Genomic DNA, 288358 nt, shown 5'->3' with positions numbered 1-288358 from the left:
TATATTTGTTCTTTCCCTTTTTGCTTATCACAGATTTCTTATTTTGTCTTAATAAAATGTTGCTTTTTTTAATACACATTCTGGTATACTTACTTGCTCCTGTGTACAAAATGTCATGCGTATTAATTCAATACTCATTATGTCAGTACAGTGAGTCAGCTATGTCCCAGTTCAGGCAAGTCTCTCTCTCTCTCTCTCTGCATTGCAATAACTCATTATATGTCTTCAATGCAGTGTCCATTAGTATTAAAGATGCCTTGCTACTGGAAATGACAAATATTTAATTTTGATAGTCTGAAGGTGTTCAACAAACCGATCAGCAAGCCTTCTCTTGGTTTCTGCAGCTGACTACATCTCTTACAAGTAATTTAGCAGACAACTCCTGCAGGAGGAGGAATGATGACAACTGATCCTTTTGTACAAGTTATTTTAATGACTATATTAATAAATATACTTGCAGCACATCTAGAGAGGTTGCAGGCTACTGTACCAGTTATCTGAAGAAATCCAAAGACCAGTCCAGGTAACTGCAATGTACTGTAGTAAGAGATGTAGAGATGTTCAAAATTGTAGTAAAGTACACAGTGTTTAGAGAGAACCAGAATGTAATTTTCAAAAGACTTTGCTGTGGGTGGCCAAACGTGGTATCTTCTTTCAAGTTCAATGAAAAAGAAGAAGAAGAAAACATTGCCTAACCTATTAGAGGCAGGATATGATACGTGCACTCAACCCAAAACATTTAAGGTTTCTTTGTCTGCAGCTCATTCTTTTCTAAACGGAAATTACAAAGTCTAAAGTGCTCAGGCTGAGAACGTGCATGAAATATTAATCCACCTGCTATTAGAAGCATGTAGTCATTGTGTCTGTGAAGGCTTAAGTATTCATTAAATGAAAGCTGTGCTTATGGAATAGATCCTGTTGTCCTTTTTAGCTTGAACTAATATTCCATGTATGCAGTTATTATGTCATTACATGTATTTTTCCAGTTCTGGTGAGGAGACATAAAGTAATATTCAATGGTTCTCTTGAGCAACAGCCGATTTGTCCAGGTCGGCAGTGAAAACAAACCTTTCAGTTTTCTGTTTCTTTAGTTTTTCATGTTTTGATGTTGCTGATACATTGGTGTTTCTATATTATGATGTGTTTAAACAATGTAATATGTTGTACTGCCAACTCAGGCTAGTTGTCAAGTGTTTCATCATGACAGCTGTTTGTCACTTCTAATATTTTGAAATCCAATTGCAAATTCCTGCAGATATGCTTCTGGGCCCTGATCAAAAATTGCCCCATTCATCTTTTGGCTAAACAGAATGATCGATCGACATTTACAAACAATCTGGAAAGCGAGATTAAAGTGTTCCATCAAACACATTTAACAAAGACAGGAGGGAAGTCAATTAATCAATCTACCAAAAATCTATTTAAAGCAGTGCATTATTGCCAGCCGGTTCATCAGCACTGATATGATTGGTTATCAATTGCTCATAGCTCATCTTCAGTTCATTTACTGCCTGACACAAAACTATTACAGGTTTAATTTAAATTTAATCCTTCATTGCATTTTGTTAAGTGCCCTTTGCTGAATGCCCTTTACATATGTATCTGATAATAGCACAATGCTTTCTTCATTAGATTTATTGGCTGATCATTGTAATTCACTGCTTCCTTTACAAGTAAAAGGCATTCTAGTTCAAATGCACTGAGTGCACTGGCTCAAGGAATTAGGAGGACAATCATCTTGTCTTTATTGTGTTTGGTGGTGTGTGTGTGTAGAGGAGCACATTGCAGCTTGACACTGCAGCCTAGTCCCTCTGCATTTTGAGTTAGTGTGGGGGGAACTCCTTTGATGTGTGTCAGAAGACTCTTTGACAGTAAGCTTTGATACGAGCCCAAACGATCCCCCCCCCCATGGGTGGTATGCATTTAGGAGCCCACGATGAAAAGGCAACATGAAAAAAAGTGTCAGAAGAGCTCACAAATGTCAGAAATGACATAATGAGGACAATGGGGTTCATTTGTTATGCTGCTTTGGCAATAAGTTGAATTACTGAACAAGAAGTGACGTGAGCACACTGTTTGAAAAGTTAAAGTGAAGGTTTATTGGATTGATCATATCACTACAGCATTTAAATCTGTTTATCATACATCAATGTATGATCAGTAAATGTATATACAAATTAGGCAATTAAAGTCAACCAATAAATAAACATAAATAAACATATAACTAATATATAAACGTTCTTTCTCAATTTATAAACATCTCTCTCCACCTCATCTGTTTCATGGTAAACACATAACCTTTCCTCTCTGAGCAACCATGTTTTTCTGTCCATATTGCTTTTGGTAAAGATGCATCTCTGCTTAATATTTCTGAAGAGATACTGAGCCGACGAAAAATGTTGTTTCAGAGTTCAGTCCCAAACTAATTTGCTTTGCCGTTTTGTTATATTTTTTTCCAGTGTTCCAGATAAGAAGCATGTGTTTGTTTCCTAATGTGGTGACGTGGACTTTGTTTGGCATATTTGGCCGGAGCTGTGCTCAGTGACGTCTGATGAATGAGCTCTAAGATCAGCTGCCGTAGATGACTCAGTTCTTCATCGTGCAGGACTTTAAAATGGAGTGTACTGTGGGAACTTGCCCAGTTTTAGTGCTTCTTTGCCTTTCCTTTCAGGGCATTTACTGACACAATAATGCTTCCCAATGCACAGTGTCTCCCATCATCCTTTGTGTGCTGCGAATTCTGGACAATACTGTGTGCTGGAGTGCATTGGCCAGCCTATTAGCTTAAATTTCTCATTATAAAATAGAAAACTTGAGCTGGTGGACTTTTATCATTTAATAAAACTGGCACAGGACATGAGCTGCGCTCCTCCGGGTCACATCTGTATTGAACAGTGAGCAGGAATATGAACAGGTAAGGGCAGTGACAGGTGTCGGATCAGAATTCATAGTTATGGTGGTTGCGCATTGATTTTTAGTGGGAAGTAAAAACAAACAAGCTGCAGAGGACTGCAAGTGTTAACCTAGAAAAGTGACACTTCAGCTAGGCTTGCTCAATTCAGCTAGGCTTGCTCAATTCAGCTAGGTTTGCACAATTTAACGTCACAGACTTTATATTTTCCCCACTGAACAACTGCCCGAGACCCGTGTTTCCAAATTACAGACAAATTTGTTGGGAAGCTAAACAATACTATGAACATTGATATCCTTGGAGTACATTCAGCAAGCTACCCAGGCTTGAATAACCCAAGAACTGTTGTCAAAATTATTAATGCTGGCTGATAACCCAGAATAAATACACAAATAAAGAAATAAATAAGTATGGCACTATTAGCTTTGCCTATATAGATCTTACTGTATGCATTCTATTCAAAATGCTCTGTACCTCGCCGCCACTAACTCACATGGTTGGAGTGACGGATCTTTTTTTCACCTCTCCATTCTCTCTCTTTGATTTGTGTCAGTGGCCTATTGACTGCATCTCCTCAGATGAGAGCGTCACATCCATTTGTTTGGTCAGAAAACTTCACTGGCACTTTCTGCCTCTGCTTCTCTCATTACTGCTTCACACTAGTTTTAATATCCTTTGCCGTGTTAACCTCCCATGTGTTATGTAGGACCAAGCACCACATTGCAAAGAGCTCCCCCAAAGTAACAGGTTTCTCTCTCATCTAATGACCATGGATATGTGTCGTGCTTTCGACATAAGAAAAGCAGTGATGCTATTTCGACTTTGCTTTATACATCCTTGAATTATACACCCTATACATTTTGTTTAACCAGTACATAATGCTCAAGAGGTATATAAGAGGTATATTAAATTGTGTTAATACCATTTAGATGTATTAATACCAGTATTAATACCAGTAGATTCTGCCCGGAAGAATCTATAGTATACGACTTTAACATCTTTTAGAGAAAGTGGGAGCAGACAAATGTAAAGGCCTTGCAATATGAATAAATCAGTTTGTACCCTATAACCCCAGGCGTGGCTGTAACATATGAAGATCTGTGTTCAGATTTATTCAGACGGATAAATGAGAAAATCTCTATTTTCAGGAGCCATTTATCAGCCGTTGAAAACAAGCTCTGAACCCGACGCTCGAGTAGGAAAAAATATATTGATTGGGAACTCTGAGCTTTGAATCAGATCTAAGCAGACTGAAGTGGCAAAATAGAATTTTAAACACAATTTCACAAAGAGACAAAAAGGGGTTATTCTGTGTGACTGAAGTCTGACTGCACGAAGGGAACGGCTACTAAGCAGTGAAGGAAGGCTGCGGATGACTCATCAACAGTAAACACAAACAAGCGCTGTATGCGGAGAGAGTGATCTATTAAATGATAGTTTATCATTGCGTGGGACCAGAGTTTCTTTGTCATTAATGAAATTTCTCCTTGTGTATTATAATGTACTTCAGCATCGATACCCTGCTGCATAAGTTCATTTTCACAGCTAGGTTTAGGTGTGTGCTGCTTTGCTCCCGTTACAGCTGAGCCTCTCAGTTCTTTCATCCGTGTCAGACTCGCATCTGCACTGCATCCAAAGTCCTTTTTAAATTCCTCTGCCTACTGTGTGCTCGGTTTAGCACATTTCAAACTTTTATAAGTGCGCGAGTGAAGCTGAATCACTTAAAAGTTCACTTAAAGTGAATCCTTTATGATTATCCTCACTTTTAGGTCTAATAAAGCAAGCTGATCCAGATTGCTAGTTTCACTGCAGTTCTCAAGAGATGGAAAGACATTTCAGTTGAGAGGGCTCATCAATTGCCAGCAGATGTTCAACAACAGGAGAGAAAACGCATAGGCGGGTGCCGTGGCGCAGTGCAAGTGTTTACTGACACACGTATATTACATACGCTGCATGCGGGAGATGAATCACTCATTAGAATGCACTATGGTGCACTGGGAAGGATACGGGACACTGATTCTAGTTATGACCGCTCTCAAATGCCAAAATATGTCAAAAGATGTGCTTAAGGATACAGTGTTTTGAAAGCGTATTATAAAAGCAATAACAGACAAGAGGAGGAGTAGGAGCTTGATGGATAATTTTGTGCATGGGCACAGTACATCTTGTAACATACTGTAACATACTGTAACACTGAGCGGTAAGGAGGCGGACGCATGTGCGGAGAAGAGCAAAATTTAATAGGGGCAAATTCAAAATCTGAGTTGTTTAGGCAGTCCAGGGTCACAGAGCCGACATGGAGAGCTCGCAGGAGGCGAGCGTTCTGTGACATTTCTGATTTGGCACATATTTTACTCTTCTTCTCTAGCTATTATTTCCACTTGCATGATGCTGTTTACTTATAGTACTGGACGCCGTGTATATTTTACTTTACACCGAATGCTTTTCTCATCACAAAGGCGACTGAGAAGAGCAACAAAAACTTGAGCAATTACATTTCTTTCAGGCATTGGCAAAATTGTTACTTTTTCTTATCTTGTTAATTCTTCAGTTATCAGGTTCATCTCTTTGGACAGCTGGCACCTGGAGAGTCCAGAGTCTGTATGGTCTGTTGGCCCCCTCAGCTAGAGAACTCCCCTGTAGCGCAGGGAGCAGGAAAATCAGGCCCAGAAACGAAGCCGCCTCCCTCCTCCAGGGCACAGCTGGATGGCCAAGCAACCATCCGAGAGCCTGACATTGCTTTCCCCTCTTTCATGGGCAAGGAAGGGGCCCGATCCTGCACTCTCTTCCTGGGCTGGAATACCGTGCAGCCTACCCTCCACTTCTCTCCATCCCCTGTAGGTGCATAAAGTAGAAGGAACACCATAGAAAAAAAAATCCCTGTTTATGCTGAGGAACAACCCGTTATGTTTACCGAGGATACAGTTGTGGAGCAGGAGGCGGTAAAGCAGACTCGGAATTGGCAGCAGACGGGGATGGGAGACAGAGCGGCTTGCTGGCAGCCAGCACGGGCCAGGAGCGTGATACAGGTTGCGCCATGCAACCTCATGTTAAAAAACATCCATGTTGTACCATACTAACTCTTTATAACATGGTCTGTCCCAGAGCAAACTTGTCTGCCTTGCTCCAACCATATTAATCTGACCCTTCAGTAACATGGCAGCCACAGACTTTTAGATCTACATGTAAAATCTTTTTTTACTTGTTGTTATTTATTTAGGCTGAATAGAAATGAGGTGAAAACGGGCAAATGGGTGAAACACACACTTACAGGGTTACCCTTAGGATCATCCATATTTGCACTGCAGGCCCAACCCGAAAACCACAAGCTGCATAATACAAGGAAAATGTAACAAACAAGGAAACCAGAAAATAAGTTATTGCAGTAATTACATTAAATACATGCTGCTAGTATTTTGTATTTAATAACTGTTGGATGTGTCTGTTTCCATATCATTTGTATTACAGGTGCCGTTCTGTCCGCATGATCCAGGCAGGCAGAAATAATATTTCTGCTCTCATTGGTTTGCGCTGTCTGTGGTGACACCTGCTCCTTCAAGCTTGAAGCAGTGTTGTCAGACTGGCTTTGCAAGTGCAGCGGGGAACTAGGGGGCTGTACAGCATGAGGCTGGGATACACGTTTACGCTGATGCCTTCAGTAACTGCAGCCTGATTTTATAATTATGAGAGATAATTGTGCTTTTTTTTTTTTTGTTATACGCCGGTGACCTTTGAAAATTTCAGACCTTTCTTTTAATAAAAGTATACTTTAGAAGAAATGGTACTTTAGAAGAATCTCCTCTAAATGGTAATTAAATGAAAAATGAATGTTTTAGGATGACACGATGCTTAAGTAATTGTAATATCAATTCACTTGCAAATGGAATCTGAACTAGAAGGATAGCTCTCATGGCTGACAGCATTCCCGCTAAGGCAGCTGGGACATTAGTACCTTTGATGTACATGGACATTGTCACATTACTGAAAATCCCAAATTTTTGGGTTTTGTTTTGACTAAGGCCTATTAGTGATAAAAGCAATAAGCTATGGGAGCTAAAATAATTGGATGATTTTTACAGGAGGAGATAACTGTAGGACTGCTTTTCTTTTTCATGTGACAGTTCAGTTTCTCCTGACAGAGGTCCTTCACTTGATGTTCAAGCAAAGTGTTTCTCTTTATGTACATGTTCAACCTCTGCCAAAAACATGTTGAAAATTTCTGAATTTCCTCAAATACCTAAAATTTGATTAATTCTGATCTGTTGGTTTGTAACATAAATTACTTAACACAAATTAATAAAGGGGCAATTTAAATGCTAAATGAGATGCATCATATGCTGATTACCAATCAATTAACTGACTTGATTCACTCAACTATTTTAAGCAATTGTGCAATTAAGATATTATACTTTACAGTGTCAGTTTAATTTTTCTTCGTGCATATATTTTACGTTTCACTTATTCTGGATTTAAGATTACCTCTAAGTATAACAGTAGTAACATTTTCTCTCCAGTGGCCAGTCATATATTAACATTGAAAAGACAAATAAAAATCATTGTGAAGCCACTGACATATAGTCTTTATCGAAAGGCCTATAGGCAATCATTAACCACAAAGGACTTTATGTCAAAATGAGCACCCCTGACTTTCACTACTGATGACTGTGATCTTGAGCTGATTGTGATGTTCAGCTCAGAATATGAAATTTGAAAGTTTCCCAGTGAACTTTGTTTGCCCTGAACATACCATTAGCATAACTACAAAGAACTCCAGCTCACCTGGTCCCCAAGTTTTATTGTTTCTTCTTCATAATTACAGGGAATATTTTTAGCCTGTTTTAAAATATATGACAATGGTATTTTGCCAAACAGTGTTGTCACCTCAGTAGTCATAAAAAGGTTGGCTGGATTAATGGTGTCTCACACCTATTACACTATTCTTGGTTTCGTAGGCACTCAGCAGGTCATTAAAGCAATAATCTACCAAATGAATGTTGTTCAACTCCTTTTAAAGTACATACACATAGCATCGAAATGCTTTTCGCCCTTATTTTTAATCCTTTTTAACAAGTACTGTTCCATAGAGGTTCTTAAACCCAGTGAAGGTGCCAAAAAGTATTCTGCAAAAATATTTGGAGCAATTTGATGCAATGAATGTGTGAAAAATCTTGAAACACTCTTTAACATGATCTATACACAGATGTGTGAATTATGTCGTTGAAATGTACCATATTTAGTGCTCTAGTTCCCCTAATTATGCGGAGCACTTATGCTGGGATGCCTTTTGCAGGTTATTAGCTGTCTTTCATTACTTCAGTAGAGCTACTTCTGTGTAGCTAAGCTCAGTTCTTTTTCTCTTATACTTGGCAGCAACTGGATACAGAATTCCATAACAGTCGTTTTGCAAGTGGTAGTAAAATGGGTAGCATAAGGGCGAAATTCCACCAAAAGACTTGCTTCATCCATGCTGATCCCGTACTGATCAGCAAAGACAGTGCCATGGACCGCTTCTCTCCCCACTAGTCACGTGGTTTGTTGTTGTCTTGTTTGTAGCCACGCCCTCCTTGTTATCACACACATGCACATGGTTTAGTGTTGTTCATCTATATGTATTTAAACCACTGCTGGTGTGTGCAAGGCTGTCGGTTATTGATCACGTTAATGTTAGTTGTATTTGTATTTATTTACGTAGCATTTACGTTATATGCGAGTGCCATTGTCTTCCGTGTTTTTCAATAAACGTCTGTCTCCATCAAGGGAGTCTGTACGTCCTGCTCCTTGCCCTGCGGCACTCGGGCTGTTACAAACAGCAACAGTCTTTTCATTAAATTAGCCCTCTTCAGTGCTCAGCTGGTTTCTGGGTACACCAGAGTAAATACACCAATCTGCTGAGCTCCAGAAACCGTTCCTGGACTATGATCAAATGATTTTTAAAAAAGTCTAGGAATGTAGGGAATGAGTAAATAGATATATGTGAATTTATAATAAACTTTTTTTCTTCTCATTAAGCAACCAGTTATACCAAGTGACTGAAAAAGGCCATGAATCAGCTTTATCTCTTAATGTCTGTAGTGCCTGTATAAGTGCTAGCTAAGAGGCTTCAGTATTAGCAAAGACAAAAAATATGTAATGTGTTGTGGCAACACTGTCATTCAGCACAATAGACTGTGCTTGAGCTTTTCTTTAAAGACACCTTATTGTTAGCAATATCCTTGCTTTTTGGTTCACACTGTAAATATTTCCAATAACAAAAACAAAACATGATTTAAGGTCCTGTTAAACAAAAACCTTAAATGTTTATCCAAATGTATCCAAAGTTGACTGCCAATAAAAGTATAATTACAGGGAAGACAAGTTTTTGGATGTCTCTTTTTGACACTTGTTGAAATTAATTTTACTGATTGAATTTAAAATGTGCTAATTTTAAACAGTTTAAACATAAACACAAACTATAAGTAAACAGTATATTTACTACTACCAGTACTGTTTTACATTATCCAGTAGCAATAACATGACTTGTAGCATTAACACGACTGTTAACCACTTCCTGAACATGCAGATGAACATCATAGATTCCCAGAGCTTGGAGGTTGCTTTTTAAGCTGTTTACTTGCTAAGACAAAACCTCTTCTATGCATCTGAGTAAATTTGACTTAAATGTCTTTACTTTGTAACCGATAAGTGTAGAATGAAGTGTAGAATTTCAACAAGCGGATGTATTCTCCAAAGTCCCGGAGACTGTTTGTTGTGGAGTAACATGTTTGCAACCCCTAAAAGTCACCATCAGTTCACGATGTCTATGGGAAATATATTTCCCCAAAGCAAATTTGCTGAACATAATTTTGTCTATATTTAGTGAGGCAATCTCTACTGGCATGATAACTCTCTCCCTCTCATTACTTCTCTCAACCTTACAACCTTTGATTTAATTAGCTGCCCCAAGTCAATTCGTTTTCCTGGAGAACTCATCCTTTGCCTCTCAAAACATTCTCCAAAGACAGAATATTTAATAGGCATTAAATATAAAACATGGAATCTTTTCCAAATGGGCTTTTTCAGAGGAATAAAACCTGAAGATACATGAGTACCCTACATCTATTTGTAAGGGAAAGGCGAACTTGTCATCTTATAAATAACACCTGTTCGGTGATATCAGAAGATGACAAGAGAACTCTGTCTTTAATATATGATTGTGATCTATAAACTTAACATTATGAAGCCCCTATTCTACATTTTATGATGGTGAAAAGACTAACATTCTTAATAGGTAAAACTAGACGCTTCATACAACCTACATAAGGAGAAATCCAGATATATGAACATAATAACAAAGAGATTAAGAAAATCTTTGTCACAGCATGCTTTTAAAAAAAGAGTTCTAAGGACATTGAAAGACACAGACATAGAGACTAAAACTGTACAGTGCTTTCCTTTGTGACTGTTTGTCATCAACATCATCATCACTGTCTGTCTAAGAAGACAATGGATGTGCTCCATTGAGGTTTCAGTTGAATTGCAGCTTTGTTTGATAGCAGCTTCGTTGGTGTCTGAATAAGCCAATTTGTGAGTGACAGTCCTTTTTACATCTGTTGCACATGTAAGGTGATGGCTGCACATGGGCTATCATTGCTGTGTTTTGTCACATTGTATTTGCATTTGATTTGCCTCAGCAGTGGCAATATCTGTGCATACAGCTTGTGCCCCTGCGATCAACAGCTAATTCTTTCAATGTTTCCACATGGATGTCAGCAGACTTTAGGTCATGCTTACAGACCTAACTGTATCACAGAATTGGGCGTCCTGTGGGTCAGGACCCTAAGACTAACTCTCCATAAAGGAGGTCTTTAGGAATACGCCCATCATGTATTCGGCAGATGTGGCGCAACCAGCAAGGCTATCACTGTGTGAGAAGTGCATGCACACTTGGCATATTGGACAAACTTAGAACAACATTATTTGGCACACAGTCCTTCCAGAAGATCCCCAGGAATTGCCACAGGCACCGCAGATGTAAGGTACTAAAGTGGTACTCCTGGCACACATAAGTTGTGTAAAGAAGAGTGTTCAGTACTCCTCCCAATATTGACACAGCAGCGCATGAAGATTTCTCAGTAATACAGGTTTTCCAGCCTAGATTACTTATGCAGGAATACAGTCTCTGCCAGGAGCTTTTTCACAAGCAAGCAAGTCAGTGGCCTTGCTGAGTTCCACCGTTGGAGGCAGATCCAGTTTTCTAGAACAGGTAGGGTGGGGGTACTGTCAAGGGGAAACCCAGTGATCACATTTCTTAGTAAAGTACAGGTTTTGATAATGCTCAGCCCACCTTTCCATCTGCTTGGCACAGTCCTTGATGGTTTCACCATCTTTAGACTTCTGTGGAGTGAGATCGGCAGCAGGCTCGAAGGTTTTCTTCTATGCCCTCATACATGCTTTTAATGTTACCATTTCAGTGCTGGACTGAATTTTCTTGCATAAATTATGCCAGTAACTATTTGCACAGCACCTAGCCATTCTTTGAGCATTGTTCTTTGATGTTCTCAGGACAGCAATGTTTTTTTTCCTGACAGGTCTCTCTCGTTGTTAACGAAAGCTTCCCTTTTCGTGCAGTAACAGGTTCCATCTTGTTCAAGTATGATTCAAACCAATCTTGATTTTTTCACTTTTTCTTCCCAAAAGTAGATAGGGCTAAGCTATAGGTTGTGCTATGGATGAATTGTCACCTTTCCTCCATAGATGGAACTATGTCTTCACTGAAGGCTTGTTCAATCTGGTCAGTAAATACTGTGAGAAGACTTGGTACAGCTAACAGAGCAGTGTTGATGCATAGAAGTCCTTCCTGCTTGGTGTTATAGATCTTAAATGGAGTTTACTGCACACTGCACACATGGAGTCAGCAGCACATTGTTAAGAACAGCTCTTTGGGTGATAATCCTGTCAAGGTGATGCTAATGTCCGGACTTTGGTTGTCTCCATGAAACCCTATGACAAGGTTTCATCTTGAAGAATGTGTTGCAAGGCATGCTGGCAAAGAGGTGTGATCTGCTCTGACTCTAGCATTGAAGTCACCCATCAAAATAAAAATAATGTGCTCAGCTTCTGGTATACTGGTAATGAGCGCATCGTGAGCTCCATAAAATTGATCCTTTGTTTCACAGCATAGGGCAATCAGAATTAGCACATAATCAGAGAATGTTGAAAGTCATAGACAGAGGATACATTCTGAACCATCAGTAGGAGGTACCACCATGGGTAGCTAGGCTAAAACCAGTGCAGGTTAGGCTCCACTGAAGTTCTATGATGCCAGCAGAAAGTAATTCTCACGTAGCATGCTGTCTGCAGCAAGTCTTGTTTCTAGGAGTGCTGCTATATCAATGTCTAATCTCAACTCACCCATCTCAACTCAGAGTTGATAACTCCTGTTTCCCATTCTCATTTATTTGCTCTATATCATCTGAGAGTCCAGGACACATGGTCCTAGGTAGCCAGTCACATGACTATTTGTTCTTTCTCTGTGATTTGCTTGATGCGGAAGGCTCTCTGCTTTTTGAATAATTTCTAAGCTCCAAGCACCCATCGAAGAAGGCAGGCAGTGACAGAATAGCACCTTATTGTTCGGGGCCTGCCCGGATTGAAGTGGGTGATAGCTGATCAGTGTGGATCGATGACCTCTCCTACTATCAGAGGCAACCTGTAGCACCCTTTCCAGGTGTAGTGATTGACACTGATCCACTGCCTGGCTTGCCTGGTAAGAGTCCTTGCATATGGCCTCTCCTACACAAATGTGCCCACAACGGCACCCTTACGGCACCTTCAACAGCACCCCGTTTTTGCAGAGTCTGTTGTGTGATGCGACTGAATGCTCAGCGGTATAACTGAGTGGGCAAACTGAGCTCATCTGCCATGGATGGCAGCCAGTCTAAGAGAAGGAAAACTCTGACTCCAAACCCGGGTGGTAGGAATTTGTTAGCCTTGGCTGGCAATCCATCTAGGGACTAAACCCTAAACAAATCTGGAGGAGAACCCCTAAGGTGGTTTGACAGCGTATTGCATTACCATCTGGCAGCCTCTTGCAGCCAAACCGATGCCAAATGTATTGCTATGCATCTGACAATTTGTAGTCAATGTTATTGACCTTGTATTGTCGCTATTCACATAGAGAGGATATTTGAGGAAAGGACACTTCAGCTACCGCTCAAAAGCCATTCAGAGTGCTGTGACTCCCAGTGCAGATGGTGTAATACAGAAGACGATATGAAAATACATTTGAAACCTGTTAGGCACTTCCACACCCTGACCTACATAAAAAAGTGGCACTCTGCAGCTTGTTTTCAAAATCTGCTTAAACCAGACATGTAGCGTGTAAAGCTTTTCAGTGCACTGCATTATGTGGACTAGGCAGTCATCCAGATTAACCTTACTGACACTGAATAAGGTATAATATCACAACATGTTATTTTTGTATGGCTAACCTGTTTTTTTCAAGCACCTCTTAATTTGATATTTTTTACTCATATCATATCCAAATGCTTAATGTGACATGGGAAAACAACAGACAACGTTTTGCTTTTTATGCTTTGAAAGGACCTGCAACACCCGTGTATGGAAATAAGTGAAGCATTTTTAACATATCGTTTCTAGTGCAAAATTGTACCATTTTTTTTTAAAGGCCTAATAGATGGTTGCCTTATAAGACACTGAGACAAATTACATAACATCTCTATTTTGGAACAAATATCTCACAAAGTAGGGACATATATTTATGTGTAACACTGCCATAGTCTGCTTTGTGCCTTTTTTCTTTTTATTGTTTTAGGTCCTGCTTCTTCCTCTTTAGTGGCGAAGTGCGTCCATCAGTTGATGCCTTTCCTGCAGTGAAATCCCAGAGAGATAGTGACATCTGAAGTGTCCAGCTGTGCCTACACCCCTGCCCCTTTCTCTTATTAAAGACCCTACATCATTACTCAAATGCTCCGGTGCTTTATAAAATATTCAGGAGGAACACCACTCGCTGCAGCATCTCAGGCCCCTTTCCACATTCTGTGCTGCAGGCTGTCTGTTTGTCTTCCAGTGATAAGTAAACAGCTGACTGAATATTAACTGTTAGAATTTTCAATTAAAAAAAAAAAAAAATTTGCTCAAAAAGAACTGTTTTAAATGAAAGGAATAAGTGCATTGGTTAATGTCTTTTAAATTGTATTGCGGATTAATTACTCAGTATTGTACATGAATTATAGCACAATGTAAGCTTTACAAAGAACAGATTAAATGATACAGGTGGTATTGTATACCCTTGCGTCACTGGTTAATATTTATCAAGATGGTCCATTCATATGAAAAAATCAACCACGAGTTGGAAGAACGCCTGAGTTATTCATTATTATGGCAGGAGGGCAACAGTGCCAATGATTAGGTCTGTCCAGTTGATGGGCAGGCAATGTCTCGAGTTGTCTGTGTTCGGAAATCCCTGACAGATGTCTTTAATGAAAACACAATGTCATTTGACTGAGTTAATTAACCTTTGAGGACATTGTGCATTATTCTATTATATGCACCAGCCAACACTAAGTCAACCAGCCAAGACTTGTTAGCTGCGTTTAAAGTATTGACAAGGAGTGTAAGAAAAAGAATGGAGTTGGTATTAACTAGTATGTTGCATTGTTCCTCATTTCACTTGACATTCTCAATGCAGCTTCATCGTAGCCGCAGAAGTAGAATTTGGTTTTGACTCGTCATGTTAGATAGGACATAAATTTGCCATTCAGGAGGATATGCTAAAGCTAAATATAAAAATCCAAATAAGAATTCTGGAAATAGCACTTTAATTAGCATCTAGCAAGCATGAAATTTGAGACACATGTGCATTTAAAATGTCAAGCATCTCACTGTACTCATTTGTTTTACACCAAGAGAACCGTACTGTTGTTATTGTATATTATTTAACATCAGGCTGCTTCTGCTGCTCTTTGGATGATGCCAAATAGAAGCTACTAACCTTAAATAGGGAGCCGAGGGACATATGAATCATGGGCATATGGCTTAAGCAACTTCACAATTTCTCCTTGCCTGTGGCAATGTTTGAATGACTAAGTAAAAATCTGATTTGCAAAGCTTCCATAAACTTTGAATATTTCCCACTGCCAGCACATACAGCTCCTCTGTTTTGAATGAATTATATCTGTAATAAAAGTGAGTGTTCACTTTCTTCTCTGCACCATCAAAGATAACTGACCTCCATGGGGAAGAATCACAGCATAGCCATTAAAGACCTCTCAAGATAAGACGTTTTAGTTAATTGGTTAGATTTGAGGAGATTGTTATGAAAGTTTGAAATTGGAGTTAAAGATGCTCTCTGTTGCAGCGACAGGCACTCAATATTAAAATGTACCTAAAATGGATTATCTTGCTAAAATGTTGCTGGGGGTGCCTAATTTGTAGTGGTAATGTCTCCCTGGTGAGTCCTCCTTTAATATCTCTTCTGTGAGTGACTGTGACCAACAGCATACTGGTCCTCATGTTGTTAGGGGATCTACCAATATGTCCAGAGAAAGGAAGCAGGGCTGTGCATAAATACTGGATTATCATTATGAATCAGAATCAGGCTTTATTGGCCAAGTATACTTGTGCATGCAAGGAATTTGTTCTTGGTTACAAGAGCTCACATAGCACAGTTGCTTGTACACAATACAACAAGAAACATTTCCACCATACACACAACATACACATACATGCACACACGCGCGCACACACACACACACACACACAGGCACACACAAATACACACAGTCATACTTGCAAACCTTACATGTGCATCTGGATTCAATTATTAAGAGTGCTGAGTGCAGCAGTTTGGAAATGCAGTTATAGAAGGATAAAGTAAATAAATAAATAAGCTGGCAGGAAGAGGTAGGGCAGAAAAGTGCAGATAAAGGTGAAATACTATGTCAAGATCAAGATGGAATGTTTATGTGTAACTATGCATTTTATGGGGAGTTATGTGCATTGTGATATTCAGCGCTTCATGAGTTTGATGGCATGCAGAAAAATGGTTTTTTGTAGCCAGGTTGTTTTGATCCTCATTTGGCTAAAGGACTGGCCTGAGAGAAGGTGCTGTAACAGGTGATGGCTGGGGTGTGATGGGTCCACTGTGACTGTCTCCACCCGCCTCCTGATTCTGGAAGTGTGCAGCTCCAGCAGTGTGGGCAGCTTAACACCAGTGGTCCTCTCTGCAGACCTGATAATGTTGATATCTGCTGATATCATGCTTGATGGCTGAGCTGCCCCTCACTGTTATGGATGTGGTGATGACTGATGGAGCTTATGTTGCTGTCCCACTCCAGGTGCTTGGTGATTGTAGTACCCAGGTATTTGAAGGACACCACTGCTGACAAAGTTCTGTCAAGGATGGTGAATGCTGGCAGGGATGGAGGACTTCTGATGTCCACGCTCATCTCTTGTTTTCGCCGTGTTTAGCTCCAGGTTTTTGTGGCTGCTCCAGAGCCCAACCTGGTCCACCACTCGTCCACGAGTAGATTCATCACCGTCACGTGAGTCCGTTGATTGTGGTGTTATCTGCAATTTTCAGGATATTGACGGAGGGGTTCGTGGAGGTGCAATCATTCGTGTACAGTTAAAAAAAAAGCAGTGGGGAGAGTACACAACCCCATGGGGCACCTGTACTGATGGTCTGGGTTCCTGAGTTGAACTTTCCCAGCCTCACAGCTGGTCAGTGAGGAAGTTGGTGATCCATTGGCAGGGGGAAGCCGGCACTCTAAGTTGGATGAGTTTGCTATGCAATCATGCCATGATAGTAACAAATGCCAAGCTGAAATATAAGAACAGAATCCATGCATAAGTTATTGGGTGTTTAAGGTGCTAAAGGATAAGATGAAGCCCCATGTTCACCGGTCGTCCACCGACATGTTGGCCCAGTATATACGCTGCAGGGGGTCCTGCAGGGGGTTCGTGATGTCCCTCAGAGGAGCCAGTAGATACAGATTCAGATTCAAAGTAGCTTTATTGGCATGACTGTTATGAGAACAATAGTGCCATTTACATTTATGGTATTTAGCAGACGCTCTTATCCAGAGCGACTCACAAACTTGCTTTGTCATTTACTCATAGAATACATGCTAGCCAGTAGAGCAGGTTAGAGTCCAATATACCAATGATCTAGAATACTGTAGAAATACAGGGATCGCTGCTGATGCTTAGTGTAACATAGCTGCTGGCCCGAGTGCCGCAGGGAGCGTGGCAGAATGCACAGACTTGTGCAGAACATTTATTGACAGTACACATTTAAGATAACAGTGGCACTCACATATAACACACAATGAACATAACTATACACTTAACATTAAACGATAAACACCTACACTTTGAGATGAGACAAACTAACGTTACGGCTACGCAGATCTAGTTAAACACACGTAGCGACAATGACCAACAATGGGAGCACACATGGACAGGGGTTTAAATAGACGTAAGACATTAACACTAAATCCTGTGCACCTGTGTGCAATCCCGGGGGGCGTGGTTACAACATAAATAAACACAGTACATGTGGATCCCCGTGCACGCAGCGGACCGTACCACGTAACTTGTGGGGGAGGAGCAGTCTGTGACAGAACCCCCTCCCAAGGGGCACGGCTCCCAAAGTGCCCACCAGTGGGACTATGAATCCCAGGCTGCCCTGCACACACACACATCGCATGGCTCTGCTGGGTGCCCACCTACTATCAGGCGGGCCAGGAACCGCCAACCGGGGAGACCTCCATGGAAGGAAAGAGGCAGCGACACTGCCTCTCTCGGGGCATTCTGCTACGCTCCGGGTGAAGTGTCGGGCGGAGCAGTCCCCATAGACGACGACCCCTCCCTAGGGACGCGGTTCCCGGTGCTTCCCCTTCCGGGATAGCGAACTCCAGGCTGCCGTACACACACACACACAAACACAGTGCGGCCATGCCCGGTGCCCACCCAGCACAAAGGTGAGCCAGGAACCTCCCACCAGTGGGACTTTTACTAGCCTTTACTTGTGGAGCACACTGGCACTCCTCGGCCAAGGCTCGGTAGCCTCAGGCCCCCAAGAAACTCCTGGGGGTGTTCCCCTCCACCTCCAGAGTGGACCTAGACCCCAGTCACGGTCCTCTCCCCAATATCCTGGGATCCAAGCAGCAGTGCAGGGGGTGCCTACGCACCTTCCACTAGGAAGTCCGTCCTACCCAGAGGGAGCTGGCATCCTGTGGTGGTTGGTCATTCTGTAATGCAGCCGCTGGCCCAAGTGCCACAGGGCACGTGGCAGGATGCACAGACTTCCTCATTTGTGCAGAACATTTATTGACAGTACACATTTAAGACAACAGTGGCACTCATGTATAACACACACAATGAACATAACTATACACTTAACATTAAACGATAAACGCCTACACTTTGACATGGGACAAACTAATGTTTGTTAGCTGCACAGATCTAGTTAAACACACATAGAGACAATGACCAACAATGGGAGCACACACGGACAGGGGTTTAAATAGACGTAAGACATTAACACTAAATCCTGTGCAATCCTGGGGTGGGGGGGTGGGGGTGGCGTGGTTACAACATAAATAAACACAGTGCATGTGGATACCCGTGCACGCAGTGGGCCATACCACGTGACTTATGGGGGAGGAGCAGTCCGTGACACCTAGAAGTACAAATACATAAGCCCTACCTTAAACAATGTAATAAACATTACATTGTAATAAAGAATGTAATAAACAGTGTAATAAACAATAAGTGCAGTTACATCAGTGTAATATTGCCAAAGCATTACAACAAGAAAAATTAACAAAAAGAAAAACAGAAAAAAAGAAACAATAATTACAAAATAAGTGGCAGCAGCAGTGAATAAAAATAACCATAAAAATAAAATCACTAGTCCCTCAAAGGATTTCATGACCACAGAGGTCAGGGCTACAGGTCTATAGTCATTTGTTGCAGTGATGGTGGCTTTTTTGGTATAGGTATTATTGTGGAACAATTGAAACAGGAGTGTACTTCACACAGCTTCAGTAAAGACAGGCGTGAGCTGGTCTACACAGGCTTGCACACAGGAAGGTGAAATTTCATCAGGGCCAGGTGCCTCTTCACTTTTTGTTTGTTTAAAAGTCAGAACACATCTTCCTTGCAGATCTTCAGGCCAGGTTGCGTAGCAGTAGGTGTTTCCAGCTGATGATCTCCCATTGTCTGCGGTGGGGGGGGGGGGGGGTTGACCTTTTGTAGCTGGTAATGTCCTGCAGGTTTTTCCAGATGGTTGATGGCTCCTTGCCGAACATCATTCTGCGCAGCATGTTTGGGAAGCTTATCTTAAGACAACGGTTAGTGTGTATGTGATGAATATTTAAAGATGGAGTGCTCCGTTCATTATTGTACGAGAGAGTTGCAACAATGGTGGGGGGGGAAAGCAAAATAAAAAAGATTCTTGCAGAATGTGAAGTGAAAGTCCTTGTGACAGGGACGGAAGTGAGGAAAAACACCTTAGCCTTAGCAGCGGCAAGGCCAATAAACACGAGTTTACAGAGTGACTGCTGCAGAAGTCAATAATGTTCCACAAGCTGCACTGTTGTTGAGGTGAAAAACAGTGGCCAGATTTTAAAAAGTTGAAGCAGAGAAGTGACTTGCTCTGCAAATGCATAGTGTAACTGCGACCGGTGGGGGAAAGCCTACACTTTCATCTTCATCCTTTTACATAAGAATGGCTTCAGCTGTTGGGGAATCCTTCTTACATAGTGTGTGTGGTTAGTTAAAAGGAGCGAGATACCGATTACACAGGAGAACAAAATATTTCTATATTATTTATGACATTTGATTGGAAAGTACAATCTCCATAACTAGTGTTAACCTATATTTTATTAGAGTATTAACAGCCACTGTTTTTCTTAGAGATGATGGGAGAGCTGAAGACTGTTAACCCAGCCCTAGTGGCACCTTTAGTTCTCCATGTGCCCCCAGCCATGTCTATGGTACCGCACATGCCCCCAGCCATGTCTATGGTACCGCACATGCCCCCAGCCATGTCTATGGTACCGCACATGCCCCCAGCCATGTCTATGTTTCTCCTCGTGCCTCCAGCCATGTCTATGGTACCTCACATGCCCCCAGCAATGTCTATGGTTCTCGTGCCCCCAGCCATGTCTATTGTACCGCACATGCCCCCAGCAATGTTTATGGTTCTCGTGCCCCCAGCCATGTCTATGGTACCTCACATGCCCCCAGCCATGTCTATGTTTCTCCTCGTGCCTCCAGCCATGTCTATGGTACCTCACATGCCCCCAGCAATGTCTATGGTTCTCGTGCCCCCAGCCATGTCTATTGTACCGCACATGCCCCCAGCAATGTTTATGGTTCTCGTGCCCCCAGCCATGTCTATGGTACCTCACATGCCCCCAGCCATGTCTATGTTTCTCCTCGTGCCTCCAGCCATGTCTATGGTACCTCACATGCCCCCAGCAATGTCTATGGTTCTCGTGCCCCCAGCCATGTCTATTGTACCGCACATGCCCCCAGCAATGTTTATGGTTCTCGTGCCCCCAGCCATGTCTATGGTACCTCACATGCCCCCAGCCATGTCTATGTTTCTCCTCGTGCCTCCAGCCATGTCTATGGTACCTCACACGCCCCCAGCAATGTCTATGGTTCTCGTGCCCCCAGCCATGTCTATTGTACCGCACATGCCCCCAGCAATGTTTATGGTTCTCGTGCCCCCAGCCATGTCTATAGTACCTCACATGCCCCCAGCCATGTCTATGGTTCTCCTCGTGCCCCCAGCCATGTCTATGGTACCTCACATGCCCCCAGCCATGTCTATGGTACCTCACATGCCCCCAGCCATGTCTATGTCTATGGTTCTCCACATGCCCCCAACCATGTCTATGGTAACTCACATGCCCCCAGCCATGTCTATAGTACCTCACATGCCCCCAGCCATGTCTACAGTGCTCCACGTGCCCCCTGCTGTATCTGTGGTGCTCTACGTGCCTCCAGCTGTGTCTATAGTGCTCCAAATACAGCAATAGAAGAGCTGACAAATGCATTAGAACAAAATATTGCCTCAAATGTCAATGACATTAAAAAAGCTTGTTAAAAAATTTGCACTGGTTTCACAATTTATTCACAATTGACTCATCACATCTTCATGCAGTTTCAAAGCGTGAAGGTTCTGCTCATCTCCTGGGTAGAGATGTAGATCATGGGGCTGTTGGTCAGGGATCAGGAGGGGGAGTGTTTGGCTGTGTTATATTATTGTGTAGCACAGCACATGTCCTCACAATCCAGCAGACTATTTCTGGCTGCTATAGCAGTCTCCCACCTGACACATCCAGACAATGCCATCACCCTTTTAGAAGCACGATGGGGGAACGCATTGTGGAGTGCACCATTGTCGAGTGCCAGCCATCCTGTTTCCTACACTGCTGTATCTAGAGAATAAAGGAATACTGTGTTGAGCCAGGCCATCGATTGACTAGATTGGTCATTGTGTCATCACAAATGACTTGGATGTTTAAGGAATGACATTACTTTTGGCTGATAAAAACAGCTTAATTCTGATTAGCTGCTCTTATAGCTATATGAGTGCAGTCAATTTTTCCAGTTACTTTTGGGAAACAAGATATTGCTGCAAATTGTGCTTTGACGTGGCCTTTTAACCCCCGTGTAAGAAAATCTGATGTACAGATGCATCAATTTAATAATGCCAACCAGTATGGCTGGCAAGATGGCTGGGGGATCCCTAAACTATCTGATAATTCCCTCTGGAAGCAGCCAGTTGTCAGGAATCTCAGGGTCATTAAGACCTGCAAGTGGACAGGTGTTGCGCGGTATTGCTCTTTTTAAATGTGGACCCAAATCAGTACATAGTTATAAGAGAATGGCTCTTGGAAACTTAAATTGCTTATTAACCAGTCATCATTGGTAGCAAGAAAATCTTCATGATCTCTAAAAAAATGTTTTTGTCTTAAACAGTTGGTGTAGTCTTCTAATAATGCCAAAACAGTCATTGTGCCATAGGCAACACAGCATTGATTCTAGCCTTTTTATAAATCCATGAATGTGTGCAGTTTGCTGTTTGCAACCTGTTGTGCTGTTTGCTGTTTGCAACCTGTAATTATCCACACCTATTACCAACCCCGAATGAAATTACAATTTCATTTCAGAGGGGATTAACAAATTGAAGGCTGCAAGTAGTTATCGGGAGCACTAAATATGAATACATAGAAACAAGGTAATTAACTAGTCTACACAAATAAATGAAGGAAAACATCAGACAAAACACTGTTTAGGGTAGAATGCCTTTCATAAGTAGCTTATATGCAGTAATTATGTAGCTGCAAAATGTAATATTGACTGTTACATATGAGTACATTTATTTGTACATTTTGCTGTAGTTCCCTACATTACCCCAGGGTGTCTTAAATTTACAAATTGTATATGTTGTGTATAGCTTTATGCATAGGGTCAAAGTTAACATAAATACACACCCAATTTCCTGCCATATATTTCCTTATAAATCTGAAAAAATCTGAAAAAATCTGAAAAAATCATTCCCACTTGCCTTAACGCAAGACAAGGCAAACACTGTTTGCAGAGACTTAATAAGCAATACTCTCATGTATAAAGCACACTGTGTATCTGAGCTCTGCAGCCAGTAACAGGCTGTCACTTTGGGTATGATTAGTGTAGTTATCTTCCTGCAGATCGCCTGTATTTAAATTAGTCAGCAGGTTTTCTGGCCATCCATCGGTGTGAATAATTCTGTAGACTCACAGAACTCACTTTGAACTTTCTTCATCAAATTTATACTGACAAAAACATACTAGACGCATGTCCACATACTTTATTTATTCTGACTGACATACATGCTAGAGGCATGTCCACATACTCCAAATAATAATTGGAATCGAGCTAAAGTTCAAAGATGCGTTAAAAGGTTCTGCAGATTTTTAGCAGTGGTAAAGCAGTGCTCTACATTTTTAAATGGATATTATATTGGCAAATATGCTAAGCATAACAAATACTCAGTATGTTAATTCAACTTGTTGACCAATTGTGTTAGCCATACTGAGATTGAACTAAGAAGCATTTATCTATTTTTTAAGGAAATCATTGGAAACCTTGTGTAATTTGCTTGTTCAAAACATCAAAAAACTACCGTCTGGAATCGGTTAAGAGATTAAGCAAAACAATGAAAGCGGTCCAGAGAAGTTCCAGCTTGATTCTTTTAGGGAGCAGCCAATGGGAGGGCTTCTGGTCACACTGGGAATTGCATTACCATTTTTCTTGAAAGTATAAATCATCCAAAACTTGTGCATTTGTGGCAAAATTCCAGTTGAATATTTCATGCCTAACGTTGCTCTTTCTGTGATATTCAGCTCTGCCAGGCCTTTCCCCGTTGATCACATCTAATATGCTCCATGCAGAGAACAGAACGTACCTCCTCTAGAGCCAGATATGGGACTCAACAAAATCACTTAACAAGTCAGTTATTCTACAGAATAGTCATGTTTTTCATGCAGCTTCAAATCATATGTTCTATGTTCCCACCTAGTTCTGCTAAACAGTTGTGCAGACAACTAACAGACTATTAGCTACTTAACTTGCTGTGAAATTAGTTTTGGGACTTTTCAGAGTCACATGCATAATCAATTCATAAAGACTTGATGTCCCAAAAGAGTCACTGCACAACACAGACTACACAGCAAGCAACCTTCGAGGAACATATAGACATATATAGTTTATACTTTTATAATATTATACTTTTTTATATATATATTTTTATTTTTTTTTATATTTATTAAGTTATACTTTTTATAGTTTGTATATATAGTTTTATATTTTACATAAACACCTGTATCAATGTCACTATTGATATGAAAAAAAAGGTGTTTCCTAATCAGAAACTAGATGAATATGGAGATCAAAATTTGCTGAAAACACATAACACTGCTTTAAGATCTGACAGCACCAGTGCCTAAAAGATTGCCAGGCCAAACCTAAAAAATGGGCATAAAACGGACCAACAAAAAATCACAGACAATTGAGAACCACTTCAAGAGCACAGACAACTGATGTGTATGGCAAAGCATACATATCATGACTGATGTACAGACACAGCTTTGACAGTCCACCCTGCAATGAAGTTACCCTGGCAAACTCAATAGTTTCTTTGTTTGCTTGGATAAGAGTGAAAGATACAGAATAACAATATCACCACTTCCAGCAGATGACCCGATAATCACAGTGCGCACCCATGACGTGAGGTGTGTGCTGAGAAGGGTCAATGGCTGATAAACTACAGGTCCAGATGGTGTACCAGGATGTGCGTTGAAGGACTGCGTAGACCATCTGACTGAAGTTTTAACAAGTAACTTCAAACTATATTTGTCTCAACAAGCAGTATCCAGATGCCTAGAAACTACAACCATCATACAGGTACAGAAGAAAACCATCAGAAGAAGTGATCAGAAGCCTGAATGACTGGCCAGAGGTGAGTAGACTAGCCAAAGTATGTATTCAAGTAAAAGTACTTTTACTTTAAAATAATAATTACTCAAGTAGAAGCAAATGTAGTAATTTAAATGATTACTTAAGTAAAAGTAATAAAGTATCTGTTAAAAAGACTACTCAACTTGCGAGTTACTTCATCAGAACTCATTTAACAACACTGGACAACAATTTTTTACGCTAAAGTCAAATCTAAGGCATGGTTTTTAAATGAATTTTACAATAGGTATATATTACTCATTCATAAATAAGGCTTTTATTACACTTAAAATATGTACAATGTTGAACCTCAGTGTCCAGTAATAGTCTGCCAAAATAGAGGAGTTCCACTTTCCTTAGGCCTACTATACATAAAGATATGTGAGTATAATGGGTTGTAAACTATTTGTCCTATCTAAGTAGACAGCTAAAAGCATTTTGGTAGCTCCCGTCTGCTAAATATCATACATGTAGATAACATAACATAATGAAACAATACGTCCTATGGCTGATAGAGCAATTCTGAAAACATACTTGGATTGAGTGTGCAAAAACAATCAACAGCTGTTTTTCTTTGCTCTGGGTCTTTGTCCTACTTAGTTCATGAGTTATATTCATGCTACATGAGCATATTCATATCAGCTAAATATTGTGCATATATGTCACAGGCATCACACTGGATTTGGTGATCACTTTCTGATTAGTACAGTTCCTGGGAATATTCCGTGTTCTTGCCCAAGGTAAGTTATTAGACATTTTACTTTTTGTTATATTCACATTGCAATTATGCATCCAGTCAGTCAGACTGGCTCGCCAGCTAGATACTCTACGTTGCCTAGATAACAACTGAGCATGTATTTGGTCAAAAGAAATATCAGTGCATAAAATCGTTCACAAACCTTAATAGTTGTAAACGTAAAACCTTTATAATCTTATGATGTTGAAAACTTGCCTCGATATAGGGTTGCACACCTAGTTCAGGAATGCATGAGTTCAGTTTTCAGCCGCCGCGTTAATTTTTCTGCTGCTTGTAGTTTATAGCTGCATAGCCAGCTAGCCATTTTTTCTTACAATTTCATTGATATCAGAACACGCTTTACTTTCTTATTAATAATGCACATTAGAACACTGATTTCACACAGAGATATGTGAACCTTAAAGAAAGGGATATACAGCAAGCTACTTTTCATAAATGCCATTTGAGTCCCATGCCGGAAAATGTGCATGTCCGTTGTTCATTATGTTGGTCTACTGTCCAGTTGTATAACTTACTGAAGCAAAGCAGTGGCGCTCAGTGATCATCTTTGGGGATTTCACTTAGTGATCATTATTAGGGATTTAACCAACCCTCCCACACTTGACAGGTTGTGGTGAAACTTACAAAATGTAAAAATTATTTTAGGAACGTTGACGAATATAACAGAGCAAAAGTACATTTTTGACTTTGCAAATGTACTTGAGTAAGAGTATAAAGTACCCTCTTTTAAAACAACTCTTAAAAGTACAATTTGCTCAAAAAGGTACTTAAGTAAATGTAGCGCATTTACAACCCACCTCTGCTACTGACCTCTATAGTGACGACCTCTATTGTCATGAAGTGCTATGAAAGACCTCCACCACATCAAATCTCTCATCCCTGCCACCATGGGTACACACAAAGTGCCAACAAGTCCACAGAGGATGATATATTATTCTCAACACCACTAAGACCAAGAAGGTAATCACTGACTTCAGAAGGTCTAGATACACTGAATATGCTCCGGTTTTCATTAATGAAGACATGGTAAAGAAAGTGAGCAGTTTATGGTTCCTGGGGGTGCACATATCAGAGGATCTTTCATTGGGCCTCCAACACCATTGCTATAGTTTAAAAGGCACAGCAGAGACTTTGTGAAGAGAACTTTGCTTTCTGAGGAAACTTAGCAAAGTCAAGTTGCCCAAACAGCTTCTGATCACCTTCTATCACTGCAAAACTGAAAGTCTCCTGACATACTGAATGGCAGTTTGGTATGGAATTGTGGTATGGCCGTGCGGTATGGCAGTGTGGTGTCACTGTGGGTATGGTAGTGTGGTTTGGCTGTGTGGTATGGCGGTGCGGTATGGCAGTGCGGTATGGCAGTGCGGTATGGCAGTGTGGTGTCACTGTGGGTATGGTAGTGTGGTTTGGCGGTGCAGTATGGCGGTGCGGTATGGCAGTGCGGTATGGCAGTGTGGTGTCACTGTGGGTATGGTAGTGTGGTTTGGCTGTGCGGTATGGCGGTGCGGTATGGCAGTGCGGTATGGCAGTGCGGTATGGCAGTGTGGTGTCACTGTGGGTATGGTAGTGTGGTTTGGCTGTGCAGTATGGCGGTGCGGTATGGCAGTGCGGTATGGCAGTGTGGTGTCACTGTGGGTATGGTAGTGTTGTTTGGCTGTGCAGTATGGCGGTGCGGTATGGCAGTGCGATATGGCAGTGTGGTGTCACTGTGGGTATGGTAGTGTGGTTTGGCTGTGCAGTATGGCGGTGCGGTATGGCAGTGCGGTATGGCAGTGTGGTGTCACTGTGGGTATGGTAGTGTGGTTTGGCTGTGCAGTATGGCAGTGCGGTATGGCAGTGCAGTATGGCAGTGTGGTATGGCTGAGGGTATGGTAGTGGTGTATGGCTGTTGGTATGGTAGTGTGGTTTGGCTGTGCGGTATGGCAGTGCGGTATGGCAGTGTGGTGTCACTGTGGGTATGGTAGTGTGGTTTGGCTGTGCAGTATGGCTGTGCGGTATGGCAGTGCGGTATGGCAGTGTGGTGTCACTGTGGGTATGGTAGTGTGGTTTGGCTGTGCAGTATGGCTGTGCGGTATGGCAGTGCGGTATGGCAGTGTGGTATGGTAGTGGTGTATGGTAGTGTGGTTTGGCTGTGGGTATGGTAGTGGTGTATGGTAGTGGTGTATGGTAGTGGTGTATGGTAGTGTGGTATGGCTGTGTGGTATGGTAGTGGTGTATGGCAGTGTGGTATGGCTGTAGGTATGGCCGTGGGTATGGTAGTGGTGTATGGTAGTGGTGTATGGCAGTGTGGTATGGTAGTGGTGTATGGTAGTGGTGTATGGCAGTGTGGTATGGCTGTGTGGTATGGTAGTGGTGTATGGCAGTGTGGTATGGCTGTAGGTATGGCCGTGGGTATGGTAGTGGTGTATGGTAGTGGTGTATGGCAGTGTGGTATGGTAGTGGTGTATGGTAGTGGTGTATGGCAGTGTGGTATGGCTGTGGGTATGGTAGTGGTGTATGGTAGTGGTGTATGGTAGTGGTGTATGGTAGTGGTGTATGGTAGTGGTGTATGGCAGTGTGGTATGGTTGTGTGGTATGGCACTTTGGCCATTGCACTCCTACTGGTGGCACTGCCCTTCAGAGGATAATCAACAATGTGAAGAAGAGCTTTGAACTCCAGACGCCATCCCTAGAGGACATATTCAGAACACACTTTCAGCAGGAAGCCGAGAGCATATCCCACTCAGCCCTGCCACAACCTGTTCGGCCTCCTACCGTGTGGTAAATGCTACAGGACCATCAACAGTTTGTATCCCTGGTCAGTCAAATTATTCAACCAGACTGACATCATCCCTTAGCCTTGACCTGAACTGACACTATAAACATGACAAAAGGACACAGGAAACAGCAAAACAACAAAGGAAACTGACACTGGCACTTTATTATCATCACTTTAACTTTATTACTGGCATTTGCTGCTGCTCTATATAATGGCAAGCCAAACAGGAAATATTTACTGAACACTGAATGAACATATATATATATATATATAATTTTATTTTATTGTCTTATTTGGTTTTATTTATTACTGTGCACAAGTGTTCTGGGAGTTGCAAAATCAAATGTTATTATAAAGTCTCAAACATTTACTAAAGTTAAACATCATGTTTTTGCTGAAGTTTCACTAAAGCTTACCTGTAATCTTTGGAAACATGAGTTTATAACTATTTTATACTCAAGCAGGGGGGACTGCTCTCTGCCACAGGGTAATGGAGTGCATATTGACATGCAACTTCACAAAGTTGCACTAACGTCACAATTAGTTATCAGCCATTCAACATCCAGCAGCAAATGGAACTGAAGTGTCTGCCTGTGTCATTTAGCTCATAACGGCAGTGTTTCACCAGCTTTGATATCTGTTTGTCCTGCAAAGCTCTGGTAGATAATTGGGCTCTGTGAAGGCAAGGACAGTGGACCTTCTTCCCCAGGCAGAGCAGAAGGCTGTACCTGAAATTCATCCACCCTCATTAGAACTGGAGCTGGCCCAAATCTGTCCCCTTTCCTTAAAACATCCTGCCAAGACCACGACTACAAGCAAACAGCAGAAGGAAGACGTTTTTGGGGTTTTTTCTATTTTGTCTCTGGCTGTTCTGAGACAGGGTTCAGATGAACAGAAGTCCCTGTTGATTTATGTCTCTCAGCAAGTTCATGTCATACCTGCACATAAGTTTTGGTTTCTGCTCATTTTCCCCAGCCTTAGACCCTCAGTTGTACCATGCACAAAGCGAAATGAAAGCTGAGCTGATTGAAAATACAAGGTTTTCCAGGCTTGTCACCATAGCATGTCTTTGGTCAACAAACAGTCACATTTCTTCATGAGTTGTGCCATATGAATGGTCATTTTGCAGTGGTCAGGTTCCAGTGCTCTTTTGGAAAGAAGTGGCACTTTGAAGCCACCGACTGTCACATGCCCTGCTGTTAGGGAACAGTTTAAACTGGGAAACTAATAAAGAGTTTAATTATCTGACTATCATTAGAATGAATAACAAGCTGTGGAATTATTCGCAATAATAGTAAAGTAAAGTAAATAATAGTAAAGCTTTTAATTGAGGTTTCTACAGCGGTTGCCTGTGGTTCACAGAAGTAAAAACATATGTAACATATACTATTGCAATAAAACAGTGGTGACAGAATAATCTAAAGTACCAATGATCACAGTGAGTTTATATGCAGATATTGTACAATATATGAGTGTAATTATCAGTTTTCCTTTTGATATTAGCCTGACAAATCATGTTTTAGCCTCAGTTTTCATGTAACAATATAGTCTGTATCTTTACAAGGAACAATGTGTGTGAATTTGTCATCAGCTTCCTTTAGGGGAGTAATCTTTATCATAGTATTTGTTTCTGGTGCATCAAATGTTCTTCATTTCCTGCTGCAACTTTAAAAGTCATTTAAAATCAGCACCTTCAGTTGGGTCATGTCCAAGGGTATGAAAAAAAAAAAAACCCAGGGAAGGGAAAAAAAAAAACTTATAGGATTGTTACAGTGATGAGGCGATGAGGTGTAAGGGCTTTCTTCAGGGTCTCACTCCATTTGACGGATGCTCATTTCATTCCTCTGGCTCCATCTCTCCAGAACAGTGCAGCTTCTTCTGCTACTGTCATTGGCTCTGTCGCCTCATTTACAGTTTGAGCCTACAACCACCCCCCTCCCCACCGCACCCCCGCCCCGCCATAAACCACGACAGGTCTTTGTCCTGGTCGCTTCAGAAAAATGTGCCTTTCTCATCCACCGACAGCCCTCGGCGGATCATGAGCTGATGCTAACCAGATGGTTCGCCTCCAATCTCTGGTGCAGCCTCGCGAATCAGCAGCCAGGATACATTAACATCACAGGTCTTGCATAATGCAAATGGTCACATCTATATGCGGCAGGCGCCTTTGAAGCTTGTAAATGTATGGAGCGGCTCCACAAGTGATTTGCGGCAGTCCGTGTAAAGATGAAAGAAACAAAAAACTCGAAGAAAATAAGCAAAATCTCCAACAGAAGAAACCAGAGTAAAGGAAAGCTACCTGGATAAGTGGATGGGTTACTTGGTCCATTCACAGCCGTCCCATGTAATGATTCCCCAAGCATTATAGCCCACTATTAAGCTACACGGTGTTTCCAGTATGTGAGAAAAGCACACCTTCAATGAAAGATAATAGAAATGACAATAAGATTTACCATGTTCATTCTAAGAGGCTGGGAGTCAGGCCAGGCTGCATTACTGTCTTTCAGAAACCAATTACAAGTGCTTCCAAGAGTTACAGGTTGGCCATTTGGTGATGCATAGACGCTGGGAGGCTCTAGCCCACCCACCCAGGCTCCATACCTTCTCTTTTCCATGCACTTATCACAAACATTGTAGGTCTCATTCTAGTTCTCTCAAATACCAGCATTTCTTGTGTAGGTTTTTATGCTTAGTATCAACACCAGATCACATTTCTGATGCAATAAGCATTTGAGTAACTCACAAATACAAAATTGGTATTACTATATATGGTCACTGCTTTACATTTGCTATTTTAAAATAGAGTTTTCACTGCGTGTGCAGTATTCTCTTTCTTTATCCTAATTGAGTATTCACTCAAGGTTTAGTTTGATAAAACTTCTGAACTTTCAACATTTGTTATTAATTAAAACCCAACTATCATCCGGTGACTGGGGCAATGCTACCATTAATACACAGCCACGGCGGTCCTCCAGGCAGCAGCATGCATGATGTGTTCAGCCCTGCAGTAAATGGCTCTATGAATAAAGAGCACTACAGTGGGCCCCATGTCACTAAGAGCTTCCAAAAAATTCTGCCGGGTGGGCTTACGCAGAAGGAAAGAGGGAAGAAGGGAGCTGTCTGCCTCCTCAACACGCTTCTCTGTGACCTCCACACGTCGAGTTCTCTATGCTCGCTGCCTGCTAAAAAAGCATCTCAGCAGCCTTGCAGACTGTAGGCAATCCTTGCAGAGACCCTGGGCCAGACCTGATAAGAGGCTCAGAACTTCTACGGCTCAATTCACACACTGTCTTGCGCTGATGAGCATAGCCTACGTCTTGAGGTGGCCGACTCAGGCCCCGTGTACACATGATCATTTCATGCATCTTGCATATCCGGATCCTATCAGGATTGGATTTATCCAGATGAATTTGCTTTAAGTACTGTAGTTTCCAGTTAGGCCCCTTGAAACCAAATAGTTATATAGCACATAAGACAAAAATCCCCTGTGCTGTTCTCCCACTCTTAACGTTCCCTATGTAAATGATGGTAGCAACAATAAAACTTCAATGTCGATTTTCTTTTTCTAAAAGTTAGAAGAAGGTGCCAACTTCTGCAGTCAAAGTGTATCAGAAGATGAATAGAATGCGTAACACATGCATAACATGCATAATGCATAACACCCTTATCATGCTCCACTTGCATGTCTGCATTTGAGTGGATCCTGGCTATGCTATGCCATGACATAATGTATAGGAAGGGGTTTGGTTGTCATATGTGGATTTGAGAGCTCAATCAATCTCAAACCACATTCAATGGTTTTCATGATCAGATTTTAATCTACTCTTAATGTGGATTGGATGCATTTACACCTTTTTGTATGGCTACACCTGCATTTGTATGGATAATCCATAATATATAATACTCATATACAAGATGCTTAAAATGACCAGGTATAAATGGGGTCTGAGATGTTTTAATGCCTTTTAGCAAATCTGATCTAATACTACTGAAAAGTTAAGCATCTTTCTGTAAGGCAAAGAAAATGCACGAGGCACAATGAACATGCTATAGTCTGTCATAAACACTGATTAAAGGATGTTTCTGGCCTTTGCCAGAAATCATCACCATTTTATGACTACTGATGTAGCCAAAACCAAGAACCAATTCAGTGTACTAGAGTAAGGCACCAGAGAAAGGTTAGCTTATTCTCATAGCTATGGAATTCTAAATAAAGTATCTAGAAAAATGATTTTCACATTTAAACTGCACTTAATGATTTTTCATAAACATTATATGAGATGTATGGTTGCAGGTAATTTCAAAAGTTATACATTTGTATTTTCAAATGTCTTGTTCTTGTGATTATGTATGCTCAAGCAAGCATTTAACATGTATTGCTAAGGAATATTGTAATACAGTTATATTATAATATGTTTATATTATAAATACATTTGTTTGTATGATGAACCTTATGGTCTCCTATGCATTAATTTGTGTCATCTGAGTACTTAAATTATTAATTATTATATTATCACTCTAAATCAGTCAAAAACAAGCAAGTTTTTCTTATTCCATTAATAAATATCATTGTGTGTCAGTTTCAATGACTTTAAATTCAAAACAAACTACTTTCCAGGTATCAATAAATCATTCTGTTTAAAAAGGCAAGTTGCTTTATGTAAAATGATTTATGTAAGATGATTGTGTGCTTTATCAATGGAACACTGACAGTCCTGCTACCATATTATTGTTGATCATCATTAGATTTGTCATAGTCAAAGACTCAATTAAGTCATGCACAGTACATAGTGATTATACATTTTAAAACTATCATTTGTCAAAGAAGACGTTTCTCTCTACTATAAGTGGGCACACAGTCTACAGTTGGTACTGTGTAACTTCAGAAGCCTTAGTAATTGAACACTGTCTAAAGTTTGGGTGTTCAAACATACATGACGAAACTAATTTCAAATAGATGTTCAATTGCTCAATTGTTCAATCATACAATCATTCTAGCAAGTAGAAAACAATTAAAGAAACAATGGAATAGTCAAATGATATCCACATATCTTTTTCCCCTGTTGTGGCCCACTGAAACATAATTAGTCCTATAAGCCCTTAGGAAGAGATATTATAAGTGGATTCCAGACTCAAGAGTATTTATCATTCTATTCCTAGACTTTTGAAATGAGTATAATTGGCTCATTTTTGTAATATAATAGAGGGACAGCTTCAAAACTTTGAAACTTTGCACACATGTTGAATTGCTTTATCTCGACTCTCAGCTGTGAGACAATTACCATAATGATGATTCCGTAATATAACATTGTGAAATCATTTACTTAATGCCCTATATAAACTATAGCCAAAGCCCTCCAGGGAAGTTTTAAACTGGTTATAGTTGTGGTATTTCAGATAAGGATCAAGCACTAAGCACAGGGTGGACGGAAGCGGAAGACCCAGTATATAGGCAATATGTGCAAAGGAGCCTCTCTGACATTCCTGCACATAGTAACAGGATGCAAGTGGCAGGCAGGAAGAGCATATACTGAAACACAACCCAGTGGCAGGAATCATATACAGCAACACACAGTAGGGCTAAGATCTTGTGGGACCGCTAGATAAACAAGCAGTGGAGGACCAACCAGACGTTGTGATAGTAGTCAAGATGCAGAAAACAGCGATGGCAATATATAAGGCAAGAGTGAGACAGGGAATTATATAAAGCCTGTGTTTTAACGGTGTGGAAGATGGACATGCCTTTCAATGGTAAGGGATTTTTAGCAAGGGTTTGAGGACCACTGAGATATACATTGCCATGTTTCAATGAAAAGCTCACTAATTTACAGTTCCAAATTATCTCGAGAAAGAATTGCATTCTTAACTGTCAGAGTGAGGTATCCATAACAATTAAAGTCCACCCATCTACTTACCCGCGCTCAGAACTGTGGTAGTAAATAAATGCACTCTGAGCAGAGCAGGACTGAGTGTCATGTTACAACAGCGCAGTAAACAACACTGCTGTACATTCCAGCTAACACATGACTTTGTGCTCGCTCAAAAAGACGGACCTTTAAGTGAGCAGTGCAAAGAAATAGTTTCCATGCCCACTTAGAGCATTTCTTCCATCACAATGTATAATCACGTCAGGAATATGCTGAAACCTATAGTGAAACCTATAGCGAATGAGGAGTAGAACTTTTCCACTGCAACTCTTTCACCTTGGAAAAAGTCATGTATAATTCATCTTAATGGAAAATTGAAAGGCAGTTATATTTGATACATTAAATATGCAAATACCCTTATGGGCACATAACTAGTGGACCAAGAGAAAGACTTGCTCCCCCACTGGGTTTAGAGGGACAGAACTGCTCCTATAAAGCGGATTCAACTGTCCTGTTTCCCCTTTCTGTCTTCTACACCAAACAGACTTTCATGGTCAAAATTATGGGGCAGTTAAAACTTTTGTGTATGCATGATGTAGGTGACTGGCAACATTGTCTGCAATATTAGGAACACATGGGTTGAAACCAACATACACACAACAAATACTGGAAGACAGGAAGAGTGCACACTCATAGCAGCAAAAACAAAACATATGCACATCATCTTTTTTAGGGAGGTGCACAGTTTTCATTGCAGCATGAGGATAGTTGTTGATAACACCCCTTTGGGTCCCTGAGCCTTAACTGTAGGCCTGAACAACAATTATTAATGCCCAAACTTATTTCTACCTTCCTCCACTTGAAGAGTCACTTTTTAAATGTAGGTTCCATTGTGCCAATCCTATAAAACAGTATAAAACAACATCTATAGCTTTGCCACACAGGATCACACAAGCAGGTAGACATAGACAACATTGTTAAGAGGTAGGCAAGCTCTTTTAGAAAAGTATTCCTAACATTTAGGCTGTTAACAAGAATAAAAATACAGTAGTAGCTTAAATCTAGCTTGCTTGTTAATGAGTTAATTTCCATACTGATAACAGCCCACAGATCATGTTCAACACTGCACTGATGCATTAGGATTGACTGTCACCTGATTTCAAATCTCATTACCTTCCATCACATTAACTTTGGCAGTTAATTCAGTTATACTACAAAAGTACAGTTTATTTAAGCCAGACGTGCCTTTATATCTGTTTCCACTATAATCCTATCTTAAATTTAAGTTAGACCATTCGCTACTGATTAAGCTATCTGGAAGAAGACTTGCAGAGTTTACTATGAATGAATCATTAGGAATGACTTCCAAAATGATGCTTTTGGAGGACACAAAAAGATTTGACTGTTATGCCATCACAACTAAATGTTTAGAATCAAATCAGTTGAAAAATGTCACAAATCTGAGAACAGATCATGACACCCCTGTTGTAGACCCAACTACTTGAATGTCTTGCTCCCAATGGCTTCATAAAGTTAACATGAATATGCTTAGTTTCAAGGAAAGAAACTCCTTGAAAAATGCCTTGACACACACACCCCCGCCCTCTCCCACAGACACACACGTTCCATATTTACTTCAGATGTTTTAGTTAATTTATTTACGCAAAATCTTTATTCTATATTATTTATTTTCCTGTGTGGTCTTGCCTTTTAATTTTTTTATGGATAAGCCGCACACTGTGAAATGCAACTTCATAAATAAATAATGATCAGAAGTTGCGATATAGGCTACACTGCACCATTTTGAATCTTATGCAAATTGAGGCTATATAATGATGACTTTTATATGTATATTTAATGACTAGTGTTATATGCAGCCACTGCATTAAATATATATGAAAGCAGGCATTTTAGCCTTCTTTTAAAATATTTAAAAAGATATTTAAAATATCTTACACTTTATAATTCTCTTAGATTGCTAGGCACTTTGAGATAAACAAATTTTCATGTAAGTAATTAAAACTCACTCTTATTATTGTTATTCTGAATATCCAAATTAAAGTGGTCATTTATTGGTGTGTGCTTTTAGAACTTTATGGGTTGTTGAAATGTGTTTATTAAGGGGAATGTGTTAAGACAGTTTTGACTTTTCAGTTTGTTGAAATTAGGCAAGGGCCAAGTACATAATGGCAGTTTTAAAAGTTATGGCATAGCAAACAATGTTAAAATATATAATAAAATCTATAATTTAATTTATTTATAGTCACACCCTCCTTGCCGCTCAGCCAGGAATCCACTCACAGCGGAACCAATCACCTTCATAACTACTTCCCTGCTCCTTTTACCTTTATTGAGCATCACCTTCACCTGTTTCAAGTCTCCTTTCCCCCATTCATCTCCCACATGTCACATCCTCCGTTGCTTCGCATTTAGCCTGCTTCGGACTAAAGCTCACTTCCACAACTACAGAGCTTAGCTCACTTCCATGAATACAGAGCCTAGCTCACTTCCACAACTACAGAGCTTAGCTCACTTCCATGAATACAGAGCTTAGCTCACTTCCATGAATACAGAGCCTAGCTCACTTCCACAACTACAGAGCTTAGCTCACTTCCATGAATACAGAGCTTAGCTCACTTCCATGTCTTCTGAACTGGTTATGTGCTTCTCCAGGGGTAGTTTTTTTCTTTCTTTAATAAAACCCCTGCTTTTGTATTCATCACTCGTGTCTCGCTCCAGTGTTGACATGTCACATTTTTCTTGTTGTTTAAATGTCCCGGCTGATACATGTCCTCTACCAAAAATATACTACTAGTTTTGGGGAACATTGGAAGTCATTGTATTATAAAGGTCTTTTGTCAAAAATTCTGAAAGTTGATTTGTCAACATTATTCATAAATAATGATTGTGGGGCCATGTAATACTTTACAGCATTCTGAGTACTCATAAAACAGATATGCAAAAGATTTGAATAAGATTTGAATCCCCCACCCAACCCATTTCTTTTATGGGTTGTAAAATTACTGGGTTTCTAGGAGAAATCTTTAACTAATAACACATGATTTTAATCTCTGGATAATGGGAAGAGATTTCAACGCAGAAGAATGTAGTTTTATAAAGACGCTTTAGTTTCTCAGCCAAACATACTTTTTTAGTTCGAAGTCCTTTCAGCTCTCTGCTTTTCCATATTGCCATTATTTCTTAAACTTTCCTTCTTTTGTTTACATCCATTGGCTCCTTTATTTATAACACTGGGAAAATAATCTGACAACTAGGCTTCAGCCTTTAGTGAGAGGTTTTCTTTTACCAGCCATATATATATTTAAGCACGTTGCTGGCCAACATAGATTCTTTGTCACTCAGGTTAAGAATATAGTACTGTTTATTTGTTTGTGGTTTTACTATATATTTTTTTTTGGGGGGGGGGGTTGTTTGTTTTTGGTTGTTGTTTTTTTCTTTTCTTATCAATTTTTGGTGCCCTCATTTGTTAATGAAACAACATGTAAATTATTTACATTTTATACATATCATCCCTTCATGAACCAGAAATGGTTGGTTTCCTCCACATTCCTACTGTGACATGACATGAGGCAGGAGAGAGAGATGTGCACTCAAGTAACAGTCGTTTGAACCGATCTGACAGTGACAGTGGTAGGCAGGGTAGGATTAGACTGATAGTCCCTTGGTTGGCTGGATGGGGAGACCAGGGAAACTGAGAAAAGAGGATTCAACACTGAGATGTGGAAGGTAGGGGAGACAGCTACCCAAATGTAAGTTTGCCACAATATGTCAGCTTGTTGATATGTAGGATTGTATAAGGACCGAAATTCCTGGGGTCCAGTTTACCACTGGGGCAGGACAGATAATCGTTGGTGGCCACACACACTCAATAACGTTTGCTTGCCCATCAAGAGATCACTGGATAAAGGAATAAATCTATAATAGATGACAATCCCCAGGAAGTGCTGCAATTCTTTGCACATGGAGAGTTCAAGCCACTGAGTCATTGCCTTGACCTCGTTTGGTTGCATCTGTACAGTTTCAATTATGATGTACCCCAGGAAGTACGCTGGCCTTTGATGAAACACACTTCTCCAGCTTGCAGTACAAATTGTTTGGCCAGAGGATGTGGAAAACCAGACATATATCATGCACATTTGTACAGAGAGGGCAAATAGATAAGAATGTCTCAATGTAATCAGATGACTGATCTACCTAGGTACTCTCACAGGACGCCATTAATGAAAACTATAGAGGGAACAGTTGCAAGGCCATATGGAAGAACCAGGTACTCAAAATGACTGGAGGCTGTGCTAAATTTGGCTTTCCATTCATCTCCCTCCCTGATCCAAATGAGGTTATGGGTGTTGAGTAGATCCAGTCTCTTAGCTGCTTGAGACCTGCTGGAACAGGTATGTGTACTTCACTAAGAGGGTATTTAGACCTCTGTAATCTACCAATGGTGGAAGCCCCCATCCTTCTTTTTCATGAGAAACACACTAGCCGAGGTAGGAGATGCGAGGGGCAAATGTACCTTTGCGTGAAAGCTTCTGCTATATACTGTTCCATGACTTTGTTTTCCTTGTGGGATAAAGGATAAACACTGCAATGAGGAGGGCCCGTATTATCCAGTAGCTGTACAGCACAATCTGTCTTGCTGTGCAGGAGTAACTGAGTGGCCTTCACGTTTGTCAGATATCAGTGGGGGGCTGGGGTTGTTTGACTGGGGATTGTGTCAGAGCTTTCAACAGAAATGGAATAGAGACTTAGCAATGTAAATGAAAAACAGTGTACATGACAGAACGGGGGCCGCTTGAGTATTCGATTGTCGGATTGTGCTGGCGTAATCAGGGCAGCCCTAGAGTGACAGGATAAACTAGGGAGTTGAACAAATAAATGAAAGATGTTCCATGTACAAAGTACTACTTTCTAGGAAGATTTGTGGAGTGCAGTGTGTAATGTGCACTCCAGTGCTTGCATAGCCCATGAGGGTGACAGGTTGTGGAGATCCTTGGTCAGTTGGAGGCCCATGAAAAAAGCTGCCATCCCAGAGTCCACTAGTGCTGAAACACAGGCAGAGTATGTAACATTCATCTCTAAGGTAATGAACTAGGAAGTACGAGGACTATCACTTTTTGATCACAACCCCTGGTCTCATATGCTGTGGGAGGATGTAGATGACAGGCTGATCGGCTGGATCTGCTCCTCAGTGATACAAGGACAGATGTTATATCCTCTTCTCCTTTTCCTCTGGGGTGATATAAGCACTACCCAGCTGCTTAAACCTTCTGTGGGTGGTGGGGCCTCTTGCACTGGTTCTGGTGAAATTTGCGGATGGTTAAGGGTGTGAGGAGAAAGGCGTTTGTCCTCAAAGTGCTGGTCAGGCGTGATCTACTACTTCATCCAGAGGATCCGCTTCTTCACAACAGGTCAGCTCAGCTTGGATTTCCTATCTTAAGCCATCCACAAAGATGTCAACCGTCTCCTTTTTATTCCAATAAGTGGCTGCTGCCACCGCTTGGAAATCCAAGGTATATCCCACCACTGAGTATGTGCCCTGCTTGAGGCGTAACAGGATTCTCCTGCAGGCTTTTCCCCTTCTTTGTGTGGTGAAGTACCACCTTCAAATGTTTTATGAAGTCCGGGTGCTGCTGTCTCAGTGGGGAATCATTGGTAACCAGCATGGTGCCTCAAGTCATGGCTCTCCAAGTGAGACACCTGATAACGAAGGCCATGATCACTGCTGACTGGTAGGCAACATACAGATCACAATGTACCACAAATCCCTTGCAGCGCTCCCAATCACCGTGCGGAGTTGCCCTGTGTTATGATGGGGATCCGAAGACCACAAATGATGCAGAGTAACTTGGTCAGGTGTGACAATGCCTCCGTGAATCTGGTCAGTCTGTCCAGGCTGGTCTAAATCTGGCAGCTCTCTTTCCACTGGTCCAGCAGCTCATGTTTCTGGGGTCCTAAGGCCCCCGAGCCTCGACAACTGGGCCGGTTTAAAGTCGCTCACCACGCTCCTTTCTATTCCGATTCTGTGACATGATATGAGGCAGGAGAGCAAGCAGTTGAGCAACAGTCGCTTTTATTGACAAGCAAACAAAAAATGAAAAAGACAAGGATGAAAAGAAATCAAAAGCATGCAGACAACTGGCACTAAGATGCACAAAATCTGAGTGATTAGAACAGGCAGGAAATTGGCACAGTGTTAGACTGATAGGCAGGCTAATGCAAAGCACTGAAGTGAAGAACTTGTGAGATTAAATAGTCCTGGTGCGACTGGGAACAGGTGTGTGTGATCAGTACTCTGGTGAAGGGGAACGGTGATGTGTGTGGAGCAAATGAGAAGTGTGTTGCGAACTGGAACTGTGATTGGTGCTCTTGGGTGTGTGTATGCATACACTGCCCCATGAACACGCACGCACACACACACACACACACACACACACACACACACGAGCACCAATCACAGTTCCAGTTCACAGTTCTGACTGGGTGTTAGTTGGGATGGTTACTTTGTATTTACAGTTTTCCAGAAAATAAAAAGTATATTTCAGCTTATATTAAAAAATACCCATTCATTTAAAACACACAGACACATTTATGTAAAACCATTCTTTATTAAGAACTTATTAACAGCCTCATTAAACCCTTGAAACATACTCTGTCAAACTGCAATAACTCCACTGTCAGGTAGGTCATGGAAAATTTTCTGTATTATAGATAAGCAAGAGCTGCGTTTGTGGTCACTGAACTCCAGGTCATTGCGCTTTAACTCTGGGTCACCTGGCAAAGAATTCCCAGATGCACTCTTACATGTGTTGTTTTTTTAAGGCTAAAAATATTTCCCTAACCACGAGTCAAGGAGAATGTAAACACTGAATCACCTCAGCTATGTTTAATAATGTTCACTAAACATTAGTTTTGTAAAAATTAGATGTTAATATTGCAATTTCTCCTGTGTGATGGCAATGTGTTAAGTATGCCTGTATGTAACACTTATTAATCTTCATAACTGATAGACAAATATTTACCAAACAATCTATTTTCCATGACATTGTCTCACATAGACTATGTTTCTTATCATACTGACTCAACGTGCTATTTGTCTCTAACATGCCAGAGTTTTATCTAGGTCAGCCCACTGCTTCCCAATAACAAGGCTGACAGGAAGTCTTCAGCAAGTCTTACTTGCACTGTAGTAGCCTTTGCAATGGACTAAATATGATGCAAAAGTAAGGCAGGGCCCACTTAAGCTTACTTAATCAGTAAGTCATCCTTGCGGTCTTTGACATCCCTCCAGCTGGGCAGGGCTTTTGCTATCCCCTGGCGTATTCAAGAGCAAGCCGGACAGTCACCGCTGATGAAGACGAAGCCATGGGGTGTACGGCTCTGCATAATGTGGGCTGGTTGATTTATCACACCACTGTCCCCATGGGAAAAAAAAAAAAAAAAGTTTAAAAAGAAAAAAGAAACATGTCCTCAGCGCTTGCGACAATCTGAGCCCAGAAGAAAATAACTGGGGTCGCTTAATTATAGGATAATATGAATTTCTTAGAAAGGATCCACAAAAGACTAGATAGGCAGTATTAAGTTGGGAATATTCATAACTCTCTGTATAAGGTCGAGTGCTGCACTGACAGGATGGAGTCAACTACTTGGCTTCAGACTGAGCTAGAGCGCCTCAGAGGCTTGTATGACATCCAGAGCAGTTAGCAAGGCCAAGACCTGCTGTTGAGTGAGTGCAGAGGGGTAATCGTTTGTTGTTGTTTAGTGGGGTTTTACCGCTACGCAGAGAAAGCAATTTTAGAATGGATAAAGGAATAATCTGCTCCAATTCAGGGATTATTGCAGGAATGACCTTCATTTCAGAAGAAGACATGGAGTGGGTTCAAGCGCTTTGCACACGGAAGCATCGGCTTTTAGCTGGATGCCTATTTAATCTTGAGGAGCTTTGGATAAATAATGAAAATATACCCAAAAATACTATGATAAAAAAATGCATGAACTCCAGTCAAATTCAGAACAAAAGGGATCTCCGTGGTTGGCTTACACCTGTCAGTTTGGCAGCAACATCTAAAATATAATCAGTAATATCGGTTATTATAAGTTTTGTTAATTCCTACACTGTCCAGTGATACAATATATATCTGGCAGGTATTGGTACCTTGCTTCATTTTTGGAGTCACTTACACCACGTAACACCTGGAGATTACAGTTACTTCTTGAGTGAAAAATTACCTGTCTCAAATTGATCAGAAGGAATTGGATAAAAAAGTGTTGTCAAATATCACTTTTAACATTTCAAAACATTTTAGTAATAAATAATGCAAAATAGTGTAATTAAACATTGCCGTAATTCACAATAACAAAACACTGATTTGGGTTCATTCGAAACATACACTCGCCAGTCACTTTATTTGAAACACCTACCTTGTGGATACAATTACTAGTCACTTTATTACATACGTGTCTTGAATGTGCATATGTGTCCCAGTACAGACTGTAAACCGTCTGGTGGCCACCTTCGACCCTATTCATCACAGCCCGCTGCCCACTGCATATTATTATGGCAGACCCTTTTCAACACAGCGTTACCAATAACATTGCAGTGGCATGATTATAGGTGTTAAACTGGTACAAACTGGTATCAAATACAGCTGGTTTTGCTGGGAGTTTGACAACTGATTACCACTGTTAAGTCGAGAATGGTCTGCCATCCAAAATATCCAGCCAATAGTGGACCTGTGATTAAACACTGAACACCAATGAGGGGTTAGTGAATGGCTTAGCATTGATGCGGGGTTAGTGAATGGCTTAGCACTGCTGAGGGGTTAGTAGCTGGCTCACACAAACTGCATGGCAATTTATGGGCTATGTGGTGCATCTGCAAAGTGTTTCTCTTAAAGTGGTGTACGTTTCAAACTATGTGGGTGCTGTGTGTACCTGTCTGCTTTTTGTTCTAGGCAATATTAGTTTTGTGCATGATGGAGAGAGAACTACTACAATCCTATTATTAGAAATTTGGGACTTGTGACTGTTTGAACTGGTGATAAATGACGATAACTGATGATAAATGATCATTCTGTAATGACTCAGCAAAAAAATATGTAAATTCATGACGGTTGACCCAGTACCTCATGCACAAGAGAACTCTCTAAACTAAAAATGGGATATCTTCAAAAATTACAGGTTTGAGGTAAGAGACATACATGGCACATGATTTGAAATTTTGCAGTTATTAGTCTTAACTCATAGTCAAATACAGGTTAATGAAATTCTTACATTCTTAGTATACTTTCTTAATGTTTACGTCCAGGTATGCAGCTACAATCACTTGCCATTGTTTAGTTTACTTTTTGTAATCTGACTCCTTTTCTAAAGTAAATGAAAAGTTATGTAAAGTATGAAATATTTTAGTCGAGTTACATAATAGTGGAAAATACATTAAGAATCATCATATAAAAAATCACCTTTGTAGTATTTTGTGATGAAGGCCCGTGTCAGTTTATAGCCGATTGTACTTGTAATCATACAAATTATACAATACATCTTATTGAATATTCTTTATAAAACCCTGCAAGCGATCCTTGTAATAAAAAAACCTGAGGCTTTCCTATGGACAATAATATTTACAATTTTAAAGGAATATACAAAACACAGATGTCCACAAAATAGACTATTTACAGTGCAATCAAAAAGGTCATCTTGAAATATATTCAAAATAAGATACTGAAGTGAAGCACAAAATGCAACAATTGGTAAGTGGCAAGTAAATTTCAGATTTCTGGGTCTTTTAGCAAAAATCTTTCTTTAACCAATGCCACAGACATAGCAGCCTGCAGTGTCCTGCTCCACAGGTACATCTCTGACCTGACCTGAGACATGACTGAACCTTTAATGCAATCAAAACCACTCACAAATAATTAGTCAAAACCCATCAAAACCATAATTAGTCCGCTAGGATAAAAGAAATATATGTACGTGTGTGTGTGTGTGTGTGTGTGTGTGTGTGTGTGTGTGTGTGTGTGTGTGTGTGTGTGTGTGTAGGTTTTTGAATGGGTAGACTGTGTAAGAAGAAACTCTTTCCTCTGGTTAGACTACAGTGAAGACTAGTAAGTAAAATGTACAAAAATCCTTTTTCAAGGACGAAAGGATGAAGCGCTACTGTTCCACTTTGACCTTTTCAATTGGATTCCCCTTTTTTCACTGGCTGTGTCAAGGCCAGCTTTAATCGGGGGAATAACTGTTTTGTTCCATTGTGTCAACATCAAAGGAAACATACTGGCTCCTCTGAGCCGCGCCTCATTATTACTTACAGAGGGGACATGTGCTTTCCCACGCAAACCAGCATGTAACTCAAAACTGCTCTGTCATGACATCAACTCTGTGACTACCCACGGCAACAGCAAAACTCACTTCTGAAAGTAGGTAAACACTAGAACCATTTTTCAAAGGTTAAATTAAGGAATCTGTATAGTGCACCCTAGTTTGTCAGACCATGGGAATTTAGTGCCTTGTCAAAAATGAGAAGTGCCCATTTACATATAAACAGAATTCTTAATACAGAGCCGCATTGACTTGAAATAGTCCAGAAGTCCAAAAGAGGGAAGAGCATCTCAGGTTGTTGTGTTCACCTACATGGATGCCCTTTGCTTGTGGCTGGTGTATTCACCAATAAATGACCCATCCTCGTTGAATCTGCAGCCCTCCTCAACTGAGCTGTCCAGGCTGCTGCTGTCTCCTTTGAGGTATCTCTCTAATGAGTACAGGCTGCTCCGAAGGGGCTTCTCATCATTGTCGCTGTTGAAAACAAAGCAAAACGACTTCATCTCTCCCTAAAACAGTTAGGGGGATGACTTATGACGAGCAGAGGTCTCCATACCACGCCAGTATGGAGGAAGTGGAGGCGGAAGGACTGGGTGGAATCACTGCTTTTCACTAACTGCTAATTGCGAATTGCAAAAGCTTCAAGAGGTGATGGCAATTTAAAGCACGCTCAGAGACAGAGTGGGGGAAATTGCAGAGTGCTGCAGTAATGCTAGCCAATGAGAAGGCTGAAAGGCTGATGGGAGACTGCGCCGTGTGCCTGTAGACAAACAACCTGCCTTTAGTCCCTGAGGAGTGCACAGGAACAAACCAAAATTAGATGTCAATTTGTGAACAGGCACACTGACAGCTAGCAGGTGGTTCTTGGAAGACACTGGGTCACCTTGAAACCCCATGATTTCAATGAAACACCATTGAGTGCTGGACACAAATGAATCCAACTCAAAAGGTAACTCTAAGGCTGCCTTCTTTTAATTAGAGAAATGCTGCATCTCTGAAACAGTAGGTAACAGAGCATGTTGCATGTTTTTACTCTAGTACCTGACGCTACACCCCCAGTCAATTTGTTGCTGAATTCAAATTGCTGCTGATATGTATTCATAATTATTCCAAATTGATTTATATCATGTATTAAATAACTCAAATGGGCTACCTAGATATGCTTCTGCACTTCAACGGCACGGCAATTGAGAAAACAAACTCTCAAATCTCTTCTCCTCTCTCAAAAGCGCTGAATAAGAAGTACCATTGTGTGAGCTGGAGCAATGCACTGTGGGAAGCTGCAGAGACTAATGCTATAAACCACATCTGTCGCTGAAGACAATTTTGCCCCTATCAAGTGTCTCCTGCTAGCAGATGTTCAAACAAGCTAGTGCATAGTAGTCCCTAAAGTAGGAGGAGTGTGCTCAGCAGACTCTGAGCACTCGGGCCACAGTGTTTTCCCAAGGGAAGAACAATGCAGGGAACTCTTGTGTCTAAATGTAATGAGATGGAAACACTGATTTAAGCTGTGCTGTGGGCAATTATTGGAGCTAACTGTGTTTGTGTGCCCCGTGTTCTCAAAGGCTTTGGCAGCTGTCTTCTAACCCACTTTTAAAGGAAAATAATGCAAAATGATCTAGACATGTCTCAAGACACTACACTTTGGTTCAAGTCTATGAATGCGATGTTTACTATTAAGTTGTCATAATAGCTTTGTAGCTTGTTCTAACTGGGTGTAAACTCACCATGATTGGATTAGCATGGCAGGTGGGTAATCATCCAGGTTGTGTATATACTTATTTAGATACCAAAAGTCATAATGAATTATAAGTGTTGTTTTTTGTTCTAACTAGTTGTACAGAACTAGGCCCGGTCTCTCATCACACACAGCACCAGGCTGGACAACCTAGAAAGGGCAATTTGATGTGCAATTTCTGTGTTGATCCGAATAAGTGTCATGCATGTAAGGTTCACGTGCAGGGGATACAGCCATAGTTTAAGGAACGTGTGTGTTGGGAATTACGAAAACCTCGTGACAGCATCTGTTAGCAGTAGTGAGGATTACTCACCTATATTCACAGGAACTCTCTTCATTCACGCTGTGAGATTCCAGATCTATCCGAACTTCCTCCTTTTCTTTCACTGGCAGGTAAAAAAAAAAAAAGAAAAATGAAAGGAACCAATGAAGCCTGCCTTTATTTCACAAAGTATAGTGGTGTTATTCTTTTAACTGTATGCAAGTAGTTGCGATGGAAATTGAGAAAATAAGCAAAAAGTGTGTTTAAAAAGACCCAGAGGTAATCTGGAATGGTCCTTCTTGCTGGCTTTTGTGGGAGTGTTTTCAAGGACACAGAATGCCTTAAAGATTGGCTGTGTTTTGTGTCCAAATTTTGGGGTAAGAAAGAAAACGGGTACTTCTTTCAGCTCAGTATGTGTTGAGGGCTGCACTACTGACAGCTAAGCAACATAACAGAAACTTTAAAACTTTTAAAAATTCCCAAAAGTTTAGTTTGTGTTTGACCTTTGTGTAGCATGCTATGACGAACCACTGTGCAAGTCTGCATAAAACTTTTTAAAGTCTTTTTTGTAACTGATTATATTTACAAACTGAAGTATGATTCTTTGTAATACATTTTTTAAATAATATTTGACCATTTAACATGTATAATGTATATACTTTAAAGATAAACTGAAAAGGGAGCTTGAATGTCCTTTTAAATATTACAGAAATAACTTTCTGGAAAAAAAAGATTAGCAGGAGCCTAGTGATTTAAACAGGTGACACCAAAACTTTCTACATACAAATCCATTTTTACATGTTTAAAAATTGTTTAAATAATACTTAGCAAGAAACATTTTCTTTAGTTTTATTTTATAACAAGAATAATATTTTAGATACTTATTGCCTTACTTGGAAACAATATCACAAATAATATTATTATGACAAAATACAAATACACCATACTTCAAACATTTGAATTATATCCCTGTCCATAGTTGCTATTTTAATAACTCAAATATGATAAAAGACTAAAGTAAAGCAGTCCAAATGAGACTGTTACATTAAGAAGTTTCAATAAAACTCACAGATGGGTAGGAGAGAGAGAGAGATCCAGAGGTGATGAAATATTCAGCATTTTGTATCAACAGCTCCTGCCGGCGGTCAGGCGACTGGGCTGTGTGCATGTTGTGTGAGCATGTGTTTGTTTGTATGTGTGTGTGTGTGTGTGTGTGTGTGTGTGCGTGTGTGAGCGTGTGTGTGTGTGTGTGTGTGTGAGCGTGTGTGTGTGTGTGTGTGTGTGTGTGTGTGTGTGTGAGCGTGTGTGTGTGTGTGTGTGTGTGTGTGCGTGCGTGCGTGCGTGCGTGCGTGTGTGTGTGTGTGGGTGCATGCACGCGTGTGCATACGCGTGTGCGTGCATGTAGTGCAGTGTGTAGTTACATCTGCACATCAGACACAGAACACGGAAGAACCTAAAGACCCTTAAGTATGTGCAGCCTGTGCAGCAGAGAACAAAGAGGACTGATCTCGTTGTGACTGTTTGACAACTCTTGAAAGCGAGCGCGGCAGGTGGAGCTTCGGCTGAACAAAACTGGCACTGTGCGCTCGACACCTCGGCACCGAGAGTCGGCCGCCAGTCACTTACCTCACCTATGAAGGGCACTGTGATTTGGACCCCCTGTGCGCCCAGAATAACCTCCACAATCAGCTGTACTGTACCTGCATACTTTCCAGCATGGTTCCTAGTCACAAAGCAGGCAATCAGAACCGCCAGAGTGAGCAGGGCCAGGGCACACATTATTCCCACAATCCAGCTTCTGGATGACATGCTCCCATACACAGCTTTCATGTCTGCAAGAACACAAAGCAGTCATCACTCATCTCTGGACGTACGATACTCTTTGAGTGTGTTCTTCAAACCGTTGGGATGCTCTGTCAGGCTAATGGGTATTTTCCCTTGTGTTTAACGTTCATGCAGACAAACTTAACAATGGAAGCTAATTAGCAGTTTTGGCTAAAGTGTCTAGCTCTACCTTTCTTGTCACTCCGTCAGGCAGATTCTCTGCCCTCTCATCTTCCCCCTTTGTCTGGAAAACCTCCTCAAAAAGACTAGAGTTATCAACCTGGGTGGTTGTCAGCAGTCGAACTGCATACACAAACTGCATACGCAGGCTTTAGTCCTTCGATGATATGGAAAATTCTAGATGTATTTATATCTTCGGAAATCTTCCTGATACCATCACATACAGAAAAAAGTGTCTTTAACCCAGATGAACCGTGACATACAAAGCATGTGACCATACACTGATGAAGAGCCAAAAGACATGATCTTATTTGTCAGCTGTTACTGGGTTTGGGATAATATTCAGTAATATCAAACACATACTGAATTTGCCACAATGTCACAAGTATATTTACATTTTACATTTCTGGCATTTAGCAGACTGTGTACTGTGATAGTATGGCAAGTTAAAAGTCAGGTTGTTGACAAGTGTCCTGTCATAGTGAAAATCACATCACTGTTCATATCAAATAATGCTCACAGGTTCTAAAATACAGTTTACATCATTATATTTCTAGTACATCAGTGCTTTGAATATAAAGTGAGTCCGTTATCATATTGGTTTCACTTATTGCTAAATTGGAGTGGGATGTGTTATAAAGTTTACAAACTCCAATATTATAATATTATTGCAACTGGTAATATTTAGGGGAGAAATAAGGTAGAATTAAAAATATAGACATATGTGCTGTCCAAACCAAGGTCCTACTATTTGGTTTATTACCACTATTCCTATTCTGATCTGGTATTAGTTGAGCAGAGGAGGGGTTCCTTACAGTGATCCATAACTACAACACGGATTTCTGAAAAAGATTGTTTTCCTCTTGCTGTCTAGCTGATTTCTGCAAGACTGACACTAGCAGGGGTGGTTGTGATGAACAAAGCTGAGAGTGAGAGAGACCAACCGGAACACAGACAGCGAGACTGGCAAGCAGCACGACAGATTAATGAGAGCAAGATAAATAGCCAGAAACCGACGGAGCTAGGCTGAGAAGGGCTGCAGAGAAGACCAAACTGGAATCACAGTCATTTAACAAAAGCCAAAGAAGAAAATAAAAGAGCTGCAAATATTTGTCCGAAGCTTTGTTCTGCACAAGGACTGCCATGATAGCTGAAGGAGGAAAACACAAAAACGTTCCAAGCAAACCCTCTGAAAATGGCTGCACACCTTTAGGTGTTTGCATGAGATGGATACCTATGGTGCAAATGGTTAGATTCATTAGGAATTATAGTATTGGATGAAGTGAAGTCTGAGAGGAAGGATTTCAACACAAGCCCATCGCAGCAGGACAGTTGACAGCAGAAGAGGATCTGTCAGTCCTAAAAACACTGCCCTGCAATCCTGACATCTTGTTGTGAGCATCCTGGCGCACTATCCATGGGCGTCGTACGCATAAGCAAAGAGGAGCTGTCAATCCTAAATCACCAGCGGTGCTTTTTTTTTGCAACTGATCACCTTCTGCTCCCACTGCTGTTCAATAAGGGCACATCATAAATTATGTCACTGCCAGCCGTCGACAGTATTGGTGGGTGTTTTAATGGGTGTGCTCTTGTTACCTGGAAACTAACCAAGAAAACTGTTGCAGTGCCAAAAACTGGCATGCTGGTTCTTGATTGTGGCTCTAGACATACTGACATTTTTGAGAACTTTCTCAAAGGAGGTCAGGGAAGCTCTGAAAGTGGTGCTAGCAAACAGAATATCCGTAACAATGAACTTAGTTCAAGCCTTCTGTGTTTGTGACTGCCTTTGTCATTACGTTACATTACTACACCTTACTAATGCTAACATGATTACCACTCCCCTATTACATTGTTATGACAACCTCTACTGCTGTAAACAGGTTTTGGTGGTACTGATTGTCTGTTAAGCACTATCAATACCACTGCTGTTGTCATGATTAATGTTGGCCTCTTCTACATATAAATATGGTTCTGACTTTATCACATGTTTCAAGCCCCAATAAGGAATTGCTGAATCATTGCCATTGTATGTATTCATTGTACAATTCAGTGGCTTTAAAAGCCTTTTAGCACTATTGTTTAAAAGCCTCTTTTTCTGTGGTATAATATATCCCCTCAGTGTACATTCCTGACTGAGGCTTAAGAAAAAGGTATAAGCCCTAGTCTGATGCTCATAAATACTCATCCCAGGGGAGGATATGAGCAGTATGGGAGAAATAGCCCCTTGGAAAAAAGTACTACATGGATACGGAAAATTAAGGAAGACTTGATAGTCCTGAAGATCACATAGTCCTTCTAACACCTTACTGAAGAAATCCACTTTTTTACATAAAAAATATGATTTTAAAAAAACTGCTAACCCTTTATGGCAGAGATTTCACTTGCTGTAATTCATTATACTATAACAGGGATTGTTTAAAATAATATAAATTGATAGTGAAATACTATAATATTAGAAATAACTGAGGAGCATATTTGAAAGATTCTGTTATAAGAAATGGCTAGTTTCTACTCAACTAGAATATTGAATAATAAATATTGACTCATAAGATACATAATGATTTCTCTCAATATGACAAATGACTCTTCATGAAACTCCAAAACATACTCTAATAGGTTAATCTAAAGGCCATTTGCTGATCAACTTCTACGCACTACAAAACTAAAAATAGCTACGTCCTACTCCAAGCGACACATACTGGTCTGTGTCCATGTGATCGCTGACGATGTTGTTTCTTCAAGAAACAACGCTTCAAGAAAAAAAACACAAAAACAACAGCGTGATACTGTGTCAGCAGGCTGACCTACAGATCAGAGTTCGCTGGACGTATGAGTACACACATGACAGAAAAGTAAAGTTCTGTAGGTATTAAAACAATACCAGTATCACACAGCAATGAGCTGGGAAGTGACACCTTTGTGGGTGTGTGCGATATGTTGCAGTAATGTTTCAGTGCTAAGTCAGGCGATTCTGATCCTATATCGGGACCGTCACAATGTGGGGGACAACTCACGTGATACAAGTGCTGTGCCTCCATCTTCGCTGACTGCTGGTCCACACCCAGCCAGAGTGCATGCACTCAGGGAGAACTTGTATTGGCTGTCTTTGGTCAGGTCATGCAGAACCCACTGCGTCGTGTCTGGGCCATCGATGTTTACCGTGTATAGTCCATCCACGTTCATTGTATTGTTGACTGCGGTTGAGACACAGGACGGCAGTTTTTGTTTTGCATTAGGTATATGCTACCATTTTTATTTAAACAAAATGCAGTTCATAATTCAAACGGGGCCTGTTTACATCCAGGCTGGGTTCCAGTGATTTATAGGCTTCTGTTACCGTGAGAGGTGACCAAGTGATTTTTGACAGTTTAATATTTAAATAGGACTATCTTTGTGAAATCAGAGGTTATTTGTTCTGCATGGGCTTTTTAGCAGCAGTAGCCAAGAACGGCAAGGCTTGACAGCCAGGCATTAGCACTATCTATTATCCCCCGCCTGCACAATGAACTGACATGTAGCAAAAGCCAAAGTGCTTGATGTGACGGAAATGAGCTACCGCGTTCACGTACTTATCTGGTAGTGCAGCCTGTAGCCTGTGAGGATGCCGTTAGCCTCCAGCGGTGGAGCCCACACCAGGGTGATAGAGTCACCCTGAGGGTTTGTGGCTCTCAGTATAGGAGGTTTCCCGGGGACTGCAGGTAATTAACTCACAATTGATCCCAGTCACAAGCTCAGTAATCTTCTGACTACCATGACAAATTCATGATTACAACCCAGCCTACAACTCATTGCACTCTCCTTTTGCTGCCAGTATCAGAGCACTCAAAAGAGAACACAACATTTCAATAAAACCTAGCACGTCGTTTTGCATAGAACGGATTCGCTTGCCTCCCTGGGGCGTTCTGAAGGTCAGAGGTCTGCTACTGGGGCCACTGCCTCTCCCATTGAAGACGCTGACGGTGAGGCGATATTCGGTGAAGGGCTTCAGTTCAGGCACCACGGCAAGACTCCGGTTCCCTGACAGAGTGAGAAGCTTCTTCTCAGCGGGGACTTCCTTAGAGGTTAACAGGCTCAGTGTTCTCCACCAGTGCACCTGGAAGTGAGAGACAGAGCAACACATAAAGGGAAGAGGAAAGAAGGCGAAAGGGAAGATGGGGGCATGAAAAGCCCAATAAGGAGAGAAGGGAGAGAGAAGTAGACAAAGAAAGGGAGAGAGAAGTGGAAAGAGACAGTAGAAGGGGAGACAGGCCATTAATAGCAGTAAACTGCTTGGTCAAAGCTAAATGACTCTCCCCTCCTGACCCAGCTAAAAGACTGCAGGGCTATGACCCAGACAGCACCAAGTGGTAGGAAAGAGGCAGGAGACCCATGGGTCAGACACTCACACTGTAGCCGCCAAGACGGCCCCTCAGCCGGGATGGAGGGACAGGGGACCAGCTGACCCTGACCGCCGTGGAGTTCAGTATATCCGCGGACACATGCTCGGGAGCCAACAAAGGCACTGCAGAGGACAGCACATGAGAGGCTGGCCTAAACATTCGGAACAAATGCTGGGTGGAGAACATCCAGACACTCACACCAGCATACACTACAGGAACACACACATGTGCATCCACCGAAGGAACTACCGTGGAAGACATGGGTCAGAGTTGAACACGCTTGAGCTATTTATGAGACACAAGCATTTATAGGAGCATGTAAACAGTCAAAGGGAAGAGGAAGGTTGGTAATAAAAAAAGTGTATTTATTCAGCAGTAATGACCATATGTCAAAAAACTAATCTACATATAGCCTGCCGGGCAGAGGTGGTGAACATTCTAGAATCGCTGTTGGTTTTTCATCACCACAAAACCTACTAGAGGAATAAATATATCCCAACCAGTTGCATTATCTTTAAGACAACAGACAGACCATAGTGGAAAATTACCTCTAAAAAACATCACCAATCATGAGGTAATGTATCATTTTAGATGAAGGCAACTTTAAACCATAAGCGGTATTCCTTTATGGATTAACACAACAGTGGCTCTTCTTACAACTGTTCATACATTTTTGCCAAAAGGTCTGTACCCGCTGCCATAGCTCCTACTACAGTCTGAATGAACAGTTTGAATTGTTCTCCCCTACAGAACAAAGAGAGGCACAGAAAGAAAAAGAGGAGAAACGGCTTGAGGCTCCGTCCTCCACAGAACAATTACGGCAGGTGAAAAAGTTACAACTAGGGTCAGTGTTGGGCGTGACGTGTTCTACTCACAGTCTTCTCCAGAATATCCAATCAACACTCTGGGTTCAGGTGCCCAGCCATGTTGGTTGCGGGCCTGGATTTTGACTTCATAAGGAACGAACGTCGGGGTGTCCTTCACAACAAAGGAGTGTCTCTTCATTATCTGCTCGCTCCAGCTTTGCTCAACGCCCAGCTGTCTGTAGCTCAGCTGGTATTCTAGGCCAGGCCCGTTGTGTTCTATGGGCATCAAAGGCTAAGGCACAGACAAAGTGAAAAGGGTGGATTTTAGGTGCACCTACATGTCATAGACGCAAAATGGGATACATTTTGCAGGGAAGTTACAACCTTTTTAAGGTAGGACAGAGTTGGTGGCCATAACTTATCAGCAGATTCATTTATTTTCATTCTTAAACAGTACTGCTATGTTCTGAGATCAGGTTGTGACAACATAACTGCTGGTGTTCAGGATTCGTTTTTAAAAGATGTTGTCACCGACCTGATACCATCTGGAACTGGAGCTGATTGAGAAGTCAGAAAATATCATGAACCCAGAAACTTGAGTTCCCCTCGTGCTCTTCACTTGTGCATTTAGTCTGTATGTGTTAGCTGCTTAGATCATGAAATGTTTGGTAAGTCTGTCTTTCATATATTAATGAATAGGTTTGCTATTTTTCAACCCATAAATTTACAAAATTATTTACCCCAAGAGTGATAATCTGGCGGATATATTTAGTACTGAGAAAATTGCCACCTCTCTGCAGTTTCTAACCTGGCTTACAGACTGTCCAATTCAAAGATTTTTGTATATATGTTCACAATCTCCTTTTTCAAAAACAGGAAACTCAAAATTTTAATAATATAGGCTGAAAGTATAGATCTATACAAGTACTAACTACCCACTTCAAAACGGTAAAAACTTGTTACCTCCCAAGTGATGTCCATCTGATGAGGCAAATGACCCTTGATCTCTACATTCTCAGGATTTCTATCAGGTGCTGTATAAAGAGGAAGTATGAATTATTAACAATTGTCCAGTGTATCTCCAGTGTCCAGTCTGTCTGGAGTCAATGATTCAACAGGGACTCTGGTGATGCATATATACAGAGTTGCCTGCACTTTGCTTGCTCCCAGTGGTTTTTTCCTCCTACTTAGTGATGCACACTCATGAATACAGAATGGTGCTAGAATACTGTTTGCACCAGGTACAGGCCGTACACTGTAGGGCAGTCCTCTTGGGAGGCTGCTGGCATGCTGCTGAGCTATGGGTGAGCACAGCCAGACAGCTAGGCATGAGGTGTGGTGACATTTTGACCAAATCTAATAGCGTTTTCAGTATTATTGCTGTTTTGTTAAATATACTGAAAATGCTTAAACGTTCAGCACTATAGCAATATATATACTTTGCTTGCACAGTTGAAGGGCCTCTATCAGAAATATCCTGGTTCCCCAGAAGCCTTATGTACTTCACTGCAATTTTGACTACCTCTATTATGCATGCATACATATATACATACACACACACACACACACACACACACACACACACACACACACAAAACCATACCAAGAAGGAGAAATGAAAGTAGTCTTCCTACCAGCAGGGGGCGTTTTATATCGCTCGGAGGGTTTGCTGGGAGGGCCTGTGCCAATAGAGTTGACAGCAGTGATTCTGAATTGGTAGTCAATGTGTCCATATAGTGACAGAGGAGCTGAGTTCTGGTTGCCAGATACACGCAGTAACACCCTCCACGTACCTGGCTCCCAATGGCTCTCCTCATACTCAATGATGTACTCTGCATATGAATAGTAAATGCTGTAGTTATTCAGTATGTGGCAGACACACTGTATGGGCACTCCTATTAGAAGACAGTTAGCTATAGTCACATATAAGGCAGATCCAGGGGGGAACTAAAGCAGTGTGACATAGAGGAAGAACCATCATTACTAAGAGCCAGGAGGAAGAATATTTTGATAGAGTCGTGCTCTGTGTGAGATGTGAACCTGTGCATTACCTGTTATGGGACTGTTATGGTCTCTGGGGGACACCCACTGTAGCCTCACACTCCGATCTCTCTGATCTGATAATGTCAACTGTACTGAAGAATCAGGGACATCTACAGCAGATCAGAGACATCATATGTTTCCAATGTATACAGTATATTATACACACCCTTTACATTCACAGCTGATGAAGGACCTCTGCCTGGTGTACTTCACTGTAAATTTGATATCAGTTCCATCAATGTTAAAAGGACTGCCCATTTTAAGTTGAGATATTACTATTTGCTAATAACAGTACTGGGATTTCTAACTCTGGCCTGCAGTCTAGTTGATGCTGACTAACCTTACTATGTGTACAGTGCAAAAATGAATCATTTTAGAAAATAATTAGAGCATATTCCCACCAAGAACAGTTAAACGTGCAGATGCTGAATCTTGGTCCAGAGGTGTTTTAGCGATACATGTGTACAGCCCTTTATCACTGTGGCTTACATTGATGATCTGCAGTATTCCCTCATCAATGTAGTAGCTGCCAATAAAAAAAGCCAAAATATTACATGATAAAACTAAAGACACCAACTGTGTGTGTAAGTTCTGGTTGAACCCATGATGACATCACATTGTAACTGTAGTTTAAGAACATCCATTATTACCACTTCAGGACGAGGCAGCATTACCCCAGCCTTAAAAGCCCCAAATAACTTCACCTGATTTAAAATAACTATGGATAATATAGTTCTATTGTAGTCTACAGCTGTGCTACCTACCCTGAGTCATCAGTGTAGTTGAAGTAAATCTCTCTGCCATCCTTCTGCCAGAGAATTTCCAGCTCTCTGCTGAGCGACTGGTCATACTCTGCCTGGCAAACAAGCTCCGCTGTGGAGCCTCTTTTGATCTTTAGGTCCTGAGGAGGGGTCGTAATTCTTGTCGGATCTGCCGTAATGACCATAATGCACGTCTGAGTGAATTTAGGTGTTTCAGAAAAGGAGTAAACAACTTCAATGTTTAAAGAAAATCTCTAACCTTTTATATAAAGTTCCGCACTGATGGTGGAAGTACCCTCCGAGTTTGTAACAAAACACACGTATTTCCCAATGTCTTCCATCGCAGATGTGTGAATCTGTAGGGAGCCGTTCTGAGAGAAAGAGAACCTCTCTCCTTCCAAAAGGCCCTCTGGGTCTTCCTTTTTCCTACATGACAAACAGTGAGCTGTTCACTGTTTTCCTAAAACTGCAGCCCCAGGGAACAGCCTAGTTTCCAAGTTTGAGGTTACTTGAGTTTGAGGTGTGTATTGGTCAAGCCGATTTGAAAAATGCCACAGCAATTTGCCCTAAGGAACAAATCTACCCCTTGGCCGCTTTCTTTTAAATCCTGAGGATTACTACGAAAACTCCCCACAATTGCTGCCAGACAGGTGAACAATTCCATGAGCGCTGCACTTGTAGAAACATTTAGTGAAAAGAATCTCGCCAGCAGTGAGGAGCATGCAGAAGCTACACAGCATAAGGAGAGTCATCACTTCATTTGATTAACAGAAGGCCAGATGGGGATAATGTGTGGGAAATCTACCTTGAAGTTAAGTGTTTTAATAATGGGTTTTATCATTTCATATTTACACGGCTGAAGGTCAATACAGTGCCAAACAAGGTTTTGACGGCAGAATATCAAAAATAATTTACTATAGTTTTGCTTTTTAAAAAATGACTATGGGGAATGGATAAATATAAAAATATAATGAGTATCTAATTAGCTTCTTTAATGTGGAAAATTCAGACTGAAATATATTCTAGGAGGGGGCAGCATAATGTTATCAATATTCAGTGAAATTTTTGTTTATTACATTTTTCAGTGACATCTCAAAACTAAGTGAACCAAAGTAAAAGCTTCATTTCAAATCAAATCAAAGTAAAAACCTTATTTTTCCCCATGTATGTTCCCCATGTATGTTCAAGTTCAAGGCTACATTTAAGTCCCTTCAGTCTTTAGTTTACTATAGCTATTTTTTTACAATGATGTTTTCTGCTTCACATCAGTATCAGTTTAAAAATAGTCTGTAGACCTGAGTTAACATTCAGGTGAGAAAATTACTTAAGGTAAATAGAGAAGCTCATGAACGTAAAGTAAAGGAATCCTTAGAGACAGTAAGCACATTTTGGAGGTTTCAGGTGCTGTATTCCACGGCATGGGGAGGTTTATAAAGATGAAATATAGCGAGATATAGAGGATATCATTGCTTCAAATGTAAATAATGATCTGAAAGAACAGGATTTCAATATGAAGTTCAGAAAATTACAAATTCATCACAGTGTATCATTTCAGTTATGATTAGTCTTTTCAACATTCCAGTTGCAATTAGAATTAGGAGTTGAAAACCTAAACTAAATATATTTTGCATCTGATTAGTCACTTCAAATGAAATAGCCCATCAGTCCAGTAAAAATGAACAACTAGAACTAACAATAGGCATGAGAAGAAAACAGCATTCCAAAATAGCATGAAACTAACCAGTTAATATTTGCAGGTGGGGAGCTAAAGACTTGGCAGTCCATGGTGACACTCTTCCCACGGACGGTGGCATACTCCAGATAATCTTGTGTCAGAATCAAAGGAGGGTAATCTGGGATGAAACCAGGTCATTAGTAATTTACGCAAGTGTCTGAACATCAAACAGCAGAAGCAGTGAATGGGCTAGTTTCAGTGAAGGGTTTTCAAAGCAGGTGATTGAAGATGCAGTCAGTTCCACAATTAAAGGCTAAAAATTCCATTAACATAAAAAAGCATCAATATGCTGCCAGCAATGAAAAAGAAGCAACAAAACAGGCTTGAGCAAGGGCACTAATTGTCTCTCTCACACACACACACACACACACACACACACACACACACACACACACACACACACACACACACACGCTCTCTCGCTACCCCACTACCCCTCACCCCCCAAAGGAAGTTACTGTACTTCTATGTCAGTTGCAAATGAACAGCTGCTCAGACCCTAAGGCAACCATATCAGCATAAATATCATATCATAATCAAAGCAGAGACTTGATGAAAATGTCTGCTATAACACTTCCAAAGCTCTCCAAACTCCCCTTATAATCCCAGGGACAACAAGAGCGAAAATTATACTCACTTGCATTCATATTAGCTGATATGTACCTTATATACACATTGCATATATATTTAATTCACCATGCAGTTTAGCCCCTATTGTATTGTCCACAGCTTTCCTTCAGTACCATTACATCTTTTTCAGTGTCTTAGGGGTGGTTAATAATAATGTGAAACTGATTAAGTGGACTATTTTAGGGGCTAATGACATGCTTCAACTATGGCTGTGTAGAGCTACTCACTCATGACCATGATGTTAGCAGTAGCCAAGAGGGACCCATGTCTGTTGGAGGCCTCACACTGGTATACTGCAGTGTCGTTCGGTTGGGCTCTGTGAAGGCTAATGTTGTTACCACTTCCTTGGGTTGAGGGCAAATCTTGAGGGGGAAAAAGGGTGATTCTGGTCAGGTTTGGATAAATTATGCTGTGGTTTACTAAAAGACTAGCATTTTAGAAGTTCTTTGCAAAGTAATTGTAATCTCATATATAAAAGGTTTTGCTTTATTATTGTTAAGTACTTGATGTAATAGTCCCAGACATATTTGCTGTTGATCAATATGACCACTGATACATTAATGATACATTATAACAATCCTCTGTAAAGAATGCAAAAATAATTATTGCAAAAGGATTTTGCAGTCATTTTTTCTACTGTGTCTGATTGCATCATCTCACACCAGTAATCACAACAATGCACAAGAACAAATAAATAGTGGCCCCACACATCATCTTGAAAGAAAAAAAAAAGTTTGGTTCATGCTGTTTGCCTCAGGTTCAGAAGCCAAGCTCTAGACTAAACCAACCACAGATCAATGAGATGAAAACCTTATTTTAAAATGACTGAAGGTTTGTTTATATTGTGCTCTCTGAAAGCAGAGGAATCAAATTCCCATAACATTCCTGTTTGCCAAAGAAGGCGGGACGTCCCTCTTTACTCAATGGCATTACATTGAGGTACATGTACAACATTGCATGACAAACACACAATATTGTATCAGCGACTGTACCCTTCAAAATTTGGGTGGAAGGCTATTCTGCTCTAATATGGGCATAGTCAGGGGCTTCTGTTGACTTTAACTCACTATGGAAGGGTTGGCCGTTCTTCCTCCAGGTGAGTACGGGCTGTGGTCTCCCTCCAGCACGGCACTCGATGCGCACGTCTGATCCAATCGTGACTACCTGACTCCGCGTGGGCTCCTTCACCCAGTGTGGTGGCTCTGTGACACGGGAAGGATTTTACTACCCAGACTAGCGCAACACTGCCATCCTGTGTGTGTCGAAGGAATGTGTGCCTGTATTTAAGAAGAATGTCTGAGCCAAACTGCTCCATTTTAAGGTGAGAGACGGCCTTGTAATGCTGACAAAAGATGGCACCTAAGTGTGCAATTTAAAACCTAAGTTCTGTCCTTCAAAAGAAGGAATGACTGTAAACCTTCGACTGCCACGTGGAAGTGGTGGACAGCTTCCCCAAAAGAGTTCTTAGCCTTGCATGCGTATTTTCCACTGTCTTCCTCTTTGACCTTCGATATAGTCAACAGTTTTCCATAATTCTTAATGTTGGTGCGTTTCGGCAACTTCTCTCCCACCTTGGTCCACTCTATTGTTGGTGTAGGGCTAAAACAAAAATTAGAATGCAAAAACAGATTTGCATCACATAAATGATTTTCTCATTTGACAGTTGCCTGAATGATACCCAGATAAATGATCTTCTCACAGAAATCTAAAGGTTTAAGATGTTTAAGAGAATGATGCTGAATGATGAACTCTACTTCAGTATCTTACTTTCAGGTTAAACAGTGCACACTTACAGCCCCTCTGAGATACACTCCAGTTCAAGCTCCTCGTCTTTCACCAGGTATGTTTGGGAATGATCACCAGAGGGCACCAAAAAGTTGGGCTTCCTACCCAGACCTGAGTGTACAAACACAAGCGGTCAAAGATCATTCTGATGCGTATTCATTCGTATTCAAGCATGGTAATCTGATTCTTTTGGAACAACTAAATAAACTATATAAACTGTATAATGAGCAAAAAAACAAAAAAAACAAAGCCATTGAACTATATCTGTCTCACCTCTGTCATTTGCGTGACTGCTAGAGTTCACTGAAAGTACAGAAGGCATCACAGAAGGAAAGTTGTTGTTTTTTTCTTACAAAACCACACACCATAAATGCAGCAGTATTTATATGAGGGTGAGCAGTAGACATGAACACATACAGGGTATGACCACAACGGGAACGGCATTTTTCTGCACAATGGTACGAATTCTGGGGAAGGAAGCAAAGCAGCAGTAGTCTCTGCGACTGTCTTTCTGAACAGTGTTTGAGAAGTAGAGGTTTCCATTCAGGCCCATGGACACCCTCTCGTTCTGCTCAATGTGCTGAAGACCTGGGAACAGTGAAGAGGACACTTATCTTCACATGAGGAACCAGAGCCTTAAATGGATTGTCGTTCATGAAGGGCAGCAGCGTGTAATCAGAGCAAAGTCTTAAAATCCCCTACAGAGGTCCTGGTGCAATTTTTTAACCTTTACATAATGATGAAAAGACATATTTTCTTTGAAAAAACATGCAAGAAGTGTAATATGTTCTCTAAGATCAATTAAACCTCTTACTCCTTAAATGTTTTGTATATCTGGGAAATACAATGTTATAGTACAATTTATTTTCAACTAATAAACTAACATCATCTGATAAACCTGATGATTATGCTTATTTCTGAAAACTGCTACGTAAAAATACTTCAGTTTCTCCTGTTGTGGAGAATATGGATCTCAAGTACAAAGCTCCAGTTCCTAGAGATACCCAGACTGGATCAGATTACTTAATCCAAAATATATCCTATTTAACTTAATTATGTCATGAACAGAGAAAAAATAATGTGTGAGTGCCCAGGTCTGGCGCGCAGCATCCTGGAACTTACCAATAGTCATCCAGTAGAGTTGAAACGGTGGGATGCCTTTGGGCGGGTTACACTCCAGAACCACTGAATCTCCCTCATTAACCACTATTGGCTCGATCTTTTCCTTTGGGAACTTTGGTGCAGCTTTGAAAGAAGTACAAATAACCCAAAAAGCAATGCTGATTACATCATTCTATCGACACCTACTAACTCAACATCGAAGTTGGAGAACAGCTTACAAGGCACAGTGAAATCGGCTTCCTCTGATATGGCAGTTCCCAGTTTGTTGGAGGCATAACATCTGTATCTGCCCTGATATTTTGCCAGGTCTTTGGTGTTTGGTATCACAAAACTCCCACTGTTGTTGTATTTTATGAGACTGGACTCCCTATATGGATTAAAGTCTTGTCCATCTTTAGTCCACCAGAACCTGTTCAATGAACAGCATTCAACATTATCCAGAATACATACTAGACTTCTTTCCGCTATGCTCATGTGTATGCAGTATACATTCTTTAAATGTACTGTATTCTTAAAGATAAGGTCTGCTGAATTTTTAGCTGGGAGGAGCATAAATTAATGTTATGTTAAAAATCCAGATGATTTATGAAAAGCACAAAAGGGGTTTTAGACCGCTTTAACTGGGTGTTACAACCACAACATGAGTCAGCGTAATGATGGTCTTACACTGGTATTGGGTTGCCTTTGGCTTCACACATCAAAGTGAAACTATCTTCAAATGGCAAGGCAACGAGAGAACGCGGAGGCTGGGCTATTATTGTTGGCAGCTGTTCCACTGGAGGGAAAAATACAGTTCAAATGAGGCACCTTATATGTACAAACTCCAATGACGCATTTCATAGGAGTGTTTTCAAGTTTACCATCTCTGCGCATAATGGCAAAGCTTATGTAAACCGTTAACAAAAGGTTAAAAAATGTTAAAAGGGTAACAAGAGCTGTGGCAGACGATGTTGCAACAGAAACATGGCAGGGAGTTGTATGGCAGAGAACAGTAGCTTCCTGTGATTATAATTGTGAGATTACTTACCCTGAGGAGGAATATGCAGGCCACAGCCGACAGATAAGGCAGCCAAGAGGAGCTTAACACCAACTCCCCCGAGACACCTCATCTCAACAGCCTGATGAAACCCCCTTACTCCCACCAACTTCTCAGCTAATGCACTTAGCCACTTAGCTCTCAGCTACTGACTCTTAGAGGAAAAAAGAGATTCAACAGGAGAAATATGAGAGCAGACCAGAGCAGAGCAGAAAGCTCCCATGAAGCTCCAGACATTCAAGCATGATCTGCCTTCATTACAGTCTTATATACTTTTTGACATATGGACGTAGGGTAGGCTGGATAACTAGGCTGGTATAACTATTCTGATCCCTTTTCACCTCGGGTTATAGAAAAAACATATCAACACAGATTCTTCAGTGCTAGCACTACAACATTAGAGTAGTATTTCTATTACAAATGGGCATAATCAAAGAATATGTCCATAAAAAACTTTTTTTTTCTGGCATTTTCTTCTGATTCCTATAAATTGAGTTAAAAACACTGGATCAACAGTGTTCTGCCAACACACCCTCAAAGAAAATGAGAACAGGTTTTATGTCAGTTGACTGACAAGTTATACTGAACATCGTCACATTCTTGTTTCCTTCTTACCTGTTTACAATAATAAGGGAAGACCTGCTGAAATTTCCATGGTTTCTGCTGAACGAAAATTTAGCCACGAGGTGCAAGCTAATTACATGTGTCAAAGGCTCACTGCACTTAGCCACTCATGAGTCAAGCAAGTTCAAAGCTAGGAAGAAAATGCCTCGCCTACATACCACCGCGAATGAACGAGGACTAACTGCTGCTGAACGTCTACCCAAGCAATAGCCCAGGGTAGTGGCTTATGGTCCTGACAGGTCCTCCTCTCGGCATTACATTCCTAAATGTTCAGTTGACGTGGTGAGTCAGTAAACCTCCTGATCACTGCTCGGGCTCGAGGGGAAGCACACTATCCACGAGGCATGAAAAAATACACTCTTAAATAAACAAAATAAGAAAAACAGGAAAACAGGCCGATTTCTAAGTGCTGTTGGTGCTCTGAGGGTCTGGATGCAAACTTTTATCTATAAAGGAGAAGAAATAGCCGAACGCAGGGTTCCGAATGGGGCTTTTGCGACCAGAAGCCATGGCCAGGCCAGGTTACAGTTTCAAATTTCTTTACGCTTCACTCAAGACATGATAAAATGTCAGAGGCCTGCAGGTGTTAATATCTGCTCAAATTTGCCATTGCATATTTCAATATGCAGCCAATTTGCGAAAAGGGGCATGAAAGGTCAGGCAGAACTATTTCAGCCCTCTTTCAGCAGGTTTTACTTAGCGACATAACGGCTCCCCCCTGCACGGGACAAGCATACGAACCTTGGAAAGGTTCAAGCCAGGACTTATGCAAGGTAGCACTGCTGCTAAATTCACTAGAAATAACCACAATTGGATCTGCTGACAAGAAATATGGTTTCTCCACCAAAAATATTTCTGTGAACAGCCTTACCTGGCCAGTCTAAAGAGGCTATGCTGGAGCATCAATAAGTAGGAATCTGAAAGTACATGTGAGGGTACATTTAGGAGAAAATGCAATTATGCAATTGCAATGCTTATACTTGGTTCATATTTTCAGCCATTAAAAACATCATTTTCCAGAAGTGGAACTCTGCACCTGGTTTTCATTTGCAGCAATCAATAAATAAGATATAATTTATTTTTCATTATTAGTATTTGCTAAAAATATTATGTACATGCTATGCTTTCTTCTCATCAAAACCCCAGCATTTGATGCTGCAAGCTGATTAACTGCAGGGGTGAGCTACTTTACCTGGTAGTCAGGTAGAGAGTACATCTTAAACTTCAGATGTGAAAAGATTCAGGTGAACTCAGGTTCATCCTTTAATATGACGACAACAAAGTATAGACTTCTGACCATATTGCAGTATTTACTATTACCGAGATTTCTTAAGGAATGAAGAGCACCTAAAAGCTGACCTTGGGTAAACCATGTTCAGTAAAGACAGTAGTAGTGATCACTACCAGGAGTCACTAAGGTCAAAACTAAATTGAAATATTCACTGGTAAAGTTAATATGTCAAGTAATGTTAATTTTAGGAGCTCTACATTGTGATTTAAAAATACGTTATTTGTAGTTTATAAAGTTGTTTACAAAGTTTATGTTTTATAAATAATAAAGTGCACTAATGACAATACAGTTTATCTACCATTTGGCAGTTAAACTTAAAAAAATAAATAAAAATTCTAAGAAAAAGATCCAAATTAACACCCTGTACCAGTAGGAGGCGCTGTGGTACCCCAGCAACTGTACGTCCCACAGCTATAGCAGGAAGAAGGAACCACTACTGTTGTTTTGCCCAATTTTAAACCACACTTTAAAGTTCCTGAAATATCTGTTTGATCATGCCATTGAAATAATATGCTGATTTCAATGCCAGTAGCTTTTCCATTTACTGCACCCTCTTCTATTTAATATTATGTTTAGTCCTTTTGCACTTGAGGGTGTCTTGTGAAAGTGATGCAAAAGTAATGCAAAAGGTAACAAATCCTTTGGCACAAAAAGTATTATGGTAACGTACATTTAAGAAAAGGTTAAATACATGTTACATTTTAAAAGTAACTTCCTAAGCCTGCACTGAGAAATGCTTTAAAAGGTCTGTTGTACCTGAAGTCAGAGAATATGATAACCCCATTCTGATATGCTTTGCTGACATTAGAAGAATAACATGTAACCATACACCTGCTGTTACACTCCTCATGAAAGAGCATGCTAAGTCAAACAGAAGGAGCTTCTGTGCTTACTTGTGCCAGTCCAGTAGATAGCATCCGCAAGACAGCAACACGATAATTCCGTTATAGCGAAACGCAGGAGAGGAGCAGCTACAATATCAAACACATTCAGACTGACTGTCTATGTGCTCCATGAAGTCACACATTCTTACACCCCCCCCCCCCCCCCCCCACACACACACCCCTCTAACATGCCCCAGCACTCCAGCAAAGCACGAAGGGACATTCACAGAGGAGATGCCTGTGAATGTGATGTTTCTAACTAGGCAAGAGCCACTATGCCTGCACAAAGACTTAACAAAAGTCTGATCCACACAGCTATTTGCAAACCCTTAAAGAAATTAACCCAAAAATTATAGAAATCCTCACTTTCCAGTGTAGAGTGCCTTTACTTAGCTATTATATTATTAATTTAATAACTGGACCATATTTTGATACAATATATATGATATATTTGATATATGATCATTTTTAAGGTGATGGATTTTTTTTTTTCTGGTGGACCGAGCCTCTTGTGCTAAACGCCATATGGAATGTGGAAACAAACAAAAACTATCCTGAAGGAATGGTTCTGTGTAAACTCAATCTTCCACAAAAAACAGTTTTTCATAAACACATTCCCAAATCTTCAAACAAGTTAACATACAAGTATTTATTTTTGGCCATTGTCATGTGCAAACTCATTTGGTGTGGAGGGACTAAAAAATTGCTAAAAGCTCTCTGTGTCTTTCTTCTTTTCATGGGAATGGGCTGAAAGGTAGCTGGAAGCATGTATACATTCGGCTTTTCGCCAAACCATTGCCAACTCTTGGTGTATGTAGCTATACAGCTTGTTTATATCTTGGTGTATGACATGATATTGCATGGAACACCATGCTTCGCTGCAAGACACACTATAAACACTATAAACAAGTTGATTAAATACTGTCAAATAATCCAGAACAAAATTATTTAATCCTTAGAACAGCTGCATGCTTTGACGTCGACCCCCTCTGGAAGACTGAACAGGATGGGATGGGCATTTGGAACAGAATAGGTGTTCCGACTTGCCTGACAATACAGGCTGTGGATTAGCGTGAGAATGTGGAAGCACCACTGCAAACAGTGAAAAACAAAGACGTGAGAGAAAGTACAACAAACCCAGGCTGATCCTTTAAGACGGAAAGTCAAGAGCGTTGTCTCCAGAGTCACTGGGATTTGCTGGACTAAGACACATAATCTCTGTAATCATATCCCAGATTTATGACGCCATGTTAGAACTGCAGTGTACTGATATACGAAGTATTGGAACGTTTATAATGTGGTAGTGAACAGGGAAGAATTATTAATCTCTGTGGTGCTACAGTTAGTGAGCTGTGTCAGATTGAGTTACAAAGAGAGAAGAGGTAGAACATGCTTTCGGTTCATGAAGTCCTGTGAGTGAACTTTTATGAGGTTTCAAGGCTTTTACTCGCAGATGCTGTTTAAGGAAAGGAATATCTCTGCATTGCAAGTCATAAATTTAGAAAACAGAACAAGGGTCATATGCTCAGCAATTCTCTCCTGGGTAAAGGCTTGTTTACCCAGGAGAGTTAAATACGGGGATTCAGACCACTCTCTAGATTCTGATCTTTAGAGATCTCCTTTTTCTAAGCTTTTTTTTTTTCTGATGCAATATTAACACTTTTGTATACATCTTACATTTTATATTTGATAGAAGCATCTACGGTTTTTATCCCTTATCTCATGGTGATCCTACAGTAACCGTGATCATACAGTAACTTAGTCCGGTGCTAGTCAAAGATGTCATATGTATATAACGTCATATGATATCAGACATTTACACACCTGAAAAATCTAAACAACCTGGATATACCTGACATTAATAAGAATGCTCATATGAAAGAGCAATTTACCAGACATTCCACAACATAGTTAGTACAATGAAAGCATTACCATTGTTTCTTGACAGAGGTTACTGGAAGCTTTTTACTGTGATTCTGTGTAGCTGTTTAGGTATTCCTTTTTCTTCTCTTTTTTGGAGACTTGTAGGTATGGGTGCCATTTTTGGTTGATTTTTCTCTTGGTTACGGTTTAGTTAAGGATTCAGGTTAGCGAATATCTTTTCTTTTATTATTTATTTTGTGAGAGGATACGTTAGTGTCTTGGGGCTGCTGTTACGGTTTGTTTGTTTCTTTTGCTTTTGTGTGTTTGTTTCCTTGGCAGGAAGCCCAGTCTGACAGATTTTCTCCTTGTTTTGCTGTGGCATTTATTTGAGTTATTTTGTTATTTCGTGAGATGATAATGGAGATCTAAAACAGTAAAGTAAGAATAAGGTCACGTGGCTTTGTCCCATCTGTATGTGCGTTATGGTCCCTGACCCCTCTTGACTACGTAGACACATGTAGACACATGTAGACACATGCAGTACATGCACAAACCTTTACAATCGTCTCAGCTCACTTGCTTCAAGATAGACGTATATATATAGACCTGGTTGTCAGGCAGAGAAAACACACACATGATAGTAATCTGACACTGAACCATCTCAATGGGTTTTGAGATTATAGGAGTCCCAGGAGTGGATTATAAATTTTTAAAAATCATAGTGATCATTTTAAAAAGGGCCTCAACCCTGCTTCTTGCATTGGTCCCCAGAATTTTGCACTACACCTCCGGATTCACATTTAGCACAATTACAGCAAGAACTGTAAATGATTACATAATTTAAATGATCACGCTGTGTGGCTGCACCAATAATGTGAATCCTTCTGCCTTTGATGTTCCACCTCGACATGAGAACCCTTCAGCTTATCTTACTGACACACACAACTTCAGAAACCACAGGCAAGCATGAACACAAGCATGAAATGCCTGGAATCCAAAGCACAAAGCCACAATATATCAAACCTCTGACGGCCTACTGACAGCCAGAACCTGTACTTCCAGTGGTGAGGAAGAGGTTACACAAAAGTTGTACAAAAATTCAGGGGCATATTCAGTTACAGGGCAACATCTCAGTGTCACATTTCAAACAATGTTCAAAGGAGCTGATATAGGTACAACAAATTACAGCAGTGTGCCATATGGTGCTGTGGATTTATGTGACTATTCTGGAGTTAAATGCAGCAGCTTAAAAAATAATGTAATTGAAGTCTTTTATCAGGCTTTGCCCTTAAGCCATTTCAGGCCATTTTCTTACACTTTTGTTCAAATCCCTCATAATTAAGAAATAATGAATAGATTTGTCATAATCAAGAAATGTTTTAAAAAATAACGTTTAATCTCTCATTTATCTCTCAATTTAAAAGCACATATTTCGGCTATTGCACAACACTCCACACGGTGCCACAGGCATTAGGAAATTAAGTGCATGCCAACCTGCGCACAAGCAAACAATGTTAAATAATGGACAAATAATGCTCTTAACATGCACTCAACATTACCTAAAAGCCAAAGGTAATATGTAATACATAGCATATGCCAAATAGTTTTGATCTAGCATGTTCTTAACTCTATAATTACTTTAAAAGTCATGAAGTATTTTTAGCCATTCCTTATCCGTTTGCAGCACTTGTGAGATTGGGGGGGGGGGGGGGGGCCTAAATTACGCCTCTGCACTGCACCTATTTTATGTATCTCTCCTGTATTTGAGAAAAAAGGGACAGCAGCATCTACAATTTTACATCCTGTCATTCAGAAAACACCAGTGTATGTCAGCACTTCTCCATACACTAGGTCTTGCTTAATCATAGTCTGATAACTCTTAACAGCCTTTAATAACAAGTCACTTAGTCTAGGCCACCTTATCCAGCCTCATTGACGCTCTGCAGTTTGCTACGAAGCTCATCTCACCAGACATTTTCAGCCATTTTATCAGAAACATCCAGAAATCTGGTGTAAAAAGGGTAAACACATTATGAAGAAGGCTCCACAGCTCAAACCGTAAACCTCACAATGGACGTGAGGTGGAAACAGATATGATCAAGCAATCAAAAGCAAAAAAAACAAAAAACAAAAAAGTGGTCATATCACATTTGACAAAGACCAGACCACAAAATAAGCCATTGATCTCTTTTTTGCAGTAGCAGCGGATAGAAAAATAAATATCCTCAGTAATGAGTATTGAATAGAGTTTCTGCCACATGCAGGTGCAGTCTGTTAATGTGGTCACCTGGAGCTATTCCTTTCAAATTCAATGAGGCCTGTACAGAAGAACAATGGCTAAGATGACATGCCTTGAAATGAATAGATAAAAGTGCAACAAAGAAGTTTCTAATAAAACGATGCTGAGCCACTAAAGAATCGGAGTGTTGTGTAAGGCTTCATTCAGGCCGTTACTTGCTCGGAGATTCATGGACGATTCCAACTTTGACATGTTTCCAACATCATTATCTGCAGAGCATGCTGCAACAAAGCTCCCACACGCAAACTGAAAAAATATTCACACCTAACCATGTACACAGGGTCTTCATTATTCACAGGAAACAACAGCAGCGTTCGTCATTTGTGTTCTCAAAGCATATACCGCAATTTATGATCTGAAACTGTAGTGCCAGATGATATCCTTTAGCATTTTTCTAGAAGATTCACCGCCAGCATTAGGTGAATATCTACGGTAAGAGTGAGATATGATTTTGATGTAGCTTTGAGGTAGCACAGACTACGGGTTTAATTGAGCAAAGAATTATACCTGCTGAAATCCCACCAAATCTATTTCTGACCACTATATTTCTGACCACTGCTCTTTCAAGCTTCTCTCATTAAACCTTTACATCTACCAGCGCGTATTGACCAAAAGCAACTAGCTGCTTCAAATTTTAAAAACCTGGGCAGTGGTACCTCTGTGGTTATGATACTTGACTTGTAATCTGAAGGTTGCCAGTTCAAACCCCACTGTTGGGTCCATGAGCAATACCCTTAATGCTGAAGCAATTGCTCAAATCAGGCATAATTGTAAGCTGCTTTGGGTAAAGGCACAAGCTAAATGCTGTAAATGGTAAACCTTGAGAGCTAGTCATCTGAGTCCTATCTAGTGCCAGACATTGATTCCTGTTCCACATTGGTCAGTTTTGCTTGTCTCAATGCTGACTAAACTAATGGCTGTCTGGGTGGGGTGTTAGACCATGCCAATGAAATGGGAAAAAAAGTTGTGCAATCCAGATCAATTAGTATTTTAGAGATGCGTGAATAAATGTTTGTTCTAATCTGTGTGCCTGACGGAAAGACTGCAGGTCTTAGAAGGCTCCAGAACGCTGGGCCATGGTGAGAGAGAGAGTGGGAGAGGTGTAGATAAATGAAATGGCTCCAGAACAACATAAGTCAAGCAACGTTAGGCCAAACCTATATTTCCTATTCAATCCCAAGTAAACAGTCAGTTACTGAACACTTTGTGACTCATTCTAATGACATATAAGCGCACCGTTGCTTGACTCCCTGAAGCACATGCATTCATTAAAATAAGAATTTACACCCAGTCTTTATAATAAAGTAGGTAGCAAAACAACGGCACTTCAGTCAGTTTTCTGCCTCATAGGGTGTGTATGTGTTTGTTTGTTTGTTTGTGTGTGTGGGTGTGTGCATGCGTGTGGTAGGTGCAATGCATATAAAAACCTTATTCATTTCTACCACCTGTAACAACTTGTCGAGCAACAAACTGTCAATTTAAAGCCATACAATAACATTCATTGCCTTTCTAATAATATAATGTGTGTAGAAAGCAGAAAAAGCTTCTCTTTTGTGTCAAGAAAAAAATTGTAAATAAACTGACCTACAATTATTTTCAACTTTCAAACTTGACATAGTGTGCTCTTCACATACTCTAGCCCCCAATGCACAGTTGCCGCTATTGCTTAACAATGTTTGGTGTTGTGGGAAAAAACTCTGCAGAATATAACTTTTATATTGCTAAAACACTGCTTACTGCAGTCTAGGCACCAGAAAATACACCCTATATGTCCCTAAATGTCACTAACTGTATTTCATTTTCTGACGCCTTACTCCCTTGAGCTGACCAACATTCCCCATAATATTCCTATGGCAACATGCAGATGACATATTCAACAAAGCATGATGACTGAGTTATATTTATTTCTCCTCTAGCCAGTGACTAACTAATTTGCATTTGCTACCCAAAGCACACTATCAAGCCTCATCTGTTCTCAGGCACGTCTGACATGAGTAACTATAATGCCATTAAATCTGGTCCATTGTGCTGTCTGAAGAAAAACAGAGCAAAACGACTTACAGGCTTGTGAGAGTCACTTGATAGGAAGAGCGAGATTTCTTTATAGGGAGGACTTTATAGGGAGAGGAAGATTTTTGTGGCATTCTAGGCTTATACAGTTATACAGGCTTAGACAGGGACCCAATGGGAGGGAATTCATTTACATATGAATAAAGTTCAAAACCGTGTGGAATGCATACATTTGCTAAATGATAAAGTAGTAATAATAAAAACGTAAACGAGTACAAGTATCAGATAAAATATCTACAATGAGCAGCATCCAAAATAATTACAGTATTTATAGCTGAAATCATCTTAGTGATGCTAAAAAGCAGAAAATAGCAAAAGGATACAGGTGATATGAAACTCACTGCAGAACTGTGACCACGTACCCCTGCTTTTTCTCATTTTAGACCTTCGTTAGATCGCTATAAACATTAAATAATATATACACGTTCAAATGTGGACCTCTCAGAAATGGTTTCTGACTGGCATATGTCACCCCATTTATGCTAAATGTCAGATAACCACTATGGAGGTCCTCGGGCTTTCATCTGAAACAGTGTGTGACTGCCACATTAGCATCAACCGTCCTCTCCAGAGGAAAGTCCTATGTCAGAGGAGTCATACAAAAGACGAGATAGCACTAAATGGAAAACCTGTTTACTTTCTATTTAAGCTTCTAAAGGATATTGTCTACTGGGAGTATTTTTGATCTTCAATGTGTGACCAGACAGGGAAGTCCAAATGGACGGGGGTTACTCTATATTGGGAGACACAGTGAGGGCTCTGTTGTACAGAGCTGAATGGGGTGAAGTGCCCTCCGAGTGCTAGCAAACCGTGTCCATATTTAGAAGGAGGAATGTGGAGAATTGGCCCTTACAGTGGCAAAGGGGCTGCCCAAGTAAGCAGCAGACACAATACAGGATAGCCTAGACGTATATACTCCAGCGTGCGTGTGCGTGTGTAAGCGCAAGTCTGTAAACGGCAGTGCCTCACTTCATAGGTGGTCTCTGCATGGGATATCGTTTTCTCTTGTCAGGAGTGCTATAGAAATCTGTGTCAAATGTGGGAGGCGGTAATTAAATTAGCTATGGCCAGCAGGAGGAGTCAGGACCCCACCCATTTCCCATTCAGGTGGCAACCAAACAAGGTAACAAAAATACCACTGTGGGCTTTAACAAGATGACAGCTGTTAAACCGGCCATTATATGTATTCTGTGTATTTCAAGAAAAATAATAATTAGGGGAAGGAAACATAATGAAAGGATGTTTATCTGGTCTCACAGCCAAGAAAATCATTATTCAGGTTTAAACAAACCATAATGAGGAATCGATGTACAGTTCAATATGCACATCAAATATAATTCTTCAGACCTACATCTCAAAGGAAACAGCTTCTTTGGCCTAAATGCAGTGCCCCATGGTGCTTTGGTATCACTTGCACCAAAAGATCAGAAAGCTCAGTGCAGTTTGTTTCTGTGGCAGACAACTGCCCTGCCCCGCAGAACTCCCCGGGCAGCACCTCGGGCACGGCTCTATAAACACCAAAGCACGAAGCAGACAGCACTATAGATAAGATATGAATGAAAGGAGACTGCATGTAAAGACAAGTCTTTTGCTGCAAAATCTCCATGCCAATTTTTCATTCTGCAGCCTTTTCAGAGCTTGTTTTCAGTTTAACATAATGGTTTCGAAAGGCAAAAAAATGTTTTACAGCAGACATTTTACACTGCTTCCAATTTCTGATACTATTCTGGAACAACAGTAAGTGTTATGAATGCAGCTTAGTATTGAAGGTAAAATTGCAATGAAGCAATTATTTACAGAGCTGTTTACTGTTACTGAGCTTTTACGCTTCTGCTATAGGCAAGATATGCAAATGTAACTACAATAGTCAAAGGACATAACACTATCACAGTCCCTCTACAGTACTATGCATTAAACTATAGAGGAAAACTTTTAAAAGCCCTTATGAATTACTTACACTGTAAGTCATGAATGTACAAATATGCAAGATTATTAAACAAGTGTTTTGCCTGTCTTGTGATAGATTAAAACAGTATGTCATCTAAAAATATGTTAGATTTACTTCTCGTCACTATAATCCACAGCCATTAATCAAATCCATCACAGCAAACACTCAGTTTTCTACAAAATTTGCAGCATGAATCTCATTTTGAGGTTTTCCAGAACATTTACTGGACAATCACTGTCATTTATTTTGAGGAAATTTGCAGAGCATCCTATCCGAAAGAACATACAAACTATTTAATTAATGCAAAACAAAACCAGATTAATGTCAGAACACTTTGAGTCTGCATAACTGTTTTTGACATGGAACGTCTTCTCTGCAGCCATTATACTTTTAAAGTGCCTTAAAAGGAGGATCAGGCTTTAATAATTAATGTGCTTAACTATGTTTATGGAGTACACACTGACTATTTAAAAAACATTCCCTCAATCCCCCATTACCAGAGTGGGATTCGCCATAAGGGGTTTAGTCCTAAATCCACACAAATAATCCCAATGCAGATATTTCTTACTAGTAAATTCTGAATAATACTGCCGTGGTAGTAGGAAAGCAGAGGTATTTTGTAGATTGTATGGCACCTCTTCCATATTTGAAAACTGGATATTAGGGCTATTTGCTATTTGTGTGTAAAACATGGCTGATTCAAGAACTACATGAAAGCAAGTCACCAAAGTTATAATTATTGTAATAGTATAATTATTATATTGTTATAATTATTTCTTAAATCCGTTTCCAGGTTCAACTTTGTTGCAATGCAGTCTCTCCATATTTTTCATGGTGAACCTGATTCTTACTTCAACATCTTATGATATTCCTTCATTAGCTCTATGAATAATATTTATTTAGAGGTCAAATGAACTCCTAAGCCATATTCCACATGTGAGGATATGAAGAGAAGCTGAGACATGAACCTTTCCTTAGAAGGAAAGATACTCTTTGGCAGTGTATCTTAGCAATTAGACTACATTCCTCAAAAGTCATAACCCTGTTAGTCTTGCATGACATTCAGATCATAATCAAAAACAGTAAAACGAACAGTAAAACAAACAAAAAATGGAACCTTCATTTCCTAGAACTCCCACATTCATTCATTCCCCATCCGACTTGACTTTGTGATTTGTGTTAAGATCCGCAGAATGAAACAGCCAGGTCGATCATATCAAAGGACAGGGGTTTGTAAACCACATCAAACCCATGGCCACGCCAGTGTCTACTGGCTACAGTGTCTACGCACAAAGGCGTCAAAAGGGGCACAGTTTCGTCTCAGCAGGGCATAGCAATGGCCCACCATGCCTCGATCTACCAATTACCCATCCCAGTCAAGGGCCAGTCACACAATGAAGGAGGTTCGATCTATTGCTCAGTGTAAAGCTGAATAGACCAGTTTAGAACACAAACCACAGACACTGCCCTGGTCGACCTTCACTTCCTCCTCAGCCTGAGGAAACTCGTACAGACTTCACGATGCCACCACTGCTTTGTTAACCAAATTAACCAAGCGTAGCACATTGAATAAATATTGTTAAACAATTTGCTCTAAGGTGGGGTAAGGTGTGCTACAGGAGAAAAAGACACCCTTTAACTAATTTTTTAAAGTTTTTATATTAAACTAAATAGCGACTAAAATATTTTTATGTAATTCTGTTTCGTTTAGGTTAAGCATTCTGAGTGGTTTTTTTTTGTTTTGTTTTTCTTATGACCTGAAGATAACAATGGTTGGCTTTTCTCGAGATTACAACTTATTTTCTCACAGTTCTATTTACACTAGATCAATACTCGGTTAGGTTTTTTTCAGAAAATGTTAAACTTGCAAGGTCGAAATCATAGTAAAGCCAGACCCCGCGAAAGATGCAGGCCTCGTAGGAAGCGCGGAGCTTCTGCAGCCTATGGATGTGTGTAGAACTTACCGGTACATCCGAGTCATATTATTGTTCATTTCAGCGAGGGATTTCTAATAAGATCAACATGTAAGGTCAACTGCATCCAAACTTGACACGCTAACGCTACCCTATACCGCCCAGTGTAGTAACCGGTAAAAAAAGGTAGCAACGGTTTGCCCAAGAAAGGCCATTTCTTTTATTTCTGTCCTCTGAGCATGTGTAGGATTAAACTAAAAACGGACGCGCATAAATGTCCTGGCTGTACGCCACATTTTGCTTTGCGACACCATGAGCAGAATACGTTTTGTGGTTTTGTTTTACCTGCTTTGATGTTTACATTTTTGGAGTTGTCCAGTTTGCAACAAGGTTAGCGCTTGGTTCCACAGAATTGACAAAGTTCGTGCCGCGACACAACGTTTCTCGCGCACCACCCAAGAGCTTCGCAAGCGCCCCTGCACGTGCAGACTGTCAGCGATTTGTGTTTGGAAAGTTTAGTACAGGCATTTGAGCAACAAATTAACATTGTTGCGAGCGTGACATTAATGTTTGAGAGACGCATCCTTAATGTGACTTAATCAAATGTAATTTTCAAGACCTTAGACGGTTGCTTTAATTGTAACTGGTAATTTATAGTCTGCCTTAGGTATACAAGTGGAGAGCGTCGTGCTGACAGTGTAAGTGATTTCGCCATACAAGTCTTGGGTCGATAATGTTCATTTCCCCGCCTTATTTACGTTCACAGGCATGAGTCACAGACCACTATTTTTAAAGCAGGTCACGAACGTTCATTCAGCACCCAACAGACGTATGTCTGCATATTAACGCGAGGCTTCTGTAAGTGCAGCGCTTACTCTAAAGCCTCTGATGTTAACCGCCGTGAGGCTTTGTAGGGAGGGTTTCATAGTTCTGCATCCGTAGAAGAATGTACAATTTATTCCCTTTTTTGTTTTGGTTTTTTTTCCTCAGTGAGGGCTGCAGCTGAGGAGAAGCTTACTTCAGCAAAGAGAAGTGGCATTCACATAGTTTAGCCGCGTGGAAGGTGTGCTCATAACAAGCATATGCTTAACAGAACGCTGGTACATCCATAACCCAACAGAAAACGTCTTAATGGGAGTTTCTCCTAGGACGTATTGAGTTTGAATAAGCGCCTCTAATTGCGGTTTGATTGCTTTTTAATTTGAGTACAGGGGGGACATTCGATGTCCAGTCATGCGAGTAATTGCTCCTTCCATTCACTTCATGCACTGCTTGGACAATTCTGTTTTAATCCTAGCGCATATAGCAGCTAAAAGAAATGCACAATTACAATATGAAAAATCACACTAATGCCACAGTTATCTATGCTGTAAAACATGACTGTATAGCAATGGGACTTGTCACTTTTCTTGGACCGAATATTTTAGGCACAGAATTAGACTATCCTTGCACAATGCACAGAAAGTGGACTTTTTTTTCACCGACAAATCTTTTTTAGACTGTCACCCGGTTTGGAAAACCGTCCCAGAATTGTACATGATGAAATCAAGAGCTAATCTAAATCTTGCAGTGAAAGTGACTCTCAATGAGCTCTGGAAGAGCTCGGCTGAACACATTGAGACGTGCGCTGGCTGTCTCGTTTGTCAGCAGTGGTAGTGTACTGCGAACCACAACAGTTTTGCATTAGAAAGATTTTTAATCTTTGCTATGGATGACTTAGAACTTCATTCACCGCTTTAGCCACCATTGTCCGGTGAAATGTCTTGTCATGGTAATACTACTCCTTTGGAATGCAGCCAATAATCAAGCCAAGTTCAACATGTCCTTTAATTCTTTCATTTAATTTAATTTTTAAGATGACAATCAGACAAATTGGGACATGAGTAGTTAAAACAATAGCTTCTTTTTATAAGCTTTTATACGAGGATCTCCACAGTGGCGTTAATTAAAGACAAAATGGCTGAATCTAGACTTTCCTCTAGGTAGGCATGGCAAAGTTGCTGCGGTATTGCAGATCCTTTATACTTTATACTTGAAGTTTAAGAACTTTAAGTGTGTCTGTGCTTTGGCACAGGCACAAAAGACTTCAGCATTGGGCCATACAACCCGTATGCGTACCTTTTGTACTTTAAAGCTAATTGGTGTTGTTGTTGTTGTTGTTGTTAATAATCAAAAAGCTACAAAAGTTAACGGTATAGCGTTAATGACGCGTGCATAGACCCGCCCTTAGTTAGATGGTAGTGCCATCTAGTGGACTCGCGCAGAACAACATGCCAGAATAAAAAACAACACGCACACCTTACACAACTCTTGAGCTGTTACATATGATACGTAGGCAGTGCTTTGTGTTGGCATGTCAGACATTCCCCGCACACTCTCTGCGGGGGATTCATGGAATAAAAGGGGCCTCTGTCCAGAGAGAGTGCTCCAGGCACTGAGAGAGAGAGAGAGAGAGAGAGAGAGAGAGAGAGAGAGAGAGAGAGAGAGAGAGAGAGAGAGAGAGAGAGAGAGAGAGAGAGAGGGAGAGAGGACACCCCGCTGAGGCAGCTGACGCCTAGCCAGCACTTCTCGCGGTCTCATTAAAAGCGCCTGAGTGTTCCGGGTCTTGGCAGGACTGCGCCCTTTGAAGCCTGTGGCACTGTGGAGTGACTGAACAGGCGAAGGGCAGCGAGTAAGTGAGACAGGGAGACTTGGCATTTCGGTTTTGAGGCAGATTCAAAGTATTTGCTTTTAAAAGGCTTATTTATCGGACGGGTTTTTTTTTATTTAAGGGTTTGGGGTTTTTTTTCAAATGTCCTTGACAAGTATATAAAGCTGTTCAGTCTCGTTGAACTGTAAAGCTGTATTAAGCAAAACTCCTCTTTTCAAATATAAATTTTTCTGTTTACACTTTTAAGTTACTCCATATTTTAAGTAAATCAGTATTATTATAGATAGGAAAGGGAAGCAAATGTGGTTGATTGAAATGGTCGCTGAATATTTGGTGGAGTTGATGTCTGTGCTACAGTACTGACTGACTTTGTCTTTTAAGGGCACCTTTTAGACAGAAGACAGTGATTCCTCACTGTGTGTGTTATAAGTTAGGTTCTCCATACAAACTTACAGTTGCCTTGTTTATCAGTATTCTCTCAGTATTCTCACATTGACGCTGATGCTACACGAGGTCCACTAGAGGGCAGCCTCAGATTTTAACTTCATTAGTTATATCGCAACAGGTATAATGAATGAACTATTCTGGAAGACTGATGTTGCGTAATGTTGATTTAAATGTGTATGCAAAGACGTGAGAGTTTTACAAAGCCTTTCCCTGCCAAATTGACAAAGGATGTGTGAAAGACACACATGGCTAAAGTGGAATACAGTTCTTTCACTTTCCTATCAATTTAAGGTTTTGCAGTATATAGTCACCTTAGAAGATCCCAGGTCTCAGAACTGATGGATTTGCATATGTTACATGCAAGTATATGCAGTACATACAGAACACATTATTTTGTAGGAACATGGTTAGCTGTGACATACAGAATATATACAAACATCACTACAAGGAAGTTCAGGGTAAATTAAGTTCATATATTGCAGATACTGCACTGTGAAAAGACTGCTCAGGTGCTCACTGGCTCTGGTTATAACGGACCTGGGGGCAGACTGAGGAACCTGTGGAACAGTGGCTGTGGAGAATCGAATTCTGTCTTCTGAACTCTGCTTAGGAGAAAATGGACACAACCATTCTACTGCTTTACTTCAAGGCCATTCCTGAAAATGGTTCAAGGGGTACAGAGAGTGCAAGAATAAGAGCATGTGTGGCAGATAGCAAAGCGTTTGAGTCCTAATAGACCTAAAGCTGTATGGACCACTGGCCCATGTCCTTGTTTGTCTTTCTTCTCACTGCTCTATGCTCTGTTCCTTCTGCATTTTGATCATTTTCCTTGAATAAGCATAATTTTCAACAATTAAAAATTGTTGAATAAAAAAAATATGTTTATTGCTTTGATTGACCCCCAAAGTCAAATTATTCACATTCATAGCATTTTAATTGAATGTTATTAAATGTGATTCATTATGTAATTTTCTTCATCTACAGGCCACTATGTCAAAAAAAAAGGCTACAGTATTAGTAGTGGGTAAGCAGTTGATATTGTTTCCTAAGAATTAATCACAGTAAATCATTTGGCTAAAGAGCAGCCAAAAAGTGTGGACGTGTGCTCATCCAAGCTTGAAAAAAAAAACCCAGCCGAGCATATTATTACCCAGAACTATTTCATCATACTGCGGTGAGGGGAAAAACATATAGCCAAGCAGATCTGCCTGATTTCATATCTAGCACAATGAAGGGCTTAGAAGTTAATTATTCATGTACAATGCAAATACAGGAAATTAATATTCATGCTGGACAGAATGAGTGTCCAGGCCCGTGTCAGCCCCTTATGAAAATCATCGATGTGTTTAAGATTGGATACAAAGCCTTATTAGCAGTAGGGAGACAAAAGGAAGATCTAGGAGGAGCTTCTAATCTGTCTGTTGTCTGCTCTACTCTTTTGAACAGGACCACCAACAATGCTACTAATTCCTGATAAGCCTAATTAGATCTCTTGCTTGGAGGTAGGCTTTGCACTAATTCTACCAATCAGGAGATTTGTATAATGACCACATGACCATTCAGGGCAAGGTTAGACAGAGTGCTGCAAGGTATGTGTATGCTTTTGTGTCTGCTGTACAGAGACACACCTAGTTAAAATACTGGGAATCTTCTGATCTTCTGAGTCTGAGCTTCAGACTCAGATGTGTTACCTAATCCCAGAATAACACATATAAAAGCAGTGGAAGAAAAAAACATATTTGTCAAAAAATACATTTGATACACTTACAAAACAATACAATTAATCTATAGATTTATTCTTTGTCCAAATGGACAGCATCAATTTCTTTGTCTGAAAACAAAACAAAACAAAACAAAAAGCAATTAATTAAACACTAAAGGCTATTGTTAAGATTATGTTAAAATGAAAAAGGGGCTTGTCACCCTCACTGGAAGCATGGGTCCAGGATCACACCAAACTTTTTTGGAAGCATGAGATGAGAAGAATTATGAGTTCTAGAAAAGTTGAATATAATTTGAATGCTTAAGGTCAGTCCACTGAGTAGGTTGAACTAGCGTTCACAGTTCACTTCAAAAGCCATCATGAACTGAGCATCAATGACACGATTCAACACAGATGTGAACAAGCATAAAGTTTCTTATTTCACTCCATTAGCAAAGGAACAACTAAGTGAATAGGTGAGTTTATAAAACCATAGGTTTTTCGTGAAATCCAAGTTAACAGATCAAGGTTCAAATTCAAATTCAAATGTATTTATACAGCACTTTTTACAACAGATGTTGTCACAAAGCAGCTTTACAAATGTCCAAGTCCAAGCCCCCAGTGAGCAAGCAAAGGGCAACAGAAGCAAGGAAAAACTCCCTAGAGCATGAGGAAGAAACCTTGAGAGGAACCAAGACTCAAAGGAAGGCCCATCCTCCTCTGGCCAACAATGGTCACCACAATTATAACAGTTTAAAGAGAATTTTCACCAGATCAGGTAACGCTAATGCTGACATTTTATTCTAGTACCTGCTGTGTTGTAGCCAGGAAACAGTAAATGTTTACCTATTTCAATTTAATAAGTTCACTGAAAACTACTTCCTCAATAATCTTGTATATAAAAGGAAGGTTTAAAATAGACCTGTAGTTATTTTATATAGAATCATCCAAGTTTCTCTTTTTTTGAGGTGCTTAATTTTTTTTAGGACTTAATAAGTAAGACTCAGCAAATATGCCTGATCAAGGTGTGCTTTACACTATCTGCAATAAACTCATTTCTAGGCAACTGAAAACCTTTAGTAAGGCATTTATAAGATAGAAAGTGAAAGTGGTCTAGGCGCCATACCATTTCCTCAAGAGGATTACGATCAGTAGGACTACACTGAGAAATAATTGTTAAATTGTTTCTGTGCAGTGATAAGTGTGGCCAGTGTGTATTATTATTTCAGGAGGTTTTGAATGCCTGTCTAATATTTTTTATTTTGCATCTGAAGAAAATTTCTAATTCATTACATCTGTTGAGAGTAGAGAATTTTTTACCCTATCAACAGGCAAATATTTCAAGCGTTGATGATCAAATCAGTGAGGTCAGAAAGCAAGGATTGCCATTTTTTAATCTAGGTATGAAGACTTATAGAGACTGTAATGAATCTGAAGTTTAGCTTTTCAAAAAAAAATTAGACTCATCTTTCCTGAATGCTTTTCAAGCTTTATACTCATGTCACATTATTGTGCGGTGATTTCTGCATGTTACAGACGTCTTTCTGTGTGCTGAAGCACCTTAAAAAATTTAGGCCACTCCCCAAATGAGACACACCTGTCTCACATATCAGTTGGGAAGAGCACATAAACACAGGCTAAGATAGCGTCTCTACCCTCTGCCCAGCACACTGTGTAGTCATGACATGACGTCAAGTTATGAGAAATCACACAGCGAGTCAGAGAAACATTTCGTACGTATGCAATACAGACAAGGGGGTCTGTGAGCATCCAATCACAGCATAACGTTATAGTCTTATTATCGCAGCCCAACAAAACATTAGGGTACAGTGTGATACTATATTCCCGTTATCACTGCTCCACAAAACATCATTAGTGCAGAATATTATGCTGTAGCCTATTTAGAGCTCCACAGAACAATGTCAAATTCAAGGCTGGGCATAGAGCATTTACCATTTTCTGGACTTTGCAAATATCACAGATACATTTGGCTTGTTTTGGTGCAGTAGCCAATTGTCTGCACACATTAATGCTTGCCTGTTTATTTACACTCATGAGCAATTACAGTTAACAAATTCTTGTATAGTATATTTTAGAGGAGAGGAGAGTTGGAATTACTGATGTGCTTGTGCCCCAGAGGTAAAAGGGGCTTGTGCCCAGAATCTGAAATCATGCCAAGATACTGGATTCCACAATACAAGGAATGTTTGTAAGAATGCTGTTCAAATTTGAATTCACTGTAGCTTCTGTAAACAAGTGTGTCCATAGTAACATGACAAGATTCCAGTGTCGCATTCCAGTGCCAGAGAGCGCAGAGCCATGACACTGTGACTTTGCTCAAAGTTTTCATCTCTGAGAAATTCTTTACCCATTTATAAAAAGGGAAAGAAGAGGAGGAATCGATTTTTATGGTGAAAAATTGATTGTGTAAAGCCACAAATCTCTGCTGCCAAATCAGAAGGTCTCTCTTCTCTCCTCTCCTATGTCTACCCTGAATTGCTATTCCATACCTTGGTCTCAAAATAAATAATAGATCTGAAACAGGCCAGCTGTGTTGTGAAAGACATTGTTCAGTGCTTATATGATCCAGTTGGCACAGTTTTAAGTAGCAGATTTTTTATGATTGTTTGCAGCAAATGCACGATCGATAATCTGTGACCTTCAGGTGCTTGCCTACTTGAAGGCACATTGTCAAACAAGGTGTGATTACTATGTACACAATAATCATAACTTCACATCTCCTGCTAAGTTTAAACCACTTTGCACATTGTGTATTCCATAACAACCTTCCTTGTAGCTGGAAGCAGGGGCCTGACAGATGCCTGTTTGCAAAGAGCACATTGAACGCTGGTTGCTTCAGTGGACTTTGTACAGTGCTTCTCTTTTATGATTTGACTATAGTGTCTGTGAAGGCAAAAGTGGAGGAGGAGCTCATCTGCATATTTTCTGGGCAAGAATTGCCAGGTGACTTAACAGCTGCACGACACAGGAGGCCAACAATGTAGAAAGGCAATTCATGATCATATATGGTCTTTCAGTGCAGCTGTCAGAAAGCTTTTAGTGTCAGCCTTTGGGTAAATACTTCAAATGAACTCCTCTGTGCATGGTGCGGCAGACTGGGAGTGTACACATCGTGAATGACAGCTATCCGACCACCTGGTAACCTCAATTTGAAGAGTCAAGACTGCAGTGTAAGAGAGTGCATGGTGTAGGTTGGGTAGAGGAAAATCATGCAGTTAACCCTTTTCAGTACTGGATCCTACATCTGTAAAGGTATTCAGTAATCTCTTGACAAATGATGAGTCAAATTAAGATTTTTTTTTTTTTATAAAAAGAGATAAAGTAAAGATTTTTTAATATTAATGTCTAATATGTCTCAAATAAGTCTCTGGAACAATGTGGCCTTCAGTCTGCACCCACAGTAGGATTTCTCTGGAACAGCTGGACTAATATCTCTGTGGAAGGAAAGTGAGAGCTTATAATACTAACACCGTTGTTTGCTCATTCAAAGCTGTCCATCATTGCAATCAAACTGTGAACAAACAACACAAAAGGCCACATCATCCTGTGTATAAGAGTCAACATTTCGTTTTACTCATGCACGTATAGGAAAATTCCTTCTCAAGCAAAGGATTTTTCCCAAAATAAGTTGAATGCTTGGTTCCTTGGAAAGCAAAGACTTCCTGATTATTTTTCCCAGTGTGGTGTCCATCTGGACAGAAAGCATACTTTACCTTTCTAGATATCATTTGGGAGATTGTTAGGAAATTCCTGCTCTCCAAAACGTTCTGTTCACCATTAAGGCATGAAGGTACTGAGCTGCTGAAATAGTTTTGACATTTATGGAATATGCAGCCTGCTACAGAGAGCAGTGTTTTGCAATTTTGCCCCTGAAATTCCCCACCACTGCAAGTTTTAACATTCTGCCTGTTGTAACCCACCAATTTCAACATCACGAGGCGCTTGTTAATTAGCTGATGAGTTGTGTTAGGTGTGCCAGTGTGTAAACACTGTATGATATAAAACTGCTTGAATATTTCCCTATGAATATTTATAGGCATGCCTTTAGATCACTTTTCTAAAAAATGTTTTCCATTTTACTTAATGCGTCTGACAGTGCCGCATTCTGTAGCTGACTCATCTAATTAGCTGATAGACACGGATGTGTCGGAACAGGGAACCCTTTAAAACGTACAGCGCATTTGAGGAGTGGGACTGGAAAACACAGCTCTGGCGCTCTATTCTAGGTAGCATCTACAGTGATAGCGTTCAGTGCTTATTTCAAGAACTCGTGACTTCTCTCTCGCTTCTTATTCATAGGACTCTATTTGTACCCCAGTTCTACAACATGCCTCTAAAATCCCTGTGAAACTGCTTCCTCTTAAGCAAAAGCAGTTGGTTGGAGGTATCGGCTGGTGCTATAACACCTATTATTAACATATTATTAACATATATTAACATATTATTGTTATAACAGGTCTGTCCTCCAAGCAGCTGATAAGAATTGTTTCATATCCAGTGACTTTAGTGCAACGCTCTCTCTCTCTCTCTCTCTCTCTCACACACACCACAGAGGTTGTTGCTGCTCTTACAAATATTAAGTATAAACTTTATGGCTGTTATGTGCTGAAAATTTCATAAAACATATGAGTGATGACAACATTTGTGTTAATTGCTTTTCACACAGAGTTCAAATGCATAAAACCAGACACAAATAAAATCAGGTCATGGATGAACAGTCAGGCTTCTCAGAAGTGCAATTTGGGACACTGGCAATCAAAGGAGTTAATGTTTCTTATGCATTTATGCTTCTTTTTCCCTAGCATTTGCCTGTCTTTGTGATATGTAATATTGAAATATATGCGCATGTAGAATGCCATCCAACAGCGTGTGCCATATTGACAGTTAAATCAAAAATTTTCCCGCTTTGAGTCTCAAATGCAAAGGGAAAAGAGTCCGATTTAGTTTGCTGATACTACAGTATGGAATGGGCTGTTTCCTTCTAAAAGCAGAAAATCTGGAGCCTTAAGCTCCTCCGTGGCTGCTATAGCAACCTCTGTCCCTTCCCTCTTAGCCCCAGGTAAGTTACAACAGCTGCTTTTCATAATTAGGATGTATAGTACAGTTTACACTCATGTTTCCCGAACTTGCGTCACACTCCTGTAACACTTTTACATGGCTTGTAGTCATCCACGGTGTCTCGACTGGGATTGTAGCTTCGTCCCAGCAGCGCAAGTTTGTTTTATGATTACAGAGGACTTCGAAATGGGATTTGCCCCTCTGGTTTCTCCTTGAGCTGATTCTCATTGGCCAGAGCAGAGATGCTCAGCGTTATCATTTCAGCACATTACTGCATTGATCTTTTACTCTCTTCAATGATTATTTTCCCTTGCATGATCATTGTACTGCCGTAAACATACGGCTAACCACCGAGGTCCAACGGCCAAGCGTGAGGGAGAGAGGCCTGCTGAAACTGGGATATGAAATATTTATCCTTCCTGCATTTTCAGCTGTTGGTCCTCTTCGTCAATGGGACTATGATCCATCTCCACAAACAGAGCTGAATAATTTAGCACTGGTTAAACAATTGGCCTGGCATCAAGGAACTGACAAGTGAGATGCCCGAGTGAATATAGGAAAAAACTGGGAAGTGGATGGGTGGGGGTAGGACACACAAGTGGTGTGAAAAGGTGTGAAAGCAAAACAAACACCGAGGCTGGGATTCACAACGCACATCAGACATAGACAGGCTCCTTTATTCTGTGGACTCAGTGGAGATTCCATATATATTACCAGTAGAAGAAAAATGAAAAAAATAAAAATAAAAATTTAAACAAGGAAGAATGAAGATATAGTCTGTGGCCATGACCAGGTGTCTGCACTAAAAAAGATTTTTTTTAAAAGATTAAAAATGAAAATAAACTTACTTTTCAATTCCTCATACCATGTAGCAACATAGACTTTGTATTTATAGCCTCCCAAATGTGATTTTTGATCTATGGTAAGTCTAAAATGGCATGTGCATCCTGACAAATTTGGGATCATTACCACTAGATTTCACTTAACTACAACTTAGAGAAAAGATTTCAATTAAGAGCAGCTTGATTAAATCTCAATTAAGTCCAATCTGTGGAGCCCTGCCTCTCTTCCACTCGTGTTGTGCACTGAATCCCGGGGCCAGATTGACATTTGGATGCATTTCGAAGCACCACCTGCTTATCTCTCATTTTCTTCACTGTAACAGGGACACGGGTGCAGACAGAGCCGTAGTCTGCGCGGAATAAGTTACCGCCACCCGTGCCATCGTGAACCGGGTGGTGGCCGCGTGCCCCGCAAGTCTGCCAATAACTGTCTCCGCACAACCAACGAATTCTGTCATCCAACTCGGAAACGATTTATATCCGACCAGAGCGCTTCACTCATTACTGCCCGCTGCAGACTCTCACAGAACTGGGGAGGTACACTCAGGCTACTGGGGCCATAATGGACCCCTGCACCATGGTACTGCAGCAAGCAATAAAAGGTACACACAGCTATTAGTCTTATGCAGGACTACCAGCAACAGCCAGGATAATGAACTAAGGAGACAGTTAGGGCACCCTGAGGAAATAAGGTTCCTTCAGCAGTGGTAAATTTACCATAAGAGACAACCAGCAAGAAGAAGTAAAGCTTTCAAACTGACAAGAAGGAAAAGAAAGAACCCAGTAGTAACGGGAGATGAAAACGGAGCGAGTGATCGTGGGTAAATTTGATAGTGTTCCATGTACATGTACAATGCTTCTACTCACAAATGGTTATACTCGCTTGCAGTTTGACTTTCAAGCGTTTCTCAAAGAAAATGAACTATAACAATGTGATATTCTGACTAAGAGGATCTCTCGGTTACAAATTTGTCTGAACGCACAGCACAAATTACAGGGAAAGTTCAGAAAAGCTGGAAGTAGCATTGCATCAGAACAGACTATCCCTATCCATACAAAGGGAGTCATCTGGGTCCTTTACCACACACACTGGAGAAAGCCTCTTCCTTCGCTTAGACTAAATTGAGGTTCCTGACGATAACAAGGTAAGAGAGCCGAGTGTTTAGCAAGCATGGTTATGACTATGATAATGATAGCCTCACCCCTTTGACTACATAACATATGTTTTATAATAGCATAAGCACAAATTGTGTTTACAAATGAGCTGATTGCTGTACTCTAGATAGGTTTTTTCTAAATGCATAATGGCCTCACAACCCATATAAGCAAAATGGACCCCAACATAAATGGAGAATCGCATGGCTGGTACACACACAGATAGAGAGAGTTTGCATTCCCTGTCCTCTGGTGGTGGTGACTAAGGTTTGTTTGCAGTATGGAGGTTTCTTTCCACCTCTGCCAAACTGGGTGAAGGCCAAGGCCTTAAATCAATTGATTTTTTTTTTTTCCTGCTACCATCTCCTCCAGATTGTTTGATAGCCATGCCAAGACCCGATTTTGCCTCCACAGATATTTCCCCCCCGGATGATGCTTAAAGAAACTTAAGATAAAGAGACGGCGAAGCAATTACACACTGTTCGAACTGAGTTTCCAGTCATCATTCTAGTTAGCAGACACTGACACTGAAGACTGTATATGCAGACTTCTGCCACATATCATTTAACAGAAGGTTTGAGAGACTGAAGCATCTGAATAATTTTTATGATTGACATCCAGGAATCATTATAGTAAATTATTTCCCCATAATGTACAACATTGTGTGCTATGTCTGCACCACTCTCAGACTACACGTTAGTAAGATTACATGAAAAGAGCCACTTTTCTTAGCGTTTTCTTGAATGTGTTTACATATTATACCGTTAGAATGATCTACCACTGTATGCATTTCTTACAATTCTTTTGACAGGATTAGTCTATAAAATGATTTGAAACCAAGTCTAGTTTTGTCCATACTAATCATCCCAGTGATAAAATTTGGGGTACAGTTTTACTCCATAAAGGAGGTGAATCACCAAATTCTCTACATAATAATAATATGAATATGCCTAAATTACTCAAGTACTTCTCCACATTTGAATGAATTACTAACAAATACACAATCCTTCCAGTTAGCGTATAAAAACGCGATGCTTAATGGCTTTTTCAGCTTAACATACACAAATAGCAACTGTGCCTCGCAGCCTCATCATTAACAGAGTTAATCCCAAGTCTTCAAGGAGGCTGAGGAAAATAGTCCTTGCAGGCAGCTTCTCACAACAAGCTTCACCGATACAGTACATGAATAAATTACGGAGATAATTAAAGGAAATGTCAACGCAGGGCTGGATGGAGCATTATTAATGACGACTGGGCTGGAGTGAACATGATTAATGTGTGTTTAATGGTAGAAAGGAAGAATACAGCACTGGCTTTAATAAAGAGAGCTTATTTCACTGAGGTCTGGCTCTGGAATTGACCTGATCCCAACACCCGGAGGACCAACGCTCGACCTTTCTAAAGGTCTAATCTTCCATATCTGTTAGATTTATAGTGAACAACAGTTATGGAGGAATGGTAGATTAAAGAAATTCTAAAGTAAACCCTGCATTATTTTGCGAGTAAACGAGATTATAGACTATAGGATATTACAATATACAGCACATATCGTGGGCATTAAATAAAAGACCAGGGGAAGGGGCTGTAACTACAGCTCTGGGTTTTAGTTTTGGGAAACACGTGTACAGCCAATGTGCACGACCATGTTCTAACAGACTACCTGCCGTGGAGCACGGAAGGGGTTGATGACTTTTGCTGGTGGGGGAGTTATTCAAGCGACATAGGTTTCATAGATTTGAAAGCAATAACCCAAAAAACCCGAAACAAAAAAAAATAGATAGATAGATAGATAGATAGATAGATAGATAGATAGATAGATAGATAGATAGATAGATAGATAGATAGATAGATAGATAGACAGATAGATAGATAGATAGATAGATAGATAGATAGATTTCGTTTATTCATCATCTTTCGAAATCACTCCCGCAAGAAGTTCTGAAATGCTTCCCAGGCTGTTTTAGGGTCGGCTGGTGGCGCTGTTGTTCGTGGCGTGTATCGGCTCTAGCAGTCTTCCAGTGTCTCACCATCATTTTTGCTGCCTCGCGTTCATTTGCTTGTCTCAAGGCTGACTTGACACGCAGAATGTAAATCCAGGCACAGACAACGTCTCTTTCTCTCTATGGCTAAGAATCCAGCGACGTAAGGTCGTTGAGACAGGAGGGGGATTGTCTCTGCTGGTCTGAGCGTGGCTGCAGACTCTCCGTGGGGTACATTGCGTTGAAGCCGTGTTGCACTGGGACTGAGGAACCGAAGGAAAAGGGGGAGCTTTGCTGCCCGGCCCCCTCCCCCCTCCCCAAACCTTCCTGCCTCCTGACTGAAGACACCGCGCTTTTCTTGCATCCTGTGTCGCTTCTAGGCTAACCACTCTCCCAAGCCTTGGGAAAATGCTTTTCAATAGGTATCAGTGATTACCATGTCAGCCTCACTCATCGTCGTCTCTCGCCTGTGGAGCACAGACTGAAGAAATTTTTGAAGGAGAAAGACGGCGTTAGTTAGGTGAAGTGCAATTTACCCACATTATTTATAGAATCACATGTTCTGTAAAAAAAAAAAAAAAAAATAGCCTAATCGTTTTAACATCAAACTCTTCATTCATAAATGTGTATACAATATTGTTCCTAATTAGCCTTTGTTGATCCGAGAAGCTGGATGTTCACTGTAGTGCATACACCCTGCACACATTTGCTGTTTGCACGGAGTGCGCTGTGTTCTGATTTTGGTTTCGATGTTGATTGACGGGCTTTGTGTAATGGAAACCCGGGCTGCAATGAGTTGTCCCGCTGTGATTTGTTTTCGCACTCGGAGGCAGATAGATATCGATGAAGAGAGCCGGGGCGTGCATTGGTGCTACTGCAGCGAAGTTCAGGTACCGTTATGCCTACTGCGCATCTCCTGCAGAAATGCACAGGTGCGCTTTGCCTGTATTTCTGAGGCAGTCGACCCTCTAACCTTATGTTCTGTCCATCTACTAAACCAGGACACCGCTGTAGCAATGTGTATAACTCGAAACGATTTCATTTCTTTTTCTTAAACAGAACTTCTGTGTACTGATGCCAGTGCTGATTTTCGCTGCTTTGTAAAGAGATTATATCTCTTAATCTTGCCAAGAGTGGCCTAAACACTTCCTCCAGAAATGCTACTTGTAATATGCTTTTGAATTTTTAATGTATACGTATGGGTTCTGATTTCATTTGAATAATTTATCTGAAGAATACATTACCTATGAGAAGTTCATAGCTCAGTTAGTCAACAAAAATCAAGAAGTGTGTTTCAGTTTGACTGAAAACATTTGCAAAGTAATTCTGCATCCTGTCACATGGAGAGCAACTCTGCTGGGCTATATAACAGAAACTCAGTCTACTGATTTTACTCAGATGTCTTTAATAGTTGCAGTATTGAATTAGGACACTAGTTTGTCCAAATAATATAAAAGTCTTTCAGTGCCAGGATTATAAAAACACCAGCAACAAAGTTGCAGTTCAGTTTAGCAAGTTGATATTTTTTTAAATCAATGGTGACAGGACACTGGTGACACTGGGAATAGTGCACCTGTGAAAGAGAATTATTAATTGTCTGGTGATTTAGAATTTGAATGAATTTTGAGTCCTGAAAACACTCCAAGCCTCTTTTTCTCCTATTCTGATTAGTGTCTGTGGCCCTAGGCTTTACAGAGGGTGTTTAATAAGGGAGCATGATCCTTTGTAATTACCATATAGTGCTTAATAGCTCAATGTGACACAAGTGTTTAGTTCAAAGAAGTTTCGTTTAGTTATGACAACCGTAAAATTGTTACCATGAGAAGAACTGTGACATATGCTATTTATTCGTGGCCTGTGTGATAGCTGGTCATAAGAAGCTTCATGACTTAATTTAACTGTGCTGGCTTTTCCCCTTCAAGGAGTTACCTAAAACCATTCACTGACATGTTATGATGATACTTGGCTAAAATAATATTCTAAAAATCATTATTACTGGAAAATTGTGCTTTGTTAAGTAAGTTCGCAAAGCCACTGGGAACTAATGGTCTCAGTGCAAGACAGGTCTATGAAAGCAGACTGAAATGGGCATGAATTGAAGCATTCAGTTCCTGTAGCAAAGCCACGTGTTAACTGTGCTGTTCAAAAGATGCCTTTACATAAATCCTTGGCTGAAGAGGACCTTGGGTGCCTTTGTTTGATACACTTGCTCATTTTCATTTTCCTGATGAAAACCAGGAATTTATTGGAATGCCAGTGAGGTTGCATTGTCGCCACAGTCTTTGTAGTACGGAAATTGTATGTTTTTATTATATAGCTCACATTCTTGTCACTTTTATACAGTCAGTAGCAGGCAGAACATGATGAAGAGGTTTAGAATCAAATTAAAATCAAATGGACTCTTTTTCGTGAATTCATTTCCTTGTACACCCACTTCAGCCGTTATTTGATTAAAGCATTGCATAATGCTTGTTGTACTATTTAGTCATCGTGAAAGTAAATATGTTGAAAGGTGTATTGCAACCAGCTCATACTCACAAGTCACCAAGAGTGATTTCAGCTTCTGTGTAAGAAAACCACAGGCATGGATACTAGGTAGATGAATTCAGAATGCAACTAGTTGTTAAACTGCATTTTTACCGTTTCACACCTTCAGCGTTTGAACCGGCGCCGCTTACCGGCTCTCGGTCTGTCAGGAGGATCTGTCCTCAGCACGTTTGGTCTAAACTGTCGTGGCACCGTTAGATCCAGGTGTCATCTGTTTTGATGTAAAGTGCCTGCAGGCGAGCAGAGTGGAAGAGAGCAAGGGATGATTAGCGTGAATCTCTTGTCTCTGTGTATCCCCCCCCCCACCGCTGCGGCCTCTTTCGTTTGCTATTTCGCCTGCGTGCTCCAATACCCATAGAGACTGCTCCCCAGTACCAGAGACTGAGGCTGATAGGCTGTTATTAATGGCTTTGTGCCGTAGCAGAGCTGAAACTCTCACTCATCACAACCTGGGATTTATTCTGTTAGCCCCACCGCAACTATTACTCATAGTCACAGAGCGGTCATCGGCGTGTAGCTCTATTTGTATGAGCCTCTCTTTTATAGATGGGGTCAGGTTTGTGTCACGCTTTCGGGGAATATATATCTGTGGCAACAGCCATTGTCTACTTGGCATTGGCAATTGACGCAGGTTGATGTTATGAAATCACCCACTAACACACATTTGTTGCTGCATTAAATGGACATAATAGACATTCATTGCTTGTTTCAGCCTCATTTCATGTGTCATCAACCCAGCAAAATAATTAATTAAATGAATACATCTGTCCTCCCCAAACAGCACTCGGGAATTTAATAATTGAGAAAATCAGTCAGTCTGACCACTACACAAAGATTTGCGGCTGGCGAGACGCATCACCGAATAAACGCCAGCCTTATCCAGATTGTGAATTATACAGCATAAAGTGTGTTAGATCGATAATGCTGTGTAATGAGCACATTAACTAACCTAGCAATATTTGACCGAAGATGTGGAGCACGACTAGAATCATTTCTCATTCAGAGCAGCATCAGAATCTATAGTTGTTTGGCCCATAATTGTTGGAGAGGATTACAAGGGCTCAGCATGTAAGGTCAGCATGATATTTAAAGGAGAATTCTGGTGTTTTTCTTAATAACACGTCCCCACCTAATAACATCATCTTATATAAAGGGTATTAAAATGGGATGTTTATGGTTTTTTCTCAGTCCCATGTACAGAAAAAAAGCTCTTTGGTTGAAACTGAAATATAAGAGTGTGAAGTGTTTTGTCAGCAGGTGAACAGAGAGTGACTCTCAGATTTAAGCCTTACATCCCCTAGCTGTGGAATGATGTAGAAGGAAAATGGCACCAAAGAAATGAACTTTCTATTTGATATTCATTCAAAAGCAATGATGTCTTATCCCAAAGATGTCTTAGTTGTGTGCCAAATTGACAAATACTAATTATTTGTGGTGTTGTGTGTGTGTGTGTGTGTGTGTGTGTGTGTGTGTGTGTGTGTGTGTTTTGTAAGTAGTGCTTCTTTCTTCTTCCAGTTTCCATATAATTGGCCAGTCTAATTCCATTGGTGTTATCTGGGTTCTGTTATCTGTTTTCTCTCAGTCTAAAAACTGCTTAGAATTGCAGAGCCAGGCACTAGCTGGGATTCAGCATTCCCCTGTGCCCTTTGCTGTCCTGACATTGGGGCTTGTACTACCCAGTCAGGCTTCTTCAAGGCCAGGTGGCAGAGTCCAGTGTCTCAGTCAACAATGCTGAAAGGTCTTTTCAAAAATCTGTTGGGTGTAAAATGTGAAATACAAGAACATCAAATAAATATGAGGAAATGTTTTTAGCTAATGCCACTGGTGCAGTGCTTGACACTACATCAGATGTTTCTATCATAGTTTTGCATAAATATCTATAATATTTATAGCACAGTAATGTTAATAGAGGGGTAAGCAGTAAAACCGCTACCAAATTGTTGCTAGAGGTGGGCAGTCCTGCAAAAAACATGCTGGCAGAAACCATGTTCTCCTTCATTTGATTTGTTATCGGTATATAAACTCTGCTTGGCATCAGTAGCGCCCAGCACAAGGAAACATTACATGACAGAGATGACCAGAACATGTAAAATCCAAACTGTACACACTTTTCTCTAATGTTATTTTAAATCAGCACTGTTAAACCAAGTCCTAAAATGGGAATTTAGGAAACCCATTCCTGCAACCCAATATTCCTGCATTTGGTAAATATCTGCATTGGGGAAATATCTGCATTGGGGAAATATTTATAGCACAGTAATTTTAATAGAGGTTTATGAGCAGTAAAACTGCTTGCAAGAAACAAATTTTTTGAGCTGATTGAGTTGCTATAGGTAGGCATTCCCCCCCAAAAATCACTTGTAAAAATCAAACTGAATGTAAAATCATGTATGTAAAATCCAAACTGTACACACTTCTCTCTACAGGTATTCTAAAACCAGGACTGTGAAACCCATTCCTGCAACCCAATACTACCGCAATTACATAAATAGACCATAATTTTCCTTCAAGGACTGTCCCACTAAACCAGTAGTACTGGCCTGGAGATTATGAATGTTAGATCTGTGTGTGTGTGTGTGTGTGTGTGTGTGTGTGTGTGTGTGTCTACCTGTAGCTGAATAAGAGAAGACTGAAGATTGTGTGTGTGTGTGTGTGTGTGTGTGTGTGTGTGTGTGGTGTGCTTTTGTAACATCAGCTGGGGTAAGAAGATGGACTAGATCACCAGAATGTATTATGAGATAGGAGAGTATCGCACAACCAGAAATAGCCAATTCCTTCCCCTTCCAATTCCAGTTCATCTCTCTCTCTCTCTCTCTCTCTCTCTTCAGTCTCTCTCTCATTCTCAGTCTCGCCTTTTCTCACTCTCTCTCTTCATCTCTTTCACCCTCTCCCTGCCTGTCCTTATGTCTCTTCCTCCACTGTACCTCTACCCCATTTCCATCTGGTTGTATAAATTCTGTCTGTATGGCTTCTGGCAGGATAAACTAATTGATTAAATGCCATCCAAATTTTCCAAATCAAGCCCACTGGCTTTTAAGAGCACTGCTGTCTCTTAATACAATAAACCGTTGGAAAGCAGGCTCAGTGAACCATCACCCTTTTAATGTGTGTGGTCTCTGATGCACCTAATAGGCTATGCAAAGATGATACAGGCCCTAACAATTCTCCACCTGTTTCCTAATTGTCTAGGAGGCAATCTGGGACCATATTGTGGGCTGTGATGTGGTTAGTTGCAGGATATTGTAAGATAGGCCAGCTCTGTTTCTTCCTGAAGTCCCATTACTCTTGGATTACTCTTGGTTGCTGCCATCATGTTAATCTCATAATTAAATTTTAATTTAATGATGGAATACAAGTACTGTGTAGGGAAGACAATGATATTGTAAAGCTTGTTGTCATAAAATGTGATGAAAGTGTCAGACATTCGAATTAGCCTTCTCCTCATGCATGACATAAGTTCCTTAACTCTCTGTTTTTCACTAAATCAGTTCAGTAATTGTAGAACTCTCGTGAAAAATGTGATCTTTTTTGACAAAACATTTGCTCATTTAGGACTGGATCGATTTATATATATATATATATATTGTCTACATATAAGTGTGCGTATAAAGTATAACATCTCTAATTTTTCCTATAATCTTGCTCTTACAGGTCAAGATTTTTTTGTCAGTGAGCATCTGTTCATTTACAACCTACTGGATGCTGGAAGTCTCACTCGCCTCTGGCAGCTGAAGATGAGGTTACTATGGAAACAGTTTTTGCTGCTATCAATCATGGAGTATCTTACAGGTAAAAATGAATTGGTAAATTTCCCCTGTGCTACATTTGCGCAGGATTCCCAACTAGCTTACCACATGAGAGAGGTGTGACGATACTCAGGAAGCTAAAGAGGATGGAAATCTGTTGAAGGACACCAAAAGCACCGGTGCCGCTAATTAAGATGTTGCAATAGGAAAGCCCCACACGGCTTTTAAAGAGGGCTGTAAAATTCATAGGGACTCGTCTGCCTTTACCTTACTGGGCTGGGGATTTGGGCTACACTGCAAAAGGGCATGGGCCTGTCCCCAGCTCCGTGTTTTTCCTACCCAAAGCAGGCCTAATGAAGCGGGTGGTGTCTCCAACATAGAACACTTTCTGTTTGCTCAGTTAAAGCAGGACCTGGGTTTCCTTTGCCTTAGCCTCTTCTATTCAAACACACCACAGCATGAGAGCTCATATGTTGGAATAAATAAACCCATTTGATAGTAAACTCTTCCGTCCGACAGTCGGGAACTGGAAATACACTAGACTAACAAGACTAAGAGTTATTATCATCTTGGTTGTAGAAGATGCAATTAAGCTGTGCAGTCATTTTGAAATTAAATAGTATGGTTTGGCAGAGGGGTTGGGCCTTCTCTTAGGGAATAGAAGCAGCATGTCGGTTTTTAATAGCATTACTCCCTCAAGATGTACGACCAGAAATATTCTTCTGAAACTTTATCATATGAAACAATACTTTCCCTCAGATTTCCTTCAGAACGTCTTCATCATAATACTTCTAATCTCCTGTTAAGATTGTCCATTTATATAGTTTCTGCTATTTCAGTGCAGATGTGAGAATCGATTTTTGTACTGTTAAAAATACAGTTTTCCAAGTAAATATAATTTCACAACTATGTTCAAATGTATTTCTCATAATCTTTTCAAATTACATTTTCCTTGTAAAAAAGAGAAACAATGGCATTATGCCATAATTGCTCCTCTATCCTGAGTATCTTGTATATTCCCCAGTACCATCTAGTGGCAACCCATGCACTACCTCTTTTCTCTCTCAACAATCTGTACGTGTAATTACATTCCTTTAATAAAAAAAAAAGCACTGTAGAGCTCTAAGCATCTGTGCCCTACGTAATATGAGACTTACAGACAAGGGCTGTACAACATGTTATTTGATAATCATCATCACGGTATTAGCCTATGATCGCAGAAGACTACAGTATACAGCCAGTATATAAGCGTTTTAGAAAATCACAAGAAATTTCAGTGTGTTGAGTATCTGGCGCAGCATCAGACCTACGAATGTGTTCTTACCGTTTCGATGAATCACGACATTCACATGAGACAATGATTGATTTTTTTTCTCTCAACATAATGCAGGCCATCAATTTACCCATGTCACAATAAAAGTTAATATGTGTTTAATACACCGTAGGCGACGTCACAGTTGTAATACGTACTAATATAAATAGCACGCGTTTTTTTTCTCTATCTTGAAGTCCTAATGTCGACACTGTATTAAATGTTTTTTATAGGCTGGCCATATAAGTAGCAGTTAAATCTGAGGTTATATTATTTGCTCTCCTTAGAATGTTTGGATTATAAAGCATTCCATGGGCCCAAGTGGCGCATGGAGCCCAGTGATTTGATGGTGCCTGTGGGTTTACCTGAAGAAGAGGCCACGCTCACCTGTGATGCTAAGGGCCTCCCTGCTCCTCAGTACAGGTATGCTACTCGCCTCCCACACACCCTGCACACCGTTCTGTGCTGCTTCAGGTTTCTGTGCCAAAGATGTGCCCTGTTTTGGAGCAACTTTCTCAGCTAATAATGATTAATATTGCACCATAACTCACTGAAGACTGAAGTGGTTCCGTGTGTGTGGAAAACACTACCGCAGGGTAGCTTCATTAGCACAGAACTTACTTGATAAGACTTTTATACACTCTAATTGTGTGTACGAAAAAGTCTAATATGTGTGTATATTGTGAAAATTTGAAGCTTAGGGGCAAGTTTCCCAAAAAGCACGGCAGCACTATTTTAAAGTTATTGTGAGCGCCATCTTAAAGTTATTTTGTTCAAATATTGATCATTTTCCATGTCAGTATTTATCGTTTTCCATGTCAGTAGAGCCAAGATGTCTAGTCATAAAGTTGAAGTCGTCTTTACTAAAACTGTATTTTATTTTTGATGTCAGACTGAAATTATGTTCCTGTCAGAAATTATGCTTAATATTAACATTTTCATTGAATTGATATTGATATGAAATTAATACCCTCACATTTGTGAATATCGATAGATGCTTTTGCCCAGACCAGGTGCAGGTACGGACGTAACGGAGAACGTTAAATTCAGCAGTCGGCCAGACTTTTGGCAAACGTTTTCCAGTCCTCTATTATTAAGTTGCAGGATTCATCACTCCATTGGGAAGCCCAGCCTGAGAGATACCTGGATCCAGTGTCTTGAGGTTCCATCTCACACGATCACAAATTGTACTGCTCACCTCAACTTGTTGCCCCCGGGCAGCTGGACTTAATGAACGCATTAAAACCACAACATCAATCAAGCACGGAACCCATCAGCTCTCTGCATCATTCTGTTTGCACTATGCCAGGTCCAGTGTGCAATATGTGCATCTTTTATTCGACTGGTGCCTTTGAAAGCTAATTGGAAGCGAGCTAATCCAGAGCCGTGGCCTTTCGGACTGCACCTCCTCGTCTCTGTTGTCTCTGTTAAACATCAGCCAGTGGATGTACACACAACGAGCAGTTGGTTCGCAGTGGTGGTGCTGCACTCAGTGTCTTGGGAGACGACGATTGGGGAGACCAGTCTTAAGGAAATGAATTTTTAATCACTTGCCTTGGTGTTATTCCCCTCCTTCTGCATGAACAGCCCCCACCCCCCACCCTCAACAGTCCCTCCACAGCCAAACCCGCTCTTCCACCACAGCTCCACCAACCTCCACCTCCTAAAGAAAAGCGGTGGATGTTTAGCTTGGCTGTATGGTCCGCACCTTTCTCCCTTTCTTCCTCTGTGTGTCTCTTCCCCTCTGTCTCCTGTTTTCAATAGGCCACACGCATTCCCGATGATGCAGCCTCAACCCAGGAGCCATTCTTGATGTGCAAACGGGTCCGAGCCGGCTCTGCTCCTGGCCTCCTTAGCTTCCCTCTCTCTTCCCCACCGGCACCATAGCGCCAGCATGGAATAAATCACCGGAATAAATCAAATGAAGGCAGATGTGGTTCCACATTACTCACTTGTGGGTGCCAGGACAATAAAACACTCGCTTCTGTGGCCTTCTGCGCGCACCTTGTCCAGCAAATAAATAAATAAATGAATTAATACATTTTCACAAAAAAACTCCAAAGCATAAATATTTGGCAAACTCTGTCAAATCTCCAGGCAAGATGCATCGAGCAAACTGCCAGAAAGATTTCAGTTTATCTGCAGAGTCTTCAGTAAGCTTCCCGTGATTGGTGACAGAAAAGTCAGTGATCACACTCATGAGGAACTCGCATTTATCAAAGTTATGAAACAGTTCACCATTGACTACCCTGTTGGGGCTTGCCGGATGAAGCAGCCTTCTTCCTAGGTGTTAGCTGATAATGCAACCACATACTCAAGACTGAACAACAAATTATTTCTGCAAAATTGCACGGCAAGGTGTCAGGAGATCAGGAAAAGAAAAACTTGCTTTCTTTTCTAAAGTAGATCGCTCTGTACTGCATCTATCAGCTTCTTGAGTGTGTGTGTGTGTGTGTGTGTGTGTGTGTGTGTGTGTGTGTGTGTGTGTGTGTGTGTGTGTGTGTGTGTGTGTGTGAGTCACTCACGGAAGCCATGCTTCGCCGGCCATCTGAGAGTGACTGGCCCTGGCTGGCCACATGTGTGTGTTTGAGAAGGATTTCTTCGTTGGCTGGACCACGCAGGATCACACCTGCCACGGCTTCCTCTCCAGGGCCGTCTACAGGTGTGAGGACGTCTGTGCTCCAGGAAATGAGAGGGGGTGGAAGAGAGATGAGCCGATGAGCCCCGAGCTCTGGAGCCCCAGAGGCACCAGTCCCATCACCCAAACCTTTCCCCCACCTTCCATTCAAAATTGATACGAGCAGCAGGGTTGAGTGGAGTTCAGCAGCACTGGCACGGTAGACCCAGCATTTTCCAGAACAGCCCCAAGGCAGACGTAACCTCACTTAACACCTCCCACCCCACACCCGCTCTCTCTCTGCCTCGCTCACACTCTCCCTCGCTCGCCGCACAGACGTAGCACCTACGTGCGGCTGCGTGTCAAGTGCCCTTCATCAGGCCGGGCTCTCTCCATTTCTATTTTTAACCGGCCCGCAGAACTGAAACCAGCCCATTGATGTCGAGCCGCTACCATTTGCATCTCGCATGGGGGTGGGGGGGTAGGGAGGTGGCTCGTGTTCGAAGCGGCTGGTGATTTGGCCAGAATACGAATGTGATTGCCTGTGGCACAGGGATGTTAAGACCACTTTTGTTCTGGGCCCTTAACCCTGGTGTGCACCGTGCTCGCACTCTGTACATCTGCTTGTATAGATAACGACATTGAAAAGAAGCAGGTATTTTTAGTCCTGGCCTGTGAAATACGTGGGCAAAGACCAGACAAATGCACAGTGCCCTGTGCCACCAGGACCAGTGCTTGAATTCCTAGAGTTCGATGTCATATGGTTTACCTGGCCCAGCTACGGACACATTTACTGAGAGAAAGAGAGTGATGATTTCGAGACAAGTACGTGAATTCCAGGCAGTGGGTGGCAACAACCAACCTATATCCTGTGTCAAGGGCTGAGAATTCCCGATAGCGGACGCACAAAGCACCTCACACATCGACCTGGCAAACACTCCAGGAGGTGTCTGCAGTACTGGTGTCATGGGGATTTGTGTGCCGTGAAATCCTCCAGGCATCGCTAGATCCTTCTCCTTCACGTTCCCATTTGCTTCGTCCTCCCTCTGCGCTATTTTTCGTGCCTGCGAATTAGCGTGCGCGTCCTGGCCCCTCCTCCTCCAGCTCCTGTGCAGACAAGCAGCCCTAATCATGGGTATCCAATGACAGCCCGTCAAAGCAGATGACTGGCAAGCTCCAAGGTCCTTTAGAGAGGGCTCCTGCAGGACTGGCCGGGCTTCTAAATGGCCCTCGAGCTGGCGTGACCTCTGGCGTGGGCTGCAGTCCAGAGACCTGGCGACTAGGGCAGCTGAAGCATGTGGAAGCAGGATTGATGACCCCCTCTAATAGTAATTAAGGGCCAATAAAGAGAACAAACTGAAAAGGACTGCAGAATATCACTGGGAAAAGGCCTGGACCACAGAGGCCTGGATCAGTAGAGTTTATTTGACCCTTTAGAATTTTGTAAACTGCCATGCTTAGAGTTCCCATATGCTACAGTTGGGAACTCAATGTTTACCTTCTGGGAGTGTTAGTTCAGTTATCTGTCTCAGCGTCCTTCTGTAGTGACCTGTTTGGCATCTGTGTGCCTGCATTGTCATTTCTAAACTCTCCTCCAGCCAGGTCTGGTCATCACATCTGGACTCACGTCTCCGGCTGCCCGCTGAGCTCTGTCTGCTGTGTGATTGGTCATGTGATTCTGCAGGTGGTCACTGAACGGCACGCTAATTGATCTCCGGCCCGACCGACGCCGGCGGCTGTCTGGAGGAAACCTGGTCATTAGGAGTCTGGACCGGGCGCAGGACGCTGGAATTTACCAGTGCACCGCGTTCGGCCCTCTGGGAGCCATTGTCAGCAGAAGAGCCAGCCTCCAGTTCGCATGTGAGTCGCACACCTTGTTCGGCTAGCATGCTAGCTCAGCGTTACCCACCCAGGTAGGGCTGACTGGTGTTAGGACCGGTAACACTAAACACTGCTGTGTTGTAAACAGTAGAGAGAAAAGAATTTTAAGATATCTTGAACATTATGGCTTTAAAAAAATGAAAAGCACACACACACAAAAATTGCTGTATATTTGAAGTATAAAGAGAATTATCAGTGTCACAATGCAAATTCATTTCTATGCTTGATTTACTTTATTTATTAAAAGCTAATCATATACAGTTAAGGGGAAAAATGCAGAAATATAGAAAAGGCTCAAACAATCCAGCATGAGGCAGGGCTGTATGGTAATAGAAAACTAAGTTGAATAATTTAGTCTCTAGGCTCCTTTTCTAAATGAAGGAAATAGCTATTTAAGTTAATCATGTATTACTTCTGCTGTTGATTTTTTTAAAATAATCTATCCACAAATACCCTGTGTAATTTTGAACAGCAGATTCTCTCTCTTCTGTGACTTGCTCAATGGTCTGCTAATCCTGCTTAAAGCCTGTTGTGATTTCTAGCGTCCGCTGTCTGACAGAACGTAACGCTAACAGCTTGATTGGCTTGACTAGAAAGCGGACACATTTTCCCCATCATGAAAACACTGTCCTTGTAATTGTTAAACATCCCCCCTCAAGTGAGGGCCTTGATGGAATCATGATTTACTGAAATGCCTGTCGAGAATGACCTCAGAACAAATAATTATTGTCATTGCACTTTAATTTTAGAAAATTACTGATCACCATTTTATTGCACAGGCTTATTATGTGCAATTTAATTTGTGAATGGAGTAACATTTTCTTACAGAGCGGGGGACGAGAAAGCATTTCACATTCAACTTTCAGTTAGGGAATTTCAACAGCTCCTGTCTTTATGATTTTTGGTTATTTGCTTTAGATTTTCCTAATACTCAGTTTGTTAAACGTTCCCCCACCATGACAGACTTGAATTTCAGAACCCAGGCGAGGAGTGCTGTGTCAGTTCGCGAGGGCCAGGGAGTAGTTTTACTATGTGGTACTCCTACAGCTGCAGGAGGTAAGGCCATGTTCCTTCATTAAAACATAATTAAAGCTTTTTCTGCAAATGGCATATTTATAACACTTTATCTTAAGAATTAAGATAAGCCCTTATCTTAAAAAATGTATAAAACATTATTAATAACCCATACACAATGTCCTCTTAAGTCCATTATAGATGTTTATGAATACGTATGCCACCACACACACCCAGGCACCAACCTGTACTGTGTGCAACCGTCTATACTGGCTGAAGCTCTACATAAGCATTCTTAAATGTGTTTTACAGACTGGCCATACAGCTATGAGTTATGTTAAGCTCTTACAAGTATGAACCTTAAACTGACATTTTCCAGCCCTGGTCCAAGAAATTCCGATCACTTGTTTTTCCTTCCTCCCAGCACACATAACACAATACAGGAGGCTGAAACTGGTGCATTAGAGTAGAAGAACCCAGACTGACAGTATGATGCAATGCAATTGTCCGGCAGAGACAACGCAGTTGTTCAGTTGTTTGCTGTTTCCCGTTTAGACCTGTCATTCGCCTGGGTGTTCAATGAGTACCCGTACTTCGTCCAGCAAGACAGCAGACGTTTCGTCTCCCAGGAGACTGGCAACCTTTACATCGCGAAGGTGGAGCCCTCAGACGTGGGGAACTACACCTGCGTGGTGGTGAACCGCATCACGAAAGGCAAAGCCCTCAGCTCGCCCACACCTCTGGTATTGAGGACAGACGGTGAGCAGGTTCCCACGTCATCCAAGTCCAGGGACTCAGCTGCCACAGCTTGCCGATTAACTGCCGAGAACTGATAACTATATGAATCACCTCGGGGAGGTTCGGACAGTCCTGACCACAACGTCGCATTGCACGGATTTTCACTTGTGAGCTTCATCTAGAGAAATCACACATATCAGCTAAACAGCTCTGTATCCGTAGCCCACTGTTAAAGGGTTTTTCAGTTGTCTTGGGTATTGTTTTATGGCTTTATTTACTTACATCATTTATCAATCTCACCTCTATTTTATTTTAATTACCCTTTCATCTTATTCTACGGCTTGTCAGGAATTATTAGTCATTATTAGTTTTGCTGCTAATACATTCACTTCACAATAACAATAGCATAGTGTAAGCCTGCTGTACACGTGCTTTCATTTTCAACCACAAGCCAGAGCCATTTTTGTGGCGCTCAGGCCTTTTGGTGTCTTGGTAGATTGCCCTGTTTGCTTGGTAGAAAATGTATTTTCTGTTCTTCTCTTGCTTTCACATAAAACAAATGTTGCCATTGTCTAAACGAAATATTCTCCAGCAGTCCAAAAACAGCAGCCAGCTCCACGCCTCACCACACTGTGTCGGTCCCCAGATCAGTGCGAATTATTTGCGGCCTTTCTTACATGTCATTCTCCTGAGCACAGGTTGAAAATAACACTTCTCTCCCGCCAAAGCGTTTGCTTGCAGTGGCCATGATGCTCACATGCCGTCGTTCTTATTGTTATGTGTGTGTTTCGAGTACCATATGAATTATGGATGGTAGAGCAAACTCTGTTCGCTTTTGTGCATCATAGGAGCGATGGGCGAATACGAACCCAAAATAGAAGTTCATTTTCCTGACACGGTGCCGGCTGCCAAGGGATCCGTTGTGACACTGGAGTGCTTCGCTTTGGGCAAGTAAGTGGAGTTCCACGCCATTTCCAGTCATGGGCGGGGGAAGCCGACTTTCACGGGAATCCCAACTTTGCAGCTCTGGGCTGCACACGTTTTGTTTTCCTCTCAACGGGTTTTACATCAGGCTTGTCAAAGTCTGCCATGGGGTTCACTTTATAACAGCGCCCTTTTCTCGTGTTCCTCCTGCAAAGTTCCGAAAGGGAATGATAATGTTGTCAAATGGAAAGAAAAAATCTAAACTCAGAAAAGTTTAACTTTTGTATTAAGAGTAAGCAATTAAATGTTATCTGTGTAATACTGAAAATAAGCAGAATTCCAGCGCACCATTAAAAGCAACTTGTTTTAAAAGCTTTAAAGCAATTTTGCTGATAACTTAATCCCATTAGTGGATGAGCAACGTGGTTTTTTCACTTTCCTCGTGCAAGGTCCTGAATTGAAATGAGGACGATGTAGCCTGATAAACTCTAATGAGGGTTATCTGCCCAATCCTAAAAGCAAACAGAATTCCAGTTGTAATTGGTTATACATATTTACTGACATATTGGTTTGTTTATTTCCCCAGAGCAACATTACTATTTTAACCTCCCGAGAGCTGGACTGTGGTGTTCTGTGCATTTGAAACGTTTCCTTGCTATTTGTAACTAGTAGCTCCTGCCGTTGTTGCATGAGGCTGCAGCGTTTCGTGGAGTTAACATTTTTAATGTTTTCTCCACATTAACTACGTTACTGTTAACATGTAAAGTTAACACTGCCTCCTTTGGAGGTTAGGCCACATTACCCTACTCTCCTCCGTTGCAGCCCAGTTCCTGAGATTACATGGAGGAGGGCGAATGGAGTTCCATTCCCCAGCAAGGTCAAGATGAAAAACTCAAATGTGGTGCTGGAGATCCCCAGTTTCCAACAGGAGGACGCAGGGGGCTACGAGTGTGTAGCGGAGAATAAAATGGGCAAGAACACAGTTAGAGGAAGACTCTCCTTCCATGGTACGTTTCTGCTGGGGGTTTTTTGGGTTGTTGTTTTTTTTTTTTACTTTTCTTTCCAATAAAGCATTAATTGGTTTGCTGGGATATTCCCCAGACACATTTGGATTTGCTGGCAGTGCTAGTCTCATGCTTGTTTGAGGTTTGGACCCTAAAGAAAGATAACCATGTACTGTCACTATATCATTCCTAATTCACACCATCGTATTAGAGTGAGGAACACTGCCAGTTTGGGCCATTTCACGGGAGTTTTTCAGTCAATTATTTTATTTTCAGTGCTTTCCTACTCTGTCTTGACTCCCGTAAGGTTTCCATGGCTACGTGGCTTGGAACAAAAACAAAAATGGGCCTCATATAATTGGTGTTGGCAGCAGAGTGCTGTGTGCATTAACAAGTGTCTGGTGTTAAATGCTGATGGAAACACCATTTAGTTTGTTCAGGAATTCAGAAAGGTGACAAACAGGAGCAGTTGTTTTGTGGAGAATCAAATTAATTACATCTGAAATGATTATCGTCAAGATGCAAAAACCTCAGCTTTTAGTTGTTGTGTACAAAGAAAGTTTTTTCGAGGACAGGGGTTCTAAATGCAGCCTTTTGATAAATATATATAGTTCAAATGCTTTTGTCTCCTGTGGCATGTTCCTTAACGTTTTGCACAGAATTAGGAACCATATAAACGGATGAGTTATAACAATCATATTTAAAGCATACAAGCTGTAATAGGAGCTGTGAGCAGTTATAACACAAAGTGATTGTTACATCGTTATGGGTTCAAGTTTTACAAATAAAATTAAAGTGTTTCCATGTGGAAAACTTCCATTTTCTAATATCCAAGCCTTTTCACTACATTATTTTTATCCTTCAATAAAGCCCTTGGCTCCGGGTTATGATAATATGATGTAAACTGTCATGCGTTTGAGTACTTTTTCACAGATATGACATGTCTGGCTGTCAGGTTCTTCAAAGGTATGACATCTCTGCCTGTCAAAACAACAAAACATGTTTTGTCTACAGGACAAACCGCAAAAGTTTCTACTCAAGCTGTATAGGTCAATAAACATCTAATTTTAGCTTAATAGATTCTTCCTTCACAGGCATAGCATGAATGACTATATATATATAGCTGTCATTGGTATTAGCTTTGTGTTAGGGCTGCATCATAGGCAAACACAGAAGTCTCCCACTGCTTTTCGCAGTTCTAAATAAGTTAAATTCTGTTTTAAAAAACACCACCAGGTAAAAATCACACTGCAGCATGCTGGATAGTTTTACTGCAAAAAGCACTGAGCTTCCACCACATTAGACCACACAGTACAACCCAATATGTGTTTTGTTTACTTGTTTCTTCTTTGCTGTTAAATACTCTCTCACAACGCAACGTGCAGCAGTCGGTTTAGAATATGATTTGGGTACACTTGGCAGGACTTCTCTATTCAAGAAAAGAAACATGGCTTTTTAAATGTCTGGCTTCCTGGATTCATTTTGATATTTGTATTGGGCTAAATGGCATTGTTTAATTCAAATTTGTTTTCAATCCAGGGTGAGGATCCAGGAAATAATACCAAAAGTTATATTTTGCTCATCCTCCCTGACTGATCTTGTGGAAAACCTTGAAGCAACGGTGACAGTATGTCCCCTCTGATGATTAACACTTTATTCCCTCTTTCCTTTTCAGTTCTTAATATTGATATAACCTTTAATGTGAGGCGTTTTTATTCTTAGCTTTAAACATTCATCTAGTGTCTCTGACATGTCAGTTTAATCACTGTCAGTTATTTAGCTTGATTGCCGTCCAAATTCTGCATTAATGTATCCCATTTGCAGGAGATGGAGTGCGTGTTCCAGACCTGCTGCCAAAATCTATTCCAAATGGCGCCCGTTCCACAATGTTCAATAGAGCCAAGGCTTGGAACTCCTATAGTTATGATTTGATTCTTTGTGATTAGCTATAACAGAGCACATGGAGATGGCATTGTTTGCATGTTGGCCTAGAGATCTGTGTAACTCACCCCAGTCTTACAGTTGCATTCGGCTACGGGCAGGCTACAGCTCTTTTATGGCTTATCTGTTTTCACAAGAATTATTGGAGAGGTTAACGGAATACATGCCAAAGCAGCCGTGCGTCAGCAAGGCCTTGGCCAACGAAAAGAGCCTCTGACCAGCCCTGGTCAGCACCACACACCAGCTCTCTGTCACACCAGGTCAAAAGCAAGGAAAGCTCTGGGCTTGAGGTCAACAGAAAACGAAGGAAAATAGGATAGCTTATATTTTTTTGCTGAGGTATAGCTGTGTAGGAAAATACTGAGGTTGGTACTGACTTGCTTATTAAATATGATCAGACAGGGTTCATGAAGGGCAGATGGATTGTATTCTGTGCATGTCAGCCACAGATGCTTTTCATTTGAAATTGTTCAGTTTTTCAGTTCTTTGTTGTGGAATGCATGTGCAAGCCAAGTTGCTCAACAGTTCACAGGTCACGAGTTGTGTCAGCAATAAGTGTAATCTTCACCCAGTGGACCTGACCTTACATAGGTACTTAATTATTTTTTATTTCAGTTTCTTGTGAGCAAAACACCTTTGGAGTACAACAGGCTTTCTGCATGAATGGCACCTAAATAACCAAAACATTTTTTAAGGAAACAATTTATTAGGCCATTTCTTCATTGTACAAGCAGTTTAAAACAGTAAAGGTCACTGGCAGAAAAGGTGAACCCACACAAATCCTTTATTGCCGATAGCCTTTGCCTAAAGCTTTCAGTAGCTGCTGAACAATCCGTACTATAGTTGCTGCGCAGAAGTTAAGATGTATTGTGAGCAGTCCTCCTATGCAGAATTAGTTCAGTTTACGTGCTTACGTGCTTGTACTTACAAATATGTTTCGCTGGATAGGCAATCGAACTTGGAACTTTGAATTCCTTTGCCCCTTAAGTTGCAAGCCGTCCATGCCCCGAGGCACCGGAGCGAGCCCCACACTAATACAGTCCCTCCACCTTGCTTCACAGCTGAAATTAGGTTTTGGCATTGCAGGGCAATGTTTTGCTTTGTCTAAATATAACCCTTAGGACATTTACCAAAAAGTTCGGGTCTTTGTAGGATGCCCACTCCTAGAAGAACAGCAATACCACCAAACCTCTTTCATTTGTAACAGTGCCTAACTGTAGACGCATGGTAGTCTTTAGAAACAACACGATATTTTATGTGCTTCCAGCAGCTTCGTGTCTGTGGTCCTCTGAAAGATCTTTTGATTGGTCAGCATTGCACTTGACCAGAATTGCGTTGTGAATAGCAGGTAACCACTTTACACTCACACTTTTTTAACAGGCCATTATCAGAGAGGTTCCACACTTTTTCTATCAATGACCTTAATTGCTTGAACCATTTGTTCAATAAAGACATGGCAATGAAAATGTTGTTTGTTAAACACCTCTTTATCTATTATTGAGGCTTTTAATCTGAAGATTAGATCGTATTCTAGGAGCAAGCCATGCAGAAATCCAGGTAACTCTAAACACTTTTTCAAAAAGCTTTTTATTGCCCTGTAAATCAGTAACTCTCTTCAAGGTTTTAGGCTATTCTTATTATACCAAGATGTGATTTTTAACCATTTTTTTTTCTTTGTGATTGTGTGCACCACATACAATGCCACTGCTGCACTTAGTCTGGCCTTCTACATCTGCACTCTCTTTGAGACGTGCAGTACAAGGGCCCTCCTTGACCTTCCATTGTTTATCTTGATCTTAGGAGCACTGGCACATGTAACTCACATGTCTTCGGGCACGAAACCAACAATGGCGATTATGTGGCAGCGCTTGCTGTAGCTTTCTATACTGTCTGAAGCTTCTTGTGAAAGCTCTGTACAGTTTGTCCTGTGCAAGTAACAGATATAATTGTTGACATATTTTGTGTATTTCTAATACCCTCGAAAATATTACAACTGCATGTGAACGCTTATGCAAGTACACCCAAGTGCTTTTGCCAAAGTCCTCGTAAAGAGGCTATAAGCAGTTCAATTAGCTTCATAGGTCTATCAGTGGCCGATCAATCAGTTAAGTGCTTAGTTGCCACAAAAACATGCACACACAATGATGTTCTGAGATTCCAGCTAAAGACCTTTTTGTTTAGCCGACCCAGTATTGATTATGGAAAATCATCCCGTATTCCTGCTAGAACCTCACACAGCTCAGCTTAGCAGTGCTTTCAAGATATGTGATATCACAGATACCCCAAGGCCTGACACTGATATGGCAGAAGGCCTCTGGAAACAAGGCTGAATTTAGTCTACCAATTTTTTTGCATTTGCCTGCTGGTATCTTGCACCACCTTCACTGGTGCAAAGAACCTTTCACTTTGTGTACAACACATTTCAGAACTGTCGCCTGGCTAATGAGCTAGGAAGCTCCAAAACGAGCACGGAGCCTGCCGAAGCACAAAGCCTGTGGCTGCAGACGCAAGATGGGATGTTTGGGGGGGCGTATAGGGCGTGGAGGAGGAGTGGGGTTGTGAGGGATTGGGGGGTGGGCCGAGCTTGTGGCCCGGGCAATTTTCAGATATGTCATTGCACCTGACATGTCCATTTGGGTCCCCAGCCAAACCCCAGTGGGTGCAGACCATGCGGGATAGTGCCTTGTCGATCGAGGAGAGGCTGTTTTGGGAGTGCAAAGCCAATGGAAAGCCAAAGCCTTCATACAGCTGGCTGAAGAACGGAGAGCAGCTCGTCGCAGAGGTAAAGCAACAGTCAAACCACGGGCATGGCAACGAGTCTCACCAAAAATTGGTTGCCTGAAAGATGGGAAAGAATGTTCTTGTTACATAGCAACAGTCACATGGTCAGTGCCCGCTGACCATTCATACTGATCTTAGACTAATATATTGGATAGTCAAGTATGCTTTGGGGGGAAAAACAAGGGAGAAAAAAAAGGTGTGTCCATGACATAAAGAGCGATATTTTTATTGTGTCCAGTATCACATGATGTACTACATGCCAAGTGCAGTTTGGGTACTAATCTGCCAAGTGTTTTGAGCTTACAAGAAATTCAGCGTTAATGAGCAGAGAACAATTACCACTTCTAAAGCATTGTATTCATAAAGCATGGAGTTTCCATAGTTACCCTGACGTGATTCCTGTAATATGTTTTTGTTTGTTTGTTTGTTTGTTTGTTTGTTTGTTTTGGTATACAGCACGCCTTGACGGCATTTTCTTTCTGTTTCTTTCCTGTCTCTGCCCGTGTGTATCTTCTGCAGGGCAGGATGCAGATAGAGAACGGCGCCCTGACCATAGCCCCTGTCAACCTATCAGATGCGGGCATGTACCAGTGCGTGGCTGAGAACAAGCACGGTATCATTTACTTCAGCGCTGAGCTGGTGGTGCTGGGTGAGCCGTCTCTCTGTCCTGCTCCCCCTCTTCTCCACCTCCCTCGTACTTCGCTGAGTGTGCGTTACCATCGCTTTCCTGTGACACCGTGGGGTAACACTACTGATACGCGGGTAACACTACTGATACGCGGGTAACACTACTGATACGCGGGTAACACTACTGATACGCCCCAGTGAAAAGCCGTGGGATGTTTTTACGTTTGATGCACGCTGCTAATAATGTGTAACTATAATATTTGTACCTATAACTGTAATGCCCACGATGAAAGGCAATTTAAGAGCTTCTTCATCCATTCAGCTACCTTTGCTATGTCTGCCACTATAGATATAGAGTATATAGTTACTTGTTTTCCCTTCCCGGTCACGCTTGTTCTTTGATCCTAACCACAACAGAAAGAACAGGCGAGCAAGGCTCGAAAAGTCCTCTTGTGTTTTCAGAATTTTCCTATCAGCATATTGATTTTGCCACATTAAGAACAGGGGTAGCGGAAAGCTGAGAGTCAGGCATGTTAATTCAGTATTGATCGTCTGGGGAGGAGGAGAGAAAGATGGTGGACGTGTGTTTGTGCAGCAGCCGAGCTCAGGGATAGACGTCCGCTGAAGGGAAGAGGGGAAAAAAAAAATCCCAGTGCAAACAGTGTCACAGTGCACCCTGGTCCGTCTGTCGTCAGCGCAGCGAGAAGCAGAAATCAGGGGGGGGCGAGGAACAGAGACCAGGGCAGGAGAGGGGTCTCCAAGGCACTCCGGTGTCACAACCGATGCAGCGGCCCCCCTAATGACGCATACAGTGGGGTTGCTAACCCCCCCCCCCCCCCCCATCCTCACCCCCTTGGGCTGATTGGTTTATGGTAACCAACAGGAAGCTGCTGCAGGCAGATCTTCGCACAGTGTCTCCTTGACCCGCAGAAAGCGGCGTTCACATCCACTGCGAGGCAGCGTGCTGTCACTTAGTCCTGGCAAACGCCCCTTGCCCAGCAGCTGCGTGATTGGCCACCGCGCCATCCCCCCCGTCGCCATGGTTTAGTGCTCCCCCTCCCAGCATCAGCCGTCGCTGCTCAATCCCTCTGCCGTGCCTGACTCCACGTCCCCCCTCCCCCTCCGACAGCCTCGCCGCCGGACTTTTCCAGGAGCTCTCTGCGGCCAATGCTCAAAGCCAAGGCTGGCAGCGCCGTAAGTATGGTGTGCAGGCCCCTGGCTTATCCTGCCGCCGTCAGCTCTTGGAGGAAAGGCAACGAACCACTACAAAGCACAGAGAGGTAAGGATGTTACCTCACACCATCTCCCTCGCTATCTCTTTCTCTCCTTTTTGCCGTGTTCTCATTTCCCGCTTTTGGTTGCAGCTCTCTCTTTCTTGCTTTCTATTCCACTCATCTCCCACTAACCAACCCCCCCCCCCCAACACACACACACACACACACACACACACACACACACACACACTCCCTCTTTTCTAGACTCGCCATGCCTGTGAGCTCGCTGCATCTTAACACCTAACAGCTATCAAAAGCGTCAGAGCAGGAGTGGTCCTGACAGCCTGCTGACCACAGCCCTCCTGATTTATGAAGGAACCCATTACGGCGGCCTGGTAGGGGTTGCATGGCGTTCGCCAACAATTCTGTGAGGTATGAAAGGATTCGTGGTAGGAGGCAAGCACAACAGAGCCCAACCTCAATTGTCTGGACCGTGGGTGTTTTTTGTCCACTTTTTCTAAAATAAAGTTGGACTGTATAGTTTGGGGATTATTCTGTGTAAATTGCAGGTGGCACAGAGGGATTTGCATTATGGCACACTGTGTTTGTTTGGAGAGCACTTAGCGAGACATCCCCTGTCCAATTTAACTGGAGGGGGAAAAAATCAGTATAATAACATTCCAGCATATGGTTTATAGCATTATGAATCTCATTTAGCAAAGCTGCTCGTGTGAATGTGGTAGATGTTCCCATTTATTAACAAATCAGTCTTTCTGAAATCACTCTTTCAGAGTGAAACACTTGCATCGTATCGCGAAGGTGATAAAACGGTTTACCTCGGTACATTCGGCACTTAAGCTTAGCCGTTCACGAAGCCCCTGGAGAATTAGGTGGACACCGAGGCTGGAGGTGCAGCGCTCCATTACTAGACCATCGGGCCGTGCGCTTTTCAGGCGATGTTTACTGTGAGTCATAAACACCTACAGCACCGTAGGCTTGGAGAGCCTGCAGCCAGCCGCGAAAAGCGCGCTGCCGAGAGACAAGATTTATGACCAGTTCCACCGAAACACACTTATGCAACAACACCCCCTCCTCCACCCCATATCTTTTTTTTTCTTCTGCCAGCCCAAAACGCTGCGATGAAACCTCTCGGCAATCAAAGCTGCGATCTGTTACCTGAGCCAGCAGCTTGAGTTTGGCTGATGCCCGGTTCACTCTTCCAGGATAAGCCTTCTCCCTGACGGGACGCTGAGGCTCATAAACGTGACCAAAGCGGACGGGGGGAGCTACACTTGCCTGGCCAGGAATAGGTTCGGGACGGCGAGCACCACTGGAAGACTGCTGGTCACGGGTGAGTGAACGGCAGCGCAGCGCGAAGCTCCAAGGGCGAAGGACGAAGGGCGCTCGGTCAGACCCCGGGACACGCCGCTTCTTTGGGGGGGGGGCTTGCCGTGCCACGCCAGCGCCACACGGCGCTTTAAAGCAACACCCCGCCTCGCTTGCCAAGTTCATTTTGTCTGCCCCGGTCGCCAGTGAGAGGGCGGCACGACTCCCTTTGCTTGCGTACGTGTCGTGGTAATTACTCATTTTCACGCTTCGCTTAAGGCTTTGCAATTACCTGGGAATATAGTTAAGGGTTATTTCTGTGTGCTGTTTCAGGACGGCGCAACCACGATCCAGCGCGGTTCGTGTACAGTTTCGATTAAAAATAAATTGCAGTTGTGTACGGAGTTCGTTTTCCCCAACTCTACTGAAATGAGTAGTGAGTGTTGCAATAAATGTCGGCCTCGAATGAAAATGCAGTGTATACGCGTTTGCATTTCACAGTCACGTGCCAGTAAGGGAGTGGAACGATAATAACGTTAAATAATGACGAATATTTGTAAAATCAATTTGGTGCGGCCCGGGATGGAGTAAACACCCGTCCCCGTGAAACCGTGACTGAGCTGAAGGGGTGCGTGCTTCGCCGTACAAAACACAATGACGAGTCGGAAATCTCCATTTGAATGGCACCTTTGAAGCGGACTTTAAGGTGTGCTCGTGTGTGTGTGATGTTTGGGACAGATCCCACGCGGATCACGCAGGGCCCGGTGGACATGGAGATCATAGTGGGTGAGAGCATCGTGCTGCCCTGCCAGATCGCCTGTGACCCCGCTCTGGATGCGTCCTTCTCCTGGGCCTTCAACGGGCAGCTGCTCACCAAACTGGAACCGCACTACGAACACGTCGGTGGGGTAAGATGCACGGAGCCTCTCTCTCTCTCTCTCTCTCTCTCTCTCTCTCTCTCTCTCTCTCTCTCTCTCTCTCTCTCTCTCTCTCTCTCTCTCTCTCTCTCTCTCTCTCTCTCTCTCTCTCTCTCTCTCTCTCTCTCTCTCTCTCTCTCTCTCTCTCTCTCTCTCTCTCTCTCTCTCATATATGAAAACTTTGGCCGTTTTTGGTGCAGACAGGTTTCTCCCAGAAAAGCAGCCTCCTATTGGCATGTAAACATAATCTCATCCTTTCACTAGATGTGTAGTGTTGACCCAGAGGACTGGCCATGGGTTTCCAGTGACCTCTGTTTTGAGTTCCTGGTTCGTGCTTGTGTTGCCTGGGCTGGTGCGCACGAACCCTTGATGCACTTTTGTTTTGTACTCTTTCCGTCAAACAATAATTAGCTCACTGAGCACACCTTGAGCAGATACACCCCCCCCCCCCAACAGGGAGCCCACAGGCATTTGATAGCTGCTGGCCTCCAAAGCAGGAACAGAGCTTGTGCAAATGTGAAAGGCTTGCTTCTCCTTTATGTGATGGCACTCCTAGGAAAAGATGAATTAGTGGCAAGAAAAGGACTGAAAGGTGGATGTAGGCCGTCAGCTGTTGGATGTGCACAATTACTCTGACTCGTCTTAAAAATGCATTAATTTGTGTCATGTTCCCGGGCCCTTGAAAGAATACTTCAGTTTTAAATCATATTTACATAATGATGAAATACAGAAATTAGACAGGGCTTGAATTATGTGCATTGTGATGCTTTATGAAAGAAAATGCGGATATAAATCATAACAGACTAGGAATGATAAATATGGTATTTTTTGCTCAATTGCATAATTACATTTGCTGATCAAACAGAGCTAAATGGGATAAATCATTCAACCTCTAGGCAGATACTTTCTCTGTGTCTCTCTCTCTCTCACTCACACACACACACACACACACATTGCCAAATTTAACCTTAGCTGTGACTTTTATCCATAATGAGATTCCATTTTTCATAAATTCTATAGTGTCACCCGTCTACTGGGATTATCATTCTGAAGTTCCCAGTTTAGATGAGTCATTTCTTTAATGAAACCCAATCTGCACGCTAGCATACTTCTGCCTGAAACTGTGCAATTAACCCTTTGTTTGCTTGGCCCTTGGCCCACAAAGTTTTAATCACGATATCTCTATTAAAGTTAGATTTGTTGAAGTTGTATCGTGTGTGAGACAATGGTATAATTAAAGTTATAATGACCGTTGGACTCCATTTAACATTAGAGAATGCATTCAAAACATGATTATTTTGCATTTGTGAATGACATGCAGCTATGAAATAATAATCCTATAGAACATATTTTACCTGATAAGCAGCAGTAACACCTGGTTATATTTGTAGACCACATGGTATTGAGCCTTTACTGAGCTTTACTGACTCTGTGAGTACAATGAAGCATTATCTCAACACTTGCCGCAGCCGCGGTTCCAGCTGCGACAGCAGTACATAATGTAAACTGTCACATTTGTCAATGGTAATTTCATTTCTCCAATCACAAGTGATCTGCCAGCTCTTGTGTACACGAGAACTATTCCAATTACAGGGCATTTCAAAGTTACCTCCACTCCATATGCTCCATGTTCTTCGCCATTATTAGATTAAGAAAAGCGTTTAATTGCAGTGTGTGGATTTGGCATTCATCGCATGCAATGTTGCGTATCACAGGGTGTCTGCAATCAGAATCCAATCAAAGCACCTTTTTAAATGGGATTACGTCCTAATTAGAGCCCATTAGACGCTGGGTTCACTAACTGGATCGTAAGCAGCGGTGAAGGAGCTGGAGGTGTAGGTATAAAGTGTTTCTTCAGAATGGACATTTCAAATGCTGTAGTGATGTCCACTAGATACAAAGCCCAGGTAGTTTTCCACCTGAGAATGTTTTTCTGTGGTTGCTTTTACTGTTGTAGAAGGTTGCACGTTTCCTGCAAAACCTTCTATATGTTGAAGTAGTGTCTAATGTGTTTAATGTAAGCGTGTGAAAATACCAGTGTGTTTGGAACCTGGTGCGATTCGGGAGGTGCAAAGTGTGCGTGTGTGTGCGCGCATGTGTGTGTACATAATTGTGTGTGTGTGTGTGCCTGTGCACGTGTGCGTGTGTGTGTGTGTGTCTGTGTGCGCGCAGAATGCAGCTGGAGACTTAATGATTCGAAACATCCAGCTGAGGCATGCTGGGAAATATGTGTGTGTTGTCGACACCGATGTGGAGAGTTTGTCTGCCGCCGCCATTTTGATTGTAAAAGGTAAAAAAAAACCTTGTTTATTTACTAACATGATTTGTTAATGAAATTATTACTTATTAAAGGCATTATGTGTAACAGAACAGTTCACCTCTTATTATCAGTATTAGATGTGTAGAACATATACTTTTATTTGAATACATTTAGAATACATAATCTATGCAACATATACTGCAACATATAATTTATGCCTGGGGTGTAAGACTATAGAATGTTCTCAAAGCAATATTGCTCGTTATGGATTCAATTAATCAGTTTTTTATGCAAAGGAAAATCAATTAGTTCCATTGTTAGAACAGCTTAACTCCCTATTATGTAAGAATACAAAACACAAAATGTAAATCTAGAAAAACAAGTCTGTGTTAGAAGAATCTCTTTCTGGACCTCCCTTCAGGGTGCTGGGAGTTTTAAGTAGTGTTTAGTAGACAGTTCATCTATTAAGCGATGAAAACAGTATTTTTATATAAATATAGGTAAAGGATTTTTCTAGTACTTAAGTAAAAGGTGCCCATTTTGTAAAAATGGTCTTGCACATCATTATGGGAATCCACTGTTTATTTTACACAGCAGAGAAGAGGAGATCATTAGAGATATTTAGAAAAACAACTGACCATGTTTACCCCTGATAGATCAGGTTCGTTGCCTTCTGAAAGAAATATAATGTGATAAAGAATTGATCTATTATTTTATTTTCTGTTAGTATAAGTTAATTAGAGGAACATATCAAAGCTGTTTATCAGAGACCACTAATGAGTTTTAGAGGATCAATAGCTTTCAATTAAGATTAGCCTGGCATGCTAAACATTGCTGACTGTACTTTAAAAAGCCTTATAGTGACACAGCAGGCTTACTAGGCTGAAAAGGTACGAAGCAGGACATCCCGGTTGTTTATTTGCTTCACTGGAGAACTAAGAGGGTTGTCAAATAATTAATTTTAGAATGATGAGACATCACTTGCATGTCCCTGCACATTGTAATTGGTTCTTCCTGACACCTTTCCAAGCTCTATGGCACTTTAGGAATCACTTGCAAACAAATCACTGTCTACATTGCCTACGTTTCTAGTGTTAACAGCCTATATTTAATGGCAATATATAATGGCTCTCGACGATACTGGGGTCCCACCATAGGTGGACTGTAATGGGTGTGGTGTGATTGAAGCTAACTTTGCTCATTGTGGGCTTGAGTCAGGTCCCCCCGGACCTCCGGATGGCGTCACGGTGGAGGAGATCACGGACAGCACGGCGCAGCTCAGCTGGAGGCCGGGTCAGGACAACGGCAGCCCCACTGTGAGCTACATCATCCAGACCAAAACGCCGTTCACCGTGGGATGGCAGGCAGTGAACACAGGTAACGCTGCAGGACTAGCCACCATTAGGAGCAGGGACTCTTCCACAGGGGTGCAGAAAATGACCACAGTGGGTTTCATGCGCAGGGAGAAAACAACCTGTGTTCGCATTGGGCAGATATAAGGAGCGCTTAGCCCTGACGCACATCTGGACTTTTCCAGCCGACTTGCGCTTTAAATTGCCTTTAGAAAGTTGTCTCCTGGATTAGGGAGAGAGATTTGCGCTCTGCGCAACACCCAAGCTGGCTGCGACGCTGGCGAGGACAGCGCGGGCTCTTGTCAGATAAGCCAGGTCTTGTGCGTTCACTCTCAGTGCCCGAGGTGATCGACGGGAACACGCTGACAGCCACGGTGGTGGACCTAAACGCGTGGGTGGAGTACGAGTTCCGCGTGCTGGCCAGGAACAGCGTCGGCGTCGGAGAGCCGAGTCCGGCCTCGCTCAAGAGTAGGACAGAGGATGCAGGTGAGCCCACGCATCCTGGTCACACCCTTCTTCGGCCAGCGGCACATGGCGGTAACCCAAGCTGGGTCCAAGCCCTCCGTTCGCTCAGGGACGCATGGACGCGTTTACCCACATTCAGCATTTGCATGACGCCGTTTCCTTTGGGTTGCCGAGTAAACTGTAAGCTGTGCATTATCATGGGTAGCCTCTTGGCAAATGGTGAAACGTGCTGGCAAGATCAGCCTATTCAGAGGCTGCTCTCAAAGCCCTTAAAAAGAAACGGCCCTTTTAATGCAGTTGCTATGGGACCAGGGCTTTGTTGCGCCTGAAACCGATAATGAGGCTGAGCATAAAGAGAGGAAAGTCAGTCTCTGAGAAAAGGCAGAGCGAAAAACACAGATCAAGGACAGGCAGGTGGCGCGTCTGCGTGTCCGCCGCCGTGCTCGGTGCGGGATATGTTTTTCTTCTCTCTCCTTTCTTGCGTGCAGTCCCTGATACGGCACCGGCTAATGTCGGAGGTGGGGGCGGCTCCAAGTCAGAGTTGGTAATAACATGGGAGGTAAGTCATCTGTCTATATTACCGTTCCCTCTGTGTGAGGTAATGGTTTTGCCTAATTGAATGGAATTGAATGGGAGTGTTTATTACCCCAGTCAAAACTAAACCTATTCTCCAGCTGGGCCCGCGGGTTCTATAACGCCATTCATTTCTGCAGCGGCTTCTTATTATATACAGGTTCGCCCGAGCCTCCTGGGGGTAAGGGGTGAACCCGCGCAAGTTGTAACGAGGCCATAGCACGGCGGCACGGTGCGACCCGGTAGCCGAGGTCGCACCCGCGCACGTATGCCTGTTTAATATCGCTATAGTCTTGTGCCTCCTCTTGCAGCCTGTGCCCGAGGAGCTGCAGAACGGCGACGGCTTCGGCTACATCATCGCCCTGCGCGCCGTCAGCGAGCTGTCGTGGACACACGCCGTGACGTCTGCGCCGGGCCGCTACGTCTACCGCAACGACAGCATCGCCCCCTTCAGCCCTTTCCACGTCAAGGTGGGCGCCTACAACGCCAAGGGCCAGGGACCATTCAGCACCGTCGCCACCGTCTTCTCGGCCGAGGAGGGTGAGCGCAGCACACGGGGCTTAGCGCGGGGCTCAGCGCTGGGATTTACAGGAAAGGCAGCTGCAGCCGCCTGACAGCTAGGGACCCACCACGCTGCCAGAGCGATTCGCATGCAGCGCTAATGCCAGCAGTGCTTTCATTTGCACAGACAGAAAATTGTTCTCATGATTATGCTATACCCTACTTTACCTATTTATTTTGCAGAATTGCTTCTTTGGGAGATTAGTTTATCCTTTGTGCTTCTGGCTCCAGCTGACTTTTTTTTTGTTTGTTTGTTTTGTTTTGTTTTGTGATGGGGTTTTTTTTATTTTTTTTTTATTGCAATTATTTATCTGGTGTTTCCTCGGAAATTGCTTGGGTAGAGATAGGAATGTTACCTCCGCAGACAAATTCCCAACAAGCTCAGACAAATAACGCTTGCCGCCTTTGTTTTTTTTGTTTGTTTTTTTTTTTGGCACATACAGATACATGCATGCGCCATCATTGTTTTTTGGAAAGTGATCAGAATTTGCTTCGTTTTTTTATGGCTTGCTGTGCTCAAGTGAGGCGCTGAGGGTTTAAGTAATTGCGCACGTTTAAATGAGGAGGACACCAGTGACTTCAGATAAGCTTCCTTAATAGTCAGCTTGATATCATTTACTCCAGAGAGGACTGACAGCCACACATTGGCCTGTCACCGAGCTCTAGCCTTAATTGAATTCCCATACTGATAATATGCCTTTGTGCCAATCAGCTTTCATATTAAGCCAAGGGATAGTCATTTATAGTTTTAGGTGAAAAGATTTCATATCGGTTCCCCTCCAGCTTGTCAGCTAGGCGTTATGCATTGTGAGAATCGCTGTCTGTACCACTGTTCCCAACCCCTTCTTTTTCCAGACTTTCTCCTTCCTCTTTTATCTCTTTAACCCCCTCTTCTCCCCTGCGCGCCTCATCTTTTTCCCCTTCTCCTCCCAGAGCCCAGCGGAGTGCCCGGGGGCTTGTGGGCCCGGAGCATCTCCGCCTTGGAATTCGAAGTTGGCTGGCAGATGATCTCCGACTCTCCTGAAAGAATCTTGGGCTACGAGGTGCGTCTGCCTCCCCTTCTAAATGGAAATGACTCAGCCTCCCGTTTTGAAATGCACGTCAGGTGCGGCCTGGGCATGCCATCTCCCCACGCTGCACCTGTTCTCTCCGTGCCCGTGGAAACACACCATTTGCAAATGAGAGCGCATTTTAAGGCGCAGACTGGACGCTTCCCGTGCAGCACTGGGAAAACGAACATCCCATTATAGGCGCTTTGATGGAACTCCGATCGCAATAACGCAAAAGGGGGAAAAAAATAGCTTGTTATTGGCAAGGCTTTGAGACGCTGCCTTGGCCTGTACCGCGTGGTCGTTCCTGCACGCGTCCGACCCTGCGCTCTGCTGTATGACCGCAGGTCGCGTACTGGGAGGACGACACCAAGCCTGAGACCATGGGGAAGGTCCGAGTGTCTGCCGGCCAGTACACGGTGAACATCAGCGGCCTCAAAGGGAACACGCAGTATTCCTTAACCGTGAGCGCCTTCAACACGGCAGGCACTGGCCCACGCACCCCCACCATCAACGTCACGACCAAGAAGTCCCGTAAGTGGAAGCACATCAAGAAAATTTGCCTGCGCCTGGATTATGTATGCGTGTATGAATTCTGAATATCACCAGGTGATATTCAGTTATTCATAAAATTCAGTATCCATGGGATGGAAATCAGCACAAATCAATATTTTGTATTCCATAACTGTTTGGTTGCTGATTCAATACATGGTGTTATTGTCTAAATATTGCAGTTCAGTATTGGTATTTTACAGGTACTTTAAAGATATTTCCTGGTGATTTGGAAAAAGATTGTGTTATAGCCACGTTTATGGTCTGAACCAAGGAAATGAGGGAGTCACTAATTAAAGCGCTTTTACTATATTGTTATATAAACCCTCTTTTATTTATTTATGTACTCTGTTAATTTGTTTTTATTTCGGTGGGCCAAAATAAGAATCTCTATGCTCAAGAATCACAACTTGCAGAGACGTTAGACTTATGGGTCACCTTATTAATATTCTTCATTCAGCACCCGGACAATCACCTCTGAATGTGGAATGGAACCTGATTGGCTCGAAGTTGACCATGCACTGGGATCCTGTTGTCACCATGGAGATGGAATCAGAGGTCACTGGGTATCAAGTAAGTTTGTGGATTCTCTAAAAAAAAAAAAAAACATCAAAAATGGAGTGTGTGTGTGTGTGTGTGTGCTTGTGTGTGCTTGTGTGCCCTACAGTAGATTAGCACCCTGTGCTGCTAGGTTAGGTTCTGAACCACTCCCCCACCCCAGAATTTAATTAAATGGTTTAGATGATGAATGATGAATAAAAAGGTTAGTGTTCTGTAAAATGAAAGACAAAATGACAGAAGAAGACATAGAACAAAAGAAAAATGGACACATAATAACACCCAAGTGGCACTCTAGATAAGCCATATTCACTGGCATTATTTAACTCTCGACACAGTTTAGGAAACTCTGCCCTCAACGTCTCTGCAGTCTCTTTTCTCATAGTCTCCATCCTGTCACAACGACAGCAGCTGTGAAACTTGCAAAAGACTAATACCTTCCCTTCAGTCATGTTAATCCACACTTGCAGTCTTAAACATACTTTCAGGCTTGATAAATCACCTTGTGGGTGCTAAATTATCCTGTTTGAATTGACACCACCTTGCATTTTGCACCCTTAGGTAGAAATGGCCCAAATTGCATATTCATTAATGCAAACCTGCAAATCAGACTAAATGTGTTAATTTGGTCATTTGAAAGATGCAGTCTTCCCTAGATCTTATTGATAGAACAGCTCGGACAGATTTTTTTTTTTCAGATTTTGTCAGGTTTGCATGTGGTTTTATGTGCACAACCTTTAGACAATCAGGTCCCTATTCAGGCTTCGCCTCAGAAATGTTCAAAAATACATCAGGTTTTTGGCCTTCCGAGCATTCTGAAAGGCTGGAAGTATCAAACATACACCATAGGCTTAAACATTCCCATTCTGATTTTGACCGATGAAATGGAATTGTGGGAATGTGATGCTGGATTCCTGTTCCTGGTGCCCCACCGTCCAGGTGTCTTACCGGAGGAACAGGCACAGTGAGTTCAACACGGTGACCACTAACCTCACCTCCGTGGAGATCGTCCTCCCCGCCGCCGACGACTACATCATCCAGATCTGCGCTCTAAGTGAAGGCGGAAAGGGCACGCCCACCGAGCCCCTCAACATTCACAAACTGAGTAAGATGGCGTAACCGTGTCCTCGTCTAGACAGAGCTGAATGCGCTGTCGGCTACGTCGTGACCGATCTCATCTAGCCTCTTTAGACATAATCAGAAGTTCAGCGTAGTGCCACGTGAGTTCCACGATTAATTAGTTTAATCTGAATTCATGTTTTAACGCGATCTTCAGAATGTGATAATTGAGAGTGCTAAGGCACGATGAAAACATGCAGTGGTTGGCAGAGAAAAGAGCTCGTAGAAAGAAAAGGTGGAAATAGCATTTGAATAATGTGGCATAAAGTGAGTCGAGGCAGGACGCGTATGCGGTGATGGGCAAATCCATTCTCATTGGCTTTAATAGAGATTGTTATATAGCCATTAGACAAACATGCGTAGCCAGAAAACAGTGAAACATGGAGATAATTTTAACAATTTAAAACCCCTCCTGAAATGACCTCAAGACCCCGCAAACCTGCTTGGAAGGGGATAACAATATATTTAATTGTTTAAAATATACAATCGAATCCAATTTAAATTGTTTCATTAGCAAAATGCTCATATGAACCCAAATTTGATTTGATTTTAAAATTTACATTTGACAAACAAACCCCTGACGACTTGGAGGTAAGCACAAACTCGGTCGCATTCCGTTGTGATGTTATTAGCCAATAACGTCGTAAAATGGTTATTTAAGCAATATCACATGAGGGGTAGACCTGTTGCACTGAAATGACTGAATACATCAGTAGCGTTTTCCTTGCTGCAAGGTTAATACTCAGCAGCGCTCATTTGTAGCATGCTGGTAACACAGGGTTGACTGCGTTCGGTGCAAACAGATACTGCATTCTGTTTTCCATGGCAAAAATTCTTTGGTTATTAAACTCTCACAGTTGTCGGTCTGGCCAGGTCGATTCCTGTCTGTGATGTGATTTTTTGTTGTTGTTGTTGTTGTTGTTGTTAAAGAATGGTCAGTGCATCTTCAGTGCTGTTACTGAGAACATTTAAAATACCAGTCAGAACTTTAATTTTGAGTCCATTAAGGCTATTTAAAAAAGAAAACAAACGGTTACTGTTCTTGTACATCCAATGTCCATTCTACAAAAAAAAAAAAAAAAAACTTAATTCAAGTTGAAATTTTCAGGTTGTATTATGTATTATAAAGACAACAAAAATCATAATCAAGAATTGTCCATGAGGGGGTTTTTTTTGTTTTTTTTTAATCAAGATTTTTTTTACAGTGTAACATGGCTCTACTTAAACAGCATTAAATCTCCTATAAACGTCACATCCGTTATGACATGTCGGAGTGAGACGCAAGTAGTGGCGGCAAATGGCAAGTTTATTTAAACAAAACGTAAGACGTAACAATAACAAATGAAGCAGCACTCGAGAGTCGCAATTTCAGAAAACGTAGGACGTCACAGAGCTGACGTCCGCTACCAGGATGAATGCAAAGCACGAAGAAGCGCTCCTGAGGGGTTTACATAGTGAGTGGACTAATGAGAAACAGGTGCAGACAATGATCAGGAACTAGATGATTGGGAACGTAGAAGTGATCGTGATGTGTGATCGGTGTTGTTGTGAATGGATGAGTGGCTGGGCAGCGACTCGGGTGTGACAGTTCCAAAAACATTGGAAGAGTACGTGAAATGTAAATAAAAACAGAAAGCAGTGCCCTATAAATCTACTTTGACCTGTACTTGAACAAAATCAGACAAGGTAAGACAAGGTATTTTCAACTTATTTTTGTTTTTTCTATTTGTAAAAACAAAAACAAATTAATTTGCTCTCATTCTGAAAAACACGCCTGCAACATTTTTCTAAAAAAGTTGGGCTGGGGCAATAGGAATGCTTTAACGTGTTTAAAAATAATCTTAAATAGGGAATGCAGTGATGCTTGGGTAGGAAGGCCTGACGCTTCCGTTGGCGTCAAAGCTTGCCAAGAAATGCCTCGGCGAATAATCCAGCAGTTTAAGGGCAACATTCCCCCGTGAGAGACTGCAAGGATTTTAGGTGCATTATTGTCAAAGGATTCAGGGCATCCAGAGAAATCCTTGTACGTACGGGGCGAGGCTGAAGAAAACACCACATAGGATGGATATCTAAGCGTGGGCTCAGGAATACTGTCATGAACTGCTGACAACGTACAGAAACACTGCCAACCTCTCAGACGAATCGACCTTTTTAGATCTTTCTTGGACATGGCGGACGCGTTTGACGTGTTTGCCACGCCAATTATAAAAAGGACCATCCAGATTGCTAAAAGCGTGAGGTTTAAAACCTATGATGTTCCTTGACATGGGTAACTTGCACATTGTGAGGGCTCCATTAACTGCAAAAGATACATTGACATTTTGGAGCCACACGTGCTGTTTTCTAGGCAACGTCTATTCCAGGGACATTTGAGCCCAGTTCAGTACAACAGCAAGCCGCATTCCACACTCGGTACAACGTTACAACAGCAGGGCTGTGCAGTTACAGAGTGCACATACTAGACTGGCCTGCCTGCAGTCCAGACCTGTTCCCTATTTAAACCGTGGCACAACATGAATTGCATCACCATAGGCCCAGTGCTTCGGTGCCACCGAAGGTCTGCATAACAGGAGAATGGCAGGAAATTCACCTTTCTAAACTAGATCAGTTGATGTCTTCAGTCCCCAGGCGATTCTTTGGTGGTGTTAAAAGGAAAGGTCAACATTGGAAAAGGAAAGGCACATTGGTCAGCATGCTCCTAAACCTTTTTTTTTTTTGGGAGGGGGGGACATATTGCATATTATAGGTGGCAGATTTGGATTGAACATATATTTACAGAAAAACCATAAAGTTCAGAAGGTAAAACATCAAATATATTTTGTACTTTTTTATATCTAATGCAGGTCAAAGATTTATAAATCGCCATTTATGTTCTGTTAGCATTTCACATATGGTCCCCTACTAACCCTAACTCTGCCTTTTTTTTGGACGTGAGGTTTGTAAGATCAGACTTACATTTTGAGTATTTCCACATGTTCCTTATGAGTATGTCTGATGTGCACGTCTGATCAAGTACAGAGCAAGTTTAGTCTGAGACTTGCTTTTTGCTGGAAAACATTAACGCCATTAGAGAAGGTTCTAACCCTTCTGACAAATTTCTCTGACCATAAGGCTTATATTTCCCTTACTTTTGTGACTGTGTACAGCCTTATGGACTCGCCCTTTAAAAGTTACTAAAGTGTTCATGGCACAAACTCCAACATTCCCCTACGTTTTTCCCTACAGCCACTCTCTACAGTTGCTTCTTAGCTTGTAATATAAAAGACGAATGGCATTGAAGGGATATTAAACAAGCCACATCCAGAGTAAACAAGGTAAGATTAACCTCGTAATGTTTTGGAGAGTTGGTGTGCGGGGTTTTTCTTTTTCCTATCCCCTGAGCAGGGAGAGCAGGTGCACGTTTTGCTCGCGGAAACTGCTGCCCTCTGTGCATAAACGCGGCTCTCTAAATGAGCGCTCGCTGATTGGAGATGTTCTCCTCCAAGCCCACAGCGTGTGCAGCGCGTCCTTTGCCAGGCCAAGCGGCGTGGTCTTTATTAACTACCCTTAGCTTTCGCCATCTATCTCTGCCTGTTCATCTCAGCTCCCTCCTGAGTACCGGGGGTACAGGCAGATAAAAGTGCAGGAGAGAACAGCACTGCGTGGTGGGTTCTTCGCATTTTTCATCTTCTTAAGATGCCCCGTCCACTTCTCACGAACAAGGAAAGCTGTGGGGCTTTTTTCTCTCAGTGCTGTTGGCACAGAATATTATCTATACGCTTTGCTTTTTCTTTTCTTTTTTTGGTTTTTTCCATGGAGTATGGAAGATGCCTCTTAGATGGGAGCAGCTGCTTCTGGCAACATTGTATGTTGTTTTTTCTTCTGAAATTGGACACTTAATAAGTTATTTAAACAGATAGATTTCACTGTGGTGTTTTTGCTCTCCTCAGTGGGAGGCGGTAAAACAAACAGTAGATATTGGTGTTTGTACACATATCAAACTTAATAATCTTAAAAAAAGAGACAGTATAATTGGTAAACTTAATTAAAACATGTTCATTATTGATGGGCATGTACTGAGTAACTGCCAGAACCAGATTCCTTGGTTTATGAGGAAATAAAAATAACATTTCCCAGATTCCAATCTCATTTTTGGAACTGTGCATGAAATGATGAAGGCTTTAGTTTTAATGAGATCTCATCAGCAGGGAACCAAGGTGCCAGGGTAAATATCCCACACTTGCTCTGTAGATTAAAATGCAGTCCTGTTTCTCTTCCTTGTGTAAAAAGGGAGACCTAGTTAACCTCGTTTGAAAGTTCACAGTGAAGGCTGCAAAAGCCATCAAAAGTAAGGAAACGTGGGACACAAGTTTTAGATTTGAAGAATTTGTGTTATGTATCGCAAAGGGTGCTTTATTTTCCCATAGCTCAAGATGGATACAGATGTTCCTCATGAATATGTGCCGCAGTTTTTGATCAGTTGTGTTATGCTTCTTAAGTCAATGTTAGGGTCATACTTATATGCCTGAACATGTTGAAGTTGTGTTCAAATGAAAGGCTTCTCAGTCGATAATGTGGGAGGAGGTGAATATCATTCACTTTCTTTCTGCCATTAGGTGCCAGTTGAAGGACCAACAGACAGTGAGGTAGTATTAAAAGCATTCAGCAGGTACAGTGTGATGTGCTTAACAGCACTGCACAAAAACAGATTAGAGGACAGTAACTCTGTTACCAGCATGAAGGCACATTTTGCATTTTCATCATACATCCAGCTTTAAACAGTACTCATAAGTCAGATTTGTGTTTTTGCTGAATATATCAAGGGGTTTGCACTGAACGAATATGAGACATACTGAATAGTGTCATGTGTTATTATGAGTCATGCATCTCATTGTTCTTGGTCAACGGCACTTCTGATGTCTAGAGAATTGCTGACTGTAGGTAGAAGTTTAATTACAGTAGTACCGTTAAGTTTGCGATGGCATGTCGCTTGCAAGTGCACTGGGAGGACGCCCACTGCAAGCGCAGCCTGGTAGCCGTTCGGTCGTCAAAGTTCAAAGTTTCTGTCACATACATAATCATACACAGAATAACTAGCAATGAAATGCCTTTAGTGACTGCTCTGCCCATAGCCGAGGATACCTAAAAATGTACAGGTCAGGGAAGCGGATCTGTAACACGCATCGCCACGTTTGCTGCGGCCAGGTTGTTATTTGTTTTGAGCAGTTTTTGACTTCTGTTCGGTAATGACCAATTGGTGTAATTTAAGCTGCATAATGATCTCGCCCTTTTCCCTCCACGTGTAGCCTGCATTTTGAGCTTCCCTTACCTTGTAGCACCGCAAGGCTTGAACCAGCGATTGTGCAGAAAGGCGAGATGTTTTTTGAGCAGACATTCTGGGTTTGATCTGCTACTTTTTAAAAAATGATTGTTTGTTTATTCATTTAGTTGTAAGTCTCCAGATGTGACACTAACTCCAGCATGTTTTAAATGAGGTAGTGTGCTCCAGAGTGGGTTTTTCCACTCTGTATTTCAGGCTTACAGTCACCTAGGCAGAGAGTTTATTTTTATCTTGTCTGCTTGGAGCTTGGTTGCAGAGCACCACTGCCTCATCTCAGTCTCCATATTATTATAGTTTTTTAATATAAATGTGTACCTTTTTATTTAAAAAAGTAGAGGTCTTAATTTTGCAGTAAAAGCTTTGTAATTTTGCTTTTCTGTTCTGAAATTTTCTGAATGCAGTTGATTGCCACCTTATACTGTAAGTTACACTGTAGGCACCAGTTTTAATGGTGTGTGTGTGTGTGTGTGTGTATATATATATATATATATATAATTTCATAGGTGATTACCCTTTGTCACCTGTTGATTACATTTTGGTAGGTAGATTGGTAGTGTGTTTCTTAACAAAGTTGTGATTTTCTTGTGCTACAATGCTGTGGAATGGTTGCTATAGTTCTGGCAAAATATGTCAGCATCTAGATTCTGTTTTTCTTTTACACTATGGTTTGCAGAATCAGGACAGCTTTTATATGCATGACTAAAATTCCAGATTTTACAAATTCATTATACCTAAATGCTATAATACCATGTATATTAATTAGTATCAGTATTGCCAAATGCCCAAAGCTTTGATTAGTAAGAGATTTTTTTTTTTTATATATATATATACTGAAATTCTAAAATAACTTTACTGCATCCAAATTATTATTTTTTTGTGATTTGTATCACAGTCTGTTAGGACAAAATATCAAAATTTGATCAAATTTACCTTGTTATCTACAATAAAATATTTGACAGTTTTTCACTATCATGGCAGATTTGTGTTAAAATGTGGGGCCACTAATGACCGGAGGTACATACAAACAGTTGATGAAACCCACATTTAAGAGTTAAGAGCACCTCCGATTGAAGGGCTTCGTCTTTGATGTTTATTCCACATGTGCACATTGTTGTAGGTGTGAAAATGCGATGGACTTTGGAGCCGGTTTCTCAGTTCCTGATCCTGAGACAAGAGTTGTTCACACCATCTTACACTGTCACCTGGGTTAAATATTTGTAGAGGTGAAAGGAATTGCTTATTGAAGAACTGAAGCTATCGCACGCCTTCACTGTGTTGCAGGTATGAGCGTGCGAGGGTCACGAGCGTGGCGGCCGACTGCCATCCCCTTCTCCTTGCTCTTAATCATCATCATCATCATCATCGCGATAACCACCACCAGGCCGGCTTTGTGAAGGCAACCCTTAGGACCTGATCTTGCTCGTCCTCGATCGCTCCCGCTCGTCCGGACGTCCGTCGGAAGCGTCCTGACACGAGGTTGTCATTCCCAAACGTCCACGTGTCACCCGAGCCGAGATCCGGCCAAACCATTCCAAGAAACTGACAGGAAAATGACAGGCCCTAGGAATTACTGGATTTCGTGTGCATGTTACGTACAGTGTATCATTGTCTCACAGCAAGCAATGAAAGCCTGAGCAGGTTGGGATTATGCTCCTCTTGCTGTATGGGGATGTCATGACTAGTGTGCACTACTTTCCCACAGGTCTGCGTGACCCTTGAGGAGAACAAGATGCCTTACTTCCATGCACATGCCAAAGCAGTCGATGCCCTTCTTATGTCCTCCTCTTCCTGTTGCTAAGCTACCGTTTGTCTAAATGTTTGCTTTTTATTCCTTTTGATATGAAATCTTGATGTTATTCAGTGGTTTTGTAGAGTATTATTACATATCATTGGTGTACAGCAGCTCTGGGTTCCTCGTTTAAGATGATCTGTCATTGTGCCTTCTGTAGATACATATTTGTTTTTCTTACATTATCAAATCTCCACTGCCTATGACTGCTGGAGCTTTTCATTGTCACTGGAGCAGATTTGTCATAGTGCTGTGAAATATGATGCCCATTTGACCTGGGTTAGCATCTGCAGAGGTTATAGTTATGCATCATGAACTATGTAATTGGGTTGTCAACATGTGCAAATATTGCGCACAACCTTTTTTGTATCTGCTGGCTTACAATTGAGCATTAACTTATAATGTGTCATGTCTTTTGATGACACTGGAATATCATTATGAGCTGCTGATAAGATATCGTTCAAAGCTAGTACACATTTTAGGAAACAATTTTTGAGAGGCTGCCTTTCAGAAAGCAGAACTTTCCTACAGATAGTGAACATTGACATTTTTCTGTCTTCCTGGGGAAAATGTTCAGAGGTTGTCCTTCTAAGCTAAGATAGTTTTCTGTGAGGACTTGTGCATGTTCCTGAAGTCTCTGGAGAAAGTTGGCTATCTATCTAAGCCAGCGTCACTGAGCATTGTACCCCTGAAAAGTTTTATGTCTGTGCTGGAGAGACCCACTCACTTTGGCCTGTCAAATCAGTGCAGAATGCTTACACAACTATGTACACGTTATCTACGTACACATTAGTTTCAAAAATGACTGCTGAGTTCCAGCATGAGATTTAAAGGAATAGTTACCCCACCAGGAATAGTTAAAGGAATAGTCACTTCACTTACCCAAATGTGGTAGATTAGCCAAGACATTTGGTGATTGACAGGAATCTTCAATGCACACCCAAATCTTTATATATTAGCCTTAAACAACATAGTTTAACTAGGTAATCTTATTTTTAAACAAATGATTTTGTGAAATACCAGGGACACAAATTCAACAAAGTGATTCTGACTATCCAAGACGGCTGTCCCCTTTACCTGACTGCTTTCAGCAACGTGGTAAAGTTGAGTTTATTTTTATAGATAACAATAAATTATATTGTGTCCTAAACCACATGGGTAATTCTGCATGACATTACTTAAGAACTAGACAGTGTTTAAGGAAAAACATTTATATGTGTTATATTATTTAGAGTTTGGAGTTTATGGATTTTTGGTGAAACAGTTCCATTACTTGTTAGCTACAACATCCTCGTAACTGAAGAAGAAAACTTTGGACACCAAACATCTTGGCTGACAGACTGCATTTGGGGAATGGGGGAAATGGCTAAATTGGATTCTTTGCCAAAGTATTCCTTTAAATATAGGACATAAGAGTAGGTTCCATTTCTTCTCTTCAAATTATGGCCCTAGTGCTGTGTTCAACATGAAAGGAGATAAAGATTACCCACATCCAGCTGGCAGAACTCGAAGAGCCGATGACCTAGAAGCACATAAACTGAAGGTCACTTGCGTTATCTTTTGATGAATGCAATGTCTAATCCACGCTGTGATTCGGAAGCCATTAAAACGTACTAATGCATTATGGCACACCCCGCTAGGTGTGTTTGACTGAGCGGGCAGTGGAATAATGGGTATCGGGGCAGTGAAGAAAAGATGGATGCGAGACATACAGCTCATTCAGCCGTACCCACGCAGTCCGGACAGGACAGATGACGGAGATGTTTGGCTCCCATCCCACCCTGTGACCCCTCGTCTTTCACCTGTTGCTGCGCCTATCATTTTCTCGCAACAACTGTGGGACGGCCGCGTGACAGAAAGCCACGGCACCTTTTGTTAGACGGTGAATATTTTAGTGTTCTCCAAAGCTCTGGGTCACGCCAAGCAACACATTCCTCAGCTCCTGCTGCTTTCAGCCTTTATTAGCAATTTCCAAGTTGAAAGGAAATTGGCACAAATGGGAGAGCAGGTACCGAAGACCTCCCTCACCTTTCCTGCGTCGGAAAGAGAAATGCTGATCCCACATGCTTGCCGTACAATAGAGACATCCTGTTCTGTTAAGACAGTCCAGACCTCTCATCTCTAGGGTTTGGAATCATCGTGTAGTTTTGATTCAGCTTCTGATTACTGCAACCAACGTTATAGGCGCCTGGAGTCGGTTATGTGTTGCGTGCCTGGTTCTGAGTTTCCAGAGTAGGGTTTTTTGTTTTTTTGTTTGTTTGTTTTTTTTTCTCTTCAGTTTTCTGCCAATTAGCCTAACAAGCCCTTACTGTGGTGAATTGGTTGTGTAGGAATATGGAAAAATGAAAGCTGGGGAGGGGGGCAAAAACTGAATTGGGAGGGACTGCTGTAACAGTGCCTGTCACTGCCGTATATGATGTGGTCCAACGGAAAAGAGGACCGAGCTCCTTTGTTGTTGTGAAAGTACTGTTGTGTTTTTGAAGCTTGTTTTGCTTTTTGAAATTCGATGACTGTACCAGCCTTTTATGTTTCATGGCCTCTTTTTTTTTTAATTTCATAAGGTCACATGTTTGTAAAGGAAAGGTTCACCTGAAAAGAAACGGTAATGAAGATTAATTTCATGGAAATTGTCAAGAACAGAATGTGCTGAATTTGTGATGTTTTTGTTTGTTTTACTCTCCTGATGTTGGCATGTGTTTTTGTCTCTGACCTGTCAGCTGGGTGCACCTTTCTCATGTCTGATTTGACCTACTCTGTTGATACTGCTGTATTCTTTAGAAAGTTTTTAATCTCCGTGAGATGAGATGTTTGAACAGAATGTTATTTTCATATTGAAAAGCAATTCTCTCATCCTGTACAGTAAAGCAGTGCATGTTTCTAATTACTTAATGAGTGTATGTAATTTTTTTATGGATAAATTTAATAAAACTACTTACTGGAGATTTACCACCATAAAAAAGATCAGTGTTAAATTATACATTCAAAGTTGATATCATTAGCTTTAATTCTATCAAAAGTCACTGATTTAAGGTAACAGGCATTACCATTTTTAGATGCTGATTTTAGGCTGTATTGGAGATGGACTGACGCCCTTCTAAAACCATGTGTGGTTTTTGGAGTTTCGAGTTTTCTTTTACTCACCACACATGACGCAGCTTGTTGCTTAATTAAACTTGCATTAAGATAATTAATGTGTTTTAGAGAAGAGAAAATAAAATAAATATGCAGCGCCTCTGGAATTTCAGATGCTTTAAAATGCACCAGAATAACTCTGATAGTTCAATCTGAATATAAAACTGATCTCTGAAGATTCGTGTACTGAAAAACATAATGCGTATTGACCCAGCTCCCAATAAGAGAATAACATAATTACATACAGAAAATGACACACTTACATGTGAATTTTGAAACAGATTCGGTAACCTTCCCAATATATCTTTGCTAACACACTGAAAATTATACCCAAACTTGAAGCTTGCTATGATCAAAATAAACTCGATGGCAATTTTCACAAATGCAGCAGGTCCAACAGTGGGTTCAAACAAGGAGTTCCTCAATTCCCCAGCTGTAGCTCTGTGGTAGAGCATTTTATCAGCGCCAATCTTCTGGCGCTCCAAGAGGCTGTCCTACCTATATCTCCAGACAAGTGCAGTCTTTGCTTAGTCCCTTTTCCTTGTGCTGTGGTAGCAGTCTTGAGATTGGCTGCACTGGTGATTCAAGTCAAGCCTCATGAACTGTCACCTGCAGGGCTGCTCTGTGGTCTGCCTGGCTGTGTGATGAATGCTGTATGTGCTCTGTGCATGATGAAACCATCTATAGCACACTCATAAATTGCCGCGCGCAGTCCCGTCCAAAGGGAGCATTGTGGGAAAACAAACAAGTGTACGAACGAGTTCAGCCTTCATCTGTGGTGAGCAACTGTGTGAGCCAGAAGCAAGGATGGCCATTTGAGCCAATCTGCTTAGTCACAAGCTTGCTGCTTAAGGCTTCACACTACACATGGAATTAAATGTTACTCTAAGTTGGAATAATGAAATTGAATACTTTTAATTACATTATTTTCATATTACTAATTAAAAAAGAGTGGGGGTTGGGAGAGGGGGACATTGCCTGGAGGTCCTGTAGAAAAAAATCCTTTAAATTAAACAAAGATGGCGGTGTCTGGTGCCAGCTGGCATTTAAGTAAATCTTGTAGATCAATATCACCTCTCTGAGTTTTTTACAACCTCTTGGCACAGGTGGAGGTGATTTAACCGGAAAGGAAGGAGCTGTCTGCTCAACCCGATTAAATAAAATTTGTCAATTAAGACTGTCTCGTCTTCCCATCCTCGGAGCTTTTTATTATGAGCTCAGGCCGGAATCTTTTACTCATGCCCATTCCGTGAGTTCGGCGTTGTGTCCTGATCTGACAACGTGTTACCCTGGTCTGGTCTAATGAGTGGTGCCAAGATCAGTGTATAACACAGAATATGTAGATGGGATGTTGGGGGTGTACACCCACATGAACTGACCTCAAAAGTTTCTTTCTCGAACTTTATACTTCATTACAGTTCACTTTCTGATTTCCGGAGTGAATACAAACTAAAAAAATAAAAAGAAAGAAAAATACCGTGGGGTTAATTTGGTCACCCTCTGGGGAGAACAGGACCACTTTCAGTCAGGACAGCCCCTGCTGAGGTCTTCAAATGAATGGTCTGGCTGAAAAGAATCATCTCTCTATATATTTTTATAACAGTTCTCTTATTCAAAGGTCAAAGCTGACTTTTATCGTCCGTGTGCCACCGGGCTCCCTTGGAGTAGCCCATGCCCAGTGTAAGGCTATGAAAGTGGGACTTCGTTCTAATAGGGCTTTTTTTTGTCTGTTCACTTGAGAGATGGGAATCAGCTTTTATGATACACCTGTTAAAGCGCAAAACCTGTCTAATCTCTGAACGTTTTGTAAAGATTTACTGCTTTCTGGCTGAGTGTAAAAAGTTGGATGGATTGCTTTATTAACTCGTGTGAACGTTGAATATGGACTTAAAACAAAGCAAAAATGAACAGAGGTCTCGAAAAGGAAAATGGCCCCTCTTGTATTTCCTCTGTTTCTGCCAAATGAAAGAAGATCCTTTTATTTTTAACAGGATAGCAACTCTTAGAGGAGCTAACTAGGCACCACAACATGACATTTCAATGGAAGGGAACATTCCAGAACATGCTGCAATATGGTTTAGCTGTCTTCCCTGTCGTCTGCGCAGGTTCTCTCCATCCATGTCTTCTGCACGGCTTCCCTTCTGATCAACCAGGTTTCTTGTAGAGGGATATTTAAAGACAATGCCTGTTAAGACCAGTAGAAATATGTCATGAGGGCACATTCAAAGCATACACACGTTTGGGTGTATGCTAAATGGTCATGCCTTGAACGTGGGAGCAGGATTAATGCAGATTTTGTCTTATCTGTGTCATAATAATTCCCCCCCCCCCCCCCCACATTGTATGCTAATGGGACTAAAACTGAGATTTTAAATTTCTCTTTGCATTTGTTTCTCACCCTTTTCAACAGTATATATGATAATCCTAGCGGAGATAACATGCATAATACAACGCATAATATACAGGCGTTACGCTGAGAATTTTACTGAATCATATATTATTAAAGCCTGCACAGGGTTCATAGGCAATATAAGAAATGCTGTAGGACCATGCAAAGTCATCACTTCAGAAGAATAATCCTGCCTAGATGACAGAAGGAGTCCTGTAAAAAAGCATGTACAGTGGCGTGGCAGTGAGGGACCCAGGAGATGTTATTAATGAGACCCTGCTGGGTTCAGCAAGTGTAACAGCTAGGCCCGTCAGGATCACGACACAGCCCATGACTTCATGACACCCACTTGTCAGCTCCGGCACTGGTGAGCCGAGACGGGGATGAGAGGTGTCCGGCCGCGGTGCCGACGGCGGGGCTGGGGGTGCCGGAATCTAATTTCCTGCGGCCACGCCGCCTCTTTTATTGGCTTGTTGTCCAATAGCAGCTCCTTCAGCCGCACGGACGGAAGCAGCGGCATATTGCTTTTCCCTTTTCTGAGTGGAATTCGATAAAGTCACTTCTGGATCTGTGAGGAAAGCGACACAACATGACTTTGCAGGTCACTGACTAATGAATGTATCGCATCTCATCTTAAAGGTTAAGATGGTACTTCACGCTGTTAGAACTTGTTATCAAGGTGCAGAGTTAAGTTCTTCTCATCATTAGGAACTCTACCCAGTCACTTACCTAATGAAAGTTACAAAGATCTGGCAAGCTTTGGCAGGTTTCATGTTTAAGTCTTTATTTTAGTTCACCCCCATATGTGACAAAGTTGTGGTGCAGTATTAGTGCATATAGTGCATTTGACTTCAACAAGTGTATGTGCAAGTATTTCATTTTGTAGTGTCAACAAGACTATCACCTCAACTACCCAGTATACAGGGTGAATGGCAAACATTTTTGCTTATTAAAGACCTGCAACCAAAGAGTGAGCGAGACATAAAACCCAAACATAAACAGCTCATAGTACGCAACATCTCACCATTTCATTCTTTTCCCATCCTGCTGCTTCGACAGTATATCATGTCTTCAGCTGGAGTTTAATAATCGTATCACCCGAGATCTTTGAATAAATACACCAGCTGAGTTCAGTCTTTATCTGCATTCTTTTTCCAAGCAGGAGATGCTGAGAGCCCTATACAAATGCACAATTTTAATGTCAGATGGAGTATGAAGTAAATGTTTGTTTTGTGTAGTGGTTTTCTGAGCAAGGTCAAGCATACATGAGTTGAATATAAATCATCAGCAAAGAGGAATAAATGTGCTCTTGTAGGGGTCTTATTTTTTTATTTTTTTTTCAGCATTGCTAAAAGCTTTGCAGCTTTGCATAGCAACTGTTGCCATGTGGCATATTCTGAAGGTTAAATATAAGGAACATTTCAAATGAACTGACGTGCCAATTTTGTGAAGGACCTGTTTACCATACCAATGGCTTATGGGAGTGTGAGAGTCACCCCTGCCTCCTACAGAGCTGGAGAAGACACACGTGTGTGCTAGGTGTTAATTGGGTATGCCATAGGCATGTTGTTAATGATGCCACAGACATCACCTAATTTTCAGAGCAGAAGAGAGTTCATGTGATCCCATCCCTGAGAAAACCACAGACACAATATTTAGTAAATGCGTGTGTGACATTCAGGGATACAAAAGCTATGTTAATGATGTAATTACATTTATGCGTAGGTGCTTTGAACACTGCCAATTAAGTTTAGCTCCAAGTGCTAAGATCAAGGGATCTTGAAATGTCCTCTGTCAACATTGCTATTTTGCCCAACATAATCTAGCCACAAACAAATGGATTATTTAAATGTTTTGAGAAGACATTTTCGCACGCAGCAATTTAGCGGAATATAGGTCTTTCTAATGACCTGATCTTTGAAGCGCCGTTTTCCAGCATGATATCCGGACCCATGGAGCGCGAGGAACAGTTGAATAAAAAGTGCACAATCTTACAATCTTAATCAATATAAATCAAACATGCTGTAAATCTTTCTGTTCAGCTTTGGGGTGAAAAGGGGTCTGGACCACCGCAACGTTCATAGCCGCCCACTGTTGGCAATGCACTAATGAACGCGATGCCAAAACAGTAATACAGAAGAGTGGGAAGAGAGAAAAAGTCTTCTGTTCCTTTCATCGGGCCGCTTTCGAGGACGCAGGGCTTCACTTAAATTCTGCACCGTGGACACCAGGGGGGGTCGATGCAATCAATGAATGCCCAGACACAATCAGAAATGAGCGTGGCCTGTATTGTCTGCTCTTTAAACACCAGGGAAGTCTTTATGGAAGTCTTTATGGAAGTCTTTACGGATTCGTTTCCTGACAGCTGCTGTGATAGCTCGCCTTTTAGCCTCCAGCAACGTACCACTGACATATACTTCACGGTCCCAGATGCTACAGAGCACCATGTGTGGACTCGCTCCCACTAACAGACCACAATTGCATACTTTTGCTCTGCTCCACAACCTCTGGACTTGGATTTGTTGTGCGAAGTTAATGTTGCATTTCCACACAAAGTAGTCGCCTAGCAGGCTGCTATATGTCAATTCTTTAGTCTGTGAGCTGGAAGCGCCTAACTTTGTTTTCCTCAGCAGTGGAAAAAAAAAATCATATTTTGGGCCCAGAACCGTGCCTCTAAATGTGGACTACAAAACAAACATGCATTTAGCTGACATTTGTATCCAAAGTGACTTACAATTATGACTGAGTACAACTTGAGGGTTAAGGGTCTTGCTCAGGGGCACAACAGTGACAACTTGAACCAGCAACCTTCTGATTACAAGTCAAGTACCTTAACCACTGAGCTACCACTGTCCAGAAAGTGTAAAAAAAAGTAATGTACTCAATTAAACAAACTGCAAATTATTCCCCTGCTGAGCAGTGTGGCAAAAAAAACCTGCAGATCTGAATGTATATCAGCGTTGTCAGAGCACTAGTCTAATGTTCCCACCTTATCTGCTTCGGCCCTCCGTCATGAAGACGTCAGCTAATGCATTTCTATTTGGGTGCGACCCAATCCCCCCTGTGTGGCGCACCGGATGGCGGGGAAATGAATTAGTCGGGGATTGGGCAACATCATTAACAGGGGTCCTTGAACATATTAAACCTGAAATATATCTGAGCTGTGTGACCTGCACAAGAACAGGCACAGAAATCCATATCTCTCTCTGTGTCTGACGTTAGCGGTGCGCGCACCCCCAGGGCTTGTGCTCATAATGAAGAGCTGCTCTTTATCTTTCCAATCAATGCTGAGACATATTAAAAAGTCTGCTTCGTGCTCCGTCTTCTCAACTCTTGATTGGAGAAAAATCTTCTTTGCCCAGTGTTGCTTAGGTTTTAGAATTTCCCTTGTGTAAGCCAATTTATTACATCTACGTAGTGGGGTTGCATCTTGAAAGAATAAACGCCCAGGACTGGATGCCGTTTCAACCGTGCTGAGTCTAATTCTGTGATGAGGCTTTATTTTTTTTATTTTTTTTTACGCATCCAGACTTCACATAAGACCATGCTCATCCATCACCTTTATGGTCATTTAAGGTTTAGGGATTTTATATGGCTGTGTTTTCCACAGAAATAATAAAGTGATTAAAAATATATTTTCCTGTCATGTATGAAAAACAATATCTCATCTTAATCTTTTGGCCTGGAATAGGCCTAAATTGCTTCAAGGAATAGATAGACGTGACCATCCCATTTCAACACAGGATACTGACTATCTGAAATAGTCTTTGTGGCACAAGTCAATATTATTGAGTTATTGAGAGAAAGAAAACACACCAATGGAAGTTGTAAATCACATCAATGCTCACATCTATTGTCATACAATCCAGATTATATAGACTTCTAGGGAAGCATCGGACAGGCCGGACTGAACAAGCATTAAACTCAGATTCATTGTTCAGCCTATAATCACCACACTTGAAAAATAACCCTCCAGTAAATGTGATGTCTGTCTTCTGCTACAGTAATATTGCTGAAATGTTGCCTAAAATATTTAGTGTTGTCTTGACCTGGGAAGAATTGATCATTCTAATTATGTGAAAGATGAAATTTTGCATGCATCACAGATTGCATTACTCAAGAAAAAAAACCAAAAAAAACAAAGCAAAACTTGTCAAGGCTCTTCTGCGCGTGTGTTCGGTTTTCGTGGAATTTGAGGACAAACCGGTTCATATTTATATCCTATTGTTATTGATTCTTGTTCACCATTCATCTCTGGCACTCGCCGTTCGTCTCTGGCGATGCAGAACAAAAGAGCAGATGTTCAAATTTAAAAAAAAAAAAGAAAAGAAAGAAATTAATAAATAAACACCTGAGCCTCGTGTTAGGCTACGATGCAGCGCGAAAACTATTTTTAACTTGCGCTAGATCTCTCTCTCTCTCTCTCTCTCTCTCTCTCTCTCTCTCTCTCTCTCTCTCTCTCTCTCTCTCTCTCTCTCACTGTCAGGTGTGAATCTCTAGCCTGCTTGGTGACTCGTGGATTAAATATGAGGAGTGCCGCCATATTCCACGACGTATCGCTTTATCACTTTCTGTCTACCACACGTCGAGCTTTTTTTTCTTCCCGCCTCTTAGTTGCGGCAACTAATTTGCGCGATCATAGATGGCAACCGCTTGAGAGCGAGCGGTAGGACAGCAGAGGGGGAGGAGAGAACTCAGCCACTCCAATATTTCTCAAGCAACGCTGTTTAAATCTTTCAGATGTAGGCTTGCACATTCTAATGTTGAAAATCACTGCGGTTAGGTGAATGAATTCCGGGTCAGCAGAGGTTGGGGCGCTAGCTGGGCGTGATAAAGTGTTTTTCTCTCCGCTTTGTTATAGAGCCAACTTTTAATGAGCTGAAAGCTATGCAGATACACGTATGAAAATAAGTCCTCTTGATAGGATAGTGGGGTGCTGAATGTAGCTATTTTTGGTTTCTTTAATGATTTCTTAAAACAATGGCAAATAGAATTTATAACTGTTTCTGGAAACTATACAGGGCTTGCTGCACTGGGTGGGTACTCGTGGTCTCCAGAATCTGCTTCCCCGTCTGGAGCCTCAGACCACCGTCTGGACATTTCTGTATCCAAACAAAGCCATCAGGCAGAGCTCATCAGGGCAGCCCCAATTATTCAGTTTAACCATGTCCTGTGGGTGATGGGTGAATTGCAAAGGGCTGCTGGTTTTTATTTTGCTCCTGACTGGAAAGTGTATGCTGGAGCCTTTAATCTTCCTCGGAGCGTCTCTGACTCAGTCCTCTGTTCTGTCAGAGGAAGGCGAGACCACCAGGGGTGCTGAGGCAGCGTTTTTTCTCTTCTCTTTTATTTGTGTCCAGCACCCGCTTGGCACCATCCTGTCGGCTCACATCCTCCACGCTGCGCGGTTGAGTGACAGCCCTGGAAAGGTCCATGCCCCTCTCGCTTGGGACACACTCTCGCGATCACAGGCAGCAAAGTCTACGGAGGATAAGGTGCGTGGGCCTCAGTCTGTGACTCTGTGATCGCAGTCCAAACTGAAGACAGTCAGCCAAGTCGATGAATCAGAATGGGCTTCGCTGAGCACTACGAAAATTTTCATTCATACAGGAATGCAGGATATAGCAAGTGTGTTGCTACACCCCTGTAAACGTCCCAGTGTGCTCGATATGGTGCTGGGACTGCGCACCTTACCAGGGTGGGCATTCTCTCAGACACTTTCTCTCGTAAGTTGGGGAGACGCGGGTTCAGAGATATCTGATCGAAAAAGTGTGTCCGTGTGTCTAATTTCCTGCAGACTACAGACCAGACAGCCACCTGCTTGTCAACGATGTCCGTATAATGAGTGCGTATAATGAGATTTCCGCAGCATGTGCTGTAATAGTGATGATCAGTTTCGGACAATAATGCAGTGATGGGGAGTAAATAATTGATTGCGCTGCAGGCTCGGAAATGAAGAGGCTTTATGTGAAGGGCAGAGGCTGGGTGAGAAATGTCAGAGAGATGACGAGAACCGAGAAGATGGGTGCAAATATTCGTATCTAATGGTATGTGTATATTTCGCATTTTGTCCCACAAGCCACCTGTCACATTAATATTTGCAAATATTCACAGGGATTTGAATTCCGCCTTTCAAGGGCAGTTTTAATGAAAGAATTCCTTCACATGACGTTAATTTCACCTCACAACGAAAAGTCTTAACCTATTTGAGCAATATTCACATTAAGACTTTGAGATGGTGCAAACTGTTGTCAGTATGCACAAAATTTAGAACGGCTGGAAACAGTAAGGCTGAATGTTTTAAATGACGGTAGAAGCATTTTGAGATGATGCGCCATTTCTTTCGCTGTCAAATGATAAAGGATCCCTGTTTTCATACCTTATTGACAGGTTCACAGATGTGTTGTTTTTGTCAAGGCATGCAATTTACACTTATCTAACGATGTTTCTTTGAACCCCAGTAACCTATTAACAGAAATATTTCATATATTCTCCAGGTTTTCTTTTAATTCCTCTCATCACCGAGTTCTGTGGCAGTGCTTTCAAGTTTGATGGAATGTCACGCTCCAGCACCAATGGACAGTTCACAACTTGACAGTCCTATGGCTGTATCCATCACATATTTGCCATCATAGGTCCATGGTAATGTGATTCTCTAAAAGCAAATTACAAACCTTTTTGAGGTCCTCTTAAAGTTTTCTTCCTCAAATCTTCTTAAAGAGGAAGTCTTGTTCAGGTGTGGTGGCACGTGAAATCCTGGCATTGGCACTGAGGTGCTGTGCTAAGCTTACTTTCTTATTAACCGTAATACAGCATAACGCTAAACAGGAGAACTGCGAGCTCTGATTTCACCGATACAGCAAGGGCTCCAAGCACTCTGTCGCGCTGCTGTGTGGCTTGTGTTTGTGCACACGTGTCATGATGTTCTGGAGATACTGAAACACCGTGTCTCTGACCCGCCTGTAAGATCCTTCATGGTACGCTTGTAAATTGAAATTTCATCGCATGCATCTGCCTTGTCAAAAAAGATTACAAGGAATAGGTAGGACATTGGGGGGATTATTTCCCAAAATAACCCGTGTACCTCCTAATTACCTCTATGATCATGGTATGCTGTCTGTTCCCTCATGCTTCATCTCGGGTTGCCATCCACTGGGTTAATTTTTGTGTTTGTTTTTTAATTGTAATCAAGTGCTTATTAGGGGATTAGTTCTTACTAATCAAGCGCAATTTGATCTAGAGCTGATTAATCATCTCAATTATGAGAGGTTTATGCATATTAATGTTCTTATTTTTGGCTCTTTAAATTAGCACTGATGTCAAGCTTGTACGGTTCAGTTAAAAATGCCCAAAGGAGTTTGGGTGTTAGATGTGTGTGTGTGTGTGTGTGTGTGTGTGCATGTGAGGGTTTGGGTGTCAGATGTGTGTTTGGGTGCATGTGAGGGTTTGGGTGGTATATGTGTGTGTGTGCATGTGAGGGTTTGGGTGTCAGATGTGTGTTTGGGTGCATGTGAGGGTTTGGGTGTCAGAGGTGTGTGTGTGTGTGCATGTGAGGGTTTGGGTGTCAGGTGTGTGTTTGGGTGCATGTGAGGGTTTGGGTGTCAGATGTGTGTTTGGGTGCATGTGAGGGTTTGGGTGTCAGAGGTGTGTGTGTGTGCATGTGAGGGTTTGGGTGTCAGGTGTGTGTTTGGGTGCATGTGAGGGTTTGGGTGTCAGATGTCTGTGTGTGTGTGTGTGTGTGTGTGTGTGTGTGTGTGTGTGTGTGTGTGCATGTGAGGGTTTGGGTGTCAGATGTGTGTTTGGGTGCATGTGAGGTTGTGAGTATCAAATGTGTGTGGGTGTGTATGAGGGTTTGGGTATCAGATGTGTGTGTGTGTGTGTATGAGGGTTGGAGTATCATGTGTTTGTGGATGTATGTGAGGGTTTGGGTATCAGATGTGTGTGTATGTGTGTGTGTGTGTGTGTGTGTGTGTGTGTGTGTGTGTGTGTGTGTGTGTGTGTGTGTGTTGGGGGGGGGGGGGGGTAATTTTGCATTGTCTCAAAGGCATTTCCAACACATTGACTGTCCCCTGGAAGCAATGTCATCACCCTACTCAGAAAGTAATATGCCATGCTTGTCTGAGTTCAGAAGACCTCATCTTGAATTGTCTCTGTGGAGCTTTTCTGCTTACCCCAACACTGCAAGCCATGCTTTCATGGCTGAAAGCGTGACAGTAGTTTGACACAGCTGAAAATCGATATGGTGTTGAAAATTTGCTCTGACTTAAGTGATGGTGCAGGCCAAACTTTCTGATATATTATTTGTGAGGAGAGGCGTTGGCAGACAAATATCAGCTGTCATGTCCTGAAGTCATGATCAAGCTCCCGGCGTGAGGAACATGACGAGAAAGGAGAAACGAGACCAGCTGCCTGCCATGTTGTTTTGTCTTCAGGTCTTTGGAAACAGAAGAGTTTCTTCTATAAGAGGACAGTTTTTCCCTCTATAAAATAGGAAAGGTGTTTGGGAATACACAGAGTACCTATGAGATTAATTTTAAGGTCTCCTTAGCAAACTCTCACTATGAGTCAGTAACAATGGATCATCTCTGGGATACATCTTAATGTCTTTTTCACTACAGGGTACTTGATAGGTGAAGACGTTCCATTTAGTATAAAATATTTAGGTGTAAATCATTTGAAAAATTGTTTTGAAAGCTGTAGTTATTTAGCTATTTAGCTACTTAAAGATATTACATTTTAGCCTTGGGTATGAAAAAAAAACCTTTCATCGATGCTTCATGGGTACAGTGAGGATAATTTAGCTGACATCAGTTTGGCTACATAAAATGTGCCAGGCTTTCTCTCTGCCATGTAGGTAAGTCGCGGTTTATAGTTTTTCCTTAGACGCCAGCAGGTGAAACTCGTCTAAGCCGGCCTTTTTTTATTTTTAGCAAAATAGCGCCACCCAAAGTGTGTTGTATGAACTATATCTCCAGTGACCAATAGATGGCACCACAGGAAAGAGTCATTTATAACCTTGTTTGGTCTTTATGTTTGTTTCTTTGAAAAATTACCTGTTTGATGCAATACTCTGATATTTCTTCAATGGCTCATTCACCTTATTAGAAAGTCCATATAACCGTCTTCTAGGTGACTTGATAAAGCTCAAATGGGGGCTGAGATCACAGAAATATATATATGTGTGTGTGTGTGTGGGGGGGTGTGTGTGTGTGTGTGGGTGTGGGTGTGGGTGTGGGTGTGTGCGTGCACGCAAGTCAGTATAAAAAATGTTCCTTTCCTTTAAAACACTGTAAAATAATGCTGCGTGAAGATTTTCTGCATCATCAAAAATTGCCTCAAAGAGTCTAAGCTAGCAGATGAAAACACCACAACCTCAGCTTGAAAGTGTTCATTTAGGGAGTGCTTAGAGAGTTATGGAAATCTCTGGCATGACTTGCTCTCAGTAATGGGTCTTTGGGGAACTAATTGTACTGAGCTACTCTCCGAGCCCTAAATCAAGCAATGCACTTGAGAAAGAGACTTAAGAAAGATAACCAGCAAGCTGATAAGGAACAGACAGAACAGATATTAAGAGTCCACTCCTGTATATTCTTTCCTTTTTCTGCTTGCTCTCTCGTTCTCTCCCTGTCTCCATCTCGATTTTCCTCTCAAACACGCAAACGTGTTTTCTTACTTATCTACAGGCAGAGATAATCTGTGTTTATGCTTGAGTGATGGCCTTTTGAAGACACCGATATGTTTGACTTACAGCGTCTCCAAGCTGAAGAGCTAACAGTGCCACAAGAGCCTCCAGGCCACAATCATGCCACAATCGCTATAACTCAGCAGCTGTTTCCTTTTTCAGATTGCAGAGGTTACAAAACATTAGCCTGTGGCTAAACCTTTCCCTGCCTGGCTTTCTTGTCTGTCTCGTTCACTGTATAAATTCAATTATTACACAAAAGAACTTCAGACCAAAAAAAGAGAGAGAGACACACCCCATCCGAGTGTCTTTATATCTTGTTTGTTCAACATATTCCCATTTCCTCTCCGTTTTTATGAAGCTTTTCACTATAAAGGTCGTCTCTATGATCAGATTTATTTTCTTGGTCTTCTAATTAATATGACTGTCTGAATGAAAAGATATTTTTCTTCAGTGTGTGTACTGTATATACACTGTATATATTTGCATCATCATTGATGTTACCAGTCTCCTGCAATATTATTCCATGTATGTAGATGACGTTTCAGTCATGCAGGCTGTTATGTTGTCGGTTGTGTCCTTTGTTTGGTCTTACACCAGAAAATGCCCTGGTTCTGGCGCATGGGCCGATGATAACATTCAGTTTACTCTTTCTACAGGTTCCGTCTCTCACAATGTTGTCTACGTGTACGAAACACCTCAGATCAGCAACCGTGTTGTTTTAGGATCAGCCTTTATCTTGTGCCTCTGTCCAGATATGATTCTGTGGATAAGTAGGTGCTGATCCTGGATCAGCACTCCTACTGGCCTCATACATATGGGCCCTGCAGCTGTTTCTTATCAGGAGAACTTCTCAGTGAGCCCTGAACGACTACGTAAAGTTGCAATCTCTTTTGTGTGAACTATTTGGGTTTTGCTGGGCTGCTTCCATGGATGTCTACAGTTCAGACTTGTAATTCAATGCTGAAGCAGGTGAGCCCCACCTGCTGTCATAAATATAAAACATGGACGTGCTCCTGTTTTGCTTGTGTTTGTTATAGAAGAAAGCTAATGCTCTCTGCTCAAAAGTTCCACATCGTACACTGTGTAGTAACATACCTTAAGACATCTTTAAAAATCCTGTGTCATATATTGGCAACAAATTGAGGAATGGAAAAATGTTCACTCTCCCACTGATTTTTTGCTTTTTGGTGTAATTTAGATCTCTCTAAGCTCCCAAATGCTTACAATTCTAAAACGGTATTGTTTAACAGTAGCCTGCTACCAGACTCGTGGGGAGTTGGGGGGGGGGGGGGGGTTACTATGGTCTCTCTCAAAATATGTGTTCAAACCAAAAGCCATTCCAGCACTATCAAGTGCCTCAACACGTTTGGAGAAGAAGACTAATTACTACACCGGCTGCAAAGAGGAGAGAGTGATCACTCCGGTCTTATTTCTACCATACACCTAAGAATGTAGCCGGTAGCAATCACTCTGGATGGCATGTAGTGTGGTCCGGCTTTGGTCTGAGCAGCGGGGTGCCAGTCTACTTTGCCAGCAGGTGTGTTAATGCATGCGCCAAGCCTGCACCTCACTGACCCTAGTTTAATTAGCCTCTCCACTCTCTCTGAAGGAAGACCGGCTGGGAGAGAAGACTCCACTGCTCCTCCTTCCTGTCTCCAGTAGGGCATCTCACAGCATCACGTCTGCCATCTGACCCGTATGCTCTGCAGTGCACGTTTTTGTGCAGAGAAGAGGAAGAAGAGAAAGATAAACATTCCCATTATCTGAGCTCAGGAAGAAGTGCATGCTCTTGCACTAGAAATCCAGGCCTGATAAGTGGTCGTGATAACAGTGCATGCACATTCCTGACTAGAGCTCTCCAAGGATGGTTAAAATTTCTCTTCCCATCTGCTGTTCATCTCTTTGCTGGGGAGTATAGAGTTATACTCTGCTGGGAGGCGGACTGTTCCTTGCTGGGGAGTGAAGTGCTATACTCTACTGGATGTTGGATGTTTCTTTGAGGAATATAGTGCTGTATTCTGCTGGGAGCTGGACTGGCCTTTGCTGAGGAGTATGGGGTTGTACTCTGCTGGGAGATAAACTGTTAAGAACAGGATACTGATGGTGGCACTTTGGGTCAGTGGTAGTTCACTTTTGACCATTCCTTCAGAATCGTGAGTACGTACATACTTCAACTCAACACTATTCTATAATGCTTTCATTGAAATGTAATGACGTTCCCAGAAGTATTACTTTTAGGAGTAATGCTTTCATTTGTGTTAGATTTAGAAATTTGTTACCAAACCATTTTCTCTCTTCTCCTGAATTTTGGTAGCTAGCCCCTGTAAGTCCGCTGACAGCTGTTAACAAATGGCAAGTGGAAATAGTCCAAGGAAACATCAAAACCAAGAATCCGGAAATATGTGGCAGCTGATTAAGCATTGAAGTAAATACAGTAGAAACAAATGTTATGGCAATAATGCCAAGGTTCTCGCAGTTTCCTACAATGAGTCATTTTAAGGTTTAACATATAGATGGCATGTTCAAAATGACATGTCCCACACCAGTCTTGACCATCTCAGAGGTAAAAGGACAATTCAAACATAAATATTTTTGTTGATCTTTCCCTTTAAAGCTGTGTCCATAGACACTGTATGTATTATCCTCCCCCCTCAGGCTGGAACATTTTTGCTATTTCCATGAGTTCTCAGCTGGAGGCATCCTTTTTCCCCCCCGGATAAAGCCAACTTAGGTTAGCTGTGCTTATCATATCGATTTGCTAGTCCTACCTCTTTTTTAACTGACTTACAGTACTCATTTTTCAGCCTGGTCCTCCCTAAATTTGTCACTCTACTTTTGTATACCGATTCTCCTCTCCTCTCGTCAATCATTCAATCAAAATTGAATTATACAACGCTTTTTACAACAGATGTTGTCACAAAGCAGCTTTACAAATGTTCAAGTCCAAGCCCCCAGTGAGCAAGCGAAGGTTGACAGTGGCAAGGTAAAACTCCCTAGAGCATGAGGAAGAAACCTTGAGAGGAACCAAGTCTCAAAGGAAGGCCCATCCTCCTCTGGCTGAGAACGGTTACTCACCACAATAATAACAATTGTAAGAGAAAAATGAATTAAAAATAAAAAAAGAAGTTGCCTCACCTCTCCTTTGATTTTTTTTCCTTAGCACATAAATGGTCCAGTTCAAATATTAGATTTTTCAAGATAACACCACAATACTATTGCATTAAAATCACCAATAACAATAATACTCTCAGCTATTCAAATCTCAAACTAAAAAAAATTCACTTCTTTCATATTAATAGAAAAGCTAATGCCCAACCAGTATTGTGCATGAAATGCAGTTCTGAGTCACTGCAGCATAAGTGAGTAGCAACATTATCAAAGTTCGTGACAATGGAAGAGAATTTACAAAAGCTACTGACAGACAGGACAGACACTAAGACTCGGTTTTCACTGCCTTGGTCTTTTGAATCTCCATCAAAGGTCAACAGCTTCACACAGAAGAGAAATTTCTATTTACAGTGCATCTGGAAAGTATTTGCAGCACTTCCCTTTTTCCACATTTTGTTATGTTACAGTATTATTCCAAAATGGATTAAATTATTTTTTCCCCTCAGAATTCTACACACAATACCCCATAATTACAAAGTGAAAAAGGTTTGTTTGGCATTTTTGCAAATTTATTAAAAATAAAAAACCCAAAAACTCACATGTCCATAAGTATTCACAGCCTTTGCCATGACACGCAAAATTGAGCTCAGGTGCAACTTGATTGGAGTCCACCTGTAGTAAATCCAGTTGATTGGACATAATCTGGAAAGGCACACACCTACCTATATAAGGTCCCATAGTTGGCAGTATATGTCAGAGCACAAACCAAGCCATAAAGTCCAAGGAATTGTCTGTAGACCTCTGAGACAGGATTGTATTGAGGCACAGATCAGGGGAAGGGTACAGAAAAATGTCTGCAGCGTTGAAGGTCCCAATGAGCACAGTGGCCTCTATCATCCATAAATGGAAGAAGTTTGGAACCACCAGGACTCTTCCTTGAGCTGGCTGCCTGGCCAATCTGAGTGATTGGGGTAGAAGGGCCTTAGTCAGGGATGTGACGAAGAACCCAAGGGTCACCCTGACAGAGCTTCAACGTTGCTCTGTGGAGAGAGGGGAACCTTCCAGAAGGACAACCATTTCTGCAGCACTCCACCAGTCAGGCCTGTATGGTAGAGTGGTCAGACGAAAGCCACCACTCAGTAAAAAGAACAAGACAGCCCACTTGGAGTTTGCCAAAAGGCACCTGAAGGACTCTCAAACCATGAGAACAAAATTCTCTGGTCTGATGAAACAAAGATTGAACTCTTTGGCCTTAATGCCAGGGGTCATGTCTGGAGGAAACCAGGTACCACTCATCACCTGGCTAATACCATCCCTACCGTGAAGCATGGTAGTGGCAGTATCATGCTGTGGGGTTGTTTTTCGGCAGCAGGAACTGGGAGACTAGTCAGGGTCAAGGGAAAGATGAATGCAGCAATGTGCAGAGACGTCCTTGAAGAAAACCTGCTCCAGAGCGCTGAGTTGAAGGTTCATCTTCCAACAGGACAACGACCCTAAGCACACAGCTAAGATAACAAAGGAGTGGCTTCGGGACAACTCTGTGAATGTTCTTGAGTGGCTCAGCCAGAGCCCAGACTTGAACTCGATTGAACATCTCTGGAGAGATCTTAAAATGGCTGTGCCCCGACGCTCCTCACCCAACCTGATGGAGCTTGAGAGGTTCTGTAAAGAAGAATGGGAGAAACTGCCCAAAAACAGGTGTGCCAAGCTTGTAGCATCATACTCAAAAAGACTTGAGGCTGTAACTGCTGCCAAAGGTGCTTCAACAAAGTATTGAGCAAAGGCTGTGAATACTTATGTACATGTGATTTTTTTTGTTTTTATTTTTAATACATTTGCAAAAATTCAAAACAAACCTTTTTCACTTCGTCATTATGGGGTATTGTGTGTAGAATTTTTAGGGGAAAAAATGAATTTAATCCATTTTTGAATAAGGCTGTAACATAACAAAATGTGCAAAAAGTGAAGCGCTGTGAATACTTTCCGGATGCACTGTAACTCCTCCTGCTACTGTGTTTTGGGACCTTTGTCACCTTCATCTATGTTTTTCTTAGATCCATCGCCTGACCCATTTACATTCTCTTAACTGGCACTTTGGTTTTGGCAGAGTTGGATTTGCTTCATCAGTAACATAATTTAGTTTATAAACACAAATAAGAAACAGTTTTTGAGTCCTGTGTGTTGGGGACTATCTGCATGGACTCGGACACGGTCATTGCTGAGACTGTGTGACATCATTATCACAGTCTTAGACAGATTATGACCGGACATGAACCCTAACCTCATTGAACCTGCGAACCAATGGACGATTGGTAATACACATTTGTGCGCAGCAGGGCTTGTATAAGGGTTTTGCCCCCCCCCCCCCCCCCCTCCCCAGTGCTCAGATATGTGAGTGTTTACGGTAGTACACACCTCTTCAGAAGCGACCTCCGTGGTGTCGGTGTGGAGTCGTTGTCAAATGAATGCGTTCTATCCATTGAAAAGAAACATATCTCCAAGGTTTAAATAAGTTGGGAAAATGGGATTTGAAATTGATCGCTTTGAAAGTCCAGTAGACCCAGACTTTGTATGCAGGTTGTGTGGTAAAGTTTTAGAAGAGCCTCTTACAACTCCATGCGGGCATGTGTTTTGCTCTGGCTGCGTGATTCCGTGGGTCGATAAGCAAAGCAGTTGTCCTGTCAAGTGTCAGGGGATCTCCACCAAAGAACTCAACCACGTACTCCCGATGAAAAACCTCATTTTGAAATTGGATATTAGGTGCGATAACTATTCCCAAGGCTGCAGAGGAGTGGTAAAACTTCAGCATCTGTCGGACCACGTTGAAATGTGTGACTTTTCATCAGTAAACTGCAGAAATAAAGGATGCGGCGCAGTACTTAATTTAAAAGATATGGACTCGCACATGCGTGAGAAATGTGAGTACAGACTAACTGAGGTCTGTAAAAACGGATGCGGTTTAATGCTCACTCTCAAAGAAAAGTTGGAAAATCATAATTGCAGAGACGCCCTCAGGACACAGAACTGCGTTCTTGAAGGAAAGTTGAACAGTTTGGAAAGGCAATTAAGGCGGCAAACTATCAGAGCAAGCAATCGTGAGAGGTCCCTCCTTGCGCAACTGTCCACGGTCCACGGTGAGCTTCAGATAGCGGCGCTGGAATATCAAAAGAAGCGCACTGCATACAAAGCGAGAATGGACGCGCTTTCTAGCAACCGGGTCCCACTAAGCAAGGTAAGACATAGTTTCAATAAATAAATAAATAAAACTTAACTTACAACTCGATTCAACAATACAATGTTGGAAAGGTTAGGTTTGCAATTCGAGACAATAAATAGTTTGTATAATTGCCAGGCTTGTTCTAAATGTTTAGCGTCTTTTGCTGGGTGGACAACCGGGTGGACGATACCAACAGTGATGCTGAGGTCAAACATTTACAAATACAACACAAACAAGACAGTGAAAGCCCGTATCCACCCGATCCTTAAAGGGCCGTTTGGTTTTCTCTGACACACTGGCAATACGCCAGCAGATTACATCAAACGTAAATAGGAAATATCTCTTCAGATGCGCCAGTATCATTTATGTACACAGCATCAGCATAGATGAGTGGGACCGAAAACATGACCCTTGATGCCACATCCTCACCCAAGCGACCATAAGCGGGGACGGGATGGGACAAGAATAAAACAGGACATACTGGACGAAAACATTTTCATTCCGTTTGTTCAAAGTTGGGGAGAAGTTAGTTTGCGGATCTTCTTGACAACTCTAAGGAAACGACTCAGTTCCGATTGGGATAAGACACGTGTCTCCTCCGTCTACAGCGGCATGGCTCCGTTTAAGAAGAGACGCCGCGTGGGTTTGTAAGGGCTCTGAATCGCGCGCCTGCTGCGCTAATCAAGAACTCTCGCACCTGTTTAACTTTCTTCCTTCGAGATGCTTTATCTTTCATAGTCTCACAAGGGTCTGATATGTGGCAAGAGGGATAGACCTTGTCAGTCTGTCACCCTGTCAAATGTAGCTCGTCGTCACAGGGTTGATGCATAAGAGGTCGGATGGAGTGTGCGTTGCAACTGAAGTGTGTTGCCCTTGAAGAGAGCTATGAAATTCTGTCTGATATGCCTTACTGCATAGTTTACAGCCATGTGCCTAATGATCTGTGCGAATGAATGCATCATAGTTCGAAAAAAAAAAATCATCCTTATTGCTGGAAAAATGTGGAAATAATGTAACAAAAAATCTTAGATTTTTTGCCCCTTTCTCTCATACCGCAGTGTGCCATAGTCAGGTGTGGAATAAACCTTGTCAACAAATAAAAGTTAATTGAAATATCACAGGGTAATGTCACACTCGCATACTTCATATACTCGAAGTGTGCTGGTACACTAATATGTGAGCTAAGAGGTGATGTCTCCTCACAGACAACTAGTGGAAGAAGGTGGTGATTTTAGCCACAATACACCACAATCATGTAATGCAAACTTCAGTAACTACCATGAGTCCTTTGAAATACAGTGAATGTATCATAAAGCTACATTACATTACATTGAAATTACACTTAGAGAACTACCACTGAAGTTGAGTCCTGTGATACAGGAGGCAGCACCAACTAGTTGAGAGAGAAAGCATTGCCTCTGTAGGAGGGAGAGCTTTAGCATGGCTGAAGATACCTCTCAATTTTAACCTTCTGTCTCTCTTCCTCTTTCTCTCTCTTTCTCTCCCTCCCTGTTCCACTTTCCCAGGGGGAAGAAACAAGAAGGCTCACAGTTACTCTCCACAGATCATCAGGTTCTCTCGGCTTCAATATCGTAGGTGGAAGATCGAGTGTGGTAGGCCTGTGTTCTCTTGTTTTCGTAAATGGAAAACTCGATCAGGCTGTCCATGTGAGCTGCACTTAAACACAGTCATATAATTCCACCACTATTTAGCACTAAGTGGAAACTCCTATTGGTAACAGTGTATTGCAAGATCCTGAATAAAAATGTTTCCCGTAATACGAGAAGCAAAAAGCGACTTTGATATTTTAGGCGCTAAAAGCCCTCAGTACCGGTGTACCCACCCCAACAAACCTCTGGCACATGCAAATACAAACAGTGACCGAGCCAGGCTTAAACAGGATAATTGCAGTCCCTGCAGTGTGAACCCTGTGCATGTCTCACTGGTAGTCAGTGTCAAAAAGCAAGCACGGAGCTTGTTAATTCCTCCCAAGGACTGTGTACTCAGGAGGAAGGGTTTGATGTGGTGGGATAGAAGAGTCTCTCGCTGGCGTGGAGATGGCCCCCTGCTGGAAGCTGCAGGCTCCGGCCCAACATTTTTCTCTCATCTCCGGCCCACTGAAGCAGCACTACGTGCCAGGGGGTCCAACGATCAGCCATGCACCGTGCCAGTCCAAAAACAGCTCGCTACGTTCACCGATTCCACTTTCATTTACAGGCCTTATGCTACTTGTTTTGTTTCAATTTGAAATATGAATTCCATGCAGTGTTCCATAAAAAGCTGTTTTTGTTCATAATTTGAATGTTACACACTAATGATAATCACTGCGGATGAAGCTTTCATAATTGTATGTTTTATGTTTCTTATTTCTGAAGTGGTCTGAAGCCTGTGGAGATTTCAGTGATGGGATTTACGTTTCCAAGATAATGGACAACGGACCAGCAGACATAGGAGGCCTGCAGGCATATGACAGGATCATAAAGGTATGGGTCAGGTATTAGAGTTTGCAACCTTTGATGAAAGAAACTAGGTGCTTTTGTAAGAGATCACTCAAGTTGCAGTTTAGCATCTGGAGTGGTAAAGCAGAAGAGATCATGAAAGCCTAGAGGATGACAGATTGTAAGATTAGATAGAAGACTTTTGTATACGTATGTAAGAATCAAATCAGATCTGTGTAAACAATTGTCATTTCCAGGACAGCATAAGAAAACAACAAAAGGAAAGACAGGAGGTTTTCACTTGACTGGAGGATAAGGGCTAGGGCATACTTGCAGGAAACATCCTGAATGATGTCAGATGAAAATAAACTGTGAAGAATGGGAAGCTGTTTTCCTTTTTTATATGAACTGTAGAATTCTAAGGCAGTTCTGATTCCTCTTAAAGATAACAGATTTTACAGCATAAATCCATCAAATACAGACTGATATTGTTATTGCTGGAACAAGTTACAGAAGAAAGCCTAACAGAACCTAAAACCTAAATCAGAGTTTCTTTTTGTTCTATTTTTTAGCCCCTCTCTGACCTAGTGTGAGGGTCTGGGGTGGACCGCTGTCGATTTGTGGTTGATTGGGAGGATGGTTGACACGGGAGACGTGTGTGGCACTTTTTTGATTATCGATTCTTATTGCTCACATATACCATTCACTTTATTTGCACATAAACGTTTTTTATTGCATTGGCCATATTCTATATTTGTATGTAAATTAGACAAACTAAGACAGAGTCAGTTAAAAAAAAAATGTAAGAAAAGTCCAAAAGATATTTAAAAGGTGTGAGAGAGAGAGAGGGAGAGAGAGAGAGAGAGAGAGAGAGAGAGAGAGAGAGAGAGAGCCAAAGGCAGGGAAAAGGGCAGATTTTACAGCTTGCAGCAGCAATTATTCACTTCACTGACTAAAAGAGAGACTGAGTATAAGAACATCCTATCAATAAATTATTTTAAAAATTAACACACAACCACTCAACCTCAAATCTAATTGAAGAAATTACACCCTTCAATAATAAAGAGTGCACAGTTGTAGGTTCTGTGGATTCCTGGAGCTTCCTATTTTAGCCTGATATTTCATTCCATTTTATCTTGTTCACACTGTGTTGTATATTCAGAAAGGCATTTATACTGCTTTATTCCAGGATTACGAACAGAAGGAAATATAAAGGAACCATTACTATATATGCATATTTGTTTGCCTTTCTGAGATATTATGCACTCTAATTTCTTTAAATCTTTTGTTTGTTTGTCTTCCACCGCAGTGAGGTTTTTATTATTTTTTAATAATTTTAATACATTGGGGCAGTTACACTTAATCAAACCATACAGCAGGGAGTTGACATCTTACTGATATCTTAAAGATATTCTGTAGTTTGAGAAAAGTAAACCTGTCAAATACTGAATTCATCCTAGTGTCAGACTAGTATACGTTAGCACAACGTCTCCAAAAGGCAAGGTTACGCAAGCATTCCTGTTGTGATATTTTCATTAAGAGCACTCCACGATCTGGGAGGTTAAGACTACCAGCTGTACGGGGTCAATATCAACGTGTCACGACTGATATTTCCACTCTCCAAAACGTCTGAGTTTTGAATGAATGTTTCACAGGCTCCATCCTTGATTTTGTTGGTGTAGAGAGATGTTTTGGGATCATACAGTGAGATTCCTGGGTGGTTTGCTATTTTTGGTTGCTTGTTATCTCTACGTGGACATTGAACCTCTGACTTGAAGCAAAACCAAGCACTGTACCTTACTATTTATTACTACAAAGCACTGTACCCTATTGTTTAAGCACAGAGTTACATAACACCCTTAATCTTAATCTGTTTCTAGTTTAAGGTATCTTTTCTCTATTGCTTTCAGTCCCCCTTTTTATCCTCCCGTTTCCACAACGATTCCCAGAGTTGATCAACATCAGCAGATGCTGACCCACATCATGCCAGCATTGTCAGTTCTCCCCTAGCGGTAGTTTGATTACCCATACTGCACCACTCTCTGCATCGCTCTGACCTCTAACATTTTCCCTGCCTTCCTCCTTGAGGTCTGCTGCATGCAAGCATACTGATATCTGTGTACTTACATCAACTATACACACAGCTATATGTAGCTGCACTGTTACAAGTATGCACTGTTACAGATGGATTACAGTAATACAACTGTTGTAAATACATCCGTGTATACACTTCAGTTTCGGCTCATTTTAGTTAACTGTAGTGTGTTTGTGTTTTACCATAGTAACCCAACCCTGGAGTTGTTCAGTAATCCAGCTATACACACCTGGTTGTCAGGTGACAACACAAACATTGTACAGTAATGACACAAACTTCATGATATATAGGCAATGGCTGTGCAATTGCTGTGTAAGATGATACAAGTGTATGTACCTATGCTGTACAACAGGAATCCATGTGTAACTGTGAATCCTAACTCGGTAGTTACATTATAATACCATTTAAAACTACATATGTTGTAGAGGTAGAATATAAAGAGGGACCAGCCATTCTAGTTGTTCTAATTAATGGAGCCAATCTATGTTTTGAAGCATCTTTTAATACTTGATAGGTTAAAGCAGTAGATATATTCAGTTGGACTGGACTTAGAATACCTACACACTTGCCCCATTATACTTGAATAGGAAACCAAATGAGCTAAATTTACTGTCGCTTTTATGCAGCCATCTGTAGAAGTGAGTGATCCCCAACAACTGTCTACATGCTGCCTTTGCTTAGTTACACTTAATTAAGCAGTCGGCATTGTTCAGGGTACTGCAGGAGGCGTACTTAGCCTTGTCTTTGAACCCTAGGTACCCCAGACTCAGTCAAGAGCGTTTGCTCAAAGAACCATCCTTCAGTTCAAAAAGACCTCCAAAGTGTATCACTACAAAATATTCACAAGAGTCTTTAAGGACATTAGCCCAAAAGCCTCTCGAGTTTATCCCCTCTGAGCTCCTGTTTCGCAAGGTTAAGAGTATCGCAGTGGGTTAAAAAGAATAAGGGCAGTATAGTCTAATATCTTCCTGTCATCTTTATTGCTAATGCCCTGGACACCCGATCTTTAGGTCTTTTTGCTCTTTCTTGCTTCTCTTCCAGTTCCACTCTTTCATGGTCTGTATTTCTCCGTGCTAAGCTGGTGACACTGTCCCACTTTATCTTCTCCTGTCTTTCATCTTAACGGACTCAACCACTGCTCGGAATAATTGCAGTGTTTATTGAGAAAGGCAGGGAAAAAAGCATCAGGGGGGACCATGAAAAGATTAGTGGGAGAACTTGGACCAGTGGCAGACTGCTGGACTGACAAGGGATCACAGGCTTTGGGCAAAGTCCTGGGGACCTGGGAGCCTGTTTATGGGATTTGAAGATTACATAATGCAAATTATGTAACACACTTTAAGTTGTTACTTCAAAACGAATGACTTTGCCTATAGAAGTCGATATACCATCAGAGTGTACAGTTTGCACCCAGTCCTACTGAGTGTCATGTTTTCTGTGGTTGTCAGAGGTGAAATGCATCAACAATAGTGCCTTACAAGACAAAACGAGACACTAGTGTGGCATTACACCGTACTTAATAGGCATGCCAGTTTATAGTTTATCCTGATTACTTCAGCTGAGTTAAAACACACCTGCTGTGATATGCTTCGCACTTCATCTGGAAATCATCAAAGGATTGATCCAATCAACATGCCTTCTTTTGCCTCTTGCTATTTTCCATTTTGAGAATTTGAGTGATTACAGCATTTAAAACAAGGTGCCTGTTATTCTCATAATGAACTGAAATGCAGGCTCTTTTTATGCATTCAGACAAGGCGCATCGATGCAGTAAGGTGCACCACGTTACCATGGTACTGTGTTAAACAGACGACTTTGTGTCAGGAGCCTGTAATGAGTCTCTACCTTATTATCCTGTTGTACTCTTTCACAGCACTTCAGACAGGAACCATTTAAAACTTGTCTGTTTGATATTTAAGATAGATATCATAAGTGACAGCGATTGCTCACATGCAAATTGGTAGTCCGTCTTGTCTGGTTATTTGAAGATTAAATTTAAATCAATGGATTTGGCAAACTGGAGCAAAAGTCAGGTCTTATACTGACCACCTTGTAATAGTTATTGCATATTTTCTTATTTGACTTCTATTTTAGAATTGTCCAAAGTATAATGTAGGCAATTTCAAAGCCCAATTCTGAAATGATTTAACATTACTTCTAACCTGTCATGCTGCTGAGGTTTAGTGTTGTATTTGTGGCGGCTTGGTTGCGATTGTTTCTTTTCGGCGGGTGTGATACTCTTCCCTCCGTGGTTTCACCCGAACAGCAACAACAGCGATACTTCAAAATAGTATCTATGTCGTAATGAGCTCGTATTCCCAAGGGGTTACGCAGGCTTCACCCCCGTCTGCCCCGTCTTAGAGTACAGTGCTCCAAACTCAGCTGTGCACGTCATACATCATAACACAGCCGCTCCTGTCGTTTAGCATGGGGAGCGCGAGTGCACTGCACTCCTGATTTTGTGTCCTGGCAAGATAAGATAATACTTTGCATTCCTTATACGTTCCATACAGTAAAACTGTTAGGGAGCGCTCATAAACAAGAACCTCGTAAAGTCTGCCCTTTTGACTCCACTTAAAGAGAGCCGACTGCGTCTAATGAAGCACGGCCGCCGAGAGTTCGCCAGCTAATCCATCATCCAGATGAGTAAAGAAGAACGTTAATCTCAAGTAGGGCTCAAGAGACGACTGAGCTGTTCGTCTCTGTTTGCAGGAACCATGTTCACTGCCACAGACATGTACTCGATCTGGGTTGGGTTTTTTCCCCCTTGTTCAGTCTTCTGCAAACCGACCTAGTTAATCCGTCGCTCAGTCTTTTTTTGGACGTTTGCTGCGAGATTATGATTGGGTCTAGCATTGGCAGCTGTAGTCACTACACCACAGCTACTCACAGTGGCGTTACAAATGCAAGGAGGTGAGTGGGTCAGATTACTTTAATCACAGTGACTTAATCGCAGCAAGCAAAAGCCATTTAACACACGCAATACCTCCTTATATTTTCATTAATTCTTGCTTTATCAGATCTCAGTTGTTTTCTTTGTGTGTGTGTGTGCGCATGTGTGACTACATGTCCAGAACACAGGCTGTCTCAGTTCCGGATATTACAGGAGCAGGAGCAGATATAAGGGGATTCTTCAATCACGACTGGTGCAATAAGGCCAACGTGGTGAAGTAGCAAAGGATTCATCTGAAAGGTTTTGCTGCAGCTAAGAGTGCTTGTTGGGAATGTTGGTTCTGACATCAGCTCCTTTATCAACAGAAACCAGATTGTTTCGCTGATCCCATCTGAACAGGTTATTTTGTGTATCGGTATTACTGGTGTGCATGTAAACACTTAACTCGAATTAGTGCCGGCACCTGATCTCACCTAGTAATCTGCGTACTGCTGTGCGTGCAGTCACACTCAGGCATTCTGCTGATTTTCCTCTCATATGTAGCGATGCGCAGCTGAGAGCATTAGGCATATTTTAGGTCTCGTTGTAGGGTGAGCAGCAGCCCCATCTCTGGCCCCCTCTCTTGGAAAAAAAAAAACGGAACAGAGACGCTCTTGTACCCTTTGGTTTTTGAGTGCAGCTGCTCTAAGATTTTCTGTGTGTTACCAATCGCCCATGACACACCGCCAGGTCTATTTCTGCTTAGAGTACAGTGCCTTGCTGCAAGGATTGTCCGTGTGAATTAAGCACATGTCTAATCTCTCTCCTGTGAAGCTCCCGGGTTGTTTTTATTGTGTTAAGCATGGCGTTGCCAGGTCTTTTTGTTTAGAGCCTCTTGTTGATACTGTAATGATGTTGCAACTCCCACATGCCCTTGGGGTTAGATAATATCTTTGAATTGCAGGGTAGCGTTCACACTTCAAGGACCTGCCATGAGGCATGGTATTCAACAGTTCTTTATAAGTATCCTAATCCGTGGACTCTGATTACATTTATTTTTCCGATTTTAATTTATGTTGTGTTTTTGCCGTATTTGTGAGCCTATAGGGAAGAATTTAGTGGGAGCGTGTCTGTAGAGCCCCCTGCTGACTCACGACTACTGTCACTTACCCGCTACGTTTCCCTTTCCACGATCAGGCTGTGAGACTGATGATCTGGGGAGGGGGGGGAGTAGCCACTTTGCATTTTGATCCTTTCTGCCTTTGTTCCATTTTCCCAGGTGAAAAGATGAAAGCACGCTGGTAGCCCTCATTAGAGGTCCGCGTCAGATATGATGTGGCGATAGGGGATTAAGGCTTGGTTGCGTGGCTCTGCTCACAGAGTGAGAATACTGCACCATCTGTGGTCTCACATCACAGAACTGCGATTTAGTGAATGTAGTAAAAGATGACTTTCAAAAGAAGGCATGCTTTATCAAAACAAGGCGACAATGTATGGCTATGCATTTAATATTCATTTGGGTTATGAATTGAATATTTATTTGAAATTTGTGCTTTTGACTTCATAATGTGCCCTTGTTTCTAAATACAACAAAATGTCATGGGAGTGAACAGCCTGCATAATCCCTCATTCCCTCCATAATCCCTCCTTTTGATTTGATTCCCAGCCTTTGTAAAAGTACGTAGTGGAATGTTCATCATATTCTGATGAATTGGGCTTTATATAAATCATACAGGATATTCAAAACTAATTCTGAATGAAGGACATGTATGGTGACATACAGGATCTATTAATGAAGCATAGATTTGATGTATGTGCTCTTATTGGCAGCAATTGTCATTAATAATAATCCATACCATTATAGATGGTACATGCCTTTAATCACTTTAATTTGATCAGTAAACGCAATTTGCCTGGCCTCAGTTGAAGGTTGGAGAGAATTGTGGCCAATATTCTTAGCAAATATTCCAAGATAGTATCATCAGGCGATTTGTTTTATAAAGCATGCTTCAGCCAGGGTTCAGTCCCGTATGCACCGCACTCTGGACTGCTTTAACTCTCGCTCTACTATCTTTAAAAGCACTGATCTTAACCGTGCAGCTACAGCTCCCAGAACTGGAACTGACAAATTCCGCTCTAAACCGAAGGTCCCTGGAAGTCTTGAGTGGGGCGCAGGCTGGGGAGGTCTCTTGATCCACATCTTTTGCTGCTTACACCTCTGAAACTCCCAGGGCAGGCAGTGAAGGCTGAGGTCTGGTGTCAGGTTGGCATTCACCACGATCCAGGAAAAAAATAACGGCACGAACTCTAATGAAGAGCGGTTGCTCCTGCACAGGCTCTTGAAAGAGACAATAGCTACTGCAATCACTATAGGGGGTCTGTGTCTCGAGGGTCTCATAAATTACTCCATTACACTCCGTGCAGCCATATACTCACTCTGTACCTGTCCTTATGTTTTGTTTTTTAATTTTGCCATCATTTCTGGTCTACTTGCGTTTTACATGTAAAACGGCGTATCTGCAAGTTGTTTATGCGGTGTTTCACGCTCGGCCTACCATGGCAGTTACTATGGAAGCAGGAGACTTCAGATAAAGCCCTTTCGTGACAATGCTCTTTGTTGAATTTGGATCTTAGATGCACTTCAACAGTGGGAGTTTTACCAGCTAAAGAGCGAATACAGTTTATTTCAGTGTCTAAACAAGGCGCTCTTAATAAAACAATAACAAATTTGACTTAAGCATTCACAGTGACGTTCTATATCTTCATAGACTTATGAAGATATAGAACGTCACTGTGAATGCTTAAGTCAAATTTGTTATTGTTTTATTAAGAGCGCCTTGTTTAGACACTGAAATAAACTGTATTCGCTCTTTAGTATGTTTTTAATCAATTCTTGAGTAAATGGAGATTTGTAAAGTGGAACCAGATGGTTCAGTCAAGGTTTGCACCTTAGCTACTTAGCCACTCTCCTACATGCCCCATGTGTTGTGCTGTTTTTCTGCAGACTGGGAAATTACAATATTCAGGTCACCTGGTGGTCTAAGGAGACAGAAGTGAAATGTGGTTTACTTTATCATTTTTCTATTTGAATGCAAAAGAACCCAGACAGCATAGCCATGTCATCTAACATGAACTTTTGTATAGTTTGTTCTTTGTTTTTTTTTGTTTGTTTGTTTGGTTTTTTTTGGACCATCAACAAAGAGTTTCCTTTCACATTTATCTTCTGATGTGTATCTGGGCTAAACTACCAGCCGTCGTACCAACAGGCCAATTTAAGTAGACCTTTTCCAGCTGGGTCGGACGTCAACCAGTATCTCTGCTTGGAAGCCCTTGACAGCAACTCTGTGACCTTAAGGTTGGGATTTGAGGAGTAGCTGTCAATGGAAAATCTTACCAGTCCAAGCTAAACCAAACTTCATCGTTTAGTCTGCCTAAATCATCATTAGATTTTATAATGATATCAACTCATATTCTAATCGTGTAGCGTGCTCGGTAATCGGGTGTTCCTGAAACAGTAAAACTGACTATAAGCAGATTATTGTCAGTAAAAATCATGTTAGGACTATCTTTAAATCTTTTTCTGGCCCCTGTAGCTCATGGGGTAGAACAGATAAGCAAGGTGCTGGCAACATCAAGGTCATGGATTTAATTCCCAACCTGCATCACACTGATAAAAATTAAAGTTTCTCTGAATAAGAGTGTTTGCCAAGTGATAAAAATGTGTTACAAGCAAACACCATTTCTATCTCGTATAATTTGCTGTGAGTAAACAGCTCCTGACTTTATTTAATATAGTTCATCTGTCACGGATAATGTTTTTCCTTATAGCATTCAGAATTGGATTTTAACAACTGAGCCAGAATAAAGAGTTTGAATGATGCTTTAATAAGTCTAGAACACAAATGCCCCATGGGGAAGGAATTTTGTGGAATCTCGCAGCACAGCCAGGCAAGGATGTAAAAGCGAGTTGTTGGTTTGAGCCCGCTGATGTGGACCGTTTTCCTCGATGTTGAAAGCACGTTAAACCAGAGACCAGAACACGCTGGCCCAGGTGGCGTAATGGGTTCACGCACATGTTTTGTACATGCTTTCCCCGACGTGCGCTGTGGCATGTCTTCACGTGCACGGATGTTTAAGAGATGTTTACAGCTCAGGCTTGGATCCTTGGGCATAGCGTTGCTGCTGTGTTATTATGATAATTGTTTTGTTTTTCACAGAGGTAGGCAGTGCCAATATAACGGAAGCAGTCGGACGCCGTAATTTGTAGAACCCCTGCAGGAAAAAGACATGCATTGCACTAGTCATTCTTATCTAGAACATTGTTCAGCGGGCCTACCCATGTTTTCTCTTTAGGGTGGTAGATTTGGGTACCCAGCTCTCTGGTACTGTTAAGTAGGGGAGGTATTCATTTGAGATGCAAAATTTCACACTGGCTCTTTATGTCCATTGATTAAACCATTGAATTGAAGTTGCTGCAGGTGACATATCTAGGTTGGCACAAGTGCTTGCTTGCTTGCAAGCATTTATAATATTCATGAGTTTGCCAACTCCCAGGACGATATTGCCATGCAAGAGGCATTACTCAGTTCTTAAACCGACTGATTTTGAAGTTCAAGCTTAAAGGAAGATTTGGAAAAATAAGATGATATGCATGGTGGCTTGCATTCTGTCTGATTGAATTCCATAACCCTCCATCATTCCATAACAGTTAAAACATTTTGAGATGCCGGACTGATAATGAGCCTTCTGGAGAATGAATTAAATCAATTATGAAGCAATTTAATGAACTGCGTTAGCTATAATTAACCATGATTGCAGCTCAATTAGCGCTTAGCTCAGTTAGCTTAGTTTACTGAATTCCAAAAGGAGAGCAGTAAATCTGGGGGTTGCCATGGTTTATCTTAAACCAACTCTCACTGCTCTTTTGTGTTTTGTCTACCCTGAGCACCACAAATCCCTAGAGCATTTGACAGGAGTCTCTGCTTTAAACTGGCACGGGTCTTATCACTGCGTGCAAACGCTACAGCAAACTGGAGCGCCGCCTATGGGAATTTGTCCTGTGATATATGACTCACAAGCAGAGATCCTCATTAGGTTAATAGAGCTGTGAAGCAAGCATGAAGGGACATTAAGCACACTACTGAGATTATGTCCCTGGAGCAAGAGATGCATAATACAACCGTCAGCAGGCAGATAAGGACTAGCAGATATCGCTTGACTGTAATGCTTGAAAATAATACCTTCAATTTTAAACTTTAAAGGCTGAGTAGATATTAAAAAATGTGCCCAACTTCTCCCACTAAGACACACTTACGCCGGCATGGGCCGAATTACAGCACATGCTTTTATTACTTTTTTGACAGGAGCCTGTGAGGTTAGTGAGTTGGATTTGATTAATCAGCCAATAATGAGGTGAGCACAGCAAGGGGCAAAAAAGTATGTCCAAAATACTTTGCAGGGGAATTTTAAAATAATAAACGCAATAAAAAGTAGAGGTTTTATGAAGACTGGAGTTGGTGCAGGGTCTGTAGTAAGCAGTAAGTCGCTAAGTCCGCAGAATATCTTTTGCTGCTTATTTGATGCTGAATTCAATGTCATCTTCGCCTCCCCAGGCCATAACATGGCCCCTCATAATGGCACCTTAATACAGCCTTAAGCGAACATACAGTGAATACACAGAAGTGAAAATACCTTATCCGTACAGCCCACAGTTGACCTGTAATCCTGGCCGGCTTGCTGTATTGCGTCACGGGTCAAAGATGCCGCAGGGGCAGAGACCAGATACGCTTTCCTCACAGGCTAAACCACCTTGTCACTCTTTACTACCGTTACAGGAGTAACGAGTAACGGTGCCCTCGGGTCTGCGTGCCGGCGTGTGACGAGCCTAACATCAAACAGACTGGGAGACAGCAGAAAGAATACTGCAGCTGAGTGTGAGGAAGAAGCAGGGTGCTCTCTCTCTCTCTCTCACACACACACACACACACACACACACACACACACACACACACACACATTTCTGTTTCAGTCCCTGCAGACAGACCTGTCCGTTTTTCTATCCCTGTCTTTGTGGGGACTGTGTACTCCTTTGCTTTGCCATCGGGGGATGATGTCTTTGTGCTTTACTAAGCACAGAGGAACACTACAGGCTACTACAGATTTGTCAGGTAGATAAAAATCACTTAAATACAGATTAATGTTGTATATGTTGCATTTTTATTATATGGTCTGAAGAACTGTTTCCCCACTCTAATTGTGTAAGGCATCGTTGATCTTAATTTTCTTGCTGGTAATTATACTCACGACAAAATGTTCCAATATCACATCAGGGAGACATATCAATATAAGGGAGGAATGTGTTTGCAGTGGCTATCTGCATTTAACAGGGTCATGATAGTGTCACACACTACTGTGGAAGAGGGGATAATGTTTGTGACCCAGACAAAATATTTGGAATGTGTTTGTTTGTTTGTGCGATTTGGTCTGTTGTAGCCAAAACCACTAACCCTGTATCAACAGTCTCTTTATAAGTAGCTACCACTGCAATCTAACCTCTATTTGTCCTCGCGTATGCCAGTGCTTCATCACCATACAACAGTATTCCCTTTTGCTAACTACTTTTTAATATTCTATAATTTAACATAAAGAGTGGAATAATATAAGAAATGTCTGTCTGGAGTGCATAAGTGTTTGTGCAATATGATTTGTGCGCTAAAGTAGCCCAAACGCAGTCTTTCCCAGGCTAAACAGCATCACCGTGCATGGAGGAGAGATCACGAGTGAATCTCCGTATGGACTGAACAGTCTTCCACTTCCAAACTGGGAAACCTGTTGTACTGTGAAACTAATAACACGTTCATTGATAAGTTAGAGCTTCCCTTATTAGCCTTAACTGGAGCGAATCTATCTCCGGGTGGGATTCAAAGACATTTACACAGCTTATTGATTCCCAATCAAGCCGAACTCATGTGGTTGCCTGTGATTATATTAAGAATTGCTTAGCTCCTAAATGTTGGGATGTTTAGGCTAAAATAGCGCAAAGCCAATCAGCTTTAATCTTCCAAAATCATTATGTCTTCATATGCTAGAGGCGAGGCCTAGGCTAGTGCCCTTCAGGTTACCACCAAGCTGTTTGCAATTTTTTAAATGACATAAGTTCTCACCAGAGACTTCAAATTACCGTTTTAACTCAAATGCCGCGATTATTGTACATTTGTCATCACCTCAAGACAGGCAATTTCCACAGCATTCAATCTAAATATGCTTTTCAAATTAATTAGACTCTTCCATGTCAAAATATGGATTGCCTTGAAAGTAAATCCCCACAGCTTTTTCATCTGTTTTAACAGAGATGTCACTCAGACCAATGCACATATAACAGGCAACTCGGTATAATGGCTCCTCTGCTGAGATCCTGATCTTAATGTACTTATTCTCATGTAAAATAAGTGTTAACATTTGCTTTGTGTGAAGATAATCGGCATCACCGTAGTCTCACGTACTTGTGGCATGATTTTCTCTCACTTTCTCTTCCTGTAGGTAAATGGAAAGGACCTTTCTCTGGTCACACACAGTCAGGCAGTAGAGGTTTTCTGCATGGCCAGAGACCGTGTTGAGGTTGAGGTACTGCGCAGGGCTGCCCCTGCTAAGACGTCCAACTCTCCGTCACCAGACCCCAGAGGGGTGGACGCCAGCACCCAGACAGGTGACTCTCTGGAACACAAAGAGCCAGTGGTGAATGTCGCCTCTTCTACTACATCTTTGGGCATGACCATGCCGGATAAACACAAATGCCTTTTTCCCATTGCGTAAGTTGTCTTGATTTTTTAGGAAAGTATTTAAAGGTTTTTTTTTTGCAACTGTTTGTGACCATGTATCTAGTGATTGTGTACCACAGGGTACAGCAGACTCAATTAAAAAACAAACAAACTGTGAGTTAATATAATTTTGAATTAGAATTTGACTTTTTTGAGTGGCACACATGGAAATGATGGCCCTATTTTACGATTAGTCTTCTTGCTTCAGGGTCCCATATGTAATTGGAAAAAATGCACATGCCTAAATAATGCCTAAATAAAAATGAAATATACGCTCAGAATATTCCACTTTTTCGCCCAGAAAACTTCCAGAGTTATCTTAACATTAAGGTTCAGGTTATTGTCCTGCTATAAGGTAAAGTGCTGCCTAATGACATTTTAAGATATTTGGTTGGATATGAGTGGCTAAGATGTTTTGTACATTTGAATTCATATTGCTGCTGCTTATAGCAATCTCACCAGTAAAGCCCAGTGATCCATATCCTCTCTGACCAGTAAAGCTCAGTGATCCAGATCCACTCCCACCAGTAAAACCCAGTGATCCAGATGCACTCCCACCAGTAAAGCCCAGTGATCCAGATGCACTCCCACCAGTAAAGCTCAGTGATCCAGATCCTCTCTCACCAGTAAAGCTCAGTGATCCAGATCCTCTCTGACCAGTAAAGCCCAGTGATCCAGATCCTCTCTGACCAGTAAAGCCCAGTGATCCAGATCCTCTCTGACCAGTAAAGCCCAGTGATCCAGATCCTCTCCCACCAGTAAAGCCCAGTGATCCAGATCCTCTCCCACCAGTAAAGCCCAGTGATCCAGATCCTCTCCCACCAGTAAAGCCCAGTGATCCAGATGCTCTCCCACCAGTAAAGCCCAGTGATCCAGATGCACTCCCTCCAGTAAAGCCCAGTGATCCAGATGCACTCCCTCCAGTAAAGCCCAGTGATCCAGATGCACTCCCTCCAGTAAAGCCCAGTGATCCAGATGCACTCCCACCAGTAAAGCCCAGTGATCCAGATGCACTCCCACCAGTAAAGCCCAGTGATCCAGATGCACTCCCACCAGTAAAGCCCAGTGATCCAGATGCACTCCCACCAGTAAAGCCCAGTGATCCAGATGCACTCCCACCAGTAAAGCCCAGTGATCCAGATGCACTCCCACCAGTAAAGCCCAGTGATCCAGATGCACTCCCACCAGTAAAGCCTAGTGATCCAGATCCAATGCCACCAATAAAGCCCATTGATCCACTGGCAGCCATGTGTCCACATTGTATTCCCTTGACACGTCACATTTGTCCATAACATTATTTCCTGCGTTCCTAAAAGTGACAGGCTTCAAATGATACATAAACCCCAGGGGTAGAATCAACCCCAGGTCTAGAATCAAGCTCAGGCCTAGAATCAAGCCTAGGTCTAGAATCAGGCCCAGCTCTCTTGTGCATGAACTACTAATGCAGCGATACAGGTGGCCAAGAATGAATTGAGCAGCCATTTGTCCAATTAATTTTGCTTACAGAGTGCATTTTAAATGTATGTTTATGAACCCAGTGTACTTATCTACATGACTACATATGATATCTCTTGGTATATACTAGGCCCTGCATGGGGTGCCCTCCTACAGCTATGATTAATTAATATGCATGAGTTTGATATTTTGGAATAATCACATGAGCGGCTTAAAGTAGGTCAGTAACTTGATTTTGGGATCTTCATCGGCTTTTCGCCTGTTTGAGTTTACGGCAGTTATAACTGAAGGTAACTAATGTTGTTGTATATTTTAACCCCAATACCTTAATTAATTGGCTGTTATATCATATCTAGTACTTAACTGACGACTTTATAGCTGCTGTCTGTCATTCATTTATGATGATATCTTTGTCTGATCGATTTTCTCAAACGTATACAATGCATGACTTGAAGTGTGAGCTTAAAAGGTAATCTGTTCGCCTAGGTTTTCATTACCAAACTATGTTCTCACCTGTGCATGTTCCTGTTGTCAGCTGAACCATGTAAAGGAAGCAAATTCCTAATACTCACATTATCTGCCTACATGAGACAAAGGTTACATCCATGGTTACGTTTGAAGTGTTACAGTGGAAGCCAGAGGAAATGCTGTAGGCCGTGATTCATACGGTGTCCAGAGCACACGGCCACTGCGTGTGAAATGCCACCTGCAGAGTTAAATGAAGGCACTGTTGTAGCGCTTAGCATTAATTTAGGATGCCGGTATTTTCAATTACAGGAGTCAAGCAGAAAGCTGTGGGTCCAGCCATGGGATGTTTTCCCCTAGGTACTCATCTGAGGACAGGCTGAAAGGCTCAAGGCAGGGAGAAGTCTGTCATGAGGTATTTCTTCTACTTGTCCACATGGACACACTCCCTTGCCAGCTCAGGAGTCCAATTGCAAATGGCTGCAAAATGTGTTTTGCTCTTTGAAGACATTTTTGAGATCTATATGTATGGTTAGTAAACTGTATGATGCAGTTGTGGTCGCCTGAGTAAGATTTCTCCTAGTGAGATAAAGTTAATCAATCACTCTATTATTCCACTCTGTTACCCTAGCAAGAAATAAATGATAGATTGAAAGAAATATGCTTTTTAAAAATCTGATTAAAAAATAAATAAATAAATCAGCGCACCTACTATTAAAGTTTAATTAAAAGCATTTTTAATGTCATGAGTGGTTTTATTTGAGTTCAAGAACTGGAATTCAATGCATTCATAAGCGTCTATCTCTTGTTTAGGAGGTGGAGCCGAGAACGACCACTCAAGACAAGCTGGCAGCTCTGACAGTATGCTGTAAGACGGAAGATGGAGATGAAACCGGTTTTTATGTGTGTGAGGTAAGAGTCAAAAATAAAACTTTAAAAATAGAATAAAATTTAAAAATGTAACTCTTTTAACTTCAGAGTACTAATAACATACATGCTCATCCAGAGGGTTTAGCAGTGCTAGATGAGAGAAGGGTGAGAGAAGGTGACCATATTATTCAATATTATTGGATAAGTGAATAATCAATACTATTGAATATTATATCCATATTTATCTTTTTTTTTTTTTTTTTGCATTGACTCCTGGGTTCTTCCCTAGTTATATGCAACATGTGTATCAGTTTGCAATTTGCATTTTGTTCAGAGACCAGTGTGGTGGAGAACCATCAGCCCAGGAAGGCCTAAGAAAGAACATTACCCAGTTTCGCTGCTTAACAGGTGAGAGCGCTACTAGATGTTCTTCTTTGCCCTGCTCAGGATGACGGGCAGTTGGAGGAAGATGAGAACAATTTGCGAGATGATTTGCACATGGATATGCCGGGGCCACAGCACTGCCAAGCCATACAGCTCAGTGGAAGCCGGCTCCATCAGGTAGGGACCTGCTGGCACGTTCTCGTCTGGTTTTTACTAGCATCACTTTTCCAGCTCATGTATGTCAGAGGCAGGAAAAATGTCAGGCACTTGTAAAATGTGTCCTCTGGGTAAGACACAGATTCTGTCAAAACCCTGACAAAGGAGGCAGATTCGGTACAGGCAGGGGAAAAAGCATGCACAAAAATTGTTTGAGCTATTTTTCAAAAAACGTTTTCAGCTGCTGTGCAATATCTGGTTTATTGTGTATTGAATACAGGGCTTCACTTCTAATAGCTCTTAACCTTTTCTGTTATGCACATCCAATCAGCAAAAGTGTACATAAAATGTATATTAAGGAATAAAGCTTTGACTGGTTAACATAGATAACATCGATAATAATGTAATAAAAATTGTTTTCTTATATAGTCTATAGAAGCAATTACCCTTAACGCATTAGATTTGGATTTGAATCCATCCAGAGAGAGCCTGAGGAAGATGGAGGAACTACAGACACGGCCACTGTCTCCAACCAGCACAAAAAAGACAGCGGTGTCAGCCGCACGGACCAGATCACACGCAACGATGAGAGTTCCGAGCAGGAGAACCCGGGTGATGAGCAGACCTTCACCTCCGACCCCCTTCTAAGCCCATGTAGAAGCCAGGGCTCCGACCGAGGCCATCTGTCCAGCAGACATGCACACTGGAGTCACGAGTCCCTTCTCTCTGTCGACGGTGTGGAGTTCCCGAGTGAACCCGAGCTAGAGCGCGGGCGCTTCCAGGAGCTGCTTGAGTCGAAATGTCTGGTGAGCGAAGCCACTCCCTTTGCAAGCGCGACGTCACGTAGTAACGTCCTTAGTTCGCGTTGTGAGGAGCAAGAGGTTCGGACGCTCGATGAAGAGCTAAGCAAGGTCAAGCTGGAGTGCTTGAGTTTCATACGAGCGTGCAGGTTCCAGCGGGAGGCCCGAGGCCAGCAGCCGAGCCGGGATTCTGGAGCACAGCTGGGATGTACCAGTGAGGGCGGCGCTACCAGAGGACAGCAACGGTACGGCTCTGCCACCGGAATCCCGGAGCAAATGGGCAAAGAGAGCTCCAGCGCCTACAACACAGGAGAGAGTAGCCCTAGTTCATCTCCCGCGCTTGAGCTTCCCCCACACACTGGACTGTCCAGAGGAACAGAGAGGAGCAGTGAAGATGCCTTCACACACAGACACGAACCCATCCCAGCGTCTTCTAAGCATACGCTGTCCCCTATACAACAGACCATGCCCACCAAGACCTGGGCTCCCTCTGAAGAGTCTGGGACAGCCAATCAGGGGAGAGGAAAGGGGCATTCGGGTAGGAGCGGCCCGGCTACCTCTCTCCGTTCGCCCCACAAACACGCCCACATCCCGGCGCACGCCCAGCATTACCGCAGCTACATGCACCTGGTGCAGCAGAGGGCGGCCGTGGAGTACGCCTGGAGCGAGGCCAGCCAGAGCCGGAGCCCCCGGGGCTCGCCGGCGGCCAAAGCGCCCAAGGCAGAGTGGAGGGTGAAGATCCGCAACGACGGCACGTGTTACGTCACCGGGCGGCCCAACCGGGAGGAGCTGCTGAGGGAGCGGGCCCTGCGCATCCAGCAGGAGCGCTATGGCACCACCACGGACGAGGAGACAGCGAGCCAGCTGAAGGTGGGCCGCTACTGGACCAGAGAGGAGCGCAGGAGGCATGTGGCCCAGACCAGAGAACATCGTCTGCACAGGGAGGTCGCCAGGCAGTGTCACCCGGGGCAGCAAGTCAGACGGGCGGGGGACGAGGGGGAGCCCAACATCCTTCAGCTCAGCCACAAGAAGGCGATGAAGACGAGAAACAAGAAGATCTTGGACAACTGGATGACTATCCAGGAACTGCTGACGCATGGTGTGAAGTCACCAGATGGAATGAGGATGTACAGTCCCCTCCTGTCCGTCACCACAGTGTAAGGGTCTGCAGACTGGGCTCTTACAGACCTCCACGAATATTACTTTTAACTGAACCACAGCAATTCTGCCAAACCAAAATCAGATATGTTTTCACTACTTATAAATAAATGGCCTATCTGGAAAATTAAGGTTTTTTTAGTAGAGGATGGAGGAAAGTGTATTTACACGCAAATGTAGCTCAAGGCTAAATGTCATCCTCTGTAGACCTCAACCACCAATAATTGCTGAAAACGTTAAATCCAACCACCATGATAATTGGACTCATATATACCAGCATTGGCAGGCGCATGAAATTTACCCCTGAAATAATGCATCACTACTTTTAACATCCAAGACTTTTTGTTCTGTTCAAAGTTCAAAACAACATATGAATCTTCATTGTTTTTTATGCAATTAAGGTTAGAGGTTCAAAAAAACAACGAATTGAGGGAAATGCTTTTTTTCCCAATCTGACAGTAACTTCCAAATATCAGCTTTGAGAGAGAGCTTTTTAAGAACCCAGGAGCACTCCTTAACAATGTTTTTTAAATTTAAAATGGTAAACAATATTTCAGATGTGAAAAGCTGTTGCAAATATCGTTTGCAAATTGCTGGAGATATTATTGCACATGATTATAAATCACCCATATTAAATATTTATAACTGCTAAGTAAAATGTAATTAATTAGTGTCTGACACAATAATGGGTTTTAAATTAAGGTTAATTTTGTGAGGGAATAGCTTGACCAGGGGGGTTCATACTGGCTATGTGAAGATGAGCTATACACAAATTCATTTTAACACAAATGCCCTCACAGTGGGAATAACTGTTAGGCATAACTTTAACTGCCCCTTTCAAAAATTATCCATAGGCTGCTTTGGCCTCTCAACTCCAAACGAGTCAGTGCAGCTGAAACCTGCGTTTCATGTTCCATATGTCGGTGCTCAGACACACCCCCGTTCAACGCACAGTGCCTGGCAATTACTTGAGGAAACAGCTGATACGTCAGGCGAGTTAAAAAAAGTACAGAGAGAAGACCATCTCCTGGAGTGTATGCACTACCCAGAACCAACAGTAGGATCAAACTAATGTTTTTATTTTTAAAAAAGGTCAGCATATTAACAATAAAAGGAGAGTCACATCTAACACGGTTTTAAGTGACAGTATTCCAAAATTTATTTCATTCTTAACGGCCACCACTTGGCCAGGCACAAATGAAGCATACCATTTTAAGTGTTAACATTTATTGCTTTTTATGAATACTGTATTGAAAGCCTAGGCATTCGGCTCACTTTTTTTTTTTTACTTTACACAAAAGCCGTGAACACTTCATTACAATCTACAAAATCTACTTTACTGAAATTTAAAAATTCTAAATATCAAAAAGGAGTTGTGGAAAGATGATGGGCTGTACACGTTAGCGCAGATGCTGAAGAGGAAGAAAGACAGAGGGGATGTGTTAATGAGTGAATTATTGAACATTTATATGCACGGCCTTTACTAGGAAACAAAGGGGAAACAAACATGTTAAAAAATAAACAAACATCACAAAGCCAAAAAAAAGACTGCACAATAGTGGTTAAAAACATACACAGGCTAACATGACCGTCACTCTTAAATGACTTACACTGATAAACATGTGCATGGTTCTCTAATGCCGAGGACACTGCAGTCCATTTACCAGCACCATGAAACACTGAAATCTCCACCAGATGGGAGCATAAAAAAGCGACATAAAAAAAAAATAATAAAAGTGAAAAATGAAACTTTTTTGCTGCTACTGTGCACATTACAGCAGTCTGTTGAGCCCATGTAGGACGCTCAAGAGCTCAAGCTGAGCACAGCGATGAGGGAACGGAAAGAGCGGCTGTTCCTCGAATTTCCGCAAGGAATTCTACAAGACTCATCAGCGCCTGAACAGACTGCACAAGAGGGCAACAGGTCGACAGTGAAAGCACACTTAACCCTAACCCCGCTCCAAACGCAGACACATGCAATTCCGAGGCTCCGTCCCAGAGCATGTAAAGCAGTGAATGCCGTGAGAAGGGAACGGAGATGCTCCGAACTGAGTCGGCAACTAAGCAAGTGCCGGAGGCTGTATGGATGAAGCGATACCATACGAGATCTGAACTGGACGGTGTCCGAGTAAACAGCAAATTTAGAAAACTGTTGAGAAGGAAGTCATTGGTCTGTTGGCTAATTTTTTAAAAAGTGAGAATGCTTGAGTATTATGAAAAAAGCCTGATTTCAGTAACTCAGGTTACATGATCCTCCATTCGGTTTATCTTTGGTTTGCAATGAATGCACCCGTGAACTGAACTTCACGGTTTAATCCCGCATGGTATCGCTTTAAGAGGCATGCCCATGGAATGTTTAATCCATAGTTTGTAGGTTAAAGTCTATTGTCCTCACCGCATAAACTTGGTCCGGGCGGAGCGGGGGAGGGGGGAATGGGAAGTATACTTGTACAAAAGCACACACAAACCTTTGCCACACATTTCCATACAGAGACGTTTAATGAAATGTAGCATCCCAACACTTGTAGGACACGTTACTGATGGAGGTGAGAAATATGATTAGATTACAAAACCTGCCATGGACTGAAGGCTCGTCAGGGAATTCAAAAGCCTCAGGAAACACATCAGATTCAACGAGCCTCAAGTAGTTAAAAACGTTATCCAGAACCAATACACAAAATGCAGTGTGGCCAACCAAAGAAGGGGTCACAAGAGGCGTGTAGAGACCTGAGAGGGTCAGGGTTCTCTGGGTGGCCACAAGAATGCCCTCTTCTTGCGTAAGGTAACAAGGTTCTCGTTTCTTTACAGGACGGGTGCTTTGGGCCTGGTATGGTGCAGTGTAAAAATTCAGTGGCAAAAACCCCTGTGTTCACTCTTGCTCCATGGTGTCATCTGCAGTCTCTGGGCTGGCTGAACTGTTCCCTGCGCTGCTGCTGCCCTCTGCTGTTGGCTCTGTGGAACTGCAGGGAGAGGCTTGCACAGGCTCCATGGTGGATGCTGCCTCCTCACTGCTGCTACTGCTTACTGGGTCAAGCTTCTCCTCAGCCTCCTGCTTTTCGGTAGGCTCCTCCCCCACCGGCTGGCTGTGCTGCTCTGATGGATCCGATTCACAGGCGCTGTCCTGACTCTGGGCTGGACCGGGAGAATGTTCCATCTCCGATTGGCTGCCCCCGTCATCTACGGACTCCGACTGCGTGCTGGAGGGTTCTGAGGAGAGAGGAATGAACGCAATACATCTGCAGACAAGCTCAGAGCAGACAGTAAAATGCCATCTAAACCACTGTGACACTGAAGCTAGCAGGCAGAAGAACCGCCATCATTTGAAACACCTTAAACGATGTTTACTCAGGTACAGCCTCACAAGGATCACAATGTCCCAACTACTTTGAAGAGGATGCACATTTCTCTATATAGTACAGAGAGAGAGAAAGAAAAAAGAAAGGTAATTCAGTGCAGCTGGCCAATCTATACTGGGTGGCAGCCAGCTATTGATTTCCAAGCAGCCTAAATGTTTGATTGTCTGGAAATGTGTACATGATGTCCATTTAAGGGGCCATTTTAATGTGTGGAAAGCTTTCTTGTCCAGGTGATATCCAGCAGCAGGCAGGGCTTGCCAAGACCTGGATGTGCAAAGCTACAATATCGCCTAGATCTGCATGTGTTGCAGGCGTAGCCGTGGATTAGCTTCTTTTTTTTGCCTGCTGCGGGGTAGAAGTTTCTTTTAATGTGAAGACACGACAACGCCTATGACTAAGCCACATCAGAGCTGCTATAAATGGCATCTTGTATGTTACTGAAGGTGCAACCATTAAAGCATAAAAAGCTACACATGCAATCCAAACTTTGTGCAGCTGAGTTTACATAAGTCAGTAGTGAGAGGAGACGGGGACACAAAACCTTTGCGCCTTTTTGGAGTCTCACACACATGCATGCACGCGGGAAAGTAAAAACGCTCAAGATCCTGCCAGTCCCAGTCACCAAAACCAATCCCCACTACTTACAAACGGATCTTTCAGACCAACAATTTATCAATTTAACAATGTGCCAGAAAGTCTGTGCTTGCGATTATGCTCCGAGCAGGGCACTGCAGCCAAAATAAAGCCTCCTGATAGTTTACAGATGAGGAATAAAGGCCAGAAGTCGTGCGCTGAGCAAGAGCGACGATGGAGCGTCGGACCCTACCCTGCTCGTCAGAACAGACGGTGTGAGTGTCCTCCGTCTCAGGGCTGTCGCACGGCACTGGTTGCGGCGAATCCGAGGGGCTCCCGGCGGGCGAGACACAGGGCAGCCCTGTACTTCCGGCCTCGTCCCGCGTCTCCTCCTCGCCATCGTCGAACTTAAGCCGTTTGGCGTCGTGCCTCGCCTCCTCATCCTCCGGCTCCTCTTCCTTCTCCCCACGATGCTTGCTTTTCTTCGGCGCCCTGCCCAAGCTCGCTGCGTCCGGTCGCACGGGATCGCTGAAGGGAAGTCACAAATGGTCGCTTTGGCCCAGGTTTACAGTGGGTATAATTGGCTCTAATGTGTGATAAAAGTGCCGTCTGTGGCTACGTAGCGTCTCACTGTACTTACACTCAGTGGATATCAAACATGGCTTCCCCTGGTTAGAATTCGTGAGGTACATCTTTGCAAGACACACATTTGACAAAGGTTAGCCTAACGTGTGGAGATTCCTACTGTGGGACGGCATCCAGTAAAAGGCACTGTGCCTTTCCTCCTTTAGCGAAGCAGTGTGTCCAACGGCTACAAATAGATCGGAAAGGGGCAGGCCTGGAGGACTTACTCGACTGTTCTTTCTGTCAGCTCAAGACCTTGTTCCTTGTTCTCTGTGCTGTCAGGGAGGCCATTGGAAGCTACACTGTTGGACAAAGAGAGCTTTGGTCTGTTCACAGGCCTGGGAGTTCCTGGACCATTCACATTTCTGGAGGAGGAATAAGTAAATTTAAATGTTATCTATTAACACGGCTACTTGCACTACTAAACAGAGCATTGAGAATCTCACACACACACACACACACACACACACAATGCTATGACACTGTTAACCCTTACCTATCTGGAAAAGCAGAGGCATTTCCCAGAAACATGACTCCATTCATTCTATTCATACAGGTGGATCCATTCTTCCTTCAAAGACAAAATGGCATATCCGAGCATGAACATTTAGTAACGTTATGTTACATCAGGCAGGGTAACAAGATGCATGCATCACAATGCGCAGGCAGGCAACAAATCTGAAGGGGGTTACCTAAAAAACAATTAAAAAAAAAAAAGGTTTTACTTACTCTGAGGTAGGATACACACAGCTGACCACCATCACATTCTGCAAGACAAGAGGCCAGCAAGGTTCATTGTTTTGAAAGAAGTGAAAGTATGTAAGACTAAGTGCACATACTTTCACTGCACTGGTAACACCGCATAGTGTGAAAGCGGGCGCAGCCAATGAGCTTCAGGGATACCACCTACCTTTTCCACGCCTCGGAGGAACTTGTCCGTTCCTGTGTAGTTTCTCTTCGGCTCGGTGAGTAGCTCGCACAGCCGCTGGATTGTGAAAGGGATCCTAGAACAATTCATCATGTGAAAAAGTTTGCAAATTTAAACAAACTCCGGTACAGAGGGCTAACCCTTTACTTGCATTCTGAACTGTTTTTGACATGAAAAATGGTGCATTTTACTTTAACATATCTATTAGATCACTAATGACAGGGTGCTATAAGCACACAGCTGAGTGCATCACATTTTAGGAAATATCTTGCACATAATAGAAAATAGGAGGAGTGCACTGAGTCAATTCACTTTTTCTTACCCACTGTAGCCATCCACAATTTTAAGTATCCTTTCCTTCATCTCCTCAAAGGGAATATATTCAACATTGGGATTGGCAGGACCACGCTGTTCTGGAGATGAGGCTTTGAAATCATCCATCACTTTCTCCAGTTTGAAGAGAAAGTAGCTTTTAAACTGGGACCACTGAATCCTAAGACACACAGCAAGAATTTTAAATCTTCGAAAAGGAAAAATGGTGCATTAATGCATTTGTAATTGTTACCTAAATCAATTCCACTTCCCTAGAATGTTTGCGTGCTAATGAGATCCATTTGAACTACACTAACAGCACCAGTGCTGTTAAAGATCAATTAAAACAAAAAGGCAATATTGTGATCATTTGTATTATTGTTTAATTCCCTATAGAAAAAGTATGTAACGCTAAAACAACTCACATCGTTTCTCCAGTTTTGGCAATATGGCACAAAAACTGATCCAAAATAGGGCATGTTTCTTTTTTCCCTTTCTTCTCAAAATCTGCAATAAACAGATTGCATTTAGTGCATTTAAAATGTTACATTTGCTAAAACAACAAGAAATGCTGACAACTTGGAATTGCACAATCAGACAGCACTGGCAACGCATCAATTGCATTCTTTCGAAGTTACGCGTTAAAACGTGAATTAATTGTCCTCGCATAGCAACACCCTTACACTGGCTCCAACTGCACGGCCACGGTGCCAGTTTGTCTTGCTAGCTAACAGGAACGCAGGAAGCTGAGTACGCTAGCCTGCTAGTTAGCCTGCTAGCTAACCTGAGTGGAAAGCTAACTTGCTATCTTAGCCAAACTGCCGGCTTCGGAAGCTAGCTGCCAGTGCGGTTCTGGTCCTGAGAAACAATATTAATAGCTAGCTAGCCAGTCAAATGGCTGAATAGCCAAGTAGCCAGCGCAAGATGGAAATATATTAAGTTTATGCTTTAGCGTTTTAGACGGTAACTGTTTAGGTAGATAACCGCAGGACTCATCACTTGGCAAACAATCTAGCTAATCAGCTAGCCATCTATATCTAGCTGGCTGGCTAGTTAGCTACTTAGCTAAGCTAGCTAGCTTCGGTCGTCTTAATATTGTGCAGCGTTAACGTTACCCAGCATTACCTTAAATATATCAACTTTACACTTTCGTACGTGAACCCTTGCTAGCGCTGCACTCCGAGCGCTTATTTTATTACCTCTGAAGGCGCCGAGAAGTGAGTCGATTTCCATGATCGAGGTGTCGCTAATGAGCAGGTCTCCCTGAATCCAGCTGGAAACAGAAAGATGGCAACAGCGACACTAATATGGCGCCTGCGATGTCACTACCTGCCGGTGAGAAAGTGGGGAAAGCCACAACTGACACTAAACTGGAACTATCTTTAGTTTAAAATAGATTAAAATCCCACTTGGAAACAATGAGCGCAGGAATTTGCAGGGGGTGCATATATCCTCGTGTACGAAAAACATGATTAAACGCGTATATTATTTAGACAGGATATATAATTAGGTTAGTGATAATCACAGCATTTATTGATAAGGATCAAGCAATCGAAAACACGTTCTTTAAAAAAATGGAAACACGTTATCTTCAATAACAAATGTATAGCATATTCAGTCATGTTATAGTAATGTCTTTAAAAATAAAAACACTTAAAAATTATATATAAAATGTAACTGATAATAAGGGTCAATAATTGTACATTTTAAAAAAGTATACTGTGTTCACAATTCACCACATTATATAGGTCAATTTTTAACCAGGATATAAAACAAGATATGAATTATTGAATATAGTTTTCCATTGTGATAGCGCACTAATATAAAAGAAATGGCTATAAAATCAAGCACATAACCATCCAATTTCTGTAAACAAACAATGGTAGTGGAAAGGGTCATAATGAGGAGCTGACCTTTGTCACAAGTCAGTGAAATTTCAACACCTCAGTTACGAAACTGTTCACCACGCAAACTCAGAGTTGGGCAGCCGAGTGCAGAAGCACACGGCATACAAAATTGCTTGTGCTCACACACTAGAGTTCCAAGTTGCCTCTGGAACCAATATCACCACAATAACTGTGTATCAGGAGCTTCATGAAACAGGTTGTCTTGGTCAAGCAGCTGCACACCAGCCTAAGATCACAATGCGCATTGCCAGGCTTCAGCTGGAGTGGTGTAAAGCATGCCTCCAGTGGTCTACGGAGCAGTGGAAACCTGTTCTCTGGAGTAATGAATCACACTTCACTATCTGGCAGTTTGATGGACAAATCTGGGTTTGGCAGGTGCCAAGAGACCACTACCTACCATAGTGCATGGTGTTAACAATAGATTTTGGTGGAGGAGAGATTAATGGTCTGGGGCTTTTTTTTTTTTCAGAGTTTCGACTATAGTTCCAGTTAAGGGTAATGTTAATGCTACAGCATACAAAAGACATTTGAGACCATAACATGCTTCCATCTTTTCAGCAACCGTTTAAGAAAGGCCTTTTCCTGGTCCAGCATGATTGTGCCCCTGTGCACAAAGTGAGGTCCATGGTGTGGTGTGGAGGAGGGCTCTCAGATCCACTAACAGTAACACGTTAGTCATGCTCGCTACCCGACTGCAGAGAGCCAAGCCATCCTTTTCCTGCCATGGTTTAAGATTGAGAATTTCTGAGGACTGACCTGAGGACTCTTGATAATCCAGGCACATTTAAGAAACTCAATGTTTGGATTGCCCTTTAATTAAAAATCTTAATGTTTTCTGAGCTTTATTTTCTAATATTTTATCTCAATTTATTCAATTTAATTATATTCCCACGGTATCTTCAAAGCACTTTATAAACTTTGTTTGAAAATGTGCAACATAAATAAATCTTATTGTTGTTATTGTTAATCTCCTTTATTTTGTACTGAGGTGTTTAACATATATGTGATGGTCAGGTGTCCACATTTATTTGACCATACAGTGTGTGACTCAATGTATGGTTCTCTTCTGGATCAGCAATCAGATATTACCCATTCTTACATTTTCTCAGAGATCATACTCTATTTTCTCTCATCCCACCCAATTCTGCAATATTCTTTTAGGAGAGTGCATATTAGGTTGGTCCCAGTGTCTTGGTTCATTAGATGTCCTAACAGAAACCATGATCACAAGAGCATCAAAAGAACACACTAGTTCTGACTAGGCTTGTCTGCTTGGAGATAATTGTATTATGCAATTTCTCTCTCTCTCTCTCTCTCTCTCTCTCTCTCTCTCTCTCTCTCTCTCTCTTTTTTTTTTTTTTTCTTTATTTCTCTTCCATCTCTTCTCCATTTCCATCTTTCCTTTTCTTTCTTTCTATATGGATTTATCTTTATCACTCTAATTCAGTCTAACACCCAGTCCTTAGTGTAGGATTGGGTCTTGGATTTTCCTGTTAGTACTATATAGCAAAAATCAAATTATGATAATATTTGAATTGCTTATATGTTTAGATGTTTATTTTTCTTTAGGCTCTAGGGTAGTAATAATTCCTATTTTTATGTAAGGCATATAAGTCATATTAAAAAGTGCCTCTCAAGTCAAACTGCAGCAAACAGAGTCGGCAAAACAAACAAGTTGCCGTGTACAAAATCAGTTAGGTAATGTATTAGATTAAATCATAACTTTGTACGATTACCTAACAAATAACTATCACAAAATCAACTTAATACACACCTTAGTCCATGAATCAAATCTATTCTCTAGTGGATCAATCATATGTGATCTTGGGCATCAGAGCATGCATTTCTTCTTATTCAATGGCCCATGTTTTTACAGAGCAACTATGTGGGTCTTATACACGAACATTCATAATATACGAGCTGCCTTCTACCCTCTTGGGTTTTCATCTCGGAGATTTGATTTGCTTAGATTTTCCACGGATATCGGTTCATTTTCCAGTAATAAGGTAATAACTATGTTCATACTGACATATGCGTAATACTGTGCTCATCCCATTAACAAATTACTTGTTCTTTCTTTCTTTCCCCTTCAACAACAACGAACTTAATTGTCTACCAAATTTACTAAAAATCATTTGGACTTTTAAAGCGGGGAAAGTTGTGATTGGACGCGGACGCGATCACGTGACGGACAGACGCCCTGCGCTGCATCGGTCAGCGGGTGCAAGTCTGCGATAGCAGCGGCTGCGGCTCTGTCTGGATCCCGCACTGTAAATTACAGAAGCCCACCTCCTCTGGAAGACCGTGCTTCTCCCATTATGGGCGACAAGAAATGCCCATCCAGGTATTTGACGGAATCGTCTTTCCATTGTATTTTTTTTGCAGTTCCCTGTGTTGCGAAGGATTCATTTGCAGCGGGTTGAAGTCTAGATGTTTTTCCTGGTCATGTTAAACGGGGAAAAAAGCGCAGCCATGGCGGATCATGAGGCTTGCCTTATTCCCGATAGCCCGGCTATCCAGTTTTAGACAAAGGAATTTAGGAGACGCCTCGTCTCTTCTTTTTCTTTGTGTGTTTTTTTTTATTATTATTCGGCACTAGCACCATTAATGTCTAGACGCAGCAAACGATACAATACAGTTATTAGTGATCCGGTTGTAGTATACGAGATCGTAAGTTGCGCTTAAATTGCTACTTTTCTCCATGCTGAATTGCTTGGCTGTCACGCAGATGAGGAGACGCGTAGGTGAGTGACGGGTTTTGTAACAAAACACAATATCGTGGAAAATCTCTTTTAAATCCCACAGGCCAAAAAGACAAGCCAAGCCCTCTGCAGACGACGGATTTTGGGACTGTAGCGTCTGCACCTTCAAAAACAGTGCAGAGGCATTCAAATGCAGTATATGTGATGTGCGCAAAGGAACATCTACAAGGTAAAGTTCTTGTTAGCTGTACATCAGGAAGACTAAACACTACATGCTCCGGAAAATGGGGAAAAGCAATGTTATTATGTAAATGTGTGAACGTCTTAATAATTTCACTTGTTGACTTGCCACATGCTTCCTGATCAGTGTACATTGATGTCACGTGATGTGGGGGGTTTTTTTTTTTGTTTTTTTTTTTGTTTTTTTTTTAATCAAACCGCTATGAAAATGCAAAATGTTGGGTGAAGAACTACTTTTTCAAACAGACAACTAAGGAGACTTCTTAGTGGAAACAAAGGAGCCAAGCCATGAACTGGGCTTTACCTGCTGCAAACGATGCTTCTGTCACAGAGAGCTGTGCAGCAAGGACTTAAACTGGTTCAGTAAATCAGGCCGTTCCTTTTATGTTTGCCATTAAGATGGAAAAGAGCACATGTCTTTTTTGCCAATTCATGCGATGTGACCTTATATATCGTAATACATTCTATGCACAGAGCAGAATTCACACGACATAACCCTCCCTCCCCGAAACACGCAAGCATTTTCACGCATCTCTGCGTGTGCTCGACCTGTTTCATTGCACTGAGTATAAAGCAAATTATTTTCCATTAGACTATGGTTTAAATGCTGACATTTATCTGAAAAAGTAACCCTCTTCCTGTTCAAAGATTGCTTACGTGACCACCTTTAGCCATGTCTTAATACTTGGTGTGAACACATAGCTAAATACTGTGTGAAGCTGTCAGGGTGGGGAATCTGCCAGGGTGGGTGTTGGAGTAGGCAGGTCTCACCAACCTGAATCCTACCCTGACGAGTGGGTAGAGAAAGCAGAGCTGGTGTAGTATTTCCAAGTCACGGCCACTGTTAAAGGCAAGGGCAGCAGTGCATGCTGGGATCAGCTGCTTGCAGGAGCTGGCAGGGCACCTTATCCATGCCTGTACAGGCGTCTGTCTGTGCCTTTGGTTTGTAGCAGCCCTGTCCAGATCTTATATGTTCTTTGTTCAAATTCCAGCTTATACCTTTTTTGACCATCATGAGGAAAATGTTCATGGTTTTCAGGTTTTGAGGTCTCTGTGTGATTAGGAGATTTGGTTATAAATTGAACTTGGTTAAGACTTAGTTTGTTAACAACATAGCTAGAATTTACCACGTCTCTGTCACGACGGTGGGAACGTCTCAGTCCAGTACAGCTGAAAACAGAACTATATTAAAACCAGCCCCACTCCTGGCTGTGCAAGAACACACTAGTGAATTAGAAAATGTTTAAGATTGTAGTCCAGATAGGTTTTCCTTCAGCTATGTCTTTAAAAATAAAGAGTAGAGTTTTTGGGGTTTGAATTGTCTTGGTTCTTAGCCTTGATTGCCGTCGTATTCGTTGTACAGCTGAGTTGGCTGTTCAAGTGTTTCTTGTTTGGTTGCCTCTGAAAAAAGTAAACACAGTGTTCTGCATTTTTCAAGAATATCCAACCTTGCCTCTGTGTCTCTGAGTCAGACATCTTTGTTGATAGTTTGGCTGTACCAAAATATGCAAAGGCCAAAAGAGCCATGGTGCTAAACAGAATAAGGGTTTTAGTTTTGCTCGCCGACTGGAATATCACTCCAGGACCAGAACAAGATGTATTTCTGCCCTTCCCCGGTATCACAGTGATATTGAAACAGCTGAAAGGGACATTGCTGTAGTCATTCAGACAGAAACTAGGAACAGTGTTTTGTATTTTGTCTCTGTATATAGATGGGTCTCTAGCTATTACAAAAAGTATTTGTAAAATTTCTCTTAAAATTCTGGATACGGTTGAGGGGTAGGGGGTGTAGGAGATGTTTCCACTCTGGGGCACTTGAGAGTGAATTAATTTCCAGTTCTCTCTTTTTCTTCTGTCCCGTGTTCCTTTTTTGGTGTTCATTTCAGTGCCGGGTACTATAATGCTAATCTTGGCCTGGTACTAGTCAGAGGACTCTGCTAAAAGATGCATAGCCTGACAGGGCCAGTGTGTATTCACAGGGTTACCTTTCCCTGGAGTCTGAAAATACCTCAGATACGTTTCAGCAGCCATTGTGTGGGAGACTGGTTGGCTCACACTAGCGAGCAGGAGCATTTAATAGAAAGAGAGGAAGTTCAGGAGGAATGGGCAGAGTTAAGAGTGGTTTCTGGTCATTGGTAGAAAGGCCATGTCCCAGACTTCCAATCGGATTGTGTAGATGTTACAAGCCATTCTGTATTCTAAGATCAGGGTGATACTGATAGTGGGCAGCCAGGGTTAGCCATACTGAGAGTGGGAAGTACATTAAAAGACCAAAATAACAATGAGGCATGGCAAAAAGGGTTCCTTTTTGCACAGGAAGGTTATGTTGCGGTTAGCATAGCACACATACTGATACAACAGCCGCATGAAGAAGGGAAAAAAAAAACAGTTTAAAAAAAGCTTCTCTAAAAGTGTATTTCGCTCCACCTTTAGAAAACCTCGAATAAACTCTCAGCTCGTGGCGCAGCAGGTGGCTCAGCAGTACGCCTCCCCTCCCCAAGCCAAGAAAGAGAGGAGGGACCGCACAGACCGGGAGCTGCCCGACGACGACCACTACGACATGGACAACTCGGACTCGGACAGACCGAGCAGCGTCCACCCTGACTCAGACCAGCCAGACAGGCTGGCCCCGGAGTGTGGCCAGGCCGACCGGGGTCACGCGCCCAGAGACAGGAGGCAGGAGCGTGTTGGACTGGACAAGCACCAGCAGCACCAGCTCCAAGCTGACAGGAGGCTGGAGAGGCCGGCCCTGGCCCAGGAGCTGCTGGCCCAGGGGGAGCAGCCTCACGCGGGACTGATGGATAAGGTCCAGCCACACAGGCAACACATGGACAAGGAGCATGTCCACGCTGACCGCGAGTCCGAGGCCCAGGGTGAGAAGGAAGACCTTAAGAAGGGCAAGCTGGAGAGGACGCTTGTGGACAAACTCAAAGAGAGGGAGAAGGGTCTTGCGGCCAGCAAAAAGCCCGCTGCTAAGAAGATGAAGTAAGTTGTCACAAATAGGACTATCTTTGTAATTTTTTTTTTTGTGCAGTGTGTGGCCTTGTGGATAAAGATGGTCTTATAATGTTTATTTTTCATCATGTACAGTACATCTGAGCCTTCGATGTCTCGATTTTTGCGTTCAAACAGCTTGTCCCATTGTTTGTTCTTAGGCCCAAGCACATTCATAAAGGTCCTCCTAGTGAAAGGAATAGCTTGAAGTCTGGCAAATCAGCCGCTAAGAGCAACAAATCTCTTATTTCACGGTAGGTTAATGCATCATCACACATGCTGCTATCATTTTATACTACATTATGGGATTACATTGTTAATTGTAAATCATCATTCCAGTTGTGTACAAGGAAATTATGAATTACTTACTAGAAGCTCCAGTCACTACATGCCAAAGCCAAACTGCTACTGTGGAAGAAATAGTCCTGAACTTACTTAACATAGAGCAGTCTAAACCCACATAATGTTTTAATGGTGGCTGTCCATCTTGTAGTGTTGTTTCAGAGCCTCATGTTGCAGTATCCGAAAGCTAGCATGCCAATATGGAGTTTTCAACCTGCGGTGGCTCAAACCACGTAACTGTAAGACGTAAAGGTGTGGTAGTGTTTTGAGGGTGTAGTTCTGTGCTTCTGTGGTCCATGCTTTTCCTGCAGACCGAAGCTGAAGAACATAGACCGGAGCTCGGCTCAGCAGTTAGCTATAACGGTGGGCAACGTGACTGTCATCATCACAGACTTTAAGGAGAAGACCCGTTCGTCCTCCACCTCCTCCTCCACTGTGACCTCCAGCGCTGGGTCTGAGCAGCAGCACCTGAGCTCCAGCTCCGAGAGCACGGACAAGGGCTCGTCTCGTGCCTCCACGCCACGCCGAGACCTCGCCCCTGGAAACGGCGAGGTCCTGTAGAAAGGTGTTGGTCTGGAACCCTTGACGCTCGCCTTCAGGAGGCTCACCTGTAACTGATATACTTTACCATAAAAGGATGAAGGATCGTCGTCATGCATGGAGACCGTTTCCATCTTGATATTCTGCCACAAGCTTTTCAGTGGTCTAACGCATATTCCCATGAAAGGATTGTAGATTCGTATGTTGTGGAATCAGCATTATTGAATGGACGTTGAAATCCACTGAATATATTTGAGCCTTAGATCTCCAGTTTTGTGTGATTTCTCTACACTAGGACAATTGCCTGTATGACTTTGGTGATTCTCCTGCAATCCCCAAACAATATTATGCCACTGTATATGTTAGTTGGAAGGTGTTACAGTTAAGAGAGGACCATTATATAGATCCAAGAGAGACCCTTCTACTTGTTATTTCTCAAAGTAATGCCTGTATGCATAAACTGTGATAATGGGGACAAATAATATAGTAAATGGCCAAATTTGAAATACAAACAGTGAACAGACTATTTAGTGTATTTATTTAGTGCAAGCAATTCTGTTCTTGTGTATGATTTGTAACCTTAATTTACTATGTAAAGATGGTTACATATAATTAATACTTGTCTTAATATGGATTATTCCTTTTATGTTTATTTGTGGTGTATTTGGTATTTTACACAGTTCTTTTCTTGTACTTTTGACATCTTATCCCAGTTATTGCGTGTTAAAATATAGCTATTATCACGTGCACTATTTCTCTCAGTGCTGCTTGGTCATTTCTTCTGCCTCAGACTGAAGTCTGTGTTTCTGAACTTTGCTTGTGGCCTAGTCTTCATTTCCAATAAAGTTACTGCGTTTGTTTAATCCGGCGTCTCTCAGACTCTCTGCCTGTTACTATGGGAGGTTGAGGTCATTAGCAATACCACCACTTGCCTTACTATGTTCTATGCCTGTGGATCCTTTTATGCTATTGGCAAGTCATTAAGAGCTTCCCTTAAACTAACTGAGGTCCAAACCAAAGACCCACAACATTGGTTATGTGCTCTACCACTGGCCTAAAAGACCATATTTGTCCATAATTCAGTATGTAGTAGTAGTAGTAATATTCTAATCACAATTTCAAACAGGTCATCTGCTTTGAAGATTATATAGTTATGATTTTCTTTTCTTTCCATTACATATTTCACTCCCCTTTTAGTGCTTTACCACCACACATTTCTATAAAATGGAGGAAAAGTAATGACATTATTAATACAACTAATAATTGTAAGCAAATACAAAGATGGAAAATGGCTTTAGAAAGTTAATTTTTATGAAACCTGCCTGTTCCATGATTTATTTGAATAAAACATTTTATTAGAATTAAAAACTTTTCCGGTACACAAATGCAGAATGTGCTGTAATATTGAATACCCTTTGATTAGATGATGAATTACTTATTAATTGGATGTCCTTCTTTCTCAAAGAATGCATGACCCAATGTGACCTTGAAAGGCTTAATATTTCATCACAGTGCTAAGTCTACAAACCTGTTTTTGGAGTGTTTCATTTAACCCCGACTGAGCAAAACTCTTTTTTGTCACACGGTCTGTGGCATTTCATTCACATTTGAGATGACCTCTGACCAGACTTCTATACTGAGATTAAAATCCGCGTGAAGACAATATTATTACCCAAAAAGACGTTCCGTACAAAATCACCCTAACAGAAAATAATGATTCGCCGAAAAGAAACAAAATCCTAATTAAGAAATAACTTAATTAAGCATACCCCATGCTTTTATCTTGAAACACCAGCGTGGTAAGTGACGTTGGGAAAGAATATCCGTCTTGCAGCTGCGGGCTTCACACTTCCCCAACGCGACTTTGTTGTTGTTGTGTCGGTGACGCGGCAGACGGTCCGTTCGAGCGGCGGGTGAGTCCCCGTCCGTCACGTCGCTTTCTTCGCGTGTGGAAATCGGCTCTCTCATACAATCCTTAACCTCCGTGGGCAGTTTTAAGCGAAGATGGCGGTTCCTGCAGCCCCGAACCTGCAGATGAGCACGGCAAGACAAAGCAGCCCCGTGAACGCTTCTGAAAACGACATCCATATCGACGAGAGCGAATTGGAAAGCATCACGAACAACGTCGAAGACAGTAACGTTACTTCGCTCCCGCTGCACTCTCCATGGACGTTTTGGCTTGATAGGTAGGATTACTGTTTATAGTTTGCTACTGCGATACGGCCTGTATCCGTACTAAGGGTTGGATATTTTAGGCATCACCTGCAGGGAGCTTTTGAAATGTCAGCTACTAGATGCGTGCTTGCTAACAAAGGTCCAGGCCTAGCTCGTCCCGCCGCTTCCTTATCAACGCAGGCGCAGCACTGTTTTTAGCAGGTGCGCTAAGTCAGTCAGACGTTTGAGAGTTTCAAACACCCAATATAAATTCACTTTGAACACAGAAATGGCAGAATTGTGTGATTTGTATGCGTTTCATTTATCCAGGCTCTGATTAGCTAACTGTACCGCATAGCTCCGTGAGATCGAGTTAGCCGGCTAGCTAGCTATGCGGTACCGCTACAGCTAGCTAGCCGGCTAACTCGATGTAGCGGTACCGCATAGCTCCGTGAGCTCGAGTTAGCCAGCTAGCTAGCTGTAGCGGTACCGCATAACTAGCTAGCCGGCTAACTCGATGTAGCGGTACCGCATAGCTCCGTGAGCTCGAGTTAGCCAGCTAGCTAGCTGTAGCGGTACCGCATAACTAGCTAGCCGGCTAACTCGATGTAGCGGTACCGCATAGCTCACCGAGCTATGCGGTACCGCTACAGCTTGCTAGCTGGCTAACTCGGTGTAGCGGTACCGCTACAGCTAGCTAGCTGGCTAACTCGATGTAGCGGCACCGCTACAGCTAGCTAGCCGGCTAACTCGATGTAGCGGTACCGCATAGCTCCGTGAGATCGAGTTAGCCATCTAGCTAGCTGTAGCGGTACCGCATAGCTAGCTAGCTGGCTAACTCGATGTAGCGGTACCGCTACAGCTAGCTAACCTAGGTTAGCTAACCCGGCTAGCGACAAGAAAACTAGGTCGAGTCGCACGTCACCTGTACATGATAATGAGTTGTTTGTTACTTTACTGCTGACTGTTGACTTCAAATCCTGAACAAATTCAAACAGCTGGTATTCAGTTGGGTTTTATTGTCAGTTACTTTCATTAGTGTTGCTTATTTAGCGATGCTTTGAATATACCAAATATGCAGTGTATACTAAGTGTTTTTATATATTTATTGTTAAGGCTAAATTTATATACCCCGGTTTTTCATGATATTGAATGATGTAAACAACTTTATTTAATGAGCTTTCGCTGCGTTGCTGTAGTCTCTCTGGTTTTGTCCTTTTATTTGGTTGTACTGCAGGACAGCCAATATATGTAGTTACCTTTGACATCTAACGTTTGAAGTAGGTTGAGTAACTTGAAGCAAACCTTTTAAATATTGGGATATTTAAGGCCAGGGCTTCGGAATGAACTGCTAAGCGTCGTGAACAGAAAGTAGTTTTTTTTAAACATTTATTTTCCTTATTAGTAGTCTAAAAAAAGTTGCCATAGGTATTTGATTTCATATCATTTGTATGAAAACATATCAGACGTGTCACTTCAGCAAAGACTAACTGGTTATGTCGGTGTATATCCCAGGTCATTACCAGGGACGACAGCAGCAGAGTGTGAATCGAATCTGAAAAAGATCTACACAGTCCAGACTGTTCAGGTAATTATTGGCAAATGCATAGTTTTTAGACCCTTTTGGGGCATACAAGTTGTTTTCTGGATGCATTTTTTTCTTAAATGTGTACTGAGAGCTTGTGAAACAACGTTTAAAAAAGCATTAACAAATAAAAAAAGTATAAAGCACTAAATCATAATTAGGAGTATGAAAAGCTACTGTTATAGATACACGATTTATCGCATGTGTTCAGGCTTTTAGCATTTCGTGTTTTAGAGGGGAAATTTGTTTTTTTTAAAATTCTGGTCCATATGCAACTGTTTTGTCCCATTGTGACCCAAAGAGTCAAGATAGAACCTTCAACCTTCTGAAATAAGCCACCATGTTAAGCCTGTCATTTTGTCCTCTTTTGTTTTTGAATAGAGCTTCTGGAGTGTCTACAACAATATACCTGCTGTGTCCTACCTCCCTTTGAGGTGTAGCTACCACCTAATGCGAGGAGAAAGAAGACCACTGTGGTAAACTTAATCTAAATCATAGTACACTTGATTATGAAGTGTGAAATTGTGGCGCCAGTAGTCTGAGGCTCCTTATATCATCTTATGGCTATGAATGTTGAGCTTGAGGTTTTGGGCATGACTGGTTCTGGTGGCAAAATCTTTCCTTTGCTTACTATGTAGGGAGGAGGAAAGTAATGCCAAGGGGGGGGTGTGGAAAATGAAAGTACCAAAGGAGAGCACGGTAAGTCTCTTCCCTGGAAAAAAAACGTAATCTTGTTCAAGCTTCAGAACTACATAGTGTTACCATGATTGTACTTCAGATTTAATGCTCGGTGGGACACGACGTCACCTTTTTTTCTGTGTGCATTTTCCTTTTTTCTGTTTGCCGTCCGTCCCCTAACCATCACCGTGTTATCAGTCAGCTGTATGGAAAGAATTATTACTGGCTACTATTGGCGAACAGTTTGCTGACTGTTGTGCATCAGGTGAGCTCTCTATTGGAGAACGAGCATAACAGAGGTTTTCAACTGTTTTCCAACACGTTCCTAAGAATGTTATTGTTTTTTTAAATTTTATTTTATTTTTTATACAAAAATTTTTTGTATTAAAAATAATTTCATTCTTGGATTTGCTTACTTTTAGAGGACGAAGTTGTCGGAGTTAGTGTCAGCGTGCGAGACAGAGAGGATGTGGTTCAAGTTTGGAATGGAAATGCATCTTTTGCTAACGAGGCAAACATCTTAGGAAGAATCTATGAACTACTTCCACAGATATCATTTAAAGCAGTATTTTATAAGCGTAAGTTTGAAAAGCATACATTTTCATTGGTGTTTAAATATTTAGTAGTTTAATAGCAGCAGAAGTTGCATTACAATTTGGAAATCTCATTTGCAGCCTTTTAATTTTAATTTAGGATTTGAGTAAATATAGGATAACATTGAGAGAAGGCTGTGTTTATTCTACGCAAGTGTGTTTCTAGTAGCTTTTAAAATTTTGGGCTAGTTAGTCCAGTGACAGAAAAACTCATATAGCCCATAGTGCAAAAACCCGTGCACATATAGTCAGTTATCTTTAAATGCTTCTTTTTTTTTTCAACGAAATGCTTGCACCATTATTTATAAAGTGCAAATTATTTGTGCAATTGTAAAGATTGCTTAAGGTCTTCATGTCCATCTTTCAGCACACGAGGAACACCATGCATTTGAAGGTGGTCGCTCAAGACATTAGCCATCTTTGCACAGTCAACGGCTATTTTCTTTTCACTCGTTCATTCTTGGACTAACGTTAGGAAATGGACTAAAAAGGAGATCACACTTTTTTTTTTTTCCTTTTTTCTTTTTTTTTCCTTGCCTGATCAGAAGTATTTTCGATATTTTATCCCACGAGAACTGAAACGCACTGTTACAGCTCCTTTTTAATTCTAGGTATTGCAGATGGTGTCTCTGTGTTCTCTTGGCAAATTGAGGCGATGTGCTTCACATGCAAGTAGCATAATGTATTATGTTTTATCACAACAGAGTGAAGTTGCCATGGCCTTTGTGTTTTTGCTCTTTTTCTTGGGTCGTTTGGTTGGATGTTACCCCGCGACATAATTGCTGCTTGTCGGAGCATGTTCTCTGCATGTTAAACTTGACATTTCCTCAGACACAGAGCTCCACTGTGCTTTTGGTTAGCTGTAGTAGCCGTAGAGTAGTACCTTAGCTGTTATACTTTTTATGCAAATGTGTTGCACATTCTTTTTTGGAGGGTTTTTCTTCTTTTTTTTTTTGCGTGAAGCCTGAAACATAAATTTGTCCCCTATTTACTGAAACCGGGCCCTGTTATTTGTGGGATGTGGTCGGCGCCCTTCGGTTCATTTTGTTTTGTGCTAAATGTAACATCTTCTATACACTTCATTCTTGTCCTTGTCAGAACCATTCTGGAGTGGTTAATGTATAATGCAGTTCAAATATTTTCATAGTGTAAAATAACTAATTTTCAGCCATTATATCAAATGTTCTTTGTTTTTATGCTTTATCTTGTCTGAAATGTTGGTAAGTATATTTTATGAGAGGATGGAAGTTAGTGTAGATACTGTAAAATTACGAAGCTGACAAAAACCTTTGTAAACATTTGAGCATTGAATGAATGTGTTAGTTTTCTGTACCAAAGAGACGCCCCCCACTGCACTTGTGTTGTAAATTGTAAACAATCCCATGCCACCGTCCTTGTCTCTGAATTGGTATGTTGAAAACATGCACATGAGAAGCAATGGCTGCACCCTTGCCCTGTCAAAAATGAGTAAGTTTAGTTAAGTCCCGTTAGTTTGTAGTTTTTTCCAGACACAAAGCTGATTTTAGCTGTTGTCAGTTTTAAGTGTTTCCCTTGGTGTATTTGTTTTCTTAATGTTAATTTTTCAAATCAAAACTGTAACTGCAAGACCTAAATTATGGCCTGGGTCATTTATGTGAAAATGCACTTAAAGCACAATGATCAGTCTAATTCTAATGGGCAAGGAATCTTTACATGCAGCAACCTTTCATATAGCAGCTTTTCCAATGTATTATAAATCTTCTTATGAGACACATGTATTGAAATGATAATTTTATTTTTATGAGCATTTGTGTCTGTAATCCAGGGCTCCGTCAGGATGTGAGACCTCAAACTGATCAATCTTCTGGAATGGTGCCTTGTGTTCTCCCAGGGTTTCACTCATAGAATATTCTGTTTTATCTCTATATTTAATCAGTTATAATGTAAATTGTTTTTTGCTTATAGGTTTTGAAATATTGAATAAATAAAAACACAACTTTTGAGGATCTTAAAGTCTTATTGTTCTGTCACATTAACATTAACGCCGTGATAAAGTGCTTAACTGGTTTTCGTGAGCGGGCCACTATAGTTGTAGTTTAAGTCTATGCCAGAGAGTGGCGCACGTAATACAGTTTGTAAGGGTCTGGTCGCAAACCCCCCCCCCCCCCCCCCCCCCGCTCGGCCTCCACACGCCTAAAGCGTTATAGTTGTTAAATATTTTTTTTGTCTAGAGTTTAGACATACTCCTTTTATCTATGGCAATATTTATAATATAAAAGTTTAAAATGACAATTTCACCCACTAATAATTCATTAACTCATATGACGTTGAACCGCTGGTCTCATGATGTGATTAGTTGCTGCGGTGGTGCCTTGATGCTGTCCAACACACTAAATGTATTTTAAAATGAATCAAATGTATAGCAAGAATCTTTTAAAACATTTTTCTGTGATTACTCAGCAGGTGGATATGACGTCATGCTTTTACAAATTACTGAAAAGATCAAACCCAAGGTCCACATTTAGACGTTACCGACAAGATATTTCAAGCATAAATTCCAAATATTTATTTATTTAACATTTTTGGAATAAATATGTTGTTTTCTGTTTTATCTCTGTGGTTGCGAGAATAGTTCCCTAGTCCCGGGAGCGCATGAATACATTTGTTTACATTGTGCTCCGTACTTCTGCGCGAATGCGTTCCAAGCACTCACACTAGAGCGAGGCAGCGCCAGCGGCAAGTGATCTCCGGTTTGCCGCTGTAGCTTTCGCGAAAACCACCGTCCTCTTTCCACCAACTTCTGTCAATATCTGTAGTACGTGAACTTCATTCCGGTGAGTTGATAAAAAAAAATATTTTTTTTTGGTCAAGTCTGGCTTTCAGTACATAGTATGGTTTTACACATCAGTGTTTCGAGCCTGGATCTTAGCTAGCCGGCTAACTGGCTAACGTAGCTACAGAGTACGTGCTGCCCAGCTAGCTACCTAGCTAGCCGAGTATGTGTTAGCTAGCCAAGCTATTCACTAAGAAAGCGGTCGTTTTCCGCCGGGTTAATTTTTGAGCGTTGGTGGCGTTACGATTAAAACCAACAAATATCTGCGGTGAATAGTGTTCTCTACGCTGCCACTGTAAACGGGAACGTTGGCAAATGTCATCCCTCGTTGACAGACGCGGCTCGGTTACTGGCTAACACATGTGCGTCGTGTTTTTAGAGAAGTTACGCTAGCTTGGCGAACTTAGCGAGTTGAAGCAAACATTTTTGAAGTTTGCCATACGAAAGTAGTTGCGGCTTTTCAGTCCGCTCACTTGTCGGCTAGTATTCAGTAACTTGCTGTAGTTTCGGACTATAACGTTTAAAGGATTTCATAGATAAGACGTGACCTCTTGGCTTTTTATTCCCTTCGGCACGGCCAGGTGAAGTCTGCTACTGACGTCCATATACTCACGACAAAGGCTTATCCGGCATGGCACTACATTTTTGTTCGTTCAGAGGGCTGAAAAAAAAAAAGTCGCCTCACTTCTTTGTTTTTAGTCCCCAAAGTCGATAGATAACTAAGGTAACGAAGCTAAAGATGGATTCTTTTTAATAATGTCGTGTAGACTATCATTTGTAGTCGCGACCATGTTCTTTGCAGTGTTTGAATTTCTGTGAACCAGGTGTTGCGTGCCCTGAGGATGTAGTACGTGCCAGCAGCGCTCACATCTTTAAAACATTTGTCCTAAAGATTTCACTTTTCTGCTTAGTTGAACAAATAACAAATAAATTTTTACTTTACGTTTATGGTGTTGCTTCGGGTGCAACTCTGCTCCAGATGTGTTTGGATAATAAAAGGTGGTAGAGCAGGACTTGTCATCCATGTGTCTCCTGCTGGCTATGTTATTTAACAGTGTTCTGCTTCAGTGGGACAGTTGTGGTTAAATGTCATGGGAAATTGCTCTTTGTTACCGTTGGTTTGGCACTGACTTTACTGAAGCAATTAAATAATCCTCTAATCATAAAATCCTTTGTTAACCTGGCATTCAACAATCAATTTGGTGCATAATGTGATTCATATTGTGAACCAGACTTAATGATTAGGATGTTTTGAAAATGTTATTCCTTCTTTTACCAAATTTTAGGGTGTGACTTTGTAGCATCTGTGGGAGGTTTTTGACAGCTGCTGACATACCGGGTATTGTTTGCCTATTAAGGGTGTGTTTGATGACTTTGCAGTGCTTCCTGTGTGTAAGTGTGTGATGGGATTGCGGCGTGGAGAGAGGGGTGTTTTTCTGTGCTCGTCTGATTTCATGTCCTTGCATGTGTAGTGATTGTGCAGGACCGTGCCCTGAGAAATCCTATTCTCATCTCCTTACATCATCTGTTTAATGTTCACTTTTTTTTTTCCTCCCTTTTATCTCTGTCCTCCACTTTCCTGTTCTGTAGTAACCATGCCAGTCAGTGATGTGGCTGGCATATTCTTACAATCAATATTATGTGACTCATTTATGAGGTTCATGAGTTTTGGCACTTTAAAATGTTGCTCTGCGTTTGTAAGGACTCCTACTGGGGCAGCCGTTAAGAAATAATACATTCGAGCTGGTGAAATTTATCATAACCATGTATATAGCTTATTGGAATTTAAAATTTCACAGGGCAGAGAGTATGGTAGCCACATCCTTTGTGGTTTGAACCCTACTGGTAATGCACTTAAATTGCTCTGTGCCGACTTAAGATGAGCATGTGTTTTATAAAGAAACAATAGGATCTGGCCATGGTATGTAAGGTTAATTTACTTAGAAGTTTCTCTCTAAGAGAATGTAGTCGCAGATGTTCAAATAAGCGTAATGCCCAGATCTAGGTATCATAACGTGGATAGTTGTGGACTCAGTAGCCAATGTTATTTGTTTGACAATTTAATATAGGACAAATATTTTATTTATTTGTTTGGTTAAAAAAAACAAAAAACTAACTGATGGATTTTAAAAATGCTCCACATCGGTATTGTGCAAGTGAGGGAGTATTCACAATATGCCAATCTAAGCATTTCTACTTTTGTATACCCTGTCTGTGTTTTATTTTTATCCATTGCACTTTATAATGGTCTCTCATTTGGTCTAAAAGGAGCACTTTTGTTCTGTCAGAACGTCCATTAAATATCTGGTTGTCAGATGCTTCACAAGACCGTGCGTTCTGGTGCTTTGAACTGGCACTAGATACATATGAAGCTCGGAATGTAGGAAATCTGCTAGGATCCTGCATCCTCTAAATTAATACAAGCTGATGCAGCGATGCAGCTTTCCCTAACGGGCAAACAACGCCCAGTACGAGAGCCGATTTGCTAACAAACTGCTTGTGTGTGCGTTGCTGTTGCATGCTGGTCATGACCTCTTGGTCGGGGTGGGGCTTACCCCTTTGCCTAGCTGAGCTACAGCAAATTATTTAACCATGTTCTTTCTCCAATCGGTTTGAGTTTGTAGCGTTACAGTTGTGGTATTTGTTGGAGACATGCTGATTAAGGTGAACGCCTTGGGCACTTTGAGCAAGAGAAGATGAATTGTCAGTGATTGCGCCAATGACTGAAAGATGTTTTCTTGCCGTAATTGCAGACACAGAGACACACCCGTTGTCAAACTTGCGCTGGTACAGATGTGATGGTACCTGTCTGAACCGAGGCCGAACCCTTTTCTTTTCTTCTCGTTCTTTCGCTTTTTTAAATGTTCCTCTGCTATATACTTTTGCTTGTGTTATTCGCTGCTTGTGTGAAGGGTCAATCCTACTAGGAAAACCTGGCTCGTGCTAAACGATCTTGCACATCATTGAGTGCATGGCAACTTGCAACACAAGTGGACACACGCTCTCTGTTGCACGCTGCTGATCCACATTCGCAAAAGGCAAATGTTTGTTGCTCAACATGCTTGGGGGCATTTTCTTGCTTTCACGCTGGCCTGCCTCTGGATGGGCTTAACTAAAAGTGACATTGTTAATTCTCCTCGAATTCCAATTTTCTAAAAAAATTACCCACTTCTACCCTTTTTTTTGGGGATTGTGTGCACACCGTGTCCCTCTACAGTATCAGTTTGATCATTATACAAATGCCACTAATTCTTTTGTCATATCTTGAGCCCCACACACCTGTCCAAATGGCTGGGAACAACAGGGCTGTTATGCAATCTTTGTTTGCCCTTGAGATTGGTTTTGGCATGTCACCACAGAGCTGATAAAATCCAAAGTGAAAGAAGGCAACAGAGTACCTTCTTTCTTTTCTTTTTTTTTTTTTTTTAAAGAACTGAGAGAGATTGTGTTGACTAAAAATATTCAACCGATTTAACTTTTGTTTGTATGTCATGTTGATGGCAAACACATGAATGCACTGGTGTGGAACTTAAAGTAGTTTCGTTTCCTCCAGCCACAAGAAAGTTTGAGATTCTTTAGACGTACCTGCATTACAGAATGGTATTTTGTCATCCTATCGTTTTGGTCATAATTTTAAGTCGTATTGATTAAAATACTTTTGAGTTTAACTAACATCGCTTGATGTTTTACAGTGCAGTATCTATCTATATTGAACAAATGACTTAAACATTCAGAATCTGTGTATTTATTTGCATCCATTGCCATTTATATCAGTGTGGATACAATTTCTTTTTATGTACATGCGATTTAAAATCAAATTATTGAATCTGAATTAATACCATACTACTGGAGTACACTTGCAGGATACGATACATTTATGAGATATCTAACTTTTTGGGTTACCTCGCTAACTTTAGCCTAACAAATATGAACTAGCCAGACAAACTTGTTTCAGTGAAATTGACACATGCATAGTTAATATTTTTAAAAAGTGTGTGTGTCTGCTTTTTTCTTCTCTTTTATTCCACACACATTTTGAACATCGATAGCCCCACGTCTTTCTTCCATGGTGTGACAGACTTAAAGCAGTATTGCAGGGGACCTCTACAACATGCTAGCCTTTTCAGCACATTTATTGGCCTACAGCATCCAGGGTTTACAGGGTTTGCTCAGACGTACTAGAAAAGGAAGTGTAGAATAGTGGTAAAAGTATAGTGTAACAATTTGAGGCAAAGGTAAAATCATTTGATGGAAAATGCCTTATAAAGTAATGAACATTATGTTCTTTACTGGAATTAACTTAAAACATATTCCGTAGCTACAGATTAGTATGCACAGCAGTTTTCTTGTATCTTGGTATGCACAAAATGTTTTGCCAAATACAAATTGCTTGTATATATGTATATTTTTATATGTATGTGTGTTCTGAAAGTATTGCTTGAAAGATTTGCTTCAGGACAGAATTTGAGTAAGATTTGAGGACAAGACTCAGACGTTGCATTATTTTATTTGTTTTATAGGTCATGGACAGATACCCTGATATATTCTGTGGTAGCAATTCCTTATACAGGTTGGAATTCATTAGTCTCTCGCTGATAGCAGACCATCAAATCCCTGAGGCAGCAAAACCATTCTCTTCTTCATGCTTTACAGTTTGGCTGCGGCTCTGATAGTTTAATGGTATGCAGTGTTTTATATGCAGTGTGTCCAAATATGACACTGTGTATGTTTACCAAAAAGTCCAACTTTTGTCTGCACCGTCCACAGAACATTTGCTTTAGTAGTGAGGTTCATTTTGGCATCCGGCCTTGAGGTTGCTTTCATGTTTTGTTTGGTTTGATTTATTGCTTGCATAATGTGTATCATCAGTAGTAACCTCCTATTGAGTACCTCGGGTTTTATTTTCAAGGTAGTCTTATGAACACTGATGATATTAAATGCAAGGGATGCTTACAGATCCTTGGCTGTTATTTAGGGATCTTGTTTGAGGATTGATTGGCAAACACATGCGCTGATCTTGGTTGGACTCCTAGGCAACGGTGTGGCAACAGTGCAGCGACATTGCATTTCACCCGTTTGCAACTGTCCTCTTAGAGTGCTGAAGGCTCACGTCTGTACAAATCCAGTTATAACCTCTTCCAGTCTTTTAGCAGCAGCTTTTCTTGAGGGTCCTTCTTGATAAGTCCATATTGCACCACATTACACTGTAATGTGCAACAGAATTACAACAGACTTCTGTTATGAGGTTCAAGCAATCAGTGGTGTATGTTACCATCACGGGCCACTTTATTAGGAATACCTGTACACCTGCTAGTACATGAAGTTAGCCAATGAGCCAATCGTGCGGCAGCAGTGCAGCGCGTGAAAGCATGCAGACACGGCTCAACTGACAGTATCAGTTAATGTTCACGGTAAAATCCGATTTGGAGGGGGGGGGGATGTTATTTGAGTAAACTGGAATGTGGCGTGGTAGTTGGTGCCAGATGGGCTGGTGTGAGTATTTGTGAAGCTGTTGTTCTCCTGCAATTTTCACGCACAGCAGACTCCAGAGTTTACACATACAGGTGCGAAAAGCAAAACACGTCTACTGAGTGGCGGTTCTGTGGGTGGGAACGCCTTGTTTATGAGGGAGGTCAGAGGAGAATGGCCAGACTGGTTTGAGCTGTCAGGACAACTATGATAACTCAAATATCCACTCCTTACAACCATGTTGAACACAACCATCTCAAAACACACTGCATGTTGAAGGTTGATGGACTACAACGGGAGAATACCACTCAGAACAGGACTGTACAGTGGCCTCAAGCCAATTTAAACAGGACTGTTGGAAAAAGGCGGCATTGCATGTCTGAAGAATCTTGTTTTTTTGTTTTTTTTTTCCCTGCAACATCCAGATAGTAGGGAACCATGGACTCAACCTGGCTTTTGTCAGCAGTTCAGGGTGGTGGGGGTTTAATTGGGTGGGAAAGGTTGTCTCTGCTCACATTAGGTCCCCTAATGCCAGCATCCTTTGAATGCTGCAGCATATCTCCTTATTGTCACAGACCATGTGCTTCCCATTATGGCTCCAATTTGCCCATCTTATAATGTCTAGTTCCAGAACGGTAATGTGCCGTGTTACAGTGCACCATGTAACCATCACCTCAGACCGGTTCCGTTACTGTGAGTTCAGCACATTGAGTCCAGCAGAGCCTCTCTTGGCTGAGGTAGAACGAGGAATCCACAGCATTAATGTGTAGCTGACAAATCTGCAGCCGTTTCATGATGCAATTATGTCAACATGGAGCAAACTCTCAAATGAATGTGTTCCAATACCTCATGGAATTGACGACACATCGAACTGTGGCTGTTCAGGGAGCCAGTTGTAGCTGTTCTGAGAATATAGCTCTTACTGAGTGTGGTATTCCTATTGATTATGTATGGCAGAGCAATACTCCTAGCTGAGTTGAATGGAACACCTAACGCCAATTACTGGTATTACTGGTTTTTAAGGTTATCTATAGGTCCACATACATTTTTAATTCATGCAGAAATACAGATAAGTAAAAAGGGTTCGCAACCTTTTGTTTGCAACTGTATGCCAGTACTACAGTGGAAATTGAGAATTGTGGTGGAATAAGGAATCTGGTCTGCGGTGCCAGTTTCTGGAAACGGACCTCTGTTTCCACTGTAAAGGGACTTTATGATGGTGAACGGTGAAAAATACACAGGCTAAGTAGAAATGTAAGAAAACCGTGTGGCTTGCGCCAAAACACACCAACCACTTATGGAAGTTATTTGTGCCTTTGAGCGATGAACCCAAATGTAATAGAACATGACATTTTAGTCATGGTGGGCTGGCTTGTCCTGGACAGCAATTCTACAGCCCGTATTGCTTCCAGTCAGCAGGCAGGCCGTCATGAGGGAGATGTACCCACCACAGGCATCACCGAATCTACGTGGATCACAGGCATCACTAAATCTACGTGGAATCAAAGGTGGCTTTGTGAAAAATAAAGAGACGCAGCTTAACGCTTGAGGCTCAAATTCTCATAGGCAGTTTCACATGTCTCAGTTGTACTTGGAACAAAATCTCTCTCCCACAGATTGGTGGCCATAATGTGAGAAGACCAGCTAAACATATTCACAGCATCATAACTAATTTTCTGACATTCATTTACCTGGTTTGTATTATTGTTTGCTACGTTAGCTATGCAATTACCATGCTGTGTGGTGGTTGTGTTATGGTCTCATAAAATGTAGGTGCCCTATAAATGATCTCTCGCTCATTCTGTCTATTCATAAATCGTATTGTTTATTTGGAAGATCTCCCCCTCCCCTTTAAGCTATCTGATTATACTGAAGCACTTTTAATTACCTAATTTTTCAAGATCACATGGGTAGGCTATTCCATTGCAAAGTTTCAGGTTTCATTATCTCCTTTAGTACTTGCAAGTAACTGCTGTAACATGCCCCAGCAATGGCAAAAAAAATCACAATTAACTAACTGTTTAAAAACAGTTAGCAAAAAATGATTGTCAGGTAGAACAAGGTTGCACCATCCATTGCTATTGCCATTTTCTGCTGGGATCTTTTAGACCCATTTATAGAATTTAGAATTTCACCTTTTTCTGCCAGTGCAGGACATTTAGAGGGGGTGCATCACGTTTGCCAATAGCACAGCCGTTTTGACCTGATTTTAACTTATTAATTTTGGTCAGTATCTGTAGCGTGAGAGTTGAGTGATTTATATCTGTGATGACCCCCAAAGGTTGAGATGAAATGCGTGAGGAGCAGGAGGACCTTCTCTTTGTCTTCAGCTCGCACATCCCAGACTGGGGATCCTTTTCATGAAATCGTGCTGGCCTACAACACGAGCACAAGTGTGAAGGCAATCACGAGGTTACCTTCTGTGGGTGAGCCACGCGGATATGTTGTACAGGGCTGTGTATCCGCATGGCGTGAGAGAGTCGGCTTGCTGAACAAGGAGTAAAAAAAAACAAAACACGGAAATCTGTCAGTCAAGCATCATTTTCATGCAGAAATTAATTGTATGATTTTATTCTTATTTTCTGCAGATTAATTGAAATGGGGGGAAAAGTGCTTTGGGTTTTTTTTTTTTTGTTTTTTGCGTTCATCTGTTTTGTTATGCACTGCCATACTAATTATCTAATGAGCTTAATGTGTTACTAAAACATAATGCATTCTACATTTTAGTTTTCTGCCAAGCTCAAATATAATACCGTACTTGTCAATGAGAAGGAGTCCCATGTAAGTGTTTCCTCAGAACTGTTCATATCGGTTTAAATGTATAAAATTGCTGTTTTCTATGTTTGCTGCTGTTCTAAAGCAGAACTGCGGTAAGAAAAGTTAATGCATCGCATCCTTACAAACACCGTTAGCTTGCTGCTATAATGGTAATGATGTGCACTGATGCTGCAAATGCTTTAAGAGACATTAACGACATGGGTAACTAGTAAAGTATTTGTATAAAAAAAGTATTTGAAACTGTTATATCTTCCATGCAAAAAGGGCTGCGAGCCTGTTTGCATCTAATAACACACCCTCGTATCCCGTGAGCTCTGTTCTGGTTCACATTCATGTCAGGAGAGGGGCAGCTTGTTTGTCTAGAGATTTTCTCCACTGTTTACTCTGGCGGTGTTGCTTTTTGAATCGCTCCCCCCGCCCCCACCAGCTGTTTACATAAGGCCCTCCCAGTGTATTATGGCACCTGCAAGATCTGTGGATCGTACCACCTGGTTAATGTTAAATTGCTCCAGAAGCACAATGTGTTTGTTAATAAACACCGAACCTTGGGCTCCTTTGTTTACTGTAGTCATGGTGGCAATCAGTTATTTAGAAAATATCAGCTCTGGGTTCTTTGTGTGGGAGTGGGTTTAACCATGCAAGGACTGGTGAATGTTCTTTGCAATGAAGAAGGCCTTTTGAGGGGGGAATCAGAGATGGTGATGGAACTGGCAAAATATATAATCTGGAGGTGGTTCACTTGGATGATTCACTTGTTTCATGAAGCTTGTCTTTTTCCATATAGACCATTTCCCATAGAGAGCTAGCCTGAAGTTCTCACGAGGGCAAAATCCTGTTGCTGAATTCGAAATATTTAACAGGACTGTATAACAGGTTAACCTCCATCGTGTAGCAGTAGGTCTAGGAATCTTATGTTTTCATGGCAGTTTGTTTGGACACACTGATGTGAACAGGCTGTTTTGCACAGATGTTTGTTGACTTTAAGGTGGACAGAGCAGGATATCGGTTGAAGGGCAGAACCCACACTCATTCTCTCAGAATGACACTTTTTGTGCCCGATTATTTTTCATTCAGAGAATGTAGTGTCAGCATTTTCCTGCTTCTGTCTTCTTTTCATGTAGTATTACTCAAGATGGCCAAGTTTGTCTGTACCATGTAGACTCCAGCTTTCTCAGTCCATCTGCTGTTTTGAGTGGTTGGTTGTTGCCCCTCATCCCTTAAAGTCCCTTAGCATGATGTTTGAGCTGTGCTGATTGTTGCTAAGGTGTGTGTCTGTGTCTGTGTCTCTCTTTTGTTTAGGTCATTACGGCGATATGCAGGAGTCCAAGACGGATCAAGCCACCAACAGCAGCCCAGCCGGCCAGGAGCGACTGAGCTCTGAGGAGGAACAAGCCACCAGTGAGACTTCAGCGGTGAAGGCATCTACAACCAAAACACAGCAGATACAACAGGTAAAGTGTCTTCTCAGGCCATTTATCACTGCAATCTCCATCAAAGGAGGCTGAAGACAGTGTTACTTTAAGGAAATGGTTACTCAAAAGTAAATGCTAACTGACATTCCAACACTTGTTGCACAATGGCGTTGTTAAGCAACCAGTCTTGAGCAAACATGCAGCAAACCAGCTATTCTCTGGAGACAGCTGTCAACACATTTTTCTCCTGTAATATTCAGCATTGTAATTTAGAAGTTAGCTCAGACTTGAGAAGCCCAATTCCGGCCTAAAGGTCCGGCTCTGTTGTGGCATTTGTGACCGCGTGCTTCCCGAACGCCAAAGCCACTCTGCAGCAATCACCCACACACACCGTCGGCCATTCTCCGTGCCTCACGCTTAGCTTCCAGACAAATGATGTCACCACAGTCACCCTCCAGCTTCTGAAATATATTCCAGACAGCTGTGGGTTTCAGAGCAGCCCCCTTCACCCCCTTCAATTCCCCAACCTCACAATCTCCCCCCCCCTTTTTTTGGGGGTGAAAAACAACCTTCTTAGCTTTCTCCCATATCTAGTATCATTTTCAGATCCCTTGGGTTTCTCTTGACATGATCCGTCTGCTTCTCCTGTTGCTTCTCCATTGAAGTTTTCCATTTCCCCTCATGTCCCATCCACCATTCTTTTCTTTCCGCCGTGCTCCACATGGGGGAGTTCCGCAGGGCCAGATGTTCAACCCTGCCGAGGTGTGAGAGGTCTGAGCAAGGAGGACGCTCCTCTCACTGGCCATTTTGTTTTCACAAATGTTGAATTCCGGTTTCCTGGTTTTCCGTTTGTTGGTGCTTAACAATGGAAAATGAGAGCTAGTATATTGGAGAAAGTGGAAAATGTCCTTGTGTAAAATACACTAGTGCTCTAGTACACCTTGTTACTCATTTGTGGTTTTCTGGTATCATGTAAAAGTTTTTACTATATGACTGTTTAAGCCTCTTGTTTGCTGTTTTAACTGTTTGCTGTTTTAACATTTGCGGCATTTACGTAAATGTATTCAGTTAAAACCAGCCGCTTTTTTTCTGTTAAAGGTTGGTTTATAATCCAACCACAGGCCTGCTATTGCACTGTACATTTACTTGTAGAAGCTAGAGTGTAGAAAGCTGTGATTGACCGGGCTTTCGAGAACATTATGTAGAGGATTGTTGATTTATTTCTATGTTTCTCATGTACATCATTTGTAGATTTTGGAAGCAACCTTTGTTGCTTTACGTGCCACCAAACTTGTGGGGGGGAAAGCTAAGATAAATCCAGACATCGTTTAATCTGTACAACGGCTGTCCATGGTTGGGAGTCCACACAATTGAAAGTGTTTGCATGGACAGAGATTGAAATTGATACATGGTTAGCTTCAGACTGAGGTGGGTAGTTGTGTAGTTGGACTTTACCCTACTCGATTGGACCCAGTGGCGATGCACACTGTGGCACACCGATATGCTAGCATTAAATCATAACTAGCATGTCCCATTGGGGGTGTTGAACACTGTTAAACAGGGCCAGGCCACTGTGGTTTACCTTGTACTGCGGTTTCATGCTGAAGAGACAGACCACTGCTAACACTCTCTCACTGCGCTACAAACACCGTGAGCACTTCCAGCGCTCTGCTACACGCAACCCCCACTGCCCTACACACAACCCCAGTGCTGCCGCCATAATACACGCGCCGCCAGTCCTTCTACCGCTCTACGACACGCACCTCCACCATGCTGTAGACCCTCCTAATCCAGCACCCTGTCGCTGCTTCTTACAAAGACCAGGGGCCTCATTTCTATAACGAGCCTTACTGGAAATGCCTTACTGGATTTACTGTTGCTCGGCGCTTTTGTGTGACTGCTTTATAAAAGTGTATGAATGAATACAAGATCCAAACTACAGGTGCGACTGAGTTATTTATAAATATCACAAAAGTTCCTAGAAAATTTTGCATATAAAATATATGTTTTGCATATAAAATAAGGGGATGGTGTTCTCTCCAAACTCCATGCCAGCTCTAGGAAGTCAATATCATTCTCATGAGCTAAGAAATTGGCCCGGACTTGCACGATGGACGCTTGGTTTGCCACGTTTTCAAGAAGGGGTAATGCAGGGGTGATGAATTAATGCACAACAGGTTTGAGAGGGAGAAAAATGTCCAGAAGTGTCTGTACATCATGTGGGAAATGTGCATTAATTGTGGCATATTTTCGGCTCACCTTGTCATTTTTTAAAATCATTACTTTAAAAGTGAAATTGCACACACGACTATGAGCACATCACTGTGTACAAATCTTTTTTTAAACGAGGTCCACCTTGATATCCCCCCACAGTACACAACCAGAATTTCTTGTCTAGAACTGAGGAAATGCCCTTTTTTGTGATCTGTAGTGGTGGTCTCCTGTGTGTGTGTATTTCCATGATACTTTTGGTCTGTGTGGTATTTTGTGACCCCCCACATATCTTGCCGGCCCAGTCTGCATTCACAGGCCATTCAAACTTTCGGTCCTGTTTGCGCTTTGTCTGTACTGCCTGAGCACACCTTCACCAGTGGTGGAGCAGTGCTGATTCATCCCAGCAAAGGCAAGACTTGACTCATGTCTCAGGAAGCATTTAAGAGGACGATTCAGCCACTTTTTTTTTTTTGTTTGTTTGTTTTTGTTTGGGTCCTTCCCAGATCTGTGATCATGCTGGTGTTAAAGCTCAGCCTTGATTTGGGACGCTAAAAGCGAACGACCGTCTCTGTGAAGCTCGGCTTGGATACGAAATAAAAATATATTAAGATTTGCAGTTTGAAAAGGTTGGAAAGTCATTTCTTGTGTGTTCCAGAATGTATTTTGGGACTACAACCAAAAAAAAGTAAGTGGAAGTGGAGCTTAAAACACTCCACCCTGTTGTTGTACTTGAGGGGATCTGGCCTTTTCCAGAGGACATGGCCTTTATAGAAATTTACGAAAGGACAAAGGCTTAAATGTTGTGTGCAGTAACAGACTGACAAAGAGTCCACTTGCATGCACTCCTCTCAAAAACACATGAATAGTCCTTGGAGATCTGCCGAGCCAATCAGGAAACTGTTATTGTTTTTTGCATCTTCAGGCACTTCAAGTTGCTCAACAACAGCAACAACAGAGTGGGGAGAAATCCCAGAAGAGTGTGGAGAAGGAGCCAGAAACACAGGTAGAACTACAGTCTGTTTATTGTTCCCCCCCCCCCCCCCCACACACACAGAGGTTTGATGGTGTTTAATATTACTAAACACAAACGTCTGGTTTATCTTATGTTTTGAAGATTGAACACAACAGTACTGTTTTACAACTGTATTATTTGCCTTGGATGCCAGTTCCCAAGGACACAAATCCACTGTCTAAATATTTGCTTTGGAGTTTACTAAAAATGTTTTATGCCTCCTAATTCATTTTAAGTTTTCAAAGGGCCTGAAGTGCTTCATGGACAAAATTATTCGATTCCTTTTGGTTCTGCAATGCCTACTGATAATGATGAACTTGCATGTTTCTTTGCGGCCAAGTGAATAAACGGGAGCTTTAGCATGTCAGTGGTTCAGGTTGGACATCCTGTCGACATGGGAGGTACACAGGGCGGGGCTACCGGCCAGTGACACGTGAGTGCCCAGTTAAACGGAGGTTGTCCTCTTTGGGCGCCTGCCATTGGTGGAAGAGGGGGGCAGGATGGGTTGGGCGGTTGGATTCACGATAGCAGAGCGCTGCCACCGCTACTCTCAACAGCATTAAAACAAGACTGGTGCTGCATGACATCCCGCCTTTAACGCCAATGGAATTAATCAGGTTTGTGCTGCGCTCGGCGAGTTGGCTGGCGTGCTTTTGGTTGAGCAAGCTATGGAGGCTGGCGTCTGTGAAGTACATTTATTCGCCTTATTGATGAGGTTCTTGGCTCTTGTACCCGGTTTTGTTACGTGTTTTAACATCAGCTATTTGTGTGCTGTTTTTGAATGAGGCACACGTGTTATTTTTAAACTTGTATAATGGTTGGATTTTTTTTATTATTATTTATTTATTTATTTTCACCCCCCTGTATGTACATCACTTTTAAAAATGTATATCAGCTTCTTACACGAGGAGCTTATGTTCCTCTGGTTCATGTCTGTTGAAGTTGTTAGCAGGGAAGAACTTTGTTTGCTGTGTGAGAGTGAGCATGGTATGAACAGGGGATTACCGGGACACATTACAAAGCCATCACAGCCTGTGGACCGGGAGGGAGTCATTTACATCAGGGCAACATCGATTTATTTAATCATTTTTCCTCCCCCTACCCCTGTAATGTCACAAAGTAAGTGTTGAACTAAACAAGTGACTGGGGTTGGGGGTTGGGGGTCCATGACACCTGATCCTTGATTCCATTTTGTAAACAATAGCTCTGTAATGCTGAAAGGTTTTCTCCTTCTCTTTGTGGCTTGCTGGCGTTGGCTGCGCAGAAATCAAATCACCCCCCCCCCCTTTAAGAACAGAAAGTCTTAACAGGGCATGAGTTATTAGTGCGTTCCTTTTTTTTGTGTGTGTCTGTGTGTGTGTGTGTGTGTGTGTGTGTGTGTGTGTGTGTGTGTGTGTGTCTCTGCTTTTCATATTTACCCAGATGCAGAGTAAAGGAAAGAATGTTATTTTTACTTTGGGTGGGGAACCCAAACCAGAAATGTTCAAGGTATTGAGGGCAATAACAAAGGGCTATGTTTGTTTTTGGACCGTTGAAGCCTGTTGATTTATGGGCTGTGTTTTCAGAAGCGCTCGCTTGTTGACATGTGCTCACTCATGGGGAGTTGGTTCTCTGACACACTGGCAAGAACAATAACAACAACAAAACGATGTTTGGACTTGTCTGTCGTCATGGAGACAGCACTCATCAGCGCTGGCTGAGACTGTAAAAGGAGAATTATTTACATTAATTGGTCGGTATGTTGGGGTTAAGCCGAGGGGTTGCGGAGTTGCTCTCGTGTTTCAGTGTAGTGAGGAAGCTCTGCCCAGGTTTTGCTGGCTTGTCTTGCCGAGCTGCTCTTCGCTGTCGTCTTCAGCCAAGCAGCCCTGATGGGGGTTTTCTGGTTTGTTTTCCTCTGTTATTGGTTGAATGATGTTTTTAAAAAAAAAAATTTTTTTTAGCTGTTATTAGACCTTCACAGTAGCTTACATTCATCTTCCCCATCTCTGCCGCACACACGTGCACAAAGAGATGGTGTGGGAAAGAAGCGTGTGTGTGTGTGTGTGTGTGTGACAGTCCTCTGTTATATTTCACTCATAGTTGCAGTGACATGGTCCAACGCGGTGTTTACTTGAAGCTCAACACAGCTGGCTTTACTGGAGCCCCTTGTTTGTTTGTGTTGCAGAGCCTTAATTAAAATGCAATCTCCAGTTTTGTTTTTACAGTTGCTGTGTACCCCAGTGGATGTATTATTTATATGGCTCCACAAATGTGACTTTAATTATTCTGTTTATGTTTGTTGTAAACAATTTTAAAAAGCTATGTGTGTGCGTGTGCGCATGCGGCTTGAGCAGTAATTGCTCGGGGCTAGGTGATGCGTGCGAGCCCATTTTAAAGGCTGTACATTTGTAAAGATGTTGGTCTCTCTTGTGGGTATTAATGTTTTTCTGCTTTCTTTTGTAGTCGCTTTAATGCTCATGTCTGAACCCATGTCGACACAGCAAAAGTGGAAATGAATAATGCATTTGTCTTTTTTTTAAAATAAACTTTTTTTTTTTTTTTTTGTCTTGCTCAATCATGTTTGTAAATTATACATGTGTGGAGGTTTAAATAAGGAGCCTAGTTTGAAGAGATGTCACCCTGACACGCACACACATACATTCAGGTCAGGGGAATTTGTCTCCGTTGAAGCAATGCAGAATTCTGAGCACCACATTTTTTCAAGAGATGTTTGTTTGTTTATGTAGCCTTGTTGATGTTTACGGTTAAAACTCTGAGAACTCGAGTTATTTCCCTGAAATGCCCAGATTGTGAAAACAAGGGGCCTGCATTCGCTGTTAGGGAGCGGCACAGCGTGTCCTCTACTGTCCCTCCTGTATTCAGCGTGGATGGGATCTGAGAGATGAGCGCAAAACCCAGTTAGCGGGATGGCCGAGGGGTGCGCCTGTGCCCGCCGCGCTAGCTAGCCGCACGTGCGCCACTACACACCAAGCCTCCAAGTGCTCCCCTCCAGGGGTGCAGACATGCTCGGTCTATTGCTGGGAGCTAGAGAAGATTTTTAATCAGCTGGATGGAACTGTTGCTGCGTGGGTCTTTGCTAGGAGTTTGCTTGGTGTGTCTCAGCAAGAGAAATCGGGAGAATATGGGTTTTGTTTTTAGGATTTATTGCGAAAGTATTGAAGGTGTGTGTGTGTGCAGGTGCCCGTGTCGTTGCCGATGGTGACCCCTCAGGTGGTCACTCCTCAGCAGATGCAGCAGCTCCTCCAACAGCAGGTCCTGAGTCCCCAGCAGCTGCAGTTGCTCCTCCAGCAGCAACAGGCGCTGATGTTACAGCAGGTAGTTGCGCATGCCAGCCTATCGCCAGCCCCCCACCCCCGTAACGCCTCGGAACGTCCCGTCACGCCCCGTGACGCCTTTTCCCTTTTGCTCCGTTGCAGCAACAGCTCCAGGAGTTCTACAAGAAGCAGCAAGAGGAGCTCCACCTGCAGCTTCTCCAGCAGCAGCACGCCGGCAAACCTAGCAAGGAGGTAGGAGCAGCAGCCCACCGACGCCCCCTGCCGTGTCCAAACATGCCTCTTAGCCCCGTGTGCGTGTGTGCGTGTGTGCGCGTGTGTGTGTGTGTGTGTGTGTGTGTGTGCGTGTCCTCCCGCAGCACGCGATCGCCCAGCAGATGGCTGTCCAGCAGCAGCTCCTGTCCCTCCAACAACAGCACCTGCTCAGCCTGCAGAGGCAGGGCCTGCTCGCGCTCCCGCCCACCACGGCCACGCTCGCCTCACTGCCCCACGGTAGGCCGCCCACCACCCGACCCTCACCGCTCCATCACCTTCCTCCACCAGCACCAGCTAGTCTGCCTCCTCCCATCCTCTCTTTGTGGTGTTATTCAGCAGGCGTTCCTGACATAGGGATTTAGGCCCAGTCATAGCAGGCCTACAGGTCAGTGTGGGACCAGACTGATGCCGGACCTAAACGCTGGGGAGGGGGGGGTGGGGGTGCTGTTCGTGCAAGCTGCTCACTGGTGAGGGCATGGCGCTCTCACGTTACAGCTGTCTGAACCGATTACTTTGTCACAGTGAGCCTGTCCGTTTCATTACGCAGTGGACTACAGCCACTCCGCCCCAGAACATAAGCCGTAATGGTCTCTCAAGCATGCGGCCACTTCATTAGGAGAATTATTATTTTGCGGTTTAAGGCTTTGTACGGTATGTATCGACTCTCCAGGCATGTGATTAAAAGCACTTTGATCTTCCAAGTGGGCACGGTCTGCACTGCTATGATTTCAAACGCAATAACAGAAATGTAAATGATAGCAGCGCGCCTTAGTGCCGTTGGCGCAACAGCGATAGCACAGTGTCCGCGCGACTAGACGGCAGGAAAGCTGGTGAACGCCCAGCCATGTCCCGCAGGTCTGATCCCGGCCGAGCTGCAGCAGCTGTGGAAGGACGTGACGGAGGGCAGGGCGGAGGAGAAGAGCAGGGCCGACAAGTCGCCCTCTCCGCCCAAGCCGCCGCCGCTCAGCCAGCACCCCAGCACCAATGGGCACCACGCGCCCCGGCCCCCCCGGAGAGAGAGGTACGACCGCCGTCCTGCACCAGCCCGGCTGGGAGCGTTGCATTAAAGAGATTTAAACAGGCTTCATGCAGGATGCGCAAGATTTAGACGGGCAGAGGAAAGCAAAAAACACTCTGGCGTGGAGGACTGTGAAGACTGTGCAGGAGCGTGGTAATTAAACTTTACTCGTCTGGGAAGACACGGAGCACAGCAGCTCGCTCTGAAATGCAGCGGATTGCACAGCATAAGCTCTCGGCTGGATGCCAGCGTTGCCCCTTCTAAATTACTGAAGCTTGAATACCACCAGTCGTTAGAATATGCTAAGCCCAATCGGTTTATGTTTTAGGCGCATTTAGCACACCTTCAAACACCTATTAAACGTGTGGCAGCTTGTCTCGTCATGGCATTAGCTAGCTATGTAAAACTGGTTAACATGAGTTTAAAGTGCAGTCCGTTCTGTAACGTGCATGTACAGACAGAAAATTAAAGTAAAAAGATGTTAAGAAGCCAGTACAAGTCAGTATAGTAATCATATGTTCATAAAGTCTTTATTTCTTATTATTTTCAGTTACTTTTGTGTGTTTAAAAAAAAAAAACAATAAACAAAAATGCAATGCTAAATGAGAGGCTGTAGCAAATTATTTAAGTTCCACATTTAAGATGAATTATTGATTTTGTCAGTTAATGCATAGGAATAATGGATTATCGATAGTCTTTTTCTCATTTTTTTTGGTTCGGGTGCACGTGTGTGCAGCTGTCGTGCCCATCCCTGCCAGGCAATATTTGCTTCCTAACCCCAGTGTAAAACGGCTCGCTCACTTAATTGAGCCCTTCGGTAGCATCTGAATATCTGAGTCAGGTGTGTTGGAGCTAAACTCCAACGGGATCTCCAGGAGCGAGTCAGGTTCAGGAATTGCACCACAGGCAGTTGTTAACGTTGTTGGCTTCTCCCAGGTTGGATTTGATGAATTTTCACATGCCTTTAGGTGCATCAGCTGGTTCCCTGTGGCATTCCAGGCATTTGAGGTGCCCCGTAAAAACCAGTTCAGCAACTGTTTGCTGATTGGTAGATGCTATTTTCGCTGTGGCAGGGCGTTGCCGTGCGAGGCTCAGGTGTTGGGCGCGATAGTTGTTTTTGTGGCCGTGTGAAACTCTTTTGGATGTGCTGTTTTGTACCCTGTAGGCTGTATGCAAGATGTTTGCTTACGTGCTCCAAGTCGCGCACACAGAGGTGCTCACTTCTGTGTTTGCAATCCCATTTATCGATGCACTCAAGAATGCATCGGTTACACGGGCGGATGTCTTTTTGGTTCGGGCATGCGGCGGGGAACACCAAGGGGCCGAAGGGTCCTGCGTGTTGGGGCTTACCAAGGCTCTCCATTAGTCATCGCGTCATCGCAACATCGCTGTCGGCGAGATTGTTGGTTCGGAACTTGCGAGCCACGACAAGCGTGGACGTTCAGATTGTTACTAAAATCGTTCACCACTTGCACTTTCAAAATATTCCAAGGCATAAGGTAGCCGCAATATGTAGTAATATTACCGCAATATGTAGTAATAATACCTCAGTATGGTTGTTGTGTACCTATTGTGAAGCTCTTACCACGTGTTACTCCATACTATCCCACCATATTGTAAAATGTTGCATTTCTGCAACCCCCCCACCCCATTACCTTGAAGTCCACAGTGTTTTTTACTTTGAAGTGTCGGGCGAGGATTATTGACTGGTTTCTTTTACCTGCCGTTCTATGAAGTCATTGCGGAGCCCGGAGGTTATTCCGAGACCTCTTACGGGCAGCTGCCGCAGTGCCGCTTGTCCTCTGAAACCCCACCGCTCCAAGCGGCTGGGCTGGTTTTCCCTCTGCGCGCCGGCGGTTTCCTTTGGTTCAGGGCGCCCGCTCGAGGACCGCGCGGCCTGTCTCGTGTATCACACAAATTCCTCGCCGGCAGGGAGGCGCCTGCAACTGGAACCCTGCGTGCACGGAGCGGGCCCGAGCCCACCTCTCCTGGAAGATGGAGAAACGCCATCATTCCCCTCCACCCCCCCGGGGGGGCACTGCTCTCCCTCACAGAGCTGTAAAGTCTCCTGACAAATGTATGCCTCCTCCCTTTATCCCCCCCCTTCCACATGCTCCTTAATAAGGACCATTCCTCTGGGATCTGGTCGTAGCTGGATAGAGGCCATATCCTCAAGCCCTGCTCTCGAGTCTTCTGGCTTAAGAGCACTAATTAAACTCCACAGGAGCAGGTCACTGGGTGCTTTCTGCACCATACCTCTGCCTCGTGGGCTGGAATTTCAGAGCGTTGTCTGGTTCGGAGAGTGCATGTAAACAAAGCCCGGGAAACATATTTTTGTTGTTTTTTGCGTTCTCGTTCATTTGCAAAAAAGCTGCATTAATTTGTTTGTCAGATTTGCATCGTTTGTGATTGCGCAGGATGTGATATGGATTGTGGGCATGTGTGTCATAGGGAGAGGGGACCTGTTCATAGTCTTATTTCACCTGGAATGTGTAAGGAATGACTCATCATTCCACTTACGGTTTTGTAAACAAGATTGCATATCCCAGCTCCAGTAGATGGAAAATTCCAGTATTTGTTATGAATATTAGAGGAGTAATATTCCCCTCATCAACAGACTATTATAGGAGCATTATTTTGAATAGTCCATTTAGAGTTTGTTTGCTTGTTTAATCTTGTATTTATTTACCTCCTGAAGTTTCTGTCACTTCCTGTGACTTTCACAAGAATAGAAAACTGCATTGCAGAATATTAAATGGAATGTAAAAGTGTGCTGCTCAGATCTTTATTCCTGTGTAACACGCAGAATGGACACGCTCTCACCGAGTCGTCCAAGGCCATACTGGAGATTTCACTGACTTTTTCACTTTGCTTTTAAAGGGCCTTTTCTAACTTCTGATATCACAGAGCAGTAACAGTTAACATGTTGGAATTAATGTGCCATAGCAGTAAAGTGTCGTAACGGTAGCAATGAATGTGTCGCATTGTGCTTCATTAATGAGTCATTTACAGCAAAAGTCTCGGATTGTATCTAAGGTCGTAGGATAGCTGAGCTGAGATCAGTGACTTGAAACATGGAGACCTTTTTTTATGAATACACACAAGAGAGGGAGACCTCACTGGCTCCGCGGTGGCCGTACTCCGCCTTCCACACGGATACGTGAACGTTTCCGTTGTGCTCAGCTGGAAGCAGTGGGCTTGTCACCATATCAGCAGTGTCTCAAATACTGCTAATGCAACACTGGATACCAGACTGATACTGTGAGAAAGGGAACTCTTCAAAACTACCCTATTGATTTGTCTCTGAGGGCATGACCTCACCGACGTGTTCCTGAATAACATGTTCACCTGTGGGGTCTGGATCTGCTGACAGATCTGATGGCTACATTTGTCAGTACTGAAGGTTTTCTTACATGATTGCCACAGTATTAATGTTGCAATATGTGGGTTTTTCAACAGTAGTGTCTGTTTTGGATGCGCAGTGGTTTATCAGAATTGTTTAAAATGACAAACACTAGACTGCGGGCTCTTCACTAGAACTTTGCTAAAGGGGACGAATTTGCGTTGGCAAGCCAGGCATGGCAATCGCAAACAAGCAAATAATGTGCCATGAGAGATTTGAGAGGCGCCGCGATTGGGCATATCCCATAAACAAAGCCCCTCTAAATGACTGAATCGCTTCAACACAGCTCGTTATTAACCAGCCCTGTTGACTCCTCAGCTTGCAGTAGAGGCCGGAATACCGGTCCCTGTACTTTTCTGCCACTGTTATTCTCAGGCTGTCATTAAAAACAAATGAGCTTCGATTCATAGAATTGTGCTGCTGCCAGTGTGAATGCGGGGTAACATTTGATGTTTGGCACAGGTGGTGCAATTCGAGCGTTGCGCACAAAACGACTCGGTCTAATTAGCATGCGTAGTTTGACTTGCTCGTAGGCAGAACGCAGCGTCAACGTAGTGCCGACTTGTTTGAACTCCACACACAAAATATCGAAAATCGAGTCCTGACCTCAGAATCAAGCATCACGTTGAGCCTGAAGATGTGTATAACGTTACACCCCCAAATCTGACCGTGCTTTGCGTTGAACTCTCTTCTTTGTGTGGTAGTTCACAGGAGACTCATTCCCAGAGCAGCCATCCACTTTACAGCCACGGCGTGTGCAAGTGGCCGGGTTGCGAGGCTGTGTTGGGAGACTTCCAGTCGTTCCTCAAGTAAGTGGAGACTTTGCTCGTGCACTCTCGCTCGTGCGCCCTCGCGGCGTCTTGCTCACCCTCTGTCTCTCTTTCATCCTGTCTGTATTTCTCCTGTGCAGTAAGGGGAGGGGGGCGTTGAAGAAAACAACTCGGCAACGTTGTGTACTTAGTGGTTTCTTACTCGTGTGCTTACTCATTCGTAGGCTTTTCTGTCCCACCCCCCCCCGCCGCATTTTTCTTTCTTCGTCAGCTCATTTCGGTGTGCACCCTCTTCTTTCTCTTCCGCTTCACAAGTCCTCTCCTTTCCCGTCCCTCTGGTGGTGCAGCGGTGGGGCCCCTCGGGGTTGAGCCAAGCACCGCGATAAACAGTGTACCCATGGTGATCCTGGCCATCCCTCCCAAAACAAACAACAGGAGGATGTTTATCTGTGCCCCCTCCACTGACCCTGACCCCTGTTCCCGCTCCATGGCCCCGCCCAAACTATTGCCACAACACCGCCTTTGTTCCGCAGCTCGGCCCAGCCGCGCTATTAAAAACATGCTCGGAATGACCACGGATCATCCTGGCCTCGGCCAGGGCCCCGTTCTGTGTACGATGGACGTTTTTTGTCGTAACTCTCTGTTGTTCCCCGCTGGAACTTTATACAGTTGAAATTGTTTGATAAGAGGTGCGGCGGGTCTCTGCTGTAAGATGGTAAACAGGACTGTAAATTGTGACTGTGTTTGAAATGGTTGCGCTGAACTGTGTTTGCCTTCTTTACGGTTTAAGTAGCTGTAAATAATAGAAATGGCGCGTTTGTGGTTGCAATGTTTATATTTTGGCTATGATCCCATTTCCAAATGTATTTCTAGGTAATGTAGGGTTCTTTTGAGTTTCAGAGAATATGGATTTTATTTAAATGGAGCATTTGTTTTGATTGACACGTCAGCAGTCAAACAGCAAGTGCTATTTTAATGGTCAGTTCTGAGTGGGCAGTAAAAACCTGGCAGCAAAACTAGCTATACCATGAATCCATATTTCAGTTTTCCTTGGAAACGTGGGATCATGTAGTTGGAGTGTGTGGTGGTGTGCCACTCACCTTGGACTAAACTGCCCCCTAGTGATCAACCTCATAAATGCAGCAACACCTAAAGCTCCTTCCAACTCGCTTGTCATTCACTCACTTTCATTCTTAACCCGCAGCTGCCTGTTACTAGATCGTGTGTGTGTGTGTGTGTGTGTGTGTGTGTGTGTGTGTGTAATTAGTTATTTTTGGATATATGTTTTCCCCTACAGGCATTTAAACAGTGAACACGCATTGGACGACAAGAGCACAGCCCAGTGTCGAGTTCAGATGCAGGTGGTTCAGCAGCTGGAGCTGCAGGTACGTGGTCAGCAGGACGCTAAACATGGAACAGGACAACCAAGCTATTGGTTTTGGTTTGGCCATGGCCTCAGGCTAAGAAGCTTAATTTTACATGTTTTAACTGTGAAATTTACCTTTAACTTTCAATTTGATAAAAAATGCATTTAATACTATTTACATCCCATAAATATCCCATAATATCCTCTTAAAGAATACTAGAGAAAGCAGCTAGGAAGGTCTGAGAAGTATCGCGAACAGATGACTCATCTTTGCGGCTGCCTTGTTTGTGTTTGCCAAACAGCTAGCTAAAGACAAAGAACGACTCCAGGCCATGATGGCCCACCTCCATGTCAAATCTACTGAGCCTAAACAAAGCCCACAGCCTGTAAGTAAACCAGCTCGCCTCACTGGCTGGGACTCGGGGCCTCTCCCCAGAACCTGGGAAACTTTTTGATTCTCACTCAGTGCTGGAACTTTTTCTGGGTGGGCAGTTATGCTTGGATGCATTTTATTACAGTGGAAAGCCCCATTTGCCTCGCTGCAGTGGTTTATTTTCAAAATAAATACTATAAATTGTCATTTATTTTCATGTGGAATATATCAGCTGTGATTGTACAGATAGAGATTACCTTTGGCTTATGGAAAGTGACATTAGGTGGTGGAACAGTGAGGAGTTTCAAAAAATGTTTTGGTCCGGTGAAACTGGAAGGATTTGTAATTCGCATTAAGCTTCATGACTGGACAGCATGACGGCCACAGCACAGAGGTAAACAATCCCAGATGCTGGTTGGCGATGGATGGTGTCTGTCAGTGTGAGATTAGAAGACCATCTAAATTCCATATTGCACCTAATTTATTTTTTTTTAACCCTACAACATTCACTGAAGAGATTTGAAGTAGACTCCACAAAGCTGATATCAGTGACATTTATGTTGTGTGTTTTTATTCTAATCATGTTTGGGGTTTTTTTCTACATTTGTGATTGTTTTCCCCCTTTCCATCTTTTAAATAGTCTCAACTTTTACATTTAAATTGACCTTCATATTACTTGAATACTACTATAAGGTTTTAAACTAAGGTGTGTGTGTGTGTGTGTGTGTGTGTGTGTGTGTGTGTGTGTGCGTGCGCATGCATTCTAAAAGGTCAACCTAGTTTCCAGCCTCACCCTCGCCAAGGCGACGGTTCCCAAGACTACCCCCTCTATGAGTCTTTCTCAGAGTGCCACGGCACCATCCACACCCCTCACGCCACTGCCCCAGACGCCCACCGTCATCATCCCAGGCAGCCTGCACGGGGTGGGGCCCGTCCGCAAACGTTACACGGACAAGTACAACCTGGCCATGGACCAAGGTTCGGGAAGGAAGCGCTCTCCTCTAGAGATGCACCCAGTCAGACACATCCTTTTGACCAGCCTTGCAATTATCGCCTTACGATGAATGTGTACTTGATCGATAAGAGTAAACCTAGCCAGGTCGCATCACTGGAATATGAGATATCGTAAATACAGCAATATTGCTGAACTGCGTGCGACCTTGAGCGCTGCCGCTTCTGTAGTTCAGCTCGTGGCGAGTTATAAGCGCCTGAAAGAAAGAGGTTCTTAATTTCTACCAGTGAGCTTCTGGGTGAAGGTTTTAAGGTGTTAGCGTTGACCTCTGACCTCTGTGTGTTTTTGTTTTCCCCTCTATCCCCACCTCTCAGATATTGTGCAGAATAAGGAGTTTTATTTAAGTGCTGAGGTCAGACCGCCATTCACATATGCAGCTTTAATAAGACAGGTAAGGCACATCTGGCACTGCTGCCGAGCTCTCTGTGACGCCATGTGACGTCTAAAGTTTGTAAATACCCAGGTTTTGTTTGGGAAATGTCAAAACACCACAATTACCGACTGTTATGCCTTTAAGAGAGGCAGACGTAACATGGGATGGACGAGAACTACAAACACTCATGATTAAATGTGTGGCTCTTCAAATCTTTTTCAGGCAATTTTTGAGTCCCCAGAAAAGCAGCTAACACTAAATGAAATCTACAACTGGTTCACTCGAACATTTGCGTATTTCAGGCGCAACGCAGCAACATGGAAGGTAAAAACAAGGCCATTATGGTGTGTAAACAAGGCCATTATGGTGTGTAAACAAGGCCATTATGGTGTGTAAACAAGGCCATTATGGTGTGTAAACAAGGTGATTATGATGTGTAAACAAGGCAATTATATTGTGTGCACAAGGCGATTATATTGTGTGTACACAGGACAGTTATAGTGCTTTGTCCAAGGTTTTGGTGGTGGTGGTGGTGGTTGTTGTGGTGGTGGTGGTGGTGGTTGTTACATTTTATTCAGCACCTTTCTCAAATTCAAGGACAATGTACAATCTGCAGTTGTGCCGTGTAACCTCCTGAGATGGCCTTGTTCTCCTGTCTGCGCTTTGCAGAATGCAGTTCGTCATAATCTTAGTCTGCACAAGTGTTTTGTGAGAGTGGAGAACGTGAAAGGAGCTGTTTGGACTGTGGACGAGCTGGAGTTTCAGAAGAGAAGACCTCAGAAGATCACTGGGTAAGATTTCCCATTTCTTCCTATTCATTAATGGAAAGTGATTGATTTTAATTCCACGGTGCAGGGTATACTTTGGTTTAATTTTGGGTTAATCCTAAAACGTGTGCCGTAGGTCACCGTCTCTGGTGAAGAACATCCAGTCAAACCTTGGCCAGAGCACTGCCCTCTCAGCTTTACAGGTACCTAGTAATGAGCTTCACATTTTATTTTTGCGCCTTATTGTAAGGTGCGGGAGGAGGGTATATAGACAGGTCGGAAGTCAGAATAGCACCATTTGACTAGCTCATAAAAACTGCTCGGCGTCAGCCAGTTGGGCGAATTTCGGCCCCCGGCGATTCCAGCAGACATGCGGACACGTGACTCGGGGGGGCCCACACCCCCGAGCCGAAAGCACCCCGGGCGGCGTGGTGTAACGGTGCGACTCCCTGCAGGCAGCGATGGTGGACAGCAGCCTTCCTCTCTACGGCTCCGCCTCTGTGGGAGGCTCCGGTCTCAAGGCCCTGGCAGGCGGCATGCACGAGGAGATGAGCTCGCACGAACACGAGGATGGCTCCCGCAGCGACTCCAGCCTGGACCTCTCCCCTATGTCTGCCCTGTGAGTCCCTGTCCGCGTTCTCAACGTAGCTAGCGCTCTGCTCTTTAGTGTATGTTTGCCGCGACACTGGCAGCGTGGTGCCTCAAGACCAGGTTGCTTTAAATCTGTGGCTAATCTTTGGATTAAGGATTAAACCTCATTTTTATTGAAGTAGACTATAAATTTACTTGTATTTGTTTCTTGTAAATGTTTGTTGGTTTTTTTTGTTTGTTTGTTTTTTTGTTCATCATATGCTTTGTTTGTCATTTGCATGATCTTTTAGTGTAGCGTTTTCCATTTGTGTTTTAAATGGCAGTTCTTTATAGTATTACTTGATTATTCTGTCAGTCAGTGAAATCCTTTACGCCCCCGGCAAAAAAAAAAAAAAACCAACAAAAAAAAAAAAAAACCCTCAGGAAACAGTACAAAATGATCCTGACTTTGCAGCGAGATCGCAGACTCTGTGCTTGACCTCGACCGGCTCTGTGTGTGCAGGCATCACGGTAGAATGAAATTGGAACAGATGGAGGAGGACGTGGAGGGCTGCCTGTCCCCAGAGATGGGGGACGAGCGCAGCCCAGACTCGGCTCAGGATGCGGACTTCGCCGAAGTGCACGACCCCCACCTTGCCCGTGCCACCGCCTTCTCCTGAAGCGTCGCTGTTCCACAATCCCCCCCACCCCCACCCCCCCTCGTTCCCACGAGACTTCAAGTGCTTCATCGAAGTCCCTCAGTGACAGCTAAACGACGTACCAGCAGACTCTGAGAAACGTTCACAACTATTCCACTTGGGAACAACCTTTTTATTTATTCTTCGGAGCTACCTGTTGTTTTTTTGTATGCAATGGATTGACCTCAGTGGTACTAAAGGGCTTCTCTTCGTAGAGGTAATGGCTACATTGTAAAGGTTGGCCCATAGATTAGAGGAGGGCCAATGGCCGATTTGATGTCTCGATTCTACACTTAAAATAAGCACTACACCACCTGGGTTGGCTACATGCAAAACCTCTCACTTCAGCCAGGCGATTCATGATGCGGTTTCCCGCGAACCCCATTTTGACACTAGAAGCATCTAGGAGCAGGACTTTTTCCTTAAAGCAAATGTAGGAACTCCCAGTTCACAATGCTTGTGAGTCGTCTCAATTCTGCTACGTGCTAAACTATGTTTAGTCCAAGTTCAATCACCACTGCCTCAAGTACTATGTGGTTGGTCACCATCGTGGGTCCCACACGGCCTTAAATATGGCTCTGCCCCTTAGTTACAGGTCCGCTCACTGAAATCGTGAATGTCTTTTGAACTTTTTTTGTCTTTGTTTTATTTTCATGGTAGAACCAAAACCAAAGGGGAACATTTTATAACCAGCACTTGATGAATGTTTTTCTAATTATTAGTTTTTGATTTGCTTTTCTCCACTTGTTTGTACAGAATGCTACTGTATCAGATTACATAAACACCACCACAGAAGACCAGTCAAAATGTAGGTTTCATTTGTTCATTTACTAACGGTGAACTAAACCAAATGTCTGTGGAACATGTTTGTCTAGTTTTTGGTAGGTATTTGTTTTTTCCCAATTGTAGATAGAATATATCAACAACTTACCAAAGATTGTGAAAGTGAAGATGCTTTTTATGATATGTACTTTGTTTACATTGTCCCTTTTGATATACCCATTACAGAAACGTTTTCCTTTAAGTTGGGACTCATTAGACTGTATCAAACGTCCCACGCATTGCATGGATATGTAATGTTTAAACATGGTTGGAGATAAAGAAAAAGTACAAGGCATGTGATTCAGAGGCTCATCTTTGGCTAAACAAACAACCTGTGAGTACAAAACACAGGGTTTAATAATTGATCGGCAACGAAATGTTCCTGCAAACATCCCCACCTCATCCTGTCCCGCGGGTCCGGTCTGGCACTCCTTCAATAGGGAAAGTCATGCCATGGCGTGTCGGCTGAGGGGTGCATTACAGGGATCAGAGAGGAGGATATACCACCCAGGGTTTCATTCCAGCTACTTGCTGAATAGCTCAAGCCAGCAGGTGTAATTAATTAGTTTAACCACATAAATTAAGACCTCAGATTGAGTATGACAGGAGGCTTGACAGACAGGAGTGTTTCATAGTCAAGTTTTACTTCGTTAATTTATAGAGCACTTGCAGTCAGTTTTGGATTTCCATTTTGGACTTTACCATGTGGCTTAGTTTTCTAAATACATTTTTTCTAGCAAATGTTAGTGGCTATATGGAAGTTAGCGAACATAATAATTTGGTTCAACTGAAGATTAGCTCAACAAATATTTAGTTATAAGTAGTAATAGTATAGTATTACGAACAAAAGCACAAATAATTTGGTACCACTTCTTTACATTTATTATATTCTTCATTTGTGCTTACACTGGAAAAAAAAATAGCATGTAGTTAAAAAAAAATACATTTCATAAAAATGTTTCCTAACTTGAAGTCTCTTTTACTCTCTAGGTCAGCTGCATGTGAGAATATATTACTACAATGATCAACAAGAAAATATAGAATACAATATATTAAAGCTGTCAGACATGTCTTTATCTGTCTCTTAAAAAACAAAGCAACATTAACTCAGTGATACACGAAAATACAATACATGGCACTTTTAAAACGTGACTGAATAAAGCTCAAATACAAGAGTGCTCAGCAAAGGTCGTTAAGTAGAAGCTTTGGCGATTTCATTAAAGTCGTCTGTCTCGTTAACATGAAAATGAAACGCGACATGAAATTTGAGGGGGGAGAGTGATAACTTGGCCTGCATGTTTACAGATTATTCAGCAGCAGGATGTCCCACTACACATTATAGCAGGAATTATTTTCAATCCATATTGATCGTGAACAGTGAGTATTTAATGGGAATTAAAGGTTTCTAGTAATAAACTCGGTTGTTGGTTGTTTTTTTTTTTTTTTCCTTCTCTCCTCTGGAAGGCAGGTGAAAACATCAAGACGACAGTGACCGAAGGTCAAAAACGTAGTTCCTGCCTCAACTGTCACCAATTTCTCGCTTAAAAAAAAAAACAAAAACAAAAAAAACCTCCCTTAGACTTCCAAACCATCAAAAATCCTCCTTAGTGGAGTACTGGTACAGCATGTCGCCGACCTGCCTTCAACACTGCGGTTCCTCAGTCATTCCCTCCCTGCCGAGCTCGAACACTCTCCACATAACAGTACTCTCTCTCACCCTGCAGGCTAGACAAGAAATCGATGGCACCTACTCTCGGTTCCAAAAAAGTATACTTAAACACACACACAAAAAACCCAAGCTGCTACCATCTTGTATAGTTAAATAAAAAAAGACAAATAATGACATTAACCAGACATGTTGATTGTCAGCTGCAGTTTCCTCTATACAATATTGTTTTTCTGAGTGCATGTGAAACGCAACAGTAATTTCTTGAACAAACAGTACTTAATATATTTCCAATTCAAATGTTGGTGATCTCAAAGTTATTCTCCATTCTCTGTGCTATGGGTTGTTATTTTATATATTTTCTATTTTGCAGCATTTCAGTGTGTTGTCTTTAAAAAAAAAATAGAATCTAGCACTTTACAGTTCATTTTGGTCTTTGGAGTCGAGTAAAGCCCTTCACCTGCTGGCAAACAGATTTGTTCCGGTGCTTTGGCTTTCTAACCAACAGGCCGCTTTCTATGATGGCACTTGACCGACGTCTTCTAGTACGGCATTACGTTGCCTTGCAGGACCGAAGCGGATGTGCAGAGGGAATCCTGCTCCTGTACGACAAGCAGCCAGCCAGCCCTCGTCCTCTAGCGTCGCTGAGGACCCAGCATGACTTTGTTGATGAAGTTCACGATGGCAGTGGCAGGCTGCTCAGGGTCCAGCTCGGCGAACAGGTGACACACGTTCTCCGCCACGCTGCCTGGTTTCTTAGCTACAAACCCAAACACTCTGCCCGGAAAGAGACGGAACCGTGAGTGTGTGCAGGCTGGCATACACAGCTGTGTGTGGCGTGATGGGAGAAATATTAACGAATATACTTTTTAAAATTAATATAGTCAGTAATATATTTATTCTGTTTGGTGGTGGTTGTTGGTGGTGCATTTCAAAAATATTTTTGAATTCTCAAAACTTGAGTAAGTGTGAAATGAATGAACAAGATGGCAAGCGCATAACCAGCACAGTCACACAACATTGACATGGGAAACACACACACCTAACCCAGAAAGACATACACACTGAACTTACTTAGACGACGTGCTGTCTGAGTTAGTCCACCTATTGTGGGAGGAGACAGAGACAGACTCAGAAACAGACACTCACATGCGCGTGCACACAAATCTGCAGACAGATACAGACATGCTCCATCTGTCACACACACGTGCGCGCACACACACACACACACACACACACATTCTGGGGTTGTCGTTTAGAAGTCTTGATGGTGTGTTGTTAACTGAAGTAGTATCGTGTTGTTGGACTGTTGAGATCTGCTGCTCCAAGCTCAGGACTAAAGGGGCCATTTACAAGAGGACAGCCAACACAACTTGGATTCAGTAGGCTTATGTTCCAGACTTATGCTATTACAACAGAGCTCCAAAGCTAATTATGCACACACACATACACAGAGCAGCCTGCGAGTTCATGCGCTAACTGGCAGATGATTGTTCATCAGTTTTAGTAGTAAAAATCACATCTGAGTGTCGAGCAATGAATCTAAAGCACAAATGGCCAATAAAACCTTCCACGTATGAGGGTGATGCTGTTGACTGTATGAGCCTATAACACATGTCATGTAAATGAATCACTCAATGAATGAGCGAGTGAACAAACAAAAACAGCACTGCAAAGCTTCAGTCATGTGTCAGTGTGGCCCTGGTCATTCCCAGTTCCCTACTGGGGGGGCGGAGCCAGGCTTGCCTCTGTCCCGCCCCCTGCGCTGTCGGGCCCACCAACCTCCTGTCCTGTGGATCTACGCTGCTGAATGTCACACTGTTGATGGGGTAGTGCCTCCTGAAGAACACCCTACAGAAACACGATCACAATGCCCTCGGTCAGTAAACATAGACCGACCAATCGGCTGGCACGACACAGACGGTGTCCTGAAGCTGCCTTACAGCATGTGACCCCTGTATCCTGCTGGGGTCGCTTAGAGGTTGATAGCGCTGGCATTGTACCTGCGCTGGCTGTCGGTCAGTGTGATGCCCTGCGCCGACACTTTGAAGTGGACCACCGTGGCGGAGGTGCGGGGACCGCGCGACATGGTGGCATCCGTCGCCCTGGCGATGGCCTGCGGTCCTGTCAGGGACTCCGTCTCCACCGAGTTCAGGTAGAGCACGTTACAAGCTGAGGGGAGGAGGAGGAGGGCGGTGAGGAAGAAGAGGAACCGTACAGAAGAAGATTAAAGATGAAAAGACCCCAGAAATGAGGATGAGGAGGAGAAAATGCAGAAGAACGTGTGTGGAGCCGTGGGGGAGGTCTCACCTGCTCCCTGTTTGAGCAGATCTGCTGCTGTACTCATGTTGCTGGACGGCTGCACCTCCTGTGCCTCTCCTATGGGGTCTGCGGGGTTAGGAGACACCACCCAACATCCAAGTTCATCAGCACCAGCTCCACCCACCCCGAGCTCTTATACACTGTGTTCACAATTATTAGGCAAGACAGTATTTTGACCATATCATCATTTCTATACATACAGGGCCTTGAAAATGTATTCATACCCCCTAACTTTTCCACATTTTTCCAAGTTACACCTACAAACTTGTGAAGTGAAAAGATAATGATTACATGTTTTTCAAATTTTTTAATAAATAAAAATCTGGAAAGTGGCGTGCATTTGTATTCAGCCCCCTGTACTCTGATACCCCTAAATAATATCCAGTGTGACCAATTGCCTTCAAAGGTCACCAAATTAGCAAATAGAGTCCACTTGTGTGTAATTTATTCTCAGTATAACTACAGCTGTTTTGTGAAGAGCTCATAGGTTTGTTAGAGAACATTAGTGATCAAACAGCATCGTGAAAACCAAGGAACACACCAGACAGGTCAGGGATAAAGATGTAAAAATAAAATACATTTAAGTTTGTGGGTGTAACATGAAAGAATGTGGAAAAGTTCAAGGGGTATGAATACTTTTTCAAGGCCCTGTATTTTCCAACTCCAAGCTGTAACAACTTGAATGCTTATTGGATTTAAAAATATCAGGTGATGTGTATTTGTGTAATGAGGGAGGGTGTGGCCTGAGGAGATCAACACCCTGTACCAAGCTGTGAAGAATTTTTAGGTTTTAGTTTCTTTTTCTTAGGCAAAATGTAGTTGTTCAATAATAAAATGAATCCTCAAAAATACAACTTGCCACTTCCTGAAAACCACAACTAGCTACTACAGCCAATAAAAATCCAACCGTTAAACAGCTACAACAGTCCACTGATGCTGGTCAAATGTGGCTGTCTGGCAGCCCCCACAGCACAGAGATGCTTGCTGCGCGTCAGGTTTTTTTGGGAGCGGGTGCGGCAAAGCCGTTGTGATGGCTGTGCTGAAAGTTTACCTTTCTCTGGGATACGGAGCGCACAAGGCAAAGAGATGGGGCTGATGGAATGCTGATACACCAGCGCTGACAAACTCCCTGTGAGCAGACACACACACACACACACACACACACAAAGTGTTGATTTGGACTTTTCACGCTTTCCAGACATCCACCCACACGAACATGAGTGAGCAGAGTACATCACACAAAAAGCCCTGCGATTTTAGCCAACAGTAACTGCATTCTGGGATGCAAGCAGCTCTAGTGAATGCCGTTGACTGATCAAGATTCCCACTCAGTGCTGTGGGAACAGGTAGGACCCTAGCTCTGATAAACAAGTGCTATCTGGCCCCAGCTGCAGCCATGCAATTCTCCACCCCAATGTCCAGCCATACATACATTTTTGAGTAAATTTACTCATTTGTGAGTAAATGACAGCAATTTTGTAAGTCGCTCTGGATAAGAGCATCTGCCAAAGGCCATAAATGTAAATAAATCTTGAGTGCTTCGTGTGCCGAGACATGACTCCAGGAGCTAGGTCCTTAATCTGCTCACCAAAGTGGGGTTCATTTTGGCAGCCTTTGATCTTTACCCCTCGTGGGCCGATTTCGATCAGGAAATGTCTGACAAGCTGCTCCAGAGGATCGCCCCCTGTCAAGAGAAAACAGGAACAACGTTTCCGTTAAAACGAGATTAAAACTGTACTCGAGTGTAAACCTGTCGTGCATTATGTGCATGCGGTAAATGTCCACAAGGGGGCGCTTGAGACAAGCGTAAACTCCAAAGTCACAATGACCAGAATCTCGCAAAATCAAAAACACTGATCTGAAGACTAGTCATTAATACTCAAATGTTAATACCCAAATAATTTTAAACACTAAAAAAACAACAAAAATTTTAGTTGGATGTATGATCAGCACACATTTCTTATATTATTAAATTGTTATATAAATGTTATTCAACTTGGCCCTGAATGCAAGATTTTACTCACATTTCATTACAAACCTCACCCCCAGTCTTTATCATTATTCCTGACTGAATCTGGATTTTCTAGTCCTTTACAGATTAGATTAATTGGTAATCTTCCTAGAAAAACCCGTCTAAGAATTCACATTCGCTCAAAGCCTCACATTCGTTCTGCAACATACCGCTGCATCTTTGAGGCGTTTGGAACTTCGGGACCCAGTTATTAAACTAAACACTGAACTGGGCCAGGCACTTTTCCGAAGCGTTTAGCTTTGGTTCTTCAGACGTACACATATATGACCTTAAATCAGACTCAAGACATTAATCCATGTATTTTATGTTAAATCCTCACACTAATTTTCAGGTGCAGCCTTAAGGGCGTCTTGCACTGACATGGGCTAAGCAGCACTGCTGTAATAACAACACGCTGATTAGTGTGAGGATTTGTCTTTAGTCTTTAGTCTTTAGTCTAACTTAAGGGCATATATATATATATATATATATATATATATATATATATATATATATAGAGAGAGAGAGAGAGAGAGAGAGAGAGAGAGAGAGAGACACTGCTCTGGGGGGGAGCTGCCTTACCTTTGTTGCCGTGGTTACTGACGTTAGGCGGCGGAGTGGCCACTTTGAGGGCGAGGCCGTAGGCCCCCTGGAAAGAGTTGCTGTCGCGAATGATAAAGGTGCCTGGTTCCCGTTCCTTCAGAGCAGTGATAGCTGCACACGGGGTGGAGGGATCACGATAAAACATAAATACATACACAAATGTGAAAAGTGACTATTCAGGGACATTTCCTTTTATTTGGAGAGCAAACTGATTTTAGGCGATAGCTGATTCTTTTGTTTTATTTTGGTCATAATGTAAAAATAATGTAACTAGTGTCCTGCTAAAAGAAACAACAGCTTATTGCCTGATATTTATGTTTTTGACCATGCTTGTTTCTGACGAGCATTTATTTATATAGCACTGACCTAGACATTTATTTTTATAACATTGTTAATACAGGTGAAAAGGAGGTCAAATTGTTTTACCATACACATGCAAAATCCAATGTATGCTAAAATTCAGTTTCTTCCCTCTGCTAAAACAGGAACATGGTGGGAGAGAAGGAATAGCTTCGAGAGTCTGGCACCAGGGCTTGTCCTGGCTCACCTTGGTCTCGGGAGATGCCAGGCTTGTACCAGAACCGAGAGCTGTCCTGCACAAACTTCACGCTGACCTGGGTGGCCACATCACTGTCTGTTGGCCCCTCGTCCTGCCCCTCAGCTGCTGCCACTGATGGGGAGAAGGTCACGTGGTGCTGGGCTGAAGGCGAGTTACCCACCGACACCCTCGGGGCGCCCGACCTGTCCCCGGGTGATCCAGGAAGGGCGCCCTGGCGGCGTTTCTCCGGGAGCGGGGGCTGGGTGGCGGAGCCCGGCGGGACCACGGCAGGATAACAGCCCGGCGATAGGGGGAAGGTGGGCATGGAGTGGCCGTCAGAGGGGGCGGGGCTACTGTCCATGCCTGCGCAGGGCTGCGCGTGCACTGTGCGTAGGGTCGGGTCGGCACCCAGCATCAGCTTCCGGCCCAGGGTGGCGAAGCCTGGCACCGGAGGCTCGGGCGAGGGTGAGCTTTCCCGGCTGGCCGGGGGAGGCCGAGGCGAGGCGGGGACGGAAGAAACCGACCTGGGCGTCTCCGGCTCTGGAGTCAGCGGCAGCCCGTTGCTCTGCAGCCGGGCCGGTACAGACTCGGGCTGCAGAGGGGACGGGGACACGGAATGAGCCTGGGCAGGAGATCCAGCCGGAGGGGCAGGACCTGCTTCCTCGTTCGGCGGGGCGGGAGATGGGCTGGGCCGCCCGGTGCTCTGCTGGAGGGATCGCGGCAGCGTGGGCGGACAGGGTGGGGCTTGATGGTGAGTGTCGGTAGAGGGCGCGATGAGGGCGGAGTGAGTGGATAGCTGCCGAGAAGGGGAGGAGCTTGGCTGAGGGAGGGACCTGGAGGGCCGGGAAGGTTTGGTGGCTGGGCTCTCTATTCGCTGAAGCTCTTGCCAAGCACTGGGGGGCTGTGGCGTGACAGGCTCCACCCTTTCCTGGGCCAGGGGCATGTTGCTGTCTGTGCTGACCTCCGAACATCGAGCGTCCTGTTCCCGCACGCTTAGACTGGGGCTGGAAGGGACAGGCTAGACCTCGTCAGTTTGCTGACAATACTTCACTCAGTTTGAATTGGAATAACACGGTATGTTGGTGTTCGGGCTAACAGCCCAGTTACCTCTCCTGCGCGCACAGCGGGCTGCTGGTGTGGATTGGAGTGGGCGGACCAGAGATATCAGAGGGGGTGGAGCATGCAGCCCGTGCGTCTCTTTGCAGGCGTCTCAAGGAACCATGGGTAATGTGGTCCCGCCAACCCACATTCTCAACTTGGACTCCAGGGCCGTCTGGTAGAAGGGCAGAAAAAGTGCAATTACAATCTAAAAAGGCAACGCGTGTATCAGTTTGAACATTCTGAGCTGAAGTTAAACGATGCCAACCGAACGCCAACGCGATTAGCCACGCCCCGTCTGTTCCTAACGATGTCCACTGTGCTACCCTTGTAGGACCGTTCACGTGGCGCGTGGCGGCGCATCTGACCTGGTGTGCCGGAGACACAGTCCTGCGGGTGGGACTCGGCGTGTCCGTCCGGGGGGCCGCCGACGTGGTGGGCCGGGCTGTAGAACGTGCAGGTGGTGGGCAGAGGGGACGTGGACTCAGACTGGTAGCCCGAAGCGTAGCCGCGGCTCTCGGAGGGGGAGGGCTGGTATGGTGAGCAGGGGCAGGTCTGGTGGGGCGTCTGGTAGCCGCTGGAACTGCTGCTGTACTTCAAGTCCAGGTGGGCGTGCGAGCGCGAGGGCTCGGGGTAGGCCGGGTGGCCGGCGGGCAGAGGGTCAAAGGCGAAGGCGGGAACGTCGTGACCCGGCGTGGCGTACGGCGCCACCGCGGCCCTTCTGTGCCAGTACTCCACCTCTCGCTCCCTCTCCCACTGCAGCTCCGCCTCCCTGTCCCTGTCCCAGTGGAGGGGTGCCTCTCGGGGCCGCCTCAGCCCTGCCTCACGCTCCCAGTGCAGTTCCGCCCCTCTTGGAAGGTCGGGCTCTCTGCCCCGCCTTATCCCGCCTTCTCGGGGAAGCTCGTCCCTTTCCCAGTGCAGTCCCTCCCCTCTGTCGAGACGCAGGGCGTAGAAGTCCTCTCGTCTCAGGCAGCAGTCCCGGCACGGGCAGCCGGGTGGAGGCAGGCCATCCATCAGCATCACGTCGTGGTAGGGGCCGGCCGGCTTGGGGGGGTGTGAGTGAGCGTGGTGGGGCTGGGGATAAGGGATATACTCGTCGGCCCTGCAGAGCAGTCGGCCCCCGGGAGAGGGGCTGTGCGGGTGGGGGCCGAGCTCCTGGCCCGGATAAGGGCACAGGTGCCGGCTGGTGGCACCCTCGGAGCATGTCCGGTGCAGGTAGTGCTGAGGCCCTTGCTGCCGGTCCCACAGCAGGTCCGGGGGCGGAAGAGACTGGTGAGAGTGGGCGCTGTGGTGCTGGCACAACCCCAGCAGCGACGGCAGAGCAGGCGAGGGGGCCCCCGCGTGGCCATTGGTGGAAGCGGCGTGCTCCAGGCAGCACCCATTGGGCAGGTGATGGAGGCGGTCACAGCCCGGCTCGGCGCAGCGTTGCGACCTGTAGCCCGCCCTGCACGAACACGAGCGGCCCAACCGCAGCGAGCCTGTCCGCTCCGGCGGCAGCGAGTCTCCGTCGTCCAAGATGGCTGTCTCACGCTCGCGATCTCTCCCAGCCCTCCCGCCCTCGATCCCTCCCAGCAGGCGGTCCAGCTCCTCCCGCTCCTGCTGAGTGGGCGGGGCCGGTCCGGGCGGGTCCTCGAAGCGCTCGGGCGGAGCCGATGAGCGTCCCGAGTCGGTGCTGACGGATAACAGCTGGGTGGGCCTCTCCTCGGGGCTCCGCCCTGGGCTGCCATTGGTGGAGGGGAGGGCGGAGAGTCCTGTAGCACGACGCTTCTTCACCTGGGCATACAAGCTGCCATCCAGAGGCCCTCGGGTGTGGGCTATATCTTGGAGGAAGCACAGAAATCTCCCATTAACCAACAGTTCAGTGGGCTTAATATTTCAAACATTCGAATATTTCAGCTGTGTAAACAGGTTCGGGTTTACACACTCATACCCTCTAGACTGTCCTCATGTCGCAGGTTAAAGTTCTCGTACGAGTCCCAGCGCACCACTGGATCAGCAGTGTTATAGTCAACAGTGACTGCTGGGTCATTCCGTTGGTATTCCCGCCCTAGACCCCATAAAACACGTTAACATGTAAAAATATGTAAATATGTTAATATAGTAAACGTACCAAGGCTCCTGTCGTTATATCATGGCACACAGTCATACAAGTGTATGTTCTTAAAAATATTCTATAGAAATATACAGAAATAAGTGCATAATAGAATAAATCTACACATCTCTAGAATACCAACATTTTACAAGAATGCACAAAAACACAGTGTAATCAACTGAATCTGAAGGAGTCAAAGACCTTTGATTTTCTCTGGTCCAGAGGAGAAGACAAATTCCACAGTGGCATCTGGGGGGAATCTGTCATCTACAGAGAGCGACGAGGGACAAAACAAGTCAAAGTAAAGACATGAAGTCAGCTACATCGTGGGTTCTGTCAAGTCCTACGAGTCCTAAATCTCGAGCCAAATCAGACTTTAATACTTCAAACCGTGAGACAAAACATCTCGCGGTGCACGAACCACAAAAGTCGAACTTTCCCAGGCACTCGCAAGCAGTTGAAGTCCGTTCCCCACTGAGCTATTACAAAGCCCACGGAGAATCCAGAGGGCGTATATAATCTCAATTAGACAGCTGCAGTAAGCAGGTGTTGTCCAGTAGGAGGAGGTCTGGTAGCAAGTAGATCTTAAACGAATGGCCCAGTGTTTTATCTAAAACAGTTACAGGTCATGTTGCAGTTGAAAGCTAGCCCAACTTGGGACGTTATAGATAACTCATGCTGAACACTTGTGGCAGGATTTAACATTCCACAAAGTGAAAGTAACGGACCACAGGAGCGGTACGGAGAGGAGCTTTGGACTCCAGGCTGGAGCGTTTCAGGGCACCATACCAGAGCAGGCTTCATCCAGCTCCCCTTTCCCGAACCAGAGTTGTGCTCCGTGGATGGTGCAGGTGTGGAACTGGAGCCGGAATACCGTGTCCCTCTCAGCCATCTGTACGCGCCTGTGATAGCACTTGACCTAAAGTGAGTGAGTGAGTGAGAGAGAGAGAGAGAGAGAGAGAGAGTGAGAGAGAGAGAGAGAGAGAAAAAAGAGAGAGTTTGTGTGCGTGTATTGGTGCCTGTGTCTGTATTTGTCCTAGTGAGTTTGACAGACTCACATACCATGATGTCACCTTTCAGCAACAGGGCAGGTTCAATGGTCACACACAACTTCCTGCCTGTTGAGCCCTGCAAATCACTGCACACACGCACGCACACGCGCGCACATTTACTTCATTTACTGCAGTGTGGGAATAACTTTATGGTTGAGAGCATTATCTGATGTGATCTACACTCACTATATTCCCGAGGTGTAGAGTAGCTGCATGGACTGATAGATCTTCAGGAAGGGACAGTAGCCTGGAGCGGACGAGAAACGCTGCTTGTGAGACACACGGTGAGACACGAGCAGATTGGAATGTGCCATCTCTTGCTAAGTCCTTCTCCCACACTGCAAGCGATTAAAAACAAACACGCGCACGGAAGCGGGCGCGCGTGCAGAAACATGCGGAAGTGTGTGCGCGCGCGACACCGAACCGTTCACAGCACATGTGATCAGCATGTTGCATGGAGGCCAGCTAAACGTGAGCTCATGCACAGGCCCCGCCCCTTGCTCCGCCCCCTGCGCCACTCACCTCCGTCAGCCTGAAATGTGGGGATGGTGGGAATTAGGACCTGGTGTAGGAAGAGGGGACTGCTGTTCATCTTTATGGACCCGGACAGAAGTCCGCCAAAGTAGTAGATATACCTACAGAAACAGATAAGCAAGGGGTGGCAAACTGGAAAACAAACAAGCAAACAAACACGACAACAAAAACAACGCGTGTGTGGAGTAGCCGGTAAACAAGGTGGGAAGAGGCACCTGTTCTGAGAGGGCTGAAGAGACGATGAAACTTTGTCCTCACAGAACTTCCTCATGGCCAGAGTGCTGAGGGCCTGATCTGCCCTGCATATGGACACAAGCAGAGAGGTCAAACGACTTATGGAGAGAGAGAGAGAGAGAGAGAGAGAGAGAGGGGCAAAAGAATGCCAAGAATGTAGAAAGGGCATATGAAGAGATCCAGGTTGATACAAAGAAGAAAACACACAACGGTAAACAGAAATCAAGCTTGATTCTTGACTTACCTCTTTTTCATAAGTTAATTTGATTTGAACTTTTCCATTTATTAATGCATCATATCCCTGCCTCGTGTACGTGATTGCTCTGTTGTGATATTTTCCTCAACGAACTTGTACAGGCTAAACAAAGGTGGCGTGTTACAAGCGATGTGGGGACCTTCGAGCGGCGTGTTACGTGGAGCTTCTCACCCTGCAGAGATCTTGCTGTAGTGCATGTAGGCAGCGATGATGACGCCCGTCCTCCCTTTATTACCCTTTAAGAAGACACCAGCATTCAGTACAAGAAGGCCTGGAATCTCAAAAGAAAAGTGACCCAACTGTCATCTTTATAGATCTCCCTGCTCTTTGGTGGCAGCTTTACAAATAGTCAGAAAGCCATAGTCTCCTACAACAGGTTTTCCTTTCACAACAGCTCAGGAGTTTTTCAAAATTTGGTGGAAACTACATTTTAATTACGGACACGTGTCGGATTAAATAATACGTAATAACATCCAGTCTCGTCCTGCCTCATGTCTGTCCTTCTTTCCTGACTTAGATGATGTATAGAGATGTCCACACTGAGCGCATGAGTCATCTTCACACTGGTATTCTCCTGTGGTCTGCACCACCCACGTGACCCCCTAAAAGGCATGACTTCTGACCTTGCAGTGCAGGACCACCACATGCTGGGGGTCAGAGTTCAACCACGTCTCCATTGCTTTGCACATGGCACAAATCTTGTCCAAGGGGGGGGCGTGTAGGTCTGGCCAGCCGAAGTCATGGACCTGAGAGAGAGAGAGAGAGAAAGAGAGAGAGAGTGAGTGAGTGCAGAGTGCGCAAAAGATAAAACAGATACATTGGTTTTGCTGTCAAAATCTTCCTTCCTTTTAACGATTTATGTTACACTGTAAACATGTGACATCACACCCATGAAAAGCCAACCTTGGGATTAAGGCGTGTGATGTCATGCCTCTTCTCCGACAAATTGAACAACTGTAGAGGAAAAGAAAGACCACGTTAGCAGAGGAAAGGGTAAGGTGAAAGGTCCTCAGCTCGGCAGGTCCGAACCCTGGGGATGCTCACCAGGAACTTGTCCTGGTGTTTGGACTTGAGCATGGCCGCCACCTCCTTGAGGTTGAGGCGGTAGCGCTGCTCGTCCAGCAGCGGCGGGAAGAAGACGGAGATGATGCGCTCGGTGATGTAGGTCAGGTCGAAGTCGTATTGGCGCTCCATCACCCTGTCTATCACCCGGTCCACACTGAAACTCCTGGGGAGCCGGGGGTTGGGGGGGGGGGGGGGGTCAGCACAGAGGGACAGTTGGAAAGAGCGAGAGAGAGAGAGAGAGAGAGACAGACAGAAAGAGAGGGAAGACAAGGAGACAGAGAGGGAGAGAATGAGGATTTCTCTCGACACATTTCTGAACTATTTACTACGTCCAACGCACCAACCACACTTGGACGACGTGAAGAGAGCAACGATAAAATAACACACGTAGACACGTTTAATTGGACCGGAGGTCACGCACATCCGGTTCTGATGGGAAACAGCCCAGCTGTCGGTTTCTGGGGGAAGGAACGTGTCCACGTATTTGAGCGATGACTCGGCCTCTGCTGCGGACCACTCCCTACTCGGCGTCTGCCGAGATGAACTCGACAGGCTTTGGCCAAGAGATAAAGCCCCAAAGTTTACGAGCAAATAAACACATGTCGAGATTTGGCAATTCATCTGTGAGAGCCGCCAACCCGAGGCTCTGGCAGGCGGCTCTTAGGCTGTGGGGTGGCATGACAGCAGCTAGGGGGCGCTACTGCAGAGGACTAACCTGGGTAGACCACCTCTCTGTTTGGTATACGGCAGAGACTTGGTCGAGCCCTGGAGAAGAATACAAATAATGGGACTATTATAATACAGTTTATCATGTGCATGTTACCATATAGCTACAGCACACATACTGCTATGACCACACCACAACATAACCTTTACCCTCAGTAACCACACACAAAAAAAAACACTTTTGGTTTTTGTTTGAATGTTTTGTTTGGGTTTTTTTTTTAAAATAAAAGCTCCATTGTTATAGAAAAGAGCAAATGTTCCTCATATGGAGTAGCCAAATTCCCACACAACATGGTGATATGTTTTTCTACCATTGGGTGCGCGCGCGCGCAAACGCACAGAGTTTAAGACTTTCCACCATCATTTACAGTCATGCAATCCCATAACTGTGTCAGCACGAAAAGCCTGTTTGAAACCATGCTGGCGAGGACCTTTACACACAAGCACACTCACAGTGTCTGGCTCGGCCAGTGCCGCAGCCTGCCAGTCCTCTACGAGCGCACCGAGCTGCGATTTTTACGTTTGGAAAGTGGTTTTGATGCTCTGAAGCGGCTCAACACATCAGTCAAATTCAAGTGACAAACCCAAGTGAAAAAAAAACAAACAAACAAGTGAGTCTCTCTCTCTCTCTCTCTCTCGATCTCTCTCTCTCTCTCTCTCTCTCTCTCTCTCTCTCGCCCTATCGCCTTCCCTTATGGACGTGAGAACGCAGGACATTTGTCATCGCTTGTGGACAGAGAGAAAGAGAGTCGGACTCTTACCAGATGTTGAATATGTCTGGAGGAGGCTGTGGCTCTCCGCTGCTGCACATAAAAGGACAGATACAGTATAAATGAACACAGCCATGGGATAAGAATGTGGCCTTAATGCTGCCTGCACATTTAATGTACATTAAAGGAGGGGGGTTGGAGATGGAAGGAGAAAAATGGCCAGGAGGAAAAAGCGAGAATCCCCAGTAGCTCCGGCCACTGGCGCGACTCCCGCCCCCCTCTCATCCCTCCACCAATCAGAAGCTGTCATCAGCTCCCGGGGAGCGAGAAGGCACCCTCAGGAGTAAGCTGCCGTCACACTGGAACTCCCTAGAAGTGGTTTCCCCGATGTGGGTCCATTTTTGCACATTTCCCTGCCCACGTAAAACTCCGGAACTACGCGGTAATTAGCTGCCGAGCCGAGTCACGCGTGCGGTGTAAGGATCCCACGCCACAAACGTTTAGGGCGGACCTCCTCCGTGAATTGAAACAGAAGCACGGCTGAGCAGGTGCAACAGTGAATGTGCAGGTGAAGTGTTACAGAGTAGATAGCCAGCCCTGTAGCAGGGGCGGGGCAGGAGGCGGGACTCACCGGGTCAGAGGGCTGGGCCGGGACACAGTTGCCGCTGACCTGGAAAGAAGCAGAACAGCGTGACTGGAACATGCAGGTATCGCCATCACGATTGCACGGGCCTCCACCCACCTGTGCCCCCACGTTCAAGCATACACCACACGCAGCCTGCCACCGTGAGTCAGGCCCGTCTCGCTCGTTAGCTGGAGCCCGTTCAGCATCGTTGGGGGGAGGGGAAAGGGAGGGGCATCGCTGGGGGGGGAGGAGGAAATGTTTCCTCACGCTGCCAGATAAGCTGGGGAAGGGACATCTCCCCCCATGCTACTGATGCGAGGGGCACTAAAGGGGCTAGGGAGGCATTAGAAACGAGGTCTGCATTCCCCTTAGTACTGGAAAAGGGGTGGGGGGCTGACCTTTGACCTACTCTGAGTAAGGAGAGTAATGTTGGTCAGGCAGCGGGCTTACGTCAGGCAGTGTAAGGGGGAGAGCGGAGAGTTTGTGCACGTGTGTGTGTGTGTGTGTGTGTGTACGGTTACATAACATCCCACTGTAAACCCACCCCCCGACCCTGAGAGCACATCCGCTCCCCAACCCAGTCCTGCCCTGTTTGTTTGGCCACAGGAAATACGCTCAGGCGGGTGAGCTCATGCCACTGGCCTTGCTCTCTGACTCTGTTTGTGTGTGTGTCTTCTGGTGAGAGAAGTTATCAGATGTGTATTCTGGTTATGTGATACACTGAATAAATGAACAGTTGCATGTAAGCAGACTTGTTAGTTTTGCTTGGACACTGTATACGTCTGGAGTTGTTTCCGGAAATCGGGATTCGGGCTCAATTGTGCATGAAGGTGTGTGTGTTGCATGGCTGCAGTGTGCATTAAAGTATTAAAGAAAAGTAAACTTAAATGTTTAGATGAGAACAAGTTGATGGCACACACTAGGAGCTCTGATGAAGGAAAAAAAGTGTGTGTGTGTGTGTGTGTGTGTGTACACATTATGGGTTGCTAGGACAGCACCGCCTGCACACACAAGCGAGAACGAGTGGCGCTATTGGGCCAATATCTCCCCCCAGTGGAGCCTTGAAAAACGCTGGGATAGGACTGAGAACGCAAGCGCTGCTCTACAGGAAGCATGTCACAGCTCTGAACATGTTTCAGCAATCAGAGAGTGCACATTAGAAAGTGCACGTTAAAGTTATTAGTACGCACGCCGGTGACCGACCCGGGAGAGTCGAAAAAAAAAAGGCCTGGATGTTAAACGGGCTGCTGTCAACACCTGTCTCGCCGCCCCTTGCTCTCCTACTTCCTGTCCTCTCTCGCTGCCATCCATTCTGCTGTCCTTTCATTTCTGGTTTTTATGGTTTGTCCTCGTCCACTGCGCCTGCCTCCCTCCTCTCAGACTAACACTCGCCGCATCACTCTCTCTCTCTCTCTCTCTCATTTTGGGGCCCTGCAGCAAGGGAGCATTACTCCAGAACAAACACGCCAGATTCCATCTCCTGGGCCAACACTTACGCACTTGTTTCCTGCAAATGCTTGCTCTCCCTCTCTTACGTTTTCTTTCTCTTTCTCTTTTCCTCCGTCTTGCCCTCCCTGTCCGTTTCACTGGTCTAGCAGGAACGGCCAAGGCCCCAGCAGGCTTCCAGCGTGCTCAGCGCACTGCCCGAGGGGCGGCAGGGGGCTTCAGGGGGCTTGAGGGGTTGCGTTGGGCCAAACGCAACACCACGCGGTCTGGGGTTTGTTGAAGGCCACCTCCAACCCCAACATGGCCCAGCCATAACCGCTCCACCCTGTCCCTCTAAGCTACGTCAGGCTACTTACAACCCCCAGTTTGCCCAGACAGGATCAAGTGGTGTGTGTGTGTGTGTGTGTGTGTGTGTGTGTGTGTGTGTGTGTGTGTGTGTGTGTGTGTGTGTGTGTGTCTCCGGCTCTGGGCCTCTGCTTAACACAAGGCGAGGGGCCACTAACCATCTCTGCTCAGTCTCCAGCTCTGACAGCCTGTAAAGTCACATGACATGAACAGTGCTCACAGCGACATGGACGGTGAGGCCCTGATCTTAACTGCCTTTGGGTCTGCTGGATTAACTAGCGCTCATGTCCAGAGCCTCCGGATGTGGACCTATCCAGCCGGCAGAAGCGGTGGGCGGAGGGGGGGTGGAAAAGGAAGCTTGCCATCCAGACCTGGGATGGGGGATTCAAAAACGGGAAGTGCAGGGATAGACATTGGAGAGGACAAGCGGATAACAGAGAAAATAAGGACGGGGGGGGGGGGGGGGGTACGACCAGGGTTTAGGACCACAGTGGGATGGGGAGAGAGGGTGACAGAGACGAGGAGGAGGAGGAAGAGGAGGAGGAGGAGGAGTGGAGCATGCGTGGGTGGAGAGGCAGGCCTGCCGTGGCCTCTGGTGTAAACAGCGCCATTAGTCGGAGTAGTCAGGGCGGAATGCAGCACTCTGGCTAAGGGCCGTCACCGTCTGCCTGAGAGGGTTTTTCCGTCATTTCAGCCCTGCCCACTGCCAAGAGCAGATTTGTTTTGTTTTTTTTTGTTTTTTTTTTTTAAAAAGACGTCTGTATTCATCAAATCTTTAATACCCAACACTGAGCGCACAACCTCACATGCTGTTTATTAAAGCATGACTATCACGGGATCACTGCTAGAGCCCTGTTAGCATCTATGACGTGAGGTGCTTCTGAAAGTCGCTTTAGTCGGCATGAAACTCGCGAGCCCAAACTCATATGCGGCTCTTCAATGGATTTTTATTCTTTTTTTTTTTTGCTCATGGCAAAACAGACTTCGGATGGGTGTAAATCTCCCTCCTCTGCCTGTAATGGCTCACCAAGGAAAGAGAGGCCATGTGCAGCAGATCTGCTTTTCTGTGAGGTCTGGAATGACCCCCATGAGGCTGGTTGTGAGGTTATGACCGCATAAAACATGTAGACTGATGTCACATGTGTCCCTGAGGGGTGACTGCTAAGTCAAGGCTGTGTCTTCTGAAGCTTACGAGGTAATGATGGAGGAATGGGCACAACTGCACGCATGTACACACACACACACACACACACACATACAAACACATGTTAGTGATTTCAATATTCACTTTGATATTGCCCAAGACCCTCTGAGATCGGCCTTTAGTTCTATATTAGAATCAACTGGTTTTACCCAATGTATAAGAGCACCCACACACTCTGGTGGACATGCACTTGTCTTAGTACTGACATACACTGTAGACATAGAGAACGTAGTCATACTACCCCAGTCGGAGGTCATCTCAGACCATTCCCTAATTTCATTTGAACTACTTATGAGTCACAACATAGTAACCTCACCTCGCTATCATACCAGACGCACGATCATGTCAGCCACTACATTTATTGCGAATCTCCCAGACTTATCATTTGCGACTAGGATACACTCAAACCCCACGGAACTTGATCAAATGAATGCTTAGAATCAGTATTCCACTGCACACTCAATAATGTTGCTCTATTAAAAAAAACTAGTACCTTGGTATAACGATCACAAATTTAAAACAAAACACCTGAAAATAGAATGTAAATGGTGCCACAATAAGCTTGTAGCAATTATTACTGCTCGAACAGCTTCTCTCTCAACACTAATAAAAAATAACACAAATAATCCTAGATTTCTATTTAGTACAATTGCACATCCAACTGACACCAATGCTCAGATTATAACACAGTAGTAATGAGTTCATGAATTTCTTTAATGAGAAAATTAGGCACATTAGAGATAACATTCAGAGTATTAACTTGACATCTGATCACCAAGTAGCTGCCTGAACAACCAAGCCAAAAACGAAAAAAAAGTGAGCTGTCAAACTACAGGCTGATCTCAAAGCTTCCATTTATTTCCAAGATCCTAGAAAAAGCTGTAGATCAGCGGTCAAGCTCATACCTGAATCATAACCAAATACATGGAGTCCTTCAGTCAGGGTTTAGGCCTAATCATAGTACAGAGACAGCACTGATTAAAGTAGTTAATGACCTGTTGTTGGCTTCTCATCAGGGTTGTGTCTCTTTGCTTAAATTGCTTGATCCGAGTGCAGCATTTGTCACTATAGATCACAACATTTTACTAGATAGACTCAAAAATGGTGATGGGATTAGGGGATTTCTTGGTTTAAATCGTATCTAGTTACCAATTTGTTAACATAAATGGAGACTTCTCAGCCTACAACAAGGTTAGCTATGGTGTCCCACAAGGATCATTCTAGGGCCTTTGCCTTTTTTCTTTATATATGCTACCTCTAGGTGACATTACACGTAAACACTGTGCTAGTTTCCATTGCTATGATGATGATGATGCTTAGCTTTATGTCTTAGCCAAACCAGAGAACATACATCATCTTAGTATTATTGAGGAATGCATAAAGGATGTCAGAGGCTTGAATGTTGAGGAATTTTCTCTCACTTAATCCTGACAAAACAGAAGTGCTTCTATTAGGCCCACAGACAGCGAGGTCCTCACTCTTTAATTACTCCATGAACCACAATGGTCTCCCAATCAGATCTTCTCTAACAGTTAAAGATCTTGCAGTTATTATGGATTCCAGTGTCTTGTTTGAAGCTCATGTAAACAATATTTCTAGGACCATCTTTCTCCACTTTAGGAACATTTCAAGATTAGGAACATGTTCTTCTTACATGACACAGAAAAGCCAGTCCATGCATTTACCACTTCCAGATTGGACGACTGCAATGCCTTACAATCTGGCCGTACCATTAAGTGCCTAAACGAGCTCCAGCTAGTTCAAAATGCAGCAGGCAGAGTTCTTACTAAAACTAGAAAATTTGATCACATCACTCCTATCTTAGCTACTTTACATTGGCTCCCAGTAAAATTTTGTATTGATTATTAAATGCTTCTAATGACTTACAAAGCACTAAATGGGCTTGCCGCACAGTACCTTAGAGAACTCCTAGTGCATTATGTCCCACCATATCTGCTTAGATCAAAAGGTGCAGGCTTTTTACTAAGACCAAGAATAAGAAAATCTACCGCAGGGGGCAGAGCATTTTCCTGCTCCCACACTATGGAATAACCTTCCTCTAAATGTTCGAGGCTGACACACAGTCTCAGTATTTAAGGCTAGGCTGAAAACCTCTGTGCAGTCAGGGATGTTATCAACTCCTTCCTATCTTAGGTAAAGGTGTAGATCTGGGGGTCCGTGGGCATTGAGAGTTCTGGTAAACTGGGATGTTATGATGCTGTCACTTCACCTCTATTTTGTCACTTAAGTTTGTTGCCTGGGAGCGGCGGAGTGCTGATGTTCCAGGGTGTCCTCACGCCTGTTGTTCCTTCTGGCTCCTTTTAGCCGTGCTTCCATACCTAGATCTGCTAGAGTCCATCCTTGCACATCATAGTTCCCTAATTTACACACTTCATACCTGGACATGCCTAATAATCTGGTCTCTTTTTCTTCCGAGGTACACCTACCCCGATGTCATGATGTTACTGAGCTCCAACCCGTCTCAACTGCTATGGCTGCTCTCACCACCCCCTGCTGTAGCCCACCACACCTCCACACCAGCCAACTCCTTCTCCATTGCCCTTGATAGACGTTCTCTTGCGTAGGTTTTGGGCACACGTAGACCATCAGGACAAGACTAGGACCTCTAGATAACCGGACAAAACATTAATTGCTTATTTTTTCATTTTATTATTATTTATTTATTTTTCTTTTAGAATTGTTACTACTGTGGTGATCGTTCTCAGCCAGAGGAGGATGGCCCCCCCTTTGAGTCTTGGTTCCTCTCAAGGTTTCTTCCTCATGCTCTAGGGAGTTTTTCCTTGCCACTGTCACCCTTGGCTTGCTCACTGGAGACTTGGACTTGGACATTTGTAAAACTGCTTTGTGACAACATCTGTTGCAAAAAGCACTATATAAATAAATTTGATTTGATTTGATTTTTCACACACACACACACACACACACACACACATACACGCAGAGTCACATGCACAAACACACCTTCCATATAGTACTGTGGCAGCTGACGTGATTCCTAAACACACATCCTGATCCAAAAAGATCGTGATCTCCAGTGGACATCATCTAGCGCAACCGCATCCTCATTCCTACAAATCAGCTCTTTAATTATCCCAGCCTGTCCTTCTCCCTAACCGCCCGCCCACCTCCTCCGTCTCGTTAGCCCATCATTATTATAGTCAAATTGTTGTCATGTCGCCAGTGTAAACAGGAACCACAGGCCCACCAGGGAGAAGCAAGCATTCGGAGGGCTGAGAGTCAGGACAAAAATAAACAAAAGTAAACACACTCCTCACAAAAAACAGCGAGAGAGAGCAAGAGGGCACAATTAAGAGATCTCAACAGTGGAAAAATCCCACGTCACCTAGGCTTGCTTGTTTACAGCGTGGCCTTGTCATATTTCCCATACTCCGGCTACAGCTGGCCTGCCAGGGGTTTTACGTGCTGTGTAAACACAGGTACGGGGGCTGAATTTGTGGTGGTCCTGGAACAGCAACCAACTTTCGCTTTGTGATGCCATGCTATTGGATTTAAACGATTCATATTTCAAAGCTTTACTGACTGGTATTTGGTATATAGTTTTCTAAACCTTCTTAACACCACAAGAGGAATTTAAAGTGTGACAAAATATGTTAGTTTTCAGGCATAAATCCTTGAAATCACATTTAGAAATCTCTTATCTCCTGTACACGTGAATACACGTTGTACAAGACATGTAGAACGTCCATGGCCTAAACGACTTGAATAGCTGAATTCTGTGTACTTCATGTGGAGTGATCTACTCCACTGTCATGATCTGGTCTTTAATGCACCATTGATTCATATCGAATATCTTTGACCTTGTGCAGACGGTGCAGACAGTGATTCACTCCACACACAGACCATCTACCATCTATACTTGCTCCTACAGTATCATTACACGTCTGAATAAGCCCCTGGACACAACACACACACACACACACACACACACACACACACACACACACACACACGTGACGTTGATGAGACTGTAAGCTTAAGTGCTAGAGGGGTTATGGGAATTAGCGTCCCTCTCGGGTGGCTTGTCCTGTCCTACACCCATCAGAGGCCCCACCGACAGAACCTCCACCCCACCCAACCCCTCCCCATTACAGTAGGAAACGGGGCCTTTTTTTCTTTTGACTGTGACAGAGACGTTCCTTCCTCCCTCAGACTAGCGGCTCCCCCTTTGGCCCCCTTTCTCTCCCTCCGTCCCTGTCTGTCTGTCTTTCTTTCTTTCTTTATCTCCCTCTGTCCTCGTCTGTGTCTTTCTTTGTCTCTGTCTGTCCCTGTCTGCTACTCATATAAGATCCGGTCATTTTCAATACTGTGACACTGAAATTATGTTTTTTTTGTTGGTTTTTCTTTGTGTGCGAGTGTGTGTGTGTGTGTGTGTGTGTGTGTGTGCGTGCGTGCCTGCGCATGGGCGTGTGAAAGAGAGAGAAAATGGAGAGACTCCTTACAATAGAGGGTGAGCCAGCTGTCTCTCAAATAACCAGAGTTTCTTTCCTGGGTTTTAAGGTTGGAGAAAAGGGTGTACCATGACCTAGACTTACACACACACACACACACCCACGAGCAGGAGCACAGACAACAATCATGGGTCTATCTTTGCTTTCAGGAAATGCCATTTGAGAAAAACACCATAAAAAAAAAAAACAAGTTGTTGAGGGAAAGAGTGCAGATAGCAGCTCCATGAAAGCGTGAACTCACTTCGCCCCAGTGCCTCGGGCGACACTGGCCGTGGTCAGAAGATGCTTACTGCTCACTGAATTGTTTGCAGATCCACTTTAGAAGCATTGAACTCATGTCGTAGAATGATGGGGGGGGGGGGGCACTATTCAACTGCAGCACAAGTTGACACAAATAGAGGAGATGAATGCCTTAGTCACCAGGGCACTGAGTCAGCCTGGACAAACAGCGGATGCAGCCAGCCACTGGCCTGGAGTGGGTGCTGGCTTTGAGATCATAAGATGTTGAAGAAACTGATCCTGGGCCTGCTAAATGTTTATTTTTAAAAGAGACTCATAAACAGGGCTTATTTTACACAGTTTATGACAAATACAGCTGTGGAGAACCATCACGTGTGTTTTGTACATGTTTCAGCAAGTTATGAACATCCAAAACACTTAAGTCATTAGAAGATCAACTAAGTACAGCTTGGCGCGGATGGTGTTGAAAGAAATATAGCCGAAGGACTTTTATTATGCATTGTGCAAATATTCACCAAGTTCTATCCGGCACTATTATCCTGGTCAAGACAAAAAGTGCTCTTACTGTGGACACAATAGGTCAGACATGCCCTACCCAACCCTTCTAAAAAGATATACCTCCCGCTGCCTCAATACCTTTACTCACTCGATAGACGTCAGTAGCCCAACTACCAAAACGCATCTTTGCGATTTCCTTAGGGAGGGGGTTTCGTCCACGTAGAGGAGTAAGGCTAAGGTAGAAAGCTTGGAGTGTGAGTATCCTGAGAGAAAGCTACTCCTGCGGCACAGGGCGTGTTCAAATGTATGGATGCCTCTCCACTACTCATGCTTTCAGTCCCCTCGCTCTTAAACGGAATCGCTCAAACACACGGCCCCGGGTCTGTTCTCCATTTGGGTGGGACGGTCTTGTGTGGAGGAACACGGCGGAACAGTCGAAATGAACTACGCGTCACGGGATGGAAGAAGTGTGCCTGGGCCAAACAAAGGAAACAGGTGACTCTGCTCCAGACATACGTACGGTATTGGCAACGAAAGGGGCCGGGCTTACGGATCCGTGAGGGCCGAGGTTGCAGACTGAGCAAGGGTTAGACTGATCTAAGGTCAGAGTCATCCTGAGCTAGCGTTTAGGGTTTAGGTTAGCATGGGCTAGGGTTAGGGTCTAGGGTCAGGGCTAGTGTGAGCTAGGTCGGAAGTCCTGCTCAGCAGCCCGAGAGTCCTACTAGCTCTGCTGTCGACGGTGTGGCATCGGGTGTCTTTGCTTTCTTGGACTCCCTGGAAGGCCCCCCGGCACTTTGATCTGCGCCACTGGCATTAAGACGTGCCAGGCTGCTTTGTCCACCCTCACTCAGGTGGGGCCGGGCGGCTCTCCAAAGCAGCTCTTTGTTCAGCCTGGCCAATGGAGGGTACCGAGAGCCAGGGTTGCGAAAAAGGTGCCGAGGGTCGCCAACATCCCCCCCCGGGGGGGCCACGCCCTTCCGGCACTGGGATGATCCCTATCGCTGCAGACCGCAATGCCGGCCAGACGTCTCGTATGACCAAGAAAACACAGCAATTGGAGACTCAAGTCATGACAGTGCAGAGTCTCAGAAGAAGAAGCCTCACTGTTTAGATCGTGAACACTATAAATAAACACACAGATCTCTTAAGCTCTGCGTTTCCCCCTCATCCATTCACATTCGAGCAGATCGTCTTCTCAGTGTAACTCCACCATTTGGCAGGAAGAGATGCTACCTTGTTTCTAATCAGTCACCTTCATCTGTCTAAACTATCTGGGGCCCCATTTCGCACCTACACAACACCACTAAAATCTGTCTAAAGAGTTAGGTGAACTCACAGTACTTCGGTGAATGATAGTGTGTTCTTATTTCCTGCTAGCTACTGTTTTCACCATTGTCCAATCATATCTGCAAAGAAACTATTTTTTAAAAATAGAACGACATATTGCCGGTGTTTGCCGCAAAGTAACTGACGCAGAGAATCTGCGATCTAACCAGACAGAATGCAGAGAGCATGTGAAGAACTGCAGATGAACAGTGGAAAATGGTCGATACACACGCAACAACCTCTAGGGCAACTGTTACAATTGAGAGAAGACAGCTGAGAAAAACAGTTTTATTGGACTCTGGCCATCCCTGTGCTAAACCAGATGAACATCTGATGGCATGTTTCACCCAAATCCTGGCAAAACAGCAGTCTGGTCAATAATCCAGATTAAGACATTAGGCTATAACCAAGGGGAAATCCATAGTAACAAGACTGACATGGCATCCAATGGAAGAGGGATTAGATCTTTCCCAGAGATTACCAAGAGCTCTTCACCCAATCCATGCCTCCGTCAGGACACTCGGTACAAAACCATCACACAAAAACAAAGAGCGCGTTCTTACGCTTTTAGTGAAACTGGCATCGAACTTCGGTGGAAAAGGATTTCTAACTGAGGTGAAAAACGCGTCCGACGAAGAGAGGCCGGCTGAGCTGTTCACCAGATGCGTTTATCTGGGTAAGAAAGCATGCTGCATGCGCTTCTTGCCCAACATGCCGCAGAGTCCCACAGACTCGCCATGCCAAACCAGAGCGGCCAACCCCGAACCCGTCAATGAGCCTTTCGCAGGAACAGCGCGGGGAGCGGCTGCCTCAGAGACGGAGAGAGAGAGAGAGAGGTAGAGAGGTAGACAGAAAGATGGAGACAGCCAGACCTAGCTATTCGGTTAACTGAGAAACCCAAGGCCTTTATTTGCTGGGCGGCAACGCTGTTTGGATGGTTGTTGGGTGATATTACTACAGAGCAGTAAAACGTAAATACAAAGGTTCCTTACCTTGCTTTCACATTTCTTATGAGTGGCTGTTTTGCAGACTGGAGATAAAACAGAGAACAACATAAAACAGATTCAGCAAGATAAAGATCAAAGCTACTTAATGCGAAATTTCCTTCGGAGCAAGGTTTCGGCGAGTCATGGTTTCACAAGCTACTTATTTCCAATACAGTGGAACATCAGCTAGGACTGTATCGGTTTACTTGTGGGCTAAGCGTCAATCGAGCCATCCTGGTAGGTGGAGCCGGGGGGAGGGTCTCACCTCGGCAGAAGGATCCCAGGCTCTCTATGCTCTGCTTACACACCACACACTGACGCCTCTTCTTGAAGGTCTTCTCCTTAAAGGCATGGGGCTCGCCCTTCGCCTGCAGAACAGAAAGCCATCAGAGGTTACTCCATCCCTCCTGTTGGAGTCCTCGCCAGGTCTCGTCTTCTCAGTCAGAGACGTCGCCACGTCTCGTTTTCAGTCAGGACCTCCTGCGCAGGACTCTTAAGGCCCTCTCTGTGTGCTGAGTGTCTCATCCTTCAAAGTCAAGCAGGAGGACAAAGCATCACTTGCGTAACACTTAATCTCACCTCGACACACCTTGTCTTAAAGACATTTTGTTGTTTACGGGAAGCCAGAGGGCTCATATGCAGCTGATCCACTCCAGTGATCTCTGCAGCCTGCCTTACACCCGCCCACCCGCCCACACACACACACACACACACACACACACACACACACGGACACATGCATGCATGCACGTACACCTTACGGTTTAAGATCGGATCTGATCGTGGACGACGTGCTTGCTTCTGCGCGCACGCCCACTGCTCCAGGTGTCCAAGAGCATGGCGGGCATTGCGTAGCATTCGACACCTAAGCCGGGAGGGGAATGCCAGTTTGTGTGGGGGTGTGTATGCTTTTCCATCATCATACGGTAGCAGCCTGAGGCCCGAGGGAGCCCGATCCCGCTCGCGTCTCAGTGGCAGGCTCTGTTTAGACAGCTGGCCAGAGATGTAGCGCCCATCAGTGCCACACAGCTCTCCACGGAAGACTCTCTGAGCGGGCACCACCTGACTCTCTGCCCACCTCCCGATCCTCACCTCCTCCAGATAAGTGGAACTCAAACTTTAACTCAGTAACCAAAAAGAGAAGCTTTTACAATTTGGAGTTTTCCTGTCTCACACTCATCATGTTTCCCCAGGGACACTGGGTAACGCACATACACACATTTGCTTGTATATCAAGACATGAAGTTTTTATACACACACACACACACACACACACACACACACACACACACACACACACACACACACACATATATATATATATATATATACGATTTTTTTTTCTCTTCATGTGTATTATTAGCAAATACCTTTGCAATCCAACAATTTTCTAACTCCAGTTCATATTCAAATGTACAAAACCCAAATCCCACCCAACCGCCGCCTTACTCAGAAGACCCAGAGGAAACTGGGCAGAGGAGCCTGAAGCGCACGGCGATAACGTGCGTAAGAGAGCACGCGGGAGGAGAAGATGGTCACGAGCGAAGTCGTTCGTGCGCGAAGCGACCAGCACTTTAAAAACACCCGTGGAGTCGGCACGGGTTCAGATTTAGCGCGGGAAGCAGCCTCCCAACATCCCCCGTCCCAGTAGGCTCCCAACACCCCCTGTGCTGCGGCTGCTTGTTTAGTGTGGATGGAAGCGTGCGTGCTGATGTCCTGCTTGCTGACAGAGGGATGGGCCTGCAGAAGGACAGAAGGAAATCTGATACCAAGCAGGGAGATTTAAATTCAAAGGCTTTTGCCACACAAGGTAAGAAACTGGAAGCTGACTAAAGGCTGTAATAGACGAAATGAAACAAATGTTATGACTTTGTCCTTAAAAATGCGCTTTTATCGAATTTGCAAAAAATAAGGCGAGAGAGCTGCAGAGAGCTTTTGGCCTTTAACGCATCTGAGAGTACTTCCCATTCTTCAGATTCGAGCCTCTCGCGCGCCGACACAGACCGGAGAAGGAGCGGGCAGGGATGGTTCTCGTAATTGCAGAACACGGAAAGCACATGGGAATGCAGGTTTTTTCCAAACTGCTGCTACGGTCCCCGAGGCCTTCAAAGCCGCGACACGCAGTTACAGAATATCCCACGACAACAATCAGCTGCTCAGCTGTTCGTCCCCCACTCCACCCCCAGCATGAATAAACGGCTCCAGATTGACATATTACGCCGTGAGATTAAGATTATATGTACGGTTTGGGCAGAGGGCCAGAGAGAGGGGAGGACCAGAACGGCTCTCCCAGACGACACCGGCACTCTGGCACTTCTAACCCAGCCATCTTAAAACCCTCACTCGTATTTTCATTTTACTTCACCCATCCTTTTATATAATATTTTTCTTCACATTGCCTAAGAGGGTACTTATGTCTCCCAAATTATTTCTAAACCAACTTCTACGATCACAAACGAGTTTATACAGTGTACAAAAGCTATGTTTATTTCAACATCGCAATGGTTCAGCCCTTGTTTTCTTGATGGATGGCATTCCTTGTCTTAAATGAATGCAAGAACAGTTGGGGAGATAAAGTGTGGGCAGAGTATGTATAAAGAAAGGGCAAATAAAACCTCTCCTACCTTTTCAATCTGATAGTCCACGAGGGTCAGTGCCCCAAACGGAAAAACGATTTACACCCAAACACTTCGCCGCAACGGAAAAGCTAGATACCTGTATTAGACAACCCGCCCTCGCCCCCACCACCAGGTTCTGAGTCTGGAGTACCCTCCACTGTGGACGCCCCTGGAGAGCAGGCGAGGGCCAGGGCGGGCAGAAAACAGTCCGCCAGGGCATGCCCGCTGCCCGTGTGACAAGGAGGGCCTGTTCGCTTAATTTCAACCAGCCAGAGGCTCCGTGGACGACAAAAAGACAACCTTTGAGAGCGAGGACCCGCCCTTTCCTCACACCACTCCAGGGCCCAGGCCCAAATCAAAGAACAGAGGAGGAATTGAAGAGAGAAGTGGATAATACACACACACACACACACACACACACACACACACACACGATGGACAGACAGACATACATGCACTTGGGGGAGGAGATGGCGCACGTGCAGAATGGAAGCGCACGCGTGATTCTCCTGTAAGGACCGCGCCCCTCGGCTGCGCCTGGCCTCCGTCGACCTGTCGTCTCCGGCGGTGACGAGCACTCATCCAGAGCAGGCGCAGCAGAAAACTTCGTGCGGTCACCAGCGGCAGTAGCGAGGCAGCTCCGCAGCGCAATAGGACGGAAGGACGAGGACACACGTGTCCTTCAAGCGACCTCGACTGGCTCGGCGACCGAAGCCGCGGGACAGAACCCGAGGCTCGCATCCCACGAGCATCCGTTTGCCCTGTGCTGGTGCATTTGAGGATCGGTTTACAGCTGCTGGGGACTAATCTGCTGGGGGAGGTGTGATCTGATGCCTCAAGAATGCTTGTGGGTTTGAGGTCGATGCCATGATCCCAGAAACCCTACTGTTTTCCTAGTGGCAGTCTTACTACAGTGAGAGTGGGGGGGGGGGGTCTTGTAGGGGGTCTTGCATGCTTGTGGTTTTCAATACGTCGGCCCTTTCATTAGCATGGCTCGCTCGCCGGGGGATATCCAAGTGTGTGCAAGCACGCCCCCTCACAACTCACTGGCACAGTGTGCGTCCAGGGTGGGACAGAGTGAAGGAGGAACTGTTCTGGATATGTGTGTATGAAATTGGCCTGTGTGTGTGTGTGTGTGTGTGTGTGTGTGCGCGCGCGCGCGTGCAGGGTGGGACAGGCAGTCAGGGGAACAGAGACAGCCTGTTCCAGAGATGAGGTCAGCGCGGCGCCATTACGAGCTTCCTGTCCCCTGCTCTCTCCGCGGCCTTCCCGGCGTCCTGCGCGCACACGTTTCCCTGCTGCTGGCTCCTCAGCCACATGCTGAGAGGGAAACATTGGGGTGCGCCGCGCTCGTTTCCTTAGTACGCATCACACCTTTCTAGACTTCCTCACAGAAAATCGTCACGGAAACTGCGGTGCATTTTGAGATGGCTCTGGGCGACTGGTCTTTTGAGGGGAAACCTTATATGGACTCACTTGTCAGGACACTACAAAGCTCCCCTCCTGGATGTGGAGAAATCTCTGTTGCTTTACCTGTGCCCGCTTCAGCCTCTATCTCTCCGCCCTTCTGCCTTGTTCGTTCTCTCTCTCTCTCTCTCTCTCTCTCTCTCTATGGCACAAATGTGTGTTGGTCCAATTATTTAGTATTTTTATTAATCTGGCACAAAATCCCTCTAATATGCTAAAAAATCTGTGTGATTTTAACCAACCCCCCCCCCCCCCAACCATAAAACAATATTTCTCAGCCAACAGAAAATGAGAGCCTTCAGTGTTTATGAGCTGTAATGCTGATTAAAGTTTGAAGCACCGGACGAAATGAAACGCGGCTGCAGCAGCCCTACAAGACTATTAATAACCAACATCCGTTACCTTGGCTGGCTCACCAGGAATTAACGCCACTGGTCCATCAGCTGCGTGTCTGCACAGGAGCTCTGTGCATGGCTCGCACACGTCGGCCAGTAGCGGCAGGCTGTTATCGAGGAAGAACTCCAAACAGCACAATGTTATCAGCTTACTAAATATAACACTTTGGCTTTCCTCAAAACACCAAGATGGACTGGAAACCTCGAGACTATGGGATGTGTACTGGAGGAAACGTAGACAGACAAAGTACTGAAAATACACACACGCACGCAGGTTCGTGCCCATGTGCTTGTGTGGTTAAGTAAGATCTAGCTTTGCAAGCGGCCTAATGATTTAAAAACATAATAGATACATACATGAATTACAGAATTTTTTATTCTTTTTAAAACTACAGTTCCAAAGCACTGCATGAGTGCTGGTGCATGAAGGCTAGCTTGGTTCGATGAAACACAGGCATTTCCTTTGAATAACCATCAATTATGGAATGGAGTTATTTGTTATGCAGTCGCTGTACTTGTTTTATATGACAGTAATTTTCACTTGTCCGTTTATACTCGAGCACTGCACCCAGTCATCAGTTGCTACCATCATTGTACTGCAGCTACTCTACAAGCTCAGAACTCTTTCAGTGTGTGCATTTCTCTTGGGTAAACAGCTGTTTTCTCTAGCCAGCGTTATTCACAGCGTTTACAGTTTAAGGGATTTGTGTGTGTGTGTGCGCCCGCACATACACGCAGCTGGATATGAGCTGAGATAGTTCAGGCAAACCCATCAGAGAGCATCGTGAGCTTTGTGGAGTCCAAGACACACAGTCAGGTCCCACCAAGCAAGTGGGTGAGAGAGACAGCCCGACACAAGGGAGCGTCTATCGAATACCAAATATCAAAGTCATAATGCGCGGCATGTTTCTGTAGTCACTCCGAAACACATCGCAGCACCATTCTGGGCGCTCCGCAGGGCAGGCAGGCCCACAGCGGGTCCTAGCCCAGTCGCTCAAGCGCCGACTCTTATCTGCTGTTTACCTTGCCATTAGCTGGCTCCCAGCACGCTCACAAGGAGATGCAAATATGTCGTACCGTGCCAGCACTGGGTCTTATCAGGCGCTCAGCGCACAGCCTGGCTGCATCACGCAACAGCTGCAACCCTCGCTGGGATCGCCGGCCAAGCGCAGGGAGCTCCACGGCGACGCGCCGGGGCAACGCAGTCTTACAGACTTTTTTGGTTTGAGCAACACTCCGCACATCGTTACGACCGGCAGTCCGAGACGGGCCAAAACGCCCCAGACCCTGCACGACATCCGGCCTGCTTTGAATGGGTCGTTAGGAGAACGGGCCGAAGCATGTCAGGAACTCCTTCAGTTCGCCTTCTCCCTTTAGATGAAGGAGTAACACTCAATGACGTAGCTGGCGGAGGAGTTAGCGCACAGCAAACAGCTCTGCGTCCCCTGCTAATTATGAGAGGGTACCCAATCGTTCAGCCAAGTTTTTTTCTGCCTTATTTTATCTGTCTATTTTATTAACCATGGGAGGCCTTCACCCAAATCTGGTAGCTGTGTCGGTGTGCGGCGACTAGATGTTGTACTGCCAAACAATCCACCAAGTTCTTGCGCTTTTAGCTCCCAAGATTGAACTCTACAGCAGGAGATGTGTATATAAACCTTTTACACCCCTTTCAGTTTGTTGCCTTCTTTTTTTTCTATCACCAACTGCAGAAAAAAAGTGCCCAGCCATATTCTTAATAAAGCAAGAAAAAGTCACTGAATGATAGCAATTTCACAGCCTTTTCTTGTTGGATCACACTAGAGTCTTAAAATCCTCAACTACACACACCGAACAGGTCACACCACCAGGGATTTGCCTTTGATGCCCCCTACCTTTTAGAGCGTCTCCACTCAGGCGTTTAATAATTTGTGGCGCAGTAACTATTAGTAACCGATTTATCGCGGGCAGAAGGAAGGGGGGGGGGGGGGCCTTCGCCACAAGTCATATGATTGCTTCCCCCCCCGCCACATACGTAAGCTCCAAACTATGGCAAAAGTTAGAAATGCTACATTGCGTACTCTCACCGTTGCCCCGGCACGCAATTTACTATAAACACTTTACATGACTACGGGGATGTTTCGAATTAAGGACCGTCGGGTTTCATTACGCCGGGGATTAAAAAAAACGCACAGCTCGTTCCGAGGAGTTTCCATTTATTATGTACGCGGGGCAAATCATCAACCAAACCGCGTGCCGAATTTACGGAGGAAGACCCCCCCGTCGGGTCATATTACGCCATCTCTGGCGTAACCGTTTCTCTTTTTGCCACGAACCACGCCAGAGAACATGAACAACGCGGCCAGGACGACAGAGACGCATCTGCGCCAGGCGTCGACACCCCGGACAAAGTTGGTAGCGGTGGCCTCTCGTGTTACAGACTTAAACCTAAAGCAACAGAGCTGCGAGTGGCGCAAGGTGGGTTGCGTTGCTTTCTTGTACAGCTGTGGAAGGTCCACGTTTGATCGTTCGGGTAGCCTTCTAAAACAGACGCGCAAACGAGGTGGCGCGCAACGGCAAACGCGCAACTCCGTCAATATGACCCTGTAATAAACGGCACAGCGGCGGTCGTGTAGCAAGTGCAGACTACATAATGCACACTTTAAAATGTTACGAGAGAAAAATAGATGCTGTTTTTTTTTAACCAGAATATGAAACTTTGGAAGACGGACTCAGACATAAAAATCAAAGTTTTACACTGAACCTTTTTAAAATTCAAGCCGTACCTTACTCATGTTTCTCCAGGGAACTCCACCTAACATACAGGTATGTCGATTTCTCGTTTTAATACATTTCGTACATTCCCCGTTAGAGTGGAACAGGTTTTCCGACTGCTGCTATTGCGATGTTTTCCTTACTTTCTCACAACTCTGTGGTCGTGGGAGGAGTCACGAAAGAAAAGGTATTACTGGAAGCGCACGTTTTGATTGGCTACTTCATGGAGAAGGGGGTCTAGAACGGATTCCTGATTGGCTAGAATGCAAAATGGGACGTGCCCGTTTCGTTGCCTATCAATGTGAGGTTCTATCCCAGCGCAAGTGTGGAAGAGATACTAATAAAATTGATGATAAAAAAAAAAAAACCCACGTACACCCTCCCCCACACACACACAAACAAAACAAGCCCAAGGTTCCCAAAACCAGACAGGGTACGTGAACAATAATATCCCTCATGCAATAACATGACTATTGAAAATGAGAACATGCATATACAATCAGATTGTTAATAGTTAGCATTCAATTAGGTACGACGTGACTTGCTATAAATTTAACACCGAAATTTGGGTGATGAATGCAATATTTATGGGTTTGGGGTTTATGGAATTGATGGTATGAAACATCATTACATACCGACTAATACCAAGTCTCTTAGCGCACTAACGGTACGAGTGCGACATCAAGTGGTGGAAGATGTCATCGCACCTTTTTACCGCACGGCAGTGTGCGCGCCCTCATCCTACACTCAAAACAGAGTCTGGAAAGATTGTGTCGTGCACTGTTTAAGAAGCCTTGGCCGAATGATGAATACCATCACTTAGACTCCCCCCCTCCAAAAAAAGACCATCAATCTCCTTAAAAATCAAAAATATTTAGCACCATTTCACTGCGAGTTATACTGTGTATGACTATGTATGTGACGAATAAACCAAACTAGAACTTGAACTCTCAATCTCTCCCAAGTATCCCAATCACAAGGGTACAAAGGTACAGAACCCAGCTCAAAAATATCAAAACACAAATGTGCCACAAGTCTTTTTCTTCTGGTGAACCAGAATATACTGAGTTCCAATTTCTTTTCTGTATTTGTGTAAAGTAGCATAGCATGTGGAAATAATTACACCACTCATATCTGTGCTGAATCCTCTGATAACTGGTATACATGATGCTAACTTACATGCGCATGCTATATAAATAAAATTATCAGATCACAGACCTTATAGGTCCATGTTTGGCCGGCAGGTAAGGACAAGTTAAAGAAACCTAAAATCTAAAGTTAAGCATGACCAATTGTGTGTTTTCAACTTCCCTTCCAATTTAGCAGCAATAAAAGACACCTGTAGTGTTGGGAGAGAGGGAGGCCGCATTTCTTGGTGAGAACAACGAGGGAATGGGAAAATGTTACACGGATAGAATCTCTCAGGCGTAAGCAACACAAAAATAGAGCCGGGCTTCCTACCTCTCCACTGCTACGGTGTGTTTTTACCAGGCGATCCACTCTAGGGACCAAAGAGAGGAAAAAGTAGGATGGGCCGATTGGGTGGGGGCAGAGAGAGAGAAAAAGAGAGAATTTGCTAGGAATGGGAGAGGAGGGTAAAATCAGCTTCGAGAGAGAGAGAGAGAGAGAGAGAGAGAGAGAGAGAGAGAGCGCTGGGATCAGGGAGAGTAAATATGAGCTCAGCCCCGGCGTGCCAGGAATGAAACACGTCCCCATCACTCTCCGTCAGTCCCGCAGCCACGTGGATATGAATTTACACCGTTTACAGAACCCCAGGGAGGGGTGAGAGCGAGAAAAAAGGCGGCTTTGTGTATCAGAGGGGCCTAAGGAGACCCCGCGCTGACTGCTCGCCTTTCTAGCAGACTTGTTCTCGCTTTCCCGCACTTCTATCCCTCAGTAAGGTGTAGGCCCTTGGGGGGGGGGAGAGAGAACAGACCCTCACATACAGGTAGGGACCCTGAACTAGATGCAGCAGTTTGGGAATCGGCCCCTGAACGGCGTCCCTGACTGTACCGTTTGTACCGTGTTTCAAAGGACGTGTGTGTGACACTAAAAATTGTTCCGTGCGGGAAAACAGGAAGCCAGGGCCGTGCGCGCGCACCTAAAGTTAGCTCAGAGCATAGAACGTCTTAATGTATCGCTCCCTTAGTAGTGAGCGGTTGTGGGTTGGGTTGGGGTTGAATTTGGGAAAGAAAAGTACCTAATTTTGACTAAAATTAAGCAACTGAAATGAAAAGGACGCAACTAAGGACATATATGGGGCGTGGAGGTGTAATCGTGTGTAACACTTTAATGGCCTGAAAAGTACAGGTGATATAAGGCTGAAAGAGGAAACAAACAAACCAAAAAAAAAGAGAGAGAGAGAGAGAGACAGGAACATTTAGACAGAGGAAATGAAGAGGGGAGAAGGGAGGGCAGGAATGATTGGGTAAAAGAAAAGCCAAGGGCTGATCAACTGCAGCTGTTCACGGGGGAGGGAGGGGTAACGGAAGGCTGTGGGGGGGAAAGCGGGTACTGCACAGGAGAAAGACAGAGAGAGCAAACCACAAACGCTACGGCTCAAGAGGGCAATGGACAGGAAGGGTCAAATGCTGAAGCATATCCCTCTCTTTCCTGACAGCGATGTGCGGCTCTCCTCTGGGGGGATGTAAGGGTGGGCTACGAGCGGGGGGGGGGGGGGGGGGGGATATATCTGTTTTCGTGACCTGGGCAGGCTCAGAGCTGCAGCTACACTGGGAAACTAAAACACAGGATGAGTGGTTTTCCTCTTTCTCGCCATCTAACGTTCTGCGTCAGATCCTCTCTCTCGCTCCCTCTCTCGTCACACCATCTGTTGACAGAACAGAGGGCCTACAAAACAGGATCATATTTTTGCTAGGGCACGTGTGTGGGCACAGTTACAAACGGTCTCTCGGTCACCTTGGGAACTACACTCACCGCCCAGTTTGGTCGAAGAACCAACCTTCCACACTCACTCACTGTCCACTTTAATAGATACACTTATCTTATAGTTGCACTTCATAGGTGTACAGTTACAAGCTGTCGGCATAGCTAATTGCTCAGTTGTCCATTACCCCATTCATCATTGGTCAGTTTCTGACCACAGGACCACTGCTGCTTGGATATTAATCAGGTGGCCAACCTATCGCAACGCAGCAATATGACTGGCAGTCAGGGGCGTGCTAGTGGGCATCGTGCTTGTATGTGTGTATCAGGCACAACAGTGTTGTTGGAGATTTCAAATGTCAGTGTCACTTCTGGGCTGAGAGAGGTCCACCACCCAAAAAATACTCAGCCAACAGCAGCCCTGTGGTCAGAAACTGAGCACTGAAGAAGAGCCGGAAGACCGAGAGCACAAACTCTGCACGGCAACAGAAGTCCCCTAGCAATTCACCTGCAAGAGTGTTTCTAATGCATAAATGATTCTAATAAACTGTGTGGTGAGCATACATCTTCTATGTATCACACATGGTGGCATAAGTGTGTTCCAGTTCTATGGGAATAACTGGCCGTTTTTGTGTGTGGATCTGACCAGGCATTTCCCTGCGCGGTGTTTATGGCGTATGCCAGTGGATGCTGGATGCCATAAACTACTACTTGTTCTAGGTTTGTCATTCCAGGGATATTCTAGGAATATAGCATAAACCACACAAACAAAAGTTAGACACATCACTGTTCTCACGGTGCTTACAAAGCTGGGCGTGAGCACCCCTCGCAAACACCTGAGACGCACCATTACGCTTCTTTTTTTTTTTTTGCCATCAAGAGTCTGAAAAACGGCCACCTTATTCCCGCGTGCTGGTGGTCAGGCGAGATCGTCCCGACCACAACCGCGGCCTAACATTGCCGCACCAATCCTCTACCCTAGTGTCACTCTGGCAGGGCAGAAGGTGATCGTGGGAACCAAAGGCGGCCTCGCCGTCAACCTGGAAGACAATAAAACTTTGACCCCCGACCTACATCCTGCCTGCCGCAGGGTGGAGACGGGAATGATGAGTGACCGTTCAGTGACTATGGCAGCTCAGTGAGTGTCCAGACGCACTGACAGCCTCGCCGGACAACATTCACTCCGGACAAGAACCCTGTCTTATGTTATACCTCACAAAACGCATCGTGCAAACACAGGAACTAAATAAGTAGTGCGTGGTTATGTGAATAGGATAAATAAATTGTATGGGTCGTTCAAATGTGCTTGAACATACTGGATGCACTTTGTCAAGTGTGCATAACTGTCATACTGCTTCCTTATGGTTCCTTAATACATTTGATACAAATCATGTTACTTGTGACATGATCAAATACTGTTTTTTAAGTACCACAGACTTGCACTGTTCCCACTGTATAAAAAACATACCAATATTAAAACGAAAAACTTCTGCAAAAACAAATGATAGCAATTGGGTGATTATAGCAATGAGAAGAAAAACTCAAAATAAACCGCATGCTTTTGCAAACCTTGCTATTAAAGTATCGGCAGGGGAATTGCCAGACAAGCCCAAGCTGGGAATGAAGATTGGATGTGAACTTTTTACTAGAAGTACTCACCTATGTGTCTGAGCAGAGACAACAGTTTACGAATAGCATTGATCACTTGAAATGAGTATGATGGACTACATTCAGTGTTGCATCGAGAGGAGGGGACATTGTGTCTCTTTTTCTCAAACACACACACACACAAACTTTTGATTCCCAGGCCAGCATCAGAGACAGAAGGTCCACTTCAAGTCAGTGACATCATAAAGAGAGCTCAACATTCCCACACTGCACATGATGTGAGCAAGCCCTAGAGACCAGACCAGTGCACATTCTCTCTCTCTCTCTCACACACACACACACACACACAGAGATTCATTCCTACTCCGCTCATGGAGAACAAATCAACATCATTACTCAACACGGCCTTGCATATAAACAGTTCTAAAAATATGAGTTCCAAAGGGGTAAAAGTTAACCTGCAGCCAGAGGAACATAACAAAAACCTCAAAATGAACAACAAGAGGAATTTTAAGAGCCAAATTACAATCTGGACATCTAGACAAAAAAAACCAAAACAAAAAAACCCCCAAACATCTCCACAGACGGCAACACTCACTCTGTCACAACAAAAACCCCTCAACGTCCTGCTCAACAACACTCCATCCTCACTGTTCCTGAGCTGCTGCTCTGCAAAGCCACACTCTGTAGGTACTTGAGGAACTCACCTTGGTGAGCCTCATGTTGCCCCTGCTGTCTGTCCGCTCTCTCTTCCCAGTGCCCGTCACCGGCTCTGGCTCCGGCTCAGCCCCACAGCAGTCTGTACCCAGGGCGCAACCCATATAGAGCCGTGGACCCGACCGGTCCCACACTCTTGGTCCTGCCTCGCCTCTGGCCCGCTCTCGTGCTCTTTCGCGTGTTTTGCCAAGCACACTGGCGCAGCTGTTTTTGTCCGCCGAATCGAGGCCCTTCCCCTTCTGCTGGCTCTCGTTCAGGCAAGCGCACATGTGCGCACACACACACACACACACACACCCTCACACACCAGCTCATGCTCACGCCCACATTTGCCCCAGAGACACACTAGGATTATGAAAAGTAAGCCTCTATCAACACTCGAAACCACGAACACACAGTAACGCACACACACTCCGAGTCGAAGCCTGGGGAATATTTATTGTGCCCCCCCCCCCACCACCGTTCCTCCACACACACACACACACACACACAACCATTGTGTTCACATTCACACACATGCATGCTGGTAGTGAGGTTCTTCCTTTCCCCTGAACACGCTGTCTTGTACACGTGCTAAAAGGTCCGTGCAACCGTGCTCCCCGTCTCAGCGCCACACGCGGGTCATCAGTGCCCGCCCGTCTGCCTTTCCCCAGCTGCCGCGTCCCTGTGCCTCCGCTCACCCTCCACCCAGCCAGCGGGGCCCCCAAAGCCGGACCCCCTCCTCTCTCCCTTTACCGACCCCTCCTGCGGTGCCTCTCCGCTGTCTCTCACAGGTCGTCCCGCAGCCTGCGCAGGGGCGGACTTGGCCGCGGGAAGATGCACAGGAGGCGGCAGATCCGGAGAACAGGGAAGACCGAGCTCGGGCGGGGGACGAGTGCTGCTTTCTCCCGTCGCTCTGTCAGCCAGGCTGCGTAACCACGACAACAGGAGCGAGAGCAGCCCTGCACTGGTCAGCCACCGCTCAGCTTCCCCCTCCTTGGCCTCCTTGACTGGAGCACGGCAGGGGCATTGCACACCCTGCTGAGAGACTATTTCACTTTTTTTTTTTTCTCCCCACTTGTTTTTCGGCTGCTAGTTTTGGGGGGTGTTGGGGGATGGTGAGGCAATCCAGACTTGTGGGGCCTTTAAACCGTACCCCTTTTAAGGCAAATTCCACTCGTGCCTCTAAAAGCCCCCTCTCCCTCACACTCTCCCCCATTTCCTGTCCTCCCCCCCTCGCGCGCTCTCTCTTGACTCAGAGATCTGACTGGCAGAACTACTGGTCTGTGTTCCCAGGTACACAGAAACACAGTACCCCTTTAAAAACATTTACGCCGCCTGCCATTGCCTGGCTGGCGCGATAGCCATCGCTGAAGTTTCCATATGGAATGTTTGTGGAAACAAAGTGCTAATCTGTAAATTATGTACACACAAAATACGACATCTTAAATCCAATCAAATGATTTCATTCTGTCAAGCGTCACTTCCAAAACTCAAAAATGTGAGCTGGCGCTAACGACCACAGCCCACGCTTCTAGCTCTGTTTAACTTCTGGTAATTAACTTGGCCACATAGATTACTTCAATAAGAAAAAATTTTGTTTTATATTTTAGGAAGCAAACAGCAAAACATCTTATGACAAATATTTTTAGATAAGAGAATTAATTAAGGAAATGATGCTGTTCACAAACACAAAGCAGCATTATGGACGCACAATCCAGTGATCGCCGCTTCCCAGGTTTGTTCAGCTGTTAGGGTTCAGTGCCAATTCTCAACACCCTAACGTTACCTCTGTGAAGCAAACCACCCCACCACGTGTTGGTGTAACGAAACAAGTCAAAGTCTTTCAGCACCTGCAGTGAAGGTGGTCTACAGACAAACTCATCCAGCTGCCAACAGCGGAGCTCTTTCTGGCAAGGCTACGGACGTCCCTTGGTAGCCACCATATCTCACTATCTGGCAGGGGAGACTTTTAAAGGGAATAAGGCAGCAGGAGGATAAGGGAAAACATTTAGACCGAAGAGTATGGGACGATAACTGACTTGTGTATGCACAGATGGAGGGGGGAGTCGCCAGAATCCGGCGGGCTTTCTCGGCCTTCCGTCCGGTAGCAGCCCTCCAGGACAGAGAAAGAAAGTATGACCAGGAACAGCCCAAATATGGAGAGATACACAGACAGAAGGCAGAGGAGTAGACAGTTGGGACTCACCACCCTTTTTTTTTTTTTTTTTTTTGCTTTGTTTTGAATAAACACTCGTTTATTTAAAACCAGGCCGAGCGCTCGGGAAATGACACCTTAAGCTGTTCAAGGAAAACAAACATACGGATCATGTAAAAACCTGCTGCGGCTGTTGCATGGCGGGTGTTTACACCTCCAGGTCTGCATTGACCTGAAACGAGGACGATGCTTTATCCATTATTTTTCAGAGGATAATATGCTTAACTGGTTTGATTGCTGGTGTTTTAAAAGTCCTTTTGCCAGCTGTAAATCTCAGTCATCTAAGGCCATCTGAGTCAGTTAGGTGAGTGGTATTGGGGAATATGCAGTCCTGGCTATTTGTATCTGTTGGTTTTGTACAGCAGTCAGCAAAGGAGGGGATCCATTAGGAAATGCTTCTGTGATGGGTAGCTTTCCATTGGGTTTGAAATGCCTGGGAAAGACTCCTTCCACCCCCGGTTTATAGCGATTCCTTGGCTGGTGGATGTGCCTGCTCGGCAGCAGCGTGCTGCACCTAGGTTTGGCCTACAAGGCCATAGCACAGCGTATTTATGGCTATGGCAAATTGAGGCCAACAACTTCACTTAGGCGTAGTGTCAGTTAAGGAATACTTCAAATAAAACCATTTATGCAGCACGTTAATGCAGAAATGTCTGTCATAAAATGTAGTACATTAGCACCAAGTGCAGATCCTGAAGCCACAGCAGATGGCTACATGGCACCACCCACGGGGGAGAGAACGAGAGAGACTACGGCGTGGAGGCCACAGTTTATGCTAAACCATAATCTAAAAACCCCCACGGTGCCTAAACGAGGCCTTTTCTACATTTACCGCAGTCTCCACCTAACCCAGCGGTCAGTTAGCACATATTGTAATGCTATGGAATTGTCCAGGGTTTCAGGGTTTGGTTAGACCTGTATTTAGAATTCTAATCTTGAGCTTGCTGGCCAAGGACAAAAACAAAAAACAAGCAAACCCCAAAACACCCCAACAACACCATAAACAGGTTGTGCCCAGATCTGGGTGTGTGTCCCAAGTTTGAGAAACGGAAGGCAAAAAAACATGGCAGTATTTCACGTACAAGGACTGAAATGCTGCCAAATCCCAAGGAATATTGCACAATGAAAGGAGGGGAAAAAAAAGAAAAAAAAAAAAGAAAAAAAAATCTATGACGAAAAACATCCATTTAAAAGTAGTATATGATTGCTCAAAGAATGATATGAGCGCAGGAAAACGGCACTGTGTTCTCATCTGGCCCTCAGACCAGTGAAGGTATAACATGTCAGGGATATAAAGGAAGATGAGCCATGCACTAGTAGTCAGATCATTCGCTAACTGCTGCTATATGTCAGGGGCTCCAGCTCACCTGAATGATCCGTGTGTTCCTCCAGAGAACACACAGGCTGAAAACAGAGGCATACAGCCATATCGCACAAAAGGGAGTTTACTGAATAACTTTAAAAAACTTCTAGCGATATGCCCTTCAGTAATTTCACTGGGTTAATTTAGGGCATGAACAGTGTAATGTATCTGAGCAGGACTCATCTGTTTAGAGTCAACAGGCTGTGGTGAAAATGGGAAGATTTATTTATTTTTTTTAAAAACCACTAGCGTCCTCTACAATGGGAGATTGTGTGTGATGGTTTTGAAGGGAAACTTGGCAGATTGCTGGGCCAAAAATGCCTGGAAACCAGACTAGAGATCCAGGAAGGAAAGGAACAAACTCCAATCAATCGCCACCGTTGGTTCAAAACCAGAACACAAAAGTCCCGTTGTGCACTGACTCAAGGGTACATAATGCAGATGTGCGATGGGGCACTATTAATAGTGACTGAAATGACCAAATACAGTGGAGGAAATGGCAGGACAGAGGCAGGGATGCTACTAGCAACATCCTGTGTCAGGCGGACAGTTACCCATAGGGTAAGTTAACATAACATCTGACTGGGATCAAAATCAAAGGCTTGTTGGTGCCTAGATCAGTGTCCAAAGTAACCGCAAAAGGGGAAAAAAAAAAAAAAAAATTACATAAAAAGGTGGGGGTGAGGGGGACTGGTTAAGCGCACTTAGGCCAAGTTATCAGAATAGAACATAGTGGGAGGCAGCAGCACGAAGACGCTGAGAAAATGTCAGTGTCGCGTGGCGACGGGGAGCACTCACACAGATGTTCAGGCTGAGAACATTCGGTTCCTGTTCTCTGCGGCATGTCCAGCAGACCAGACTGCTTCCTGTCAAGGGCTGCTGTTCTAGGAGCAGCGATTAGGCTCCAGGGCCTGGCCTCTATTTACAAGACCTCAACAGCCTGGGGTTGAGGGCACATTCTTTGGCCTTGGCGCAGCAAAGGGTCAGAGGGCGAAGGGGAAGCAAAGGTGGAAGTTCTCAGCATGGAGATGAAGAAGGCGAACAGGGCTTTCAATCAAAGCACTAAGTAATTTGCTAACTTACCGCGGGTTTCAATGAACTTCAGGCAAATTGTGCCATTTTGGTAAAATTTGTCCTTAACAAGCACACAGTGGGCTTTTTACTGAAATCCAACATTCCCATTGCAAAGGACACAAATGTGCTTGCATTCATGGAAACTGGAGGTTCTGAAGAAGATCATGGAATATCCCTTAAGCTTTGCATCAAACTGATACGCTACAATCTTAAGTGTTTGCACATGGACACTGAGGCTCACAATGTCCTGCATTAACATGGACCCTGTTCCTTTCAAACACACTGACCAGCTGGACTCAGAACCGTACAGATGATCTTTGACCTCAAAGCCATACACCAAACAGTTCAAAAGATGGAGATCCTTAACAGGGCCTGGGTATGAACTTGTCACCCTGTCTTCTGCACCTCCTATTAAAAAACAAAAACAAAAAACCACCCAGAAAACCTCCTGACTTTGCAGGAGACGACGTTTTGCAGCTCTTCAATCTTTGTGTTGTTTAGTTGATAGGGAGCCTGTGTTTAGACAAGCTGCAAGCCTCTGATTGTTTGCTGAAATAGCTGTTGGCTTGTGAAAGTAGTCCAAACCAGACCTGAAAAGAGCAGATTGTGTGTCTAAATGAAGCCTTCTATTCATCTCAGTTATCCTGAGGATCCTGTAAAACACCTCATCATCTCTAGTTGTTATTCAGTTACATAATGTAACATGTAACTCCTTGGTTTTCTAGGATATTTTCAAACACGTGCAGAGATGCTCTATGAATTAATACCCTCTAGGCTGTATATACAGACTTTATAACTGTTATTAAAACCTTTATTCAGAACGCACACAAAGGGCACTGAGTGATTCAAAAAGCAATTTAGGTCACCAACGTCTGAATCAGCAGAATATACTGGGCAAAGGAACATCCCATTTGAATGTGAGGCTTTTGATACAAAACGTTTGTTCTGACGGCACATCAGGCCACAGAGGTAGCTCAATAAACTTGTCCGCAAGAATGAACGGATCAGCAAGATGAAACGTGCCAGGTGGACCAAAAAAAGAAAAAAAGTTGCCATGATGGAGTTTGCAAAAACTGATTTGCATGTGGTGGGAAATGTTTGCTTTCTGGCACCCAAGTAGTAGGAAGTCATCCCTGATACAAGCCTCATATGATAGTACGCTATGGTTTAAGACACGAAGTCAGCTAGGACCGCCACAAGGTTTTCTGACGCGGTCCTGTGAGTAAAGGAAAACAAGCAAAAACCCTTTGCAACTAGACACCCAACTTTGGTATGAAACCTACCTTGTGGCACTCTCCACTTTGTTAAGCTACAACTAGATATGCACGCGAGGTGCCACGTACGCGGAAGTGACCGCAACAACGCCATCAGATTGTCTCTCTTTTGAAGCCCACTTCTTTATTAGTCGTCATGATCATTTTATCCAACTTCCCACATGTCCGCTTATTTCAAAAATGAGTCCGATATTTTCCCCACACTCGCTTCCTTTCAGTCCTGGAAAAGGAAGCTCTTGGGCAAGGATGTCGCTTTAATGGAGTAGAGCTGGGACCTTCAGTGTTGCATGGGAAAGGGGGGTGGGGTGGGGTGGGGAAGCTGGAGAATTCATTCAGATTTCATTTTTGACCGTCTTCAGTGCAGTCCGTCCGTCTACCACTCAATCTCTTTCCTCAACGTCTTCTCCCTGGTCGCCATCCATTAGCAAGGCTGCGTATTTACTGGCCGAGCTGAATTTCTGTCAAGAGAGATGACAACAACTTGTAATGAAACTGCCAATGAAATAACAGCTAGCCAGATTTTTTTAAAAACCTTTTGAACAGAGGTACTTTGCTAAATTAAAACACCTGATTTTTAACGGTGAATAGGTCCTGTTTATTGCAAATGAATGGACTTTGCCAATACTGGCTTTTACGCTGCATTTTTTAATGACACTGACTTCTGCTGATTCTTATGGTCTGCACAGTGGCCTAAACTGTAAGTGACTTCAAAGAATACCGAGTGAGAGCACCAAAGCAAAAACAGGAGAGGCATTCCAATACTTCAACTGCATTTTCCATACTTTAAGTGCTTTATCAAACCAAATATGGCTTTGATGAGCACATTTTCCTTTAAAGATCCTTTAAACAATTTGGAAGGGTCTTTGGTCACCAGAATTTTTAAAGATTAAGAACGAATGACAAAATGACCAAAGCTTCTTTTTAACATTTGATGTAAACCATTTATGGTTAATTGATAAAGCTGCACATCTTAAAATTATGCCATATCTTTTCAGAATCTGCATCAGTTACCTACAGAAATGGCAGATATATGGTAGATATGATAAGTTGAATATATGTTGGATTCCATGAGAAACGGGCTTTCAGGGAAACAAGGTTACATAGTTAGCTTTAAAACAAAAATTGGATAAAATCTTTGTGATTTAACGATTCAAGAGAACGAAGGACAATACAAGGCGAGAGCTTGATGCTAGCAGAAACCATGTTTGTTTTCTTATGACCATTTTAACCCAGTCATGTCTTGTTTGTCTCTTTATTGAGTTCCCCACGATGGGTCTCTCCCCAAATTCAGAACACATGCCTACTTGAGCAACAGCTGCATAGGTCCTGAAAACACAACACACTAAATGTGATCGTGCATGCTTTTTACAGAAGACAGCTTTCTTCTCACTGAAGATGAAGCAATTTATGATAAATGTGTCCCTCCTGCGTTTAGACTTCCTCCATTTCCCCAACCATTTTACCAATGCTCATTTGGGTCACGGACAGTTTCCAGTCCTTGCAAGCATCACATCAGGGTACCGCTGGTTCAGTACTGCTAAGGGTATGTGCTTCGTTCAGGCACACGTGTTGTTCAGCTTCCTCTCAGCCAATATAAAAATCAGCCCAAAACAACACATATCCACGAAGGACAGAGGGTGACCTCTACTGTCCAGTATACCCTGCTGAAATGAACCACAACCCTCATAAAAAAAAAAAACAAAAAAAAAAACTAACTAACTAACAAACAAACAAAAACAAAGAAGAAGGATTTGGTAAATTTGGAATTAAGAAAGAAAAATATACTTTGGAGTTTATAAATGGTACTTATATTGTGGCCATTGTGCCTTATGAATTAAATTTAGTACCTTACTACCAGATGCATTTGGTATACTCCACTCTTTCCACTGATTCAAAGTGCTACAGGCCATTGGGGCAACAGCACACAGCCCCATAATGGGGGTTTGACAGGTCAGATTCTCAAAGGAACAATTCTTTACATTTTTCTCCTCTTACAGGAGTAAATCATGTCTGCCAATAACATTTTTTTTGACATCAAGACCCGTGAGGCGAAGCAAACTGCAAAATTCAAGAACTGAATATTCTGAGCATGAAAGAAAGAGTCATCAGTGCAGCAGTGAGTGGTGTTGTACACACACACACACACACACACACACACACACACACACACACACACACACACACACACACACACACACACACACACACACACACACACACACACACACACACACACACACACACACACACACACTAATTTTTCAGATTGGAACAGTTTGTAGTTTCTCTTAGACACCTGGTTACAGCGCTGAACCCTTATGGGACTTTCAGAATTACTGTAACTGGCAGGCTGTCTTTCTCCTCATGTCCTTTCCTTGCTTTAACAAACTTATCAAAACTCAAAATAACCAAATGAACATAATGTATGAATTTCTGATGTTTGGAAGGTGAAGCTATTCTGGGTTTGTTTGTTTTTTTTTTCTAGCCCATTTAGAATCTACTGCTAACCAGCCATTCTCGCTCATTATTTTCACAAGGACCCTGTTATGAATTTCCCAGAGTTAATACTGCATTCAGCTGTGAAATATTTATTCTTATAGAGTGCATTTAACAAGCCCTCAGATGACGACCTCTCCATGTGTCCTTTCCCAGGTGACTTCTTACACTAATCTGAACCAACTGGAGAAACGAGATCCATATTTCACCCAGGGGTTCTCCATTCTGGAATATTTGGATGAAGACAGGGGGACACCCAGGAGTAAAGACGGAAGCGCAGGGAATCTCCGGAAGGGGCTCTCCCCCCAGAGAAAGCCTTCACTCTGTCACTCACAGGACTGGGAGATTCCTCATATTTCTTTGGCTCTGGTGCTGGTCTGAGATCTCGCTCTCTTCTGACGTCCTTTCTACAAGCAACGTACAACAGAGTGAAACAGCACTGTGGGGGACAGTTTCTGCCACACACCTACCCCTGTAGTTGCACACTTAGTCCTCTAGCTAAAATTACATTAGAATAGAACACCTTACTCATGGTTTTTGAGTTCCTGAGGCCAGATGCAACTTGCCCAGAGAGGACCAAGGTTTCAAAGGAGACAAACAGTTCAGAAGTCTGTTTCTGCTTAAAGGCCACAAACAACCCAATGGCCTTTTTTAATTGCTGGTTTAGGAATATGATATAATGCAACTTCTGGGCTAAAATGGTATAGAATATTACAAGAGCATAAGCAGTGGCTTTTACAAGTTGAATAACGCACTGTAAGTAAAGGAGGAGCCCATTTCAAATTAAGCCCTAGAGGTCCCAGATTTGATTTTTTATTTTGCAGAAACAGGGTGTGGGGTATCTACATGAAGTCCACAGGGCATGATTTGGCAGTCATAATGAACTGCTCTTCAACATACTGCTAAACACAATGTTTTAAATTCATACTAGATTTTTTCAGCATTTTCAAATGGCAGATTAACCATAGAGCCTTTTTGTTAAAGACAACAATAACAAGGCAGGACTGTATGGAGCCATAACCGAAAAAAGAAACAGGACTTTACGAATCATGAGGTTTAAGGGCAGCTACAAGTGGACTTAGGACTCTAGAAGGCAAACCTGAACAGAGGCAAAATTCTTCTGGGTCACCCATCTCTCTCTAATGACTTGAGTAATAAATAAATCAAAAATATTCTGTGTCTCAACAAGGACCATTCTCAGGCTGGCATACCCCTACAGAGATGGGCAGAGCCAGAGGAATTCTACTCCCTTTCCTCTTTTGGCCACAAGGGGCGCCATAGAGAGGCTAACCTGTCTGTTTCCTTCCGCCGGTCTCGGCTGGAGGCGTCCCCACGGCCTCTCCCTGCTCCAGGACCCGAGGCCCCACCACGGCCCCGTGAGGGGCCCCTGTCCCGATGCACACCGTCTGCCTTGTTCTCATCTGCAAGGAGAGCCAGGCGTTCAGCAGAGGGGGGCTATAGATGACTACACAGCTACAGGGGTCAGCAGCAAGGGGGGAGGGGGGGTTACAGACAGCCAACCAACTATGGCGCTCGCTTAAAGGGCACAGAGTGGCCATTTTAATGTTGGCTCTTGTAGTAGCAAGAGAGACGTCCATCAGCAAAGGGGGACTCTTTGGAGCAGACAACGTTTTACAGCATATGGAGCTGTATCGGAGCATTCTTTTGCCTTTTCAGAAAGGATGTGGGAGAAGGTGTCTTTTTTTTTTTTTTTAAGTATATGAAAGCTTGACAAGGCTTTGAGATTGCGGTGGGCTGGATGCTCAATGTCGAACACCAATGTGCTCCATTGGCCTGCATGGCTGGGACGCTTACCTTTACCTTTCTGGGGAACTCTTTCATCGGCTGAGCTTGTAGAGCTGAAATCAGACAGGACTCGAGTCAGAGACATCCTGAGGCATTCTGAGACAGCCTCAGACATAAGGGGCCATCTCAATGAAATATTCCCAAGTGAATGCGGCAAAAAAAAAAAAGACGCACCCCCCCCACCCCACCCCACCCCCAATCAATTAACTTTTAGTATATAACATGAATTCTCTTATTGAATGTAAATTAAAATATTATTTTGTGAATTTTTAAAAGTTGTCAAAGAATAAATAATGGCTTGTTAAGAAATCCCCGTCATGTGTCTTTAAACCAAAATCATTATTTGAGCACATCTGCACATTATCCGCACATTATTTGCGCACATCCGCTTGACAGCTTACATACAGCAGGCAGAAACGAGGCAGAAACATGCATCATCGGGTCTTCTTGTGAGCTTCCGTTTTCTCATTAGCTGAATAGTGGCACCTCACAAACTTTTTCCTTCTCTCCCAAGTGACTTCAGTGCTTCAGGATGGCACTCTGAGCCAGAAACCCCATTCATGCAGTGCCGTATTCAGCAACAGCTACAGCAGAGCCCTGCCAGCTTGAATGAGTGCCTGGTCTCCTGGTGCTGCCCAACGCAGGGCAGAACGTTCTCCGAGTTCTTGAGCAGGGGGGGGGGGCTCTGCATTTGGGCAGGGGGCGAGTTGTCTGCACACCGGGTGTCTGCACACTCACCTTTTGGCCGGGGCAGCGCTGGTGGGGGAGACGGCAGGCTTGGCCTCGCTCTCGCTGGAGCCCCCACTCATGGCACTCCTCTTCACCCAGGCGTTCTCCTTGGGAGGCGGGGCCGGAACCACCTTCAGTGGGAGCCCTTCCTGCCTGGGAGAGGGGGCATGACTGCTCGGAGAGGGCGGCTCCTCGTCGCAGCCGCCAAACACCTCGTTGTCCAGCGAGCGCTCGCTCTCCCGGCGCCTGGAGCCTGGTGCGTGAGCGAAGCATGTCGTCAAAGCAAATTGCCCACCTCGCCCACTCCGGCTCCACTACGTTTACGGCACTTAGCTGACGCTTTTATTCAAAGCGACGTACAATTATGACCCGAGTACAACTTGAGCAATTGAGGGGTTTAAGGGTCTCACTCAGGGGCCCGACAGCGGCAACTTGGCAGTGGTGGGGCTTGAACTGGCAACCTTCTGATTGCAAGTCAGAAGATGGAGATCTCAGTACAAGCTTACCTCTGCTTGTAGTAGTTCCTGGTTGCGACGACTCACTTCCTGTGCGGGAGCGCTCTGTGGCCTGGTCCTCGCTTCGCCAGCTGGGATGCCTAAATGAGTAATCAAGGACAGCAGAAACAGAGCAACTCAACAGGGTTCCTCCATTTTTCAAAACATGACAAGCAGGCAGACATAGCTACACTAAGTATTAGTAACTTAACTAGAGTAGGGGATTTGTGAAAAGACATGTATGCAAGGGCTGGGGTGACTCATGGTCATAACAGTCGGCACTGATTACAAAAACACGTCGATTTGCATAACGTGTTGGCATATTGCTATGAAGCAAGATGGTTGCCCGTTACACAGTACAACTGCAATGCACAAACACTTGAATCAACCTGGAGCGCTTTGGAAGGAAGGCAGCAAGACATCACCCCACGTCATGTTTACGTTTAGTTGCCACCCAAGCATTAGGATTATCAAAGTGAGGAATGTTTGTTAGTGGCAGTCATTTAAAATCGATTTTCTAATTGGTTCTTCATCGTCGCCGCGTTAAAAGTCATTTCTGCACTGCTGCCATTAGGATAAGGCCACATTAGCCCCCGTGTCATCTAACATTGTGTTTGTCACTTTATTTTCTGTTTACTCCATCAAGCATGTCACAGTATTTTCTCTGCCACAGTGTTGTATTGTGACTGATGTCAGGGTCATTTTCTTTGCCCCACACCAAAAATACAATACCAGCGATCATCTTAACAGCATATTACTCCAATGATGGAATAAACCCATGTCAACCATTTTAAGTTTTAAGTACTTAAGAAAATGACTGATTCTCCAAGGGAGCGGTTTCCTGTGTCATACAGGGATTAAATGAATCTGTAATGAATAATCATATCACAGAAGTGATGTGGAAATGTAAAAATATGTAATAGGCCATCATTGTGTGTTTTGCGAGCCTCTAGGCAAAGCAGTGTGGGGGACTTTTCCCACAAAAGGAACCCAAATCCACATACATCCCAGACAGCTATTGAGCTTTCTGACAGCATCTCACAGCGGAGGCCCCTTGCTATTGTGGAGCGTCAAGGCTTCCACGAGATGATCGGTGCATTTCACACAGGGCATACACTTCGCCCCCAGGCACCACTTTATGGATTTCATGGAGAAAAAAAAAAAAAACGAGGATACTCGAGTGAAAGGCGAATTTAAAACTGTTGCATACAAAATAAATAAATAAAAAGACCACACTTACTACAGATGCTTGGACTGGTACTGCGACAGAGGCATACTTAGGAGTCAAACACAAAACACCCTTCGAGTATGCTCCTTGTCAACTCTTTGCAGAGAGCCGCAGCACAGGAGACGACGGGAGAACAAGACCACATTCAGAGAACGTGGTCAAAACGTGCACGTCATTGCTGCTGCCCCTGACCCTAGGCTCTGCAAGCTGAAGTTTGTGTCATGAGACGATATCCTGAAGGTGCAAGTCAGAGTTGTGACACTTGCACTTCAAGCCAAAAGAAGTGAGAAGGATCAGCTTCAAAAGGCAAGTGTGGAGCAGGAGGTCTTGGCCAGGGCCCAGCCGCGGGTCTCAAAGAGGAGACCAACAACTGTACTGGACACGTTGCTGGGCTCAGAGCCGGAGGAGCACAACAGGCCATAAGACGACAGTGTTGATTATGAAACAATGAGAAATGGGGTACTCGTGTATTTTGGTGAAGATCGTATTGAACAGGGAATGTATTGCAAAGGTCCCCTCCAATGGTGGAAGGTCCCCAGCCGTGGATGTTTTGGCCAATTCACTGCCCTCTGTCCCTGCAACATCAACGCCTTCTGAACGCCTGTTTTCAGTCACTGAGAACATCGTGACCAAAAGAGATCAAGGCTGACCTTAGAGCATGTAGACATGCTGACATTCCTCCACTGTAAAGCCTAATTATATTCTTACGGTCTTCCCAACTAAGGACACACGAGAGACCCATGGCCAAAGACAGGAAGAGGGGGGACGGAAGGAAGGAGATTGAGTATGCGCCTAGATGTGTTATCGCTGCTGAGATTTGATTGCACTAGTTTCAGTTACTCTGCTAGAAAAAGTTAACTGTTGCCTGACGAATAAAAAACTGCATAAAATATAAATAGAAAAAAAAAAGTCATTTATTAAGGGTAAATTGTTATATGTTATTGAGTAACTAGTCATTAGATTAACTAACTAATCAGAAAAAAACTGTTTACTCGATAACAAAAGAATTGTTAGGTGGAGCCCTAATGTGTACTGCATACGTGGTCTTAGTTAACTGTGAAATGTCAGGACCCAAGTGACTAGCTAGGAGTACACTTCTTAATGCAGCCTTCAATAATACAACATTTCTTTTAAATGTAGAATTATAGTCTTTTTAAAGCCATATGGTTTCAGTTTGGAACACCTGCCATTTAAGCGGTTTGTGCATGCAGTGGACACCGACTACAAGCAAATAAACACCACGTGATCTGCAATCCACTGAATCCAAAATCGTTCACGTTTTAAGTGTTCAAACTTTGCCATTTAATAAAGGGAAAAAACGTAAAGAATTTCAGTTCATTTAGCCCGAACACTACAACTGCTCACAGGCCTGGTATTATGGTCAACCCCAACCCCCTGTGCTTGTGTACACTGCAGTCATCAACTGGACAGTCAAGCACATCATGTCCCCAGTCCAGTACTGGTCAATAGGCTAACCATAAATCGTGTGGAGGACAACCCACTCAATAGAGCACAGGAACAGTTTATAAATATACTTGGGTCAAGGTGAGCTGGTGAGTGTTGTACCTCTCTCTTGGCTTGCGTTCAGGCCCTCTGCCCTTCTCCTCATCCAGCTGTCTCTGTAGCCTCTCTTGCTCTCTCTTCAGCCTCTCCTCCACCTCCCTCTCCTTCGCGGCCGTGTCCACGGGCTTGGCCCCGCCAAAGATGGAGGCGCTGCGGCTGGACGGAGTGGTGGGGGAGCTGCCCGCCTCCTCGTCTTTGGGGACGCTGCGTGGCTTCAGGTTCAGCTTGGGCCTCTGAGGGGGGCCTGAGTATGAATGTGCGCACGCGCACACACACACACACACACACACACACACGTACGTAAGCCTCCAACACACCAAAAACTCCTAGGGGAATGTAAGAAAGCAACCCCCCTTTGTCTGAAGGGACGGGTTGAATTAGAACATGCCGGCTCACCTCGGTCCTCGCGCCTCTCCTCTCGTCTCTCGTATCTGTCATCCCGGTCTCCGTAGCGATCTCCGTAACGGTCACCGCTGCCCCGGTAGTCGTCCCGCCGGTCGTCATAGTCGCGGGGGAAGCCACTGCCGAACTGCCGCCGCCCCGTGCTGCGCGATTCGTAGCCAGCTGTAGAGCAAGGTTAGTGACACTCAGCAATTCAAACCCGACAGCTACACTACATGCCTACAAGCACAGAATGAATCAGTATTTTACAAGCTAGTGTTTAAATTTAGCATAAAATTTGCATAACATTATCAAAGCTGCGCCACCTCTGTCGTAGTCTCTGCGATCATCGTAGCGGTCCCGATATCTGTCTCTGCCGCTGTCGTAGCGATCGTTGTCCCGCCGTGGACCGTCGCGGTACCGGTCTGACTTGTAACGATCTCTGGACCCTAAATCATAGTGAGCACAAACACATTTTCTCTAACCTACATATTTTCTCTATCCTACTGTACCAGACAGAATGCAGTCTATGAGTCAATAACAAGGAACTTTCGTAAGTCACTCTTGGTGGGGTAACAGTGTTTTCAAGTCCAACTTCGAGTGGCCCTTCGTGTTCTTCGCATGCCCTGCTTCCTGTCGTGAACAGCCTGCCCAAGACCTCGACTCATGAGCACGGAGGCCTGCGCTTCTCTTAAAATGTTACACCCATACAGCCCCTGCAAGACTGGAAGGAGACTGAGCGCTCAGTAATTGTTCGTGGTCCTTTAATAGCATCACGGAACTTCTCTTCAGAAGGATTCTCTGGCTACAAGATTTAAGCCTCGCACCAAGGCCAACGTGAAAGTGTCGCCTTGCTTTTCTGAAACATCTGGGCCAAATGCCGCCCCATAACCAACGGCTGTGATCTACTAACGCGTGATCGGCAAGACGTTACAAGTTTAGGTTCTGCCACTGTTCACTCACTAACGAAGGCAGCACAGCAGTATTTATTGTTATCTGAAGGTTGAAATATTCCTCACGTTCTGCATACGAGTCATCTCGGCGCGGTCCTTCGTCCGTGTCGGTGCTCGGCCTCGCCCGCCAGTCCGAGTCGGTCTTGTCAGGTCCCAAGTCACCGCCACGGTTGCGGTCCCGCCCCATTGTGGACCGGTCATCCCTCTCTGGAAGGAGGGAGGGAGGATCAGTGAGGTGGGAGTTTAGTGGGGGAAACGTGGAGGGCCAACAGCAGGTCCGTTCGTGACCATTATTTAGGTTCAATTATAAATATTTCAAACAGGCCAAAAAACAACTTGTACTGCTCTCAACTAAAATTTGTGGTAACCTTGTATTTTATGGAGCAAAGATGGTGATTGGGGGGGAGAAATCTATTGAAATCATCCTGCAAAAGCATTTATGACTCATGTTGACACATATGCAATACATACCTTTCTCATTGGACTGATCTGCAATGTCCACACGGATCCTGCGATTCCCCAAGTTCTGTAGAAAAATGGGTTGTTAAAGAAGTGTGTGGGAAAGAGGAACATTGTGTCATTATCCAGGCATCCCATAAGCCCAAATGTTTAATACAAGACAGAGAGAAAACACCACCTAGTGGCCACAAATGACAAAGACAAAGGAAAATTGCCCAAGTGATATTAATAGCGTCTAGTCCCTAAGCCCAAAGGCAGTTAAGAAAACTCAAATTTTGTTACTTCTCTTATCTTCTATTCATTTAGGCCAGCTTGGTCTTTGGAATTAGCATCAGCGCTATTAAAAAACATTGTTAGTATTAGCATAACCCCTTAACAGAGCATATATAGTACAAGTCCATAAAAACGGCTAAATTAAAGTCCTCACCTCCTCGTTGAGACTGAGGGCCCGCAGAAGAGACTCCACATCGTCAAACTCTGCGTAGCCGAAGCCCTTCAGTCTCTCTGGGTTACTGGGCTCCCGCGGGAGACGAACCGCACTGATCTGCAAAAACACAGTGAGCGGCGGTAAAGAGCAGACCTTGTGAGATCACTGGGCATCGACGTCATCCCCAAAATGTATGTGACCGAGCTGTGCAATGTAACAGCTGTGGCTAAATATCATAATGTGCACTGTGTATAACAGTACACAACTGGAGCTCTTACTCAGGCCTAAGTTTCCAGTGTACATATAAATCGCAGTGATCTCGAGTGGTTCCTGTCCTTGTGGATATCCACTCTCCTTGAGGAGCCCAGACATTTTGGCTCTATACCAGCTCCCAGCTACACTCTAGCAAATATTCTGTGTTCCTGACTGCTTAGTTTGGACGGGTTGGCCCTAGGAAACACCGACGCTCATGGCATTATGGGTACCTACCTTATAGATTTGCCATGACCTGTAATCCACAGTGACACAAGTCAATCAAGAAAGAGACCAAAGGAAACTGACATCTGCACAGACTTCCACAGATACTATAGATGATTTCTAACTAGACCGATGGGATCAAAATAGATTACAGGACACTGGTGGCATGGCATATAGAGGTCCACTGCTGTACAGTAAGAAGGCAGGCGTTCTTGACGTGGTATTTATATCATCCATATGGACAGACTACCATGAACTTGACTGTGCCTAGAAGACTCATATAAAACAGCTCCCCTCAACTTCCTCAACGGATAGAGAACATTCCATTAACTGCACCTACTGAGTCCTAGGCTGTTGACATAATGCAAATCTGTTACATCTGCATACCAACTGTGGCCTAAACCTTCACCCAATTCTATACTATTTTCAACCCTTCCAAAAAAAAAAAAAAAAAAAAAAAAAAAAAAAAAAAAAGACATTCTGAGAGGTGAAGCACAGTAATAAATGAGGCCCATGGTCCAACACAAAAGAACATGTGGAAAACTGAAGCGAGTCCCTACTCTGGAACTCACGTTAAGAGCAACAGCTGTATGTGAATGACGAGGCTTACAGGCAAACCAGTCTAACCAGTCCACTGGGTTAGCTTTGGCACCTCTCCGAGAATCTAAACTGCCCAATTGCTTTCTCATAAGGAGCAAGAAAATATTAAATGTACTTTACAATCAGCAAAAAACACATGAAAAGAAACTAAGCCATAAATTCCTCTGTATAACACCAGACCGTTCCACGCAACCATCTGTGGTCGGTCTTCTAAGTACAGACGCGTGTTCCTTTTATGGCTGATATCCTGAGATCGGTTGCTCATGTTGGTTTCAAATGTGAAAACCACGGTTTTAAATGCCTCAGAACTAAAAAGCATGGACTCTTTCAAACCCAAATTGTTCCTATGCTGCCATTTCCCCACAGGTTAATCGATCAAAGCAGATAATCGTTGCAAAACACGGAAGGTTCCAATGAATGTATGACGGGCGCGGGCGGCTTGCTCACAGCTGGACAATGGCGTCCAAAATGGGGCAGAGGGAGGAAAAACAAACAAACAAAGACAAAACCACCTACACTGAGGCCCCGGAAGAAATCCTTAATGGAGTCCTCGGTAACATCATAGGGCAGGTTGCCTAGGAAGGCGGTGTAGGGGGGGTTGCGGGGCAGACGGGAGCGGTCGATGTTGGGCTCGCGGGCTGCGCGTGGCGCCGTTGGAAGGATGGAGCGGTCAATGGGGGGTGCGCGATACACGTCATCCTCCGTGTGCCAGGACGTGGTTACTGCTAGCAAGAGGCAAAGCAGACAGTTTGAAAGGGAGGCCTGTTCAATCTGCACATCACAAAGCCAGGACGTACACAGACTGATCCCACAACAGATAAAACAGTAAACATAGCAAATGAATTAATAGGCTGCCTAACAAAAACTGTCAAAAGAGATTGTCTGAGTATAAAATGAAGCCTGCTCGTAAGCCGTGTGCTGCCTATTTCCTGGTAAGTGTCTTACCATCTCCCTCCAGGTCATCTGTTTCGTCTGCCCAGCTGGTGGGCTTGGGGGGCGGGTAGCTGGAGGGAGCACTCCCACCACTGTCCTCTGCTAAGAAGTCAGTCAGGGTAAGGGTCTTTCCCTTCTTCTTGTTCTTCTTAGCTGTGGAGGCAAGGTAAAAGGTAACAATTACATAACGTAAGTATGCTCAGCTACCTGTGAATACCACGGAGCAGGGCATAACACTTGGCCCTCTCAGAGCAGTGAAACAGTGACAAAACACGTTACCTCCGCACAATTCATTCAAAGGGTCCAAATGATTCTGGACAGATTACACGGCTCGAAACAACACGGCTCTACAATTTTCCTTATGTCATTGTATGCATTTTGTTCACCGGGCCTCACAGAACAGGAGCTCAGCCCTTTCCACTCTCGTGATTTCCATGTCAGTGGTGCCCTGGAGCGCTGGCTCCCATCGTCACCACAGTCAGTCGTGGTAGATTCAAATGAACATGCTGGCACCAAGATGGTTGCCAAGATGCCAGGCCTCATGCAGTGGTGCAGCAGCTAAGGAAATGAATAGGCAGTCTAATCTACAGTGCTCTCTGAGTGAGTTTTAATGCTGATGACATATGAACTAGGCTCACACCTTTGACTATTACCAACAGAGGTATTTACCCAAGACACACACACACAAAACATGCAGTGGATCAAACATGCATGACAGGCAAAGAGCTGCAAGTGTAATCATCTGTGGGCTGCGCTTAAATAAAAAGAACTTTGGAACTTTTAATGCAAAAGGCTTTATGATTTTGTTAATATATGAAACTGATTTTATATCAGCACTGCTCTAACTGTAAGACAGAGGCCAAGCATGTACAGAAATTTGGAACCGCTTTCCTTATCTGTAACAGAAACGAACTGAAGACTAAATACATATCTGAGATGCATTAGATTTGACTGCAGGTCAAGCATCCCATGTGCCAACCAAAGGTGCAAGGTACTGATTGAGTCCTCTTTGCGACACGTGGAGCGTGGATGTTTTGCTCTGCAGCTGAAACGCTACTACACGTCTCCGAACTCTATAGTGCCAATCTGCCCGATCAGGACATTCCGTCCTGATTCCGTCATTGGAATCGGAGTGCTCTATAGCTAGACCTTAACAAAACCCGCAAACCTACATTTCTGTAAAGCGTCCTTGAGTTCGAGAAAGGCGCTATATAAATATAACTGATAATAATACTACAACAGCATCATAGATACGGGGTATAAGGCTGCATGCGATTACGTAGCCTACAAACAACCATAAAACGGTGACGCAGTAAATCTGCCGTCGCTTTTTTTTCTTAGCACTAATACGACCTCTTTTCACAACCGTTGTATGATGCACATCAAATTGTAGCGCAGGTCTCTGTACACCTATAGCCACATGCCTTCACATTCGCCCTCTGCGGTGGGTTTTACACTTGCCAAACGGCTGTGCGCACGCTCCACAACAACCGTGCACTCCGCATCGGTTTCCACACAACGCCTGCCCCGATGCGTTGCTTAGACGCCGACAGCCAACATACTTACTAACTCGATTTTTGTTTTTAGCCAACAAAGTCCGAGTAAACACAACAGATCACCCCCCCCCCCCCCCCCCCAGAAGTACACGTGGGTAGTTTGCTCCAGAACCTCTCCAAGGCAAACAGCCCCTCCCTCAGCTTCGCGCCTGCGCTCCAACAACTCAAGGCGACGAGTAAATGACTCTACCGTCGCCAATCGCTTTGCAAAAACTTACTCGCCTTGTAGACGACGCGTACGTACAACTGTTTTCTATCCTGTCATAACGCTTGTCCGAGACACCGCGTAAAAAAACCCACAAAACTGCTCGCGAGCTAGCTAACCTAGCTAGCAGAGACCGCCGAATAAACAAACTCTTACATGGCCCGTTTAATAAAACAATAGAGCCACGCGAAATGTGCAAGGGCATAACTTCAAGCTTCGCAACACTGTTCACCGTTATCGGCGCAACTTCGGAACATGAAAATGAACTAGCTAACGCCAGCTAGCCAGCCTCTGCCTGACGTAGCTAATACTAATGCTAACTGAGGTACTTTCAGTATCCGAGCTAGGCTGTGCATGCCAGTTTTCTACGCAGCGATCTTCCAACTCAGAATTACGGCTCTTCCTACTCCCTCGTTGCCGCTAAAATGTATTCGGCAGCAGTGGACCAATCTACGTTACACTTCGCTTCGCACTATTCACTCCAACTCGTCCCCCCAAAGCCACACTTTACGACCGTAATTTCACAAACCGGCCCGGGCACAACCCCTTGGAGCGCTCACCTGACGCCGCCATGATTAGAGAACGAGTGCGTGTCACGTCCCCGGATGGAGACGTCAGCCGCTCGTGGCCGCGCCCTCCGCACGCGCCGTACGTAGCGCAAGCCAGTTCAGCTCGCTCAGACTGGGCCTTCGCCGCCGGACGAGTCGAGTGGGTTTTACGCACTAACAATGTCTCTTATTGTGTTTGGCCTTCCAGGTCAAGGCGTGGACGTTATCTGCCTCTAGTTTGCTTGCTACAGACGTGAATTTTTGGTAGTCACCCCAAATTGTGAGAGAGTGTTAGCAACGTTAGCAGCTAGTTCAACAGTTAACGTTAACGCAGACGCACCATGAGCAACCACAGCCAAGGCCTTTCTATTAGCACCTGCAATAAGATTAGGCACTTATTGTTAATATTATCTGAAGTAGTTAAGGTTAATGTTTTCCACCTCATCAAATAAGGAATTTCCCAGATTTCTTTAGTCATAATTGTCAAATCGATATTTTTGAAACTCATGAACTAAACACTTGTTTTTCATCAAAGAGCATCTATATACATGCACGGACCACCAACTTTGTTAGAGACAGCTATCAACATTCACCGGCTGCTTTATTATGTACCTGTTAGGCATTACTGTTCAGACATTATTGTTCAGATTGTGACCGCTATCAGTCCCGATTGCGTATTTGGCTGCTGGACCCTTCTCAATATACTATTAAAACGTAATGTTAAGCTAGTACACGTTTATCAAACGCAGCGGTGTTGGTGGAGTTTTATCATCATGTGTCAGAGTCTCTGCTATCTTGAGAATATCCAGAAATATCCAGTTGAATACAGATTTATGGACAGGAGCTGGACAGTGGCTAATACGAACTATGCATGACGAGGTGGGACAGTTTCTAGGCATTACAACTGCGCATCTGTAATGAAAGCTGTATTTATTGATAGGCCACTGGGTGGCAGCCTTGTCTCTGAAGACGGAGATGGCATCCGGCTGAAGGACACGTCATGCTTAGACTCCGGTGGCCGAGGAGAGGTGTATTTTAATTTTATTTATAAGCGAACAGCAGTCCAAACGACTGTTTGTTTGTTTTTTGCTGCTTTATTTCTGACCCATTCCAAAGGAACTGTCTTGGGGTTTCAGCCGCGATTTCCACTCTGTGTCAATCCCCAGCTTCATGGCGTTAGATAAGTGCAGTTCTCCTTAGCAATGCTTCCTTTAGGCTTCACCAGTCAACCACAAAAGCAGAATAAATACAGTGACAATATAGATACGAAGCCTGGCAATTAGACTGCATCGACTTCATGACGAAGTATGAACCTAAAGTTATTTATTTTACATTCCTGCCACAAATCCTCCATGAAAAGGTTTAGTTTTCAAATTGCTCTTTGTCACTGAACATTTATTAACTGACAACTCCTGCTTTCCCTAAGACCTTTTCAACAGCAAGTCGCTCTGCTAACGACACCTTGCCATTCATTTCCTCCTTCATTAGGATCGCTTTCCTGAGTTGGGTCGGAGAAACTGCTTCAAGGCTTTCCCCTTTTGGGGCCTTTTGTTTTTACACGAATAACAGGCTGCAGCCATGGCAACGGCTTCCCCGTGCCCTACGTGTCCAAGCAGGGCAAGGCCAGGGTACGTGGGAGGGATCCAGAGTTGTCCTAGCGGCCTGACGCAGCCCACGCGCCCTCTCCGTCTCCGTCACGTCCACTTTTCTCCTCACAGCAAAAGCCAAAGGTTGTAGTAAATGCCAAGCAGTTTCATCTTTTTGTTTTTTGACAACAGGCCAGCTCCCCTTACATACCAAAAGGCAGCCAGCATGTGCAGTTTCCAGTTCATTTCAAAAGGTGTTTTATGCCTTAATAGCGCACACACAGAGTGCCTGTTTTTGCTTTCATTTGTGATTCACATCACAAGCGGATCTGATGTAGATCTGCTCTCTTTCTCAGGCACCACAATGTACTCAGCGAATCAGTGAGCTGGTCTATCACAGTAACACTCCAAGAGTGGTGAACCAAAAGAACTGTTGTTATACGAATAGTGATCGGATATGGGTGAAACCTTTCATGCAGGTTTGGCAACTTCTGGTTATACACCACCACTCCCCACCCCCCAAGTCTGTTTCTCATAAACAAGTCTCTTCCAAGGCTGAGCCAGTAGCTGCTGGACCATAGAAAACCTGGACAATGATCCAGCTCTTGCAGCTCTGCCTCTGGGGACAGACTCCAACACACAGGGCCATTTGGCCATGGTCCTGTCCCGCGGTTGCCAGGCTGCAGGCAGCTGAGTCAGCAGGTTGTTTGTTTTCTGCAGGTGGGGTTGGCAGATGATTGCCCACCTGAGGGCTTTCATAGTGCTGATCATGGGATCAGAGAGCCGGGTCCTGTGGGAGAGATTTGGGCAATGACAGAGGTTATCTAAATCGCACGCAGCGGCCCTGCTATCTATAGGTGATGCGGCACGCAGTTATTCATCACTGTAAAAGAATAGACAAAGATGGTTTAAAGCTGACTCTGTGTGTGTGTGTGTGTGTGTGTGTGTGTGTGTGTGTTATATTGACATGCAACTCACCAGCTTTCTCAGTCCTCTGTTTACTCCTGTTGGATCAACAGCTGTTCATTAATCATATAGCCTGGGAAGCCTGAATAAAATACAGTTAATCACATCTTTCTACGCATTTTACAGATGGCCTTTTTCTTATTGCTTAATGCTGAAACCAAGTTAGCAGAGTGTGTTTGTGTGTGTGCGCGTGTGTGCGTGTTTAGTTTGGCGTGATCATTATATGGGCCAGTGAAGTGAGAAGAATGTAGCTACAGTACCCGAACCTTCTTTGGTTTGTTCAGGCTACACACACACAAGCCCATATTTATTTGCATTAACAAGCACACATCGCACATACACAAGCCATTTTTCAAAACAGTATGTTAGTTCCTTGTAGTTTTAACAGGTTCGTGGTATTTGGCATTCTAATGTCAGATATTGGAGCACTTTATGGTATTCATATAAAGACTGTGTCAAGTACATTTAATGGTTTGTTTGGCAGAACAATTTGTTTAGACCGTTCTGACAGTTACAAAAGAGACCTGTTTTAGTAGCTGTGAGTCTGTGCCAGGTTATACCCTCATTACTGACTTCCCTCTACAGTGTTTACTGTTAAAGTAGATCCAAACCGATCTGCACAAAGTGTGTCTTTATAGCAGGCTTCAGTACTGACTAGGCTGTTAAACACATTTCACACTTACACTTAAGCCATATGCAGAACCTACAAACAGTGCTATGAAACACACTCTTATGAAAGTGTGTCAGTGTTATAAAAGTCACCTGAGTCAACCTGGGGATGTGCATATATCTCTCTCTCTCTTCCCTTTCACCTCCCCTCAAACAAACCCACTGAGTCCTCATAACTCTGCAAACACGAGGAGGTTAAGTAAATGGGCGGTAAATGACTGCAGTAAATAAAGTGCGAAAAGTGAAACGTTTGCCATTCTTTTTGAGGCGGTCCTCGGGCGCTCCGGTGAGTGGGAAGGAGTGACCCTGTGTTACAGTGGTGGCATGCCATGTTCCAGGACAGACAGGTGCTTATCAGACGCTCGGTTTACGCCCCTGCGGCTAAGTTGGCAGACAGTGCTGAGCATTCCGGCAAATGGCGAGCCATCGCAAACCAATCTGGGGGGAATCTCCTCCTTTCACTGTCCCAGAATTCCTGGAAGTTGATATCATCGGGTTTATCGCACCACGGTTTGCAAACAAGAAGTAAACACTGCCATGAGAACAGGCTGAGTCTGGCCTTCATGTCTTTTGATTAGATTAAATGGATATTAAACATTTTTACTGAGTTAGAAGTGGTTCTCTTTTTTCAGACAAAACACCTTGAAAAAAAGCTGAAAAAGGCCTGTGGACCCATCTCAGTGAAAACTGAACAAGCTAACTAGAGCTAGCGTCTTTTAATGTAATTTGGTGCATGACGTAAACATTTCAGTTCTGACCTGCAACATAGCCCAGGTGAGATCTACTCCACAGTGAATGGGTTCACTGTGTCTGCTGATCTATCACTTTAAACATGACAATTTTGTGACCCATTTATTCAACCAAACATTAATTTATTCAACCATTCCAATCACTTAGTTTTTTCAAATTTCATTAATGTAATGATGTTAGTGATGTCATGAAAATCTCATACCTTCCTTTAATTACGCAAAGATTGAGCGCAAAGTGGTGTGACAGCTTTATATGGCATTAATGAACTGTGTTGTAGGCCATAACATTCCAGAGATCCAGACACTGTATTATATATTGTCATCCAGTCATACAGACTATACTCAGACTCCTCATGTCCCAGTTGCTACTGTTAGTACGGAGGGGAGGGAAGAGAAAGATCTTGTTTATAGATCTTTTCTTTTCTTATGACAGTAACCATAATCTCTATGTGCACTGGCATAGTGTTCTTTATAACTACATAAAATAAATACATTTGGACATTTATGGTAACTATTAAGAAAAATGGGCAATAGCAAATGACTACATCACTGCTAATCCAAACCTTTAAAAGGATAACAATCCTAACCCAACTGAAGGTAAAATAAGAAAACGGAGTAAATATAAATGCAACCTTCCCATTTAATTAGCAGACTCTCAGTGACCACTAGCCAATCCAGAGTTACAGCTATACCCTCACTATGCAAGTTAGACACGATCCAACCTTTCTCGTACCTTTGCCTTTAAGTGCATAGCATGGATAATGTCATCTTAAAGAAACAGGAACCCGGACGCTGCTCTTTGGAAGAGTGTTTTATGTCATTAGATACGAGATAAAGTCCAGGGGCCCACGGTGAGCTTCATTTGTGTAATCCTGTGTTCTGTGTCCTTACACAGAACCAGCCAAACACATTTATTTCCCACCTTTTGCAATCATGCATTGCAATCGGGGAAAAGTTTTACTTTGATTTACAGTTACAGTTAAAAATATTACTGTTCCATAAAGCATTCCCTCACGACTGGCTGAGAAAAGACACAGGAGAATAGTCCCTTATGGATATCCTGTTGTACAAGACCATAATAAGAGGAATTTCTGTTTCTTCTGCTAATCAACCAGGTGAACAGGTAGGATCTGGAATGCTCAGTCTACCATGACAGAATGTCAGTCAGTAGAGAGTCATGCTACTTTTACACCCACACCCACATGCACACTCTTGAGATATTAAACAGATACCACTAATGGGCAATTATGAACTGTAGATAAGAAACGTTGATTCTGCCAAGATGCAATATCGTGCAACCGAGAATCCTATAAGAAAGTAGACTTATGGAAACCTGTACGGGGAGCACACACATACTTGGCAGACACAGACCCAGACACTCACTGAGGCTCTTTCAGTGTCTGGTTTAGATTTCAAGGTAAATGGACATGTTTTGTGTAAATCGAAAGGCTCAGTTAGGATTATGGAAATACTGATAGGACACCCGGCAACTGATAGTGACAAGTCGAATTCAAATAATGATTCTTTACTTAGCGTACTACACACCAACATACCTTGACGATTCTCACATATTTAGACAAGACTACTATAACAGCATGCAGGCCAAAGAGACACAGCATGATGTCTGCTGCAAACCAGCACAGTAAGGATTTCACCTCACATTTCAAGTTACATATTTAAACAATACTAATAAAAGCACCAAAGAAGAGAATAAGATAAAATAAGACTATAAACACTGGTTTAAGCCCAGTCTGGATGATTTACCTATAGGAGGTGGGGCATAGCATGGTACCTGCTTACACTGAGGTCTGTTGGCACACCCATGCCTAATACAACGTTTACTGTCTGCAATTTGAGACCATTGGGACTAGATCCAGCTTGTAAGTTGGTAGCATTGTCTACCTTCATAACCAGGGACCGCCCAGCCAGCCTTCATGAGCCTATCTCTTTGTACTCTCCTTTTCTACTGGATTTTCTTTCTATCCTTCTATCCCTGAGACCTGAGATTCAGTCATTATGAGATTTGTGTTAATGCCATGTAATGTTTGCAGCATTCTTCACTTGACAAAGTTCTTCATTTCCCCCTGCCTCCCTCTGCTGAGAGGGATTCTCAGTAGCTCTGAGGAAGAAAAAAAAATCCCTTTTTTGGTCATATCTGAGCTAACTGGACCTCCTATCAGCCCGGCCAATGAGAAGGACACGATCTCGGTCATACACGACCAGTATTGCGATTTGACCCCTTGCCCTTCTGCTGTGTGACTTGGCTTGCAATGCTCTTTTCATTTTAGGCATGTCAGGAAAAAGACAATAACTGGGCTGTTTACTTATGAGAGAGAGCTTCTGCTTTCCTGCTGTTTCTCCCCTGGTTTGAGTTCCTGCCCTGTGAAGTCGCACAAACCTTCTCCAGGGGCTGATTTCCAGTAATGTGAGCATCTGGACTAAAATAGTGTTTCACCAGGCTGCCTGTAGCACACAGCATTCATTTGTACCACATTTGGTTACTCTTTAGTGATGTCTTCTTGGAGATGTCAAACAAGCACCATTGCTAACTGGGTAATAATAATGCTCCTTAGGTCAAACTGTCTTGTAGAATGCTGAGGAAAGGCCATGTTAGCATCACATTTCTTCCCTATGAAGTAAGAAGGAGGTTGTTCATCATTCTTTTGAAGATCAATAATTTCCTGGAGTTCTCCTAAGCACAATACATCCTGAACTCTCACGTAGAGGATTTTAAGAGACGATTATGCGAAAAGCTGTTAAAGCCCATAGAAGGTATCACTGTTGATGGGTTTGGACCAGAGAAGATATATCAGGACGTGTTATTTACTTTCCAGGGGTGCAAGGCTGCCTCATACTGAACACTCATTCATTAAAAAAGGTACCAATGCTTCCTTGTAAGGGAGTCACACAGAAATCTTTCTTAATCTCACATCATCACATAGAAACCTTTTGTTAAACCTTCGTTAAACCCATTCAGTTCAGACATATTATCACTTTCCCCTAGGACTAGAAATCCCAAGGTTATTTATATGAGGATCTTTACCACTGTATTGCTATAATTTCATACTCAGAAGACTTCAGAAGCATTATAAAGTCATTATCACAGTTTTCTGACCTTGATTTGATCTCAATGCACAAATGAGTCAAATATAATAGTATGTGAGTGTGTTTGTGGGCGTCTCATCATTCTGTAGTAAATGAGCTGATGAATGGTTTAGTCAACACATGAGTTATGGTCAGGGTACAATTGACCATGTGATTGTGATTATTTCTGTCAGTGCACGCACACACACACACACACACACACACACACACACACACACACACACAGGAAATTATTATGGACAAAATAATTTATTACTTGTCATGTCAACTTTTTTCTAACACCCATAACCTACTGAAAAATAGGTCGGGTCCAAAGCGTGTTAGTCTAATTTGTTTACAGAGTATTACTTTAATGGACATGATATTTATTGCAATGTTAACTTTATTGTTGCCAGACCCTGATCCATTGTGTCTACAGTATTGGTAAGAAAATACTTCCTTTTCTGCTTTTGCTACCTTTGTTTTTTGGTGTTTTTCTGTAACTAATAAAGAAACAAACACCTTCAAGAAGCAAGAAATTGGTGGATTAAATCAGAGCAGTACCAACAGGGAAAAAAACACCAAATTATCACAGAATTGCACCTAATTATCCACAGAATCTGGAGAATTTGACGTGACAGGAGATTTTATTTGAGCCTCGTTTCTCTTCTAGTGAACATTTCACC

General features: G+C 43.3%; 9 protein-coding genes and 1 long non-coding RNA gene across 37 annotated transcripts; 5 read left to right on the top strand and 5 right to left on the bottom strand.

Annotated features, from left to right (window-relative positions):
- Window positions 1–42217: 42217 nt before the first annotated feature.
- On the bottom strand, window positions 42218–71537 carry chl1a (cell adhesion molecule L1-like a). 5 transcript variants are annotated; one of them, XM_027017901.3, is made up of 27 exons: window positions 65257–65388; window positions 63944–63989; window positions 62440–62602; window positions 62079–62187; window positions 61631–61821; window positions 61413–61535; window positions 60708–60878; window positions 60564–60593; window positions 60299–60401; window positions 59923–60104; window positions 59573–59707; window positions 58733–58867; window positions 57882–57993; window positions 56400–56566; window positions 56144–56309; window positions 55781–55905; window positions 55388–55489; window positions 54971–55168; window positions 54300–54370; window positions 53406–53628; window positions 52537–52652; window positions 52040–52244; window positions 51721–51843; window positions 51166–51345; window positions 47848–47979; window positions 46199–46271; window positions 42218–44621 (listed from the first exon to the last, which is right to left on the bottom strand). In XM_027017901.3, exons 3-27 carry the CDS (start codon window positions 62519–62521, stop codon window positions 44456–44458), a joined length of 3420 nt encoding a protein of 1139 aa, XP_026873702.3. In that variant the 5' UTR covers window positions 62522–62602; window positions 63944–63989; window positions 65257–65388; the 3' UTR covers window positions 42218–44455. The 5 variants fall into 5 exon arrangements, with proteins under 5 accessions (XP_026873702.3, XP_081563215.1, XP_081563217.1 ...); XM_081707089.1 differs by lacking the exons at window positions 63944–63989; window positions 65257–65388 and adding an exon at window positions 71471–71537; XM_081707091.1 differs by lacking the exon at window positions 47848–47979.
- Window positions 71538–89261: 17724 nt separating this feature from the next.
- On the top strand, window positions 89262–132265 carry cntn3a.2 (contactin 3a, tandem duplicate 2). The gene is made up of 23 exons (XM_027017940.3): window positions 89262–89714; window positions 95393–95530; window positions 97087–97222; window positions 101101–101276; window positions 102261–102353; window positions 102867–103070; window positions 103898–104000; window positions 104796–104980; window positions 109564–109700; window positions 110219–110348; window positions 111456–111606; window positions 112764–112891; window positions 113605–113774; window positions 115956–116073; window positions 117262–117420; window positions 117732–117881; window positions 118349–118419; window positions 118745–118973; window positions 119928–120037; window positions 120391–120577; window positions 121056–121168; window positions 122093–122258; window positions 128874–132265. The coding sequence occupies exons 2-23, from the start codon at window positions 95476–95478 to the stop codon at window positions 128984–128986; spliced, it is 3084 nt and encodes a 1027-aa protein (XP_026873741.2). The 5' UTR covers window positions 89262–89714; window positions 95393–95475; the 3' UTR covers window positions 128987–132265.
- Window positions 132266–150123: 17858 nt separating this feature from the next.
- pdzrn3a (PDZ domain containing RING finger 3a) lies at window positions 150124–172740 on the top strand. 2 transcript variants are annotated; one of them, XM_081706899.1, is made up of 8 exons: window positions 150124–150924; window positions 152436–152501; window positions 153285–153392; window positions 165854–166122; window positions 168364–168466; window positions 168865–168963; window positions 169369–169482; window positions 169944–172740. In XM_081706899.1, the coding sequence occupies exons 1-8, from the start codon at window positions 150214–150216 to the stop codon at window positions 171420–171422; spliced, it is 2949 nt and encodes a 982-aa protein (XP_081563025.1). In that variant the 5' UTR covers window positions 150124–150213; the 3' UTR covers window positions 171423–172740. The 2 variants fall into 2 exon arrangements, with proteins under 2 accessions (XP_081563025.1, XP_026873705.2); XM_027017904.3 differs by having other exon boundaries at window positions 152436–152522.
- ppp4r2a (protein phosphatase 4, regulatory subunit 2a) lies at window positions 172478–178566 on the bottom strand. Of its 2 annotated transcripts, none has more exons than XM_027017933.3 (9): window positions 178412–178566; window positions 177638–177719; window positions 177223–177393; window positions 176883–176976; window positions 176702–176739; window positions 176469–176543; window positions 176200–176337; window positions 175602–175876; window positions 172478–174626 (listed from the first exon to the last, which is right to left on the bottom strand). In XM_027017933.3, exons 1-9 carry the CDS (start codon window positions 178443–178445, stop codon window positions 174289–174291), a joined length of 1245 nt encoding a protein of 414 aa, XP_026873734.2. In that variant the 5' UTR covers window positions 178446–178566; the 3' UTR covers window positions 172478–174288. The 2 variants fall into 2 exon arrangements, with proteins under 2 accessions (XP_026873734.2, XP_081563026.1); XM_081706900.1 differs by having other exon boundaries at window positions 176200–176274.
- Window positions 178567–181313: 2747 nt separating this feature from the next.
- Window positions 181314–186800, top strand: rybpa (RING1 and YY1 binding protein a). The gene is made up of 5 exons (XM_027017903.3): window positions 181314–181463; window positions 181925–182050; window positions 184495–185046; window positions 185217–185309; window positions 185709–186800. Exons 1-5 carry the CDS (start codon window positions 181438–181440, stop codon window positions 185956–185958), a joined length of 1047 nt encoding a protein of 348 aa, XP_026873704.2. The 5' UTR covers window positions 181314–181437; the 3' UTR covers window positions 185959–186800.
- Window positions 186801–187793: 993 nt separating this feature from the next.
- Window positions 187794–192939, top strand: eif4e3 (eukaryotic translation initiation factor 4E family member 3). The gene is made up of 7 exons (XM_027017939.3): window positions 187794–188123; window positions 189607–189679; window positions 190058–190152; window positions 190315–190375; window positions 190553–190619; window positions 190777–190932; window positions 191315–192939. Exons 1-7 carry the CDS (start codon window positions 187942–187944, stop codon window positions 191359–191361), a joined length of 681 nt encoding a protein of 226 aa, XP_026873740.1. The 5' UTR covers window positions 187794–187941; the 3' UTR covers window positions 191362–192939.
- A 667-nt stretch (window positions 192940–193606) lies between these two features.
- On the top strand, window positions 193607–221636 carry foxp1a (forkhead box P1a). 4 transcript variants are annotated; one of them, XM_027017916.3, is made up of 17 exons: window positions 193607–193760; window positions 203306–203457; window positions 206555–206635; window positions 209822–209959; window positions 210061–210150; window positions 210276–210408; window positions 211027–211192; window positions 215297–215401; window positions 216660–216747; window positions 217031–217114; window positions 217872–218079; window positions 218428–218504; window positions 218709–218810; window positions 219156–219277; window positions 219390–219456; window positions 219709–219872; window positions 220347–221636. In XM_027017916.3, the coding sequence occupies exons 2-17, from the start codon at window positions 203320–203322 to the stop codon at window positions 220501–220503; spliced, it is 1920 nt and encodes a 639-aa protein (XP_026873717.2). In that variant the 5' UTR covers window positions 193607–193760; window positions 203306–203319; the 3' UTR covers window positions 220504–221636. The 4 variants fall into 4 exon arrangements, with proteins under 4 accessions (XP_026873717.2, XP_081562931.1, XP_026873718.2 ...); XM_027017917.3 differs by lacking the exon at window positions 193607–193760 and adding an exon at window positions 194330–194483; XM_081706805.1 differs by lacking the exon at window positions 206555–206635.
- A 566-nt stretch (window positions 221637–222202) lies between these two features.
- On the bottom strand, window positions 222203–260053 carry tns2a (tensin 2a). 15 transcript variants are annotated; one of them, XM_027017936.3, is made up of 28 exons: window positions 259846–260053; window positions 247676–247778; window positions 247417–247454; window positions 236882–236920; window positions 236302–236343; window positions 235530–235579; window positions 234794–234977; window positions 234653–234703; window positions 234373–234495; window positions 233921–233985; window positions 233475–233558; window positions 233248–233360; window positions 232912–232972; window positions 232736–232811; window positions 232463–232592; window positions 231875–231940; window positions 231512–231628; window positions 229950–231395; window positions 229591–229756; window positions 228493–229487; window positions 227925–228056; window positions 226920–227015; window positions 226383–226460; window positions 225320–225397; window positions 225013–225181; window positions 224792–224860; window positions 224084–224113; window positions 222203–223786 (listed from the first exon to the last, which is right to left on the bottom strand). In XM_027017936.3, the coding sequence occupies exons 1-28, from the start codon at window positions 259957–259959 to the stop codon at window positions 223645–223647; spliced, it is 4857 nt and encodes a 1618-aa protein (XP_026873737.2). In that variant the 5' UTR covers window positions 259960–260053; the 3' UTR covers window positions 222203–223644. The 15 variants fall into 15 exon arrangements, with proteins under 15 accessions (XP_026873737.2, XP_026873736.2, XP_026873735.2 ...); XM_027017935.3 differs by having other exon boundaries at window positions 229950–231401; window positions 236302–236340; XM_027017934.3 differs by having other exon boundaries at window positions 229950–231401; window positions 259846–260005.
- On the bottom strand, window positions 248656–254372 carry LOC145653438 (uncharacterized). Its single transcript, XR_014119713.1, has 2 exons — window positions 250035–254372; window positions 248656–249150 (listed from the first exon to the last, which is right to left on the bottom strand). It is a non-coding gene; the product is annotated as an uncharacterized LOC145653438 (long non-coding RNA).
- Window positions 260054–266058: 6005 nt separating the features above from the next.
- eif4ba (eukaryotic translation initiation factor 4Ba) lies at window positions 266059–280766 on the bottom strand. Of its 5 annotated transcripts, none has more exons than XM_027017912.3 (15): window positions 280631–280766; window positions 278322–278462; window positions 277893–278098; window positions 276300–276416; window positions 275885–275939; window positions 275480–275620; window positions 274787–274909; window positions 274476–274643; window positions 274083–274323; window positions 271301–271389; window positions 270804–271047; window positions 270075–270118; window positions 269551–269680; window positions 268594–268666; window positions 266059–266221 (listed from the first exon to the last, which is right to left on the bottom strand). In XM_027017912.3, exons 1-15 carry the CDS (start codon window positions 280641–280643, stop codon window positions 266144–266146), a joined length of 1863 nt encoding a protein of 620 aa, XP_026873713.1. In that variant the 5' UTR covers window positions 280644–280766; the 3' UTR covers window positions 266059–266143. The 5 variants fall into 5 exon arrangements, with proteins under 5 accessions (XP_026873713.1, XP_026873712.1, XP_026873714.1 ...); XM_027017911.3 differs by having other exon boundaries at window positions 277893–278101; window positions 280631–280765; XM_027017913.3 differs by lacking the exon at window positions 268594–268666 and having other exon boundaries at window positions 277893–278101; window positions 280631–280765.
- Between the last annotated feature and the right edge of the window lie 7592 nt (window positions 280767–288358).

Source organism: Electrophorus electricus, chromosome 24 (genome assembly GCF_041902795.1).
Source record: "Electrophorus electricus isolate QZ-2024a chromosome 24, ASM4190279v1, whole genome shotgun sequence".
Lineage (NCBI taxonomy): Eukaryota > Metazoa > Chordata > Actinopteri > Gymnotiformes > Gymnotidae > Electrophorus > Electrophorus electricus.
The sequence above is the reverse complement of the archived record's forward strand: the minus strand, read 5'-3'. Positions and strand labels throughout refer to the sequence as shown.

What these genes read in the sequence shown, in the direction of transcription:
- chl1a (XM_081707089.1), bottom strand. Translation starts at nt 62,521, where the DNA reads ATGAGGTGTCTCGGGGGAGTTGGTGTTAAGCTCCTCTTGGCTGCCTTA. An exon ending in CTTCCACGTGGCAGTCGAAG is followed by an intron (nt 59,708 to 59,922) that starts GTTTACAGTCAT and finishes CCCGTGTCACAG; the next exon opens with AGCCACCACACTGGGTGAAG. An exon ending in CTTCAGAACGCCCCAGGGAG is followed by an intron (nt 51,844 to 52,039) that starts GCAAGCGAATCC and finishes AATTACCTGCAG; the next exon opens with TCCCCGGGAAACCTCCTATA.
- cntn3a.2 (XM_027017940.3), top strand. Translation starts at nt 95,476, where the DNA reads ATGAGGTTACTATGGAAACAGTTTTTGCTGCTATCAATCATGGAGTAT. An exon ending in CGCTGAGCTGGTGGTGCTGG is followed by an intron (nt 110,349 to 111,455) that starts GTGAGCCGTCTC and finishes CCCCTCCGACAG; the next exon opens with CCTCGCCGCCGGACTTTTCC. An exon ending in AAAGAATCTTGGGCTACGAG is followed by an intron (nt 120,038 to 120,390) that starts GTGCGTCTGCCT and finishes GTATGACCGCAG; the next exon opens with GTCGCGTACTGGGAGGACGA.
- pdzrn3a (XM_027017904.3), top strand. Translation starts at nt 150,214, where the DNA reads ATGGGATTTGAAATTGATCGCTTTGAAAGTCCAGTAGACCCAGACTTT. An exon ending in CATATGACAGGATCATAAAG is followed by an intron (nt 153,393 to 165,853) that starts GTATGGGTCAGG and finishes CTCTTCCTGTAG; the next exon opens with GTAAATGGAAAGGACCTTTC. An exon ending in AGGGAGAAGTCTGTCATGAG is followed by an intron (nt 168,467 to 168,864) that starts GTATTTCTTCTA and finishes TCTCTTGTTTAG; the next exon opens with GAGGTGGAGCCGAGAACGAC.
- ppp4r2a (XM_027017933.3), bottom strand. Translation starts at nt 178,445, where the DNA reads ATGGAAATCGACTCACTTCTCGGCGCCTTCAGAG. An exon ending in GCCTCTGCTTTTCCAGATAG is followed by an intron (nt 176,338 to 176,468) that starts GTAAGGGTTAAC and finishes TTCCTCCTCCAG; the next exon opens with AAATGTGAATGGTCCAGGAA. An exon ending in CTGACAGAAAGAACAGTCGA is followed by an intron (nt 175,877 to 176,199) that starts GTAAGTCCTCCA and finishes ACTTCCCTTCAG; the next exon opens with CGATCCCGTGCGACCGGACG.
- rybpa (XM_027017903.3), top strand. Translation starts at nt 181,438, where the DNA reads ATGGGCGACAAGAAATGCCCATCCAG. An exon ending in GACAAGAAATGCCCATCCAG is followed by an intron (nt 181,464 to 181,924) that starts GTATTTGACGGA and finishes TAAATCCCACAG; the next exon opens with GCCAAAAAGACAAGCCAAGC. An exon ending in CGCAAAGGAACATCTACAAG is followed by an intron (nt 182,051 to 184,494) that starts GTAAAGTTCTTG and finishes CTCCACCTTTAG; the next exon opens with AAAACCTCGAATAAACTCTC.
- eif4e3 (XM_027017939.3), top strand. Translation starts at nt 187,942, where the DNA reads ATGGCGGTTCCTGCAGCCCCGAACCTGCAGATGAGCACGGCAAGACAA. An exon ending in TGGACGTTTTGGCTTGATAG is followed by an intron (nt 188,124 to 189,606) that starts GTAGGATTACTG and finishes TGTATATCCCAG; the next exon opens with GTCATTACCAGGGACGACAG. An exon ending in ACACAGTCCAGACTGTTCAG is followed by an intron (nt 189,680 to 190,057) that starts GTAATTATTGGC and finishes GTTTTTGAATAG; the next exon opens with AGCTTCTGGAGTGTCTACAA.
- foxp1a (XM_027017916.3), top strand. Translation starts at nt 203,320, where the DNA reads ATGCAGGAGTCCAAGACGGATCAAGCCACCAACAGCAGCCCAGCCGGC. An exon ending in GCTCGCCTCACTGCCCCACG is followed by an intron (nt 210,409 to 211,026) that starts GTAGGCCGCCCA and finishes CATGTCCCGCAG; the next exon opens with GTCTGATCCCGGCCGAGCTG. An exon ending in CTGCCCTCTCAGCTTTACAG is followed by an intron (nt 219,457 to 219,708) that starts GTACCTAGTAAT and finishes GACTCCCTGCAG; the next exon opens with GCAGCGATGGTGGACAGCAG.
- tns2a (XM_027017934.3), bottom strand. Translation starts at nt 259,959, where the DNA reads ATGGGTTGCGCCCTGGGTACAGACTGCTGTGGGGCTGAGCCGGAGCCA. An exon ending in TGGTGGTCCTGCACTGCAAG is followed by an intron (nt 233,986 to 234,372) that starts GTCAGAAGTCAT and finishes GTCTTCTTAAAG; the next exon opens with GGTAATAAAGGGAGGACGGG. An exon ending in CTGTGTCTCCGGCACACCAG is followed by an intron (nt 229,757 to 229,949) that starts GTCAGATGCGCC and finishes CCCTTCTACCAG; the next exon opens with ACGGCCCTGGAGTCCAAGTT.
- eif4ba (XM_027017911.3), bottom strand. An exon ending in GAACGCAAGCCAAGAGAGAG is followed by an intron (nt 271,390 to 274,082) that starts GTACAACACTCA and finishes TTACTCATTTAG; the next exon opens with GCATCCCAGCTGGCGAAGCG. An exon ending in ATGAGGAATCTCCCAGTCCT is followed by an intron (nt 266,222 to 268,593) that starts GTGAGTGACAGA and finishes CTCTCTTGACAG; the next exon opens with AAATTCAGCTCGGCCAGTAA.